Source organism: Netta rufina, assembly GCF_964035555.1.
Source record: "Netta rufina genome assembly, chromosome: 4".
Lineage (NCBI taxonomy): Eukaryota > Metazoa > Chordata > Aves > Anseriformes > Anatidae > Netta > Netta rufina.
Window position 1 is genome coordinate 64377955 of NC_140127.1, and position 274978 is coordinate 64652932.

Here is a 274978-nt window from a genome sequence, read left to right on the forward strand (position 1 = left end):
CACTTGCTGAAAAGTCCACTCTCTTTCTTTGAATCTGTTTGTTATGTGCTTCATTTCCCACTCTGTTAACTGGCAATAGAAATACTTCTTTACCATGCTTATTCAGAACAAATACTGGAGGAATGGAAGTAATGTGAAGTCCACATTACTTAAACACAAAGAATCACTTTTTAAAGAAAAAAAAAAATCAAGCAAAGTGAGTAAAAGGGATGCAAATTATGGGCCTAAAATGTGTGGCATGAGAATGGTAATTGTCAATCCACCTGCAATTCCCTACACCCTGCAAGACTGCTTGGTATTACCAGACAGTCCACATGCATAGTTAGAATTATGCAGTTTAACAGAATCAAGTGCCAAAGGAAGGATAGACAAGGATGAATAGAGAGAAATGGATTTCAGGCCTAAGAATTTGTTTGCAGTTACAACACAGAAATCATGCACAGATGTATTTATTTCTTCTGTTTATATGTTTATGCTAAAGCAAAAAGAGAAAATTAAAGGAAAAAAAAAAAACACACAAGAGAGCAAAAACACATGAATCATCAAGAGAGCTTCAAGGGGTACCAATTAGGATGCATCTGTTAACATCAATGGATCTGTGCTCAAGATCTGGCTGTAAGTGTAATTTTCACAGATGTGTAATATAACAGTACTGTTTCATAAAGGACATAAGCATACTTAGCTTGCTGGTTACTTAATTCAAGCCTCAGGAAGAACTGGGGAAAAGAAAAACACCTTACAATTTCCTCTTGGGACTGATGGAGACACCCACAGATATGATCAACACTTCAAATTTCCATAACACAATGGCATGGCACATGAGTAACTACTTGTGTTTCAGACCACCACCGCAGCAGTTCCTGGACATGATGGCATCATCTTCAACAAAAAGACCTGGTGGATTTATATGTCAGCAGTACAGTCCCAGGCAGCCTTTTAGGCTCTTTAGATATTAACTGTCACAAAAGGAGTCTAAATATTTGTTGGTGTTCATCTTGATTAACACAATCTGCAGTGATGAAACCAGCGCTTGTGCCCACAGCACATCTTTCCTTCAGGTTGCATAGAGGGTCTGGAACAAGGGAAACGCTGGGGCTGGATGAATCTAATAGTTCTGCATCAACTAATTTGGGGTGGCAGTTTTAGTCTCTCATATTAAGACATTTGAGTGATTGATTTTCAGAATTTAGACAGGTATATATGGAACTTTAGAGAATTTAGACAGTGTAGAGGCTAACTCTATAGCAGTATCATGAACCAGCTGTGCAGAGGGAATACTTCTGCTTTCAAGCTTATGTTGCCCTTGTTCATACAAGCAGTGCAACACTCTAAAGTTGTATCCCTGCACAAATTCTAGGGCTGTTTTTTAAGCATTTGACTGTTTCCTGAAGATAAAACACTAAAACATCTTTTACAAAAACACTCTTACCTTGTAAAGCCCTGGTGGCCCACCAAGAAGGCATCAGAAGGAAGAAATAAACATAACAAGCAAAACAAAACAGAACAAAAAACACATACTAAAAAGCTTATGTGTGTGAAGCATAGCTTGATTCCTCTAGTATGTGCCATCACCAATAAACATTTAGGTAACTGGAAAATAAAATTTCAAGGCTTATAAATTTTAGGTGCCTCTAGAGTTAGACTGTAGTGGAGGAAAATTCAACGAATATCACATTTTGGGTGCTGAATATTTAAGTACATACTCTTAGTACTAATACAAGGTCCCAAGATCATGGATTTAGCCCAAAATGACTGGTTTAAAATGATCAACTTTTCCAATTCTTTTATCCAAGTATTTTTAGCATGTTTTCTGTCTATTAAAAAAAAAAAAAAAAAGAGAGAGAGAAAAAAAAAAGGCTTATTTTCATAAATTCAAGGAAAAGGGAAAATAAGATTTTCAGCCATTTAAAAGGATTAAGCAAAAGAAGAGAAAGGAAGCGGAAACAAATCAGACTGAATGTTTTTATTTCCAATTTTGTTTAATATGTGCTACACAAGTTTGTTTTGGAAATGAAAAACATTATTTCATTAAAAATATTGACCAGCTGCAATCATGTATTTGTTTGAAACTGTTCCCATGGCAACTGCAGCCAGAAGCTGAAAAGAGCTTCTGTTTTTGTTTGAAGAAAGACTTAAACCCTGCAAAGCTCCTCTGCTTTGCCCAGTTACTAGTTAGTCTCATAAAATACAGTTGTCCCCTCCAACCATGATTTCTTGCATTCAATATTTTTTCTAAGAGGAGGTTCTGAGACATACATTGAAAATGTATAGAAGAGCCCAAAAGAAGGATAAATAGATTTTTATCTGAATATTTTTTTCCTACTCTGGGGCATAGAGTTAAATTTTCCAGTTCTTCCTCTTTTGTAGTCTCAGTAACAAAGCAGAAAGAGACTCAAAGCACACCTTATATCACCAGTTGTAGGTGTTACATGAAGCATCCTACAGGAGTGCCTGCACCTGCCTCTGAGCTATGGGGAGAGCCACGACATTTAGCTTCGATTAGACACTTTGACATTTAGATGGTCAAAATAAAGCAAAATCAATTGTGGCATATACCTTGTGTACAGAGCACGCTCTGACAGCTAGAACGTATTAGCAGGAGTTTGTGCCACACTGCATTACTCTCTGTTCTGACACTCAATTACAGTGTACATGGGGTTGTATTAACCAAATCCTGACATATTTATTTAGGTAAATAATACTGTTGCATTTAAGGAGCTATTCACTTGCATAAGTACTGGAGGAGCCAGGAAGCTGCATGGTCATTTCTGCAGGGCTTTTTTCTCCCCAGGATTTACAGAGCTCTTCGTCACATTTTCCTTATGACATCTTCTTGGCAAATACTATTTCCACATGCCAGAATTAGAGTGCTCTCTTTCTCAATATACTCAGATTAGGAAGAAAACCTCTCAAAAACACACACAATGGCAGCACTACAACTATTCTCAGAATAAAGCCATTTCATAATCTTATTTCCCTCATTCCACAGTCTAGGCCTGGTATCAAAAATTCACTCTTGACAGCAACATGCATGATGCTTTTGAAGATCTTTATCAGCAGATGCTGCATGGAGTATTACAGCTTCCTGCTTTGCATCAAGCACATACCAAAGTAAATTTGCTAAACCCATGGCTTTGCTGTACCCAGTTTGGAGGAGACAGACAGCTCCTGAAATTGCTCTCCTGTTGCAGTGCTATTCATGAATCAATTCTCCTGAGAGACCATGTTGCATATTCAGCAGTTGGCTGAGAGCTGCCTTATCCTGGTGCTGGTGATTTTTCAGTCATTGTTTTATTCACAAGTGAAATGCAGTGCACTGGGGCCTCTGTTCCCCTATCTTTATTCAGTCACCTCTGGGAGGCTTCCTGCTTTTACTCCCTCATGACAGAAAAGCAAATCCAGATGAAAGGAATTGACAAGAAAGCCTGGAGCTCTCCCCAGGTTGTGTGCTACCAGCTTATCTAACAAATTGTCACATTTCAGTGCAACAAGGCGAACTGGATGGTACGCGAGAAGCTGACCTCTAAGGAATCACTTTATCCCCGGTGCTTCATAGGGGTGTTGAGCAGAGATAGAAGAAAAGCGATCAGATAACTCATCAGATAAACTGGTGCTCTCACTGGAAGCAGAATGATTATCTGGGCTTGGTGGCTGAAGATATGGACCCGATGACATAGGCAGTTCCTTAAGTTATAGTGCAATTGGGACCACAGGCAAAAGAGATTAAAAAGTAACCCATTCTATATTTAAACTTCCTAGCAGACCTCATAAAAATGTAAAAATAAAATTAAAAAGTGATCCCCAAGGATTCTCTTCCTAAACCGGGACCACAAAGGGTTTCTAGGACACTGCTGCCAGCACTTGCTGTTGCACAGAGCCACTCTTCATATCAGGAAGATATCATATATCAGATATCATATCAGCCACTTTCAACAATGATGCAACCCTGAACTACTATATCTCTATAGTAAACAAAGAGGAATGACCAACATACTCCTGTGTATGTAGTACCCAGGCCAATTTGCAGATATAGACATGATGGTAATTTTAGAACAGTGAATTAAGAGATCAACAGCAAATTAAGAACAAACAGCTGGCATACGTTACCAGATTTATTTCTAGTAACAGTCAAACCAAAAGCAGAATGAAAATATACTGCAAAAAAATTACAATTGTACTTTTATTCCAGTTAGCACAGACACTGCCCATCTATCCACTCAAAATATTTTCTAATGGTCTTTCAATGTATACTTTTTACAAAACAACTTTTTATTTTTACTCTTCCTGAAACACTGCATATTTTTGTTCAGTTGAGCAAGTACAAAACCACTCATATTGTTGTAACAAGATGTCATTCTCAAATGCACAAAATCAAGGGCCAAAGCCTAACACCAGTGCTCAAACTCATCCAAGTTCTGACCTCAGATTCTGAGTGCTAATTTGGCTGGGAATGGTACCTGCCACTTTCAGGTTTTAATTTATTTCCTTACTCAGTCATCTTCCTTCAGACAAAAATGGTTGAAAGTATAAAATCTCTTTTCTGAAGGTAGGTCTCTGGCATAATTAAGAACAAGTTCCAAAGAAGCTGGCTTTTTCCAATTATAATTGAGTTTCCTGCCTGTATTGCCAACTAAGCTATGTTGTGCTAAAACCAAATGCCTATCTCCTGCTCTCCAGAGGAATGCTTGAACGTCGGGAAAAACAAACTGCTTTCAGTTGATGTAGCTTTCAGGCTTCTTGATATAGCCGAGGTGGAAAAAATAATTAGGGGTTATATACACGAGAAAGCACAGACTGTCCGAATACAGAGATGGACATTATCAGTTCGCACTAAATGGCCCATTTATATTACAGCTTGTCTGCAACACAAAGGCAAGCAGTGAGCACACCGTGAAGTCTTTCACAAGCGTTGAGTCTGACCTTCCCTATCTTGTTCCCTGTGAACGACAAGAAAATGAACAGAAAGAGAGCTCTGCAGACCTGAGCTGCTGGCCTTTGCCAGCCGTTTTGCAGAAGAGGAACTGGGCAGACTAGCAGCAAAGGCTGGATCCCACCAGGAGTGCTGTGGCACTTTCACCATATTGCCTGACCAGTACACACATTCATATGGACTCTCACACAACACTCAATGACCCGTGACAATACAACCTTTCCTAAAGTAGCTCTTACAGTTTGGTAGGCAAAATCAGCTTGCTCGATGCTGGTACAGCTATGTCTGCACCAGTCATATCAGCACAACAGCAAAACCTTTCAGAGCGGGAAGTGGGTCAGCTGAATTAGGGGACTTGGCTAGGATGCTTTGAAAACCCTGCTCTCAGACTCTCAGGAAGCAAGAGCCATTGACGAAAGGCAGTATAATTACTGGCACTAGGTTGTATTAAGATAGCAGCATAAAAACTTAACATTCCCCAGAAGAAATAAAGGTGTTAAAATAGCAACTGGGTAAATACAAGATAATGAAAGAAAGCAGCATGATTTCCCCAGGTTCAAATAAAGCAGATGAGCATTTTGCAGAATTGACCTTAATAAAGAGACATTGTCAGTTTAGAAGTTAATCTGAAAACCAAATTATGATAGCCATGAGTGAAGATAAAGATATTTATTAAATGCAACGATTATTTCCACAAAAATGTTAATCTTATTACTTCTATTTTTACATTTTTCTCATTGCAGAAGTGCCAAGTCCATGTTTTCACTTTCCTTTACAGTAGATTTAATTTTGACATAATGTTGATAGTTTCTACCACAATATCCATTCATTCATTTTTGGTATTAATTATTCTTTATTAGGCTTAGAATGTATACTGTATTTCATAACAAATTAATACATAATAGTGAGGACAGGGAAATGAAATCTCAACTTCGTTGTTTCAGGGAAACATTTTCAGTTCAATCACTGCTGAACATTTTATAGAGAAAACACTTTTCCCCAGGGTGTATTTTTTTTTTTAACAATATCTTTCTTGTTAAAGAAACCTTTAAAATTGAATATATATTTTTTTAAAAAGCTTGATTTTAGAGATAAACTAAACAACTGAGTAAGGAACTTTTCTGGCATGCTAATCCAGTATCTGTATCTCTGATAAACCAAGCCAGAAAAAGAGAGAGGAAAATAAACAAGCTTTTAAAATCCTACCTTGTCTAAAGGGCAGTCTGCAGGTTGAACACTATTATCTACAATGTGATTTTGTTTCCACCTGTCTTAAGAGAGGTAGCAAAGAACTTCATTACTCAAATTACTTACAACCCAGTAAATGCACTCATGAAGAAGCTGCAGCATACATGAACACCACTACCATAACAACACCACAGAAAATGTGATACATACATACCTCACTGCAAATGGCTGCACGGGTCCAGAAGCCTATGCATACCAAATCTTTTTAAATCTATGGACACTGAGGACCGTGTCAATTTCAAATGTTCCAGGAAGTGTCCATTTCATCTTAAAATGACTGAAGTATCTTAAAATATTTTCCTTTGAATCTTTATATGGTGCTAGCACTAGGTTTGTATGATAATGTGGAAAAGCAAATCTCTCTCAGCATGAGCTCCTCTTAGAGCTTTCCTGGGGCATTTTGTTCCCTACCAGTGCAAGCCTTTAATTTACAAACACCACATGGTCCTTCAGGAGGGGTCACGCTATCAGTGGAGGACCGGGATAATGATAATGCTAACAGGAGCCTACAGGAGAGTCCCAATGTCTGCTAAACCTGAGAACTGACCATTTTGCACAACTGATAAGACTCCTGAAAATCCAGAAGTGGGGGCAGTTAGTGCACAGGAATTGCCTCTGGGCATCAGAGAAGTGCTGTGCACAATGGAAGCTAAGTGCCCAGTGAAGAAAGGATAACAAAGCTACAGTCCAACAGAGAGAATTCACTTCTTCAGTAAATTATACCATTATTTTTCCTGTGTAGATTAAAGTGTCACTGCCCAACAACTTATTTTTTCCTGTTCTTTCCATGTCTTGGCTCCTTGATCAATGGCCTCAGGTAGAGGGGAAATGACAACCACGATGTGGGTATAATGTCCAGGGTCAGGGACAAGATGAAAAATAATGAACTGCCAAGGGAAAGCAATTAAATGGGGTGTCAATGAGAGACTCCTTCATTTCCAATACTTTCGATCCAAGTAAAATGCATTATATAACCAGGCAGAAACCAGAAGAGAGAGTTGCTAAACAAAGGTGGGGCTTTTTTTTTTTTTTTTTAAGTCCAAATTCTACAGTCAGCACAATATTGAGCACCAGTATCAGAGACTGTAACCCTTTTATTGCTTCATCTGTTTAAAAGTAAGAGACTGATAAGACATGCTTTTTTCATGCTAATCTAGGGAGAATGAAGAACAATTTGTCCCATGCGGATAATGTTCAAAATGCTGGAGAATTTGGCTTTATATTAGTGATTTTATTGACAATGACAATTAAACCCAATGGGCTTAATTTGACCAGCTTGTCCAGTATGCACATCTTAGAAGACTTCAACTATGAAATAAGGATGCTAATACCTATAGTACACACACAGGAACTGCACGCACACCAAGGGCCTTCCTCTGTCTTGAGTGACTCAAAGCTGAATATAAATCAAACATTTATTGAAGTGGGCTGTTACCTAGATAGTACCTATTTTGTAAGATGAGAGAGATTTTAAGGTTAGCACATTTCTTTGAATATGCACTGCATGATATGAAACTGATCCAGATCAGGGTATGACATTTCCCAACTAGAATAGTTACATTCACTGAGCTGCTTCAAAGTTGTGGTAAGTGAGAGTTCCAAATTAGCCTTCTGCTATTAGACATGCAGATTATCTGTTGAGGATAATAAATTGATATTGCAATCAAGATGTTGATACAATGCAAAATCTGAATATTATCTGTGAGTAATGCTGCTGTTTCCCTTTTCATAATAGTAACAGCCGAAGGCCTGGGCTTGGGAGAAGTCTTACTTGCATCAGGTGAGGATGCTATAGCTTTCAAGTGCTCCTTGCAGCCCTGACTACAGCTCAGCTTTTCGTACTGCTTTGTCCTGCACAGGGGCTGCTGGAGACATGACTTTTCTGAACCCCTTTCTGAAACACCTGAGCCTCCTCCAGCGGCAGCTCTGACCTGCCTCAAGATAGGGCAGACCTCACCTTAACCTACCCTAGCCTTCAGGAGGACATACCAGGTGCCTTAAAACACAGCAACTCTGAACTCTCGCTACCCTGACACGCTCCTTTTTCCATGAGAGTGATGACTTCTTTCAAGAGACTGAAGAATGCAATCAGAAAATAATTAGGATTATCAGGCTAATTACTGCATAGAACATTTTCTAATGTTAATAGTGATAAGAAACACTAATTGCTGTTTAGTGTGGAATGAATATTTAAACTTGTCAAGTGAAGAGGGAAAAAATGTTTTTTTTCCATTGGGAATAGATGCCAATTGCAGACACACATACAAAGTAACATTTTATTTTTTTTAAATGAAATTGGTATCCTGTTAATACAAAGGCATAGAAACTTCATACCTCAAAAACAGCAAAATACACAATCACAGTACCCTCACAACATAGCATTTGAAGACAGTTCAAAAATATCCCTTGAAACCAGCTTGAATATCGTGAATTATCAAATACATGCATTCCTTTTGATTTATATTTTCCTATTACAGTTTTTAGGGTTCACATTTACAGACTTCTTTCCATCAATTAGAAGGGTTTTGAAAATTAACTCTTTTTTGAAATGTAAAATGATATTCTCATACTTTAAAGAAATTTGAGAATAAGAACTTCAAAAATACCCACATACATGTAAAATTACAACAGTTGGCAACACTGTAATAAAAAAATAAAACTTTTGAAGGTATTACATGTCCATTTACAAGTTTCCCTTTTCTACTGACATATATGATGACATTGCTTCAAGAAGAAAAACACTGCAACAGGTTGCAAATATTTAAGACTTAAAACTTAAGTTCTGAACTGAAGCCACATTCCTAGTTCTACCAAAGTAAATTTATACACAAAAATGAAAAGCTGAAACTGCTCTGGGTTGAAAGGCTTAGTGCCTATGCATACATTGAAGATCTGGACTATCAGCTACCACTGGAGAACACAGACTGCAGAAGTAACATTCAAAGCTTATTAACAGCACAAGATTAAACTAAATTAGCTAGACTAAGAGAAAATCAGACAGCAGAGGATTTGTGGGTCATCCATTTCATCTCTTCATGTCATCTGCTATACCACAGCTTATTACAAGAATACATAAATACGAGAACAAGTAAATCAGTACCTGCTTTATATAATAAATAACCTTTCTATATAAATTATGAAGAAACAGCTACAGTAAAATCAGTGCAAAGCACTGAAGGAACACTGAGTCCTGTATGCCTGAACGTGCATCACAAAACACCCATATTTCATCTGTTGCATCACAGAATGAATCACCAAATGGTTTGGGTTGGAATGGACCTTAAAGATCACCCAGTTCCAACCCCCTGCCATGGGCAGGGACACTTCCCACCAGACCGGGTTGCTCAAAGCCCCATCCAGCCTGGCCTTTAACACCTCCATCCACAGCTTCTCCAGGCAACCTGTTCCAGTGCCTCAATGCCCTCAGAGTAAAGAATTTCTTCCAAATATCTAATCTAAATCCCCCTTTTTTTCAGTTTAAAACCATTACTGTTGTGGTATCACTACACTCCCTGACTAAGAGTCCTTCCCCAGCTTTTCTGTAGGCCTCTTTTAAGTACTGGAAGGCCACTCTAAGGTGGAGCTCTCCCTGGAGCCTTCTCTTCTCCAGGCTGAACAACCCCAACTCTCTCAGCCTTTCTTCACAGGAAAGGTGCTTCAGTCTTTTGATCCTCTTCTTGGCCCTCCTCTGGACTTGTTTTAATACATCCATTTCTTTTTTGTTCTGGGGACCCCAGAGCTGAACACAGTACTCTAGGTGGGGTCTCACAAGAGAAGAGGGGGAGAATCACCTTGCTCGATGTACTGGTCATGCTTCTTTTGATGCAGCCCAGGATACAGTTGGCTTTTTGGTCTGTAAGCACACGTTGCCAGCTCATGTTGAGCTTCTCATCAACCAGCACCTCCAGGTTCATCTCATCAAGGCTGCTCTCAATCCATTCTCCACCCAGCCTGTGTTTGTGCTTAGGGTTGCCCCAGCCCAGATGCAGGACCTTACACCTGGCCATGTTGAACTTCTTGCGGTTTGTACAGGCCCACCTCTCAAACCTGTCGAAGTCCCTCTGGATGTTATCCTTTCCCTCCAGCATTATGACCACACAACACAGTGTGGTGATATGGGCAAACTTGCTGAGAGTGCACTCAATCCCACTGTCCACGTCACCAACAAAGATGTTGAACGGTGCCTGTCCCAGCACTGACTTGTGAGGAGCACTGATCGTTACTGATCTTCAACTGGACATTGAGCCGTTGACCTCAACTCTTTGAGTGTGACCACCCAGCCAATTCCTTACTCACTAAGTGGTCCATCCATCAAAAGATGCATTGATAAGAACTGAAAGATGAACAACGCTCATTGTGAAGTTCGACAATGTAAAACTACAACTATTAACAATGTCAGAAAATTGATATTAAAACAACACTTTGATATTAAAAATTGATAAAATTGATGAAAATTGATATGAAAACAATTCTTTCTAATTTTTAAATAACTTCGTCTTCCCTAATTGATTCTTCAAATGGAAGTTTCCCTCATTAATCCATACTTGCATGTGCAGCTTTTTTGGAATTAAGGAAGTTCTTTTTCTTTTTCCTTGGAGAATTATGAAAAGAAAGTACTGGATCTCTCTGGTCACGGAATAAAAATAGCTTCTCTCCTGTGTCTAATACTTCTATGGATTCAGCAGTTGCAGTGTTCACGGAAACGTATTGACCAGACTGTTCCATAGGAGGATGCATAGATAAACATCCAAGACGAATGAATGATGCTTCTTCCAGGAGGGCAAGTTGCTTCTTCTTTATCAAGCTATGTTAATGAAAAGAAAAAAAAAAAAAAAAAAAAAAAGAATTAAAAATGAAAACTTGGCAGAAAAGCAGCATCACTTTCTATATCATACCATGACAAAGGAGTGGTAACTTTCCTCTGGAAGCTAAAGAAAATCATATTTTAGACAGAAATGTAGCTTCTCTTCCAATCCCCAATAATTTGCCTAACATTTTATGAGATACAAAACTGCGTAAGAAAAGTTAACCTTATAAGTAACATAGGGAAGGTGGGGCAATGTTTATGAAAAATGTGTGAATTTTGTTGGTAAGTACAGAATAATCTTTTTAGACATTTACAAATATTGCATATTATGTGTAAATGTGTTGTAGGAAACAAGCATCAAAGATTAGAACAGTATCAGAAAAAACATATTTATGAACTTATTTTCTAACAGATGTAGAAGAACCTTTGGAGATGAAATAAGTATAATAAAATGTTTTCCTTCCTTTTTTTTTTTTTTTTTTTTTTTTTTTGTTCTTTACCTGTCTTCTCTCCTGTTTAGAGAAGGGATTCTTTCCAAACTCATGTTTATCAGATCTTCCCTTACTTTGTTCTCCAATGCTTGCCACCTCTCTTGGTTCTTCCTGAAGGAAAAGGAAAGAAAAAATTTCCAGCAACAAATCCCCAACTACACATACTTTTTCCCCTATTCTTATTTTAACTACCAAAACCCTAACATTAATGCCACAGATACACCCAGTAAGAGCATGCAAAGGTTTTTGCACAAAAGACCACATAAGACCATATGGTCCCAAGGACCCTTAGCCATTCCTTAACAACTCACATCCAACAACTAGAGGGTTCAATGCCACATCTGCTTTTCACAGAATCCTATCATAGAATGGCTGGGGTCAGAAGGGACCTTTAAGATCATCCAATTCCAACCCCCCTGCCATGGGCAGAGATGCCACCCACTAGAACAGGTTGCTCAGGGTCTCGTCCAGCCTGGTCTTGAACATCTCTCCAGAGGAGGGGCATCCACAGCTTCTCTAGGCAACCTGTTCCAGTGCCTCACCAACCTCTGAGTGAAGAATTCCCTTCTAACATCTAATGCAAATCTCCTCTAAACTAAAGATTAGTTTAAAAACATTCCCCCTTGTCCTGTCACTACCTGCCCAAGCAAAAAGTTGCTCTCCATCTTTTTTTATAGCAACACTGAAGTATGTTAAGTACCAAAGCCTTTAAGTACTGAAAGGCTGCAATGAGGTCTCCCTGGAGCCTCCTCTACAGGCTGAATAGTCTCAAGCTCTCAGCCTTTCTTCATAGGAGAGGTGCTATGATCATCCGCCCTCTGATCATCTTCATGGCCCTCCTCTGGCTCTAACAGGTCCACATCCTTCTTTTTTTTAGGGCCACCCTTCAAACCCATCTCTCTCCAGCTTGGAGATAATTATTTTTAATTTAAAAATAATCTTTTCTCCCTTTCTCATGTCATGCATGGCAGGGAGTTGGGAGAGAGACTTCAATATTTTAATAAATTCAAGTCAACAAAAATAAAATGATCAGAGCACGGTTTATAAGTCTATAAAATAACTGCCTAATTCAGCTAAATTATACTCCTAAAGTTATAAAACTTATGAGCTTTTCATTAATCAATTTTATGTCATAAAATAAGGCAGCAGTTTCAAAACACTTTACACCATGAAAATATTTCATAGAAAAATCTTATGAACCCCCCCTATTTTTTTTATCATCAATCTGCTTGTCAAGCAAATAAATATAGCTTAAATAAATAAATAAATAAATATAAAAGAAAGAAACAATCTTTTGCAACAGTCTACCAGAAAAGATCACACTTACCTTTTTTTACAGCTGCCAGGCTCATCTGCAGCACTGTCACCTTCAGCAACAGCATCTGTATATTTATTGATGGAATCGAGGACAGAAAGAACCTCACTTTGGGAACTGGAGGGCAGCAACAAGTTCAGAATCCTGTGCAACATTCCCATTGGCACCCTTGTCAGTTTGGCTAAATAACCTGCTAGACGGAGCTCCTGAAGGATTAATGAGTGGGAGCAGCATGGGAAGGGAAGAGAAGGAAAAGGTTAGTGAATTTTAATTGCTAACGGTAAAAAATTACTCATCATAGAAACAAAAAGTATTACTGAAAATCATTTCAGTGGTTTTGGTGTCAAGTGGTCACAGTCTTGTGTTCATTGCTTCCATCCACACTGGTCTATATGGGTTGAAGTACCCTGTTTCATTACAGATACACGCAATTTAAATTCCAAACTACCAGTTCCTCTCATTTTTTCTGCTTAGAAATGTCCTCAATGTCCTTCAGTCAGAAAAATCACAATGCAATCATATTCTGGAATATAAGGTTTACTTAGTTTATGGATTCTAATATTATCAACACAGGAATGAATCAATATGGCATTTTTTGGTTTGCAAAATAAGGAAAAAATAACCTCTGCAACCTAATGACAATATTTACATGTCACCATGTTTGGGCATTTGATTATTTAGCTTCTCATAACACCTCATTCTGTGATAAGCTCAGAGAATAGCTTGTAATACTTGTCAGTAACAGAAGGAAACATCTTTAACCCCTTAAAAATGTCTTTTCTTTTCTGGCCCAAAGGTTGTTGGTAAATTATATTCACACAGTGTCCAAATAGACTAAGTTCAGATTTAGTTGTTCCCTAGATGATTAATCAGACCCATTTCCTGTCTCCCTCTAAACACCCAAACCACATTGTTACTTGCTGCTCAGCTGTCAAAACTACTCTGTCCCCAGGGCTGTTTCTGCTGATTTCTCATGTGTATCAAATATAAAAAATCTACAGTATACTGAGACAAGCAGAGATTTCTGTCCAAAATGAAGAAGTAGTCACTCTCCAAAGTCTTAAGTATTGCTACATGTTTTCCATGGAAACCACTGAGATATGAGAATGAATGAGACAAAATGCTAAGATTCATGATAGATTACTGCATTGTTGAGTTTTTCAAATATCCATTATTTTCATCCCGAAATGGATACCATAGTAAGGAAAAAAGAGACATCTGTTCATGGTTCTTAGATAAGAAATGATTTCACTCTTCTGTAGGGAAAATGTAAAGAAAGCCTTAAGTCTTAATATAGACAGCTAAGTTTAATTTCTGTAGTCAATGTATACAGACTGCTTGTGTTATACTTTTGGTCTTTAAAAACTGTTGTTCCAGAAACTTGCAAAAAACAAACAAACAAAAAAAAAAAAAAAAAAAAAAACAAAACATAAAAATGGCATCTCTGTGACCCATCCTTCCCTCTGACTGAATTGACTCAGCAGGAACTTTAACTCCATAATTTATATGCGGATGATTATTTATATGCGTCATGACTTCAGTACTGCTTTCCTCTGTAATAGTTTCCTCTTTAAAATATTCCTTCCTCCATTCTGACCCTTACCTTTCTGCATCAAGTATGATTTGTACTGGAAGGCAACCCTCAGTGGTGTTCTAACACAGCAGAATTCATGATTAAGTCATCCTCCAAGGTGCCACAGTGCTGTCAACAGTACCAAAAGTAGCACCAGCCAGGTGCACCTAGCATATGTCTGGCAAAGTGCATGCTGCTGTGTGAGCAGGCACCTGCAGTAGCACTTACAGAAACCCACAGGTACCTGGACCAGCTTGTGTAAACAGGAAGAAGTGAATGTGCATTCAAACACAGGAATGGTCACACTAGTCAGACCAAAGGCCCTCCAGTGTGGGGTGAGTTTCAATCTTCAGGCATATTAGAGACAGTAAAGTACTGCAAAGATTAGGAATTTGTATGGTTTGTAACATTAATGGATAAAAATGTTATTTGTGCCACCAATAACCCCATCCGTATTCTCTGAATTTCACCAGAGTAAAAAAGGCATGTATGAACTGTGGTTTGCAAACAGTAGAATTACTTCTAAGTATTTTGTCTGAGCAATGTGTATTTAAACACCTATATGCAAGAATCAATGAATTTGATTCATGCTGTGTTTTAAGCTTACCGTGCTGTTTCCACATGACAGTCTGTCTCCATCATTTGTCTTCTCTAAAAATCAACTAGTGTACCTGGGGCTATAGCTATATGCTCATTTAAAAGTAACTTCTCACCGAGAGGCTTATAATCCTGAACTCAATATCATTCTAGCAAATCTCTTATCGACCTAGATCTGCTTCCATAGGGATGTAAGCTACAAGACAAAATGTAGGAAAGTGAAACTTATCTGGTTTTCCAAGAAGGCTAAATGCAGTTCTAAAAACTAGTCGAAAGGGGAAAATCCTCTATAAAGAAAAGAATAAGTGTAAAATACAGAGGTACAATACCATAGTTTCTTAATATGTGTCTTAATGTGCCTATAAATTGTAAGAAAACAAGGAAAAAAGATTTAAAAATCAATTCTCATATCGACACACAGGATAAGCATATCCCAAAGAAGGAACATATGACACTGTGAGCCTTAATAAATTAATAAACTCCTATTCTAGTAACTGTGTACTTCTTTACAGTTCAAATAAGACTACTGAAGTTTGGAATTACAGTTGGAGTTATTATATTATGAAAATTGCTGTGAACAGAATTCATTTTTGTGTATCTGAAGGGGCTATCTGCATAGGTTTTACAGAATTTCATGAGCTTCCTTTGTCCCAAAGTATCTCTGGACTACCTTTCATATGACTAAATGTAAATACAAAAAAAAGCCCACTATGGTGTATCTAATACATATTTCCATACACTAAAAATTTCTTCAGGGAATCTTATGCACAAAACATACAGCACAGTCCCCCAAGTATACACTGAACAGTGTGTCCAGTTTTTAAACTGTAATGAGTTGACAACAATGCTCATAAACCTCCTTCTTTCTTCAAGATATAAAAATTATAGTTATCAAGGTCATTGCTCACCTGCTAGGGTGCTAAAGGGACTGGGCACTGTGAAAATTACGACATACTGTTTGCATGCATCTGAAATCTGCACAACAATTATTTTAATTTCTGAACTTGCAGAATGACTACCATGCTGTTCAGAAGCTGTTTCATGATACATCTTTGCCAAAGGATTAGAAACCCAACAGTCATCATAAGAAGACAATTAAATTGTCAGCAACATAATCAACATGGTTTACCTATGCTGTAGAGAAGCAAGATTCAGTTTTCCCTAAGCCAAGATGTAAGATCTTTGGGAATGTAGCACAAGAAGTGTCACTTAAAAAACTTCTAGAACAGACACTAGCTTACAGTAACAATAAGTACTGGGCAGTTAAACGATAAATATGATCAATAATTCCAAAAGCAAAAGAGCACTATGTTTGAACTGAAATGCTAAGAGAAAGGTGAAGGTCTGTTGGGAAAGGATTTCTCTTGAAATGATTCAAAGTCAGAAGCAGTAGCACTCAGCCACTGGTTTTCTTCTCTTCTCGGTGTCCCTTCTACTAAGTCCTACACTGCTGCTTCAGCATTCATCTGAATATGATGATTCATCTGAATTCATCTGTAATATGGCACACATCTTGAATTAATGCCTTCATGAGAGAGGTAAATGTTGAGGCTCTATCACACACAGCTAACTCATAAGCAGCAGAAAGCCATTTCACATCATCCTTTGCAAGATAAGAACTCTTCTGCTGAGTAGCTGGCTTGTTATATGCAAGTTCTTCCTACCCTTCTATGCCCAGGGGTATGGCAAGCTAAGAACCAGAGTACAAGATTAATGCAGTGTTCATGTTCTTTTTTAAGAATTCCCACTTAGTGCTGAGTGTTTTCACCAGAGTAGGAAATAGCTAAATGAACATTGTACAAGGTCCCAGCCATTCCTTCAATTAGTCCAAAATTACAAAGCAAAAGCAGATTTAAGAGCACTGAAATTACACTATGATAACAGTCTCAGTAGTGTTAATCTGGAAGAGCTGGTCTGTGCTGTTTAAAGCCTACATACCAGTCAGCATTTCTGGATGCAAAATGTTTTGTCAGATAAAATTATAATGGACTAGGAAAAAAAAAAAAAAAAAAGGATAAAAGAATCTACAAGACTGGTCCACCAAGACCTATGACTTAAACTACAGCAGTATAGGGAAAGACGAGCAAATCCCAAAGGACCTTTCAAAGCATTTTCAATTTTTGTAAGTGTTTTGATGTTTATTTTCCACTGCTGCTGAAAATAATTTATTTCTTATCTTACATTTACGATATTCAACAAGTATCTGAAGCATTGTATGTTTCAGCAAAATATTCATAGAAGCCTGTTAGCACCTTACCCGTTTTACCAAATTTAAAAAAATAAAAAATGAAAGGTTGAACAGGACAAAAGATCTATCCTCTTTTCACCTAGAAACATGTTCTGAAATTTTCATGTGTTACACAAACTACAATTACAAACAGACAAAGGAAGTCTCCATTTAATATCACCTCTGAAAAGTGTTATAACTGTTGCTGCCCATGTTACTGTTCCACAACTTAATGCATAACTGAAAATTCTTGGTGACTGCCTCATCAGCAGTACACAAGTTATTTTAATGGAACATAAATGAATACATGTAAAATTTAAAGCTGTAAAGAAATAATCAGATTAAAACTCACTGTTTGGTGAATAACCACGTAAACATCCTACAAAGGCAGATAGCAGAAAGTTTTTTTCAGGAGCTCTGCATGTAGCAGCCATGGGGGCAGGAAACATAATGAGATGGAGTTTAAGGCTGGAGTAGAATTCAGCAGTTGCTGACAGCCGTATCTGTTTACCATATGCCAAATTGTCAAGGTGAATATGGTAGCAAGACAGTTTGAAAAAAAAAAAAAAAAAGGGTTGCAACATAAAAATTGAAGAGGAAAACAACATTAATATAAATAATATAATATATAAATAATAATAATATATATAATAATATATAATATATATTATATATAATAATATATATAAATATATATGTAATATATATATAATATATATAATATATATAATATATATAAATATATATATAATAATATATAAATAATAATAATATATATAAATAATAATAATATATGGAAACACATAGCTTGGATTTAAAAGTAGAAAGCTGTTAATGCTGGTTGTGACCTTGCCAGCAACACCTTCAAATGCTACACTTTGAAAAACATGTCAGAATGGATTTTTGTTGCTTATATTATTATGCCCAGAGAATAGGAAACCTGGAAAGCACAAGACCAGGTTTGAATTCCACTCTAATGTAATTCATTATCACAATGTGAGATAGCCCACTATGTCTCACCCAAAGTGAGATTCCAGGACAGCACCTTAACCATCAGGCTGCCAGGTGAGTCGAGTCTCTTCCAGTGAGGCTAACGCGAAGATTCCACGTGTCCCCATGACAGACAGACTGAAGTGAATATCAAACTCTTGTGAGCTTTAGGAGACCTCGCTGCAAGTTCCTTGCCCAAATCAGAGTAAGGGTCTGAAAGCATGTGTGACCTACCAAGTGAATCTGCTAATTAAAATATAATATACAGGAGTCCCACTCCAAGCTGATCTCAAGCAGACATCTAACTCAACAGAAGATAAAAGAGTTCAGAAACCTGCGTAGAAAGCAAACCTGAGACGCAGGAAAAGCTGACACCCCCTTAGTCTAAGTTGTTCCTCCTTGGCTCGCTGGAATATGAAGTTCCCAATTTGTGACACAGGTGGCTGCAACTGCAACTGTCCTTGAAAGATAAGACACCTAGATGGGAAAAGCTGTAGAATCTATAGTTTGTTTTTTTTTTTTTTTTACCCTGATGTTAGTTACTTACCTACAAATAAAATTTAGAAGCAACAGTGATTCACTTTTAATGCCCTTTGTGGCACTGACAGGCAGTCAACAAATAATAAATTATGACCAATGAAGAAGAGATGTTCTTTCTGAAAATAGTATGAGTAATGACACCAGAAAATTTAACTAGCAGTGCTTTTGTCATTTAGTTTTGTAACACAATCAGTGCTATTCATTTCTCACATGAAAGACTGAAACCTAAACTGAACCTGTCTTAACACGTGGAAATCAAATAGTAATTTGTCTGTAAATCTGTCTGTCATAAACTCAAGCAATTTAGTTCTCTCCACAGAATGAAATGCAGTAGGACAACTGCCGGAGAGGATTTATAAGTGAAGAAGAAGTAGTATAACTTAGTAAAATTAAAAAGGCTGAAAAGTAGGTCAGAATTAATTGAAGTCAACGGTAATATATGCTGCGAACACCAGAACTGGTAGTGACTATTAGCAGAACTGGGTCCAAATATATCTGCAACAGTTCCCAAAAAAGAAGAAAAGCTGATCTGCTGATACAGCTGTAATATAAACCTGGAAGCCTTGTTCAATTTCATGCTTACCTGACTATAAAGTGCCAAAAATGCATCCATTTCTATATTTTCCAGGAGATCTTCAAGCACCATGCAATTCCACTGCTCATCTCTCAAGCTGAAGTGAAAGACAGAATTAACATTGAAATCTTCTCAGGTGCAATGACTGTATCATAGGAAACAATAACTGAAAGTCATCCATTCAGGAGGCAAAACTCTGTCAGCCAAGTTGGCTGAGCAGTGTAACTTCCAAAACAAGTCAGTTTCTCCTCCTCTCTTCTCCCCTAAACCACAACACAAAATCAGAGCAGAATTTGAGGCCACGTTCTTGCACATAATACAAATCTGAAATTGCTCCAAAGAACTGTCATTCAACCTGTCTCCCCATCATGTCATTTTCATCACACTTCTCAGCAAACTGTGGACCTTTTTGTTTCTGAAATGACAGTAAACTGTTAGCTTCCTCATTACTGATGATTTTTTTTTCTTTCTAGACCAAATTATGAATCCATTATAATGTTATCTGGGAAAAGCACAAGATTCATTTCTTCCATTATGTTTAGAAGTAAACAGTAAAAAACAGCTGTCACTCCTCTAAAGGCCTGACTGACACAGCTGTATCCTGTAGTATTCCCAAGCCAGTAACCTGTTTGCTCCTCTACGACAGACATTAATCTGCATCAATGAGAGCTCCAGCCCTTTCAGACTTACAACAGACTTAAGAGTGTTACAGCTGCATTCAAAGTCTATCTAAGCTATTTTAATAAAGCAATGGGTTCAAGGGAAACCCTCTTTGTAATGGAAAACACCCTCTAAGAATTTTACATGAAACTTGATATGTGGTAGTTTTTTAATACTGTGTAATACAAGTGGAAATGTAATTTCTGACTCCTGTAACTCTAATAAATGTAACCTAGTATTTTGTAATTTTGTACATTATCACCTATTTTTGCTGGGTGGCCTTCATACAAGACAGGTATTTCTACATTCCTCCCAAGAGGCATTTTTTTTCCTACTGATATCTTTACTTAAGGGTACTCACTTTTCCACTGATACCTTTACTTATATACGACATCAAAAATAACTGTACAACAGGGAATTCAGTCTACAGTGGAGATGAAAATTCAATTTTATTGTCTCAGGTACTTCCTCTGACCCCAGCTGAGCAGGTTTCATTGACATCTTTAGTCATCTTCTTGGGAGATAAAGAACAGGATTAGAATTCTTTTTCCCCTTGCTGCTAGGAAGTATTGTTATGTTTTCACTGGCTCCATCAAGATATGGCAACTGTCATGAAGAACATTGTCATCCAAACGCAACTCTCTCTTATTTCAGTGCTCCTGAGACTTCTCAGTTATGCTCTGGGCCACAGTCCCTCCCTAGCACAGCAGAACGTTTTGTCTACTGTTTCTCTGTGATATCTTAAAAGTCTGTAATGAGTGCAGTGAGTTTGCAATACCTGAGACCAAAGCACTCACCTTTGCTGGTGCAGATTTATAAACTGGTTGCATTTATTCATGGCCTGTCTTAGCAGAACCGTCACCTGTCTGTCTGCATTCATTTCTACAGCTTCACATGAAAACCCCAATCCATCCGATGTCCACCTCTGCTTATTCATTAGATGTTGTTGCTGCTGGGCTGACTCTTTATGCAACATTTCATACTCCAGCTTCCTGTCAAGTTCTTCAATCTCCTAGAGGTTGAAAACACAATCTTGAAGTAACAAATTATCTTACAAGAACAATTTCCAGTTGGAGTGAAACAAAAAGATTAGTTTCTTCATTTTCTCATTCTACCCAGCCACGTGCAGTCATTACACTTTGCAATTCGTTGAATGCCTTCAGTAAACATGACTTGCATGATGTGAATATATGAGAACAATGCCTAAAGATATAAGCCAATTTTCACTGTGTTAAAGGCTGCTACTCTCTGAAACCTTCCTATGTAGAGGACATCTAGAAAGAAGACTACCAGCAAGCCTGAGATCCAAGCAAAAGAATGGCACCATCGGAATTAGTCTATGAACTATATAAAGGCACTGAAACAGCTTGAGAAACTCCACAAAACTAGTTTTAGTTACATTGCATCAATGGCTAGTATCAAAAAGATATGAAGTTCAAAGACAGTAATTCAATAAATTCACAATAGTACACTAAATTGTGTAATAAAATTAGGATTCAAATACAATGGTCTAAAAATAAAAGGTTTAAACCTGAAGTTTTAAGTGGGCTGGATTTCTCATGCCAAAGACCTCTTTGAACAAAGAATCAAAGTAGACATCAGAAGAAAGGGTTCATATTCCAGTCTTCCAATGTCATTCTTGTCTGACCTCAAACAAGTTGCTTACTAAATACCTGAGCACCTTTCTTCCCAAACTGTAGCTTGGAAAAAATACTGAATTTTTTATCTAACTATTCTTCTACCTCATCAGCTGTATTCACACTATAAATTCATTGAAGTATGGCGTATCTAAGTAAGTGTCTGCTCCCCTGTCAGCAAGATGTGACACTGGAGCTCAGATCTACTCTCCTAACACCAAAAAATAGTATTAACATGCTATCTCTAAGAGCATGAAGCAAATTCACATATAACCAGATGTGTTTTGTTTCACTGATTGGTAAAACTATCACTGATGTAGTTAAGCATTAGGGAATCCTGTGTAATCTGATGTATTTGTTTTAAAGTAACAGATGTTAGTATTTGCCAGGTAGTGGAACAAAGGAGCAGAAATAAAACACAGTAAGAGACAAAGGTTTGATTACCAAGAGATAGTTTCTGTAAACCAACAATACCTAAAATATATTTTTTCCCAAATAAGGCTTTCCTCAGTTCCTGCACACTGGATAAAGAATCCAGTGTTAGTTATTCTGTTTTCAGTCTTTCCTTCAATACTTTTTTTGCCATTTCTTCAAGGACAGAGAAGCTAAAAGCAACCTCTTTGCAGAGGATGGGACAAAGCCCAATCTTTTCTTTGGGACCTCTTATAATTCCTGCGTTAAAGGCAATAAACCCAGATTAAAATATTTTAATACTCTGTCTATGCAGAAGTTTCTCAGTTCTCTACAGCTTTAATGATTTATTTATTTATTTTTAAATGGAAGGGTATAAGCATACTAACTGCCATTTTAAGAGAAGCTCTGTAGAGATGAGAGCATTAAAATTTAAGCAGGAGTTTTCATAGTAATAGCTTTCTAATGATGCCCTCTAGCAAAGAGATTTTGCTCTTAAAAAATCATTTTGTTTGTTCAACTCCAATGCTCTCCCAAGCCTCACTCTGATGGTCACAAATAGCAGACAAAACCCATCCTTATGAATACGGAATACTGAAGTATTAAAAAAGGAACAGCAAACTGTCACATACATGTAACGTGTGTAATAAATACAATGAAGCGAAGAGGTCTTTCTGAAGTTTCTAGTATAGAAACAATGTGAGTATGCTTGGAGGAAGACAAACAGGTAAGTAAATTCATACATTAAAAAAAATAATATATATATATATGTGTGTGTGTATTTGTGTATATATATATATATATATATATATATATATATATATATATATATATATATATATATATATAACTTTAAAAGCTCCATGATTTAAGTATATTGTGTATTTATGGATTTTCCTGTATGGCTAGCATTATATTGTCAAAAAAATTGTAACACATTCATGACAAATCATGACACTATCTCTTCCCAATATTCTTTCTTGTGATCAACAAAATTTAACTAGTCATCAAAATACTGCTCTTTCTGACTGTATATCTCTGGATGGTACTGTAACAAAAATAAATAACCACAATATATAATCTTCTCTGGCACTAACATTTTCCTTTACTTTATTTCTTTTATTTAGAACAGTAGAGTGCACATAAACACAGAAACTCAAGACCAGACCATGAGGAATTGCAAACCAGTGCAACTAAATCAAAGTCAAATAAGCTACTGTCTCAGCTGCTGTCTCCTAACAGGAGTTTTTCTTTCTCACAACTTCATTACTTACTGGATTATGGGTTTCCAAAATCTGAATACATTCCAATTTTGACAGGGTTTTTGACATGCTTAGTTGTTCAAAGAGCAAAGCTTGTACACTTATGATAGCAGTATATAGCTCCAACATTTTGATTTTTTTAACAGTCTTTTGAAACTGTAAAGAAGCAATATACTCTCCAAGTTTATTTTCCAGATCACGCAGCTGACAGTCTTTCTCAAGCAGCAACTCGTAATTAACCTAAAAAATAATGAAACGCAAAAGATAACTAGATTAACATAAAACCTTAAAACCTTACGTGAATGCTCATGATTTTACTACTCTGCAATTAACAAGCTGGATTAAAGCAGCAAAGAAATCAAAGCTGTTATCTTATAACGAGATACATTGTTAAAAAAAAAAAAAAAAGTGTTTTTAAACATTCAATTCCAAGCTTTTACTGTATACAAATGATCACAAAATATTGCAGGAAGGTGAGATACCAATTAGATCAGTTTGTTTTTTTTTTTTTTTTTTTTTTTTTAAGGTGGGGAGGAGTGTACAGGTAACTCTAATAATACTAACCTGGAATACAGGGTCTATATTAATTTTTAATATAACAAAGGTAAAAATTAATAACACAAACAAATCTCTGCTTACATACAAGAGCGACTAAAGAGAAAGACAAAATACACTTTTCCAATTAGTTAAAAAAAAAAAAAAAAAAAGAAAAAAAGATAAAATCAACTTGCTTTAACTCAATACCAGATATCCAAAAGGATAAACACAGAAAAAACCCAAGGGTAAAAGGCAAATCGCATTCCCAAGCACAGAATCAGATGCAGTGGTATTGATAAGCCCTCCATACTCTGCCACTGACATTCACGGACAGTGAAATTGCCCCGAATCTGTTTTTCTGCAGGACAATGTGGTCAGTGGCCAGCTGCGATTACCCTCTTTGGATGCTTCCATCCGAGCTTGTCACTCTAAGCTCCGTTTACAGAAAAGGGAGAAGGTATTTTTTGGTGTGTGTGTCATACCCTAAAAAAAAAAATCTTTCTACTGATATGTAAGTGTGGATGTCTAGGTGAGACTACACTGCACATATAAACATTTGGGTAAGTGAATCCTCAAAGACATCAAATAATTTTCAACTTAGTTTTATTCTCTCTCGCTGTGTTACCTATCCATGCAGGCCCAGAATTTTTATTGTAAGAGAGGGAAGACAGAGCGAGCATACACAAGCATGAGAGCTGCAACTCCATTACTTAGAATTTACATCAATCAAGTGCTGCACTACGCACTGGATTTTGAATCCAGAATCTAAGCACAGAAACAGCGCAACTATGACAGTGCTGGGTAACTGAGTGCAGGGTTTCTCTCACTCCATCTCTAAATTTTCTTCTGCTCCTAAAAAACATCTGAGAAGTTTCACAGCATGTAAAAAAGTTTTCAGAAATAATATTGGAAACTTAAGAAAATGCTTATTTAACATAAATGCTCAAGGAACCGCTCCCTGTGACAGAATGGAAGGACCACAGCCATCAGAGGAGGCATCTCAAAACCTTTTAAAGATGTTTCAATTAAGTTACTGTCACTCAGAGCAGGTACTCCCATTTGCATACTATGGAAAGGTATCCCATCCAGTTTGGCCCCTCTCTTAACAAACAGGAAGAGAGGGATGTTCCTATTTAATTCAGATATCTACATGGTAGGTATCTTAGCATGGATCCTGAGGCATCCTATATGTGCAGCCTTAATCTCTCTACAGTTCTACCTGTCTAGAAAATAGGAGTAATAAATAGATCTGTATGTTTATTAGAAAGGCTAGCATTGTGTTTATAGTCCTCTGAGATACTCTGCTACATGGCATCACAGAGTTTTTACACAATAAATTCCATAACCTCAAACAAAATTTCTTTAAAATTATCTGGTTAGTTACAACATTTTACTAGCATAAGTAGCACTGTGTTGTACCACTAAACATACTCTTAGCCTTATCCCTTCATTAAAATATTTGAGATGCCCGAAATTCACAATAGTAACCAAGAAGCCCAGCTTAAGGAGATGCTCCAGCAGGCCCGTCTTTGCCCAGGCAGCAGGCCCTGACGCTTGTTCTGAAGGAAGGCCCCAGGGAGAGATGGAGGGTAAAGCTTAGCAGGCACTTGTCAACATACACCCTGTGGCACTGGTGAGTCACACCACTTATAGGAAAGAGAATTATAAAGTAGTTGACCATCAAGTGCAAACAATAACACTGAAGGCGAACTATATAGTCTTTAGACACTATATGACTTGCATTGGCACAAGATCTTATTTGGCCCTTCAGCGTATCAGCAAAAATAAAGAAATATGATACATACTCAAATCATTAATACCTTATTAGCTTTCTATTCACGTTAGCTTTGTATTCTATTCATGCTAATCGGAATTATATATCTTTGACTCTATTCACAGTTAACCTTAAAGCAGCATTTATGGAGACTGTCACCAAGCTTTTAGATCCCTGAGACAATAAACATGTAATATGATGCCCAAGAATTTTCTCTGGAAATTATAAGAAAATTATATGATAAGAAACTTGCCAAGAGAGATTGTGTTTCATCCAAATTCTATTACCCAGTAAATGGAGTTAAATTTACAATGTGATTTGCAACCAAATATGCTTGTGGTATGTTCATGTGATATTCTCCAAAGTCTCCATTATATCATCTGGAATGTCCTTGAACACAAGGGAAGGAAGGTTACCATCATGAAGTATTTTCGAGTAATGTGAATTAAGCCAAGTACAACTCAAGAGTAAGATACCATATAATTTTATTGTTATTTTTAACAAGTCTCCATCTTAAAAGACAGACGTTGTCTTTCAATATTACTGTTATCTAAAGAATCGATTTTGAAAAACATAGGCGTATGACATTAAAAATTAAGAAAGCATATGCGTAACAAGCATATTGGATTTTTGGGTTTGAAAGAAATTTCAGCTCAGAGATCACACTGGAAATAGAGTAAAACAAAATTCTAAAAATTAAAATTGTTATTTTTTAGCACTGGAGGCAGAGATCTCCAGTGAAAAGCAAAAGTGATGGCCAAAATTTGGAGTTATGAAAAAAGAGCTGAGATGCCTCCAAGTGCTCATAAAAATAAATAAATAAATAAATAAATAAATAAATAAATAAATAAATAATGAAGTAGATGACTTGTGCTTTAGGCCAGATACAGAAATATCCATTGCTTGTTCTACATTCCAGTTTTCAGTAGGAAATATTCAATATTAATATTACTTTTATGTATATATCTTCTATATTCTTTTCAGGCAGGTGAGAAACAAGTGAAATGAATTTGAGACCTTTTCTTCTCTGTGTAATGCTTTTTACTGAAAAGCTAGTAACTTTAACATTCGCCATCTAACCTCACAGTCCAACAGCTCATAAGCATTCAGAGGCCCATATTGTATTCTAGCAATACCAATTGGAAATCAAATGAAATCAAAAACTGCAGAACATTCTACGGATCATGACTTTGAATTAGATTGCAGAAGACAGACAAGACAGACTGGAGTTTGTTTGTTGTTGTTTCATTGTTTTATCTCGTCAAAACAAGCTGATTTCCAAAATCCAAAATGTTATTTCAAGATATTCTTATGAGTCATCGACACAAGACAAAGGCCTGGAAGCCAAGACTATTCCACACATCAGTCCCAAGGTAAATTTTTAAACAAAATCTTCCTTTGAAAGCCTGTGCACAAGACAAACTTCTGCACTAAGACTCAAGTTTTTGTTTTGAATGGCATATGAATTAATGATTATACTGCTGATCTTTGTTATACCTCTGTCCTTTGAGACAGAGGATAAAGCTCTCAAAAGCAATTAGCAATTTTCAGAGCCTTACTATCTGACTATTTGATCTTTTAAGGTCTCAGTTCTTAAGTTCCCACTGACTTGCCCTGAAAATGTATTTCATTACCTGTAATTCCAAAGACTTGTCTCATGTATGTCTATTACTATTGATATATATATATTTTTTTTTAGCCCAGAAGGGTAAACAGAAGAAACAATGTGTTTTACCACTATCTTTTGTAAATGGTTTTTCAGAAAAGAACTGCTACATCGACATGCCAAGTGCACGGGACACCTCAACACAGCTATGAAACACAGAGGAATTAGACAGTCTGCATACTATAAGACTAGGACTTAAACCTTCTTCCATGGCCTCTCAGCTCACTACATCCTGTCTACAACTTCTTCTCTGGCATGTCTGTTTTATAGGATTTCCAAACAATATATCCCACTGCTGTTTTCACAAGCATTGGCTAGAAAAAAGTTTATAGCTATCCTGTAGGCTGCAAGAACCCACGACACTACGTGAACACTGCATGAGAAAAGCAGCAGTGAACACAGGAGAAATAAAGCAGAACATTGCTCCATTGTTGTGTTTTTTTTTTTTTTTTTTCATTTCTCCGCTGTGAATTGACTGTGAAAAATCAGATAGTTAATTCTGAGTTAGATGATAGAAGTGTTTACATTAATGCAAAATTTAGAAGCATATGATTCTAAATGAGGAATGAGGCAACAGACTGCAAAAGGCAGAAAAAAAACTTTTCTTCTGTGATCAACATAATGTTTATTGCAGTACTTCTTTGTTCTAATGATAATGCGAGAACTAATGAGTTTCCTTAACAATAGTTTAGTTTCCTTATGGGGAAAAGCCCAAAGCATTTGGCTTTTTACAACTAATATGCAGTTGTACAATTAAAACAACGACAGGTATGCCAGATGGTGCATGTAAAACTAAAACAATGAGGCTTAGAGAAGCTAACTTTCCAATTTTAAAACAAGATTCTAACAAAAGTTTAAGTCAATGATCACACCAAATGTGTTATCAAAACAAATGCCTAAGAGAAGGACATATACTCAATTGTCTTTTTAAGTAATAGTAAAAATAAATAAATAAATAAATAAAAAATGAAAGGAGATTTTGGAGATCATGGTATTAGGAATTGAAACCAAAAGTACAAATGTCTCCAGTTATGAATTAGATCCTTGGATAAGAGCTGTTAAATTATTAAAGACTGGTAGAACGCACTTGGCCACTCTTTGCCTTCTTGCCTAAGCATCTGCTCTCAGTTTCAAAGACTGGATGTTGGACTAGACAAACCTTTGCTTTTACCATCTGCAACCAATAACAACAATATGCTAATCTCACATAAAAGTAAAATTATTTCTGAATAAACATATTGACCCATTCCTTGGGATCCAGGTACAAAAAGTACAAGAAACAGGTGTACAAAATTTCTTCCAAATTTATAATAAAATTGGTATTGCAGTCATTTGTGAAATTATTTTTTACCTGCCATTGGAATGGTTTCCCCGGGGAAGTGGTGGAATCACCATCTGTGATTAAGGAAAGGTGTTTAAGGAAAGGTTGGACCTGGTGCTTAGGGACATGGTTTAGTGGGTGATATTGGTGGTAGGGAGATGTTTGGGCCAGATGATCTTGGAGGTCCTTTCCAACCTTAATGATTCTATGATTCTGCTGATTTCAACATCCAATGACACTTGTTCTGCCTAGTGCTTATGTAGCTGAGCACTACTTATGTCTGTTGTCACTGTAATATACCTCAGATACAAAGAAGTAATATTACTTATATTTCACAAATGGGAAAATGAAGTAGAGAGAGGTTAAAGAAGTTGAATATCTCATGGAAAGTCTACTGGCAGAGAAGAAAAAAACCTCCAAAACCCCATATTGACACTGGCCCTTCCAGTCCTCAAAGATTAACAATAGATTGGGATTAGGACCCTTTTAAAAGCTACCAACGAGAATCAAGGCTCCCCTTCAATGAGTTGTGTACAAATAAACTCAGTATAAAACTACCCAAAACATACTGGAATCTAAGAACCTGTTTCTGCATTTTGAGAAGCATTAATAAGGCTCATGAATAAAATTTTTTTCAGCAGTGAAGCACAATCCACTGTTCTATGATTCTATAATTTGAAAGGTGTGCTAAGAAACCCAGAGTACCTAGGGGAATCTTGCAATCATGCATATACCAAGCCCCAGAACCACCAAAGGAAAAAAAGAGTGAGACATGAAAGCAGTTCTGTAACTAAGGTGCAAAAACTTAAACAGTCAAAACTATCAATCTTTAAATTCATCTTGACAAATGCAGGTATGAGTAAAAAGATAAATCATGCCACTGCACCTCATGCCTTCTTTATCTGGATTTTATTCATGACTGAGAACTGTTATTAATTAATTACTTAAAATATAGGTTCTGACCCCAGAAAAGGAAAATCTTACGTTTACCTTATTCACATTTGCATCTTTCACTGAGTCTTCATAAATTAAAATTTTGTCCTGTAAAGATTTCTTCAGAATATCTATTTTATTTCTACTCCTGGATCCTGATTTTTTCATTTTAGAATGCTGCTGTGGTAAGATGAGCAAAAAAGGCATTATTTGTAAGAGGTAGATGGATATGGTAACATTAAGATTATAACTTACTATTTTGGGCAGATTGACCAATTAATGAAACACTTGAAAAGGACAAATTTCACTGAGAAAATATTTCTGAAATGCATGTGCTGTGCATTCATTCTGATGATTCCTTTCAGACATTCAGATAGAACTGGACACTCATTTTTAAAATTTCATTCATTTCATTTAAATTTCACTCACTCACCCTTTCCATGAAAACTGCTATAAAGTTGGCTTTATACAATCTTTAGTAGTGACAATGAAAGACATTAACTGATACACAGTTTCCTCAGCACAGTTAAAAATGAACGAAGAAAATTAATTCAAGAACTGCATTGTTTTAGAGACACAGTATATGAATCACAAATGAACCTGGTATTATTAATAGGCACCACTTCATGTAATCATATTATTCTTGACCTTTATATATCTTTACAAGAATATCAACTAAGTATAATGAACTCTCAGGGAAATGATAACACTTGTTCAACTATAAGGCTATTGCAAAGTCATTTTCCTTCTTAAGTAATTCAGAAATTATTAAGGTTTTGAACAAGCCTACTTCCTAATATAATTATCCCAAGTTAGTTTACACATTTAGAAAATGTAACTGAAGCAAAACAAAGCAAGGGAAAGTACTCCTTTTACAATGGTATCAGAAACATTGTACAGGAAACAATTTTCTTTCTCCTGTTTAAGAATATAAAACAATTTATGATTCCAAAGTTCCAAAGATTTTGCATCTTACAAAAGGAATTTAACACCCTTCGCAGTGTTATTAAAAACAAAACAAAAAAAAATACAAACAAACAAACAAACAAACAAACAAAAAAACAGTGCTAAATTTGATGGATATTTCTTGTTGGGAAAGCCTCTCTAAATTTACTTATTAGATTATCTAGATCATCTTATTATCTAGATTTAAAATAAACAAAATAAAACCACCTCTGTACACGTCCAATTATTTTGGAAAGACTAATCTGAAATCAAGCCCGTATTATTGCCGAGAGGCAACAATGTCCTTCCCTACTTTAGTGCCAAATTTAGTGAAGTAGAAGGTTTGCAAGCGAAATCTCAGTTCGGGCTGTAAAGGACATAACTTGTCCCTGATATTCAGAATCAGGTTTATCATCTCTCCAGTTTTTGACATTTCAGTAGACTCTCCTCAGATATGCGTCCCCTTTTGGTCACTCAACCATTTCTTTATACAGATGCCTTCATCTTGGCAAGGCTGGAGGACACACAAGCAGTAGATCTATGCAGGTGTACGTGAAGGAAGCATATCTGACTGCTGCTTAAACTGTTATCTTTAAGGTTCACTGATCCACACACTGACGAAGCACACATCACTGTCATCTCTATGGAGAAGCCATGGACTTCATCTGCAGATCAGGCCAACAACTGTGGATGCATGCATCCCCACACCAACCCCACATTGTGCCTACCTGTTTATTGGTCGTTGCCAAATTTTGATCAACCTTCAGCAGCTCCACATCCCTTTGCTCCAGCTCAAAAGCCTGAAGCAAAGTTCTTGCTCTTATCTTGGGCAGAGCCAAGCTGCTGTCCACCTGAGAAAAGCAGCAGTGGAACTCTTGTCTCATTTTAAGCAATTCCTCTTCGGATAGTGAAAGGGGCAAACTTAGAAGATGCCTGTTAAAAGAAAAAACAAACAAATGAACAAACAGCAAAACAAAACAAAACCAACAACAAAAAACAAACAAACAAACAAAAAAAAACAATGAAAGCCGTTTGCTGTTCAGTAATACAGACAAAATTTAAAAGACATGCACAAGAATACTTTACAGAACCGTGATCATCATTCTTTACATTGTGCATAAATCAGTTATTCATCTCACATAGGACTGAGCTGCTCAGAATGTTTAAAATATCCATGAGTATACCTTAAATTCTAAGTACAGTACTTCCTTGACTGTAAAACATCATTTTCAAAAGGAAACACATTTGGAATAAAAAAATATAAAAATACAAATTTGAGCAAACTTCTTATGTACGGAATTATTCTACCACTTCAGACAATACAAACCCTGAATTTAGGGCTGTTAGGGCTGTAATCAAGACAAAGACTTCCTGTAAAGCCTCCCTGTGCTGTTTCTCAGCACTTAGCACACCAAGCTACTGTATTATAAACTCATATATGTCATCTGCCCCATCACCAAGTGGTTTGACCTATTATTTGTAAAAAAACCTTTTATCAGTCTGAACAACATGGATTATATTTTAAGTTTAAATCACTCAAAAAGTTCCTATTTTGTCAAAGGAAGGTTCTCAACACAGAAGTCCAGGGAACTATTCCTCAGGCCAAGGTGATGTTGACTTAAAATTAGAATGCTCTAAAGCCTAAATTCATCTTCCATTTTTTGACTAACCTGAGACTATATTCATGTTCTGATCTTGTGACTGAAATATTTAAGAGTATTTCATAAAAGTAGTTTAACTTTTCTTTTGAACAATTTCTTTCCCAAAAATGCATTTGCATTAAAAGCATGAACATAACTTTTTTTTTTTAAAGTAGCTTATTATTATTGTATTATATTATACTGTATGTTCCATTAAGACTGAAGCTTTAATTCAACATATCATAGTTATACAGTACCTCATAGTTGCACTAAAATATTCCTGGGTTTAGAAATCCTGCATCTAAATAGATCCTATTTCTGTTTACTGATTCAGCAAAGTACTGTTACATCCTAAACTAAAACATTTTAATATGCTGTAAAGTTTGCACCTAAAAAAATTAATGCAGTATTACTCCAAATAAGCATTTCCATTATACTTACCATTTCTCATGTTGTCTTAAGACATTCATTAGAAGAAAATCAAGTGTGTGTGTGTATGTATGTGTGTGTGTAAAGACCGCAAATCACAATTTTGTAAAGTCTATATTTAATAAGGACTTTCAGCATTGAAAAAAAAAGTCTTCACAGGAACTTTGGAGTAACTTATCTCTTCAGTAGCAACAGAAATGAAAAGCTATCAGTCAAAATAATTCTTTGTGAAAAATAGCAGATGAGAACACAAATGAAAGAGCTGGAAACTGTGATAGAAATCTCAAAATCGACAGTGGACTGAACATAAAGTGACAGATTTTAAGAGACTTTTGGTAGAGTAGTTGCATAATGCTGCAGTTTTTTATGTATTTGCCAGTATTTTACTGGAAAAAACAATCAGCTTACTATTGCAGTAAACAGATAGCATCTAACAATACATCAGGTGACACTGCAGACTACAGCACAATTATCATGGAATCATAAGTTATAAAAACGAAAGACTTTCTGGGTCATACAATCTACCTCCTTGTTCTTGCAGGTCTGTTCTCAGCAATATATTCAGAGATAATAAAACAAGTTAGAAGATACACTGGAATAGCTTATAGAAAAAGTATTTAAAATGCTGAATAAAGTACAAGGACTTTGAAATTAAAAACTAAACTAGGACAGAAATGGATTTTTTTCCTCTAACAAAGCAAGCATGCAATGGGCAAGGTTTCTTTTCCTATTTCTTTTATGTGGCCTTACACTGTACAGCAGAAAAACTTACAGAGATGCTGTCAGGACAAAACTGCCTGAGCAAAACTGTTTTACTTTAAAGAAGAGGTATGAAGCAGCTTGGGGCCTCGGCATCAGCAGCACTTTGTCAGCACGACAGATTGGCCAAGTCTTATGTGTGTATCTCTTGAACCACAGAGGTACGCTACTGTGCTGTATATTTATGAAATATGTAGAAATGCTTCTATAAAGCATAAAATTAGCACCTGATGGATAAGGCTTGACTTGTATCTGGAACAAATGTATCAAAATTGAGTGCAGGGCTCATTAGGCCTGACATAGTAAATGACATTTGCAAAGTGTTGGACCTCTGAGAACAAACCCAAGAATAATAATGAAAGATGCACAAGTGACACCTGGTACAAAGTGAAGTGAAGTATAAAAATATCACTCCACCTTTCGTTTTCAAAAATTCTGTTTCCTGGAAACTCTACTGAGGTGTCAGACTGTCAGTGCACGTTGCTGGCTCTGCAGGGCCTGAGCACTTGTGAGAAATCAATTCCCAGGTGCTTGACATATAATTGATCATTAACAATTACATTCAGACAGGTATGACAACTCCTAGCTCATCACTGTTTACAAGAATAACTAAGAAAAAGGCATAGAGATACTTGCATGAATACTGATTGCTCCCAACTCCTTATTTTTTTTTGTTCCGAAAGTCTAGCTTCCAGTTCTTGGCTTAGTTTTTGTCTTGTGAGCTGCAGCAACTCTTCAGCGACCATGCTCTTTTCATGTTCTTCCCTTTCAAGCTGTTCACGTTTAATAGTGATCTCTTTTTTATGCTCTTCTACAACTTCCAGCAGGAACATCTTTGGCACATTGAGCTTTACCAGTTCTTGTACAAATATTCCGTACTGAACACGCTTAAGGTCTTCAATAGTTTTCTCTGTTAGATTAAATATAAGGTCTTTCAGCTCTTCACTGGCCTCATTATCAAGCTTTTCAGTAAGTTCTTCAAATTCAATGGCATGATCATTCAGAAGATTTTTCCAGTGGCTCAGGTACTGAGTGACCTCCTTAGTGGTTTTGAAGGGGTCCCCAAGTGACAGCTGCTCCTTTCGATGCTCTTTCTGCTGATTCATTTTTGAAAAGAGGAACAAGATTAAGAAGGAACAGCCCTCAAATTCCAGCTCTTTAATTACATATTGCATACCAAAGCAAAGTTTCTACTTTTGGTTTTGAGTGTTCTTGAAACTACTTTTCAGCATCCAGAGACTAACTTAGTCCTCGACATGATGGCTTTGTGTGCATCAAGCAGGCCTATGATAATTTGGATTATTGATAGAAGGGCTAACACCTAAAAAAAAGTATAACCTCGTGGTTTGACATAGTGACAAACAGCTGAATTGTAATAATCTGGCAGTGTTCCAAAAGTAACAAATCAATCAAATAAATACCAATGAAGAAGAAGAAAAAAATTTTTTTGTTGTTTTTGATTTTCTCCTTCTTACAGCAAGCAGCAATTTCACCAGAAGGCTAAACCAAAGCTACCTATACTGAGAATAAAGACAATAAAGATGGAAGTCTCCATCTTTATGCCTATTGTCCCTCTTTGCAGTGACATCTGTTAAAGAGTAGAAAAACACTGAAACACATATCCCACAAAAGGTAAAAATTAATCTCACTTAATTTTGGTCACCTAGAGATATATCACCTAACCCAATGTAAAGAATCTAATGTAGTTTTTCCTACATCCCTTAGGCAGAGTTTTGTAGTTGACCTGCAGGAGTTTTAACTGTGCAATAAAAAACATTTATGTCCCAGCCAGAAAATCCACAGAAAACAATGACTGCAACAGATCTGTGACATCTGCCTCACTGATTCCAGAACCTCAGCTGGTCTTTTGCCTGTCTGCACAGAGGTTTGTAACACCTCCCTGGAACAGGTATAACTAATTAGATAGGCTTCATGAGTTTCTCTACTTAGGTCAATTTCTTGCATTTTTTAATTTTTATTTTTTAAAGAACAGCTGTTAATATCTGAATACTTAACACAGCAAATGGTGGCACACAGATAAAAAGAACAGACATTATTTTCATCTGCGCTTCTGGCAGCGTCGACCCCCATCCTAAGAACTACACTTTACTTTCCAACTCATTCAATTTCTTCACGTTAAGCCCTGTGAAAATAAATATACTGAAAATAATTACCTTTTGCAGCATTTCCCGCCTTCGCTTGATAATGAGTTTCTGATGAAGCTTTTGCTTTTCTTGTTTCAAATCATGATCAAATTTCTGCTTAACAGAATTAATTTCAGTCTCAGCTCGATCCAGCAGAAGTCCCAAATGACTTTCAGGTAGATGACCTGCTCTGTAATAATAGTGTTTGAAGTCTGTTATCCTAAATTCTTATGAGCAAAAGGATATTTGAAGTAATTAGTACCATTCAAAGGCTCAACAAAGTAGCCACACAGAAAGATCTTTTTTTTTTTTTTTTTTTTTTTTAGCAGTAATATCTGGGGAGACTCAAAGAAACAAGTGGATAATAGATAGTCATAATCTCAAAGATGAGTGCAAAATGAAGGCAGTTTGTGAGAGTAGAATGAAGGTTTATAAAGAAGGAATGTGAAGAAGGAAGGAAGGGAAGGCAAATGCAAAACTAACTACATATCAATTAGTAATGTAATCAAAATTCAAATGAGACATTTTAAACCTTATATATTATTTAAAATATTTATATTTTTCATTTAACACCACTGGAATGCAACTCTGGATGTCCTTTCTAAATCTTAGTTAGAAACAATTTTCTCTTTTAAGGATGTAATTTACCCAAATAAAAGCATTTAAAAATTATTTTAAAGATACAAAGCAGCCATATCCACGAACAGACTTAAATTCACATTTTCTATTGCATTTAAATCAGAAAATTTTTAAACATTTCCAGTTACCAGTGAAATACAATACTCCGACAGCGCAAATCCTCACTTTTTAAGCGCACAGAACTTTCAAATTGAAGTTTAGGACAATGGTCTACCTCCAGTTGCTGTACTACTTAACATCAAAGAGTAAGCAAAATCCCAATCTTAGCTAATTAGATAGCATAACAGTTAAGAAAATCTCCCTCTCCATAAACTCAAATTGAACTTCTAAAATTTCCCACTATCCTATTTACACCAGAATTTTCCCAAATCTTTCTCAGAAAACAGAAGAATAAATGAAAATCTTAATGCAATCAGACAAGGCTATTGGGCATTTTTAACTTACAATTTTTAATATTAAGCACAGTGAGCTTCCAGAATCGTAAGACATGAACATTATTCACAGAGCTTGGATTCAAAAAAAATTTTGCAAAATCTCTGAAAATCAAGACATTAATATGTTGCTCTTCCAAGTCCCCATTCCAATATAATACCTAGCATAAATAATAAACTAGAGAAGTGGCTAAAGCTCGCAATCTACCACCACAATCCTTTTCCAGAAAGTACAGGATCTTGTTCTATTTGTTGATACTGTCATAGCTTTATTCCAAGCAAAATCTTCAAAATACAAGCTAAAAGAAATAACGCAGGAGTTGTACATCTTAGCTTGTTTGCAGGCACTGCAATAGAAATGTGGTATCCAGATTCCACAGTTCACACCTCTCCATCTACTGCTCAAGCATCTGTGGGTATCTGAGTAGGCCACAAAATATCCCCTGCGTACTGAGAGTGCTGGAAAGAAACTCTGAGCTGCTTTATTACACAGTTACGTCAACCAGACAGGGTTTTCTTTTACAAAGGTTTCTTCCAACATCTGCTGATTTTTTCTGATCTTCTACAGAAGGCAGATTAAAATACCTCTCAGTAACTTGAGAGCATCATTCACAGATCTTCTGGCAAAGTCATTTTTGCCTTGAAAGCAAATAATTTCAGTGTTGTGTCCAAAAAAAACCCAACAATAACAGACTCAACAGCACCAAGTTTTCTATCTATATTTGTTAGCTCTAATACCTCCTTTCCGTCAAGCCTAAGGCAAAAGATTAGTGAATCAAAGGTAGATTTATTATAGTGAGAAAGTAAGGTAACGTAATAACCAAGATATTATTTTTAACACCTTCAGCCTGCCTTGTGTTGAAGAAATAAACTCAGCCTTGCTGTATCCAATTAAAATCCCTGTCTGGGGCAGTGAAAGGGGCTGCAATAGAAAAAGATGGATGTGTCAGAACCATCCCACAAATGAAAAATTTCAGAAGAGCCATGTTGATGATACTGAACTTCAGCTACTTCAGGATTTCACCCACTGGGCTGGCATATTGCCATCACAATTGAGGTGTCATCACAATAATTCAGGACAATAAACCCCTTATACAGAAAATAGCTAAAAAAGCTTTATACTGATGCATCACCACTGGATGCGTTCACTTTCTAACGCCTAGTTCCTGAAAGGTCCCGCAGGACAGATTGGAAAACTACTTTGGTTATATCAAGATCTGCACAAATGAAGAATATTCACAAGAATAAGAGACCAACATAAGATGTTTTGCTTTGATCTTTTATGTCAAAGATAATCAACTGCCTACTTTAACACAGTTCACAAGAAATGCTTGAGGCCTCATAAATATTACAATTTTCGGAGAAATTTATAAAGGAGCTTGAATTGTTCATAACTAGTGAATCAGCACAACTGGAGTAAGCTTTTTAGGAGACCAAAGAAGAAATTAAACTTCTCGTGAGAGTGCCGATACTCACTAAAGAACAATGCAACATGCTACAAATGCTGTAGTTTAAAAATGTCACGAACCTGGCACCTCTGGGTATACCCGGAAAAACATCAGGCTAAATATTGCCTCAAGTATCACCTTTTGACTCATTTATTTGTTAAGGGAAAACACAAAACCCCTAGCTAGACAACCCTACAAATCTATAATTACCATCTGAATTTTAGAACTTGCTTTCCTGTGTTTTGGCATTGCAGCTCAGACTTGCTTTCCAAACAGCACTGTGTACACACAGCCAGTCCTAACAAATGGGATATTTTATTTAACTGCTATCTTTAGAAAGCTCAGCTTGAAAACTGCGGCTGCCTTACTTCATTTAAAATCTTCACAAATCTCCCTGGAATTGTTTTGTCTTGGTTTCATTTTGCTTTTTATAACCTTTATTTCTGGCTATACACAATCTTTTTCATGTTAATTTTGAATTGCCTTTCTACCTGATGAATTCTAAACATCCTCTCTCCTTATTATTTATTTGCTGTTATATGTATTCCTCATTTCTGTTTACCTGTGGTATATTAGTTTCTCTTCTCAATATAAATAGCTCTGCATTTCTGCATGCCATTTTTGACTGTAAGTTTAAGAACCAATGTTACGCATAACAGACTAAGACAGACCTGTGTTTATATTTAGACAAGCAAATTCAATGCTAATATGAAACTTAAGAGGGTATTATGAATACAAATTTAAAGTACCAAACCATCAAACCAAAGTATATCTGCTCAAATTGTAATGCACCAAATTGTAAATATTCCCCAAATCAGTTCAGAGTTAAAAACTGAAATCTAAGCCTTCCTAGCACATACTTCCTCTGGGTTTATACAAGGATGTTTCAGTCTGCTTGTAGAAGAAAGTCTAGCAAATAATTTGTATTACTAGATTCTGGAGCTTTATAATCTCAACATCTAAAGAATAAATAATGTAACAGTTTGGCCAAAATTTGCCTGAATGGAATTCATGCCCTAGAAGGTATGGGAAGTTACAGGAAAATAAGTAGTTCTATACTCAAAAAATCAGATGGGATTTCTTCTCTACAAATGTCAACTACCGACATGTTTTCTTTGTCTGCAGAGTACTACCACTCTATAAAGTTTAAACAGAGAGTAATACAGAATTTATTTTTCGTCATGTTAACGATGCTTTAAGGGAGAAGAGGTTGATTGTTTTTGCAGAGGGTTTGGGTTATTTGTGTGCAAGCATCCCTCCCATTAAAATATATTTCTGGGGATGAGATCTACAAGGTCTTGAATTACTAATACTGGATATTTCCTCTCCATTCTGTTATTAATGTTTTTTGACTATTAAGTGCAGCAACAGGCATACAACTACTTTTTCAGCTTGAGAAGTCCCTGTTGTTCATTTCAATTATTTGATCCATGGATGCAGTGGTTGTACAGAAAAGAGTTTCTCGTTAAGGCTCTTCACATAGCGACATCTGTGAAAACATCTCAGAACATTTCTTATATAATCCAATTCTAAAAAGAAGCATGAACTGATGGAAAGGAACTCTCTGTGGAAGATGTGCCTAAATTGTATTTCCTATGCCAAGAGATTTATTTTTGTCTGAGCCACACAGCTGCAGATTTTAGCAAAACAGGCAAAGCAGTGCAAGCATACTGGAAGAACCTCTCTCTGATCAACAAAATCTTGAGGCTAAACTTAGAGTATGATTCCAACATGGCAGCAAACAGGAGAAATAAGAAGATTAGCAAGCAAAGGTTAAAAAAATAGGTAAATTAGGTTATCATATCAACAGATGCAATATTTGGTAATTTTTAAACTGACTATAAAACGGACTTAAAAAACCAGTTGAGATATTTACCTTTCCATCTTATTAATGAGCGCTGATATCTGAGTTGCTGCTGCATTTATAAGAGTAGAAGCTTGAGAATCCATTAACTGTACCGTACTTATAAGATACTCTCTGTAAGCAAATCTTCTATTCAGATGGTACTTCTTGCTAGCTTGCAAAAAATCCATTAACTCTTCAATGTCTTCCTACAGGAAGGAATGCAAACAAATATATCTAATTAGATGTAATATTAATTTCAACTAACACCTATGGTTATCAGGCCAAATTTGTTCATTAATAGCAAAAAGGTAAAAATCTCTTAAAGTTAAAAAAACAGTGAGCTTATATATATATATAAGCTCACTATATATATATATATGTAATATATATATTACAACATACGTAAGTTGTGTAGATATCTAAATGTCCATAATGATAGCTATATATTTTTGAACTTTATTCCTATGAAAATTAGTTATAACAAGTGCTAACATATGGATACCTTCTATATATGAGTGCAGATATTTCCCTGACACATTTCATAAAAGTTACTGTGGATTTGGATTCTGTCATTAAGTTAGGAATGAAGCTGTCATCCTATTACCTGTATTTTAGAGTAATCTTGCACTAATGTTTTAGCTGCTTCCAGTTTCAGTTCTCCCTTTAAGGTAGCATTTGTTATCTGTGTAAAAAAGATGTTATGGAGCTCCTTCCTCTGGGAAATAGCCAGCTGTCTATAAGCTTTTGCAAAATATTCCTCCTGCTTTACCAGAAGGAACCTCTTCAGGTGGTCCTGCTCCAGCCTGTGAAGTCTATCCAGAAGAGTTCTGTATTCAACAGCAGGCTGCAGAGAAGAGAAAAATAAATAAATCTGCAGTGATATTCAGTATTCAACATTTTTTAAAGTATCAGTGCTACTAGTTCATATGTATTTTATGCATACTCTGATTACTGTCATTAGAGGTTTGAATGCAGACTAATACTAAAACAATGTACGCTTCCCACATTTTTCATCTGTTGGAATTATGGGTTGCACAACAGTCAGTTTGTAATCCAGGTAACACTTCTGAGGCTTTGTGAAGTCTTTTTAGAATATACATGAAATAAATTTCTTGTGTTTCATCAATACTGAAATCATATTAAAATTGAATAGACTTCAAAAATTCAGAAAAAAAAAAAAACAAGAACAATAAGTATACATTTTGAAAACAATGTAAATTAGAAAAAATACTCTACTGCAAATCTTTAAAAGTTCTTATTATCAGTGACCTACTTTATCTATTGGTTTCTACAAATTAATCCAAGAGCACCACTTTAGAGTTACAACAATGGTGCAAAATTAAATAGCAATTAATTTAAAAGCCTCTTCACAAGAAATACTTTCTCATAGTTCTCTAGTAAGAACTATCATATTCATAGTTTTAATCTCAGATGGCATAAACTCATTTTAGAATCAAAAAATACATGTCCCAGAGAGCAAAGGATGTTTCTAATGTCAGCAGAGCTACTAAATGGTAGGCTTGTTGGTCTTGTTCTGAATTTTGTTCTATTTATATGGGGTGAACTGTCCTCTGCACTGAGCCCCCCCACAGGTCACATCTTTTTCCCAAGTGATGCATTGCAGGCAGCAAACAATGAATCCAAAAGGGTAGGGAATATACATTGTGTTTTAACTGAAAAGGGTGAACATGCTGCTGCTGCTGCAGCTGTTTTTTACTGTTGTTTTTCAGATGTCACCCACTGGCAGGAGCTCAAGCGTGAGCCATGCCTAGCTCTCCAGCATCTCCTTTTGGGCCAGGTTCCACAGGAAGTATTAAAACAAATTCCTTCATAGATCCTGGTGCTTTTTGCTACGTTCTCTCAGAAAGAATAATTACTATAACAGTTTTAGGGGAGAAAGGTGGATAACAGGACATAAGTAGATGAAAAATGCATGAGGACAAGAATTGGACTGGATTTAATTATTTCACTGATTGTTAATATTCAGGATTTCTAATATAAACCAGATTGAAACAATATCAAGTATATTTTGTGCAAAGAAAAACTGCTGGACTAAGAGCATATTTAGTGAGAGTTCACTGGAGTCACAATCTAAAATGAGCTGGAAACCCTAAAGAAGTTCAGCTGGCTTTCGTAAGTCCACCAGCTTTCTCCACATAACAGCCTGATAAATTAAAGTTCTTCCAGAGAACCTCACCATACTATAATACCTTTGACGGGTACCCTCAGCAAAACACTTTTCTCTAAACTATTCTTATGAATTGTCATGAAGTCCTTAAGAATTATAGGTACATGGTATGCAAATTATCAAGCATTTTTTACAGAATGCCAAAAACTTATGTCTACGATAACAGTATACATAAGAATGTGTAAGGAAATATACAGGTATAACAGAATCTATTCCAAACAAAGCTTATTTTGTCTCTATAACCCAAATGAATCAGACAGCTGGAAATTCAAAAGTGACACATCCAATACCCACGCATCCACTTGCACATCCAGAAACGAATCCCCACTGGTAAATAATGAACTGTACTATTTATTCCCATAAGTCATCCTAATAAACTGAGTTACAGACAAGCATGACACACTAACTTGGGTATGTTAGCACTTTAAGGTTACAGAGGTAGAATGTTCAAAACCTAGCAGAATTCCCTCCAGACACAAAGTGAAAAGGAAAAAGATCAGCCCATTTTATTGTAAAAAATTTATTATACTTGAAAGATGTCATTGAAGAACAGAGCATGATTTTGCAGATAGGATGCTGGACCAGAGGATGTTAAGACTTAGGCACTACTTCCAACTAATGACTACCTATGAAATCCCAGGCAATACTACCCATTCAGAAAGAGATCTTTGGATGAAAGGAACACACATAAGCATTAAGCTTTTACTTACGCAGAGCCTCTTAACTTGTAAAGAATTTTTTCTGTCGGAACACAACTTATCTCTCTGTTCCCCAGAGGCTATTTTCAAGAGAAGTCCACTACCTGCTTTGCATATAGACTGTTGTTTGTGCCTTCACTTGGTCTGGAAGAAATCAGCCTTTCATGGAGCTTATATTTATATTCTTATTTTGAATGAAACTAAAATTTTGGAGAATTTTTACCTAGATTGTTAAGGTGTATGATGCAGATAAGGTTTATGATTCTGCTCTGAATGTGCAATATACTTTACACAGTGTCTGACTGGAGCTCTTTGGAATTGCTACCATACAAAATAACAAATAATAATACACTACTTTGCAAGGGGGCTAGAAGTGACTATGCAATAAATAAATAAATACAAATCAGGGTAACAGTAGCCTTTTGTTTTCAAGTGTCATTGATACTCTTGATATAATTTCATTTTCCTGGAAAATTAAAACACACAGAAAATGTCTATTCAATCACTCTATTTATCAAATCTGATTTTCTGAACATTTTTAAATTGTCTTAGTCTTCTAAGAGAACAACTCAGCCATCCTAGTCTAAAAGAGAAACCACCTACATAAAACCACATCATGCAAAGTATCTTGATTTACCTTTTCATTCACTTTCTTCATTAATTCTTCAGCTTCTTCATTTGCAGCTCTCTCTTTTTGGCGTTGAGCCTCCATTTTCTTCCTAGTTTCCAGATTACATTCAGCTGTGAAAGCCACAACCTTTCTTTCATATTCTTCCTGTATCTCCTTCTCCATTGCTAGAAACTGTTTTTTAAAAATTGAATTCATCCTCTTCTCCACATGAGGAAAGAGGCTGTGACTTAAGACCATGTTCTTCATCATGATAGCAATCACTTCTTTACATATTTGCATTCGATATGCCTCCAAATCAGCATCTGCCCGAGTCAGGCTGGCAACCTCCAAGCTGTAGAAAGGCAATGGGGATTGTTTAAAATCTCAGACAGGTAATTTCTACCATAAAACTAGGATAAAATAAGTCTAGAGACTTATTCAATGCTGTGTAACTGAGAATGGCAGTCAGACAAGTGCAGAAATATCTCAGCACATGAGTTTACTAATCTTGATAGTAATCATTCATTTAAAAGTAGAGTGAACTGATTCCTAGTAAAGTAGCTTTAATGATGTATGTATGTATACATACACTCCTGGTTTAGACTGAAAAAGGAAAAGCTTTACTTTAGAATACAAGACTTTCTCTCAATTTAGAAGCAAACAAAAACCTCCAACAAAAAATAAACTTATGTTGGGAAGCACACACTGCAGATGAAGTATTTGAATGGACTATAAATTTTGCTGACTCTGTAAAACAGTTCTAAACTCACTGACCCATCCATATTAATGCATTACTGGTTTGTGTTCTCCTTTGGTATATTTCCTTCCCTGCAGGGAAGAGGGGAAAGTGTTTTGATTGTGTGCTGATATAAACAAATTAAAGAAGCTGAAAAAGCTGATCTCTCATTAAGAGTAACAGAGTCCTAGAAAGACCATTTTTTTTTTCTTATTAAACAAAATGCAGTAAATGAACACAATCTCACTTATCTTTATTTAAATAGGAATGACACTCTCATTTCATAAAATACTTATTTATTGTAATTTCTGTAGCTTTGCCTACACTTGATTCAGTCAGTATTGGAGAGCTAGACAGTTTTTGCCCTCATATGCCACCTCATATGAACACACAGCACTCTTGCTTCTGTGTGTAGATTAAGTACACAGTAATTTTGGGGGACCTAAAAAATACACTATTAAAAACTTAAATCCATTCTTTTTTTCTTCAGTTAGGTTAAATAATTGATTTATTCTGCACCCAGACTAAATTTCAAATCTCACTTTTTTGTTAATTTTTCCTTATCTAAGAAAATTAAGTTTAACTGAAAGTCAGTGATATACTATTACTACCCCTCTGTTAAACACGAGAGATTTATTTTTCCCATTCAGAAATCAATATGATGTAATTAAGTTACTTTCTTACCATGACTCAAATTCTCTCCAAGTATTTAAGAGGTAACAGATTAAGTTTTGTTAGTTAATCATAAAGAAGCAGAGAGATATTTCTGTTGCAGTCTCTCAGAAGCCCAGCAGCACACTGGTGATGCCCATACTTTTCTTGCTGATCACCTGCAGGGCTCCCTCTTGCATCTGCAAAAGTAATAGTGGAACAGAGGTCCTTTCCTCCTGATTTTTTCTCCTATATAGGAACAGGAATCAGACACCTGTGCCTGAAACAGTTTGTGCCTGAAACATCCTTCACAGTAATTTGAAGATCCTGTAAGAGCTAATATTTTCTGCAACACCCCCAAGAAAACACAACAATCCAGCTTCTATGTGCAGCATGCAGGTGGATACTGCAGAAGAGCATCTGCAGGTACACAGCCTTCTTGGGGGGTGGTAGAGGACTGGCATAGCTACACCCACACTGACCATGGTCAAGTCCCCCAGGACACTGACACGCTCCTTCTCCTTGGGGAGAGTCCTTCTTGCTCCAGCACAGTGGAAAAGCCACAGAGGACAAATGATGGCAGGGTCAAGGAACAGGATGCCAAAGCAACAAAGCAAGCACTTCAAATTGGCAGCACAGGTATGTATTTCTGTCTCAGTCTTCTCTGTTTACAGAAGACCTAGGACACTTGCTGACGTAACCAGCTAGTGCTAAGCTGTTTACCTAAGACAAGTTTTACTTACCAACTTTTAAAAAGTAAGTATATCAGTTTCATGCAAATGTACTTAAATAAAAAGGATCCAAAAAGCGGGATCTATGCTATAACATTTCCCTAATGACTGTCCCAATTAATTATTAGGCTGTAAAATTCAAGCTACTGGAGTTATATCTCTGAATTCCTGTTTCAAGTCTAGTAGCTCTGTTTTAACTGAAACATATCATCTGTCTTCTGCAAGAAATAGCACATCTAGGTTTTCAAGCATTCCCTAATAGAGAACCAAAAAATATTTCACTTTCTAATTCCTTTAAGGCCTAAGAATGGTCGCCTTATCCTCAGCTTGAATTTGACTAGTTTCTGCTTCCAACTATCTTTGCCTGCTGGAATTCCAAATTCATCAGTCACTATTTTTCTCTTCATTTGTGCACTGATATATGGTGCTCACAGTACTCCATAACCCTTTCTTATTGAAGTGTGAAAGACTGAATATTCCTTAACTCTCTCGCTGGAAGGCAACACCCTGCAGTTCCACGGTGTTGATACACGGCTGGTAACACAACATTCATTTCTTAACCCATACGTAAGATTTTTTTCACCATGCTTGGAATAAAAAATTAAACCATTCCTCATCCACCTCCTTACTAGTTTTATGGTCTTCTTCAGCACTGACAAGAACAAAAACCAAAACCAAACACCATCACAATATTTTCTGTTGTTATCTTTCCCTGAGTCTTCCCATGGCACTTTCTTCTTTTCCCTGTGAATCGTTACAGATTAGACCTGATTTCATTCCAAGCAAGATTTCCATGATCCTTTCTGTCTACAGAAAGAACTATGGTGCCCAAGTAATTCTGTTCCTCAAGATCATGATGCCAAAAGCAGAACGAGCAATAGGTACCTGGGCACCTGGCACTTGCCTGTCATCAAGAGTGTGATGAGGCTTTTAAAATCATGGGTGTATTTAATCTGTAATTCTCACCCTTCATTTCCCTGGCAGCAAATCTGTGAAGAAGAAAACGAAGCAGAGGAAGCACATGAACAGTTCCACCAATCCAAGGTTAATAACACAGAAAAAAAGTAATTAGAAGCCATACTTCTCCCATGTCACATCCTGGCATACAGCAGTTTTTTTTTTCAGTGGAAGATGAAGAAAGGCTGTGTCTATAAAAACTTGGAATCTACCTTACAAGTGATGTGCTCTGCTTCTGGTTTGCTTCCTCCACAGTAGGCTGAAGGAAAGCCTACCACATGTGCACCTTACCTCAAACTCTCACACCAAATGAGATATGTGTCAAGTATTGAGGGCAGCCCTGATCCTTAGCAAGCTGCATCAATATAGTCTTGGAGTCTAAGACATCAACATGCAGTCTTTGACCTACTTCTTTCAATTTTTGACACTAACAGCCAGTAAAAAACAGGAATCTTCTACATACAATAAAACAAATGTTTTCAGACACAAGTCTCCCAGCAGAACAATGCTTACAATCATCCAGATTAAATGTGCAATAGTGACTCATAGGAAAAAAAAAAAAATATCATAACCTGACACTGTGCATCCCGAGACCAAGGTAGATTTAATAAGTTGCTTTAAATGATCTGCACTCTTCCTGTTACAGCAATTCATGCTTAAAAGTTCTTGTATCTCTTCCTAAGCATATTCAACATAATAGTAACATGAAAGCCAACAAAGTACAGTTAGCAGATGGCGATCTATTGATGAAACAGATCAAAGCTTCTTTTGGGCAAAGCATGCAGAGAAAGGATAAGGACAGGACAGCAGGTACATAATACAAAAGGGGAGTGGAAATGAGAAGCAAACAGACATAGAAAATGAATCTGCAAACAGCAAGTGTAAAGATTTTTCACTCACTTGAAGAAGAAGAGTGTTTAAAGATCTGTCAGAGAAGATCTGGGAGGTGAGAATCCCAGATGCCAAACAGAGAAGCAGAGAGAGTGTCTGAACATCTGATGTCTTCCACAGACCTAATGAAAGAATACAGGAAAGCAACTAGAGTCAGGGAAGAAACAAGAATAGTTAATTAAAACAAACAAACAAACAAAAAAAAATAAATAAAGGAAAAGTTTTAACTCACTACAAAATAATTATGTCTAAGTTTTATTACCCAAATTAGAGTCCCTGAGAGGGAATTTTAAAACAGGAGAATTAATAGCTGATGAATGGCACAGTCCTAAAATGAATTAAGTCCTTTTGGACACATTTTTAAATGTCTGAAGAGCTCATGAAAGTAAGAAACTACTGGGACACAATTTTCTGAATTGTAAAAGGAAAAGAAGCATCAAGCAATTTCCCCTTCAGTGATATTTTTCACCAGAACAAATCCTTCACTTTTTGAAAACTCATCTCTCATCTAGAAGTGGTACTCAATTAGTAACATACTACAACAGCATCCTGAGACTGGAGCCCCGTGGTGGTGGTTTCTGTAAAGGCCTCCCTTCATGGTATGTGATGTTCCCAAAGAGCATGCAATTTAAAGCCATTTGTAGATGGTTTGTGGCTCCACCATGCTGCACACATCACTGAAGCCATGAGCTGGGGTACCATGGCGTGATGGCCCCATCAGCTCCTGCTGGGGAGAGGAAGGCATTGGGGAAACAAAGCCCGTCCAGCTAGAGGGCACACTCTGAGGCCTGCATGTGGCACCGCACCCGCAGGCACAATGTCAGAGGGCAAGCTGTGGCATGGAAGGGAAGAGGAAGACAAGAAAGAATGTTGTGGTCCATGTTGCCTTGTTACACTTCACAGAAGTGAAAATGGATAGGGAGAAACCCCTCTGGGGTCAGACAGGAAAATCACACAGCTGTGACTTCAAACAGCATCTTCTATTGCTGGCTTTAGTAACTGTAAGCAGAAAAAGCCAATTCCAGTATAATGGGCATCAAAGGCATTCAGCTGCAGATGTGGTTTGTTTCCTAAATCATCCATTTATTGATGGATTAATAATACAGTAAGTTGTGTTGTGTTGTTTTGTTTTTTTAAACAGGGGAACACTTTTATTACAAAAGCTCATGACTATATTTGAGATTTCCAACCCCCTAGAGTCAGACTATGAAGCATAGCAATGCTAATATTTTACAGAATCCTGGTTCTAAAACAGAAAGAAAGAGAAGAACAAAAATTAATCTCCTGGTGACCCTCTTGTGCTTTAAACACCACAGGAAATTGCATAACAACAAACACTGATCAACTACTGACACTATTATTTCATTCATTTCAGTGAACATAAAATTGCTGTATTGATGTGGCCCATTTGTGGTGGCATAGCTTGCTCCTTTCAGCCTCTCCCTTCCCTTCTTCCTCACTCTGCTCATGCTTTCCAGCTGGTTCGAGTCACAAAAGAAACCGCAAACACTCTGGAGCAGGCATCTTACCTACACTGCACCATGATGAGGTGAAAATCTCTGCGAGAAACTAAAACTGCACTGCAGTAGAGGCAGATCTAAAGACATGAGGTCTAAATGGCCACCAACAGCTACCAAATGCCCAGAGCCAAATCTTCAGCCCTCCCGTGCTGGAGCAGGGTGTATTGCCTTGCCCATCTGCATCAGAGGACATCAGAAGATGTTTTGTGCTACACCAGTAGCAGTAATGGCCTGCAGCCAGCTTTGAACTGGGAGAGTTCATCCAGTCCTATTACACTTTACACAACTAAGCATAAACTCAGCACCTGAAATGTGAGCCTACAGAGAACACAGGACATCTCGTAAATAAATCAAATAGTTAAGGGACATGACTATTATCTAAGGATATATTCCCATGGATGAGTCATAGATTAAGTTTAGCTTTCCTAAAAAAGACTACATGCTGACAAACATAGAAATAAGATTGTCATGGTAGATAGATACAGATTTAAGGAAAAATAAAAAAGATGATAAGTTGAGCTGAGAGATCACTGTTTCTTCTTCAGAGAAAACTGACTCATGAAAAATTGCTGAACATGTAAGTAACAGATTTGGCAGCATTTTCATCATCAGATTCTTTCAAGTTGCCACAGCAAGAGACCAGAGGTATTTCAATTCTTAAATTCTTTCTTTGCTTCCTCTACCTTATGAGCTACTTCCTATTACCTATCAAGCATTTGTGTTTCTCTGATGGGGGAAAAAAAAAAAAAAAAGATACTTTATGCATTTGTCAAGTTTATAACAGCACTTATAACACAGAACTACAAATGCAGGTTCTGGGGTTCATTCCATGTGTAGGTGCTTTATCTTACCGTTACATTTACGTGATTATTATTTATTTTTATATTCCTGCATTGTACACATTACACAAAAATAGAGCTCCCTCCAAAAATTCTAAAATTTCTGTTATACATTTTAAAAGTTATGAAGCACAGAAATTTAGCATCTCCATTTTTTGCATTAACAATACAATTATTTGTCACCATTTTCTATGGAGGAATATTCTTGTCTAGCTGCTATGACAATGTGATCTTTTTCTTCTTACCTTTCATTTGAATTCAGGTTTAAAAAACAAACAACAAAAACACATTGACTCTATAACAAATTAAACTGAGATGTATGGCAAAAAATTTACATTTAGAAAGAAAAGGTGATCTTCTAATATGGTAGTAAATTGTTTTTGACTTTTCTGTCAAGGATCCCTGGAAACATTTTGATCTTGTTCTCTAGTACATTGGCCTCGATGCCCTCTACCATCAGAAAAAAATAAGCTTCAGTGAATCCATATTACTTAGTGATCTGCCAAAATAATTGGCAGAGTTTATTGTGTATCAGCAATGAGGTTCAAGTTCAGCCAGAAATTCAGCTAGAGCTTTGCAAAATTCAAGTAAGCTGAGTTGTACAAAATGAAGATGAAAAAGAAAAGCTGTAGCAGTGGAAAGACATTTAAAGAAATAAAGTTGACTTTAAAATAGCTGTACCTTTTAATACTATGAGCATGGTCAGACTTCATCACATCGGACACAAAGCCAAACTGCTCAGCTATCTTCACACACTGTTCCAGATACACAGTAAAAGAGACCTACAACATTTTGCAACATGTGCTTCTACTGCTTGCAACATTTGCATCTAGTGCTTATGTTAAATATTCAAATCATATAGCTTCTTCTCATTAGCATTCATTGCCAATGGGCCAATATTAGGGAATATACACAGTAAGGAACCTACTGAGAATAGAAGCCAAACTATTTTGCTGCATAATGTGCATCAAGGATATGACTTACTAAGACTAAACTCACAGAAGAAGTAACTAAGAAGCTTTCTTATGAAATATTAAAAGTATGTTTTGTTCTCTAGCCAATTCTCCTGACATTGCAAACTGTCTACTCTCCAAAGATGTCCCTGTCCATAAATATTGAACACATGCTCCTAATGTATTTGCTAAACAATTTGGCACTGGCACTTCTTAAAAGACATTAACTAGCTATGAAGAGGACAAAAAATTCTGTGGCTCTTACTTTTCTGAGTAGTTTTCTCACTTGTGTCTGGACAATGGAACAAAACATCAGAATGATTACACCGGTTTACTATCACAGTGTAATTCAAAATGAATATATCAGTTACGTTGGCAAGTGTGTGTGTTCACCATGCAGAGAAAACGACACACAGCTACACTGAAGGAATTATCAAACTATAATATACTTGCTGAATTAAAATATAAGCAAGATTTTGTTGGTTGAAATACCTGAAGCATCAACCCATCTCTAACAAAAGCCCATACACTTTTGCCTCCCTAAATAAAAAAAAAAAAAAAAGCAGGATTATGACGTTGAAATTCATATTCAGTATACACATGACATGAAAACACTGTGTTCAAAATACAAGCTCAGTTCTTAGTATATTGCCACTCCTGCAAGACAAATCAATCCTCATCCCTTTATTCCTTACAGAACCATTCTGCTGGGTAACGCTAAATGCAAATAAATAAATAAATAAATAAATAATGCAATGTTGTTGAAAAAATGATTGTGTGACCACAATCAGTATAACTATAACATTTCATTCCATCACAGAGTCCATTCTAATTGACTGCAATTATCTATTAATAAGTTACAAATGCACATTCTTTCTCTTGCCAGTATGTTTTGCAAAGCACTATCCTTAAAACAGATAATTCAGTAAAAATAAGGATTATTCTATTCTGTTTTTAGCACAGTTTGTTGTCAGAGAAGCCCCTAAGGCAATGGTACAGTATTTTATCTTTGTCTTTCGAATCTGCTAAAAGCCTGGATAATGTACAACAGTTTATATATTAAAAGACTAAGATGAAAACCTTTAAGGAATATAGATCTGAAACTAAAGGACTGTCTTCCCCAGCTTATGTAAAGAATATGGAACAAAAATTAAAAGACAGGGCTTAGTATCATAAAAGAGTGCTTACAGTGAGATAGAAAACAAGGTTTATATTCTAGCTGTTGAAAAATGCAGGAACAATATCACAAATACCTAATATAGGCATTAAGTTAATGCCTTTTAGACCCACCACCCTGCAAGACTGGGATTTGTCTCACTTACCTCCAGACTCCTATATCTGGGTTAATCAGCCCAGGCTCCAGGTTTTAGAATCAGTGGGCACAGCATTCATATGACTAATTTCTAGATGTCTACTTTAGGTTAAGAGGAGTTATACTCTAGAAGTGCTCTTTTTCACCACTGTGTAAAAATGGGAACTCAGGATAAGTTAGTGTAGAAGTTTCCATCACAGAGATCCTCATTTGGCCAGATAAACCGTGCCACCAGAAAGAGAAGAAAAGAACAGGCATGCAGTAATTTAATACCCATGAGTGCCAATGAATGGTCATTTCATCTGTGTGTCATCTACTAATAGTAAATGAACCAGAAAAAAAAAATACATGAAAAAAATACAGAAAAAAAAAGATACATGAAAGAAGATTTAGAATAATGTAAATATCAATGGCTACTTCCTAATCCCTAACAGAGGATGATCTGAGCCCTTCACAGAAACATCTATAACCCTTTCAATCCTCTTTTTAAAGGAGAGCAATTCTGGATGTTTTTGTGGTCCATCTATCATTCTCATCCCAGAAAAAATCAAAAGATAACTCAAAAGCTGAAGAAGATTAGCAACTGTTTGCTAACAAGCATTTATTTGCTGTGATGCTCTACCTCCTTACAAAAGCATGAACAAATTGAAGACTATCAAAGTTTTCTCTTGAAAAAAGCAACTTGCCCAAAATAGAGTAAATTTGTTTCACCCGCTGTCAACACTGATGCTGCTTTTTCTGTCTCTCATTCCTGATGGAGAAGGGGCTTAAGCGGGTGATTTCATTTCTCTAACTAAGACACTTTCAGACATTCCTACTTGCCTAACCACCAAATTTTGAAATGATCAGATAGTTAGTTACACAAAGAGACTGATAACTCAAATGCAAAGATTTTGAGCAAAAAGTTGGACATCTGCACTAAATCAACAGTCCACCAGAATGTCTACCAGAGGAGAATTCTTCTACAAAAAGATGTTGTCTTCCACATGCAGAATATAAAACCACACTGAAAAATCCTACAAGCTCTTTCTGCTTCCTATGATCAGTGAAATCCTGAGCAAGTTCCTAGCCTTTTAACTATTTACATTGATTTTAAATTGGACGAAAATATTCAACAGAAATACAGGTGCTCTTCAATCCAATAATGTGGAATAGTGGTTTCAGTGGAGACCGTACACAATGATTAAAATAAGCTGATGGCCACTGTAGTGTTTTACAGTCACAGCCCACTGCATGATAAAATCACAGTATACTCTAATCTTTACTGATGACTTTTCAGTTGCTGATAAGCTGTATTTTCCCAAAAGAGACACAGATGAATCCAGGTGCCATAAGACAGATAAATTCCCAAAATGGGTCTAGTGAGCATATCTACAGTTATTCACGTAGGATGCTGTAATGAGATGAAAGCATTCCTTTCCATTCCAGCTATTTCAGACCATACCAGCTTTTTTATCTAATATTTTACACTATAGCTGAGAAAATCCTTTTATTTTCTTGAACATTCAAAGAGACAAGACAATCTCTGCATTTCTGCTTTCAGGAGAACTGCCAACTCAAGCAGTTTTGAGGCCATTTTTGAGGCAGTATTTTCAATTTTGCATAAGTGACTTTGTAACTTATATCCTACTAGATACCTTTGCTGCCTTCAATGAGGAATGCTTCAAACAAGTGCCTGTTTTGGGGTCAGACCTGACTCCATACAGTTGCAAGGACTTCCTGCAAGTACTCCAATCACATAACAAGCATTGGCTGTACATGAAGTCCACTTGCGTTCTAAAATGACTTCCTCTATTACAATGGAAAATCAGTTAAATCAGTTACAAAATTCCAAACTGTTATCTAAAGGAAAGTGTTGGAATGAGAAGCAGATAAATGAAGTGCTTCGATTAAAAAAATAAAAAGATGAAAAAAAGGATATGGAAGGGAGAAAACAGGAACTGTGGGGAAAGGAGCGGAAACAAGAGAGGCGTTTGCATTAACTGCACAAGAATATTAAAAAAACACAGCCCCAGGACATATACTCAAACTAAGAAATGAATCCCATTTTAAGGGTTTAGCTATATGAATAATCCAGTTATTCAAATAGTACTTCTCAAGGGCTTGCAAGAACACTTACCTTTCTAAACTACAATGTATCTCAAAACAGTCCAGTATTTTTGTTAAAATTTGCAAGATATTCACTATCTCTAATATAAAATAATACTGAAATGAGTTTTAAAAAAAAATGTTTGATCCTCTTCTTTTTAACATTCACATAACAATTTCTAGGATAAGTCTTAAAAACCTGCACTGCCGTACAGTTATAAAAGCAAAGACCAATGTGCAATTCACAGAGATAAGCATCCCAATGAAATGCAGGAAATAATAATGCTGTTAGTTACCTTTTAACAAAGAAAATTACTTCCATGATCCCTTAACTTTTCCTTTTTGGCTTCTGCAGATTTTATAGTTGCATAATATTGCCTGTAACCTGACTTGCCAGGAGCTAACTATAAGACTGAACAAACAAAATCTCTGTCCTCACATCACACCTTTTTTTTCCAGTTCTGCTGAAGAACAGATGCCCTTTATTAGCTGCATGTTTCTGTCTAACAACCCTGACTGGCCTTTCTACAAAACCAGGAGTTTCTCCGCTCTACCCAGTGGTCCTGCTGATCCAATCTATATGGTATCTTTCTGTTAGCACTAGAAACTGTCACTGCTTAGACTCTGATCCAGGTGTTTCCAAAATACACTGCTACACAGAAATGCCGGCACCCAGAAGGGGTGTGCTAGGATAAAAGCCACAGTTCTGAAAGCAGAACTGTGTTCAGCAATAGTAGAATATACCCTTTCAACATCTTCTTATACACAGAAGTTTTTCCTCACTTAATGAACCATAGGGAAGCAAAAACAGATGTTCATTTGAATTGGAAAACTTGCATGCTATCTAGAGCTGTGACTTCGATAAGTGAAGCAATGTAAATTATGACAATTTTCAGTTCCCACAGATGGCTATCTTAATACATTTCAAAAACCTAAGGTAACATAGTCGTACGTGCAAATAGACACTACAAAAATAACAATTAAAGGGTAGATAGTCAAAACATATTGAAAGATTTAGATGATGGTAAATGTGATTAATGTGATATAACAGCAGGAATTCTTACTCTTCTAAAGCCTGAAGCATATTCCTCGATTCTTCAAATGTCAGTATATCAATTACTTGGTCGTTCATAATTACATCTTCACTAAAGAGATCACCTGAACTGAACTGAGAATGCTCCAGTTTGTGATTTTGACTGAGTTCATGTTGTATCTCCTAAAAAAAAAAAGAAGAAAAAATTAAGCTTCAGATTATTAAAAAAAATACAGTGAAGCTGATGTCATTTTATTGCAGGTAATCACAAGTTACCAGAAAGACTCCCACTTATCATCACATTGTACAGCTGGAAATGGTATAGAGCAATTGTGTAGTTCAAATACATATTTAGGATCAAGTGTAACACTTTTGTCTCAGGCTGCACTTTTTTCTATATAACTGATCAGGAGTACAAATGAAGAAATTCATGCAAAAGATAGCAGACTTTACATTGACATTAGTAGGCTTGCAAAAGCCTTCCAAGGAGGTTATTTTCTACTATAAACTTTCTAGTAAAATTTTAAAGAAATTTCTATGGTATACACATTACGTATGGCAAAATTATACTACTAGACAGTTCACAGGTCGGTGAGGCTCCCTTGAGATGAGCTACGAAAATCACCATACAAAAAATTGCTGTAAGTAGCTCGTGCTAGGACTGAATTGGTCGTTTTTTTTTTTTTTTTTTTTTTTTAATAGCAATGTTATCTGAGGTTTTTCTGTTTAAAAAAAAAAAAAAAAAAAAAAAAAAAAAAGCAGCCCTTTAAATGGGAAGGGATTATTTCTTCAGGCCTAAAAGAAATAAAAATTGTTAACGTAGTAATTTTCAACCAGAGAGAGTAAGGCTGGAAGCACTTTCTGAGCTCATCTGGTCCATCCACTGGCCTGAGACTAGATCCCCTCTGCATAATGAGATCCCTCTGCATAATGAGACAAATTTACCTATCATTAGATAGAAAATTTAATGCAAATCTATTAAAAACAACAACAAAAACACAATAAAACCTTCTTTTGTCATTTGTCAGAAATTATAGAAAAGATAAAATAAGTTGTTCACAGAATTTAAATCACAAAGAAAATACATCTTTTTCCCTCACTTTTTGCTGCTTCAGTAGAGCATATACAGATGACTTAGCACATGCACTGTCTTCAAATCTATCAAACATTGTGAAGTTACATCTGACACAGCATTTTTACCTAGAGATAGGAAACCAATACTCGTAATTGCATAAAGCAAACTGTACACATCTAGTCCTGAAACAAATTATTTCCAGCAAGACCACCCAAGCCTCTGAAATGTGCTATGCCCCTCTACAACTCTCCCCAGATTGCCTGCCTCAAGCAGAGCAATATGTGGAAGCTGAGGTCTCCAAGCAGAGTGCTACTTCTGGGTACGTGCTTCTCAGTACATTTGTCCTCTACGCAAGAGCACTCCAACTGCTATGCAGAAAAGCAGAGCACTACAAGTGCATTGCCCTCCCTGGACTGCCTCCACACATGCCACAGCACAGCAGTGTCCCTGAGAAACACATCTAATGGGTTTCTTTGTTTTGAAGCCGGTTGGCATAGGAAGAATAAAACCCCAAAGTGCTCTCCAGGCAGCCACATAAATGTGCCTACAGAAATGCTTCAACCAAATCTTTAAACTTGCTGTGGAATTTTTCTGAAACCTTTAAACAGACACTTTCATTATAGATTACAAATTAAAGCTTTATGGGCGTTTGAAAAAATCAGACCACTGAAGAAAAAGAAACCAAACTGAAATCCAAAAGTAGAGTGAGAACACAGCTACTACTTAAATTTCTGTCAGTCTTAATTGTCTCAGTTTGACAGCACCAGCCAGCACAGTTTATACTATCCAACAGCCCCAGAGGGAATCTCAAATGATATGTCTCTCACCTGTATCATCACTTCCATCCTAAACCAACATTCTCAGACCATGCCCAAGAGAAATTGCAATAGACAGAGGGACACTGCCTGCTTGACCTGGCAACCCAGTAGGAGATCTACCACCACCTGAGCAGAGGAAGGTTTCAAACCTTTAACACCCCCTTCCTTAGGAGATCGTTCTCATCACTGTAATAGCAACCGAGGTCTCTATCTCCCTCCCACTGAAGTTGTTCCACTTCATATAAATAGCAAAATAATTTTAAAAAGCAAGGACTGGAGCTTGGGCCAATCTGATAGATATTCATCAGACTGTATTTTCTCTCTCTGTATTTATGATCTGGATAAAGAGCACCGTAAATGCTCCATCCCCAAACCCAACTGCTTTGCTTAATCACTCAAGAGACTAAGGTAAATCCAAAGATCTAAGAGACCCAGCTTCAAACCCCTGTTCCTGATAATCAGAAATACAATTTGGACTCATGTATTCTGCATTCGAGGTGAGTGGTCTACCCAGAGTTATTCTGCCTCTCATACCAGGAGCAAAAGGAGAGATAAGGACAAGGAAGAAGATGAAACCAAATGCAAAGCCAATGGGTAGTATCGCTCCCCTGTGAAGCTTAACAACCAGTTATTGACTGCAGTTCTTTTGATCAGGCTATTCTTACATCACTTCTAAATCTGATTGTGCTAAAGATTTGGGGTTGTAGAGATTATAGTACCAGTGAATTCAATCCAGCACTTGGTGCCTTTTATTTAGCTTCAAAAACACTTTAGGCAATCCATATTAGTTTGCATGTTATATCATCAGAGATGATCAATAACAAAATTATATAAAGTACTGTTACAGATAGTATGACTCACCTGGTTTTTACTATGGAAATTCCATTTTAATACTTTGGTTCGGTAAAGAATGAAAAAAACAGCACATGTCAATACAAAGGAAATGAAAAAAGCAATGAAGAATCCTGAAGCATGGATGGCATGGCTGTATGAAATCTGAAATGAAAAGACCATATTATTTAAATTAATTTTCCTATATATACAAAGATCAGACTCAAAGATCACAGCTGTAATGAACGCAGTAAATTACTTTTAAATGGCTTTATAAAACTTCAGGGTTACTCAGCATTAAATTACAATTAGTAATTTTTGTTTATTAATAGTGTCTATTTTCCATAGATTTTGAAGTCTGCATACCCTTATGCCCACCTAGTCCAAATGCCTCTGTAAATTCCAACAACAGATCTCTCATGGATTGAACTGTAGTTGCTGTGACTTTTGGGAAGACTACTTAAGAGCCTGCGTTGCCAATCTCTCCAAAATCTCATTGAAATTAATGGCATTTGACATTGCCCAGAGCCTCTGAAAAATCAGTCTGATGTTGGCTTCCTGAAATTAATGGCCATTTCTTGATTCAATAAAACTCAGTAAACAACACTGGGATAAAGCACTAATAGGAGTTCAGAATAAACAGATAACTGACGATAAAACTCCCTAATTTGTGTGTATCATTGCAGTTTCTCCATGAGACAGAGTCAGAAAAGAATAGCAGAAGCACTGGAACTACTCTTCAACTAATATCTTTGTATGCCTTTCACTTTAGGTCTTAATTTAATCTTTAAATGGAATGGCATTAAAAATTAATTTTTACTTCATGCTCCATGTAGCAAAAGTTAATTTAATGTTTGTTTAGTTCTTTGAGATGTCTGCATAAAAAATATAGCACAGCTACTAGTATAATGTTTCACCACAAAATAATCACTCTGCTGGGGCTAGAAAGTGTAAATAATTAACATGCCGCTTGCAAGCAGGGCTTGGTCATCTCATAAAGCAGAAAGCTGGGAGCATTCCATAGAACAAACAGAATTCGGCACAGGAAGCAACAATCATATGCAGTCTGCAATGTAGAAAGTATTTATTCTAATTTAACAGCAGAATTTGATCCTTTTACTGCCTGCTTATGGAAAAAAGTTCTTGGATAGGGAATTATCTATGCTTTTATAAGACAGTAAAATGAGTTTTGGAGGGACACCCCATTTCCTTGGATACAGCCTAATGGGCTATAATGCCTGAAAGCATCACAGTGGATGCTGCGGTGTGGGGAATCAGAGACCCCATACAAACCATGGCATAGGACCAGTTTGGCACTGCAGGCTGACCTCCAAACCACTGGCACATCAATGAGCCTCAAAATCCATATGCAAAGCTAACTTCTTAAACCATCTTAATAGTGTGAGGTGAAGAGGCATTAAAGGCCTGATTTTCTTTCAAAAGTTGCTGTGCTCCCACTGATTTAAAGGATGCTGAGGGAAACAATTCTGGCAAAAATGAGGTCAACATAATTATTATCACAAATCCCATGCAATGTGGCTAGACAGGAGAAATGCATTTTGCTTTCACTACAGCTTCCTACTCAGCATTGAAACCACTCAGCCAAGGGCAGAGGCATGCAGTATTCACAGCCCCTGAAGCACTGCGGGAAGACATCTGGCACGGGCCAACAGATAAGCTATGCTCGTATTTTTTCGTAACCCACATTTTTCATAACCCATATTTTTTCATTTATCTTGTCATAGGCAACCAAGCACTTTCTTCCAGCAACACCAAAGAGAAAATCCACAGGGTATGAAAAATTTTAAAGAACAGCACAACAAGAAGTGTGCAATTAAACCACATGTAAATTCACAGGACCAGCTTAGCATGGTACTGCCATGGCTGTGTAAGTAGTTCTTCATTTTTCTAGCCCCTAGTCAACATTCAGAATCCGCTTAGTCACAAGCATATTGGTTGTTCACCATTCATCACAATCATGAACCCTTTCAAATAATTTTTAATAAATAAAATTTAAGATTGAGATCATATATAACACTTGACACTATGGACAAATACAATACATCTCACTTGTCTCAGTATGAAACAGTTTCTCGATAGGTGGAGGATAACTCCACACTTTTTGAAAGGCAAATAGCTTTCTTGTGGTAGCTATGCCCAAGAGCACGTGAGCAAATTCCTCATCACAATTCTCTGTGGCTGGACAATGCTTCAGATTAAAAAAAAAAAAAAAAAGGCTACACATATAATGGAACTCTGAAGATTTTCTTTGCTAAATATTGCTGCTTTAGGATAACAAAACCCCACTGTCTTGACTCCTGTTTTCTTCCCCTTATAATTGGAAATGGCAGAACTTGTCTATGATTAATAGCCAGATTAAATTTAAGTACCTAACTACATTCTTAGCCCCCTAGGATTTAGGTTAGATTATCCATGAGTTTAAGTCAGTGAGTTTGAGACGGTGTAACGCCAAGTCATAGCATTTACCTTGGTCTTTTCTTCTTCAGTTATGGTGAATGATGCCATCAACGATACGAGATGTGTTTTATTCTGAGAGAAATATAAAAATATTACAAGCATTAAAAAATGAGCAGAATCCAATTTATAACACTGGCAAACAGCCCAGAGTCTCTACAAAAGCTTCTCCTCAGAAGAAAAGCTATACTTCTCACTAAGTAAAGCTGAATAAAATCTGATAGCTAAATGTAGTGGTAAAAGTGCTCTGTGGGATATACTCCCCTTTTAACCAAGCACGGGCTTATTCAGTGCTCACAGATTTACACTTTTTCTACATTTATAAACTCTGTGTTGACTGAAAGTGTACAGAACATGAGTCAAAGTCACTGCATATGTCTTGCAGGGATCAAAGTTTGCAGCTCAATGTCTATCAATTCTGCTAAACATCCACCTGTATCCTCTCCTCTTATCATTTCTTGGTTTTGAAGTCTTGCTCTCTGTCTCTGTAGTATACCCTCATGCACATTGATCATTTTTTCCTCTAAAACAAGTGAGATACAGCAGCTGGAAATGAAAATATATATGCAAGGTCTAACTACATGCACTTAAGAAAACGATGAGGAAAATATCAAAACATATTTATGAATGAGGAATAAGGCACTTTGGAAGAAACCACTCTTCTTGTGTCATTAGTCCTGCTTTCTACTTAGGTTAACTCCAGCATTGTTAGATCCATGATCAGTTCTCTTGGAGCCTGGTGCAACTGAGTTCTCAAAAAATCACCAAAGATTGAGATTACCCAGCTTCTCTCAAAAATCTCTTCAAGGTCCTCAAAACTCTCATATTTAAACAGTGCTTTTGATTACAATAAATTATTTTTTTTAATAAAAACATGTCAAAACTGCAACCTCTCACAGACTATAGGAAAACACACATAAGGAGGTGGGATACTGTTATTTTAAGGATACACAGATAAACTGGAAAGAAATAAAAAAAAGTAGAAAGAAATGCTTCAGGACAACACACAAACATCCTTTACCTATTTAAGGAGGCCTAATGCTTCCTAACCTTTGAAAAATAATTCACGTATTTAAAAAATTCATGGTAACCAGGGAGCTTAAGGACTTCACTGCAGTACATGCAGGCCTCATCACAGGTCTCATAGCTTAGGCAGACAACCATAGAATCACTTAGGTTGGAAGTCCATCAAACTCCAACCCCCCTGCCATAGGCAGGGTTTCCACCCACTAGATCAGGTTGGCCATCCAGCTCTAGGGATGGGGCGTCCACAGCTTCTCTGGGCAACCTGTTCCAGTGCCTCACTACCCTTACAGTGAAGAATTTCTTCCTAATCTAACATATCCTTTTTCAGTTTAAGATCATTCTCCCTTGTCCTATCATTATCTACCCGAGTAGAGTCCCTCACCACGCTATTTATAAGACCCATTTTGGAACTGAAAGGCCGCAGTGAGGTCTCCCTGGATGAACATCCTCAGCTGTCTCAGAATTTCTTCACAGGAAAGGTGCTCCAGCCCTCTGAACAAGAACTGCTTTCAAGACTTGTACAGGAAATACCTGTGATGAACTCCTGAAAGTTAACTTTGCAGGCAATGTCAAGACCCTGCCATTCCATGTTTCCTTTGCATCAAGAAGTGCAGTGTAGTTGATTGCAAAGTATTCTCCAACTGTTAAAAGAGAGGAAAAAAGTGTGTAGATGAGGTACATTTACCCATACAATATTGGCCTCTTAAGGAATTGTGTCTGCATTTTCTTAAATAAAACAGTAGATACACTGTCTCGAAAATAACCCAGCAGAGTTGCACTTTTTTTTTTTTAACACAAGAAGACTGAAGAGTCTGAAGAAGACTTGAAGAGACCCAGCTGAGCTCAGCTGCAGTTACAGATGTTTGCAAAATATGAAAAGCAAGTCCAATATGAATAAAACATCTGAGGAGCTTTTTAGGCTCCCCTTTAGACTGTGCTTCCTCACCAGCAAAAGTGCTCTCCTAGGAGTCTAGCTGCAGTAAGCTCCTCAGTAGGGGAGGTAGCCAGAGCCTACCAGCATAGTCCAGAGAAGAAGAATATGGATAAATTTACTTTATCCCAGGAAAATTTCTCAAAGTTCTCTGAGGAAGATCTGGGACAGCTCTGGAGCTCTTCCGACACAGCACATCCCCCACACGAAAAATCATAATCCTAAAAAGCAATTTATTATTTTTCTATGGACATCTTCTACCTCTTGCACATGTGCTTAGGAAAGGGAAGATAAAGAAATCAAGAAAGACAAATTTTTATGAATGTGCAAGGATCCAACTGCTATCTAAGAAACACACTAACTCCAAGACTGGGACGGTCTTTTTGGTCTATTACTTGCTTCAATTTTATAATTTGCTCAAGTCTGTAGAAAATGGATACAGAGCAGAGCTGTCTTCTTTCAGATTAATCATTCTGCCTGTTTGCATGTTTTTTTGCAATTCCGGTGTACCCCTACCTCAGCAAGTTAATCCACCGTGATTTTAAAGACACTACTCAGTAAAGTGTTTGCTTACTTTCTACCTTATTTAGCCAACGTCGTTCTTGTTTAGAATGACGTTTCAATTAAAATTGGTTGTGAAGAAGCTTTTTAAAATATCAAAAATGAACAAATACCATCATGAAAGATTCTGTTTCATTTTGACAGCAGTGACTTTTACAGAGCACAAGGGCTCACTTCCATGCCTGGAAGAGGCAGTTCAAAGGTGGGAGCCAAAATGGGAATTAATAGAATTTTAAACTGCAGCACAAAACTGGTTACAGGGTATTTCACCCATATCAACTAGTAATTACTGAGTTTACATCTTCAAAAATAAATATCCTGATTTGAACAGATGCTCTTCCACATGTGTAATCAGAGCTACTTCTCTGCAGAATTTGTTACCTTGCAAGAATCTTTTCCTGTAAATCTGTACACCATCTGTTGTCTTATTACCACTGTTTTTTTGAACATGTAGACCGGTGATATTGTCCAGGAGGATAAGATCGGTGATGTTTCTTGAGAGCAGTGTGTTGGTGTTATTAATCAGAAGTCTAACATAGGCAGTTTGAGGATCATGTTCAACATCCACCTGAAAACAGAAATATTAACAGTGCAAAACAGTTGTATGTGCATCAAGAGCAAAATCTGTAGTCTCGATTGCTAGTAAATAGTTCACTATTTGTGTAAGCCAATTTTCTGAAGGCATTCTGAGAAACCTGCAAACAGCACTACACTCAGTTTGATCTCAGACTCCCAAGGAGATTTTAATTTTTGGTGTGCCTGAATGTTGCTCAGAGACAGAGGGACATAAAACAAAAGTTTTATGCCAGAAGTAAAGTGAAAGCCAGAAGTAAGTGAAAACAAGCATACAAATACTCCTGTGACACACAGAACTGGAACATAACTTCATAACCAGATTCTGGAAAATTCTTAGCTTTTGTATCATGAAGATGTTTCGTTTGCAAGCTGTCCTCATTGCCAGTTCATTCTCTTCATGCATTTTTGTTCTCTGGTTCTCTCTTTTTCCACAGCAACTGCACGCTCCAAAGGGTGCCAGCTGCTTCCATTTGCCCTTCCCACATAAGGGCTGATGGAGCTACTAGCAGACTTGGAGTTCAAGGCTCTGCTTCCAGTTAGAGATGAAATTCATAAATTAATAAGCAATCACTAGCGACATGCAGTCACATGACTTTATCTATTTATTCCATTAGGTATTCATTAACTTTCACTGAATAATTACACCCTCTAAATGAAATTGCCTTGAGCACAGAGTCACTTACTGACCTCTCACCTTTCAAAGTGCCTTCCATTATAAAATTGTATTAAGCCAAAACTGTCTAAAAACTCCATCAGGCCTGTACTATGATGGTCCATAACATAGCCATGATGGCACAGTGGTCTTCTAATAATGGCACCAAATTAACACTTTGTGAAATAACCAAAGTGTGATTCAGGGACAATCTTTCTCTTTTTCCCTCTTTTTTTTTTTTTTTTTTTTTTTTTAAAAAAAAAAAAAAGGCAATGTCTCTTTTCTCTATCTGGATACTAGGAAAAATAGCAATAAAGCAGCCTTCCCCAAAATGACTACTAAAAACATTAACTGTGGGAGATGTCAGAAATCATACAATTTATTGCAGCCACAGATTCAACATATGTAGTTATAATTTTATAGTGCACCTCGACCCATGCATTTCATTTTAATTCAGCATAGAAACAGATGAAAGTTTCAGAATGTTTTATGAACCGAGGAAAAAAAAAAAAAAAGCTTTATTAAAATTATAATTGCTTAGTTTGCATTTTCTGACATAAATGGCAATAATTGCATTTGAATAAATCTGTTTATGTAAGTAGCTCTTCTCATTATACTACACTAAATTTTCCAAACTCATTACGTAAAGTTCAAACTCAATTGTATTAAATAAATCTTATGGGGGGAAAAAAACAACTACCTATTATACCAGATTCTGCAAATAAATGCCAGCAGGTATAAAAGTAGGCCTGATCATATTTGTAAAGAAAGCTTTGCCAATTTCATACTTTCATGTGTCTTGAGCTAGACACAACATTTCTGGGACCTAAAAACACCAGATGTTAGAAGTGTGATATACTTGGGGCAGATTTTCTGTCTCCTGGTTTTCTGAACTGGTGTGATGCAGTCAGCAGACCTTTCAGCCTTTCCTATGCAGTCACAAAGCTGGAAACTTGCTTTAAAAACAACAAAACGAAACAGGAAAAAAGCTTAAAAGTCACAAAAAGAAAATCCAAAGCCACAAAGCAGAGACCCTGACCCAATCACTGAATCAAGAAAGCACACATTGAAAGACCACAGGTTCAAACTGCACAAGTTGTTAATACAATATTATGTTCCACAATAAGTGTGGATAGGCTTGTGCACACAACCAATTATGCACTACCAAGAGAAGGAGCTGGGAATAGGTGGGAAAACAGAAAGTCTTTCCCTTCCTTTACTTTCCCATACCTTTCTTTTGCTCTTCTGTGAGATGAAGGCAAAAATTAGGATTTCATTATTTTTTCCCATGCTTTTAACCAGACAAAAATATATTCCTTTACATTTGGAGAGAGGAGATGTAAACAGTAATTTAGCTAAATTCTTACAATAGAATAGGCAGAAAAAGTAGGATGTGTATATTCATAGGTAGGTGAGGGAATGTGGCAGCACTACTCCTCTCCTTCCTTTAGTTAACAGGTTTAATGCACACTCCCACATACAGTTCATTATCGTTCTCCAACTAAATTTGCATTTTCTCTTCATTTCATTTAATAAAATTCTTAATTCAGTGACTAAACAAAGCAACCCTTCTGAGGAATCAAAAATCTATCACCAATCTACTGCAATTTTCCTCAGGCAGCCAAAAGGTCGTGTTTTTTTGCATTTGTCAATACCTTCAAATACAGGTTTTACTTTAGAATCACAGAATACCCCGAGTTGGAAGGGACCCATAAGGGTCATCAAGTCCAATTCCTGGCATCACACAGGTCTACCCAAAAGTTTAGACCATGTGACTAAGTGCACAGTTCGATCACTTCTTAAATTCAGACAGGCTTGGTGCAGTGACTATGTCCCTGGGGAGCCTGTACCACTGTACAACCACCCTCTCGGTGAAGAACCTCTTCCTGATGTCCAGCCTAAACTTCCCTGCCTCAGCTTAACACTGTTCCCCCAGGTCCTATCACTGGTGATTACGCAGAATAGGTCTCCTGCCTCTCCACTTCCCCTCGCGAGGAAGGTGTAGACTGTGATGAGGTCTCCCCTCAGCCTCCTCTTCTCCAGGCTGAACAGGCCAAGTGATGTCAGCCGCTCCTCGTATATCTTCCCCTCTAGGCCCTTCAACATCTTCATCGCCCTCCTCTGGACACTCTCCAGCAGTTTCACATCCTTTTTATACTGCAGTGCCCAGAACTGCACACAGTACTCAAGGTGAGGCCACACCAGCTTTCATTATTTCTGACTGGCAGTGAATTTTAAGCTAGTAGTAGTGGATAGTAGCGGATGAAATAGCAGATGAGAATGAAGCAGCAGGTAAGCTGGTGGGTTTGACCACTCCTAGAAAGAACCTCCTCCATACGCCACTGCCATTTGGATCAGTGGCCACTGGGTATCTCATTTGAGTTGCTATTCTAAGTAGCAACAAGATATTTTTTCTTGAATTTGGAGCAGATGATTATGCTGCCAAACATCTACAGGAAGAAAACACAATGGCAGCCACTGACAATAGGGATAAGTGCTTATTTCAGTTTCCCTCTGCCCCTGCAACAGATGTCACTTCAGGTACATGGGTGAGTGGACTGAAAGAACCACAGCAAGAACAAGAACATGTTGGGAGGAATTGCCTTAGGAGTGAAAGGAACAGAGGATCTCCAAGAATTTTGAACAAATGCAAGAATGCAAGAAATGCAAGAATCCTTAGAAAACAGAAATGAGAGAGGTAAAAGTTTTAAAAGCCAAATAGACAAATTTAAAGATTGATTTCAGCTCTGCTAAAGATTACTATCGTTATGAAGTACTACCTCAGAAGCGTTCATGCCACGCTGTGGAATGAAGTCCTACAGGAACTTCTTTCTTGTGAAAGAAAGAAGGACTGGGCCCTCAAAGCATGGGTAAATTTTAAACACCCTAGTTTTGATCATGGTATTTCCATGATTAAATGTTGGAAAAACACTGCCTTCAAGAAGTAAACATATGTCATCTCCATGCTCTGAGGAGTCACTTACAGGTGGTGGGTATGAAATGTGCTAAATTCACTTTTTTTTTTTTTTTTTTTTTTTAATTTAAAACAGCTAAAGACAACCATATGGCCGGTCTGCCTCTTAGCAGGAAAGCATCTGTTCAAATGAATTAAGATTGAAGAGGATGACAAGGTAAGCAAAGGGAAATAAAACATGAAATGAATTTCAACATGGAAGACAATTCACATACAGTTGTACTGTTTTCAGTAATTTACAACAGGTAGCATGGCACAATTATTTTCTGGTAATCCTGGTATCTACAACAGACTATCTTTCATCTTGTACAGCAGGATTTCACAATTTTTCATGAGTCTGTATGAGGATGCACTATGAATGGCAGAAAAAACAATATGTATTTGTCTCAAACTCAAAGCTAAGAAGCTTTGATACAAAAATTGAGAATCCCCAGTGCAAAACCCAGAAGATTCTGTCACTGCTTCTTATGCTTGAAATGCTCACTATTTGGCCTCATTAATTATGATATGCAGTTACTTCAATAATGACATTATACATAATTAGTGCCATGAGATGTGATGCATATTCATTCTCTGTGTAAATGATCCGGTGCAGGTCATAATATCACCTCTTCTGTACTGGGTACTAAATTCTCTGTCATCATATGAAACATTTCAATGGCTGAATTCAGATTTGCCTTAAAGTTGGATGCACTTTCTCTCTCCAAGGGAAAGCACGGTGAACTGTCTCTAATGATAAAAATTCTGATTTGATTCATCTAGCACGGGGAAAAAAAAAAGGGGGGGGTGAGGGGCAAAGGAAAAATAAGTAGATCTATTAATCTATGCCATCTAAAGACGTAAAATTGAAAGTTTAAAAATTCTTTATAGCAGAGAGGTCTTTGCTCCTTGTATGCATTTTATGCAAGCCAAACGAAAATTTTTATCTATTAAATACCATGCTAAATACTGTGCTTTTATCTATTAAATACTGTAGCTGAGTCCCACTAAGTATGCTGATGGTGACACATGGTTTCTTCCACGGCTTTGTTATAGGATGTCCCCAGACGCTTCACAGGGTTCTGTTCCCCATGAAAGCATGTCCACACTTGACACAGGTAGGGCACACATGGAAGACAGACGAACACCTAAAAAGGCCCATCACATTCTCTACAGAAGTTTCTCTCTATCATTATCCAGCCTTGTGACTGATACACAGAACTCGCTAACATTTGCGGGCTTATACTTTTTATAGATTCATACCGAGGTATTTAACACTGGTCAAAAACCCAAATCCCCTATAGTCTGAGAAAAGATTTCACTGACTTAATTCAGTTTTGAATAAACAATGCAAAATTATTCCTCTTGCAGAGGTGCAATCATCTCAACATAAAAATGGAAATACTCCCAAATACACAGTACGGGTACTATTCTGTTTCCAGTTTTAAAGGACACTTTCTGAGTACAAATTTCCTATCAAATTAACAAGAGAAATGAAAAAAAATAAAAACAAAATAACAAAAACAACAAAACACCAAAAAACTTACCACAGCACATTTCTGAAGGGTTATTCCAAATCCAGAGGACGCATCTTCAGGCTGCAGAGGAAGAGGAAAAGTCTACACAGTGCAGGAAACTATCGTAACTCACAAAATGAAGCACAAGTAGTATGTAAATAAGAAAATGAGAAAAATAATTAAGAGGTATTAATCAACTTCAAATTTAAGAGCTTTGTTATCCCAGCAATTATTCTTTTTGTTAGTCCAAATCCGTTTGAACTACTTATTCCCACCTGTAATTACTAGTATCTTAATTGGCACATGCATCTTTTGGCTATCAGACTTCCCTAAGTTCATTAGACTATATGGATACAATTCATTATTATGTGTCTATCAGAGTTTACACAGCAATTACATAGCTGTATCTGTCACAATAATTATTTGGAAGTCTCACAACCAATTGGTATTGTTGAAGCCATCTAAAGTGAACACAATCACCTGAGACAGAATTAGAAACATACTAATTAGGTAGTAAATTCCAAGCAACATTCAGTTTTGACATAATTGCAATGATGTTTATAAATACTGTAAGTAGCAAACTATGATTTACTGACCAGCTGATGGTTAACAGAAGACTCTCGTTTAAACAAAATCTTCTTTGTCCATGAAGGTATCAAAGCAAATACCGAATGGCTCCACTGATTGTCTGAGGCTGCAGAAGTCAAGAGCAGGTCATTGACTTCACTTGCTTGAATTACCAGAGGTAATTGCAGTGCTGAAAACCAAGGCAAGACTCTGTGTTAGAGCTAAAGGTGGCTTCGGCACAGCAGCTTCTTGGTATGTGTCACCCCTGAAGATTCCAGCCAGAGATGATGGGGCTTGTGGTACTCAGCATGCACACCATGACCAGCACACTCTCCCAAAAAGCATTTCAATTTTAAATAGGCAATGGAGACAAGAGGGTAGATATGAAGCAGAAATGGGACTTGCCCCAGAAAATCCAGCAGGAGTTAAAACAAAACTGCGTCCTACCCAGGGAACTCCACAGAAGATTTCTTGCCACTTAAACGTAAATCATCTAATCCATGAGTTAAAAGGTTTCCACATTAAATCAACTGTTAATATTTTCAACACAAAGAATTTTACAGCAAAGCATAAATAATTGAAGCACTCTACAATGTGAGTGGCCTCATTGCTAAGGGTGTTCTGCTTCAAAGATACAGTCTGCCAATTAACCATCAAGTATTTCAGTACATAGAACAAAAATACTTCTCAGTTGACTGAGGGTGTCAATTACTTTTCAGATTAATTGGAGTGCAATGAAATCAAATACTCCACAATTTAGTAATTTGCAATATCAATGCTATCCTATACCCCATCTCTCACATTTTTTAGTGGAGATTAGGCCAGGATATCACATGAAACTACAAGAACACCTTTGGAATTGCAATATGATAATAATTTCCATCTAATGAAGTAAAAGCACCTATGACATTAATAATTGGAGCTTACACTAAAAATCAGTAATTTAATCTAATTGTAAAACAGTACAGCTGCTGAATAGAGAAAAAATGTAGTGAAAATTTATAAAAGGACTGTGGACTTTCTGTGTTTAAAGAAGATACATTTTTGTCATTCTTTGCAAAATAGTTTTAATTTATTACTTATTTTTAAACCGCACATTTTAATCATTAGGATTATATATTCATATGAACAAAAATTCTAATCAAAAAGCAAAGATTTTTGGCAAATGACACTGTTATGTAAGCATTATTTTTTATAAAGCTATTAAATGTTAATGAAATATGAAGAGTTGAACATACTGACAATCTCAGAAAAATGAGAAGCTTCATGTTTTTGGAAAGGCACTGTTCTGTTGGAAGAACAATACAGAGAAATACTGTCAGTTGTAAATATAAAAGACATGCACAGAGCATTCAGAACTAGATGTTTAGAAGAAGGTCCTATAAAGTGCCTCGAGGCATTGATGCACTGAAAAGGTTTATGTTAACATAATGAATGAGATGTGTTCCTGCTGCTTACAGAACCCAGATGGACATGTACATCTCAGGGACCTTCACTGTCTTCCCAAGGAGGAATAGCATGCTTTTAATTTGGGAGAGTGCGGTTTATACTGGATAAAAATGTGGTTATACCCACCAGGAAAAGCTACTCGTTTACATTTTACAATTAGCTTTAATTCACTTCCCTGAATTTCACTTACATACTTAAACCATTATTACACAGTGAAACAGACTCAGACTAATTTAAGGACCGTAAAACTAATAAGGAAAATTTGGTGAGGAGAACAGTGGTATGTAATTACGATACCAAATGCCTGCATACCTTTTTGGTTGGTATTTTTTAAGGGTAGTCATGCATGCTGCATTTCAGTTTCAATACTAAGCAACAGCCCAAATCACTCAGAACGTCACCAGTGCTGAACTGACGTGCTGGTTACTAGTCTGAGCCCACCTGGACACTGCACTCCCTAGCAGATCAAGTGCAATATTATCCTGCCTAAAATGGCTCCAAACGTATGTTCTGACAACTGAATCATGCTTCTTCTTAGTTTTGTACAGATTCAGTGTTTGGATGTAAGGATTCATTTTGTATTTGCTGTGCCTCTGAGATGTTGATCCAATCGCCACCCTATTCCCATGGAGGTAGGAAATCAGCTCCCCTTTTCATTTTTTTGCCAGACTACCATAGATGAACTTTGCTTTATAATAAACAGAAACTCCAATTGAAGACAAGAAGGAACTTCTTAGAGCTTTGTAGGAGCCAGAAGTGAACATAGAAAAATATATAGGCTTTGCTGAACTCCTGCCTTGAAAATGCTTCTTGCTTAGCAGATCACTTCCTTCTTGTTGATTAACCTCCCTCATAGGAAATAGAGAAGGGGGGGTATTTGTTTCATGAAATATCTTTTGTTCTCATGCCCTATGTAGCAAGAGATCTCTCCATCATTACTCCCAACTGTGCTTTCCATGTGACAGCAAATCCTGATATTCCTACCTGGAAAGTACCAAGTCCATAGTAACCAATTTGATTAACTGATCGTGTTCTTTGCTTCTGAATAAATCTCAGGGTTATTAATTATACAAGATGACCGTTTTCAAGTTGTGCTTTGTCATCACTTACAATCCTGCAATAATGTGGCTAGCTCCCAGAGTAATCCTCCAGGCACGTTACTTGGCTGCTCCATCATTGGTAATTAGAGGTTGGGGATTTTGCAGGTTCTTGACATTATGCTAAGCAGCCTCAGTGGTGATGATGATTGCAAGGATACTTCTGCAAATTCACTTGCACCTTCCCAGCATTTAGGCTTTGCTCAAGAAGATACAATCAGGATGAGGTACGTCCATAGCACAACACATGCCACTGCCTTGCTCCAGTTTTTTTCTCATCCTTTATATTTATTTTTAACAGCACAGGCTGTTTGCTAATACCCTTGTATCCCTTGCCAGTAAAGCAGCACTATTCTAACTCATTATTTTTTGTAGTATCAAATGTTAGTTAAAAAAAAAAAAAATAAATAAATAAACTCTTTTCCTGATCCACAAATATTTATCTGTCACTAGAACACTACACACACCTCAGTCCAGCTGACCTACAAGAACATAACGGCTTTTCCACATAATTCACTGAATACTCGTAACCTCAAGACGACATAATTGCAGTTATCAATTAACCTTGATAGGTCAATTTCAGACTTGTCTCTTTTCAGACAAGGTTTAGATGGATTATAGATAGCTGATCATTGCTTGAAAAGTCAGACACTGCACATCTGAGAAAGGATGTTACAGGCATAACACATTCTGTGGTTTTCAAGTTTATCCCAGATTTCTGTTCTGAAAATGTTCTTGTAACAAGTAATCTACTTGTCTGAGGTCTGATTTGTCTGAGGTTGGAAAATACAAAATACTAATGCTTGACTCCTGAGGCCTTTCACTAACAAGCATTGAGCTTTCTTTTTGATACCCTGCTGTTCAGAAACGAGAGCACAGCACTGTCAGTGCCTCTTCAGAGGTGCATCCCAATCCTTACACTGGCTCTGCAATCTCTTTACTCTTTTCACTCTCTTTTCTTATAGTTTCAACCTTTGCCACTTTTCCGGCTGTTTTCAAAAAAAAAAAAAAAAAAAAAAAAGGGTATCATTTGAGCTGCACAGTCTTCACTTCCATTAGTTCCTAGATGGAAGCTATTCCCATTCCTTTTCGAAACAGGAACTTTGCTAAGCAGAGGAACAGTTTCAGCTGCACTGCCCAAATCTCAGCCCAGATTGCCAGACTGCTGCTGGGAGCACCCCAGGCACAGCACCTCAGGCCAAAACATTTCCTGGTGAGCAAAGCAGCAAGGCATGAGGCTTCATCAGGGGCTTTTCTGTAAACATCCCCAAAGATGTCAAATCAAACAGTTCATCAAAGAAAAGCAATAATTTCACTTTTTTTGAGATGTGAGAAAATATAACTGTCTCCAAGATGAAATTTTCTTTGTTTTCCTTAATGACATAAATTAAACATTCCACACATTTGCAGTCTACGATCAAGTTGTTAAATATTTTATCTTCCTTTCATCAGCATGTTATTAAAATATTTTCTCATTATTTAATCCTACATAAACCAAACAGAAACAGACATACCACAACCCTGTCTTAAATTGCATATTCCTAGATAATTACCAGCACTGGTATGTTGACTTTGTATTGAATTACCAAAGGAAAATATGAAATTAAATATTAATGTAGCTGAAACAACTGGAAGATTGTCATAATATTTTACCACACCAAGTTTTTCCTATAACATTCACTCAGTCCCACATATACACAGTGCCACAACAATGGAAAATGACAAGTGCACAATTGATCAGCACACTCTCAATGCAAAACCAGATCAGAACAACCATTGAGTGCTGCTTAACTTTCTTTGGTGCTGTCCCCAGGCAGTCATTTTCCAACTCCTTTGCTTTGTGTACCACTGCTTTGTGTGGTGATCTGTTGTTTTGGGCTTCTAGCAGCCACAGTCAGGCCAGACACAACACACTTAGCAAGGAGAAGTCTCCTACCACCACCTCTCATTGCTTTTGCTTGCTGCAAATTACCAAGAGGATCCAATGTAGTACAAAATGCACCTACAGAGTGAAGCCTGTGGTAATGGTAGGTCTGTGTTCATATTGGCTGGAGATGGAAGAATAGGTATGCAAGGAAAGGAACTGTCCTCTGTGATCAGTCCCTTGCTAAAATGTTAGTTTTGAGTAATGACAAGGACCTTCAGTGTTAGGTTCAGCCTTACATACAGGACTAAAAAGGCTGCATCCTCAACATGTTAGTGGTGCTGATTAATACCTGTAGACCACTATTAAAAGGGTAGGTATAACATGCAAGAACTATAGTGCCTTATTTGTTCTTGATAGCAGTTAAGATTATTATTAGGCGCAGCAATTAAGTAGGATGATACAAAATTAAATGGTCTTGTAATAGGTTTCCAGCAAAGACTCCAGTAGGTTCTTAACCCATAGTAGGTCCTTAACCTTTACAGTATCTCCTAACCTGTTAATATACAATAGAAAAGTGAAGACTGCGACAAGTTTGTGAAATGTCAAGTCAACTATTAAAAATTAATTGACTCTAGGAGGAAAAAAGCAATTTAACAAAACATGCTAATATGCAACCTGCTCTCACAGGTTGCATATTTCAAGTCCAAAATTTGCAGTCTGATTTGCTTTTCCCCAGAATTTATCAGTAAAGCTTTGAATTATCTTGCTTCATTTCAGGGTGGAAGAAGAGTTGAATATACTTGTTTACTATGGCTTTGTTGTTGTTGTTCTGAATTATGCCTTGTCCTGAAAACCAACCAGGATACAAGATCCAATTTAAAGTCCATTCAATTACACGCAACAATGAACAAGCAAAGGTAGTAATTTACTGTATTCCAGTTTTGAATGCAGCTATTAGCTTTCCTTGTTACAAAGTCAAAGAAACTATGGGCATAAACGACACAAAAAAAATTCTACTTTTCATGCCTTGTTTTGATAAGTCAGGCCAGACTAGAACATAATTCTAAAAGTCCACTATATTCCCCAATCATAGGGCTATTCTGGAACTGCTTTTTTTTCATTTTATCCAAAAACAACTTGAAAAAACTTCCAGCAGAAACTATAAGATTGGTGTGCTGTTACAAACAATCTCAATTCAATACACTGCCATTTTCAATGACAAATGTTTTATGCAGTTTTTCTTTCACTGAGAACTTCTTCAGTAGGAATAAACATTCAAGTATCTTGATTAAGCAAGCCACTAGGAACTTGCTTACAAGAGTGGGACAATTCTCCATCATAAAACCAGCATACAATTCAGTATTTGTAGCAGCTCTTCATTTAACATGAATATTTACCTACTAACAAAATGGAAAAATAATTAATCACTAACACAAAAATATACTCTCAAAATCCTTCAATTGTGCCACTTTGTCTAACACCATTAGGTTCTTCTGAAGTATAAAACCACATGCATTTCCTTTCTCCGTGGATAGTACCTTATTAATTTGCAACCCATCAGAAAGGAAGATGTGAGCAGCAAACATTATGTTGTATAAATACAGGAGAAAAAGAAACAACAAGGAAGCTAAGCAAATCTGAATTATTTGCTTTCATATTTAAATTAATAAACTCATTTCTGAATTAGCCATGGCATAGGGCAAAGAAATTAGAGGCATCTCACTGGATGACTGCTTCAGAGCGTGTAATTTCTTGGCAAATGCATGTTATGGAATCATCTCCTGGGGAACGGCATCCTGTGCCATGGGGGAAGGGTCTATTACAGATATTACACTGCCCCTCTTAATATGCTATATGAGAATGTCATAACCTTTCAGTGTACTCATCTCTACCACACTTCAATGAAGTAGAACGCTGTTTATTATCTCCATGTAAAGAACATGAAGACCAGAGTCTCCGAGAAACTATGTGATTTCTTCAAATGTAGACAAAGTCTGGCAGTCAGCCCTCTGATGCAGATCTTCTAAGACGTGACTCCTCTAAGTATAGGGCCACCCTTTTTCAATCAGATTAGGCAAAAACTGCTGAAGATGTGCTGTGTATTTGAGATCAGTAACTACTACACTTGATACCCACTGTAAACAGTATTTGAACTTATTATTTGAACTTGAACACTGGAACAAGATCTCAGGTACTAATTTTGATGGGATGCCTCCAGAACCAGACTGCTTCTTCTCCCTTTCCTTCCTCCAAACTCAGAGTGGAGGTAAAACCTGGGATTGGCTTCAGTCCCCTGCCCACCTGCACACCCATTGCCCTGTAGAGATGAGCCCCACAGGCTGAAAAGAGAGAGAAAACAATTGCATACCTGCCATTCCCAGGCATTCAGTCTCATTTTGTAGCCACAGATCATCTATAATAACCTAGAGTTAACAGAGAAGAGAGCAATTATAAAAACAAAAAAATAAAAAAAAAATCATAAATATTGCCTAATTAATTTTTTAAGCTGAATTTATGCTTTACAATTAGACAGAATCCTGTTCCACAAAGCCATGAGTTTCCCCAAATTAACTACTAGAAGAAATACAACACTGGTCTAGAGGCAGTTTGTCAAGCAGTATGAGGCACTGCTGCCTCCTAGCATGGGTACGCACACTTGGGGCTCAGACTGTATTTACACTCGATATTACCAGGCTGAGACTTTGCACAACAGTGGAGCAGACGTGTTTGCTATGAAGTATTAGTTTATTCTTATAAAATAATTCTTCTTGTCGTTTCCAAATGCAGAACTGAGGACCCAGGAAAATCTCATCACTAGGAGTCAGCAGGAATTTGTCCATATTGGATGAGTAAGTCTACACAGATCCATTCAAAGAGCCCACAGGCTAAAAACTGTAGCTTATGAGACTCCTGGCTGTGCCCAAACCATGAAGATTGTTACAGAAATCACAGCTCTAAAACTTCAGTAAAAGAAACTGGTGCCTTTAATGATTTTAATGCCCAGTGTTTTGATCAGGATGTAGTAGTCATGCAAGCAAGTTCTCATTTAATAAAAATGTTTCCCTGTGGGAGAAAAGACACAGTTACGAATACCAGCTGATTAACAGCTATCTTCTACATCCGCTGAGTGTGTGTGAGTAATGTTAGTTCTGACTCATGTCAACACTACTGTTATAGTAGAGCGAGTTATGGGCAATTTTATTCTTCACCTGCTTGAGGAATTCATCATTTTGATTATTGCTAGAGCTGTAACTTTAGTTAACCTTGTGTAGAAGCAGTTCTCACTTCAGATAGGACACTTTCCATCAACATAACAGAAAATGCAAGACATTTCATAAATTTGGATGCACCAGGATCCCTGGGTTTTAAGTAGAAAACATGTGCTGATAGCTAGCTGGGAGGCAGCCCTTGTGGAGGAGTAAGAAAGGACAGAACTCTGAGAAGCCCTGGGATGCAGCTCAGGGAGGCACAGGGCACTGAGCTCTTCACTGGGTGCTATTTGCATCTCTCATATATCCAGTTGTACCATTCTTCCTGTGTAACAAAGTTACTGCATACAAACTAAATTATGCCAGCGATCTTTAGTTCCATTACTAATTTCCTCTCATTAGTTAAATGATCAATATGAATCTGAGTTTTGACTAGCCAGTCATCCCAAGATCACAAAAAACAGAAAACTCCATTAGAAAACTTAAAATTGTCTGGTGACGATATATATATATATATGTATATACTGACATATTTGTCATATATACATATGGATATACAGCAATAGAAATCTCATTAGAAGGGATAGATATTTCTAGAGCACTCTTAGAGATAATGTGTGCCAGTACACTAAATGGGTGGATTTACACTAGTGTAAAACACTAATGAAAACACAGTAGGACAGCCTATTATGTTAAGTATTAACATAAATTTTGTTCATGAACATAAATACTAAATATGACTCTTCTGCATTACATGACATGGGCATTAAATGCCAACAGTCTCTTCGTAAATAAGCCTGTAGCAGAAATAGACAAATACTGATTCAAGCATGTATAAAGATGAGTACAAAATGTGGCTTGCTGGCTAATCCTGCTTCCTATGAAATTTATGTACAAATGACTCAGGATTTCCAGAGACACCAGGCAGTCATTCATCTGCGGTTTTACAACAGCTCACACACAAAAAAAACCAACACTATGGTGTTTGTATAGCCATTTGCATCAACTATGAATGACACTACAGCACTCCTCACTTTTTCTTCTGCCTTATCTGGCATTCTGTCCTCACTACTCTGTGCTGAATATTTGACATATTTCTTCCAGTCTATTGTAGAGTGCATCCATAATACCAGTGCCAACCCTACAGGCCAGCAGTGACATTAAGCATCAAAAGTAATTAATTTAATGCAGTAAAATTGCCAGCACACATCTTCCCAAGTTTTACATTGCTTTATTTTTCTGGCAGAAAAGTAAGGTTTTGGGGAAAAAAAAAAAAAAAAAAAAAAAAAAAAAACAACAACAACAAAAAAAACCACTACTATTTCCTGCTGATCAGTGTTTTTTGTAATCAAAGCACAAAGTAAGGGAGTTTGTAACTCCCTGCATCCCCCACCACATGTTCTCTGGTACTCTTCACATGGTCAAAAGAAAACTGTGCTGGCACAGACTGCTAGATAGATAACTAGAGAGAGAAATAAAAATAAGAGCAGTATCTTAAACCACTGATGGCATCCCTAATACCAGGCTGACACCAGTGAGCCAGAGTGCTGTTATTTGGTAACAAAATCAAATGTATCCACTCAGGAAGAAGAAAGAAACAGTGTCAGCATGTAGGGTTTTGCAGTGGCCCCATCATGCTCATTCATGGGAAGCTTTCCCATCGTCAACGCCACCACACGGTCCGTGGTGCCTGCAGGGCCACAGAAGGGTACCTGGCATGGCTTTGGCTGCAGAGGATGCCTCCTGGAGCACCCCACGTTGGACCTGGGAGCCTTCCGAGGGAAATTAGCTCCCTTTGCCTCAGGAGGGCAAGGCTTAGCCACGACTTCTCGCACCACAGGGCCCTCCTGGGGCGAAAGAGATGGGACCAGCCTGCGACGACGGCTGCACCCCGGGCTGCCAAACCACCTGGGGCCACCACGCCGGGGCACCCCTCAGCACCCAGGGCCCCGGAGCCCTCCGCCGAGGCTCCTTCCCCCGCCGCAGCCCCCTGAGGAGGGGCTCCGTCCCGCGGAGCCCCCGCCTTACCCCAGCCGCCGTCCTCCCGCAGGGCTCCCGGGGCGGGCCGGCCGGGGGGCGCCGGGCGGCCGCTCCGAGGGGCCGAGCGGGGAGCAGCGCCATGAGGAGGGCGGCCAGCAGCCGCCGAGCGCCCCGCGAGGGCACAGAGGCTCCGCGGAGCCCCCCTCGCCGCTGCCCCCAGCCAGGCCGGGCCGCAGCCATCCGCCATCGGTCTCCTCCCACGATAGGCGGGGGGAACGGGCGGGGGGAGCTCCCTTTTCTCTCCCTCCCCTCCGGCCGAGCCGAGCCGGAGCTCGATGGCGGGGGTCGGGGCGTGCTTGCGGGCGGTGGGGCTGCAGTTCTGGGCCGGCTCGCTGCGGGTGCTGCCCGCCCTGCTGGCCCCCGCCGTGCTGCTGGGGCTGCTGCTGGGCGCCGCCGCCGCCGCCCTGCTCTGCCGCTGCGCCATGGGGCCGCGCCGGCGGAGAGAGGTACGGGGAGGCCGGGCGGGGAAAGGGGGCACCCGAGGGGCTCGGGAGCAACAGGGGGAAGGACTTCAAGAGACTTTGGGAAGGGCCCCGCAGTGCTGCTGGCCCGGCCCGACGAGGGAAGCATCGCTGGGCCCCGGTCCGGCGTCGGATTGGCGTCGGATTAACTCCGGATCGGCTGTGGGCGGGTGGGGTAACTCGCGACACCCCTCTTTAAAGTGGTTTTACTGCTTACTCTATTAAAAACGTCCCCAAAGTAAACGGGTTGACTCAAAACAAAACACAACAACACTGCTTTTGGTATGTAAACGGGTTGACTCAAAAAAAAAAAAAAAAAAAAAAAACAAGAAACACCAACACCCTGCTTTTGGCATATGTATGTGTTCTGAATAGTGCCCTCCTGGCCTTTATCCCTGAAAGTACCTTCAGCTGACCCACTAGTTGTCTCTCACAGCCATCACTTCGTGTAGAAGGCTGTGCAGCTTTTTGGGGACAGTGGAAGATGAACCCCATCTGCAGAAACTTCCTGAGATACTTGAAAATGAACACTTGTTTGTTTCCATTCTGCAGCAGGAGGAACAACTCGATTTCCAGAGCAGGAAAATGAACAGCACAAGCAGAGAGGATGAATACTCACCCACAGCAATGTTTTCACTGTGGTTACACTCGTAGATATGAGACGCACAGGAGGCAGAATATATTTGACATTCTGCTCGATGCAAAAGTATCAGGGTTTTCTAAAGCATGTGATTTTGTTAATGACATACCTGGCTCACTGTTTTAAGGACAAGGGTGTAAGGCTCATACCTCATCATTACACAAAGCATTTGTTTTGACCACAAAATAACAGAGGTAGCCCATACCTGCAGAATCACTACCTGGCAGGTACATTTTCTGAGAATTGTTACCAACTTCCGCTGCCTTTGTGGATCACACTTGGTCTCAGGTCATGTTGGGTTACTTGGGTGCAGCAGTGGTTGGCACAGCTGGGAAATTCAGAGCCCTGCAAAGCATTGTCAGTGTTCAGCGGGGTGTCTGGTTCAGCTTGATTTTTAACTGAACCTTTTTTCAGCTATAACTGGTCTTCTGCACGTGTATGGCTGCTAGGGTTGATGATCACTGAGTATGACAGAAGAGAAAAATTCTCTTGCTCCCAACTGCTTTTAAGTGGGAAGTTTGAAACTCTGTTTGAAGCCATGCTTTAGCCTAATAACGGATTCACTTCAAATGCTGGATCAATGCATCCTATGCGAGTGCAAGCCTCTCTGATTCAATTGCTCATTTTCCCTGCCTTAATAGATGGTATCTTTATTGTACTGTCACTACTAACTCAAATATAGCAAAGTACAATTTTATCCTTTATGTCACTTATGTCAATAGGGAATAGAGGCTGTCAGTTCTCTCTGGCCCAGATCTTTAGATGCGTTTAGGTGCTTAAATGCCATTAAAATCAATGCTGCTGCTGTAAAAGAGTTGTTTATTTCAAAAGAAAAATAAACTGCCTGCTGCTACATACAGAACACATTGCAGGGTGGTCAGATTGTATCCTAGGGGACTAATTTCCCAAATGCAAACAGGGTGACATTAAGCTGTACCCATTCCTTTCACATACTGTCTGGCCCGCCTATTCTGTGGAGCAGCCTACTGCATCTGTAACAGTTCCGAACTATTATTCTTACTGTATCATAGTTACTATAAAGTTGCTACTATAGTATGGTAGTATTCTGACTAGTTACTATATAGTTACTATAATATAGTAACATGCTTACTATATCATAAATACTATGTTGTTATAAGTATAATATAGTAGTTACTCTATTATAGCCTTCTGTATCCAGAATAAAAGCAGGGATATTTTACCTGTTTTACCGTGTTGCTTCCCAAGCATCTGATTTATACGTGCAGTGGGACCAGGGCAAGTACTTGGAGTATAGAGCATCTGTAGGCACTGCAATAAGCCACCAGCATTTGTCACTCAGCCCCAGTTAATTACTTCTATATATTCAGCCTGAATCTGTGGGACTTGAATGCATACAGTTCAGTGCCTTATTGGTGTGAGGATCTGTGCATACTGGGAAAGTTTTAAGAAAGCTTTACCATGGTAACTTCAGACATTACAGTGCACTGTAATGCATTTCTATCAATAAAACTCTCCTGTTAGACTTAATGGCATTGCCTAGAGGCTCTTGTGACCCTTTGGGTTGGAGCTTGTCTCATTATGATATTAGATTAGCTTGAAGAAGTATTACAGTAATTACAGTTAGACTCAGTTTTATTAAACTTCTTAATGATCTAAAAGGGGAGCTTGGTAGCACTTCAGTTTCATTTGTAGGAGGAGTTGCAAAAACAACAAGGACGAAAATGGTGAGGAAAGGCATGAGCTTAGAAATGATAGCAAAAAAAAAAAAAACACAAAACAATCAACCAACCAACCAATCAAACAAAAACACAAAATGTATCCTGGAAAAAATAAAATGCAATACAAAAATGCAAAGATGAGAAAAGCAAATTCTGAATGGCTATGATGTGATGGACAATGGTGAATACAATGTGGCTAATTCTACAGCTGTCAGTCACTCAACCTACATTTTGTGAACTTTGGTTCAGGACAAATAAATGATAAAATTAAGAAAGTAGATTTGTAGCTGTTCTTTTGTCATTAGTTGATTTCTAGAAAACAACGTCTTAAATTCAGCATGTCTTGGAGACTTAACACAAGAACATGACCCGTATTATTGAGCACCTATGTTCCGGAGAGGTGACAGAGGCAAGTCATAAGAAATGAAATCTATTCCAAGGCTAGGCAATTATCTTAGGAAAATGGACTACTTTACATACCAAGTGACTAAACAATTCAAGGAGAATTTTTCTATAAGACAGTTACATGCACAGTGGCTGCAACCATATTATTATACTATGTCAGTAAGCAGTTAGTTGAACAAAAAACAGAGAAGTAAAAGAAAAAAAAAGTCATCAGGGTAGGGTGGCTGCCCTTCTCCACAAGATCTTTTCTTTCACTACAAGATTCCTTGCCGCGTTTGGATGCATTGACTCGTGTTGTCATTTCTTGGTCTATGCTAGTGTACAGGGAAGCATGTGTGCAGTACTCTGTGCCCTCACAGCTTGTGTCTGTACCAGAAGCTGTGTGTGTTTGTTAGGCAAGTAAGGACCAGTGATGTGTGCCACTTTTGGGGAAGGAAAGTTGTAAACATTTTGTATCCTAGTTTAGTTTTTCTTGACAGGAACTTTCCCACACAAAAAACTTCACTTAAGAAGTTTTTCTCGTGGCAGGTGAGCAAAAATATTGAGCATTCTCCTTGTTGCAAACAATTACAGACAATTTTAGTTAACTTGCTTTAAGTAAGGAGTTTGAACCAAGACTGTGAGCTTGATAGGAGTAAGACATTTTGAGAGCAGGTGGATTGATCTGACACATTCACAGCCTTCTACAAATCTGGGTGTTAAAGTTCTACTTCCGGACTGACAAATCAAATTCATAATGTTCAGTAATTTAGAAAAAAAATGATTCTTGAGTATATAAAACTCTTTTTTCATTCATTTTCATTTTGTATTTTTTCAAAATTATCATTTTCAACTGATACTGAAATCATTTTCAGAATGGAGACATGAGAGTATCCAGGCTGCGGTCAGAGATCTTCCAGGTGAATCTGTATGATCTCAGAGTTACATTTTACCTGTTTTCTCTCGGAATTTCAGAAGGATGATTCCCAGAGACTTCTGGAAAGCTTCAACTGTGATGAAAAAGAGCACACTCTCACGAAAAGTAAAGCAGAGCCCTATATTTCAGAAGAGGAGATGGTGCTGGAGGTAAAGCTATGTTATTTTTGGTGGATGTCCATTTTGTTTTGAATGTAGTAATCGTCACATTAAGGGCCTCGTACAAACTGTCTTGATTGCAGTGGTTTGGAATTGAGACCTTAAAAAACGTTCAGGAAAAGTGAAAGGAGATTGAGCATTGATGGCTTCTTAGGAATGCAACCATTTCAGGTATTCATTTCCCATATGAATTCTGCTTCATTTGAGTTTCTTCTTTAGACATTTCAGTCACGATCCTCAGTTCTTTTTGGACATGGGCTTCTTGTAGTTTAAGGTTTAACATCCTTGATTTCAAAAGGTTGGTGAAAAAAGTTCTCACTATTGACATAGGGAGAAGTACTTAAGTACTGAAATCAGTACTGAAATTGGTAGTTGATAATGGATTCTTTTATGGAGAAGTTTTATTAGAGAAAATTTGACAGTGACAAAGTTGTCTCATCAGATCTAATCTGGAATAAATACCTTTTCCTAGTGCCTCCTTAGGGTATGGGTATAGATCTGAGTTGGATTGTATAGGTTAATGGAGGGACATAGAATAAATGAACCAAACTTTGTACATTTGAGAACAGCATCTTTAATGTCTTTCTCATATAGCAAACTCATCAAGTACCAGCTGAAGATGGAGTGCAGAGGTCAGATGACCACAAGTAGTGAAACACCCATTGATGTCAAGCTGGGATTCAAGGACAAATAGAAAAATAATTTGGAGAAAATGTGGGAGAAGGAACAGGGTTAACCCACTCACTAAAAAATCCAAATAACTTTTTTTTTTCTTTCTTTCTTTCTTTCTTTTTTTTTTTTTTTTTGTGATACTCTCAAAATAATCATGAGAACCAGTCCTACCACGTAGCTTTGCCTTTCACCCAAAGCTGATTTGATTGCTCTTGAAGAAGCTAAAAGTTGAGGGTAGAAATATGTTTAAAATGTGCAGTTCAACTAACTCTATTATGCATAAATTAAATACATGCAGAAAGTGTCAGTTAAAGCCAGACAGCCTGGTGCTTAGCTTGTAATGAGGATTGGTTCCAAGACAAAGAGAAGACGGACATTATTGTAAACATTTTACTGTTGGTTTGAATCCTGGCAGGCAATTAATCTTCATTTCAGTTTTCTGATGAAGAATGGTGACAAACTATAGTTGGTCCTTTTCCTTGAGTTAAAGTACAGCATAACTAGTGAGCACTGAATAGATTCTCTTTTGGAGTGTAAATCCTGTGAGAGAAATTATGCAATGATATAAATGTATGAATATTACCAAGCCTTTTGAAATGATACCTCAGCCTTTAAAAGGTTATCCTTCACAACTATATCAATTTCCCAAGCTAACTCATTTATAACACATTAAGAAGTAGCCTTGTTATTTGAAAGGGCTTTCTCCTGTCTATTTGCCAAACTACTGAAGTTATATATTTTATATATATATATTTTTCTACTCATTTGTTCCAATTCCCAGAGGCTTTGGCTTTTACTGACATCAGATTGACAGTTCAGGAAGAAGCATAGATGGAAAAATGCTTTTAGTTAGGTTAGAGCACTTCAGAAAAACAGATATTTTCATTCTGAGACCTTCCACACTGCAATAATACCACAATTACCGTATTAATAATAACTGTGTATTACTCATGCCTGCTGAGAAGCAGGATGTGTTAGCTCTAGCATACTGTGACATGGCTTTATGGCTTTGGACTGGAGCTGCTTTGCTTCCGGCCATTTCAGAGCAATGGATCTGTCGGGTTCTATCCCTGAATATGTAGCAGTGGGGCTGCTTAGTATGAGCAAATGTTTTACATGCTGACCCCTAGCTTTTTACTTTATCGGTAAATCCAAAAATGACTTCTGGAAATAAATGAAATTGAGACGAAAAGGTGCAACAATAAAAGAGTCTAATGAATGACGTGGTTTGCATGTCTCTTTCCATGTCTATTTTTAGATTCTATTAGTGATTTGATATTTCCTAGAAAAATCTATATAGAGAAAATTATTTTAACAAATCAGATTCTTTCATTTCATGTTAAAAACAAAAGAGAAAAAAAAAAAAAAAAAAAGAAGAAAAAGGTTAGAACAGGAAATCTCCTAAAGCTTGGGTTTAACTATTCTATTTGTTACATACAGCCAACCAACCTTTTAATTGGCCATGCATAACCTCACAAAACAAAGCTGATTATCCCATTGTTCCAGTGCATAAAGCAGTGGATAGGAGAGAGGAGGAGCACAAAATCAGACTATGTGAAATAGCAGCTTGTATGAAAAGAATGAATTCTCTATAAAAAGTTCTTTGGAGGAACATTGGTATTTTCTCTAGATTATAGGTGAGGGTTGCACTATAAAAGCTCTTCCTGGAAAAATGACTAGTTTTGTTTAATCTATTGTTTCTTTATTTAAATTGAAAGGCAGAATTTATAGCCATGATGTTATCTGTGGAGCTTATTCCTCAGTACTTTCTATTATTAAGATTATTTCAATCTCCCATGTGAAATCTTTACTTGCTGCTTAAAGGGAAAAGAAAGGAAATGAAAATAACTTGTGAATAAACTATTGCTCATTTTCCCTTGCAGGCATGAAAAAACTTTGAAGCAGTGCTAATGTCAGAGTTCTCTTTTCTGAGTTTTAAACTCTGACCTGAATTGAGTCCTAGGAGAAGACTCCTCATGCCAAAGCTGAAAGTAAAGAAGCGTTCTGTTATCAATTGGAATTTCTGGGTTATATAACCAAAGGCGGTTTACAATACTTATAGTGAACAACCATCAGGTCCACTGCCATTCTCAAACCTTAAAGTAGTTTTCTGTTCTTTTCCATACAGGAAAATGAGTCTCCTCTGAACAGTAACATCACGGCATTTGCATTAAAGGCAAAAGTCATCTATCCTATCAATCAGAAATTTAGGGTAAGATTTTAGACTCTACTTGTAAATATTAATAACAAATGTTCTGTGTCAAAGTAAATTGCAGAATCAAGTACTGGAAGAAAATTTACTGCCAATCTGCTTAATAGGGATCTTTGTTTATAGTCCATTGACTCAGGGCTTATTCTGTAAGGCATCAGCTGCTTTCATCTCCCCCTGAAACCTGCAGTGCTTTACATGATGTCCAGTCAATTTTCACTGTAGTCAAGAAACCTTTTCTTCCCATTAACATTAATGGAGGTTGTATCTGTCCAAGGAGACACAAGAAAAATCCCACAAGGATCTGCCCTTCAGTCAGGAAGAACGCCCCAAACAGATAACCTCAACAGAAGAGTGCTTTTCCAGGCAATGCAGAAACCTGTCAAGATGATAAATGTTAATTTATGTGGAAACACTTTCACTGTGTATGTTGTTTAATTTTTTGCTTGAAAGCAAACACTGCAAATTGATGAGATGTTTATCTCCAGATTGTGTTGTATTAATTAACCTTGTAAATTTTCTTTAACTGTAGCCTTTGGCAGATGGCTCGTCCAATCCATCTTTGCATGAGAATCCAAAGCAGGCAGTTCTGCCTAATCAGGTAATGGAGACATCTACGTCAGGCAGCCTGGGATCCCTTAGCCAGGGAGACAAGGAGGACTGCAGTTCCTCCACAACAATACATTCCACAACAAGTGATGACAGATTTCAGGCTCGAGCCTTCCTCAAGGTGACATGCTTCCCTGAAGTGCTAACGTGTGAGAGGTAAGCAGTAAATCTGCCCTTGTGTTTGGTTGTTTCCTAGTGCCCTAGTGCTTTTCAGGACAACCAGTAGAAGTCTGGCATAAATGAAATACTGCGCTTGTGTGTATACATTCACCACATCAAGACAGGGTTTTGGCCTATAGCCCTAAACCAATGGTTGGAGAGACTAAAGAAATGTATCATGCTGTACACTGAAAGTCAGTTTATTCTTTATTAAATTTGGGGAATCAGAACTTCAGGAAAGAAGTCTCATGAAATGAATTATCACTGTTACAATAAGGAGATCCCTTTGTTTTGTCCTCTGTGCGCAGTTCACTCTTGTAGTGGATTGTTGCTCAGCTGGAGCCCTCTGCACTGTACAAAATTAAGTCACACATCTTGTGTCTTGAGAACAGCAAATGGAAGTGGACTGTTCTCTTTGTTTTAGTAGGAACTATTCCTGTCATGTCTTGATACTGTATGCTTCTCAGATGCACAATTGATGAGTATGTAGAGCTAATCTAAATGGACTATCAGCTCTATTTTTCTTTTAGCTACGCAACAGTGAGACTTAGATGACTACGTCTGTATTCTCATTACTGAAAATAAAGAAAATCATATTTATGTCACCTTGAGGACTGAGGAAGGAACTAGCAATGAAAAATATTTTCTAAATGTCCACTCTTATTACAACTATTTTAATTAAAAGCTTTGGTTTTGCTTTGTTGTAGCCATTCATGCTTATATTTATCATTCCTTTTTCTAACAAGAACTGCATCTCCTACTTTGTATGTAGAGATATTTTATCTGAAATAGAAGGCAATGTAGAAATGACATGACTCAGCTGCTGTTCTAGGGGCAATACTTTTGGAATAATTTAGCAATTAAATGAAACCATTATATGTTGTTGCTCTTTTATGTGACCTTTATTTAGATTGATTTTAACACTTTTTAAATCTTTGTTTTAGTTTTGATATTAAGCTCTGCCTTTGCAGTCTTCTTTTAAAAGATCTCATGCTTCTTGATACTGAGCTCAGAAAAGAAAAACATGTGGTAGGTACTCATGTCTCATTTATAGATATTTGATCTGAACACATTAGTTGAATATTAATTTAGGAAATAATCAACATTAACCACTGGCTACATTGGAAGTAGTGTAGCAGAGTTGTACCTTTATAGTATTCTGTATTTTTCCTCTCTGTTCTGCGTGTGTATGATCTTCACAAAGGAGTAAAATATAATGAAATATATTGAGCTGTGAAATGACAGTATCCAAAGCTGACGGGAAAAAAAAAAAAAAAAGGATTTATACAATTAAAGCCACAGAATACTTAGTTAGGAGAATTGTTTATGGTAACTGATTGTGATTAAGTGCAGAATCATTACCATTCATGAGTTTTAGCACAGGTAATATAAATCTAGACATACAGTATATAGATTTCTCCTCACCTTCTTTCCTGACCTTAGACTGATCATTTGTGATATAATTTGTTAAAAGTGCTAGTAATATTTCAAGATGTGAGATTTCCTGAGCAAATGTATAAACAACCCTGAAGAGGAAGTATGAAAGTAATCCTGGAAAGCAATTTCGCTTCTGATGGGTTTATACTCCATGAGTAGATGAAAAAGGGAACTTGAGATCAGCTTCCAGAAAGATGTTTATTTTGACTAGAGAAGGTTAAACTTGGTCTCAAAGTTAATCATCAATTTGTAAATGAAGATAAAATAACAATGTGGTGATGTAACCACAGAAACACTGAGAAAATAAGCATTTAACACAGTTTGTGGCCCACCAGAAATTACCACAACAGGCTGGTAACTTGACCTTTAGCTGAAGCTTTGAATAGCTTCATATTTGCACTAGAAGGGAAGAAAGGTAAAAATCATTGGGGAATAGTTTCTTCTTTTTCCACTGTCATTTCTCTGACTTCAGAGTCGGTCTTCCTTAGAACCAGGTCTAGAAAAAGGAAACAAATCCTCTTTCATCAATGCTTTCCTGAATTCTTACCCCCCCACCCATCTTTTTTTTGCAGTATGTGGTATGTGGTATCTTTTTTTGCTTTTTGTTCAAAACTTGGCAAAATCCCATCCAAAACATGGCTACTTTAGCATTTTCTCTTCTGCTGGGCAAAAGTGATAACACATTTCCCAGATTTTGCTCTTTTTTAATAGGTAAATGTGTTTTTATTTCTGTTTTTACATTGTGTTAAAAAAATGGGTAACTCCTGCATCATCTGTTTTGAAGCACACGAGTAATATGCAAGTGGCTGTTAAATTTCATGTTTTTGCTTTGGAAGAGCACCTTCTACAGCAGATAATAAATAAATTGTCTTTACACTGACATCCTAAAACAGACAAGGGGATAAGAGGTTAATGAAGAATTATCCTGGGGTTCAAAAATATCTTTTTGAAGAAACTAGTCTTGCAATCTTATACAAATTAAAAAAAAAAAAAAGTCACACCTTTTGTAAAAGAAGGTAGCTAAAACTTGAGATGACTACTTTTGGGTTACAGGCTTTATATAAAAATGTTTGATACTTTTTCTTTAACTACAGTTGAAACCATTGTAATGAATATATTAGTATCCTTCATCTTAGGGGTTCATTAAACTTTAGAAAAATGGGCTTTCTATTTTTAAGTGATCTGTACTCTCCAGTAAAGTACAGTTTCAAATGTGTCAGTTTGGTTACAAGGATATATTAGATTAGTCCTTGTCTTCGTTTGAACGTAACACCATCTTCCAGTGCTCTTACTGAAGACAAAGCCAAAGAATTTTTTGTAATGGAAATACTACAGAGTTGCTGATGATGTTTCTGTTACTTTCTTATGACTCACTACAGTCTCAATGATGGACTTCAATCCACAAAATTTACCACAACAATATCCGTATCATGTTAGGCACTTACCATGAGTTTTGTTTCTTTCCTTTTAAATAGATGTTTATGCAGATTCTCAAAATATACCTCACAGACTTCTGTCATAAAAAGAAGATTACTGATGATTTGTTCAAGAAGATCCTTTTAATTCAGGAAAATGTAAGTGTTTTTGTTGGTTAATATTTCAGACAACAGAACATAGGAGTTAATCCCACCAACTGGTTCAGGCGGCCACAGCAGGCTATCATACCTACTATTTTTAAACAGCCATGTCATTTGTAGTCTGTTTCAGAAGAAATTCAAAGAAACTCACTTGTTAGTTGATTCTCTACATTACCTCTCCATGACCTTGCTTGCATTTCCTCTTTGCTGTTGTCTGAGGAGATCAGGACAGCAATGTGTCTAATCTATTAAGAACAGAAGTATTTTGTAGTTGAATCCACTCAAGTAAACAGAACACCATGAATCTTACTGACTCAGAATTGATAATTTCTAATTATCAGGTATTCATCTGGTCCCATGAATCATTACTTATAATAAAACAGCAGGAAATAAATTACCAGAAGGAAACTCAAGGTTTCTGTCAATGGAAAGTATACATAATGTCCTCTTTGTCCCTTTTTCTTCCATATACTTTTATCAAAATTCATTTTCCACTTCTGAACCAGAAGATGTAGGTATACAGTCAACGTGCATTTCAGGTGGAGTCACAATACTATTTTTAATATTATGAGGAAAAAAAAGGCTTTACAAAACTGAACAAAATAGCAGAGCTGCTGGTTCCACATTCCATTTTCTAAATCAGAATCACAGAAAAGTCTACATTGAAAGACACCCATGGAGATTTACTAAATTTCTGTAGGAAGCAAGGCCTTCAGTAAAGTTATCCAGCGTCCTGTCAAGCCAACTCTTGAATATTTCCAATGGAGGGGAGAACACTATTTCTATGGGCAGTCTAGTCCAATATTTAATTGCGCTCACAGTAATGTATGTTTGGTTGGTTTGTTGTTGTTTTGTATCGATTTACTGCATTGACACCCAAATTTGTGTAATGTAAAAAATAAACGCTTGTTACATAAGGCATGTTTAAGCAACAGAAGGATCATACATTGCAGTAACAATTTACTAAGGGCGGAGGAGTAGTATTTTTCAGTATTACTAGCTTTGAGAAAAAATCATCCAGGTTTCAACGTGTTGAAAAACTTTGAAAACCCAGATAATCATGTAGACTTTAATTTGTCACTTATGAACATTACAGGCATGTTCATCCGTGTGTGTTAGCACTCCACAGGCAACACTATCTGATTAGCATATCCGGATGCTTACCTGTACTTTTAAACACACATGTACATATCTGCCATGTAAGATGGGGCATGTGTGTTAAAATTAAAACATTTATGGATAGATTCAGAGTACAAAAGCTCGTGGACCAGTGTTTACTAAAACTTGAGTTCAGTGGAGATGAGCAACGGTACTTCCTAGTAGAAATGTGTATATTTGTATCAAGTGTAATTCAGAGATGCCATATACTTCACGTTTTCTTTCCTTGCTCCTGGAAGTGCGTTACCCAGAGAGCAAGCTTTCTGGATCCTGTTGTTCAGTTTCTTTCTCATATGCAAGAATTGACATACAGATACACCTCCAAAATTAGAAATAATATATGTTTTTCAGCTTAACAAATCATCTGCAAATCATCTGCTTTTTTTTTTTTTTTTTTTTTTTTTTCAGGATTTTGAAGAATTACAGAAGCAACTTGACTGTAGACTCCAGAATACTGAGATGTCAGGAGCCCATAATTCAGAGTACCAGACTCTAGAAGACTTAGAAAGGAAAGAAAGGGAATATTCTGAGCACATAATAGACAATGTAACTTTCTAATTCTACTCACAGAAAATTTTGTTCCACTGTTACTCTTTTGATGAGGAATGTGTTTTGTTTTTTTTTTTTTAATGCTTTTTTAACTGTTGTGTTGACTAGTCCACAGTTAGTACTTTAGATGTTCATGAGTTCTGCAAACATTTTTATATTGCTCTGGCAGAGTATTTCCGACTCCCTTTGGCAGCCAACATTTTTTTATACAAACACTTGTTTTGTCACACTGGGTTTAGACATGAAAAATGTGTACTGCTTGTCAGATGGTAAGATATATTTTAAGCCTGGTATATAGTCTGACTTCCAGGAATTTCATCGTAGCACCATGTTTTCTTCAATACTGTATAACTGCAAGAGTATTAAGAGAATATAATTTCTTTTCAGCTGAAATAATTACTAAGAAAATAATTACGTACAACCTTTTAGTATACTTTGCATATTTGCATTGCCAAAGCATTTTGCTTCAGCAGCTTTGCACATTATAATACATTTACATAGTTTTAATAAAAAAAAGCTTAATTGTAGGCATTGAAAATAATGCAAGTTTTTTTCTTTCTCTGTATCCGAACTAGCTTGTTGTCCAGAAAACTGGAGGTTAAAAATATTCTTCATATTATTTCCCAGTATACCACATAGCCTGGAAGATAATCTACTTCCCAGTCGTGTTTCTGAGGTTTGAGCAAATTCACTGTTGATGAAAATGCGAGACTGACAAGTCAGACTGATGGCTCTGTAGGCTGCCTGCACTGATTGACCACAGCACTTCAGCTCTGAACTAAACAGTCCATTATCTCAGCCTTGGGCCTTTCTTGTAGAGGAGTTAACATTTTTTAGTGTCTGATGGTTAAGTGCTTCACTAGAAATTTTCTCAGCTTTCTTTTGGTTCTCTGTGCATTTCACTTTACAGGGGAAGAAATCCTAGTAACGATGGTAGACCTTTGTGAAGTTTCTTTTGCAATTTAATTTTGTTCTGTGAGAAGTTGATTGTTTAGTGTTCTGCAGTGTTAGTCACATAAAAACTCCCCGGCAGCCTTGCTGAGCAACATGAGGCAGTTATTCACTGATGGCAGTCATCCTCCAGTGGATCTGTCACTCTTAATGCTAGCAGAAGCTTTTTATCTGTGTTTAAAATTATTTCCCTCTATGCAGATTCTTATACATCAGGACCTTGAACTAATCCACTCTCCCCCAGTAATATAAAGGTTTTCTTTGCCATATGACTGCAGATCCTTAACGTAAATCTTGGTGACGAATACATTTTATTATCTTCATGTATACTAGTAATCCCACTGAAGCCCACAGAATATTCACAGTTGTGCACAGTCGTGTTTGTGGGATCAGAGCCTAACACTAGAAATTATCCTTACAATAATATATTAGAATCAACAGATGCACTCTGCCAATACTGCATAAAGCAGTTAATTCTTGTACGGTTAATAAATTTGTTATGTAGCATGTACCTATGAAAGGCTTTGATGATGAAAAACAGTGAAGATTCTTAGTTTTCCTTTTTCAGCAAAAATCATATTTGACTGGAATTCCTACTCATATAGATGAAGAAACTTCCCAGAAAATAAGTTTGTTACCCTTTCTGCTTTTCCTATTAACACTAACAATATCATAGGCTTTAGCAGATGCAGTATGTGGAGAAGTAACAAACTCAAAATGACCTCCAATGAAAAAACTCAGGATTGGCCAAACATACAACATACTGTTTATGTGCCATCAACATGTATATATGTATCATCATACGGTAAATAGTCTCAGGATAATGCTTTCTACTGTAATTAACACTGAAAGCTGTGTGTAGTTTCAGTGACTTGAATCTCATAGTAGACTCATATGCCTCTCGGGGTAATGAAATACTAGATGATTAATGAGGGAAAAATGGATTGTTGTTTGATTCGTATTCGACAGATGGAAGCTTTCTGGAAGCAGACTGACAAAGCCCAGCAGGTTTTTTTGGACCAATCAAAATGCTCAAGTGCCAAAGCAACAAAGATAACAACGGATCTGACCGAGAGGATGATTGCAGTAGAAGGCTTATTAAATGAATGCCAGGATTTTCATGCAATGGTAAAGTACAAAAATAAGTGAAAGCTGAGAAATCTCTAATCAATCTGAACACAAAGCATGATGCGAGTGTGCAGAGTCTGTCGGTCCTGTCTTCAGAATGCTTACTCCAATTGTGTGTCTTTCAGCTTCATTACAAAGAGTTCAGCTTCTGTTGCACTTTATAAAGACTCACAGGAGGGTGAGCTCTCTCCATGTCAGTTCTAATTCTCAAAATACCGTTTAGGCGGTCATGTTAGGAAAAAGTGGTGTGCACGATATAAATGCAGCCAGTGAGCCAGGAGCCAATAGCATTAGATCCAGTGTGAGGGAGAATCATTACCATGGGCATTAGGATATTTTTTTTTCTTTCAAAATATTTATTACACTTTGACTGAGAACTTCTCATTTAGATTGAGATTGTCAGTTGAGGGCAATTCTTTGTGTCCAGTGACTTTAACTAAAATTGAAAACCCTTAGCATCTCTTAGGAGTATGGTCTTAAGAAGGAAAAATACACTTAAAGATGCATCAACACTGTGCTTTTTGTTTTGTTACCTTGTCCATATCTTTGCTTTGCTTTGTTTAGGAGATACTGAAAGAGTCACCTAGAATTTATAGATAAACAGTATAATCAGAATCTGTCCCACTGCATTTTCTAGTAACTTGGAGAATAAGTGGATAGCTAGCTTTATTTTGATAACTAATAAAAAGATGCAGTGATTATTAACTTGTTGGTTTTGCAGCTAAGTAAACCAAGCTGGCCATATATGAATATAATCTTTGCAGCTGCTCACACTTGACCCACGCTGTGCTTTTGTACAGTAATTCTTTCAAGTGGGCAGTCTGAGGTGTTTGGATACAAAATAGAGCAAATACTCCTACCTGAGGTCACTACCATTATACTTGCATCTCATTGCAAAGTCAGAGTCTGTGTGTCTCCATTAAGTAGAGTAGTTGTCATGCTCTTTCCAACCTTATATCATTGTCTAAAGTAGTTCCAGTTTCACAAAGGAAATTTTGCTCTCTGCTGTAATCCTGGGCTTCTCTAATAATGCAATGGAAGCTACTAGGTCATAGACAGTTACAGTCATTTTTCGTATATTTACTGAACTACAGCTAACTACACACTTGATGGAATCCCAGCAGTGCCAAAATGAGATATGTGTTCTCAATTCAAAATAAAGGCATGCAGTTGTTTGCCATACAGTATTTTGAAAAAAGGTCAATGATTTCCATGTTGTCCTTTTCTCTGTCTTTACCCCGTGAGAATTTGAGTTTGTTCTGCAAACTCGTTATTGTTTTTTTTTCCCTCTTTAACATCTTGACATTGCAGGTAGTGAAAAGAGCAGTAGTTTTAGATTTGCTTTGTCAAGTGAATGTGAACTAAAACCTGCTGCTATCCTAAACAGGTCAAGATTTTCTGAAGTATTTAAGTACATCAAGATTATTATCCATGTGGTCTTGAGAAGCCTCCCGAGGTTTCTGCATTGTTCGGAGTTGAATAACTTAATAAAAGGACAAGCACAACTAAAGACCCATTCTTAGTTTCTTAACAGGTTTGTTTGTTTGTTTGTTTGTTTGTTTTAGGACATTCAAGAAAGGTTATTTAATTGGGAGCTTATGGTGAAAATGATTGATTCATTGAAGTTCTATATACCAGAAGAGTGTAAGTGTAGATTAAATATTGTATCAAATATTCTGGACCATTTAACTGTAAAGAATAATCTCTCCGTCCGACAAAAGGAAGAACTTTTAACAGACCTGCACAAGGCATTCTGGGAACAACTAGCACATATCACTAATGGTGAGTACGTAGACAGGAGGTCATGACTTAACTAATTTGGGTATGAGTTGTCATAGTTTTATTAAGTAGCACAAAAATTACGGCTTTGGCCCTATACCCCTCTGTTTTAAAAACATTGATGAATTGGCCAAGAATTCTGTTATTGTGAAGGGTGGACTTTGGCTTTAAGCCTTCTAAGTCTTGTTCCAGGCATTGCTTTGTACTTATTCTGCAGTTCATATAATTTATATCTTATTTCATTAATTTGAAGTTTGAAGAAGAGTCACATCTGCTGCAAGTATTTTTTTAAGATTTCTCCATTTACTGTTTATGTACTTGACTCTGTTGGTGATACTGGCTAACGTTAGGGACAGTAATACCTAGATATGTGAAAAATGTTGTTTTATGATCTATTACTTCTACCATGTGGAGCCAGGAGAAGGTACACAAAAACAGTTCTGCTGTCACTCTTGTAAGAAGATAATTTTAACAGTTACTATCTTTAGAAATTCTTCTGTTTTGCTCCGTCAGACTTAAGGTATTCTAAATAGTCTTTTCTTCTTCCTTGCACAACCACTCAGATTGCCTAGCGGTAAAGTATGCAATTGTAATGAAGTCTCGTCTGTCTTACTGATTTAAGGTTCTTCTTTGTGTCACTTTGAGTGTTACCTAATGTCTACTATGTTGCAAAACTATCCCCACCTTCTCTGATAGGTGCTGAATTAGGCTCAGTGATTTCAGTACCTCATTAGGTTCTGAAATAGGCTCAGTGATTCCCATCAACACTCATGGAAAATGTTAGTATTTGTTCAGTCAAAAGCTGAATATTTAGAAGAGTTTTACTCTCACAGATTTTTTTCAGAACCATATCTACTACTCATGGGCATACTTGTAGAAAACTGTTTTAGTGGGACAGCATCAGGGTTAGAGTTCAGTGAATGGAGTAGTCAGAACATATTTATTCTTGTTGCAGTATATTCTTTCTGCATGCAAGAATGTATCATCACTAACCTTGAATATGAAATTGTGCCTTATCTCAGGGTTAGCAATTCATAGACTCACAGAATATTTGAGGTTGGAAGGGACCTCTGGAGGTCATCTGGTTCAAACCCCTTCTACTTCAAAATTCCCATGCTACAGACTAGCTCCACTTGAAAAGCATCAGCTAATCATGTGAACAGTTTGCTAGTGCTCACAGACTCAAACAACTCATGTCACAGATTATTTCATGGATGTTTATTTCTACAACTGGCATGCCTAATTCATCATCTTCGCATATGTTCAGCCACTAACATTCCTTAAAAATCAACTTATATCTATGTTTGTTTGCTTGTTTTTTTCCTCTGTTTTGTAATGTTTCTCTTGTTTCACAGCAGAAATATCTCTATCAAGGCTTTGGTTTTATGTAAAGTCAGTGTTTATAAATTATTATAAAATGCCTATAGTCAGTAAACCCTAAGTGCAGAAGAGCATTATTTAAGGACCTCCTTATTTTAGATAGAAGTGAAACCAGTGAAGGGGAGGGTGTAGGATGGTAGTGAACCAAAAAAATAATAGATTTAAGTCCCATGTAGCAACCCAAAAGTTTCCATCTAGAAAGACCATCAGAGTAAGAAACAAATTTGAAATCCTGTTTGGTAATTACTTTCTTGTTTTGTTTACTAACAGCTTTCCATGAGCTTATGTTGTGTGACAGTAGCAGATGCTGCTTTCTCCCTGTGGAGTTACAGTATCTAATCATTGGTGTTTTATGTTCCAGAATGTATCCAGCAAAGTAAAGACCTGATGCTGAAAAGACTGGAATGCCGTGCAAAGAAGAGAGAAGAGTTCAAACGCAAACAGAAAGCTGAACAAGAGAGTCTCCTTAGTAAAACCTTTCATACTGGAAATTTTGATGAATTTCTTAAGGTGAGCACATAAAAATGTTATATTAGTTTTTCAGGCTATATATGCTTCAGATTTCTCCCAGTTCCATAGAAATGGAGGATTCTCTTGAAAAGCATCTACAGTAGCACAGGTAGGAAAGGGTCAGACATCCTATTGTCTATAGGCTTGCCTAGGGTGTTCTCTTCCACATTGTCACGTTGGAACCAAATGCCAAAGGGAGTTAATGCTACATTGCATGTAGAAAACATCCTTTACTTAGATACTTTCTGTTCAGTTCAATACAGGAAATCTCAGGATGAAAGTATCTGGCCTACATTATAGAAGAAAGCGGACTGTACTGATCTAATTGCATTCTGTGAGTGAGGTTACTGAGGCTCAAAAGGCTATTAAATTTCACATAAGCAGAGGGAAAACTCATTATGAACACTGGCAGGATACCTTAGAGAAGGTTTGCAATAGATAATTTAATATGGTATACAGTGACCAATGTAATATTTTCTTGGCCATATTTTCTATAGAGAAAAATATCTCTGTTGTTACTGTTCAGAATGTATATAGTAAATCAGAGCTCTCAGCTGTAAATGCTGACAGCTGCAAAACTCCTGTAACTACTGAGAACCACAGACCCAAGTTATTAAAAAAAAAAAAAAATCAATGGTCAATTTTCATGAAAAGAAATAATTTCAGGTTAAAGTCGTTATATCCAGCAGTGTTAAAATTTTGATGAAATCTAATAACTTTGATAAATTGCTATATGAGAAGACCCAGATTCCAACTGTAGCAAACTGTCAAAGGTAGTTACTCTCAACAATGCAATCTTGTACTGCACACCAAGTTCTATATTGTATGAATTAGATAATGCCATTACTGTTCTTATTTGCCACACCTGTCTGGCATAGTTCTCTTCAAAACTCCTTTTACTATCACATATAGACAAATGAGGTTTCAGGCACTTTAAAATACTAAAACACATTTTATTTCTTTGTCATTTCATAACTTGAGACAGTTAATTGTCACACATTTTTGTATCCATTGAGTGCTCGTGAGTGTATTTTCTTTATATACATCACTCACAAACATCCTTGACGCATCCCAACTTAGTTAAACAAAGCTTAGAAATTGTGTCAAAATCTCTCCCCTTCAAAGTTACAGCCACACAGCTTCATGCAGGAAGCGCTCTATTCTGTATGCCTTAGAAAGCTAACAATTACACTTAGTTAAACTGTAGAGTAACGAGCTGCTTATGTCAGGCTAATCAGGAATGTGCAGAAGTAACAATTTGTTCTTTATGCTGCAGAACAGAACACAATTCTTAATGTTATAAAATGCCTGCGAACAAGTATTAAAGGACAGAAATGTAAGTCTTTCTACTACCACAACGGAGAGCCCCTCTTGTCCTAAAACAGATGGGTCCTTGAGTCCAAAGACTCTTTAAAGAATAAGAAAAATATGTACATGTGCAGCTCCCTAGTTTGATTTTAATAGTCCAATAATTATTTTGCACAAACAGTCCCATTAACCTTGAGGAGCTATTTTAAACCTGGTTCAAAGTTCCATAGATAGACCAGCAGTTAAGGAGTTGGCCTGAATCATCACCATAAGCCATCAAATACCCATAAAATGCACTTTTTTCTCTGCCTTCCCAGTGCCACCCCATCAAAGGGCTTATAGCAGCCTGTACAGTAACTGACCTTTCTGATGGACTTGAAGTTGTTGCCAATGAGGAAGGTGAATTTTACAGTAAACTTTATTCACATTGGTTTCTCTGAACACACACGAGTTGGATGGTAATGATTTTCTTGCTGTAACTGTTTTGTGTTTTTTTATATGACAGAATGACAGATTATAAAGTAAGGGTTAGAGTCCTCACATCCTTCTGTCTACTTCATCTATGTTTCCACTGGAAAAGAAGCATTTTATTTATTTATTTTATTTATTTATTATTGGCAGAAAATATAGGAATCATCCAGTGAAGCACACAAGCCAAAAAGTGCCAGTTATAGTAAGCCAGTCTTGTTCAGCCCTACCTCCACTGGATATACAAGTCACAGTTATGAAAGACAGTCCAGTTAGACAGAGATTCTCCTCTATCACATTACTGCATCCTTGGAGCTTCAGTTTTTCAATTTGAAAGTCTAATACAAAGGTCTTGCAATCAGAATAGTGTGTTCCAACAAAAAAATAAAGGTTTAGGGCATAGGTTATTTATATTTTTATTTTTTTTTAATAATAGTCTGATAGTAAGACAGAAGTTGACTCTGTCCTGACTGAGTTTATTCAGGCTTAATGGGATAAATGAACTTGTGTGCATGCAAGCCTTTAATATCATATACTGCAGCAGCAGATGTTGGCTGGAAGAACAATGGTAAGAAATATGAAGCCAAAGGGAAATGGTGTCATGGATGGTTTAACAGCAACAGCAACAACAACAAAACAACACACAAACAGGAAAAAAAAAAAAGAAAAAAAAAAAAAGCAGCAAGAATATTTGGTCATAGTTTCATTTGGTTTAATTTCATTTGGCCATAGTCACTCTGCAGCCTCCTTGTCAACCAATGTCTAGCAATGTTGCAGCCCATTAGTACCACAGTCTGCCTGAGGATCCCCAGTCATGAACCATGAACTCTCTTCTTTACCCTATCTTCACTGCTGCAGGTATGGCTACTACAGATGTCTCTGGACTACCACAGGTCTCATTAGTGCCCAGTTAGGCCAGTGACATATGTTATAGTGACAGATGTTCTGTATCACAGCCTTCAGTCACTGCTGATAGTGGAATGGGCAGTTGTTCTGGCATTCATTTCAGCTATCATTCTAGGCAATGTTATGAAAGGATGCAGTTGGGCATGCAAAGCTGTATTCCTTCATGCACCAGGAACATATTAAAGCTCTCTTCTTTTTGTATGGTTTTTTTTTTTTAAATTTTTCTTTCTCTTTTTCTAAATAAAAAAGTAGTTTATTTTTCAGTAAAGAAAAAAAGCCACCTTACATTTTCCCAGCTGCTCTTGCAAATCAGATCCTGGATCTTTTTTTTCCCCACTCTGTGAATGGGAAAAGTACCTGTCAGATACCTATGAAGTATTTCAGATATTGGGGAAGAAAAAAGGAAAAACAGCAAGTGGAACATTATGACAAGAGAAGATTGCTGTGCAGAGACAGAAGAAGATCATAAGTGCTCCGTTTTCTGCATGTTCTGCTAACTCTGCAAACCCTTTTGCAAAAATTGTATTGGAAAAGCTGCCAGGTCCTTGTCTCTGACTGAAATTGTCCATCCACTGCCCTTGAACAAGTGTCTACCTCACACCCAGGACCAAGTCTTAGATTAGTGTTTCAGGCGGAGAGCCATCTGACCATACTACGGGACATGATGATCAACCCCAATGCAAAAGTCCTGTTCAGTGTGATAGTTACAAGAGATATTTATGTTGGTTATTCTGCACCTCAGTTCTGGCTGTGATGAAGTGATACACATACAGAGGCAAGCAGTATGCAAATCAGATGATTTCAAATGTTTTCTAGTATTAGGTACCCCAAACTGCCAAGGCTGTAGAGTTTCATATGTAAGACTGGATATGCCCAAATTAAGGTGCTGAGGCAAGTTTCATGTCCCTCTGAGTTAAGATTCCACATAACCACTTATTATTATGAGGGTACATGAGAAAGTGCTGCGAAAGGGGAGGGAGAGGATCACAAGCTATTAAAACTATATTTCCAGCTACTTAAATATACCATTTATATACCTATTGTGTTTCTCTTAGGCTTACCGTGATCTGTTAGAGAAGCATCGGCAGGCGGAGTGGGAACTGGAAGAGGAAGATGACTATGAGAGCACAGAGGCTGTTGCAGTTCTCTACAAGGTACCACCTCTAGTGATATATGTTATTAACTAAAATAATCCTGAAGATCCACTAGCTCCATGACACAATGCGTGGTCTCAGGGAGGAACTGGAGAATTGCAGAAGAGATCATGGCTTTTCCAGAAAGCTAGGCTGGCAAAACAGATTGAAACAGAACAGTCTTTTCCATTAGCTTGCCTTTTCCATTTTATTCCCAACACAGTATGTTTCCTAACCTTGTATAAATCAGAAAATACCTAAATGGTCTGCCAAAATGTGCTATCTGAGTGGCTGAAAAGTCTGTAATAACATTTAGAGTATACTATGCCTGGCATTAATATGAGGAGAGAGACTTCGTTTAAGTGACAATTATCTCCTCCACACCGTGGCGGGATGATACTATTCTTAGTTAACTTCACTACATATCCAAAAATAGTTTTCTTATCTCTTTTTCCTCTCAAAAAAAAATTATTTTGACACTAGTTAGTTCCTTGAAATAAGTTCAGATCTTTGTTATAAGTAATATTTTTACACCTCGTGATCTTACTTATTTGAAAAATATGTAGATGCATCATTCCTTTGCGTCATCTTTAATTATTTTCTGTCTGTACTGAAAAAATAAGATAATATGATCTATCTGATGAAGACTAAAAGCGTATCTGGCAGTGACCTTTAATTAGGCTGAAACTAATCACTTACAGCTCAACAGGATCCTTGTCATGATTAATTATGACCAGATCAGGGAGTTATGGAAACTTGTAGTCTCCAGCACATCAAGATAAGATACCCACACAATCTTAATTAGCACTGGTCCATATGCGCTTTTTGAAATTCAACTGAAAAAAAAAATATACTGTATTTAGAACAAAAAATATTTTTTACCATGGTTTTATGTAATAAAGCAAACAACAGGATGTTTGAGAAAAACTACTGCTTTGGAGAAGGAAAAATTTTGCTTGGAGGGCTATGCCCATGAATCAGAGTAGATTAATTGTAGAAAACTATTTAAGTCAGCATGTCTGCTGATATTACTGTGAGTGCTCAGTTCTCCGGAGTTACTGACTTCTTCTCCAGCCCCTTCCTCATTTCACATGAAGCCTCTGGAGACCAAACATTTTTTTTTCCCCTGCACAGTTTTACTTTATTTGTAAAATTATATTGCTTTCCTTTGTTGTATACTCTGATTTACTGACACTAAAACCAGACTGAATATCCTACTTCTTTCAGTAGTGTAGCAAAGTTTTCTTTTTCATTAAAGAAAAATTGGTTTGGGTGAATTAAGTGTTTCTAGAATTGCCAAGTTGCCAGGAGAGCTGCACAAACTTGAACTCTGCCAATTCACTCAGCTCAAAGCCATTATGTTCCATATTACAGCTGCTCTTTTATTCCTAGACCCATACAAATATTGCCAGACATGAAAAACTGCAAGTACTGTAATCCAACTGGCATCTATTGGACGAGGGTCCACAAATCTTGTTTTCCAGCTATTTTTACAATAAAACATTTTTATTGTGACATTTAACACGCTGCACAACTGCACTTTACTCTCTTCGCCCTAAATGCAGATAGTACAGACTGTTTCAGAAGGGCATACTGCTTCTCGGTATACCTTACAAGCAGCATAAGCTAGAAAGAAAATACAAGAGCATAGCCCTACTATAGATAAATGGAACTGCTCTGACTTCTACAGATGAGGAAGTGAAGTAGTTAAACAATTTGACTATTACCCAGGCCATAAAAGCAAACATAGATTTAACACTGAGGGAAGGAATTGCATCTCACAACCACAATGCCTTTGCTTCTTCCTCTGTTTCACCAACACTTTCAGAACAAAACTGCACCTTGGACAACCAGAAGCCTTTCCCTGAACAGCAGGGCTTAACCTCTTTGCTTAATTTCTACATCTTCCTGCTAGGGAGAAGCTACTTCTTCCAGTGGTGAGGGCAAGACACTCCTGGGAAAGCAAAAAGAATTTGAGATACTCCACAGTGCAGTGGTGTGACTGCAGCTCAAGTAGACCCAAGCAAGCAAACATTAGACTAACCAGCTGGTACCAGCAATGCTCCCAAGGCAATATTCAGCCCTGGGCTGTGAGAGCTATGTCCCACTTGGGTTCGAAACAGCTAGTTTGTAGAAACAGCTGTTTTGGGCACATCTGCCAACACTGCAGAGCTCGGTTTTGTTATTCCAGAAGGTCTGTACTCTCTGTAGCTTAACTGATAGTCATTTGCTTTGCAGTCATTTATAGGGTTTGGACTCTGCTGTTGCTGTTCTACCACAAGCGAGGAAGAGGATAAACTAAAGATTTTTTTAAACAATCTGTTGTTCACTTAATCTCTATGTTTTCATAATTGTCAGCATGTGTTACTAAATAAGTTAGAAAAAAAAGACTTTTAACAATAGAGTTCTGTTCAGTTGCTTTTTATCCCTCCAGTAGAAACTGAAGCCTAGTAATATTACTGAAAAACTGCTTGAAACTCTGTAGAGCCACATTAGCATGCTCTTCATGTATGTAGATAAATAGTCCTCAGCCTATGGTCCTCAAGGCATCCAAAGACTGCAAGATTATTTCAAAAAAAATAATTCATATATTTGTAAACACAGTCAGAGTGGAAAAAAAAATAGAAGTAGTTAAATATTTAGCATTAAGACCCATTTTTATGTTGTTATAGAATCATAGAATATCCCGAGTTGGAATGGACCCTTAAGGATCATCAAGTCCAACTCTTGACACCGCACAGGTCTACCCAAAAGTTCAGACCATGTGACTAAGTGCACAGTCCAATCTCTTCTTAAATTCAGACAGGCTTGGTGCAGTGACCACTTCCCTGGGGAGCCTGTTCCAGCGTGCAACCACCCTCTCTGTGAAGAACCCCCTCCTGATGTCAAGCCTAAATTTCCCCTGCCTCAGCTTAACCCCGTTCCCGCGGGTCCTGTCACTGGTGTTAATGGAGAAAAGGTCTCCTGCCTCTTGACAACCCCTTACGAGGAAGTTGTAGACTGTGATGAGGTCTCCCCTCAGCCTCCTCTTCTCCAGGCTGAACAGGCCCAGTGACCTCAGCCGTTCCTCGTACGTCTTCCCCTCAAGGCCTTTCACCATCTTCGTAGCCCTCCTCTGGACACTCTCCAACAGTTTCATGTCCTTTTTATACTGTGGTGCCCAGAACTGCACACAGTACTCGAGGTGAGGCCGCACCAGCGCAGAGTAGAGCGGGACAATCACCTCCCTTGACCTACTAGCGATGCCGTGCTTGACGCACCCCAGGACACGATTGGCCCTCCTGGCTGCCAGGGCACACTGCTGGCTCATATTCAACTTGCTGTCTACCACGACCCCCAGATCCCTCTCTTCTAGGCTGCTCTCCAGCGTCTCATCACCCAGTCTGTACGTGCAGCCAGGGTTTCCCCGTCCCAGGTGCAGGACCCGGCACTTGCTCTTATTGAACTTCATGCGGTTGGTGATCACCCAGCTCTCCAACCTGTCCAGATCCCTCTGTAAGGCCTTTATGCCCTCATTTGAGTCCACAACTCCTCCAAGTTTGGTGTCATCAGCAAACTTGCTCAAAATACCCTCTATTCCTACATCCAGATCGTTTATAAAAATATTGAAAAGTACCGGCCCTAAAACGGAGCCTTGAGGGACCCCACTGGTGACCGCCCGCCAGCCTGACGTAGCCCCATTTACCATAACCCTTTGGGCCCTGCCCGTTAGCCAATTGCTCACCCATCGTATGATGTTTTTATTTAGCTGTATGGTGGACATTTTGTCCAGTAGGATCCTATGGGAAACCGTGTCAAAAGCCTTGCTGAAGTCCAAAAAAATCACATCAGCTGGTTTCCCTTGGTCCACCATACGGGTGATCTTATCATAAAAGGAAATCAGGTTAGTTAGGCAGGACCTACCCTTCACAAACCCATGCTGACTGGGACCAATGACTGCTTTGTCCCCCAGGTGCACCTCAATAAGTCCGAGAACCAACTTCTCCATGATTTTACCAGGCACTGACGTGAGACTGACAGGCCTGTAATTGCTAGGGTCTTCTTTCTGACCCTTCTTGAAAATTGGCACAACATTTGCCAGCTTCCAGTCTACCGGGACCTCTCCAAATTCCCAGGATCGTTGAAAAATAATTGAAAGAGGTTCCCTCTTTCAATTTGTCACTAGTTTAATTCAATTGTTTTCAATTGTTGTTTGCAACTTATTGTTGCAAATAACAATTAGCCCTGCAAAGCTGCACATGGTAGTTATGCTTCCGCCCCCCAACACACACACAAATTAAATAGCCCCTGGATTTAGGAGAAATAAGACTAAGGTGTGCTACTAGGAGCTAAACCCAAGAGGAGCAAAGTGTTACATAGATCACAACTTCTCTGTAACCATGATTTAGCAATGCTATTCTATATAATCCCTTTACCAAGTAGCTCATATTCTCTGCTGGCCCAGGACTACAAGCAATCACTTACTTATTTTTTATGGGCTAAACAATCTAATATCATCCAGTACCCACAGGATTTAGGGTTCCAGTTAAGTTCCTGCTTGTGTACCCATTGCCATCTTGGCTTTAGCTGTAAGCCCCCAGAACTGGAATCAATCCCAATGTTCTGTTCAGATTAATGGCAGTAGATACCAAAGTAAGTTGTGTTTTTTTTTTTTTTTTTCCACATCCAAGTCATCTACTTTTTTAAGTTGGTCCTTGGAGCCCCATCAATACTGAAATTTATCAAATAAACACCAATACCATAGTAAAGAGCAGCTATGTTGGCTGAGATAGAAGACCATTTGGTCCAATATCCAATAAGTTTGTCTACCAATGTAACAGCACCAGTGCTGGAGAGGTGCATAGCACCCAGTTAGACGAATTAAAAGGACTTCGTCTTAGGGACTTATCTGGGCATAACTTCAGCTAAGGATGTTTACTGGCAGCTTTCAAAGCAACTGTCAGAGGATGGAGGCACCTATCCTTCACCCTGTGCTAACTTTCTAAACCATCCACTCTTATTTAAGTACTGTATCAAAACTTGCGCTGTAGATTATCAACTAGAAGAAATCCTCAAGGAAGACGGAAGAGCCATCACCATCAGGCCACTGTTTTGTCCAGCCCTTTGCTCACTGCTGGCCACACTGAGCAAGTGCGTCTGCAAAACCTCATGGTCCCCACAAGCAGCACGGTCCTTTGCTTGCTCAGCCAAGGCACAAAGTTCTCAAGAGCTGCACCCTGACAGATTGACTTGGTAAAGCACAGAAACCCGAGTGCCTGGGCATGGTCCTAAACTCATGGTCCTGGACTGCTGTATTGGAAGGTCGTTACACCTTTTTTTCAAGGGAAGAGGACTTGGCAAGACTCAGACCTGCCTTCGCCAAGGCCCAGCTCCACACCCTCAGCACCATTCTTTTTTCTGTTTTTCACCCCACATTTCTACCATTCTTTCTAAAAACCTTTATCACCTCTGTATTTACTCTTATTCTGTTTGACCTGCAGTCATTTACAGCAGCTGTTTCCACATAGTTGAGTAGTGTTTATTTATTTTTATAATTTCATTTTTGTGACAGATTGTAGAGACCTCTTAACGGCTCTTCCTAGGATGGTGTAATGCATAAACATGATCATAGCCACTATGATCTAAAGATAGCCACTAAAATGCTACTTTATGGTAGTTTAAAAGCAAATCACCTAAGCTCTAATACCCTATAAGAAGCTAAAAAAGCAATTTGGTCTTTAAATTATAGGTTGTCCAGGTTATACATGATAAAAAGTTTAGGTCCTCCTTTCTTCCTTCGGTTGCACACTAGTGTTACTTGATTTCTTTCCGCAGTTACCTTGGTTTGTCCTAGTATAAGCAAGCAGGAAAGCAAACCTCACAGATGTAGTTTCATGAATAAGTAGAATATTCCAGGTACTGGATGAATAAGTGAATATCCTAGGTACAGAAAAGAAAAAAAAAGATGTCACTTCACTACAAGTTCCACTGACTTGTGGGAGAACAACCTAATCTTGTTCTCACAATGTTCTTCTAAGCCCTTCTCATTTTTTTTTTTTTCATTTTTTCACCTTTTAAACAGTTTGTGAGTTCACCAAGATGTAGCCCTGTAGCACTACCATACCCTGGAGTGCTACAGTACATTAAATAATTATTCAAATTGGTGAAGAAATATATAAAAATGCAATGGTCTGGAAGCTGACTGTGTTTGCAAAGAATAATTGAGTAGGTTTGTTTTATGTACACATGAATAAATCAATTAAAATGGTTTAACTAAGGTCACTGGAATCTGTTGATGCCTGAAGTGAACGAAGGAGTTGTATTTGGATTGCGTAGGACTTTGCAGCCATAGAAGTGGATTAAAATAATGCACTGTAGGTGAGTAGTCTTAAGTCTAAGCACAGGCTCCGTGACTAATTTTTGAAGTGCAAGTTGAGGAATGGGGGGCAAATGATTTTGATTCTTGCAGTATGTCATAACTGAAGGAGGAATTGTGTCAATTGTGCTAATGGAAAGGCTTAGCCTAATACTTTCAGTAAACATAGTTTTCAGAGTTTTCCCATACAGAAGGGATACTGTGTCAAAATAACAGTTTTTTATTGGCTTGAGTAGCTTTTGAGTTGGAAAATTATTACTGTAATTTTCTTTCACAGGTCAGTTAAAGCATCTCCTCCTCCCCCCATACCCATTATGTTCTCTTCTATTTTTCCTGAACTCTGGAAAAGATTAATGAATAGTTCCTTGCAAATCTGTCTCAAGTTTAGTATATGAGAGAGATGTTAACCAACCTTTAATCTTTTCTTTCTCCTTCTATTTATTTACTTCTATTTATTTATTTAATTATTTTGGTGAACTACCTGCTTATTTCAGCAGGGAAGGGAGAACTGAAAAGAGCTTGATGGTTAACATATCTTTATTAAGAAAACAGACATGCAGATTACACAAAAGGAAATCAATTAACAGACGGGAATTACATAGTCCCTTGTAAAGTAATTATTTTTCCTCAGCCTTAACATCAAAACCATAAAAATACAACATTTACTGTCATTTATAATTCCTCTTTGCTGATAGCAGTTCACCAGAATGTTATATCATTTGACTTAACAAAACATAGAAATGCACAAGAATTTAGATTAAAAGCTATTAAGTAGTGAGTATTATCAACAGGCAAGGTAATAAACATTTTATGAATGGGTAAACATTGAATGTGAGGTTGAAGCAAAGTATTTGATGTTTTTCTCGGTTAATAGGAGGGGAAAAATTATCTCTTGTCAAAATGATGAGTACAGATTCTTAGAGATTCGCTCTTTCATTGCTTTCCTTATATAATTTCATTAAGTTGAGATATGGTTGGGGATGCTTTCATAGAGTGGATGGCATGTGTGGCTATTCAACACTAGCTTCTTATCAAGATGAGTCACCCACAGCTTGTCTCAAATGCTCACTTTTGAAAATTTTGCCATGTGACTTGATACAAAAAGGTTGAAAGACTGTGTCATCTGGTAGATTGAACTCTTACCACATGAACTCACCCTAATTCCGGGTTGGTGGACTGATTGAATTTGGTCTGGTCATTTCAGTCAAAGCTTTGAGCTCCTTATCTCTACTATGTTTGCACATACAGTTACAGTTCTGAAAACGTTTGTTATATTTGTAAAATCATACCCAAATGTTTCTTCCATTAGCCTTTCCTATCTCATCACCGAACAACATGGGTCATTCTGGGTGCCCAAAGCAATTGGCTGGCCTCAACCAAGAGTCAGCAATAAGCCGAAGAAGTTCAGCCCAGCTGTAGGTATTCACAAAGAGTCACTATGAACATATGCACTGATATGAAATACAGGGTGTGTGATATGTATAGGCTTATTTCTGAAGTTTTCTTCTTGCCTTATTGCATAAGAAAATGTATTTTGTATCTGTAAGTATACATAGTCTGCTGATAGCTTGATCTAGTAAAGGATATCACCATATCTCAGAGGCAAATTTCTAAAAAGGTAGAAAGCTACAGTTGAAACTGCCTCCTGAAATAATCAAAGACCAATGAGAGGGCAAACTATAATTTCAAAGTCCCATTTTTATTATATGGAATTCAAAGTATTTTTTATTATTATTTATTTTTATTATTATTAGCTTGTGCCTAAGGATGACTTCCATGTCATTGTGTTGTGGTGTCGATGCTTAAAAGCAGGGTGCAGTTAGCATTCCAGAATTCTTCTTGTGGAATAGAGGAAGAAATGTATGCAGTCAGCTTTTCCCCACTTAGCCTGAGTTTATGATGGGAGGTATCTTCTAGTGGCCAGTGGTGTCCAAGAACGTTTGGAATTACTGTAGGAAGTAAGATCTATTTAATTTCTTTCCTTAATAAGACACAGTATGAGTCTCTTGCCCCCTAAACAAGTATCCTAGCCTTTGGACGTGAGGTACAGAAGTGTTCTACAACTTTGACCAGAAATGTTAATTATTTTAATGAAATGTTGTTGTATCTGAAATTAACAAGTAACTATCACAAGTCAACAAATAACTATGCAGTTGCCTCTTAGAGATAATAAATCCTAGACAGTGGCATTTAAAATACAATGCAACCAGCATGTCTAAATATATTTTCCTGCTTCACAATTTAATTATTTTCTTTATTCTCATCTGCATGTAGGAACCCTTAATCATTTGTCTGTAAGGGAAAGCATTAATACTGATCTTTGGATTTGTAGTGAAATCTGATAAACTGTGTATTTCCCTTGGTTTTTGACAAAATTATATATTTACTGCCTTGTTTGAAATTCAGATGCACTCAGCATTTCAATCTCAGCCCATTTTATTTCTGCATCTACCCTGTGGGATCTCTTTATGCTTGATGAATTTCTCTTGAGATTTTTTGAAAAGCTTTCAGATTGACTGCCAGGTACTACAAACAGGTTCATTCAACGTTGCAATCAGCTATTCTATTAATGGAATCAATTTGAATAAATTTCATTAAGTAAAAGTTCTACAAACAAGAAATGGTATATCAGGGAGTTTATAGGAACTATTTTGTAGGGGTTCTAGTCCAAAAACAAGATGCTCAAGCAGTAAGATTTCTTACTGGTTTTGTTCTTTTCCTAGAGAACAAATAATATGCAGTGCACTATCCTTGTTTCAGATGGACTTTATTGCTGTTTCAAATAGAGTATATTCCTTATAATACAAATATTTTGAACTATTTTCTTAGTTTGAATCATACTTGTAGAATTAAATCACATCCACATTTTTTCCCTAAATGGAGACTTACCATTTCCCCTACCAAATCTTTTAAAGCCATTCCACTGCATTTCTACAAGTGCTGCATTAAACAGTATAGCCATCACGTTGTACATGTGTGATATGCTCTCCGTGTAGGGCATGCTGTAATGTTAGGGTTTGTGCTGGACTGCATGGGCTGTAATGTACATATTATTATGTGTTCAGGTTAAAAAACCCAGTGACCAGCTGAAGAGAAGTTAATATTTTGATAGTCATCACTGATGGAGGTTTATTTTGTGATCCCAGACTGCAGCTGAGACCAGTAAGTGCAGGACTTGTGTCCTGCACAGAACAGAATTTATAATAGAAGTTGAAGTGTTCAGTACTGTTGAAAATCACTCTCAGAGGGACTTAAGGCACTTGACCAAGCTTCCTGTTCCTTTGCCTGTTGGCAGCGTCTGTGAGATGAAAAGTACGTACCGCTCAGTCCCATTTGTCTTCCATGTATTTGCTCGGCTTTGTCCTTTCTAAAGGAAATGTTGATGTGAAAAACTGTTCCTGGATTTCTAGTCCCACTTTCTTGTCCTTTCACACCAATTTCAGCAGAGGACCATGAAGTATTTTGCAAATAATTAAGCACTTATGATCTGAAGACATCTTTGCCCATCACACTAACGAGGTTATGTAGTTAAGCATGTTGTGGGAACAAGATGTAATAACGGTTTTCCTGGGTATCTGTGTTTCTGCTCCGGTAGCACGAGCAGTAAGTATACAATATAATTTGAAGCTGCAGGGAGTGCAAGCAGAATGCTATTCAATTGATCTTTAAACAAAATGGCATGACGACAAGTAACAAAATGCATTCTTTAGGTTCTGTGCAAAAGATTTCCTGGTAAATAATAATACAGGGATGTCAGCATGCCAGGGAAATGCTATCAGTTCTGAAGCAAAATGTGTTGCAAAGCAATTTAGTTGCTGTAGATAGAACTCTGTTTGTTTAAGAATAGAGTTCCTTAACACCCTGCCTGAGATCTTTGGAGATTGCGATAGAAATGCCACAGACTTCACTAGACTTCCTCTGAACTATTTTAGACCCAAAAGAATTTTTTATATCTTGGAATGCCCAGTAAGGGCAGGAGAATTAAATTGTCTCAAAAGACAAGAATAGCTCAGAGAAGAGATGGTTTACAGAGACAGACTGATAATTTTTTTTAATGTGGTGTGGGATACAAAGATTAGAAAAATAGAATCTTTATGTTAAATCCCAGGATTTAGAGACTTGAATTCTAAAATAAAGCAGCAGCAGAAAGAACTTAGACCATTTTGCATTAGTGTTGACAAGCTAAACCAGGTCCACAACTAAACAGATTGTTAAGAAGATGGTATGAATGCTGCCTCGTGTTGTAACAGGAGCTGGAAGCTAGAATAATTAAAGAGGAGACAATCTACCTGTGCTGCATAGTGTCTTTGCAGTGATATATGCAGCCTGAGGCACTTCTGTGCTGTATGGGGCATGTTTCAACCAATAATTTAGGACTGGTGTGGTAGATTTCATTCTACTTTTCAGTGTTTCCCAGTGCCCGGTCTAGTTGTTTAATCTGGGAGATTTTAGCAGAGCAGACATAGCTACATTCAGTACCTGCAGCGTAGGCGTCTGTGTACAGGTATCCAGAATTCTTTGGACTGCGGTTCCCTGTAAAACCATTTCCCTGTAAAACCATTTTCAATTTATTGAAGAATGGCCACTTAACATTGCCTCCCCACTGTCCTGTTCCTGTGCTGCCAGAAACACTGTGAGACCACGTTTTCTATGCATTCACAGAGTCTGGCCCCAGTGTGGATGCCAGCAGCAGCAACCATGGGCACCAAGCAGGTCCCAGCACAGTCACTCCAGTGTCACCTACAGCAGCAGAGCAGCCCCACCACTGGGTGCACTCTGACCACAAAGTGCCTCAAACCAAACCACTGAAGAGTAAAGAACTTAGGTTTTTGACAGAAGTTGTTGCATACTAAGCAGGCTAGCCTAGCCAGCCAAACCATTTCGTAGTAAGAAAAGGCGCTGCATAGAGAAATATATCACTGGTCAGACGTTACCCTAATGACACTGTCATGTCCAGATTGTGAGCAATAGCCAGAAATGAGAGAAGTGTTACCAGAAATGAGATATCCAATTGTGTCTCCAACTATAATTTCTGGCCAGGGCCCAGTCTGAGGTTAAACAAAGTCAGTGGGAGCTGGATTCATAAAATTCTGCATGTTTTTAACAAGTAAGAGAGTGGAAGAAATGAGACATCTCATCTCAAAAGTGTAGTGAACACTTCTGATAGTGTTGTGCCTCGATTTTATCCATAAGTAGAGGTTGCTGCAGGGAGCTGTTAAACTAAGCTATTTATTGTTTGTGAAACAGCTCATTAATATGGTGATTAGCATCCTACAGGGATCCCAGGAGGAAAATAATAATTTAGTATTCAGTGCACAGCTTGGGTATTTTACAATAACTGAGACATACAAAATAAATTAAAAAAAAAATAAAAAAAAATCTGTCCACTCAATGGGTATTGATAAACCTAAACACTGAACAAATAAAGGTTCTGTGGAAACAGTATGTGAAGCCAAAATTGATCATTAAGGGGGCATATGCACAGAGCCAGATTGAATGTGCAGCCTAAATTCTGTTCATTGCTTGTTTCTGAGTAGTAGTAGTTTGCAAATTTAACATCCTTCTTCATTTATTTATTTTTATGATACCACATCTAGAAACTGGAATGGGCTCTTAGACAATAACACAGTGTCCCCCAAAACCAGACAAGTCCACTAGAAATTTTCATGTGTATGAGCTGCAGACAAATGTTTTTGACATTTAGATAAATATGACTGTACTTCTTTTGAGAGGTTCTGGATTTTAATCACTTAAGAGACTGTGATTAAACATGTATTTAAAGGAAAGCTACAGCTAGAAGGCTTGACTTGGTTTTGCAAGAGAAATGCTGAAAAGAGTTTTTGAAAATACTAGCTTTATTTTACAGGAAAAGAAATAAATTTAAGTATTTTCAAGAGGGCTAACAGTGATTTACAATGAAAGAAAAATCTCGCAGACAATAAAGCTTTTTTGATTGATATGACAATGGTGAACTCACACAAAAACAGCTCTTCGTACTGCTGGAGTACTGCAGTGTCTGTGTGACCTTTCCAATGTCTTTGTTTTCTCTCTTCCTCTAGGGAAAGCTACCTGCACTCAGTTATCTCAGGGATTATCTCAAATTTCTAGCAAGTTTGCAAAGGCAGCTCATATCATCACTGTGTATTTGACATTGAAATTACAGGTTTTTAAAAGATTTAGTAGCTTCGATGCCATCTGACTAAATCACCCAAACTCCTCTTGCGAATGAAACAGGCTCAGCAATTCAAAACCAGAAGATGTTTGTTTTCTTAGGCTTTAAGCTGTTCTGTATCAAGATGGATTTGAATAATTCTGCCCTTCCAGAAGGTATTGAAGAACGTCATATTTCAGAGCAACAACTATTAACATGACTAGTGTCAATTTTATCTACCTAAATGCTACACTGTCCCTTTTAACTCTTCCTTATTTCTTGCCTTTATTCATTTTATGTCACCACCTTTAAAAATATGCCTATGAGGTGTTGTGCTACACAGGATTCTTTCCACAGTGACAGGCAAAATCTATGGGATTTACAACACCTTAGTTGCATTGCAGTTGCACGTGGACAACCGTTAGGGTTCAATATCCTGTGCTAATGCCACTATTGCATTTGAAATGCCTTTATGTGCCTTAAACCATGTATGTTGTTGCAGATTCCATCTACAAAACCTGGTATAACTCAGGCGTTACTGGCATTGGATTTTATCTCTAGGGGTTACTGGTCCAATGTGTTAACTGGGACATGGTTCCCTCACTGGCATTGTACAGTATGCAGTCATATGGCTCCAAAGGGTCATGAGGTTTGCTTTCTCACCTTCCTCATTTTGTCCCCCTTTGCCTCCCTAGGAGCTGTATTCTAAAGCTTCCAGTGTTTTAGCAGAGTTGGTGAATGAGCTGTTTCTTCAGACCCTGCCTGTTGTGACTGGCCTCTCTGTAAGAGAATGTGAACTATTGAAAGAGGAGTGGCAGGAGAATTTGGTGCCTCAGTTGGAGAAGTGGGACACCCACCACCTTAAACGCTGGAAGCTTTTCCAGGAACAGCTACTACAAGAAAAAAAGGTAAGACCCATATCACATTTTGGGACCCCGGGTTCTGAAAACAGCTATAGAACGAAATTGTCAAGGTACTAATCTGTGGGGAGTACTTTGTGTATAAATATACAGACCAAGTCCAGACACAGATCCAGACTCAGGATGGGCAGTTTGAGCTGCATTATGAAGTGAATATATATGCTGTGCATGTAGACTCAGCATAGAGGAGTCAGAGAATAATTACTGAACATCTGTCCACAGTGTTTGACAGCTTTGTCAGCGCATAAACATTTTTTGGCAAGGCTTCTGTCTGATTTCACAGTGTCCTCAGCTTTTGAGCATCTACAGAAACAGTTCAAAAAAACCCTTCATCTGGTCCTTTTAGAGAGAGTACATGTAAGTACAGTTTACAGGAAAGGAAGCCTTACAGTGGTAAATGTTTCTTAATAATTTCTTTGTATTAATACTGTAATAATTGGAAACAACTCTTTATATAAAACTTACTCTTTACTCTGAGGAGGTGAAGAAACACACATCCCTCTCCTTTGTTCTGCTTGTGTCCAGCACAGGAGGCATTGAGACCAGAGGAGAAAACCAACAGTTATAAATTCATGTTAGGGCTCTTTTGCCTGGTCCTTCCATTGTCCTATTGAATCTCAAGCATTGCTCAGGGCCAGCGAGGACGTGCTTTAACAGCAAGCATAAACCCCACAGAGAGGGTGATCTCAAGTCTAAAATTTTTTTCCAAAGACACTTTATGCATTCCTCCAGTACTATCATTGGACACAGTATGTACAAGCATCAAGTGGAGAAACCAGCACCCCTGGGATTGCTTCTCAAGAGATTAAAAGGATTAGTTTGTCTCCAGCAGTCAATTGCTGGATAATAGTTCCTTGGACAGCACTGCATGTTGAATTCATTGTATGTGAATTCAGATATTCCAGTAATGTCCAAGCACGGGATAGTTAAAATAAAACGTTGACTTTCCATACTTTCTGTGTACTGTAGCATTCATAATGTAAAGCAGATGGCTTCCTAGCTGGGAGAATAAAAACAAAACAAAACAAAACAAAACAAAACAAAACAACAACAACAACAACAACAACAACAACAAAATAAAGGATTTGCTGACATCATTAACAGTAATTACTGAGCTATAGGGAAATTCACTTAAACAAGGACACATAGCTTTCACATTCGTCTCTGGGTCACCAGCACTGTAGCTGGGCATTCTTCAACATAAAAATTGCCTGAGCAACAGACAGAGCTTTCCTAAGGACAAGTGGATAAGTGTGGGATAAAATTCTAGAAGAAGGTTTCTCCTAGTGGGAATATGTATGATTCTTCAAGACAATAGGCTTTGCAGCTTTTTTCACTTACATGTGGCCTTTCAGAAGTAGTTTGAACTAAACTGGAAGAAAGACTGCTATATCTCTATCTAAAGTGTGCAGGGAAACAATTACTACAAGGCTAGGCTGGCAGATTTTCCTGTGTAAACAAGTTTGAAAAGTATCACGCAACTCACTGTATTACATTTAAATGCAAAGTGCGTTTATTGGCACATTCATAGTGTAAAAACAGCAACATGTACATTTAAACAATAAGTTGACGCTTGTATCCTACTGAAAAGAACACAGCTTTAGAAAAGAAGAGAGCTCAGACATTTGTGGCAGGTGATCATGTCATCTGGGAGATCCCATAGACGTTACAGTGCTGAATGTGTCAGAAGATTCATAAATCAACATTCATATTGACAAGCCTTTTAATTTATCAGGCATTTTCCAGCAGGAGATAAGTCTCTCATTTTCCTTTTGATAAATATGATATACTGAGAGTTACATAGTCACCTGCTTTACAGACCTTGAAAGTCTACCACCAGAAGGCTTTTCACCAGGATATTTAAGCTTTTCAAGGTGGCTCAAAAAGACGTTTTTCCCATTTATCTGAACTACATTTATTTTGAGATTACCTTTCCTAGCATTTATACATATCTGGAATATAATGTGCTTTGGGGAAACAGAATCGCTTTTGTGCATGAAAAGGAAAATTTAGTTTCATATTTAACTTTTTTCTTATAAGCTTGACGATGTAAGTGAGGGAAAATATAGGAATTTAGGAATAAATGACTAATGAAAATAAATTATGAGCATTTTACCACATAGCTCCTACCTCATGATGTCTCTGGAAGAGCACTGTCGTCTGTTACGCAGAGCAGGCTGCTGCACTAGGCTAAGGTACTTGCTTGACATTCAGTGTGCATCACACACCATCTACAGGCTGTTAGAGAGAAATTGCTTTCCTCTGATTTCCTGAAGAATCTGTGCTAAAAATGTCAGCTGCAGAAGAAAGTGTGCTTACTTGGGTCTAATTTGCTGTGTTATCTGAAGTCTAACTCAAAGTATTTTATGGGTTTCATTACCCACTAACGGCATATTCCACACATTTATTGCCAAAGAGTAATGCTTAATGTTAGCTCTGCTGCAGAAGGTCTTACAATGGACTTGTTGCCAGGAGACAAAACACAGAAACTTACAGAGACAAAATGGGGTGAGGAGATTTCCATCCAGTTGCACACCATTGCTTGGCACCCAGAGAGGTGAATCAGCATCTGCTTATCAGCATTGGCATGCTGTGCTTTTTTGCCTTCTCTTCGTTTTACAGATACTGATTTCTTTCACAGTGTTTGGAACGACTCCTCTTTTCAAGTAGCCAAACATTCCTCGGAGCTTTACTCCGCCATTGAGGATGATTTTGTCCCTGGTTTTACTGGTTAAATGCAGGTTAGGAATCCAAGAGCCCAGCTCTTCCAGCCACTGAGTCTGCGCTACACGGAGAGTCATTTTCTCCATTCTTTACCAATCTGTCAGAATGTAATAGTATTTTGGAGACAGGCTATAGTGGACAACTGTGTGAAAGGAAAGCGATGTAGGATGCCAGGTCAGGAGAGGTAAGAACTGGCTGTCCCATAGGGGACAGTGCTGTTCCTCTCCAGGCAGCCCAGGCCCAGACTGACTTTCTGGTGGCCTCTCAGCCTTTTTGATTCTCCACTCAGTGCTCCCAATGTGAAGCCATAGAGGAAAAACCACAACACAGGTACAAGATTCCTGTCTAGTAGTGTTAGGTCTCAAAGCAATGTAAAGTCATTCCCAAGAAAACAAAAGTTTTGCAAGGCAGCTGGCAGCTTGGCCTGGTATTGGAAGAGTAGTGCACTGCATCACATCACATCACCTTTTCACCTGGATAGATTAAATAGTTGTGTCTGTTTTGCTATTTATCAGCCATAAGCCAGCAGCCTCAAATTAAGATTCCCTTCGGTGTTGCATTTGGGTCTGTATGTGTGAGTTCTTGCAGTGTTTTGGGGAGTCAAAAATACCCAGCCCTCCAGGTTTATCCCAGTGAGCAACTGTAGTACTACTTCCCGTAAAACATGCAATAACTGTTCTGTTTCTACCCCCAGCTGATCCTTCCCTTCTTGATCATCTTTTTCCTTATGGTAGCAAAACACTGGCTTAGTATTTGGTCCAAATCTCAATCTTCCTTATTTAACACCCCTACTTAAATGCATAATAATGCCCATTCTTTCCTCTTTGTTCTCATACTACTTAATGGCTGATGTACTTGTACTTCTAAGTTTAACAATTGTGCACGGGGTTATTTTTTACTGTGTCCCAATCTTTCCGTTGGTCTCAGAGGATTGAAGAGACCCATTATAAATTTTGCATACAGATTATGTTAGATGTGTCTCGATTAAAAGGTGACTCATTCATTTCCTTTAAAAGAAAGTCTGTGTTCACCACTACAGAACTACACTATGTCCTCATAAACAGTAAGAAGTAAACAATTCCTACTACAATTCCTACTACAATGCCTGTCTGTGTTATCATTCTGAGTGCCTTTTTGGATGGGTTGTACGGGCAGCAGCAGAGGTGTTACATTTTTGTTTCTTGACTGCAATATTATATCATTTACAATTCCAGAAAACCTCTCCTGTATCTTGGTGGTCTACATCTGATTAAATCTGCATGCTGTTGGAAAACAAGTAGGCAGACAGGCCCTTCAAGAACAACTTCTTGATGAAAACCAAGTCTCCAAAAATAATGGGGAACCACATCTGAGCCACAGTGTCTCATTGAAAAAGCTCCTCTAGAAAGTAAAAGGTCCTTTTCAGCTCTCTTGTAACTGCTGAAAGAGACAGTAAAATATGCAGTGCAATGTATCAACTTGGTCAACCAAAGAATTTACTAGACACATGCAGAGAGGTGTGAAACACTAGGGAACCATATCCATAGAGCTGCTAAAGGGAAATACTGATACAGCTATTATTGGCATCTGTCACATTGATACCTGGAGACCTGGTAGACTTTAATTTGTCACTTGCAGTGTGCAGTTGGAGATGACACTGTGCTTGGCTGTGCTCTGTGATTTTCAGAATCACCCAGGCTCAAATCAGTTGAGGTCTGGCTGCCTAGGCACATCTTGCAGCTCCTTCTGAAAGCAGCTCAGGGGGCTCCCCAGCACTGTGCAGACTTAAGTGCTGTGCCTCTCATGCCCTTTCCATCTGTAATATTGACTGCCAGCCCATACTTCCCTGACACCCCACATGGGAGAATGTGCTTTGATAAGGTTTTCTTCATGGAGAGGGAACAACAATATGTGCTACTGTGTATGCTGCAGAGAATGCGCTATCCGAGAAAGAGGTGCATTTTTCTTTTAAAGCCAAAGATGAAGTGCTTTCTGATGTTCTGCACTTCCCTGGAGAGTTAATTCTGTGTTCACATATAAAGCCTCTCCTGCACAGATCACTGCTTCCCAGGGAAAAGACTATCAAATCCAGTATGGAGACCCAGGACCACTCCTAATACCTTGCACTAAGAGAGGCTGCACTTATGCGTCTAATTCTTTGCTGGACATATTGATCTAGTGAAATCTTGCTGTCTACAATAACAGAAAATTTACTCCCTCATGTTCTGAATGAAGATGGAACATGAAGTAAAGCTGTCAGAGAGACGGAGTATTATATTTAATTTAGAACTCTGCATATGTCTGCAAGCAACCTGCTTTTACCCAGCTGCCAATGTAGCCTGATATATACTCTTCATCTCACAGTAATGGAGGTTGGGGCCTTACAGTCATTTCATCTTATGGCCTATTATTCATTAAATGCTGGCAATACACTAAGCAAAATCTAAGTCTGTATCTCCAAAAGTTTACAGTATAATGGCAAGTCCATCAAAACATTTCAAGATTAAATTCTTTGATCTAAATATCACCTTGAGGGAGCTGTAAACTCAGTCCTAAACCTAATCACATCTCCATTTCTAACTATTAGCATTGCGTACTATGCACAAAGTGAGATGAAAGATATCTTTATTTTGTTAGGTGAAAGTAAAAACTACATCTCTACTAGTGAAAAAAATGAAACAGCCCACTGCAACCTACTGATAAGAGTCGATGCAGTATTTTGTGCCACATTGTTCTTTTTTCCATTGTTTTTTTTGTTGGTGAAACCAGAGAATCTGTAGGAGACACAGCTCGGGGCTGATCCAAATCAGACTTTGACCATTAAGATGCAATTTGTTTCATGGAAGAGGGGAATTACTGTTTTTAACTAAAACGAAAAACAAAAAACCTTTAGATAACCTCCTGATTCATCATATGGTCACTGAAATCAGAGCATCTTACAGTTGTGATTTTTTCCCTGCTTTTAGCTATGGATAAATGAATATGCTCTCTCTGCTGTGATGCAAAAGCACCTGTCTGAGAAACAGGAGAAGATAATTCAAGGTGTCGTGAGCAGACTAGGCTGCCTCAGTGATGAGTAAGTATGGTTTTATCGGTAAGCAGTACAGTAAAACTGCAATGCCGCATGCACAGATAAAAACCCATATATATTACATTGCAGAAAGCAGTGTTGAGGGATTCTGAGCATCCTCAGACAGAGAGACAGTTTCTGTAGGTTTTGGTCTGAGTATTAAAAAAAAATGCCAACAGATAGGATGATTCCTGGTAAGGCAAAAGTAAAGTCTTCTTCAATTAGTCAAGTGGCGCACATTCTGTATATCTGTTCCTATGTTTGTGAGTTATTCCTAATCTTGAACCACGTTCACTTTGCCCTCTGTATCTCATGCCGGAGTTGGATATCTGTCAATATAAAATGTTCAGTCCAGCACCATTCAGCTCTACCTTTGCTTTCTGCTATTAGTATACTACTGACCATATCTTTGCATGTAAATGACTCCTGTCTCGCATTCTCTGTCTATATTCGCTAAGGAAACTTTTAGTTTTGTCTCATCTTTGTCTCTTTGAGAGACATACCTCTCAATAAAATAAATAAATAAATAAATAAATAAAATTTGTGTTATCTGCCTTATTTTGATTAAGATAACAAATGAGTTCATCATAGTTTCAACATTATCAAAGATCAATGCAGTTAAAGACTTGGCTATCTGCAATATTGGTGTTATTGCCAATGCACTCCTTTATTTTGGCTCTACTTCTCAGTTCAGCCTCCCCTTTTCATGTTCTCTGACTTCAACATTGCCCAAGATTTGGTACCTAGAGAGCTTGTTGCACACAGTAGGTAGAGACACAAACCCACCTTGAAGGATATCATCCCAAATGTGCACATAGCACATTTAATTCATTTTGTCCATAATCTACTTCAAAATGTGTTCTTCTTTTGAAAATTCACCAAAAATTTGCTCCAGCCATGTCTGCATTTCCAGCTAACACTATACCCTTCAGTGTCTCATCAGAGCGTGCCCCCTTGTTAATCCAAAATATGCATTTTCTTCAGCTTGAAATAGCTTTCCTGTAGGTCTGATTACATTCTCCTTTCATCTTATTTCAAGTCTCTTATTTTTAAAAAAATGTAATCACAGATGCTTATTTATCTTTTTTCTTCCTACTTTTATTTTAATTTGACTTCAGAGTGACAGAATTATATGTCTATCACAGTGTTATCCATTCATTACACCTGAGAAACATTGTAAGGCATGCTTAGAATGTGTGAGATGTCACAGAGTGAATAGTAGCTGTCATCTTTCAGCAATGACTTTTCCTGAGCATGGATGTGCAAAATCAGCAAGCAGCTTAGCTGGTTGATTTTTAATGATTTGTTTTTTACAGGTCTGTTAACTACATATTGCAAAAACACCGGCTCCTGCTGTGCTCAGTACTGAGAAGGTTAACTCTTCGAAGCATTGGAATGGCAGCTCTGACCCGCATGAGGATGTCCAGGAAGAAGAGCTTGCTTCAGGAGCTCAGAGAGCAGCACATCATGCAGAAGGGTTCCTCCCACTGCCAAGATGAAGACCAGTGGCAGCTGCAGAAGGCAGTGGTAGGTACAGTGTCCCAGTGGGTTTTGTCCATAGTCATATGCTCTGATGTCTGGCATTAGAAGTAGCCACAGATGAGCTCCAAAATATAAAAATGTTCAGGTTCCAAATAATAAATATTGTCAAAAATGCACCCACTCTTGATATAGGAGGTACCAGAATGTGCCTGTTGTAGTTTTTAATTCCCTAATATTTTATCTATTGCCTATCTATGATAGGTGTTATCTTTCATTAGTGTAAAAGTTATCATAGCAAGCTTATTCAGTTACCAGTTTTATATGAAAACAGTAATTAAAACAAGTCATGGCAACATGTATAAAGAACTCCTATGCAAGTTACTGCTTTAGTGTAAGAGAAATTCCTACTAACTCTTCCAGGGATCATAATATGCACTTGAAAATCTGTTAATCAATATCAGAATAAATTGTTTAATTTCTCCAACAGACCTAGCAAAGTTCTTCTGTACTGTTGTCATTTTTCATTCTTCTTTTTTCTTTCTTCTCTGTCTGTGAAATTCTCAGCATCCATTCACCTGACATCCTTCAAAATAATCTGATTCGTGTAGGTCAGGAGATAGGAGAAAATTCAACGGATTTTTAGACTTGATATTCCCACAGGTCACTTTCATATCTATTTGCAACTGTGTTTTAAGGGTTACTCCTGGTTAATATTAGATTTTGTAGGTTATTTATTTACTTAGACTGGATACTTACCTAAAACAACAATGCATTGCTGAAGTCAGCATCAGAGGGCCCTTCCCAGCTGGCATCAATGTTAGCCACTGCCCAACCCAGTGCTGCTGCACATCTGGATTGAACCCACCCAACACCTCATAGCTCTGTGCTCCATGGCATCACTGTGCAATTAGCAGAGAGGCAATATTGTGCATGCCTCTAATTCTGATGTGCATAGCATGAACACTAATTCTCCACTTGAAAGAGGAAGAAGGAAATTCTGTCTGCTGCCAGTTTCATATTTGATACTTCTATTGAAGTAGTTCCTCTTGAGTGTGAAAATCTCAAAATATCATTAACCTTCAGAAGAAGTAAAATATAATGAAATACAAATACATATGACTGCATTCCTCTTGTTCCTGCATTTGTGTGCTTTCCACTGTTACATCTCACTTAGTTCCCACAGGGACATTAATTGATTCAATCACTGTGTTCCCTAGAAAAATGAAATGTCCCCAGGTATTACGGTTATTTTAGTCTCCCTCCATTACAGGCTCTTTCCAAGGCCAGCTAAAACCAATCTCACAGAGACATGCCTAAAAATACACATATAAGATCCTTGCTGCCAAACAAGTAGAGCCTAGATGTGGAACCGTGAAAAGTCAGCAAGAAAAAAAATGTTAGGAACCACCTCCAAAGCTAGAACCAACGTATAAGGAGTTAAGGAAGAGGTTAATTTTTAGACACTCAACCAGAGTTTAAGACATACTATGTTGTTTTAACTAAATTTAATTTAAATATGTTCCAATTTTAGGCTGGTGTAGATAGTGTTATGCCAGTCTGTTTATTTCATATAAAATGTAAATTTTATTCAGGAAAATACCACTATAAAACCCTACCTTGGTCAGAATGACAAAAAAAAAAAAAAAAAAAAAAAAGAATCAGTTTAATGATATTCCAGCTGTCTTTAAAAAATGTCAAAAACATGTCTGAGCTATAAATGAAGACATGTCAGAATAGCCAGCATTAATAGGGACATCATTATTTTCCACAGATGAATGTGGGCAGAGCAGGTTCTTTTCCTACTTGCATTTTTTATTTCCAAGAGGGAATCAAATAGTTAGTGCTGAATACCTCAGAATAATTTAATTATATCTAGGCTTAAATGAGAGTATTAGTATAAGAGAGATATCAGCAATTCAATAGAAGGCAATCTGTGGAAGACTGTGATACACGTAAGAAAGAAAGAAGAGGTTATTCTGGTGTGTCCTATTGTGTGCTGGAGACAGTTTGGAGTGAAAGTGGATTTAAAAAGAAGCATAGAAAATGGATGGTCCAAAGGACTCAAGGGACTGGAAGCCTTAAGAAGATGCATCTTCTGAAGTGTCATAAGTTTTAAAACTGGCATAAAGTATGCAAGTAGGGAACAATTTTTCACTTGTTTCTGATTTCTTATTTCTAACAAAAGAACAAGAGAGCACCAAGCAAAGCTACTAGATGGCAGGTTCAAAATTAAGAAATAAGTTAAGCCATAGAACTCATCAGGTGCTCAGAGTGCAAGTGGTCTCTAAGTGCTATTAAGTGCAGTCATGAAAGGCTGGAAATACAAATATGCCAAGTTTTTCTCAGGTAGACCCCAAAACTGTTTGAGTGTCCTAGAAATGTAACTGCATGCTTGCCTTGTTCTTCTGCTCTTTATCAAGGTATCCACAACTATCTCTTACTGCAGTCAGTAATATAAATAAGTTATATAAATAAATATAAATATAAATAATATAAATATAAATATAAATATATTTATATTAAATAAATATATATAAATATAAATAAATATATAAATATAAATATAAATATAAATAAATATATAAATATAAATAAATATAAATATAAATATAAATATAAATATAAATATAAATATAAATATAAATATAAATATAAATATAAATATAAATATAAATAAGACCAAATTCAACAGTACAGAACACAAAAACAGGTACGTATCACTTGGAAATGACTAGTTGGACAGGACACAGCTGTTGTACATATCATGACAGAGACAATAGCTTTGGTGCCAAGACAAATATATTAAGTGGCTGTACTGGAACCATACTGGAATTAAGCATTATGCCTGATAATTATTATATAAAAGAATTATACTAGAATTAAGTGACTGTAGTGATTTATGCTGGAAATGAGATTAAGTGTTAAAACAGTAACGTTCTGAGTGGCTGTAGGATTTTATTTTACAGTGATGCTGACTAAGGTTGTGAATGCATTTAAATGGCAGCACCTGCTATCATTTTGTCTGATTACCAGGAGTCCCACATTTTGGAAGAGGAAGAGAAGCTAGAGGAAGAAACGCAGCAAACCCATTTAGAATTTCACCAGCAGTTAGTCACAGAAATGCAAGAAGCTCTTCAGTTTCTTCAGCAACACATGGAGCAAGTGATTGGGCGGACACTGCTACAGCATGCCCGACAGGAAGCTGGAAAAAGGAAATCAGATGATGAACAGGACTTCAAGGTATGGAATTGTTCAGTAGCAGCTTTCTTAACAAATTGTGTACTATAATAAATTGGAGGGCAACCTTATATATATGCATTACCCTACGGCTAGAAGTATCATCAGGAAAACATTACAACCTGTTTTAAAACTGAAGGTAACTTGCTGTCTATTTACAAACATAACACCAACGTCAACCTACTGTATTTTTGAGGGACTCAAAAGAGGTTTTAATAAACCAAACCCCAGAACATAAAAAGAGCAGAGGGTTCTGGATGACAGAAAATCACAAACATGAGGAAGAAATGGAGATTATCTATTGATAAAGATTTTGAAGTTAATTAATAGTATTCATATATTAACAGCTTAATGGATATATTTATTAAATTATCTTGTAGATAAATACATAAAAATGATACTCAATTCATAGATTAATAAATAGAATTGTTGTAAATAATTGGATTTTCTGTATAAAGGAAAATTGCACTAGAATTACACATATGTTAATTTACTTTGCTGGCAATTGGGTTGACAGGCAAAATGGGCTATGGAGATGGAACAGATAGAAGAGTGGTCCCTTCCCAGATGTAGTTAAGGCACATTAAAAAGATTTTAATGTAATTTTTTGTGTTGAAATGTTCCATGGATTAATAGAAATACCTGTTTTCCAGCATATCAGTTTGTAACTTTTTTTAAGCACAAAATTCACAATCTTTCATACACATTAAAAATTAAATTTGGTGTTCAGTTTTAGGCAGATTAAAGCAACTAGTTTTTAACTTAGAAAATGAACCATTGCTTGCACTATCTAATGCAGGAGAGGCTGGTGGAAGCTGCTGTAGAAAGTGTATATGGGACCAGCAATAATATCAATAGACTGGTGCAAAACTACTACCAGCAAGTAGGAAAAATCACAGAAGGCTATGAAAGGAAAAAACTTCAGCAACTGAAATCGTTACAAGGTATGTATGATATTAAACAACTGTAAGATAATACTTGTTTTTTAATAGATAAATTCATTTTCTTATTGCTATAAAGATCTCATAAAGATAACAGAAATATATTATTGAAATCAAGCAACAAAGTAAAATGAATGTGTAGGTCCATTTCCATCTTTGAGGAAAAAGTAGTAGAGCTATTATCATCAGTAATTTCTTGAATTGCATGCAGGGTGTTGTTACTCAAAGTTTTGTATAACCACACATAGAATAATGACTTAGTGTCAGAGATTATAGTTTAACCATGAATTCAAATTCACCAAGCTAACATCAGAGATACTAACACTGTCACAACCACCAGTAATTGATTTTCTGGTGCTCTAAAGCTTAATACAGGAGGATTTAGAATGTTGACATTTGTACAAATCTTAGGTTGTACATCCAACCTCTACCATGAACACGGTTCAATTTACTATATTTATATACGAAAATAAAATGAATTAATGGATTAAATACTGATAGAGTAAGAGGGTATATGATGGGAGTCTACAAGTTGGATCTTTCTCCTATAAGGCAGGAGACCCGTGTCTACAGTCAGACACATTGCTCCCATGTTAGAAAACGTAAGCATCATTAGCAGACAGTCTGTTTTAAGGAGGAGATTCTTATATTTATCCCTTTTTTGACTCAATGAAATGTTGTTCTCTCTGCAATAGAGAAGATTCATGGGAGGATCAGCAAAAAGTCAATCGTTCCTATCCTGGAATGACGTATGAACTTCTACATTATTTCTTAACTGTCAACCATGACCCTCTCACAGGTTGTGAAACTGCTGATGAGGTTTATGAACTCCTGGATCCCACAGAAACCACCACACACAGGCACTTTTTCTTGAAATTATTTCTAATTGTTCAGTTCCTTCAGGACAGGAAAAAAAGCAAGCTGTGATTATTGATTTCTTCTGTAAACACTCTCCCCTCCCCTGGATGAAGGCTGTTGGCATTAAATGAAGATAGCAAGTTAGGAGAATGGCAATAGCATCTAAAGCTAAGTCTTTGAGACACATGGAGTGGATAAATAAAAGCTGTTTTCAACATGCAATTTAAAATAAATTTGATTCTTTCACCACAAAAGAGATTTTTTGAAGAGAAACAGGCCTATCCACTCAAGGCTTGGGTCTGGAGATAAGGCATACTTTGTTAGGAAAGATTTGTGAGCCCCAGTTAATAGATAGCTATGCTTACTGTTTACAGGAGAACCTGTTTGTTTTGCATGTGTTTTACAATGCCCTGTTGTGGACCTTGAAGCCTTTAACATTGGAAGCTGAAGTAAAAGGATTAGGCAAAATGTGTGCAGGGATTTTTGATCTGTGTTGTAGACATTGGCAGCCAACAAGACAGCCAGTTACTCAAGTTCTTACGAAGTCTCTCTAAAGACTTCTTTGGCCCTGATTTAGCCAACTACAAACAGAGTCTAAAATCCCTTCGATTTGGGTTGCTTTAAGCAGGAATTTCAACAGAAGCTTATTCCAGAACACTCCTCTGACGTGAACTGAGCTGATCCGGTATCATTACATACTTGAATGTTTTGCTTCATTGGCATTTTGGTATTGCTGTCTACTGGTTTCCCAAATAGCCTGTGAGACCTGGAATACCAGTCACTAGAGCCACAGTCAGCCTGGTAATTGCTCTTTTAGATCATTTCTTTCTCCTACTGTTTGTGTGGATATATTGTTGTTTCAGTGCATTGATGCTCCATGAACTATGAGAAAGAAAATTAAGTGTGTAAGCAGCTACTAAAGGAGCACATTTTCTTTTCAACTGAGGAAAAATAAAATCCTTTCTTGCTGCAGTGTAAGCCTACAGGCATGAGGGAAGATGAGAGAATTTACGTTGGTAATAAAAGCAGGCATGTTTTAGATTTGGGTGGCCAGAGAGAAACCAAACTGAAACTGAAAGGTCGAATGAACTGGTACAATAAAAAAAAATACTGCAAACATATATGTGCATACTCTAAAGTGTCTCAGTTTTTCTGTAACAGCTCCTTCAACTCCTTCTGCTTTGTTGTTAGCTTTTGTATTAAGAGTGAGCAGTGGGTCTAATGAGGGTCTCTGATGTTTAGTTCACATAAGTCCTTTTTTACCCTGATTCCAATTTTGTGATGCAGACTGCATGTTTTTCTCATTTCAGCTGTTGTATGGCCCCCAGAAGCACTTAAATTTCTCCCTGTGATTCTTAACAGCCTGAAGTGCTGCCCCTGGGCACAACCAGACCCTCTATGCCCTGCCTTCCAGCCAGGAGGCAGGGCACATGTTTCTTAATTTTTAGAAGGGCCTGATCTGTATGTGATCTTCAAGCACATTTACCACAATGAGAGAGCGATTTCCCTCACCAAATACACTGTCAACCTCAGAGGTGCCTGCCATCCTCTCCCAGCATTCAGAAAAAGTTGGATGCCCCCCATATAAATGTTAAATACCTTAATTTGTTACATACCCATCCATCTCTCTTCTGTATTTTAGAAAAAAACAGGTCCACAGCAGTAGGTGTGAAGAAATGGGTTGTATCTGGCAGATTGCTACCAGGCAGTACTTTGAAGATAAGACTCAGGACCCTGATCAGCAGATAAACACCAAGCAGAACTACCAAAATTACTTCACCTTCAAATAAGGGGAAGCATAGTGAAGTTAGGCATTCCCAGGACTAAGTGGCCTCAGAGCTCAGGGGTTTTTTGTTTGGCAGTTTTCATTTAGGTATTTCAATTTTTGCTTAAGGCATCGTGGTGTTTTCATAAAATGTCTCCTTTGAATTCTGTGTTAATCAATCACTTAGTGGGAGAAACAGATAAGAATAATAAGAATTCACTGGCATTACCATCACATCTGAACAATGCACAGCTTATTGTCTGATGTTTCAGCAAATCACAGTGGCAGAGCAAGTGTATGTAAGAAGTACTTGAGATCTCTAAGGAGCAGTGACTTTGGAAGGACTGCCTAGAACAGGGATTAATTTTTGTTGATGAAAGGCATAAATTGTCAGGTTGCCAGAACTCAAAGCAGGGTTTGTAGTTTTGAGCAGAATATTTTACAAAACCATTATTTCAGCAGAAAGAAGTGAAAAGAACAGACTTAGAAAGAAAGAAGAGAATGAACACACATTGAAAGAAGAACAGACCAAAGGCATCCTGAACATATCATCCGCAGTCCACCAAAGGTAAGAGCAGGCAGAAACACTACTGACTCAGTTTAAATGCTTTGACTTTTTGCAGATATATATAAATGTCTAGCTGAATAAATGTTCTGGCTTTGTATTTTATATTTTGTCCTTGATGGAGAAGAAATATTTGTTGCCAAATTTTGCACTACTCTTTGATCTCAGAGAATTACTTTTTGATGCTCATTAATTACAGACTGAAGAACTATATAAAGACAGTTTGAAAAGAGAGAATGAAAAGCAAAGCCAAAACACATGCCAAATTATTAAAAAAAAAAAAAAAAAAGACAATATAAATGTAGGATGGGAGCTGATTGTATCCAATTCATTACATTTCATTGTTTCTGCTTTAAAAATCAAGAATATATATTAATTTGCTGTTGAGTAAATATACCGTAATGAAGATAGCATTTTTGAAACATAAATAATATCTAAATGGTAAAATTTCATTGAATGCCTTTGGACAGTTAAGATTACTTGCACAAAATTTAGGCTTGAGTGCCACAAATGTTAAATAAAAATCATGTTTAATACATTATTTATTTTTTGAAATTTAGACTCTAGACAAAAAGCACTGACTATCCAAAGGAATAAGTTGACATATAAAGCTGTATTATATAAGTTTGAAGGACTTTCAAAATGACATGCACATAAAGTATTTTTGTAATCCTTTTATTTTCTTTACTCTTGGCTTATTATCCAAAATAACATAGCCTGTGCAATTTTATCATTGTAAAGAGGTTCATTCTTTTTTAGACATTCTGCTACTTCTACATTGACAGAGATTATTGCCCACTTTCTGTTTTTCATCCTTGTTTGAATTAGTATAGAAGTAGATTCATCTAACAAAGGGCTTCGGAAAAGATCCGTTAAGTATTCGTTATCAAGTTCATGGTTTATTCTGACATACAGATTCACTTTTAGCTGTTGTCTCAATTTTTTTCTCCCATAACCTATTCTTAAAATAAAGTACAATTAAATTGGGCTTCATGCAAACAGTAAAAATGTAACAATTTTTTATGCAAGCTGGTCTCATAACTATTAGTCAGTGATCAAACTCAGTTTCCTGTTGCCATTCTGATTTCTTTTAGGGTCAAATCCCAGTCATGCATTAAGTCAGTAACAAAATTTCTATTAATTATCCAACTCCTATTAAACTCAGAAGAATTTTTTATTTGCTTTTGCCCTTGATGGAAGGTTATAAGTGTGAGTTCAAAGAACAAATTTTGAAAGCTAACCTTCTGTGAGCATTGACAATTACAATAGCAACTGCAGTATGTGTAAATGTCAGAAATGTTTTGTGTTATCTCCTTCCCTGAGGAATGCGATGGTGATTGACAGTTTTGCTTCAAGGTAGATCAGACAAGAGAACAGAAGAATTACAGATTCAGCAAAGTTGCAGCCATTCAGTTTCTACTGTATTAATATTAATCTTTAACCAGTAAAATAAAACAAGCAATGAGTATAGTTGTCAGTGCTCGTAACACCAGGTTTCAGATTATCATGTTTCTGGCTCAGTGTCAGCTTGGTACTGAAGAGACCTGAATGAGATGCCTAATTCTTAATCCGTTATCCTCACACCTGATCTTCTAACAGCTTGTCTCTTTGGCAAGCAGATAGGAAAACTGACTTGATTCACTGCAGAAAACATACAAGGGTTTTGAAAGCAAACTTCAAAATTAAAACTGAACTCGAGCTCCCAAAGTCCAGGCATGGATGACCCAAACTGCTGTACCCTTAGAAAGGAGCTTGTGGTGCAAGCAAGTTATTCAAATAAGTAAAGCTAATTAAAAATCTACAGCAAAATTATTTGTCCTAGCAAAGACTGGATGGGCTGATACTGCTAATGAGCCTTTGTCGCTACAAAACCTTCTAAATGCCATTCACCAATATTGTATTCCTCCCTTGAACTGAACAACAAAGGTACTTTAAAATTTCCCTTTACCAGGATGATGCTGCAGCAAAAGAAGGTTCTGAGTCAGTTTGAACTGCACCAGCAGATTCGTCTGGAGTCTCTGAAACAGAAGCTGCTGGGATTGCATCACCTAGAAACAGAGCTGGAGAATCAGCTGAGGGTAAATCAGGATAAAATGATTCACAGATCTGAACCAGTCAATGGCAAAACATCTGTTGTTTTGACTCTTACTGTTTGACAGATTGTACAGATTGTAAGGGTCTCTTCACTGCCCCAGTTGAAATTAATGCTAAGATTCACTACTGTTTTCACCCCTGAAGCTATGGCTCAGACCCCAGCAACACATGCAGACAGTTAACAGTTTGAAACCATATACTACAAAGAGAACCTGGGACTTGGGTGGGGGCTTTATATTCTTTATTGTATTTTTTGATGGTTTTGCATCATTTCTATTGCGAGTACAGACTCACATTTTGGTTACTTGAATGTCTCTGTCTAATCAGATGGAAACTGTTCAACCTCCTTATTAGTACATCAATGTGCTTGAGTTCACAGCCACAACAAGGAGGATCAGGCCCAAATGCCAGGTAGTCGCAACCAGCCAGGTTGCACAGCACATCTCCTACTCTTCATCACATACATGCTCTCAGCATATTTGAGTTAAGTACTGTTAATGGGAAGCTGTATTTTGTTGTGCTCACTGAATCCCTTTCCAGGAGAAAACATCCCCAGTGTGTTCACACTGTTTCATGTGCTTCTGCAATGACATATCCTTTTTTTTTTTTGTCATGGCATGTGTCATGGCATAACATAACATGGCATTTTGTCGTGGCATAACATAACCAGAATCAAAATGTTTTGTGTTAACTGACTGCTGCTTTATCCTTGCATGCAGAATGCAGAGCAGGACTTTGTTACTGAGTTGGCTGCACTGGCCCGGATTCCAGTCACTGTGAAGAAGCAGCCTTCCAAAAGGAGCAAGCCAGCAGGTTGGTATGATCCTGGATTGTCTTAAAGACGAATCATTCCATTTAATCGGTTCAAACTGCAATATGACAAGATACAGTTTTAGGAGAGATTTTTTTTTTTTTTCATCAGTGCCATGTCCCTAATAAATGAGGGAATTGGGGTGTAGAAAAATAAAGTGACCTTCCAAGGTCATCTGGGTTGCCTGTAGCTTAACCACAAGTAAACGTCTCTGTTGCTGACTCCAAACCTGTCCTTTAGCCAACAGACCACATTTTGTCCATTGAGGTAAGGCTTTGCCTTGCTCAATCTCAAATTATTTTTCATGTCTTTATAATGTTCTTCAGAAAGGTCTCTGTTCACCTTGATCACTAGGTTTCTGGGAGGACAGCAGGACTGAATCACCCAGCTTTCATTCTCTTGGTAGAATGGAAGAATCAGCCATCCCACACACATACTCAAAAGTAAAATCTTACTGAATCAGGAAGATTGAAATATTTATATGAATTTGTTGCAGGTTTAACCGATTAGACTATTTTATTATTCAAGAGATACTTAGGGACAAATTGTCAGAATAGCAGTTATGTTCCCTGATGCATATTTGGAATGGGGTGTACACACTCTCATCCTTTGAGCCATGAAATCATCCTGTCATTATCAAAATGAGACATTTTGCATTACACCTGAAAGATGCTGAAAGGTGAGATAAGTGTCTGAAAGGGAAAAGCAGCTCATTCACCTGGACAATTTTGAATCTCTTTCCCTAGTCAGTTTTTTCTCAAGCGTGCAGAGCTGTTTGTCCTGGTGTGCACAGTGACCAGAGGGATACATGTGAAAGCTTGGCTCAGGACACTAAAAGCAGTGACTTTTTAATGTACCAGTGTACTGATTCAAATCACATAAAATGATGTAGTGATTGTACCTCTGTTTGCTAGTGGTAAGGAGCCATTTCCAATTACTTGCTAAGAAAATATAAGATAGTGCTGTCAGTGGTTGCACCTTGCAGAAACTTACATCAGGGTGCAGCAAATTTGAAAGTTGAAGTCCACTCTGTGAGAACTTACACTCAAAAAACAATATTCTAGTGATTTCCTTGTCATAATAATTTATATGTATAAAGTGCTACTGTGCTAGAAATCAGTGTTTTGTTTTGTTTTGCTTTAAATTAATCAAAACCAAACAAGCTCTAATATCGGTTATTTATTTATTTATTTGTTAATCCACATATCTTTGGTAATTCAGGGGAAAAAACAAAAAGAAGGAGCATTCACTCTCCAGAATTGGAAGACAAAGATGATTATTGTGGAAATATTCAAGAGCCCCCTGGACTGAAGTCCAGTTTATGCAGGTACAGTAGAGACTATAAAAAAGGGCTTTAAAAAAAACTGTTTACACAAAGCAGTAAAATATCTACTTCACAAGCAGGTATGCCAATCAAAACTAAAATATAACACCTACACTAGCTGATCTTCTTCCTTAACATTTATTTCTCACATGTACTTGACCTTTTTTTCCCATATTGTTTTTTAAATGTTGGAAAATCATCTGAGTTTGCTTGTCTGTATTGTTTTGTATTTTATAAATAACTTCTGAAGTAGAGAAATGAGAAATACTGTTTCCAAATTTCCTTTAATTAGATTTTTAAAAACCTGAGTCACAGACAGCATAAATCAGCACAGACAATTGAATCCAGTGGAACTAGGCTGACTTGTAGCAACCAAAATATGGCCTGTGGTATTTACGCTTTCAACTACCACCTTTATTTCATGGACAAAGGAAAGCGCCAGTCTTTGGCTGATGAGGGTAGCAGTTCTAACAATGGTTTTCTTGATAGATGTTTCAGTTGGCTTATGCTGGGGTGCTAACTAGAGGAGAAGAAATGGCTACAAACCTGAAAGATGCCAGCTGATTACTACAGGCAGATCAAACCAGCCAGCTGGTCACTGGGGCTTGATATATTGAGCAGAGAAAATCCTGTTGACAGGCAAAGCAAACAGTTGGTTCTCAGGAGCCACAGGCCTTTGGGGAAAAGTATTTATCCCCTGAGTGACCTCAGCCTGGGACTGACTTTAGGAGATGGCTCCTTTCCCTGATGGCATCAACCCTTTTCACACACTCCTTTCCCACAGCCAACAAGGGATACATGTGTAGGGAACAGGGGCACAAGAAAGGAACATTTATCTTTATGCAACTTTGTTCTGGCAGACTAAACAGAGGCAGCTGAAACCAGTGAGTGCAGAAGTTATAGTCATATAGCAAGTGCCTTTCTTCTCATATCAAAATGAATTTAGTTTAAGACGGAATTGTAGCCTTTGAAAAACTTGGTCTACAATTTTGTTTTATTGTTTATTTCTTTCAGAGAGAAGTTACAGAGGTCACATAAAGAGGAGGCTGAACCAAGGAAAAACTCAAAGATGTTAAAAAAAAAAGGGAACAGGTAGTAAAAGTATTTCTATGAGCTGTCTGAACACAGAGTACCAAAGCATTCTTCTGGGAGATCTCAGCAGCTATAAATACTTACTGAGCTGGTTTACTGAGGAACAATGAAGAACATCAATAATAACCGAGAAATCTTCTTTAGCTACAGACCGAGACTCAAAACCCCATGTTTGTTTCGCTGTTAATGAAACATTCGCACTTGATGTTGGCGAGGGGGAACAAAGAAGGCTTTAAACTCTTCCAGATCGTGTGGGGAACATGAGAGGAAGATAGTTTTAGATTAGGAATATACCTGAGGAAAGTGCAGAACAGATAGATACGCACTAGACCGAATGAGGTTAGGATATCTCAGGAAGGTTTCATTTTAATATTGATGTACCATTTGCTTTTGAGCCTTAAATGTTGTAGATCTGGTCTTAGTATTTTGTGATTGCTGCTTTAGATTTAAAAAAATAAATAAAAAAAATTTAAAGAATACTTAAAGAGATTTGAGACTTTATTGGTACATCGAAAGATTAAGTTTGGTTTCTCCTTTGATATATTTTAATGTTTCCAAGGTTAGATTTTTTTTTTTTTTTAATTAGTAAAAATATTTTGTAAATCTATTTCCTTGTGTTTGTCTCAGAATTCAAATTATTATTTTTCTGGAAAGAGTGAGACAAAACTGGCTGTTTGATTTTTTTATATTTCACTTTCTATTCTTTGATAAATAAACTTTTGTTTTCAGCATACTTTGTTGTGCTCTTTATGTTTCTTATCAGAATTCTTGTTATGCAAAGCAGCTAATTCTCACTGGCTCTACAGTGCACCTGTATTGTGTAATAAATAGCCTCACTTACGCAATCTTATAGCTTTCATGAAATGAAAATTTTCTGTCTTTTTTAAATGAAAATATATTTTGCTAACTAAAAGGTCATCCTTTGGCACTTGTAAAATCCTGCATCAGTTACGCAGTTTACCTCAGATAAAAGTGCCGCCACACAAATGACTTTACTAGGCATGTTAGGCACAATTGTTAAATGGTTAATTTTCACTTCAATCATTGTCAAAACCACTTTTTTTTTCTAAATTGTACCATTTCAAGCATTAGATTCTGCTGTTTCAGCAAGTGCTCTCCATGGTCTCTCTGCCTTACCGAAGGAGACATTTTATTGCCTGTCTGCTGTGCTTTTTTCAAAAGGATGCAGCCTATTTCCCTCTATTTGAACATCTTAATTCTACAGTGGACTCTATACAGATAGCGAGAAGACAGCTTTTCATAATAGAGGTGATTATGTCTAAAGATGCTGTTACAAACCATGCAGTGGTTTGAAACAGTCAGGATGCAGCAGTTTTCCTGGATGCACTGTGTGATTCACTTAACTAGGCAGGGCTTATATTGCTTTTTCTGTCTTCAAAATGCTCAGCTTATCCCAAAAGCAGGGCAGCAGTGCCCTCTCTTGGACATCTAGCAAGCTTCCTTTCCCTTGCTGTTGGACATCACCAGAGGAGCAGGGAAGGGTCACTGGGCTCAGGCAGCAGGTACCAGCTCTTCCCACAGCCCCTCGAGGTGGGACCCCTTCTGCCACCTTCCCCATGCCACTGGGTCTGCCCTGCAGGCACCTCCCTGCCCTCTCATCTCTCTGGGATCAAATGTCTACAAACAGCCATTTCTCCCATTCTCTCTCAATCACCTTCACTTCACAACACAGAACTGCTGCTCTTGTCCCTGTCACTAACTGCACAGTCTTCCTGCATTACTTCCAGATTCACTGTCCTGCTTAAATTAAAAGCCTGTACAGATTTCATGCATAGTGTGGCACTCATAATTCCGTGCCAGTGATGCAGGTATTGAACAAGAACACTCATCAGAATTTCATTGGCCTAAGAAACAAGTGTAGTAAATGCCAAGTAAATCTCACAACAGTTCTATGTATTACGTTATTCATCCTTAACCACTGCATCAGTCAGTATCTGTATCATGATGCCAAAAAGCTCTATCCTATCTTATGATCAGTCATTACAGAGGGATTTTATTTTTTATTTTTTAATCTTACCCCTCAGTTAAGTTTAACTCCGTGTGACAGCTTATTTCCAAGACAACACAGAATAATACTGAGCCAAAGATTTTTCCTGATGTTGTGAAATACTTTATCACCAGCCAAACAGGCACATTGCAATGGTCAAGTTTTAGCACAGAAGTTCCAATTACTTACTGTTTAGGAAATATATATATATATATATATTTGGCAAGAACAGGTTATTCAAGGGAGGGTGCAGAATATCCATCTGTGCAGAGTTTCAGCACTCAGCAGTACAAGATCCTGAATGACCTGTTTTAACTCGGAAATTAGCCCTGCTTGGAGTAGGAGGCTGGACTAGCTGACCTCCAGGTACCTTCTTCAACCTAATTCTTTCCATGACTCTAATATTCCTTCATACTGATCTGTTGCTTCTTTCTTTAGTGCTTTTTTTTTTTTTTTTCCTCTCTCTTTTTTTAATCTTTCTTGTGTCTTAAGGGACCAGAGAAATAGCTTGTGAGCCAGGGACTGTGCCTAGACTCCCTGGGACATTGCTAAGCAGTTTTGCCAGCTGAGAGCAATCTCCAGGAACCCCCACTACGGGATGTCAAAAAATGGAGATCCCTAGGCACCCATCACAGCCCAAAACACATTTATAACAGAAAGCTGTAAAGCACTATCTTTTAGTTTATTCAGGAGAGACTCACAAGGTGGTTTGATCATGATTTACAGATACATACAACAAATAATGCAGAAATTTAAGGAAAAAAAAAAAACAGGTCTGTTTTTCTTAACATCTAGGCCAGCAACTATAACAACAGCTTACAATTGTGCTGAACCTCATTCACAACTTTATGACAACAGAATATCTAAAATTCTAAGTGTGGTGTTGACAGTCACTGAGTGTGCTGTATGTCATCAACAAGCAAAACAGCCCATCACAGTGGTCACAGCTCTAGAAAAAGCTGGTAGAGCTTAAAGATTTTTAAATCAGTGTATATAACTATATAAAGTTACCTTTGCATCTCCCTATGCTAGAAAAATACAGAATATGCAGGCAGGGAGCAGAAGGACAAGGTGCTGAAACCTAACTGTTTTACCCATATCACTGCAAATACTTTGTGTTACTCAAAGAAACAGTATGATACTTTGAGTATGATACTCAGAGAAACAGCATCCACAACTCAGCATTTTTACTGCATTGGAAGACATTATTCCCTCTCCTGTACAGAATTTATTCTTAATTGAATACCACTTACTGTCATCACTGAAATACAGCTGGAAAGCATGTGCAAAGTTCACCAAAATCAAGATGGAAAACTGTTCTCAAATCTGTTTGTTGTGATCACTGAGATTTAATACTGAACAAGTCTAAATGGCAAGAACTAACTGGTGTCAAGTAAATAATTTGAGAGTAATGGCAGATTCAAAAGGAAGCACTTAGAACATTAAGCTGTACAAATCCTTGCTCTAGGAAGCCATAAATGCCAAGATTTTACATGGGTTTTAAAGGTGCCTTAGCAAATTCATGGCAAAACAATCCACTGAGAGCTACGGAGGGGAGCAATGCTACTGCTTCTTAAAGGATATATTCAGAGGATTGGAATTGTAAGTTTCCTCTTTCTTAAGCTTACATTGTTTCTAATGGAACCCAGAGTACATGGTCATCTGATCTGTCCACCCTGTGGCTTTAATTCTTAAGGAAGAATTCTTAATGAAGATCAGTGTATTGCTAGCAAGAAATACTTATCAGCTGGGACATGTCAGTTTTGGAACAGCCTTAGCATCATCATTAACAGACTTTGTCAAGGAGGTGCAGGACAAGGTCAGACCAGTGGAGAGCTTCCTGAGTGATAGTTTGGACAAACTTGCTTTACAGTTTGCCTGCTACCAGAGTAATGCAGTTATGTTTAAATCTTAGTGTTTTTAACAAAGATAGTCCTCAAACTGGATCACAGGGACTAACTTTAAGGGGGTCTGCAAACGTCAATGGGGAAGAACTAGTTTTAAATTATTAGGGCTATTTCCACTATTAAAATGTTATAGCCCTGCTATAATTGTTTAGAAGTTTGACAATTCAAAAGCCATGAAAATGACTTTTCAAACTACAAGTAGAAAGCAGGGAGGTAACAACTGCTCCCACCCACATGCTAACAGATTGAACATCGCCCAGATGGGTGCTCCTACAAGAGAGCAAATTCCAGAATAGTTTCCTGCTCTGCAAATGTATTCAGGATCACAAACTAATTCACTGTTTATTTATTATGATTTTATTATTTAGGGATAGCTTAACGATGCAGCAGCAGGGACATTGCTGTGAAATAGGCCTTGGGGTAGGAAGGGAGGCACCACTTACCTTGTTCAAAACCCCATTGTTGCCAGCTCTCTGGTGCTGCATCACAGTAGGTGTCCAGATGAGGTATCCATCCTTCACCTTACCATGCTGGTGACCATGCAGTAAGCTCCCTGTGCTCAAACGTAAAAGAAGAGGTCTTTGATTCACACCCAGGTAGTAGTTCTTGTCCAGAGTGGTGAGACCCAGCCACAGCACAGGATCCACGGGCTTAATGCGGGCTGTCCCCAAGCAGTGGCACAGGAGTGTGGTCAGGCTGCAAGGGCTTCCAAACACCATGAGCACGCTGGCACATTTCTCCTCAGAGAAATCACAACAGAGTTACACTGACCTCACAGGCACAGTCTTGTCATGCAGAACCACTGAGCCACGAATCACCTTACAAACACATGTAGGTGTATTCATTCACAGGCACTTCAGCATGAAAAAGTAAATGTTTCAACAACAATGGAGTTTGCTTATATGCAAAGGGTTCTTTGGTTTAGGATTATGTTTTGCATGGAGGAAAAGTGGAATCTGTCAATACTAGTTATGCAATTCCTTGTTATCACCTCAGAGGTGAAAAGCCTCGTAGATTGAGTAGCATTACTCAGAGGTAAGCAAACACTGCTACCTGCACAAGCACAGAAATCACTACGGAAATTGAAATCAGCAGTTCCGAAATTTTCACACTATGTCAGATTTTCCAGATGATAGTTTCACAAGCCAGCTTGCTTTCTATTTTCAGAGTTAAGATTACCAGGCCTGTTGCTGGCACTGTCAACACTTAGAGCAAATAGGCTGAAATAACACAGTGGAGGTAGAGTCTTGGTTCAAGATTGCTAAACAAGATGGGTCACCTGCTAGGCTGTAGGTTATTCCAGAGCAGTTTGTCCTCAGACTTCTATGCTGCCATTGCTTTATATAATAAAACACACAGATCTCAAAGTAAGCAAGCAAGCCTAGAGATGAGGACACTCTCCAGGCAATAGGAAACATGAATTTGAATCCTTGGGCAGGAGAAAAGGGGTTGGTTTATTTTTATTTGTTTACAAGTATCAGAAAGAAACTAATTGTATTTGTGAAAGGCTTTTTCTTTTATTTTGGAAATAGAATCAATTCAGTTCACTTCAGGATGAACTGCAGTGTTTCTTCACTGGTTCACATCAAAGCCAAAGCAAAAAGAAAAGTCAGTTATTAAGACCAGCCCTGCTGCCAGGTTTTCAGGCCAAGCTAACAGAAATGAAGTTTTCTAGGGCACTGGTTCCCTTCCTAGGAAAGTTGGAGGTGATAGCGCACTGGCTTCAGAGTAAGATGACATGCTTCAGGTAGGCTATTTTCCAAAACTTGACCAGTGCTACATGGTCAAGCCTGAAACGAGATAAAATCATTCCACTGGCAATGTGCTCCTGCAGTACTTTTCCTGTTGCAGCTCGGTAGTGTAGGAAATGGCACAAGGCCAGTGGGAGATGTTTTGCTGACCTGTTTAATTTCAGAGCATCCCACCCTCTGCTATAGCACACACTTCCCCCAACATCTGCAACACAATCAGACAGGTAAAAAGTGATAGAAAATGTTCCTTTTACATAGTCTGTGATATAATCAGAAAAACTGGACAAAGGATTTCTTTCACTCTTACAGAAAAAGATAATACAAGTCCACGTCCTCTCACCTTTTCTGCATCGTGTCTTGTTCACAACATGCCTGAACACTGCCTAAGGGCAGACAGATCAGCACAGAGCACACCAAGAAAACCAATACTAAGTCAAATACAGCTTAGGTCTAACTGGAGCATTGCATTGCTTACTGTTTATGTACAGATGAAGATGCTGGCAATCAAGTCCATTTGAAGCAAGCTAGGTAAACTTGAAAGCCTTGGAAGAAAGCTGATTTAGGTCTCACTTGGCCAAAATTGAGGCAGCTGCAATATAAGTGGTAATTTTTACAGTGAGCTCTACTTAAGACAGATTATGGCATGCTTACAGTATGCATATGCAGACATCTATACAACGTCCCTTGTGATCTAGGGAGGTTGGTTCCTTCTTTCACATGATGCAGACCTAAAAAGACAGTTTCTCATGAGTTTCTCCATTCTAAATTTTTAATAATAGCAGTAACAGCACTGGAAAGCAGAGGAAGACGCTTACCCATCAATTAATTTCCTTTATTTCACAAGCTTTGAATTCAGAAATAGAACCACGACTAGTAGATCTTGATACGGTAGAGTAAGTAAAAATGCATGTGATTACAAAGGAAAAACTTTGTACAAAAAACTTTAAAAATCCGACGGCAACTTGGATTATCTGTAAGTACCAAAAAACTCATGCAGAAGGAGAGCACTACTGCCCAGGTGGAGAAATCCCTGCAGGGGTGGCAATGGCATTGCTTTGCATAAATTATGGCGCTGTTGAAAATGGAAACAATGAAGACACAGACTTGGAACGTACTGAGTGGGTACAGACAGGTGCTACAGAGACCATTTGTCATTCTAAGTTCTGGTGATTTTCTGTGTCTGAGAAAGTCTGAAGTGCTTCTTGGGTTTATAATAAATTAAAGATAAAACAGAAGCTGCCTATACTACTCTACTGCATACTTTCAAGATGGCCATTTTCTTCCTTCATAAGTGTTTTTGGTGATGGTTTTCAAATACAGATATTAATCTTGGCATTGTGTCTAGTCAATTGTTGGCAACGTGTTCTATAGGGACTCACTCACTGAATGCAACTTGCATAAATAACTCAGTAACATGCATTAACTACTCTAATACAGCGAAAGGGTGCAAAGGAACCATCATTCAGTTACGAGACGAAGCTAAAACCTGTAGTCACTAAAGGGGCAATGGAAGCACCATGCTTTAAGGTGACTATGGCATGAAAGCACAATTGTGAGGCAAGTAGTTCCAAGCAAACACACCACACTATTATCACCTCTTCCTATACAAAAAAAAAAAGACATTTCATTTTTTATTTCCATTAGTACCAAATAAAACTGTGGGTTTGATAACACAGATATTGAAGGGAAGGTACATTATTCCCATGATCCTTCCTCTTTGTGTTTCTGTCCATCAGTTTTCAGCCAAGACTGGTAATATTAGAGCGACCACCAGGAGGTGCCACGATGCGGTGTCCAGTACGGCGTGGGTTATTGTCATCTATCTGAGCTCCTGAAACAAGAGGAATACAGGAAAGAAAGCTATGAAAAGGAAAAAATCATCAGCAGTGATACTTTACCTGACATTCCAGCTATGCTTCCCTCACATCAGTTGGTTTCTCTCGAGCCAGACCCCTGCCTGAAGCACTAGAGAGATCTTCAAAGGCACATTTCTGTGCCTAGCTCCAGTCATCTTCAATAAGAACTGTAGGCTTAAATGTTTGGGATCAGACTGATGCTCATCCTACATGGGCAATTGTTTTCCACTAGCCTGACAAAGAGCCTGTACAGAGATGACAATCTACAGACTAGATTCGCCTCATGAGATCAGACACTAATGGAAAAATATTGCTGCTCTAACTGAGAAAAATAAACTCATGTAATGTAGAGTGGCTTTTTCAAACCTGCCTCATTGATTTAGAATGCCTGTCCTCACTGGGTCCATGGGTTAACAGTACAGAAAACCTGATGTTAGTGATTGTAAGTCCACATGAAAAGGAACATTGATCTCATATAAATTCATACCCACTTCAAAATACATTTTAAAATGCTGGAAGATTAAACTTATGACAGCCAGCTTTCTGCCACACTAAATATCATGTGATCACACGAGCTTCTTACAGGTAACGTAACACTACCATGAAAGTGTAGGATCATTTTAAATGCTATCATAGTCTCTGGTTAATTCCATAAACAGTAATGTGCATTTGCCTGATTTGGGTCATGCTTGTTAGCACCAGGTGCCACGGTAATACACAGATCCAGCAGTGGACTGTGAAACCACAGGTTTGCGTGCTTTTGAAAATCCCACTTATTATTATTGTTAGAGGTCAAGATTGAAAGCACTTTTTTGCTTCATAGAGACTTACATATTTGTATATGCTCACCATGGACCTAAATGTACAGGGAAAAATATACTCCAATTCACCAGAAGGGTCTTTAAAATATTTGCTCTCCTTAGGAATTCTTCCAGAGGTTTCATTTAGTTTCTAAAGACAGGATCTGTCAGGGATGAAAACTCCACCATTGGCTCCCACAGGGGAGAAAATCCAGTCACTTTCATAACAACATCATAAAGAGCCACTTATTTACCAACTGGGCTGTAGACTTTTGAAGGACAATGATTTGGCACACTTATAATTATCTTCAAACGTCAGGAATTATTTCCAACAACCCCAAAGGATGATTTTCTTGTCTATTTCTTACGTACTGTGGAAAATGTTTTGGGCATCAAGAGCAAAGAGACAAGAAATACTATAATCGGCATATTAATAGATTCTGCATGTGATTTTCTGACCATGGACAAGGACAGTTGAAGTTTCTGTGTCTAGCAGTTTCTGGTGATACAGCAAGAAAGAAATGTGAGGTGTTTGAGCCACATGAGTCACACCAGGCCCAAGTCCCATCACTGATACGTACTAACAGGCCTCAGTTATATCAACCAGAGACCTCAGCTAACCATAAGGTGTCAGGTAAATAATACTACAAGACTGCAAGCAGATAAATATTTTAGATGACAAACATTCTGAATATTTGGTAATTTGTAAAATATTCCTAGAGAAAGAATGTATACGAACATACCTAACTATAGATGTTCTTACGTATATATATACATACATGTATATATATATATATATATGTATATATGTGTATATATATTTCATACATATACGATTAAAGAGGTAATTTTTATAATTGAAATTTATCAGCAACAATCCATACATACTGAAGGCTTTAAAGGCATTTCTAATGAGTCAGGTTGACTTACCTGATAAGCTAAAATTAGACTGGTGGAGGTTCCTGATTGGTGGGGGCTGGTTTTTGGCAGGGGAGGATTTAGTTGAGGGTGCAGGAGTTGCATATTTTGGCGTAGCTGGGATTTCATACACAGGCCCATCATACATTCCTCTGGAGACTCCTTGCAGTCCTCCCACCTGCAAGAGCAGAATAAAATCAGACACTGAATGCCCTGATAATGCTCCCTAATGATACTGGTAAACAGAGGCCACCGAGCACAGAGCTATATTCTGCATTAGCTGAGGTAAAAACACATTCGTACTATTGTCAAAGCTACAGTCAGCTTTGTATAAAAAGGAAACTATGAAGTCTCCTCTCATAATTTTATAAATATATATATATATAATAAATATATATAAACACATGAGATCAAGACTTAATAGGCTTCCTTCACAGTCAGTGGAGAAAAATTGGATCTCAAAAGAACAATAGCTCTCACCTAAGATATTTATTTTATGTAAGATCAGTCAATGTCATCTCTACATTCAAAGGATTTTCAGTATGGTGGGATCAGGTGAGTCTCATATGTGAGCTGCTGAATCACGTTTTGGTTGTGGTAAGACTGACAATCACTATATAGACTCTAGCAATTTCACTCTTAGAATCATAGAATATCCTGAGTTGGAAGGGACCCATAAGGATCATCAAGTCCAACTCCTGGTACCGTGTAACTACATGCACAATCCAATCGCTTCTTAAATTCAGACAGGCTTGGTGCAGTAACTATTTTGGAGCAGCTCTTACCTGGTTTCTCTGCTCCTCCCCTTCAAATATCACATTATTTCCATTAGAACCTCATTGAAAAGCAGTGACTTTTTTTTTTTAAATAAAATTTCAAAAGTTTCCACTTCTTGTCACGAACTAGAAAAGCAATTATACAACAGACTGCAGCTTGGGACCCATCTTTCATTATCTGTCAATAGACTATCTGTCACCTGAGTTTTGATTTCAGTTTAAGGTCTCTATCTTATCCCTGTACTGTTCCTATTAGAATTATGAGGAAAGATAATTGTAACAGTCTCATTGTCCTAAAAAACAAACAAACAAACAAACACAGAAATCTAGGAAACAGTACTTTAAAAAACACTTTAAATTTTCAGGAAGAATCTGAAGCCACTGAATTTCTTAATCCAAAGCCCATCCCAAGGATTATAAATCTAAGGCTTACACAACTATTGTTTCAGGACCCTTTCCCCAGTGAGTTAACAGTACAATTAAAGTACTGGGGAGGAAGGCCACACTATTCATGGGGGTCTGATCTTGCTCTTACAGAAATCAGTGCATTTTCCTTGCTTTTGGTGACAGGGACGTCAGGCTCAGAAGAGACACTGTCTCACAAGCTGAGCCAAAGCTAATGCCCCGAGGGAAGCAGCTGCTGATCACAGCAGTGAATCCGCTATCCAGGGCTCCACAAAGGCAGGGATTTGCACTGCTATCCCTGTTCCAGGAGGTTTTCCCTGGGCCAGCTAAAGCTTTGCAGACCCTTGTGTGATGGGTTTTGCTGTGTGGTGACATAGCCACATGATGGTGGCTGATATCACGATCAGTGGGTTTTCCTAAATCTTTTCAATTAAAAAAATTTGACTGTGAAAAACACAAGACATAAGACTGCTCTCACTTCCTCTCAGCAGGCAGCAGAGGGAGCTGGATGAGCAATAATGTCAATGCCTCACTTGGTCCCTCTGCAGACCTTTGCTTATGGATCTAGAATCAAAGGTCGTTCCCCAAATCCAGGCCCACTACAAGATGCAAGTTATTTGGGCTGGTTACTTTTGAGCAAATCCTTGGTGTAAGGCACCACTCTCTGATACTTGTTTTTCAAGTGCTGTTTTCACTATTTAAATAGCATCATCACTCCAATTTATATAGCATTCCCATGTGCTAAACCCTTGAAAGGCAGATGTGGAGACCCATGTCACCTAACCGATTAACGTTAAAAAAAAATAAGAAAAAAGAAAGAAAAATTAATTTGTTGGTATTTTGCAAAACTCCTTTGCAGATGCATTTTATTTTTATGCCTCTTATCCTTCCCACTTGTAGACTTAATTTCAGATGCCACCCTTACAGGCAATGGCATATGCCTTGTTGAAGAAAATACATTTTTTTGGTAAATTTGTCGTTGCTACCTGCTCTCACAAAGTACTTTATTGCCCAGTGGCAAAAAGCAACCCAAAACTAGCACCAAGCCAACTGGTTTTCAACAGGGGAGTGTGAATATAATTCAATACCAGAACTGACCCAGTCGTGATCTTGGTCATTTCCCAAGCTTCTATTTAAATACACAATAAAAGCTTCCTGAGCTGTGAATGCTGCTAATACTCAGTTTAGCAAATGCACCAACAGCAGTTCAGAGATGCCAAATATAATGAGCATCTCCGACTTAGATGCTTTTCTTCTCTGCAATGGGGCTGTTCAGCATGCGAAGCTTAGTAGCAATTTAAAATGCTATTTTTCTTCTGGCTAACCCTCCTTCCAAAGAATCTGCATCTTTTTGCTGACATCTAACTAAAAGTAAATTCTATCACTATTCCACCTCCCTTCAAAAGACTGCACAGCTGGGCATACAGCAATTATACCCAAATGGCACTTATGTGCTCTACCCACTGAAGTGCAATTTTAAATTATATCAGCTCGCACTTGCAGAGGAGCCAGTTTTTGGTCATATTTTGACCATATACAAACATAGGTCAGACATAAATCATACATAGGTCATCTAATACAGATTTATATTAGCACAGTAGTAATAATAATTAAAATTTGCTAATGTGGTTCTGAAAAGGTATGCCTTGGAAGAAAATTAAATAATATCTGACATTACCTTATTCCTGATTTTGACGCGCTGGTAAAGATATTCAGGGAAAGGTTTGCGAGGGATGAAGCGGCCCATTCCTTTATTTACGTGCAGGTTTCCATCTTCAAACACTATCTTCCCTTGGCTTATGACCACTAGCGGGGCACCGTGGCACTCCATTCCTTCAAAGATGTTGTACTCAACAGCCTGAGGATCAACCAATATACTCACTGCAAGTTCAGTACAAGGTCTCCTTCACTTAGTAACTTACAATACACATTTGTAGTCATATTTTTAAGCAACTGCCATTAACAGGCATATAAAATTGCTTTTTTTCTGAAGGAAAAGCAATGCATTTCTACGCATTGTTATTGATTAAATGATTAAAAAGCATCTGTCCAGTCAGACTCCCCTGTATGTATTGCTCACTTTCCATCAAGACTTTATCTCATTTGCTTTTGAGGACTTACCCTGTTTACCCAGAACCTCTAGAAATTCAATAATCTTAATAAGAAGGAAAATTCTGACTCAGCTGTTGGATATCCAGAAGATTTAGTCCTATCACGCATGCGGTGTGACTGCATAAGGGAATTTCTAAGCCCCTGCAAAGAAAGCTTCAGACTTGCAGCAAGTACTGAGTTTTCAGGGCCAGCATATTTCTGTCTGAATTTTTCTATCTGAAAAAGCCCAGAAAGGACCAGGAAAGCTTGAAGCTAGATGGAAATGACAGTCAAGTGGCAGGTGATTATTACTTTCTCAAAAATACTGAGATATCTCAAGACAGAGAAATAAACAATGCATCATCTAAAGTTTTTAAAGGTTTTCAAAGGTTTCTGCCCTTTTAATATAAATCATATCACTAGATTTTCAATACAAGTTTTGGAAAAATTTCCCAATATGTATTAAAAAAAACACTGAACATAATAAGATAAAAACTTTGAGATAGATAACATGTAAGGTAAACGCATAAGACCCGTCACTGCCAAAATTAACATGACTGTGAGTCACTGGTATTCTGTGTTAAGGGGCAGAGAAGTACTACACATCAAAGCTTTGGAATTAAATAAGAAATCCCATCCATAAAGCTGATCAGAGCTGTACTATCAAAATATTTAATCATCTATAATATGCTAGAATACTATTGATTTAATTGTGCATTTTATATGAGGTGTTTCTCATACAAGCACAAGAAGTGAGCTGGTTTTATTTTCACAACTTTATGTATTTTCACAACTTTATTAACCTCAGCTGCAGACCTGCTGATTCACACCTATTTACAGGTCAGGCACAAGCATACAAAAATAGTGCAATTGTATATGCTGAGAGAAAAGAAATCCTTCCAATGCAAGATTCAATACTTTCATTTTCAGAAATAATTACATGTTTCAGAAAAGGACCAGGCTGTTACCCCACTCTTCTATATCCAATACATTTGTTCACATGAATTTGACATTTGAAAAGCAACAGAGACGTTGCTTGTTTTCTTTTTCTTCTTACCGATTTATGGCTTTTAGCTGTTATAGTCTTCACCTTATCAGGGTCCCAAATAACAACATCAGCATCCGATCCTACAGCAATCCGTCCTTTTCTTGGATACAGATTAAAGATTTTGGCAGCATTGGTGCTGGTGACAGCTACAAACTGGCTTTCGTCCATCTTACCTGTGGCCTAAAAACAACATAACTTGACCAAAGCACATTTATAATACAGAGATTGAGTATTCAGAGTGCTGAATGGTTGAGGAGATACAGGAAAGTGTGTTGTTCATATATCTGGTGATGTTGCACGAAATTAGGCTTTATTGAGCAGGATTTTATATAAGGAACATTACTTTGGAGTTTCAGGTAAGTGAATGCGTTATTCCTGGCTGTCAAGTTTCTCAGCTAAGGTCCGCTTCCCTGCTCTGATGCATGTGTGCTTTGCTGCTAGTCCTAATAATTCCCATTTAAATATTTTACTGATTTTAAACCAGGGAAATTATATGAGTATTACAAGATTAAATAAAAGATCAAATATAAAAAATGCTCAGACTGTTTAGAAACATTTTTTGCAAATTAAGTCCATTCTACTAGTAGTATTACAACATCTATAAATCTAAGTAATACAACCCCAGTTATAAAGCTCTTGCCTGGAGAAATGTCACCACCAATTGAACTTTTTATACAGTCAGTGATGGCTTAATAGCAGCTGTTCACTTCAGCTTTTTGATTTTTCAGCAGAGTATTTTGGGGTCTTCTCTGGAAGTAAACAAGAGCAACGTTTATTTGTTTAACACATTTTCTGCCTAGTCAACCAGGAGATTCACAAAACATAAGCTACTCAGTGGTCCAGGAATTAATGTCACCACCTGTAAATCCCATTTAGTAACACTTGTGGCAGCTGTTTCCCTTCATATGAGTTAACAAAAGGGAAATATCCCTGGCAGGTTGCGTTGCATTTTTCTTGCTTTCCTGCTTTGCTCCTACATGCCGGATATCAGAAGCTGCTTCTGTGCTTCTAAACTCAATAGCATTCCCTGAAGAAAGGGGTTATTAAACATGGTCTGGGTAAAGTGCTCATGAGAGCATTTTAAATATTACCACCTTGCAGTCTGCAATATGCATTCAAGTGCAATGCAGTGTAAGGTAATAAGTGCATGTGTGAGTGAGACTGGGTGTTTATGTGAAGACGGGCAATGGAGGGAGGATATCATTTTATATCAGGATCCATGGAACCATCAAAAAATTGCTAACATACACCGGCACCCCACAGCAAAATATGCCACTATGAATTACATGCAGTGTTCTCCTTCAAAGCATTTCATGGTGTAGCCTCAGGCTCAGCTGCCATCCATTTGTAATTTCTCAAAAACGATGAGACACTTCCCAAATTCAAACAATCCATTCATCACGTTTATACGGGGTCTACTTCAAAATCATTAAACTGCTTCCAGATCCTATGTCTGTGAGAAGCAACTCCTCTGACACAACTGAAAAAATTACAGCAGTTTAGTCTGTGAAGCCTCAGGTCTGATAAAACACTATGGCTTTGTGCTGTCAGAAATGAAACACAGACCTGAGTTTATAAAACTTTGAAACAAACAGTTCATCTTGTAGTAGGTCTCTGGGAATTCTCAGATATATATTAGAAAGTCACTGAAGTACCGGCCAAGAGTCTCCTGGCTTGCATTATTCAGCCAACAGTCAAATTCTTTTTAATCCATACAAGTAAGTAATTACTTACTACAGCCTTGTCCCAGACCACAGTCATTCTTTCCTCAATTCCATTGACCCCTTCAGGAATCATAGTGAAGTTGTCCTTTCCAATGGCTTTCTGGGCAGTGCTATATGGGCAATGTCCACTTCCCGTCACCTGCAGGTCCCCACTGCGGAGTTAACACACAGAAGGTTTAGAGCAGTCACCAAGGCTACCTTGGTCTCGGACTCACTCAAATGGAGCCTACACGATGGAGGTATAGGCTACAAGTCATGTCAGCAGCCTCTACGTGTTGGCCACATATCACTGAAGAGCAACAGCAGTATTGGACATCTCCACTTTCCCTCAGGAACATCCTGAATTCCCAGATTACAGCCCCCTCAGGTTTAAGGCTGCTTATCGACAGATCAGACACAAGCACTAACCAGGACAAAGGATTATTAAAAGATTAAGGAAATGTCTGATGCACTCAGGATAAATTCATAACCGTGTTTAGAAATAAAAGCATATTTTACAATGCAGAGTAATGAGCATCAAGCTTGTTTCCCTGCATTTCTCCTCTGCACATATACTTCTCTTGTAATTTTTACACAAATATTCCTTGACTGGCCTACCAAAACAGAATGATGAAAATAAAAAAGGAAGAATATTCTAAAAAAGGGAGTAGTATTCTAAACAAACAAAAAAGTGGATAGCTCAAGTGTACTTGCACTCTTGCACTCTGGATTTATTTAATCTAAATGTCTTACACAGACAAAGGTATGGAGTAAAACACAGAAAGAGCAACCAAACAACAATGATTTTATGTATCTTTTTTTTTTTCACCTTAGAGAAAAATGCTTTGCAGATATCAGAACTTGTACACTGCTACTTTGGGGAATAAGGAAGAAGAACAAAACCAGTATGTGGTATCTTGAAATAAATAAATAAATAAATAAATAAATAAATAAATAAAGGTTACTATCCACAGGAAACGGCTAATAGTTTTAGATCTTGACTAAGTTTACAGGAGTCAAGCACATTAAAACAAACTACAACTGCTTCTATCAGTCCAGAAGGGTGATGTCCACAAGAAGCTGACAACCTTTTTTAAAACTGATCATATAAGTTCCAGCTTTGAAACATTTGAATGACTTTGATCCACAAATTTAGGTTCCAACAAGCTAACAAATAGCCAACTACAGAAAAAAAGGGATCACACATCAGTAATTCTAATGCAATTTTCTGGACTGCCAGCCCTAATGATTGCGGACAGTCAGAGAAGACCCTTTAGCCTCCTTTCTGGTTCTTCACTATGTTCACAACCAGCCATTCATTTTTTGTTAGAAGGCAAAGTCATGTATTTAATGGTGAAAAGGCAGATATGTTTTAGCTATTCCTAATTATTGAGTGTCTGGTATTACTGCATAGGATTAAACCAAATCCATCAGCAAAACATTAATTTATTCTAACACAGACACAAAGATATGAACTGCATGCCATTTCTTCTTTCTTGCTGTTTTTCTGTCAGCTAAGTTCTTCACAGCTTAGACTCTCTCCTCTTTTTTACTTCTCTGGCATTAATATAGCCATGAAAACATCAATGTCACAGCCAAGCCCTATATCCCTGTCTGTTTCCTTGTGTTTATGTTGTTACGCTCTCCTTCCACTATGCTATTAACTCGTCTGAACTCCACTTTTCTTCTCCTCTAACATCTAATAACAGGCTCTGCACTCCCCAGTCTAGCCAACAGAAGACCCCCGCAGCTGCCAAATGTCACTCTTGGGAGATACCCAACAACTCAGGGTTATACACGAGCACTCCTACTGATAGATCTCCTCTACTAACAGCTAACAGATCAGCTAGCAAATTGAGAGATAAAGGGATCACCACAGAAAACATCTCAGAAAAAGAAACTGGTGGGAATTAACCAAAGACGTATATATCTTTAAGCACCTCACTAATACTTCATGATGTTATTCTTCACCATAAACGATGTTTTCAAGGCTGATGACATCTTCCATTTAGCACCAAGATCCCACCTCTCCAGTTCAGAAGAAACAGCACGTCACAGCAGCAATAATGCGGCAGTACACCATGGAAGATGAAAGCTACCCCAAGGTGTATGGCCCGTGGATGAAAAAAGGACCAAATGTCATAAGACAAATCCAATCTGCAAACCTCATGAGACACCTTTGATTTTTATACTTTCCACTTTTTAGCAAAAAAAAATAAATCAACAGATTCTGTGGGAAACAGCATAAGCAGTATGCATACTTGCAGAAGAAGATTGTTGTGAGGATTCTTTAATGAATGTAAATTACCAATCTCCTGATGAACAGTGAAATAGAAAAGTGAAATATTATCTTTACCATCATTCTTGCATAAAATTCCCCACAAACACATGGCAGAGGGATAATATACACAGCTCTTTTTAGTTTCACAGTATAGATTTAAAGTATTAAAACCAAAAGCAGGCTAAGCTGCTGTCATTTATGATCTAGGACTTTAAGCCAGTAAGAAAAAAAAAGTCATTTTTGCATGGTTGGAGGATAATGAAAACTTCTCTGCCTCCTCAATTTGTCTTTCTGATGTTAATGTTAATGTCATTATTTGGATTCCAAGTCTAAAATTTCTCTTTCTATTTTAGCCGATTTGTTTTAACCCACATACCGTTATTTGTGGACTCTTTCTGAAAACATGTAGCTGTGTCTGACAGTAAAGGACCAAACATTCTTATACACATTCACGTATGCTGGCTAAGAGCCTTACCCTCACACAGTGAGCTTCACTCTTTATGATGCTGACAATGACATGTGAGGCCAGAAAAGTAATTTTTCCTCGTTGTTCTTATTTTAAGGAACAGAAATATCAATTATGGAAAATCAGGCCACCAGGTCTTCAGAACAGAGCAAATGCCTGCATGTTCTTACCAGGAATGCATGTAACTCAGAGCTTGACTACACATTCATTAACAGTGCAGTGCAGTGCTGCTGTGAACATTTACAATTTAGTTTAAGACAGCCTAATTCTCAGAAGTGCTCCAGCTTACCTGCACCAGCTCTGACCAAAATGGCTCCAGGAAAGCTATCTTGGTTCCAGCTATCTCTCTGCACTGGGACAACTCTAATTTCAGGACCTGTGCTTGTGATATATGACTGGGACTTAAAACTGAGACTATGCTCACAGATGGGGGTTTATCCACCAGGCTATTGCTTACTCTGGAAGGTGATGTGATCCAACTATATATTAACTATTTGGCTAGAGAAAACAGAGAATTAGAGAGAAAGCTAGTTTGAAGTCCTAGGCTAAAGACTGTTTATCTAGCTGTGCAACTAGGAATCACTTGAAAAGCAGAAGGAAAAAGAAATATAACCTGAATAGCCAACAAGTGTATTTTGAATGTGCTAACTAGAATCTGGAGGGTCCAGGCCTGCTCACCAGATTGGCAGCCTAAACACAGGGGCAAAACAATCCCTGCTTTTCTACCATTCCTTCTCTGCCGTGTCTTGTATGGGACTGCTTTAAAGGAAACTGAGCTGATCCCTAGGTGCTTTATTCCATGTGGCATTTGTACTTGTCCAGATATTAGCCTATAAAAAAAAATAAAAATAAGGTCTTACCATGCTAAGAGTGAATTCAAGTAATCTGGAGTGGTAGGATCAGGGCTCAGAGGTGGCGAGGTTACAAAAGCAGCAGCCTTGGCCCAGTTTTTGCTCCAGTAATGTGTCCCATCTGTCCCCAAGCTGGCAGTGATCGGCTCTCCAAAAACAAGGGGACCTTGGGGAAAGCAAGAATATACAGGAACTGATTACAATCCACTCTCTTTCCAGCACATTATAGAGCTTGCTGCACACAGCCATGTATAATTTATGCATTGCTACATGGTCAGCGTAGCTCCCAGAAAATTAAGCAGCGTTGGCTTTGTCTGTATGATAAAAAATTAATCAGGAGGCTCTCTGAGTTACACATGCTTTTGATCAGGATATTTACAAAGCTCTCTTTCTAATCCAGGAGGAGACAGTTCAGACCTGGTTTTAATTTGTACTATTTTAATCACAGACATGTTCTCTCTGTTGCTCTGCTTCAGAGTGATTTTAGGTGGAGGATGGGCTCCAGCTGACAGATGCCTTTTTACCACTCTCAAGTTGGGCACAGCACCAGCAGATAACAGCATATGGTCCCACCAGCAAACTCCAAGTCTCCATGAATACAAATACCAAGATAATATTTAGCTCTTTGGCTTCTCCACAGTGCTCATGCACTTTCGAGCAGAAACCAGCAGAACAGTCCTGACTCCTTTCCCTCCTTCATTTTCAAATGAAATGAAGTAAAAACTGACATCGAGAACAAGATGGGAAAAGCTCTTTATGGCCTGACCTTTTTCCTCACCACCTTTGTAAACAGAGGCAAGTGGAAGAAGAGGAGAGGCACTGTGGAAATAGTCAGAGAAATGGAGGAAACAGAAGACAAAGTGGGAAAAGAAAAGGAAAAGAAGGAAGGAAAAGGGTGGGAAAACACTGACAATTCAGGAGAAAAGAGGGGAGCAGAGGAGAGGAATTATTAATAAGATGCAGTGTGTGGCAGAAAGTGAGGATTGCAAAAGAAAGATTGACTGTGAAAGGACAAAGATTTTCAATCTCTTGAGTGGCCCCATGCCACGCTATGTCCTGTCCCACCACCTGTGAGAAAGAGCTGAGTCTCCCAGTACTACAGCACCTCAGGTGCTGTTTCTGTGAGGCACTTGTTTCAGCAAACAAAGGTAGCTTCAAAATGGGCACCCTCCAGGCTCACAAGTCCCTTTTGGGTGGTCTTTAACCTTGACCCTTGCACGGCTGCACTGAGCAATGCTGACCCACAGACATCCCCATGCACAAGGGTCACACCACAGTCTTGGAGGGGATGGGGGGGGGGGCATGCTTAGAGTTTGTGGAGCAAGACAACGGGGAATGGCCTCAAGTTGTGCCAGGGGAGGTTCAGGTTGGAAATGAGGAGACATTTCTTCTCAGAAAGAGCAGTCAAGCTTTGGAACAAGTTGCCCAGGGAGGTGATGGAGTCACCATCCCTTGGGGTGTTTAAGGAAAGGTTGGACATAGTGCTTAGGGACATGGTTTCGTGCGTGATACTGGTGGTAGGGGGACCGTTGGACCAGATGGATCTTGGAGGTCTTTTCAAACCTTAATGATTCTATGATTCTCAATGGAAAACCACAGAAGGGCCTATTTACAGTTTTCTTAGCCCCAAATATTTAGCATCCATGATCTGGGTCAAGATGTACAGATCAGTCTGCCAGCAACTTATTTTTTTCCACTGAGCTTCTATTCAACACAAAATCCAAGTCTGGGGGCAGAAAAGCAAGTCTCTTACCTCTCTTTCTAGCCAGTGCAATGATATCAGCTGCACTCTTACTCATCACCTTGGTAATGTACACTGGGCAGTTTATTCGACTGGCAATGGTGATGGCACGGAAAACTGCTTCCGCTTCAAGCTGAGGGATAAAGAATGAAAGAAGTTAACTGCAAAAGCAGACAAGAAAAAATGAACTGGAGTACTGAGCCATATTTCTCATTGTTTAGCAACAATACTTCAGGACTAAATTCTGTTTTTTCCATAGTGGGATATGCAGTGCTGGAAAGCAAGAGCTAACCCCCTCGGGCATTTTGTGTTAGGAGTAATCACAGCCAGGCTGTACTTGCTAAGGGGGTACAGTTGTCCTAGTGCTAACACAGTTCGCTGGCCCTCAGGGAAGATCACATCCAAGTGGCTGGCAGGGCTCCTTCTTATCTCCTTCCCAAGCCTGTACTTTGGGCCTCTCACTGTATTCTGCAGCTGGAAGGAGAACGAAGCAAGGGAACAGTGCCCCAGCTTGGAGCTCTCCCTGGCAGCTTACCCCCTGAAATCTTTATATAAGAGGACAGTGAACGTAAAGTATTCCCAAACAGCAGCTTCAGCATTATGGACTGAATTTAGCCCATAATCCATAAAAGCCTTTGAAACATCGGCCAGTAAGTCCTCTCTGTCAGCAAGCATAAATACAATCTTCTTTCAAGGAGTCATCTGGGACATAGGCGCAAAGCAGTCATCTTCATATGGAGGAGCAGTGCTTCCCAGTGGCTCCTATACTGCTTTACCCAGTCATCAGTTCTATACCTCCTTCCTAGACAGACTCACAGTATTGGCATTTTAATACCTAAAAATCTGTTGCAACTGAAAATACTGACTTCACAGTGCACAAAATCCTCTCCAAAAGCTGTGCTAGAAAAGTTGACTAATTTAACCTGTCCAAAACCACAGGTCTTACTTCTTCACAGATTTGTAAAATATCTTTTTCTTAAAATCACACTGTCACTTCAGGTTCTCTTAGGACTTTTATCCCAATATTTGCTCTCAAATCCCCAAAGTCACCTACAGAAAAAAGGAAAAGCAGGAAAAAAGGAAAAAAAGAAATAAAGGAAAGCAGGACCTCTATGCCTCAGCACTGGGGCTGAGGCCATCAGATGGCACAGTCAAAAAGACATGAAATTCCTTCCTGGAAATTGCAAATGCAGATTTTCCTTAGGCCTTTACTCTCATTAAAAAGAAACGCCTCAATTATTTCAGAATAATTTAAGTGGAAGTTAAACAGAAAAATGAAAAAACCACATAAACAGTTCAACAGAAGAATGTGACCAATTAAGTTTATTCCTCTTGCCTTGGGGAGAGGTTATATAAAGATCTGCAAACCACAACAATCTCTTCAAGTTTAGCCTCAAATCCCCAGGGTCTTGTCTCTTTAGTCTTCAAGGAAGGCAGTCACTTCCCACTACTGCCCCCCATCATGCTATTAGCAGCCTGATCTGTCTACATTAAGAGACATTGACATGTCTCTGTCTTTTCATTCTCATTAAAGAAACCCTTTCCAGATGTCTGAGATGATCCTTGCAAGCGGCTCGTTTTATTACAAGAGAATTGCATAAATTGAGCTGCCTCGCAGCATCTTTCCATTCTCACATATTTGCATTACTACAGTCTGCATTTCTACTACAAACGTATCTGCTGACATAAACATAGATTCATATGTTGGCGAACATTTATACACAGCATATACGTCCACAGGCATTGTATAGGAGGTTTTCATCCAAGGCATTTTAATGAATCCAGTAAACTCAGTCTAACCCATAAGCTGTGGCGCTGGCATTCAGCCTGCTGTGCCTTCCCCAATCCTAGAGTCAAAGCACAGCTGCAATGGGGTTTGGAAACTAAGAGAAATCTGAAATTCAGCCCAGTATTTGTAGTCACAGACCAAACAGCCAAGGTCACAGTCCAAAAGGCCTGAAGGCCTGGCACAGCGGGGTGGTGGAGCTGTGACAGAGCACAAGGACATCTTGGGCCTGCGGGGATGCACCTGTGGCCAGCAGCAGAAGGGTATTTCATACGAACAGGCTTAAGGGGACCTGGATTTACACAACTTTGAGTAATTCTGGAAGTCACGGGAGAAACAGACTGTCTACCCCGTGCACCCATCTATCGTCTGCACGTACAGAGGCCAAGCAGTGGTACTACATGCCTGACAAAACATTTCCATGGATGACAAGAGGAGAAGAGCCTCTTACCTCCTCAGGCCTGCTCAGGGCATGTCCCTCGGGTCCCGTGATTCCCATCTCCAGGATGCGCTTTTGTTCCTGGAACAAAACAGATAAATACTGACAAACTCGCCAGGACAAGACTCTTGTACCAGTTAGCCCCCACCAGGCTGACAGCTGTGCTTTTTGACCGTCCCTTTTCTGTTAGTGCAAATGCAGCTGTGTAAGCCTGCTGAAACCTCCTCTGCCTTCCAGAAAGTCCTATCTGACACCAAGATACCAGCCTGGGGAACATACTTCAACCAATATTTTAAATAGTAATTATAAATATTTCCATCCTGCAATTCTTTCTTTACTCCCAGAAGTTTCTTCTGTCTTCAGCCTATGAAATACTGCTATCTTCATTAAAGTTTAACATTGCTGACACTTCATCAAATAAAATCTTGCCTTTGTCACTGAGCTTTCTGTTACACTTTTTTTCCTACAGAGGGAATCACTAAGATTATGTTTTCATGAAAGTAAAAAAGTGCACTCCAGTTGCGAGGGCAGTGTCCACACCAAAAAGCCCTGCTTAGGACCAGTGGGGGATTGTTAGAAAAAATCTGTGCTACAAAGCTTTGCCGCAATTAGGTCAATTTTTTTAAATAGAAAAGGAGCTTCGCTTTTCTTTAAATTAAGACCAAGAAGTGGTATTGGAATAAAGCTCCCTTGTTGTAGAAAGTGTTATTCAGCCACTTCTGATCTGAGTTTGGTACAGGTCTACTAAGAGAGCAAATGTGGGAACAGAGCTGCTGATGTCCCTCAAACCCTGGCCTGCCATGCCTACAGGTAATGAGCAGAGTGCAACAACTGTAACATCTCTGACAGGAATGAATGTCCCCAAGAGACTAGGATGGAGTTACCGAACATACTTTACTATGTCATCTAATAAATATTTGATCCCAGGTCCCCAGGGGTGCAAAGCTCACACATTACCAATATACTCGAGCAAAACCTAAGTTAATATTCACATATACTTTTGCCTTCTCTGCAATGAATCAAAGCTGATTAATAGGAGTGCACTAATTTGACAGTGTAATAAAGATTATTTTGGTTGGAAAATCATAATGTCTCATAGGTATTCCTAAAACGAGATGTTCTAAACCATTAATGCAACAGTTCTGAACACTGTGAGTTAAAGACTTCAGATAATTAAAATACAAGAAAAAATAAACAGTTGCATCCATATAATACAAAAAATAGCAAGACAGCACAATAGGATACATTTGCATCTTGAAGGAAATCATAAAATCAGATCATATGATACAATTAGTCACTGTAAGAGGATTTGATAGTGCTAATAACATAGAGTAGTTGTTTGATAAGATCAAATTTTTATTTCCACACAAGATAGTCCTGCAAAACATCCCTGCACCCAGCTTTCTTTTCACCTATTTCAATAATCCTTCTAAATAAAAACATAAGGAACAGATTGATTTTATAAGACATAGCAATGCTGAGGAAATATGTTGATGTATAACATAATTCACATTTCTTTACTACTTCCTCTTTTCCTAATATTTCTTTCCTGTATGCCCATATTCTATGGCTGTATATTAAAGCTGATCAAAGAAAAAGCTAACAGAAACATATTTTTATCAAAAATGTAATTCCACAATGCAATTCCACAGGTGTACATTGATTTTAATGGAGCACATATCAAAACATCATGGGTGCCATTTGATTAGTTTCATTTTGCCATTCATACATTAATATTATGTTTATTATTATTGATTTTGCTTCGACTGGATATTCAGTGTCACGCTAAAATTATAAAATATATGCATTGGTAGTTTTAAATCATGTTAGTCTTCATGGAAAATCAGCATTATTTTTCTCTTGAATCCTAATGGTAGTTTTTACTTGGTTTCAATGGGAGGAGGATACAGCTGCGCTGTATGTGCCTGCTGACTCCCCACTAGTATCTTTTTAGTCCAGTGATTATTTTGGCTAAACTTGACCTAGGTAAAGAAGGCTCTCAAAGGCCTTACAAAAAGTAAGTTGGTACTACATAGGTAAAGGACAGAAATCTCACTGAGGGGAAAACAACAAATTGAACCTTTATGGGCAAGATTGCTTATACACTCCACAGTCATTCAAGCATTCACTTAAGAGCCTCTCTTAAGCATGAGACAACAAGCATGTGGCTTCCGGAGTGTAGAGCTCAAAGACAAATTGTTTGCAGCTATTGTTACTGTAATTTCCCTGTCAGCTCTGTTGCTTAGTCTTTAGCTCATAAACCCGCAGATAAAGAGCTGAGCAGATAAATCAGTTAGCTCACTCGGAGCTTCACAGATCTCTGAGGTGCTCTAGACACATACAAGGGATCAGAGGAGTGAGATATCTCTGCTACTGCCTTAAAATATTCATCTGCCACAGATATATGCACTCATAACAATACTCACTCAGGCCTCCCCATTCTGTTTTATAGGGGAATCCTGTCCTCGGACCAGCGAGAGATTTACTATTGATTACTGTCCTTGGGATACCTCTTTCAATCTGCTGCTATTGCACAGATCATGCTTTAGCGTGAGGATAATCCCTACTTGGGAGACCTTACCTGCAAAGAGGTCACTGGGGATCTGGGACTTTTTAATGGAACACATTGAATTTGAATCCACTTTTCTGGTTCTGGGTGGTGTCTTTAAAAAATATGACTTATATTTCAATGCACAGTTTTTAAATCTTTAGAAGATCATTGTGGATTCTTATATTAAAACCTTAGAGATCTGTAAGAATATTCCCAAAACAAAGAGGCCTGAGAGCTTTACCACATGCTCTAAATTCACTACAATATTTATGCTGATAATTGCAACAAGAGACATTAGTATAAAGTTTCCCACATCCACTTTCTGTCCCCCAAATCTCTGAGCAAGGCTTTAGGTTGTTCTGCTTTACTTGTGTCTGGTGGATTCAGAAGAGATCTTGCTTCCTTCTGCCTTCCTCGCCAGTCCCAATTTGCAGCCAAGGCAAGGAGCTGTCTGGATCACAGCTATACCTCACAGATGTTCTACCAAAGCATGCAAAGCATGCATCCTCTCATCCTAGGGTTTACACCAGCAGTGCATAAGTCATCAGGTTCAATAAGGGTTCTTACCAGCTAGTTCCCTTTTTTCCTACATATACTCAGACTGGAGGCACTTTTACTTCCCCTGCCTTGTGTGAATTTTCTCACAAAGTGAAGCAAAAATCACAGTTCACTCACCTGAGCTATCAAGTCTCCATTTTCAGCATGCACCAGGATCACAGCCCCAAGACTTTTTAGAAAGGTGAAGGCTTCATAGAGCTGCAGGTAGTACAAAAAAGGAAATACCGCTGAATGAGGAAAACACATTCACACTCAGAACTCTCTGTTCATATTACTTTTACTGAAATTTTCTGATATTAGACTTACTGAAATTGTAGTTCCCTTTTCAACAGGTATTGAGCTAACATGTTCCTTACATAAATTAGACTTCAGTAATACAGGAACACATTTTTCAAACACAGATCAAATATTGAAAGCATGGTTTCTTCAGTGCCTATTTTATCTCAGCATCACTTCAGCAAGCATTAAATAGAGCAGAATACATAGCTTGCAACATGCGCATTTGCACAGGGTAACAGGCATTAGTCCAGCTGCACATTTAAGATTTTGATGCATTTCTGCTGGTAATTCCAACCAGGAGATGAGGTTGGTGTGCACTGCCTCCCAGAGAATATTTATATATTATTCTGTCTAAAATTACAATTAAAACCACATGTATTGGAGGTGTAGCAACAGTTATTTAAGAGACTGAGAGCTATAGCTCTAGGAATCAGTACAATTTAAACATTTTCTCAACTGAATAAGCAAACATTATTATTACTAACAGATGCCATTGTCCATTTATAATGACCCGATACTTATGAATGGAAAAGCTGAAGAGGGTAGAATCTGTAATGAGCACTGGACAAACAACCTCATTGTTATCTCCAACCCTAATGAAAAAAGGCCATCTCCACCAAACAACAACACTATTTAGCTGTTTGCAACATCTGAGAAACTCTTGAAGCCTCAAAACTGTCACTGCCTCATGTGTTTCACCATTTTCTCCCTCTCTGACATAGAGTTCTTGAAAGGTAAAGTGGAGGGCAAAATCTTGGGCAGTGTTGAGCAGTTGCAATGTTGGAGACCCCAAATAATCCTTGCAGAAGTTGAAAGCCATATACTAAGGAACATATGCATAATTTCACCACCTCTCAGTACCAGCCCTTCAGAGAGAAAAACCCCTCAGCTGCAAATTCTCATCAGTGCCACTCAGATCAGTGGGAATGTTTCTCTGGGATTCAGCCTTAGCAACTCCTCAGCTGCCAGGAGGGAGATCACAGAAGACAGATCACAGCAACGAGAAACATTCAGAGCAATACCTGGCTGTCGGACATTTGATAGAGATCTTTGTAGGCCATGTAGACTTGGAAAGAGTTAACACCTGTTCCAAGACAAAATACAAAGGGGTTGTCAGGTCAAGTGGATTCTTAAATTGTATTTGAACAAAAGCAATCAGGAAAAACAGATCATAGAGCATTAATCTGGAATTTCACCAGTGAATGACAGAAATAAAGCAGGATTCCACAGCTGTATTACAACTACTATAACCAGAACCCTAAATCCCCTCTTTTCAGAGGGGATTTGCTGGACTCTGTGGATTGCAGTGTTCAGCCCTGGAGCACCCCATCCACCACTGCAGATGAGATTGCTTGGAGCCAAATCACAGACAAATGACAGTGGTTAAAACAAGTATGTAAAATATGCAAAGTTAAAAAAAAAAAAATTGCAAAGATTTAGGTTCTGTGAATTGCCAGTTTTCTTTTTAGGTTTCTTTAACTGATCAGGAAAACACTTCAATTTGACCAGAAACTGTGCTTTTAAACAGATAAAGTTCCAGTTATGCTTCCCCAAAGTGCTGAGGAGCTAGCTGTAGGAACCATGTGTCTGAACTAACATACTGGCTTGCTTTTTCTTGATCCTACTGCCCAAAGCACCCAGCTGAGCTGACAGGAGACCCAGAATCAAAGCCTGAAATCAGCTACAAAGGGCAGCTTGCCATACATCTCCCTCCACATTCCAAAGATGGAAGGATTTATGTTGGCAGCAATACAGAACTATGAAGGATGACAGCACCAAATTTTAGAAATCGGTAAGAAATGCTAGTGTTGAGTGTTGGCGGCCAAGTATCAACTGTACTCACACCACTACGTTTTGCCATTTGTTTTAAAGATTTGCAGAGGGATTACACAGCTTCTTATTTTAAGGGAATGGGAATTCCAGACATCTTCTGTTGATATCTTCTGTATATTATTAATTTATACTAGTTATAAACTTTCCTTACTCTTTTGTCTACTGACAACATCCCCAGCTTGGTACAGGGACTGATCTCAGTTTTCTAGCTTCAAAGAAAAGTAAATTCCAGGCTAAGCCATGTATGCTGCATTTCAAAAGAGCTGTCAGGAAAACTGCTTCCCGTAGCAGGAGGAAATAAGAAAGAGAACTGTGCATATTATTCACGTTGGTTGTGCTGAATGAATAAGGCTCCCTGATGAAGATATACCTTCTTCATGGGTCTACACATGCCCAACTATATCCTCAAGCAGAGGGTTTGGTTGTTTACAGTCACACATGGAGGATAAAACCTTGAAATGATCCCTGGTATTATGTCTTCCTGCTAGGGCCAGGCAGCTGAAGATAAATATGAAGGGGGAGCTGGCCCCTCCTCACTGACTACCAAGCCGAGCGAATCCACCCTGAACTGTGGAGCCCCCTCAGCTGCTGAGTCTATCTTTGTTTCTGTTTCTCAGGATCCCATAAAACACACATGGGTTTACTAACTGTAATGCCTCAGCCTGTTCCATATTACATAGTTTCAATGTACTCAGTATGTCCCAGCTTTAAAATCTTGAAGTTTAACTATGTTTTCCCTGAGACCAAGGCTTACAGCCTCACACCTGCAGACCTGTCTACCCTCTGACTGACCACAGCAGTGTTCAGCACATCTGCCTAACCAGCCTTTGAGGAAAGCTCTGTTTTCTCTTCACAATACCCACAGTGTCTTAGATGTCAGCTGCACCTGGGAGCCACCTTTCTGCACGGGTGACCAATATCAAAGCTAGTCCAAGCCACGCAGACTGGCCTTAGTGACAGCTTGTGACTGAATCCTCTTGTATGCATTTCTCTGTAAGCAAAGAGCTAGGTGACCTATTGCTCTCCCTTATCCACTGAGATCTAGCCAAAGGTAATTCATTTAATCACAGCCCTGCAGGAGGTAAGGCAATTTTCTCTAGGTATTATGGTTGGAAGACATGCATTGCCAAAGCATCACAAACTCTTCCAATTTCTTTTAGGCCCTTTTATGACCTTGGTAACAAGACAATGAGTTTTGCTCCCACTCAAGGTAATGTTGTCCCTGAACTCCATGAGAGTACAAAGCACCCCAGAAGGGACCCTGTTGTAGGACCTTGAGCCTGCTCCTTTTCTGACAGCTCGTGCAGTGGTCACTGACGTAAATCGAAAACCACATCAGATACACACAAAATGGAAGGGCACTTCACAGGCTGCCTTTACTGCTAACAGGAAAGATAGCTGAAACCATCCAATCTGGCATAAGACAGTGCCTTTACAAGATAACCAAGGTAAAATAACACCCATTTACATACATGGATATCCAACTTTAGATTTTTTGCCCAATGCCTAGGTCTGGTGCCTTGATCTTCTCACTGGAAATATGTGGCTTTTCAAAAGACCTAGTTCACTGCATATTTAACTTCACGTTTAACATTTGTTGCATACAACAATCTTTCCCACATCATGGGTGGATGCTTGTTCTTGCACCAAGAGTGCTCTACAGCAAATTTCAATAAAATTTTTAACAGTGAAAAAGAACAGTAGTTAAAGGAATCATCAAGGCCTCTGTCAACACAGTTCAGGCTGTTGTTCCTTTACATACACTGGAGAATCACTATCACAAATTAGCTGCTAAACTGCTCCAAGTCTGATTCTTTACAAATCCACACTTGGTTCTAAAAAAGCTCCAGGCCCATCCAAACCCTGTGTCTCTTTAAATTATCTTTGTATTGATTTAAAACTGATTAATTATTCAATTATACCTCATGACAGGGCACCTCATCAGCAGCTCCTGTTACTCATAGGAGCCAAGATCGTATTAGGTGCACACAGCACTGAAATGTGATTAACTGAGCCCTGCTCCTTGCCTAACTCACCCACCAGACAATCAGCCGAGAACAAATTCAATCCAGATTCTTAGATGATGAAAACCAGTTTCACTCCATTCACATCAAGTCTATTTGCACCAGCTGGCTCAAATGTTTCCAATTATCAGCAAATATTAACCGTTAATTTGAAATATTTTCTATTGTGCTCATGCTTTCATACTCTCCCATACCTTTTGCCTCCTCACACATGAGTAATTCTCATTGACTGACTGACTGAGCCATATTGCAGCACCCATGAGAACAAAGGTGACGTCCTAGGGCTGCTGCAACCAAAGGGACCACCAAGGGCCACATCATACATCCCACTTCAGGAACTGATAAACTGATTCCTGCTTCCTCTGAAAAGTGAAGGCAGGTCAGAGGTATATTGAAAATTCACTTTTCCACAGTCGAAAAAAACTGTTAACTGTCTGCACTGGCCTTTTACTGTAAGCCCCAGGCACATGTGAGAGTGTGGAGCTGCCTGTAAACCACGTGCTCTGGAAAATAACACCCAACTTTTGAAACAAGGCACAGTGCACTTGTCTGATGGTCAGCTAATGCACAGCAGTGTATCCATGTTAACACTGATAACAGGGAACAGCACCATCAGTGTCAACAGATGTCATCACCTTGTAAAAATCACTGGTATTATAAAGACCTATGTAAGACCAGTAGCAGTTTGTCTAAATTGTGTGTAATCTTGCTTATTGAAGAATTTTGTTGCCTAAACACTGGTTATACAGCAAATGTACAGCTGCGACACAGGATAAATTCCTCTATGTGACTTCACCTCCACAGTAATTCAGTGAATAACTGCTCACTCAAAAAAATAGGATTTTGCTTATTTTTTCTACTTTGATGGTATATTTCTACATGAAGAGAATTTTTGAAACCTAAGTCATCACTAGCACTACACCTAACAAATATGCATATACATACTAAGACTTCCTAACAGAAAGGTTGTCTGATTTACTCACGGTAATTAAATGCTGTTTCAGAAAATATTTCCCTAATTAATATCCATACATTTACAAAGAAAATATCAAGTGAGAAACATTTGAAAAAATATGTTTCTGGACAGAAAATCCACACTGTTTGGCAGGAACTAGACCAAAACTTACTTTCTGAAGGCTAGATTCAATTGCCCGCACATAGGCATCTGGTGCTACCAAGATACCCTGCCATATAAGACATTTCCAAACTGAAGTAGCAAATGTGGAAGATAATTTATGAACTGTTTTATCTGTCCTAGTCCCGAATGGTAGCTGGAGTCCAGATAGGGTAACCTACAGTATCTCACATGACAGTAGACCTGTTAATTGAACTGTATCCTGAATTTAGATTCCTAAATTAGTGACCTAGATTTTGTGAGTCCTGATACAAATCATCTTCCAGTAACTTCAGGGAAAGCCACTGGAGACCAAACACTTGAGAAAATCAGGACGCTTTTTCATTATTAGGTACCTAATTTTAGACTCTCTTTTCTTCAATAACTTGAACCTATTTTAAAAATATAGCCATGTTTTATAAAAATTTCTAGCAAGTAAAGTATCTCAGACAACTGATGAGAAATTAGCAACAGCCTGTGATGCAAATTTCTCAGACACATATACTGATCTGGCCTTTCATATTTGGGCTTGATTTGATGAAGCTAAATGGACAGATTCCAGTCTAGTAAAAATCTGAACTCAATGTCTCACTCTCTCCATTCATGAAATGAGGTGAATGGTGGTTACCTTAAATGCTGCTCTCTGAATTTTATCTTAAAATAAAGTCTCATTATGCAATGTCTAAGCTTACTTCCATATGTAAAAGCAAGTGTAAAGCGATATGTTAGTGTCTGATAACATACATGGTCCATTTTACAAAGCAGCAAAAGCAGCAAGGGAATACAAAAGTTCAAAGTAGGGCACAATCTTGGGTAGCATATCCAGCACCTGTGCATTTGTTTTCTAGACAATGTATTCTTTAACAACATTCATTTCACCTCTGTATGACATTTCACATTTCAATAAAAACAGAAATACTGTTTATTTTCACTCACTAACCTTTATCTTGCACCAGTACTTCCAGCTCTTCTCGAATTCCATCATACCAGCTAGTGATATCCACATGGAGAGAATAATCACAACAAGATTTGGTGTCAGCTGCCTCGTGCCACTTCTCAAAGGAGGTCAGTAAACTCGATCCAGGTTCGGGAAGCACATGGTCAACTGAAAAAGAGATTCAGTGTCTGTTACCCAGACTACACACTGTTCAGATTTCCTTAGTTCCTGTAATTAACCTTCAAGAATCTTGGCCAAAACAGTAGCCTTTGGGTCAGTTTGTGTGGAGACAGTAACTTTGGGATGTTAGCCAGATCCTGTTGTCTCAGGCATCACATACTTTGTGGATAGTCTACACTAAAAGCAAGGGTTTTTGGCAAGCTGCTTGGTGCAGCAATAGATGCACAGTGGACGACTCAAACATCTCACCATTTAGGGCATATTTATCTTTCCATTTACAGTTTTCTAAGAGACTTAACGTTCTGGACTTAGCTGTATTTGTTGTCTGGTGTGTCCATTTCTATGTATTTCATAGTTACCATCATTAGTAATCAGACCATCATAGTCACTGAATTGGCTCACTCTGCCTTACCAATGTATCGATGAAGATGTTGAATGCTTTCTCAGTGGTCAGAATTGGAAATATGGCCAAATATTTGAACAGAGAAAATAGAGCATGAAAGCAAAAATGACATAAAATAAGGACATGACTACTTATACTACTTATGCACATATACTTATCTTTTTGAAGAGCTAGGTCAAAAGAAAGCATGGAAACAAAGATTACTGATGGTAAAACAAAGTTTACTGATGGTACATGCAAACCTAATGTATCACAGGAAGCTTCAACTGAAGAACATACACTGAAAAAAGATGCTGATGAAACTAATGAACAGCAGTGTATTTTGTGCTTATTGCCTGACATCCTTTCAGCTGATACCTTCTTCTGAACATAGGTGATTGATAACACCAGGCAGAAAAAGTAGCTTCATCTTAATTCAGAGGGAGCAAACCTCTACTCCAGAAGGGCAGCTCCTCTGCACAAAGAAGCTAAGAAAATCTGTCATCTGAACAACTGTCTCTCAAAGTCTAGTGAAGGGTGGGTCAAACTGCTCCTGGTAAGAGAGAGATAAATATTTTCCCGCCATATAGTACACAGAGGAAGGTTATTTAACAACTGGAAACACTTCTTCCTTTCACCAAGGATTCTAGGACATTTCCAATGAGGACTTCCTCAATTCTTGGTTCCAAATCCGAGTTCAGAAATAAGCATCTTGTTATTTCCAAAGCCCCTGAAATGTCACTAGGTGGGAACAACAGATTTTTGCCAGATTTTCTATATCATATAGTTATAGTACTAACTACAGTTTTTTTTAAAAATGTGCATTATCCCTTATGCTTGTTCTGTATTTCAGAGGGAAATCCAAGAGACAATTCCCTATGCTGCTGTTTCATTCTGAGTGTAGATTCATTTTCAAACCAGCCCCGGGTCACAGTGCTCAATGAATTCCCAACATAGTGCCCAGAAATACGAAGATTCGCTGGAAAAGATCTCAGGGTACCATTATGGAGCCTCCTGTAACTATCCCCACCTACAGTAGAGGCTTCAACTTGGGGTGGGAAGGATTAGCATTGCCAATACTCACTGATCATGGTGGTGCCTCCTGCTAGTGCTGCTTTTGTGCCTTGATAGAAATCATCAACAGTAGTCATTCCTTGGTAGGGCTTTTGTAGGTAAGTGTTGACATCTATTCCCCCAGGAATAACCATACGCCCATTAGCCTCTATGGTCTTTACTCCTCCAGGTACAATCAGATTCTCTCCTATTTGCCTAGGCAGCAAAGAAAAGCAATATTATTTTACTTAAAGAAGCGAAGAGGACAGAAGCTATTTGAGGCACATAGGGGAGAGAAACCTAGGGGCTATACAAGAGGCAGAAAGTACTACAACCCCAAAGGGAAGGAGAAATTTGAACACCTGCTCTGGCTGCTGTGCACTGCTGTGGCAGAACAAAGCATTCCTGAACCTGTGTAGCTGTGCCATGTGCTCTCATTGCTCTGCATTGCTCTAGTGGCCAATGAAGAAGCTGTAATATACCAGCATTAAAAACTGATCTTTTAAATTATTAATATATGATTCAGGATGAGACTTAAGCGTCTTGTCTTGCAGCAACTACAAATATCTGGAGTTAACTTTCTCTTGGGGGCTCCAATATTTTACATTAAGTTCTTAAATGAAAATTAAAAACACAGATCAAATATGACAGTACGCTGGAATTGTAAATATATGGCAGAAGCAAAAGGTACATCAGAAAAGAGTCATAATTACTTTGTAATCAAACAATGCAAAATTACCCTTAAAACAGAATCTAAATGTGCTAAAATACAGAAATACACATTTGAGAGTCAAACAACTCTAGTTTAACAAGTCACATATTCTTCATCCTCCTACAACTAAAGCTTAGTGAAATATTCTGCATAACTGTGTGGAAACAATGTTAATTACCTGCTGCTATCTTTCCCCTTTCAGTTCTTCAAAACAGGATTGTTTTCACTACTAAAAATATTAATCTGTCCCCAGGTTAATATCAAGCAAATTCTAGATACTTAAAATACTTTCAGTGTTCATGGACATAGCTATGAGTAAATTAACCTTTAGCTTTTCAAGTTACGTTATGTTTTTATAGTCTATTTTGTACGATTCCTAACAGGAAAATGTACTGTTTTGTGTGGGAGCCATGTCTTTGCACTGTTATCTGTAATCTATCTGGGCTTAGAGATAACTATAACACAGTGTAAGTTGAATTGTTTATCTCATATTGCTGACACACAGTCCCTGTCTTAATTTCCTTTTGTCTGGGATAAAATAACATTTATCCACAGCTAAACAAATACCCCAGACATCTGAGCTGCTCAATCTGTTTCTCTCCTATTAAAATGCAACTTCCACCTATGGAACAAAACACAGCACCTGATTAACAGCCAATCACAACAAGTCAGAACAGAAAACGGATGTAACTGTTAATTAAAGCCAGTGGTGAGAGAGAAGGGAACCAAAAAAAAAAGATAATTAAAGATAATTATTCAAATTGGAATTTGGCCAAACCAGAATTAATAAACACCAGAGTTAATAAACAGCCAAATAGCCCCAAGAGGTCTTTTTTTTTTTTTTTTTACCCTTTGCAAAAATGTCTCCTCCAGCAGCTTGGTTCCCTAGTGTTGTGGGTTTTGGCTGGAGGGAAGCAGAGCCACTCCATGAGCAAACTCCCCAGCAGCAGACGGAGCTGTGGTCTCAATTGCTCAGTGCTAAACAAATCCAAAAGTGCTTAGCTTGTGAGAGTTGATAATATCACAGCTTGAAGCCCGTTGAAGCAACCCCATGTCTGACATCTAACATTCATAAACACATACAGCACTGGGAGCATGCTGTAACCTGTTTTCAGCTGGGAGTGCTGATGATACCATGACAAACACAGAATCGATATGCGGAAGCAGCCCTGCACATCAAATTGCACAAGCATGTTGCAAGAAGCTTCTCTGCTGTCAAAATTTGAATTGCAAAGGCATAGCATAAGGCACTCCAACCCACGAGCAGATTGAGAGCTTGTATAAAGTTATGTAGACCCATGGATAATAATGGTGTGGCACCAATTTTTGTTAGTGGAATCTATTCCCAAGATTTTAATCAGAACAATCCTCAAGCCTTGTACAGTGTTTGTGTGGCTACAAAATTTGGAAGTGGAAAAAAAAAATCTTACCAATCTCATTTAAATACGTTTAAACTGGAATTGCACTCCAAGGACTACCACACCTTCTAAAAATAACATTATTAAAGCAAACCTATACAAAAGTATAAAAGCAATAAAAGCAATTCACTTTTCTTTTTTTTCTTCCACAATCAGTATCTACCAGTTCCCTATTCAAGAGGACACACATCCTAACAAAGCAAAAAGGTGCTAAGTATGCACTGAAGTTTTTTGATGACTCACTGCTCATTATTTTCAGTGTACCATTGAGTAACAGCTGAGCCATTTGACAATGGCTCAAGTCACCTGAAGTGACATGGGACCAAATGGCCTTTGTGGATGATGCTGTGCTGTTACCTGCTGGGATCCTGTCTCATATCTTGCCCTGGCATCAAGATTAAGGCTAGGAGAAGGTTGATCTTCACTGGCTTCCAAGGTGATTTTTACTCTGACTGACTCAAACACAGAGTAGGATAATGTGACAGGATTCCTGAATTGCTCACTCAATACTAACTGTATATTAGTAAGAATGGGGTTCAGTTACTTGTGGGTGAAAAAATACAATAGCACAGATAACTCTATTCTAGGCACTGCATAAATGATTGAGCTGCTTTTCTGATGCACCAGCAACTTAGCAAACTAGAAAACTCAGACTGATAGATTGATGCAGTCTACAATTTTCAATTGAGCAAGCTGGCACATTCTGTCGTACACAAGCTGATTTAAACACAATGGATTTAAACACATCAGGCTTCCACCTCTTCATAAGCTTATCTTGAAAAAGCTGGAAAACTCCCCCAGAACTCAGTGGAGTTATTTCAGTCGTTATCAAGCCCAGATCTCTTTTAGACACCTCAGGCTCCCTCTAGCTTGGCTTATTGTCTGCTCAGCTCTGGTCCCCAGCCACCCATCCTGCAGACTTTGTAGTCGCCCCCTGCCAAGAGTGACCCAAAACCTTCCCTTGGCAGGGATGGAGCAGAGGACAACAAGCATCAGACTGTGACCTACTGCTTCACACTGAGACCAAGGCTCATTTCCTCATGTGGATAAGAAAGACAAGATACATGTACGCAAAATATATTATTTATGTAACAACAGTCATTTAAATTACTAAATATCTAAATTACTATTTAGATAACGAAGAACAGTCTCTCAGCTGCTATTTCAGTGTAAATTTCACTCAAAAATTCATGGCTTAAATTACAGCCGGAAAAAATGCACATGTATCAATGCTCCCTTGTAGCAAGGGAGCCAGTTTGAGCCTTGATAGGTTGGAAAAAGCATCTGCCATCCTCCAAACTATAGATAATCTTCAAATGCATTCAAGCTTAAGTGTACATTCCTCTCTGCAGAACAATTTGCAGGTACACAGGCCAAAAAAAGACCCTACTTTATTTCATTAGTCTGCAAGAGAAACCCAACCTTCTGTTTTCTAATCAGTTTCCACTGCAGAATAGGAAAATGAACCCCAGTCTTTTATATCCCAGCAAAGCCATAACACTATTGCCTATTCGGGGCTGAGTGGTTTAGTGTCCATTCCATTCTGTGGAAAGAATTCTGTGTTAACAGCAGGATCTGCAGCCGGAGGACATCAACTGAATGTGGCTGCCTGAGGTTCAAGATCCAGCTCCAAAGGATCTTGAACAACACTGAACTAAATGTTAAACATTTAGACACAATGCACAGTTTAAGCTGGAGAAACTGAAAAAGACCAGTCTCACAAAATACAGCACTTCCCAGTTCTGCAGAGTTTATCATCTGAACAGAGCTAGGAGCCAAGCCCCTCTCACATCAGACTGTGCTCACAAATTAGCTGCTGAGTGTTTCAGAGCAGGACTTCTAGCATCTCGCACACAAAAAACTCAGGTCACCTAAACTCAGGACACTGGTCATGACTCATGATGTTGAACAGCAGATTTGCCTCCTCTGGGAAAGATAAAGGAGTTTTAAAAATTAAGGTAATGTCCATACATTCATTATTAATCCTAGCTATCTTCAGCAGCTGGGATACATTGTGGAGGTACAGAATTCAGAGGGAGTCTATGTACTTAACGAAGGGCTGCTAAATGGCAGGACAGCTGAAAACTTGGCATTGCTAAACTTCCTAAGGAGTACCACTGCATTTCTGGAATCGAGGCCAAAAATTTGCCACAGATTTTTGCCACAGCAGTTTCAGACTCAGCATCTCATGCACTTAGTTGCTGAATCAGTTCTGATGCTCACAAGTACTAACAGAAAATGTGCATCTGAACAAACAAAAGCAGAGAAAAAAATCAACTAAAATATCTATCAGATAGTACAACTTTATTGCTCTTAAAAAAAAAAAAGGTATGTGTTCAAAATTTTGTGCTTTCTCTACTTATAATAACAGGTTCATTTTGTTTCTTCTGCAATGCATGTTATACCATATCTGGAAAAGCAGAGTGAAATACTAAAAAGAAAACCATACAGTCCGTGGATAAAAGTGTTCCAAATTTTTTCTCTTAAAAAAAAAAAAAAAAAAGAATCATGAATAATGTAAGTAGGCACAGATATATAAAGAAGCAGATTTTTAATCTGATGATATCTTCTCAAGAAAAGGAGCTCTGGAAACAAGTAAGTAATTAATTATTTACCATATAGCCATAATAATATTTCTGTGCAGTAAATTTTAGCCTCTGGAGACCAAACTTGTTAGATCAAAAAGGAAAATGTTTAGCAGCCAAGAAAAAGGTTTTAATCCCTGTGTACATTATAGTGCTTATAAACACACATAATTCAGCAAAATTATCCCTCATCCCCAAGTCAAGGTGTGACCACTACAGCTACACGATCTCTCTGATACTGTTTACTGGGCTTTCAGTAATATCTATTTATATTTACCCAAGAATACTTTCCCAGTTTCTTTATTATATATCATAATAAATCTGTAGGATCCTCTTTTCTAACTGTGTGAAGATTTAAGATCAAATACTTTTTCTAAGCAAGAAAAGGGACATATGAGCAATATATAACACTGTTGTACAAACAGAACATGCTATACTTCAGCATTAACCAACAGCAGGACTGAGAAGGAGTTAGTCCCTCTCAGCATTGCATAACACTGATATTTCTGTGCTGCACAATACTGTACTGCATGGCTGTATTTGCCCTGATTAGATTTGGGAGTAAAAATGCTGTAATAACCCTCCTGCTATACATGGACCCCAAAAATATTCATTGGATTGACAATTACTTCTTGCTTTGAGGTACCCTATGTCCTTGCCTCAGTCTGACTGTTTTGGAAGAAGCTAGAACTGAACTGTTCAAAGAGCAAATATCTTCCATTTACAGCAAAGGTATTTTCTACTTATCAAATCCTAGCAAGGATAAAATGGCAGAATTTCATTATCTAGCACTCCGCTACAATGACCCCACATCTAGAGGTAACCAAGATGCTATCTGCAAGATGTCTGGTCAACACCATCAATAAATCACATTAGTCTACACCAATAGGCATGCAAAAAAAGTTCAATGTTTAAAAAACCAACTTTATAAGTCCATCTTCCAGGTATAAGTCTGCATAGAAGGAGTGGTCATCATTGATAATTCTTCCACCTTTAATGAGTAGTCGGTCACTCTGGGGGGAAAAAAAGGAAGAAATGTGGGTTTGTTCAAAATAATAAACATAAAAACAGATTGATGATACCAAACAGGCTTATATTATACGCAAAGCCATTAATATCAAAACACTCACCCTAAGTATAGATCTATGCCATAGATTCAGAGGGGTACATAGGCAGTGGAAGAAAAAGCCCTGGTTTAACTGAGTGCCTATGACTGATTTTTGGGACTTCAGGCCTCATGATAGTCACACAGTTTTATCCTCAAAGCAGAAAACATAGAAACACTTGAAATCCTGCTTCATCCCCTTTTTACCATTACCTTAGAGTAAGGAGGCCAAAAAGGAATGTGAATCCCAGAGACCAAACTGCCCAACACTGTAGATTAGCTCAAAGGGGATTCTTAGCACCCCTGGAAGAGTGACAGAGTTTGAAATGGGTAGAGATGAGACTGGAAGAGGCTGCACAGCCCACAGCTTGTGCTTCCAGTACTGTGTTACAGAGGTGCAGCAGAAAAAACAGTTTCTAGTTGGTTGCTTCTGCATGGAGACTGAGGGCATGATGAAGGAATCGCTGTCTGTTGGTTCATGGCAAGTACTTGCAGTTTTTGCTGCAAGTACTTGCCAAAGGGTTAATACAAGTTAGGTGGCTGGGGGCAGTCTGCACTGGGGCTCCCCATGGTGTGTGTCAGTCCCTGAGCGTAGTCTCCAAAGTTAGGTTTACCTAAAATAGCATGTGGTACATCGGGAACAGTCCAACCTAAATGATTCTGTGATTCTGTATGAAATCTGCTGGGACACTGCTCACTACCATCATCTGTTTTCATTTTTCTCTATTCAAACAGCTACACTCTGTTCTCAAAAAAACCCACAGATTTTACAGAAAACAATTTTTACCACAGCATATTCCCCAGAACCAATATTTGAATTCCCCCACTGAAGAAATCATACTGGAAATGCCAGCACCCCACCAACTACCCAGAAACAAGGAAAGTCTGCAACTTCAGGGCATGATGCTTTTGAAAGGCACTTGGCATTTGCCAAGTGACAGTGAATGCTGCAGTCAGAACCCTCTTTTCCCATTTATATATAATAGGCCATTTATTATAAATTAATTCCTTGGCTCACCAAACAGTAACCCACAATCTCCATTTTGTCCATGCTTTATTACTCCTCACTCCAGACTCAGTTCACGGTTTAATTACACGATGACTCACACATACAAATCACGTGTGTCTCAAGTTCCCAGTTCAGAAAACAACTGAACAAGCTGATATGCCTTCTCGTCTACAAAACCAGGGCAACAACCAAGAGCTCCTAAAAAAATTATTGATAAAAAATGCTAAGTCAGAATTAGGGTTGTTATAACAACCTTTCTTCAATGCAACTTCACAGTTACAGGCTTAATGTTGAGTATTTACTATTGAGCTTGTACTTGAATGTTTTGTAGGTTTGAAGCCTATATACCCCCCTGTATCATTCTAGAAAAGCAAGAAGGGAGAACGTAGCCATCATTATTAAAGACATTTTAAATGCAGTGCATGACAAAAGAGTACATATACAGAAGGCTGGAGGCTCTTCTCCCTATGCTGAAGCAGCCAGATGACCTTGGGGGAATCAAGATCCAAAACTGCACTGAAATACCTCCCTGGGACCTGCCTCACACATTGGCACCCTCCCACTGAAGCACAGAGACAAGTGCAAGTCCTCATTCTGCAATTTGCCAGACCAGGCTCCATGGCTCCCCCCTCCCCACCAGCCTCTCTACTGCCACTTATAATTGTAGCATTTGTGAATCAGCAGCCTGAAAGGTAATACATTTCACCATGTGCTGGCAGTAGCATCTCCTCACCATGATGATGAACTGCACTGCCCACTGACCTGCAGAGACCACCATCTTGTAAGCTCTTTCTAAGCTCATTCAATTGCCTTCCTACACGTTAATACTGTCCTGCCACAAAGAGGCAAGAGCACATTGACACCAGCAGGGAATGCTCCTAGAGCATTGCATCTGCCACTGCTGATGAGTTAAAAAATCTGTATGCTCATCAAGATGTTCTACTGATATTTTTTATTTTTTACACTTAGGAGAAGATGCATAATACATAGAAACAAATGTAGCAGGCTGAGAAAATAAAACAGACTAAAATAAAACAAAGCACAATCCCAGAAGAATAACTGTATACATAAGGATTTTATATGCTTTTATATATGTATATGTATGTGGCAAAACAACATATTAGAAGAATCTGAAACCAAAAAGGATACAAATCTAGTTTCAAGAAAGCACTCAGTTATGTGTCATCCATTACATTAAGTCTCACTTACAGTTTATGAAGGATTACTGAATGTTTAGCTATAAAGTCAGCATTTCAGAGGGTCTAAGAAATTCTGGTGAAGAAAGCAATCTGCACTTTACAGAGGCTTTCAATGTTTAATTTCTTGACAACTTCCTGCTCAAAAAAAAAACCACAAACCTCCCAACACTGTTGCAAAAGGAAGCAGCATCTAAGTTGGCCTGTGGCTAAGACTGTGCTCAGCCAGGAATAGGAAGCCATGGGATGGAGATGAGGCTGCCAAATCCCCCACAAATTTTGATGCTCCCCACAGCTCCCCAAGTCTGCCAAGCTACCACGGACACAAGCAACCAGGCAGGTGTCCATGGAGCCGTGCCCAGCTTTCATCAGGACTGATCGATGCGGAAACATCCTGACATACATTTTGATCCCAGTGAATCAGCAAATTCTTATGAAAAGTGTTTTGTTGGCACTTTTCCCAACCACTCAAAACCGTAAGTGCGTCTGTAGGACGTGTTACAGATCACAACAAGCCAGGAGCAAAGCTGGGTACATTTACACAGATGGTGCTGATGGGCACGAAGGAATCAGGTCAGGTTTGGGTGCCGCACGGACACCCCAGCAGCACGCTGTGTCCCCATACACCCTGCGGGGACTAGCAGTGGCTCACCTCCAGCCTGAACGCTGGTACCAAATGCCTGCATGCACCTGTCCTCGCTGATGCATTTCCATGACCGTGCTAGAAAAATGACACAAGCATAACTGGCTAATAGGGAGGTGTGGGTTCACACTTCCAAGCAATTTGTGGCATTGTTTATGAACTAAACTTTGGTCAACATGTGAATAATCAGAGCCTATTGCAGCCTAAGCTTTGGAACAGGCACGGCCCTGGCCAGAACACAAAGGGATGTTGCATCCCTACTCTGCTGAGATGCCCACAGTGCCAGGATGCTTCCTGTGCTGTTTCAGGTCACCAGTACTTGCTGCAGTGAAATCCTGGACAGAAATCTGGGTACACAGGGACTGAGAATTAGGTTAGCCTTTGTTCCCCAGCACAAAGCCCGGCTGCGTGTGTGTGGTCAGCAGCCATTTACTCTTTACCAGGGACCTAATGTCAGGCAGGCTGCTCACAGTTTTCCTAACCATGTGCCAAGCATCCAGAAAAACTAGTGACCAAAGTCCTCTTCTTCCTAATAACACTCCAGGCTGGAGGACAGCCACGGTCTGCTGTGCCCTCGGGAAAGCAGGGGGAGGGAGGAGTGACCCAAAACTCATGAATTAATCATGCAGCGCTGGCCCATATTTCCCCTTCCCAGCTATAAATCCCTCAAGGCAGGCCATTTTCTTTGCTTAGCTCTCAGACGTACCCTCAGCCACTGGGGTGACCTTCGGGTGCTCTCACAATACAAACAACAGCGCGCTCATTACTCAACCCAGGCGGTGACAGCAGTATAAACCTTTACATAGGACAGACAGCAGGGACACAGCAAAACAGAGAGGAGGAATTACAACGAACATAAAAACTGAGCAATTCACCGGGTGCCAAGACTCAACGCAATAAAAACCCTGCACTCACTGACATGGGAGGTGTGGATTCATGCAATTGCTCAGCATTTAGGGGGAGGATTGGAGCCGAGGTGGCTCTCCAGCCATCACTGCAGCATCGATGCGGTGGCACCAACGCCAAGCTGTTTGCTTCCGGGTTTTGGGGCTGGGTATGAGACAGCATCAGCTCAGCAAGCAAACGATGCATATCTTGTGCATCCCCACAGCTCCATTTCACAAGCGCTCCGGCACCACACAGCTCGGCTTGCTGTTGAGTACAATACAGCCGCTCCTACCATTCACAGCTCTCCACCTCCCAACCCTGCACGCTGCATTCCCAGTGATTTTTTTTGCTAATCTCAGGCTAGCTTTTCCTGCAGCAAAGCCACCGAGTTTAGCCGGTGACATGACTGCAATATTCACAGCAGCAGAAGGAGATGCCACAACCTCGGCATCATTTGCTGCAGGAGGAGGGGCTGTCTGCCCAGACACCAGGCTTTTGCTCAGTTACAACTATTGTTTGCTTTACAGCAAGAGCAACATGAAACATCTGTAAAATGGTGACAATTTGTACAGATTGCCTGTTTTGATGATTTTTTATTTTTTATGTCAGCTTGGCTCAGCCCTTTGTGAAATATATCCATATTTTCACGTATTCTTAATGGTAAAGGGCCAGCAGAGACAAACAGGGTCTGAATCAACCTGCCAGATGATCCTGATGATGAGCCTGAACCCCACACTGTGGTCCTAAATTCTGCAGATGTTCCTGTGCAATTATAAGGGAAGTCAAATTCCTTCGGTCAGTAAATCACTCAACTCCAAATAATTTGAAAATATGATCCAATTGCTAGATTACAATGCTGGAGGAAGATCAACTGCAAAGAAATTTAAAATTATCCCTTTTTTTTCATTCACCTATTGCACTAAAAGCTACATAAATTTAGAATTATTATACACAAAAAATATATTTTTTTTTAAATGCGCAATTCTCAATTTACTTCTAGAACTACTGAAAAACACAGCAACAGAAGAAATAAACCTGCCATTGTCTGATATAAGATTCACTAAACAAATGTAATTTCAACCTGGTGCATCATGCCACAGTACAATGCAGCACAAGCTATAGTAAGACACACTTCTCTGCAGTATCAATTGTGCTGCACTTGCACGTACCTTTCAGAGAAAAACCACACCTACACAGTACAAGATGGAGCTTGAAGGGGAAAAAAAGGCAAGAAAGAATCTAACATTATCTATTCTAGACCTATGAAAACATTCAAAGAAATTTTAAAGTGATAGTTTAACCAAATAGCAGCATCTGTCCAGACTGCAACTCTGATATATGCTATTATATTTTTGCTTCTCTTTCACAAATGGAATGTCTATCTATTAAACCTCCAGCTCTAAATCAAGCAAGTAATTCCTTTTTAAGTATTTACAGTTTGCTTTACAATTTAACTACAATGAAATTCACATGACATACACAAAAATTGGTCTCAGCACTGCTTCATGTTTAGAATTGGAGTTTTTACAATTGCTGCATTGCAGCCATTGCCAACTGAAGAGGTCTTTGCAACACTTCTAGCCCAAATTTTCCAATCCTACTGGAAGAGAAAACACTCAGCAGTGATTTCACCCTTTGCATAATTCTAAGGACTTACTAGAATATATCATTGTCCTCAGATCTCCACAGCAACAATGGGTGTATTCTCTAAAATCCAGATTAGTTCACGGCCCTGAAGATGAGTAAGGATTTTACGCTAAATAGCAGTTAGAGAACAGGTTAACTTCTAAACCCACCTCCATTTCCAGTTCTCTGCCTGTAAGTATGTGATTTAAAAGACATCAAGTTAAACATAACAGACATAAGAAGGCATTAAGCTATGTTATCACACATACAGCCAAGGCATTCCTCTTTACTTTTTCAGCATTTGAGAGGTAGAATCCTTTGTTACCAAGACTTTAAAAGGACCACTGAGAGTTAAAAAGACACATCCTCATTTTAGAGGTAAAGTTCAAAATCCCCAGGCTGATGTTTGTATTCTCCTTGGCTATCAAAATCTCAACGTGAATATTTGGGAGGGAGCAGTGCCTCAAAAGCAAAACTCCCACTGGCAGACAATGGAGGGAGATATTCAGAGCTCTTCTGTACTGCCATGCATCCGTTCTTGCAGTTATTTCCCATAACAAATTAGAGATTTAAAAGATATTTGGCTGTCTATTTTCAGAACTGGTCAGACTCAGAACCAGTTGTGACACAATACAGTTCAGTTACCTTGGTTCTACCAAAGTACTTACAAATAAGGAATATTTTTTAACTTAATGGCAAAGGAATAAAGACATCCTTCCCAGAAGGAATGCTTGTTTAAAATCCTTTCATAAGGATCAAAGAGCTGTAAATGGGATTTCATGAAGTACTGTCTGCTTATAGAAGATCTGCTTTTAATCAGCACTACCCTCCCTTTTGAATTTTATGTCTAGGTTACACTCCATAGGAAGTAATTTTTAGCTAGGGTGAGCCCTGACTCAACCGAGGGAATTCCTTGTAAATCTCTGTATCCTTAAGGCATCATTTCTGCTATGCTACTAATGGAGAATCCTGCTTTTAAGGTCCTTTTCTTAGTAAACACACTCCAGTATATGGCAATTCATTTAGGAAGGATTATGTTGATTGTAGTAACGCTGTATCCTGGTCTGTAGCCAATGTATTCATTCATCTTTATTCATTTAAAAGATATGATGTTCTTTTGTTTCTCCTTTGGAGACCTAGCTTTTTATTCATCTAGCAATTTCAGTCCTTAATCACACAGTCTAAAAGGACTACTCCTACGGCTCACACTCCGTGGGGATTTCTTTGCTGTAAATGTCATCTTTGCTTTGCTTTTTGAACAGAAACACAACAAACATCTTATTGATGACAAAGTTCATTGGCATCAGCAGGAGTTTCACCTAAGTATGGGCTGGAGGGTTAAAGCCATTGCATCATGAATCATAAGACCCATCTCTTGGGTTACACGCTGGTTATGTCAATTAGAGCTGATAGCAAAATCTCAGCGAGCCGTTCACATGAAAGGTTAAATTTAGGGAAAAAAATAACAGCAACTCAGCATGGTTTCCTGCTGCGTGCCACTGAATTAAAATCAGTTTTATTTATATTCTAGTCAGAAACCTGCACCAGGTTGCCAGGACACGTCAGCCTTGGCACCTGTCAGGGGCACTACACATGGTCAAAATCTGGCTGAGACCATAAGGAACTCCTCTGGCAGAGGAGGTGGAAACAAGAGAACCAGAAGAAGAGAATATTTCCTTGAATATGGTGTTAGCAATGGTGGTTCATGATCAACTAAATGCAGTGGGTACACACACATATCGTTTGCATGTAGACATGTGCCAGCCATAGCAAGTCACGACACCTCCCTCGGTATGAGCACTGGTTCAGGAACAGTCTTCCACAGTCTTACAGCTCTAAGCACTGAGCCAGCCACAGATAAGGTGGGCGAGAGTCATCATCTTTATTTGGGTCCTCGCTATTACACTCAGAAGATTATAGAGTGTAGATTTTAATGAAAACATTGGGGATATTTATTACTCGGTAGAAATATAAGCAAAATCTGTGGCTTTAAGCCTCATCAGGACACTTACTACAGGTTGAAACTTATCTGGTCACAAGCACAGTAAGAGAAGAGGGAAAACTAATCCTGAAGTATCTCTGTCCCAAGGTACAATGCTACCATCTTTACATGTATCAAGATTAGAAAACTACAAATTATTTTGCTGCTTCTCTCTGTTACACCTCACTCTCACCTACAAAAGCAGCAAGAAATGTATTCCAAGTAGGCTGCACCGTGCCTGAGTACCTCGCAGGCCTGGTGGCTCTCTTAGCTCCCAATGCTGCAAAGGAAAATGAGGTTTTTCCCTTTCACTGCATGTATAAACTCACTTATGAAAGAAGTAGAAAGCAGACCCCTCATGTGTCAGGCAAGTGGTTCACTGCCAGTGGTGGCTCTTGGCACTTGTGAGAGGGAATCTTAGACTTCCTCAACAACCACCTCGCTGCATCAGCTGTCTTCCCAGACAGCAACCCCCTTCCAAAGCCATGTGGCTTCCAGCAGAAGGCAGCTCATCTCCCCACAGTAGCAGCAGCTCTGACACTGAAAACCCTCATGTGCACAGCTGAGGGCACTGACTGACAAACTTGCTGTGGCAGTTCAAGGAACCACTGCCCCGAACCATTCTTTATGTCTCTGCCAAAGGTTTCAGTCTCCACAGAAGGAGATGATTGAAAGACAGGTCACCAAAAAGACCTACTGTGAATGTAACTTAAGACAGTAGATAGAAGTGGCTGAAGCAAGCGTTTACTCTGCTGTAGAAAAAAAGGAAAGAAGACGACTTATCATAGAATCATAGAAATGGTGGTTGGAAGTCCAATGACTTCTACCCAATCAGCTAAAGTGCCTCCAGAGCTGCCAAATGCAAGTCCAGTATAATAGACAATGTGAATTCACAAATGTTGACAGCAGACAGGCAAACTGAGAGCATCCAAGCCTATCAAAAAGCTATTGATAAAATATATATATGTATAACTTTGGGTATTAAGCAAATATACAAGAGTTAGAATGGATCTGGAAGTCCCAGGCCCAGGTGTTTTTAAAGCAGCATAAAAAGTGCTGTCTAAATCAGTCTAAATCTTGTACCATTAACAGAATAAAAATGTGAGAATTTTTTCCTATGCCAAGCACTTTTCAGTGGCTTTTCAAAGACTTTTGGCACGTCACACACCAATCTGTAGCTTCATACTGTTAAACAAAGGTGGCTGGGAAAAAAAGCACAGCCAGGGGAAACGTGGAATAGATCCATACCCAGACCAGGACTTAAAGATTCCCCATTCCAGGCACTCACCACGCCTTGAACCTCTAGGACGTGTCACCCCTGGTGTCCAAGATGAATTAGCTCCAGGCTGCTACTGTGTCACACCAGTACACCCTACATTACCCCAGCACGTTGTCCAGGCCCAACACAAGTTATCCGTCTTGACCCTCAGCAACCAGCCTGAGACCAGTCTCACAAATGAAAAGTCCAGTTGAATTTTGTCTGGATTTGTATCCCTCATAGCATTCTGGCACGTGCAGCTGAAGCCTACTTATTTCTCAGCTCTCTTCATGCCAATCAATTCAAAAGGCTACAACTAAAATTAGTCTCTGTGCCCACTCCTCTGAATTTCTCCACCCTCTCTTCATTTTCCTGCATCTGCTGCTGCTTCTGATCTCATACCAGTTCTCCTCTTTACTTGCTAAGCTCAATAGCGAGGGAGCCTTTCCTTCTAACACCTCATTTTTGAGCTCTCTCCCCATTTCTCATAGTCTGTCAGCTCAGGACCAGCAGCTCCTTCCCCCATTGATGTGCCAACTCTTGGACCACTCCCAGGAATACCATTCCCTTCCCCAAGAGATTCAGGCACCATTTGCCTCTTCCACGTGCCCCCCTGCATTTGCTTTCATGACTAGCTATTTTCCCTTTGCTCTGTGGAGCTGTCTTCACACCTCCTCTTCACTGAGCTCACGCTGGTTCTGTTTTAATGGCTGCAATCACTACTGGAACAAACAAGCCCTGTAACAGACATTTTATATGCCATATGCTTTTTTACTTGTGCTCTGTATATACTGTAATTTTGAGTTCATCTGGGCTTGAAACGTGCCGAGCACTACCAAAACATCCATGCCAAAATAATTTATGATGGATATTTCAGTGTCATCATCCCCATTGATTCCCTGTAGCATCCAGCACAAGAGGAATGTAATAGTGATGTTAAAGCAAGGGGCGGGGGAACATACCCTGGAAAATCTGGTCTGTGTGAGAGCACGCCTGCACAACTAAGGCACAAAAGATTGCCACTTCATGCAGAGAAACACCTCAGCACTGGATGTGGCAGGTGACTGTACTACACACATGGAAAAATACACCCCTGCAGATGCATTTGTGCCCACCCTTGCATTATACATACCCCTTTCCCTCCCCAGCTAATGTTCCTGAATCAGGGGAGTGAGACCCCCAAGGGCCTCAACATAGTGAGGAGGACATCACCAAAATGCTCACATTTCATGGCTCAGTGTTGTCTCTATTTTACATCACCCAGATACCCGCCTGGACCTTCAAAGACAGAATTCCTTCCCACAGCAGTGACAGCAAAAGGCACCCAGTTTCTCCAGTCTCACTCCCCACTGAGTATCACCGTACACTGGAGCAGTGCTGCTGCTCACACAGCAGCCTGGATGCTCTGCCAGATGTGTGAAAGGAAGCAGGGCAAATTGCAAGAAACAAGGATGTTCGGAGGCTTAAATGAAAAGCAGGGGCAGATTTGGCATGTGAAAGCAAGGAGCTGCCCTGCTGCTTTGGGGGAAAGTGGTGAAGGGGTTATCACTTGTGCACTGCTGATAGCCTCAGGAGTGCAGATAATGTGGTGCAGACAGACAAGACATGAGGAGGAAGCTGTGCCCACCTACCCCTGGCAGTAATCCAGCTGGGACACCACAGGGTGGTCTTTCCAAGTGTGGTACCCACTCCCACACTGACCAGAGCTGAAACCACCCCCTGCTTCTTCCTTCAGGAAGTTCCCAATGCTGCAGACCTAACCCACAGCAAGCTCCCAGAGGGAAGTTTCAGCCCTGACTACAGGCACGTGGCTGGCCTGGTGACGATGCTGCAGTGATGTTCCTGGGAGCCCAGGACAGCTCCTGGCCCCAGGCAAGGAATGCAGGTTTGGTGCAGGAAAATCTGCAGCAATGTATCAGAACACAGGGCACCATCAAAAACGAGCTTCCCATTATTTCACTGAACCAAGATGATGTAGCTCCAAAAAGCAGGAGTTGGGGGGGAGCGTTATGCCAGTAACAAACGACATTTTTGTAAGATTTTATCATTGCTGTTGTTGTTACATAACTTCAGAGAGCTATCACATTTCCTCAGAGCCCAGAGGTTTGAAGCAGCAATGTATTTCCTCAGTGGCAGGATGAAAATTTCCCACACTGGAAGGGGGCTTTCAGAAGATGCGTGAAGGAGCCAGACGCAGTGGACCCTTCTTAGCCAGGAACTGAGTATAAGGTGTAACACAGAGTGCCTGATTTGCTTTTGCTGGAGAGGAAGAAGTGTAAAACATTGAAATAAGGAAAGGCAGTCCAAGTCAGATGCCTGCCAACTTCACTAATCTTAATCTGTCTTTGCTTTGGTCATAAAACTTAACACTAACGTTAATGAATATTAATTTATGGAAGCTTCCACACATCCCATTCCAAAGGGAACAGGCTGGGGTTTGGGCTTTCTTTTTCCCAGCAATCCCCTCACCAACAGAGAAAGATATCTGGGAGAAGTCAAGGAATTAAAACAAACTGTTGATTCCAAGGCAAAGACCTTACAATTCTTCCAGTGTCTTCACAGAATCACAGAATTTCTAGGTTGGAAGAGTCTTTTTTCATTCTGAACTGGAGAGCAACCAAGCAGCTATGGGTGGGTGTGAACCTGCTACACCCTGGCTGCAAATGAAAGTGGAACCCTGCACGGGGCATTTGCTTGTTCCCCCAGGCCTGGGTGAGCATCATGTGTACCTTGAGTCACAACAACGCACACGATGTGTGTGAGACCAAAGCAGGACGAGCTCTCACCCAGCACAGCCCTGCTCACACCTTGGCCACCAGGCACTGGTGCCTGTTGATAGAGGGAAGCCATGTCTGTGATATCACCCTGCCCTGCTTTCAGAAGGGTGCTGCTCCCCTCTTAGCCAAAGATTCTGGCTAAAGGATTTGTTTTAAATAATGAGAAAGCCTTGAGGTGCTTTCAAGCCTTGCAACACCAACTCAGATAATGCCTTTAGGGTACATTTTCCCATCTCCTGAGGCAAAAAGCCTTTCTGAAACCTGTCTCTCTGCTCACCACCATGGTGTTTGCTTAGGCAGCCACCACACCCACCTCTCAGCCTTGTCTACAGCTACAGCAACTCGCCCAGCTTCCCAGCACCCCAACCGTGCCAGTATAGCTCAACACACCCAAACCTCTTTTGAGCTCACCCCATTTCCCCATCATCCCCCCATCCAGCCCCCCAAGAGCAAAGCGGGCCCCAGCCAGGAGACCCACGCTGCAAAATCTCAGCGTGGCCAAAATCCGGGAGAAATTTCCCATGAAAGCCCCCTCCCTCTGCCTCGCCTTTATCCCCAGCCTGTCGGTGGGGGTGATAAAACAATATACTGACTCCGAGGACCAGGAGCCTTCCTTTCTGGCATGGAAAGCCCGCTCCATTGTAGGGGGATAAAAGCATCTAGCGGGAGACAGGCACCGACAGCACGAGGATGGTTATGATTAACTCTTTGACTTCTGATCCCCACCCTGCCTGATGCAGGCACGGCGCGGAGGTGCTGGCATCATGGCGCTCTTCCCTTTTTCCACGCTTTCTCCCCACCTCCCCTCCTTCCCTCCCTCCCTCCGCGCCCCCAGCCCCCCCGGACCCCCTCCCCTGCCCGCCGGGGGCGCCTTGTGCCGCAGCTCCGTCCCCTCCCTCTTTTGTTCTGCCTCGCCCGGCGGCCGAGCCTCCCGGGGCCCTACTCCACCGACCCTACACTGTCCCCCCCCTTGGTCCCCTGGTCCCCCAAACCCTCCAGCACCGGGGTACAGCCGCTACTGAGCCCCCCCCTGCCCGAAGCCATCGCCACCGGGATGGGGGTGGCGAGGGAGCACGGTGCGCAGAGGACGAGGGATGGGGAAAATATAAAATAAAATTAAATAGCGATGGTAAATAAATAAATAAATAACAGAATCAAAGACAATGGAGACAATATCATAGCCTAACGATAAAAGGAAAGCGAATAACGAAATAAAACCACTCCCAGCCCGGAGCTGCAGGAGGTGGAGAAGGCACCGGAGCCGGTACCCAGGCGAGCCCCGGGGACCCCCGGAGGCAGCCCCGGGAGATGGGGCTCCCCGCCGCCCCCCCCCGGCCCCCTAACAAAGGAGAGAGGGCACCGGCCCGGGCTGCGCTTACCGTTATGTGCGGGATGCTCTTCTTGCCCTGGTAAGACATGTCGGCTCTCGCTAGCGCCGGCACCCGCAACGCGCCCCGAGGACCGGCAGCAAAAAAAAATAATTAAAAAATAAAAATAAAAAAATCCCGGTTGGAAATAACGGGAATAAAAAAATCGGAGCTCGGTCGGGTGATGGGGTGGGGCGGGGGCGACCCGGCAGAGCTGTGTAATGGAGGCAAAGTTTCCTCGCCCAGAGGAAGGGGAGAGCCAGGCAAACCCGGCACCTTTTTTTTTTTTTTTTTTTTTTTTTTTCCCGGCTGCAATAAAACAGGGACGCGGCTCCCGAAGGGAGGGGGAGGAGAGCGGGGGGGGGGTGTCGGCGAGCGCTGCCTCTCCCGGCGGCAGCAGCGCCCTCCCGACTGCAGGTCGGAGCGGGATTCGCTCAGCTCAACCCAGGAAGCGTTTCCTTCCCTCCTGGCCCCCACCCCTAGCCCCCCCCGGCCCCCCTTTCCCTGCCCATCAAGGCAGCCGGAGCCTCCCCCCCGCACCGGCGCTGGGAAACGCCGCCCCCCGGCCCCGCCGCCGCCCCGCTCGCACGTTTGGGGTCACCGGCAGGGTCCCACGGGAGGGGGGGTCCCACGAGGGGGTGGGATGGGGGGGCATTTCTGCGGCTGTGGGGGCAGGCAGTGGCACTGCCGGCTCCGTCCCCAGCACCGCTGTCCCCCTTGTCACTGTCCCTGCGGCACTCCCAGCTCTGCCCTGTCCCCGGGGGGGGATTGGAGTCGGCATGGCCAGGCCAAGGGGACACTGCCAGAGGGGAAACGTGGCTAAATGGAAGCTTCCTTTCTCTTCTGACACCGGGGGTCCACCCAGTGCTTGATTAAGGGTCCACGTCCAGCTGTAGGGAAGGTAAAGGCTGCCAGCACATTAGCCCCCTTCGCATGCATGAGGAGCCAGGGGCATGCTGCACACACAGCCCTGCCACACGCACACAGGCACAGGATGTCCTCCAGCCAGGTGTCCCTGACACATCCCCAAAAATCTCCATTCAGGGTTTAGCAACAGCTCCAGTCCCTGCTGTGCAAGGGTCAGGCAGGTGGGTGGCTGCTCGCTACACTCCTCCTGAAGCCAGGGAGCTTTGTCCCCACTCTCCTCCTCACCCCTGGGTCCAATCCTAAGAAAGATTGGAAGCATGGTGAGACCCATGAAGGTAGTGTGCAATGTGCTCACCAGCCAGGGCTTCCAGGTTGAACTCAGAAGCGGCCCACAGGGAAAAACTGGGGGGAGACATCAAGGATGTCCCAAAAGATGGGGGATGTGCAGGGTGTCCTCCCACTGCTGGTGGCACGGGGGTTCATGGCGTGAGGTGGGAAAGGGAAGGCTGCACTGCAGCTGGCAGCCTCCGCAGGAGGTCCCAAGGTCGCTGTGGGGCGGTTGCGGGTGCTGTGTCCCACGAGGTGCTGCCCTGAAACCCATCTGAATTGGGGACCCACAGGGGGGGCACCAGCACCCCTTCATACTCAAACTGAAGAAGGGGAGGAAAGAGGGAAAAAGCTCGGTTTTGCCTGCAGAAAGAGCAGATCGTGGGCAGGCCACAGAGTCTCCAGGCGGGGTGCTGAGGCAGAGGGGGGGGATCCGCACCGAATGGCTGTGCGGGGCAGGGCTGCCAGGCTGCGTGTCTTCCGAAGGGGAAATCGCTGACCCGGTTCCCAGCAGAGCCAACCCCTGGCTGTGCCCCCAGCCCATATGCCACGACTTGGAGTTAGATGGAGAAGCCTACCGGCCTCACTTTTCTTTTCCCTTCACTCTCCTGCAGCCCCAGGGCGGGGAAGCCGGGGCAGGGGTTTGGGGCGATGCTCCCGCCCTACACATTCTCCTCGCCCGGCAGACAATGAAAGCTGCCGGGGCTCCAGCAGGGGGTCGGGGCAGAGCCAGGGGCTCCCACTGGGACAGCCTCGGCGGAGTTTTCCCGACCAGCCCAAAAGTGCGGAGGGGCCGAGCTGTGCCGAGCCGTGCCGGGCCGCTTTGTTCCGCCGCTCGCCCCGTCCGGCCCGGGCTGCGGGGCCGGGGGTGGATGGGGGGGGACACACAGGGGTAAAAGGGGGGCCAAGGGGGGCGGTGCTGCCCTCCAGCCCCCTCCTCCGCCCAGCCGGCGTGTGCGGCGTTTAGCCGGCAGGAAGGAAAACTCATCGCCATCACTTACAAAGGAAAATGATTTCTGCTGCGTGCCCCCCCAGACGCCCCCTGAAAGCTCAGGCAAGTGAGACAGTTCACGGGCCAGGACAGGGGGGCACTGCCCCGACCTTCCGAGCCGAAAGACCCCCGGCAACGAGAACCCGTCCCCCCCTTATCCCCTTGCCCGGGCTCTGCGGCACGCCCCCCCACCATCCTCCCCGGCTCGGGGGTCTCCCCGCTCACCTGCCCGTTGTCGTGGCCCTGCAGCAGCTCCTTCCCCGCGGGGTAGCGGATCTCCACGCCGGGGGTCTTGTCCTCCCGTTCCCCGGGCGAGCTGATGACCGAGCCGGAGACCTCGCTGACGTCGCTGGCCGTCTCGCTGTAGTTGTCCCCCCCGTCCAGCATGTCGTGCCGGCTGCCGCTGCGAGGGGTCCGGGATCCCTTCTTCCCCACGCTGTAGGCGTCGAAGTCGATGGTTTTGTTCTCGTAGGCCCCCTCCACGGAGGCGAACATCCCCCCGTATTTCTGCCGCGGTGTCTGGGCTGTCGTGCCCGGCCTAGCCAGATAGACGGGCAGGTCATCTTCTTTATTCCAGTTCCTCTTTCTCTCGGCCATTCTCGCTGTCCGGAGCTCTTCCTCCCTCCCTCGCTCTCTTCTCTCTCTGCCTCCCACTTCTCGGCACCTTCTACTACCGGGATAGGCTGCTGGTGACCATAAAAATGAATGGATGGATGCAGCAGTGGCGGAGCTGGGTTGGCTGGTGGGATCTTTCCCTCAGGGAGATGCAAACGGTAACCTCCCTCCCCCCATCCACCCCCTCCAAAAGAATTAAAAAAAAAAAAAAAAAAGAGAAAGATTTTTTTTCTTTAAAAAGAGAAAGAGAAAGAAATAAATCCAAGCGGTATTTAAAAATAGCCGTGTTAGTAAAGAGCACGTGAAAATAAAGTACAAAGAGAGGAGAGGAGAGGGTGGCAGAGGCAGGTGATTGGAAAGCCCTTGACGAATAGGAAGCGCAGCAGCAATTCCCCGAGCAAGGACCGCAGTGCACACGCTCCCCCGGTATAAAGAGCGAGCCGGGGGGGGGCGGCGGGAGGGAAGGAAAGGGAAGGGGAGGAGGGAGCCCGCTGCGTGCACCCCCCCGTGCGGTGCGAGCGAGTAAAAAAAAAAAAAAAAAAAAAAAAAGAGGAAAAAAAAATCTGAAATCTCTGCAGGCCGGCTGGGAGGGCAGTTTCTCCCACTTTGCACACTCCCCGCCTCCCTCCCTCCCTTCCTTCCTTCCTCCCTCTCTCCGCAGGAGCAGGAGGAGGCTGCGGCGGTGCCCGGGGAGGGGCTGGAGGGGCCCCGCTCCGCCCTGCAGCCCCCGGCCGCGCTGCGCGGTCCCGCGGCGCGGAGCCTCGCTGCCACCGCCGGGCGCGCCCCCGCGGAACATCGTCCCCCTCTACCCCTCCCAATGGAGCCCCGGGAGCGCGGGCGCGCCCCCGCGGAGCTGTCCCTTCAGCACCCGGCGGGCCTGCAGGCGGCAGATGCAAGCGGTGGAGGAGTTGGAGGGGCTGGAGGTCCCCGGGGATTCATCGGGGTTCCATCGGCAGCAGACCCGGGTGGCCAGATGGGTCGGTAACAGCTGCCCACGGGCCCAAAGAATGCACCAAGCAGCGATGTAACGCACCTGGGCAAGCATCCTGCTCTGCTGCTTTTCCCGGCTTGGATGCCGTGGAACACCAGGTGGTTTGCATGAGGGTGTCAGGGAACCGGGCAAAAGTTATGGTTATTAGCGCTCCGAGTCTGAGTAGGTGCAGCATCACTGCTGGTGTTTCTGAGCATGGATGCACAGGGTTCCACGGTTCACTTAATAAGCCTTGCTACCTCATTAATGCAGTCATATCATGTGGAGATTTCATTGCCGTGTGAAAAAATAAATAAATGCATAGATTTTAGGGCATTTCTTTGATGCTTCCTTAAATAATTCTCTAGTATGTAGGCAAATCTTCATTTTTTTTGCTCTTAATGGTAACATTGAGATTTATTTATCATGTTGGGGAGAAATAAAACAAACAAAAAGTCCACTTGCTCCTCCACAGGACCAGACCCTCACAGTTACTGAAATATGAAGGTGGTAGACATAACATGATGCATGACCTTCATGTCTTCCGAAGTGATGGAAATATAATTAATTCATTTTATGAAATCTATCCTTCTAATCAAGTGATGAATTTTAAGCTCCAGAAATAAATGTTTCTGATGGTCCCACAGTAGGTCAGATACATGGTATGTGATGCATGCATCTGCTCAGTGACTCAGAGCTGAAGAGCACCTTTTGTTTAACAACCACAAAGGCAAGAAAGATGGACTATACTTACATGTGGGTTCTAGTTAGCTAACATTACTCAGTGTTCTAAAATTGTTCATTTTTTTTAAATAGCAAAGAAAAATGATATTTTTTTAGTATTAAGCTAGCACATTCATCGTAATGCTAATGCATAAGGAGACCGCAAGACTCAGAACACATTGAATCAATGTTTTAGAAAACAGTATTAAACTTTCAAGATAGAAATAAACATAAAATCATATCAGACTTTCTTTGCTTTTAAATTATTTTTTCTTCATACCATAGCCATTAGTTTATTGAAATCTGTGTTCTAAATGCACAGATGCGTACTGTTCTTCTGTTCACTAAGAGATGAAATTGTAGTTTAGTCTGCTCCAGAAGAAGACCCAGTTACAGCCTGACACCCTGTCACCCTGTGAGTTTACCTAAAAATATGTATGCTGTTTTGGAGAAATATAGTGTTTTGTTATATTTTCCTGCAGACACTGCATCTCATCCTGTCTTGGCATAACTTGGTGAAAGGACAGAACTTGACTGCAAATGCATCCTATTCCTATAGGACCTTTAATCTTTATATCGACATAGCATAGCATCAATGGAAAATAAATTATATTCCAAATAGGTTAGATGAGAGGCAGGAGAAGACCTGGAGACATGCTTGCTTCACTCAACAAAAACCTTCAATCAAAGTCCAACAAGTCTATGGACTTGGCAGTTGCAGCTGGAACTTTTCCTTCTGCATTGTGAATGTCAGGAGCTGGAACAAGACTTTCAAGTCTCAAGGACTTCTTGAGCAGGGGCAGAAGAGAATGTGATATACATTTTGCACCTCTTTTTGCTGTTGTATATTTTAGAACAGGAAAGAAGGAAAGAAGGAAAGAGAGAAAGAGAAAGAGAGAAAGAGAGAGAGAAAGAGAGAGAGAGAGAGAGAGAGAAAGAAAGGAAGGAAGGAAGGAAGGAAGGAAGGAAGGAAGGAAGGAAGGAAGGAAGGAAGGAAGGAAGGAAGGAAGGAAGGAAGGAAGGAAGGAAGGAAGGAAGGAAGGAAGGAAGGAAGGAAGGAAGGAAAGAAAGAAGTGAGGGAAGGAAGGAGGGATGGAAGGAAGGGGGGAGGGAGGGAGAGAAGGATGAAGGGAGGGAGGGAGGAAGGGAGGAAGGAGAGAAACCCAAGATTTCTTTCTCCCAGAGAAAGTTGAGTTGAGTCACCGAGACTCCCTCTCTCTGGTCCACATGACTGCTGTATTTCTAGCTGCCATGTATGCCTTCCCCACAGAATCCCATCCTATGCTTTGGTGAATTGGACAGCCCCTTTACGTGTAGGAACCATGGATCCAAAACTCCACAAGCTGGTGAAGCTTCAGGTTTCCCACTTCCTGAACAAGTGATCCAGTCAATAGCATTCTGTTAAATCACATTAATTCTGCTAAGTCACCAAAAGCTGAATGGCAGCTTCTCTGCGAAGCAGAGTGAGAGCTTCGGCTTTCTTACTCTGTTAGCAGACCAAATAGCTGATGGTTGGTGGCCTTTCCTCAAAATGGAGATTTTCTAAGTTTCTGTGCCAGGATACATCTGCATTTACAACTATATTTCAGAAGCTCCATCACCATTTTAGATTTAAAAATAATTAAAATTATAAAGTTTTTAATTTAAAATATGCATACATTTAATATACAAAATTATACAAATTATACATTTAGCTAACATAGAAAAATACATCTTGTTAACAAGATAAAATGTCAACATATCTTACATAATTTAAGTGAGAGTTACAAATCTGTGATAATCATCAAGTAGACTTTGTGACTTCATTACAATCCTGTATCCCCCCTAGTTACACTGAAAATTAATACATATATACAGTTCATATCCATGACATATGTTTTAGAGTGGAAATCTTTGCTGAAAAGTATCTGTAAGGTTTTACTGGAACAGATCAAAGCAAGAGAGGCCCCTTTAATGTTACTGAAAATTCTCAGTTAGCTTCTCCACTTTGACACCAAGAAGTTTAAACTTTTTGTATTTATTTACAACCCCGCCCCCCTGAAAAAAAAAACACACCTAAGTTGGTACATCTGTTTAACAAGTATCAAGCCATAAACCCCAGCCTTTTTGTGCATCTTCTGGCACCTCTTCAAGGAAGGAACCCAGTTTGCATCCCTAACAATTCCTCTTCATGACTTCTGGTTACCATCACACTGGTGGCTGTGCAGAAGAGTTAAATATCTGCACAGCAATAGTGCTCAAAAGGCAAGATCTCCATTCATCCCAGATTTCTCATTAATACCTCAGGAGGTGGGGAAATATCTTTGTTTCAGTCCAATGTGAGTAGTGAATCTTTACTCCTTATTTAATTTACATGGTTTCTTTTTCTAAATTCCAAACAAAAGACAGAAGCCTAATTTATAAACAAGCTATAAAAATCTGTTCCATGCTGTGTCTTGTCTGACGTACTGTGAGCCATGTAATGATTTTCTTTGAACTATTTACATATTCTTTAAGACTTGTTTGTCATCACAGGGAGCAAAATAGAGAACCACCACTTTGAACTCTCTGATTCTCAGGCCCACATTTTTTTTCTACTTTTCCTTTTTTTCCGATTTCCTTTTTTTTTTTTTCCTTCTTTTTCTTTTTTGGTAGCTCTGTACCATCAAATTACTCCTAATTCCTAGAAGACAAAATTCCTCCCCCCCCCCCCGTGCTAAAAGCTTATTCATTTTTTCTTAAGATCCGCTTAGGACCATCAGTGAGTACATGAATTGCCTCACACATGCTTTTTATGTATTGTTTTTTATGCAAAAAGTGGTTTTGTCCTGTTAATTACATTTTTCTTCATTTTATAGAGGACAAAACCAAAATTCAGAGAGTGGAGAAATGCAAATATTCAGCATCGGTTGGTGCACACTGCACAGTAACCTCCCATATTGGAATTTACATTTGCATATTCATATTCCAATAGCAAGAGTCTGTTACATAAAGAAATAACAGTGAACAGAGATTTATACCACAGATCCCAACAATGCCAAATAAAGGTAGGTCTCCACAACTACTCTTTTCCACTCCTATGCGTATAGAAAACATTAAACAGAGTGTGATGCTTTAGTACCTGTCAAATGTGAGCACTTATTTAGCCAAGTAGAAGACAGCATGAAATCTTGGTCCCAGGGAGAAATTTTCCCAGTGGAAATTTGCTGGACACTTCATTGATTCAAGTGTTTCATCTAATACATTTAAACTTTCTTTTTTTTTTTTTTTTTTTTTTGGCTTTACCTTCAACTTGTAAGTCAATGTCAAATAATGGTTTGTGCACGGATGCCAACATAGAACTTGTTAGATGTATTTTTAATTCACATCCTACATAAGAAACAGTATACTTTCTTTCCTAACAGGGACAAAAATTCCTGTCCATAATCCCATAGCTACTGATTTCTAATGCAAATATGTTTGGAGCCAAAGGCACAATATATTTTAAAGGAACTCTGCTGAAGCAGGAAAGAGGTTTGAGCAAATTTCTGTAATCCTCATGTCTGTTTCCCCTCTGCCTCCTTAAGGCACTAAAGGATTTCCAAAGGATTAGTGGCAAAACCCAGCATGCACATGTCCCTCCCTCCACCCCACAACCATGGAAAATTCAAATACTGAAATCCTTCATCTGCAAGTTAGAAATGCAGGTAGATTTGTGAAGCACAGATCAGGGCTTCCACTTTTTAAAAGTCTACAAGGACAAACATCAGCCATGCCTTAGCATAAGGTTTAACTTGGGAACTGAAGTGTGTATGTGAAATATTTCCTGGCAATTGTATTATTCTGAATGTAACGTGATTATCGTGCAGGAGTCAATCACTGTACTCCCAGCATATGCCATACATATTGGTGTGAAGAACAGAATTCAGGCTCTCAAGGTTGCATAAGGAGCTGTGGAAATACTGTAAGCTGCATTTTCAATATCTTGTGATGCTCTATACAGCACAGTATATGGGAATAAACGAACTGCCAAATAAATCCTCATGTAATACTGCCCATTTTGTCTACATAGGGTGACAGAAGAAGGCTGTATTTACTTAGTCAGAACTTAGCAGCATCTCAATTCTCTGCCTGTAAGGAATTTGGTCAAAGCAATATTGTGCATATAAAGCAATCCGAACAAAGTGCCCCATTTTGCATTCTGAGAAAGTTTAACACAAAACAATGACACATGTAAAGCAGCGCCTGGCACATTTGCCATAGACAGCACATCTAAACAAGTTAGCTCCTGCTTAGTGAAAGGAAACTGAACAGACTCTATGGCAACTAGACAGCACTTTCCACCATAAGGCAACCAGAAAATAATAGCTAGGCTCTCAGCCTCAGCTGATAATCTCACATTAAAAACTTTACCGCTTTATTACAGCAATTTCAGGTAAAGTTGGGATTTTAATTGCCAATCTTCAGCCACATGAAATGCACCCACTGGTCTACCAATTTAAATAATAAACAGGATTTTCCAATATTGGTAAGATGATTTTCATATTAGAACGTGGCAGAATTTAAAGATCAATGTGGTACAAACCTCAAGGAATGATGCATGCTTTATATTCCTTACACTAATCATTTTAAAATGAAACTGAATGGCAGAAAGCCTAAGATGTCACAAAATGTACAGGCTCATTATCAACATTTATAACTCATGGTGGGAGATTATGCGTAACTACTAGGAAAGAGGCATGATGTTTTAGATCTGCACTTAATTCAAAAGTAAGAAGTAGGGTTTAATTGCCTGAGAGTTGTGGAAATGATACATGTTTTCAGGTGGAGGGAATGCACATGGAGAGAAACCTACACATATGTCATTGCTTTATTTTAAGAACTTGTAGTTAAGTTTCAAGTGTTACCATGCCAACGTGTCATCTTGTTACTAATCATAATCTAGAAATGCACATTACATTAATCTGATTTGGGATTCCATAGTTTATATGCTTCTGCCTCCTTTCAAAGAATATCTGCTATTACTGGGAGACAAAGCTTTGTAAAGACCAGTACATACTAGCAGCTAGCTCAACATTAAAAAAAAAAAAAAAAAAAAAAAGTCATAAAATAGTTATCAACACTGAAAGTGCATTACACTGTAAGGGAGTGTCTTGGAGAGCAGTACCCATAGCTACTCCCACTCAGGTCAACCTGAGTATTGCCTTCAACAGTGCTGTGTGCAAGCTTTAGTTAGAAAAGGAATGTACATATCCATACAACCACTTATGCACAAGTGTCCACATCTCTCTGCCTTCACAAATAGGTATTCAGATATGAATAGCAGGGGATATGGGTGCATAAATGTATTTTATACATAGTGATGCAAAAACATTTTGCAACTACATGTAATATTACCAACCAGTGTGCACAAAAACACCTATTTCAGGAAAAGCATGTATGCATGTGAATAACTTATCCAAAAATTAAATTCAGTGTGGCCTATTCATACGGTTGCAATAATCAATCTAGTGTAGTATGACACAGTGTTTTGATGTTCCAAGTGCCTCCTCAATTCCTACTTACCCTTTTAAAATCTCATTTCATAGCCAGCACCTCAAGTAACGTGTCCTCAGAATTACTCAGCATCCTAACTCAGATCAAAGCATTGTTTAGGGATTCTCAAGACCATACGAGGCTGAAGATATTACATGCCCCCATAAGCAGACCCATAAAGACAGGTCTGTACTTAACAAAGAATTTTCTTTAAAATGCAAATGCTTAGATCCTAAGAAAAACAAACAAACAAACAAAATCTCAAACCACACATCAGTTTGGCTCACAAGGCCAACTTTCACTACAGTTTGTGGCTAAAACATGGCAGATGGTAAACAGCTTCTCAGTTTTCCCATAATGAAGCAGCTGTGGTAACCTCCAGGTCAAAGAACTTTTCAGTGTTCCTTCAGAGCAGTATTGCTTCTTCTGTGTGAGCGATACATTGTTCCCTGGATAAGAGGAAGGTGAAAATACAAAGAGAAAAACGTAAGAGAAGAACCTGGATTTCCACAATTTAAAGAAACATTATTCATTTAAGGCCAAAATAAAATATTTGGAAAGTAGTGTGCCTTGGTGCTTCCATAAAAACACAATAATTCCAGCATTAAGAGAACACGTTGTGGAAACTGAATTGTTTTAAACACATCAAGATGTTCTCCCATGATTCAGTGATTTTAAGATGAAAAGTATATCCTATACTTTTGCTACTCCTTCCTGTAAACAAATTTCTCTCATCCATTTATCAATATGAGAAAGAACAATTCCTGCCATCTTCCCAACACTGTTTCATAGCATTAGCTGGGATCCACAGAAATAGACTTTTGGATAAAGTTCATTCCAGGGATGACAACCATCACAAATCCAACCTTCCAAGTAAACTCTATTTCTATGCCTCTTCCCAGAATAGCTTCAAATTCATCATTTGAATCCTCCTTCAAATATCACGTTTCAAAGTCTGGCTTTGCATTTTCCAATGGGGAATCATTATTACTGTTAAATAACATCAGTGATGCATTGCCTGCATTTGTTGGCTAAAACATCATGTCTGTTACAGAAACATACATCTTAGTATATCAAGAGCATGGGAAATGATATACACATACAAAATTCTAAAACATTGATATATTGTAATCGTTATTATAATAACCAGCTAGTAATAGTAATTTACTGTCATTAATAAAACACCTCCCATGTGTCCCAAAGAATAAAATCAGAAACTGGGAGGGAAAAAAAAAAAAAAAAAAAAGCCTTTATGGCTTGTACCTTAGGATAGGAAAACTTTTCCAAGCAGGAAGAGGAAGAACAGAACTAGAAAAAATATCTTGCAGAATGAGGCAGAATAATACTGGGGAGGCCATAATTTTTGGAGAAGAAGCTATGTGGGATATTGTAGGAAACAAAAACAATAGGGTATGCAAGAGACAGTAATTGAGCCAGAAGTGTGCTGGCCATGCAAGAGCACAACTGTGAATCCTACAGATAAGAGATTTGAAATCAGTCCTTCTGTACTCAACTTCACTAGTTGAGTATAGAATCTTGGATCAGAAGGTGGTGTTCAGACCTATTTCTGATTTGATAAAACACCAGAAGCTTTCTGCAGACTTCTTAAGATATTACACTTTATATCTGCTGTAGGTGTATCCAAACCAGTTTTTGGAGTTTCCTCTCTTTTCATGGTCACATAGAGCCCTAAGCTGTACTGCCAACAAGCAGGTTATTGCAGGTTATTCTTGTCCTGAGGTGAAGAAAGGGAAGGCTACAAGATTGCTGGTACTAGGCTAAAGAATCACAGAATCATTTAGGTTGGGAAAGACCCATGAGTCAAGCCCAACCATCACCTAATGCTACCAGTCAGGAACATATTCCTGTTCCTTGCCTTCCACTAACAGAAAATCTCTTCTCTGTTATCCTGTCAGTGCACACAGAAACTATACAGGATCAGAGAGATGAGTCCCTAGAACCTCCTAAAACTCATCTTATTTTAGAAGATAGAGAGTTTGCACTTTCAGCCTTTCATGTGCTTGCACAGGAGCCACCCATCGTTGCCAGTATTTACTGACTATTTCAAAGGGAAAACAGTTCTTAACGTATCAGGTCTGAAAACTGGTATGGCCAGAATAATAGAGTCTGATTCAAACTTCATTAATTCAATGATCATACTTTTTTTTTATTGTTTTGCTTTGTTTTGTTTTCACTTCAGTGACCACATTTTTGTCAGCCACCAATTTAAATTTAAATCAAATTCTCCAATTTTCTAAAGTCAACATTAATGGATATTTGTGAAACAGGCACTGCAAAACTTGGGAGCATTTACAGTCTTAAAGTCATTATTCGCATAAATTTCTTTCCATTCGTATAGCTTGTTTCTTCAAAGTTAATAATCAATTAAGTTTCTTATTTTTGTCACTCTTCACCTTCTCTTTCATGTTCCTTTCATTGTTCCTTCCCATATGAACTTATTTATCCCTCATTTTATTCTCCACTCCAGGTCTTTTTGCAGTCTTATTTTCCTGACATATTTATTATTCACCCACCTCCTCTTCTTTTTCTTCATACCACTTATCTAACTCTAAGTAATATTTACTCAAAGTAAAGGACTACTGAACTGTTTTGTAATTCCTCTTGTCAGGGAGGATATCTCTTTTGTGAAATGCTTGAGGAAAATAAAGAAGGTCTTCATGATGTCACTGTACCAAAGAAAAGTATCAACCAAGCATGTGCAGTGCATAAGCACAAAGGTGCAGTTTCCAGCAGGGCTTCACAGTGATTAAAAACCAGCTGAGTCTTTATCAACAGTGAACCTATAAGTTTCAGCATGGGTATTTCTGGTGCTCAGAAATCTGCTGGCTTCCTGTTCTTTGTTATGGCTAAAGCACTTGCTTGAGCAGCGATGCAGAGGCTGGGTTCATGCTCCTCCACATCACAAAGGGAGCAAAATCAATTTCAGTCACCAGCACAAAGAACTGCTAATGCAGAAGGTCATTAAACAAAACTGATTTCTTCATGACATTGAAGCCTTAAAGGGAACCTTACAAAATAAAAATATGCTCCACTGCCTAAGCCAGGGTTGAATCATTCCCAACATAGCAAAGATCAGCGATCCATTTTCATGTGCCCACTCGATGTTCTTCAATCTTTTATAACCTCTGTGTAGTGCCTGGATTTATTTGTTCTATCTGCTCCGTACAATACCCATCTATCCTTGTTCATCATGCACTAAGTCTCAGGAAACTGTAAGATCATAGGAAGGACACAATTTTCTCCTGATTCTCTGAAAGAGAGCATGAAAACTTGTGATACCTCTGTAAAAAGCATATCAAAATGATGTCTGCTAGCTTTCCAAGTATTTGAGGTGAATTTAGGCAGTGGACCATCATGTAATTCCAACAGTATCACTCTGCTTTTTGACTAATCTTAGCCAATGCATACTGGGAATATTTGCTGATAATAACTAACACAACATCAAAGACCTGAAGTCACCAATACACAGTGAGTGCTTTATGCCTCAGCTCTGATATACAGGATAGGTACACCATTGTGTTTTTGTTGTTGTTATTATTATTAGAAGTATTTAAAGGAAAGAAAGTGAAAAATTCAAGGAATTAATAACATGTCTTTATATCCAACAAGGACATGCATATAATCTGTGAACAAACGTTTGAAGAATATACAATGAACACCTCAAAATAATGTATGCTGCAAAATATAAAATATTTACTCTGCTCTGTTTTGGCCATTACTAAGCATCACATATTATCCCCTCTTTGGTATCATTGAAGCACCACTGGCTTTTACCATTGTTCTGGAGCTACAGCGGCACAAATGAGAGAAAATGGCAGGCATGAAGGCTTGTGATGTTCTTCAGCATTTGATAATAAAGTTAAAGATAATTTACTTGGTCTGACTAATATAATCATGAGCATCCAGTCATTTTTATAATTTCTATTAATTACAGAAAATTAAAAGTCTGTGGCATATGTCTTAATAAAAAATGATCTACCATAAATTGTTTCATGTATGTCTCATAGTACAATCTGATTTCATAATATAAACTTCTTTTTTTAGACAAAGTTTTATTATCTGAATATAGAAAAACTGGTGAAAGAGATTGCAGGAAATAAGATGTTGCAAAGCTGCTTTTTACCACAATACACATGGGATCCCTCAGCCATTTGGTAAATAAACGTTGTTTAACCAAAAGCATGCTGATCTTCACAAAAATGTTTGATTTCTGTACTTGGAAAAAGAAAATCAAATAGTATTTGATGTGGTCTTCTCATTCACAACTTGCTGTTTATAAAGTTAATTTTTAATTGATGGATTCATGTTGGAGCTCAAGAGGTGTGAATCTCATTAAAATCTGAATGGAGACATATTGATCCCAATTACAACTAAAGGCCAACAGAGCTTGGCTATATCTCAGAGGAAAGGAAAAGCTATGCCAATTGCATCCCACGGGAAAAAATAAAACAAAAAAACAAAAACCCACCACCACCACCAACAACAAAAAAAACCACAAACCAACAACCAAATAGCCATGGCTGCTTGAAACCATAAATAAATTATATTATCTTCTGTTAGAAAACGAAATCATGGTAATCTAATTTTTTGTACTTAATAAAGGTATTACATACTAAATTGTGTTACATTTATAGATCTGATTCAACATTGTTGCTCTGGATTTATGTCAATTTATTTCTTTTCAAACTAACAGAGTAATTCTGGGAAAAATTAATTCATGCAGTGATGAATGAGGTTTGTTTTAATCAAATTCTATGCAAAATGCATTACTTTCATTAACAGTTGAATCTGGTCAATATAAAACATATGAGAAATGCTATTTAATGGTATGTAACTTTTCAGGAAAACATAACACACACTCATATTCACACTCTTTGGACAATTTAGGAGTCTTAATTGGGATTGGGTAACCACAGTGACCAGGTGTTGCAAATTTAAATCTCACAAATGGGCATGGAGAGTTGAATTCACCTCTGTGCTGAGCACCATCCTGAAAGTTTATTTCTTCTAATAATGACAAAACTATATATATATAAAATATATATAATATATTTGCATATTTGCTTTCAAAAATATCTTCTAAAATAACATCCTTGCAAATACTTCTTGTTCTGATGCAAGACACCCAGCTTTGACAGACTAATGCTTACAGAAGAATCCCAATTCCTAACCTCCTGCTTATCAAATATTCCAGAACTTTGCAGGCGGGCAGCAGTAACACGTAAACTTACAAGATCATTCTCTAACCCATAGTCTTGAAAATGCAGCCAAAGCAAGCCAGCTTGCCAAGGAGCTTAGTGTGAAACATGCTGGTATGAAGCAGTCCAAAAATTGGAAATGACAAACTAAGAAACCTTAAAGTCTGATCACAGATTGTTGAGAAACACACAGACAAAAGATAAAACCAGCTGGATTTTTTTTTTTTTTTTAATGATAAAGAGTTCACCCAGTGCTAGTCCTAGTTAAGGAATGGCCCTATTCCAATTTACAATAAGAAGCAATTAAACCACCTTTATTTTCAAAGCATCTTCCACAGGAAGATGTTTACTGATTTGATTTTCCTTTACAGATACCACTCCATTTATACACTCCAGACCTTTTACTAGCCTTGAAAATCTATTGACACTTATTAATGTATGGGGTCTTTTCATCCTAAGGTAAATTGAGGACATGAACTTGGTGTTATTTACGTCTCTTTACATCTCTCATTAAGACAGTTATAATGGATTTAAAGGCTCATACAAGAAGAGCACAGCACCCTCAAATACAACAGCAGCATGGCACTATGTGTGTGCTTTAGCACCATAGTACATCCAGTTGCAACTAGAACACACAGTGTTTATTTCAGTGATGAACATCTTCCACCCAGGTTGACACACAACACTTGTGCAGCCCTAAAACCCCTAAACATGCAAACAGAAGCACAATCAGCTCAGTTATTTCCAAACCTCTGGGGCTGGTGGGCCACTCCTTTTCCCTACAGGTTCTCAGAGAGATATCCCTAACATCATAATTTTAAAGATAAGATTCTGCCACTAATGTGCAATTCAGTTTTCTCAGAACTGGAACAGATGTACTTAGAGCAAGTAACAGATACAAAGCCTGTAAAAAAACATGCTTCATTTGCTGGGTTTGATTCAACCTCCTTGCAGCAAGGCACTGTAAACTGAATCAACAGACAACGAGGGGAAACCCTGTGCCTCAGAGTGGGTCTGTGGGCGATGCTGGGGAAGCCAAGGAGGTAAGTGCAACCATAACATTTGAAAGACCTGCTGGCAGAAAAGAGTACACGTGAGCAGGAAAACATAATATCTTTGGAAGTAGAAGCCATCTGGGCCTTTCAGTCTCGGGAGAATGCTGTCTCTTTACCAGATGATCTTCCCAGACAGACATATTCATATTTCCATGGGTAAAAGCTACCCAGAAGACCAAGGGTTGCATTCATCTACACCACAGCAACCTTTGTGCCAGAGGGGTTTTGTCATGGGAAGAGCACCACTGTGCCTGCAAATGTGGGGCTGCCGTTGTCCTTCAGGATGTTTGGTGATCTGGAAAACACCACAAACGTCCTTCAGAAAAAAACATTCATTTAAATTATTTGAGTTAGGGAAAGTCACAGACATTTTCTTTAAAAGTCAGGGTCATTAAGAATGGCTCACTCAATATAAGACAAGATTTTATGACTCACAGGAGACCAGGAAAAATCATCAGCAACACTGAATATTTAGAGAATAATGTTTAGTCACCAAAGACACTTCAAGAGTTATTGTGACCTCCTTAAACACTTTTTTTTTTTTTTACAAAAAAAAAAAAAAGCAGAGCTGTAGCAGTAACAAAGAAATATCTTCTCCTTAAATGCACAGTCATACGAGTAATTGATCAGCAGGTTTGCCTCGCTGCTGTCAGCATAAGAAAAATGGGCAAGTAAATTCACATTTCATCAAGGCATTTTAGACCTCACTACCCCTTCAGCCATGCAGGGGAAAATGATGTATGCTCATCCAGAACAGATAAGGTAGCATCTGAGATAAGGATTTCTAGATGCTCTGCACACCACAGCAAAAGCTTGGGAAGACAGGAGCACACAAACATTTGAAATTTTTATTTATTTTTATTTTGATTTATCTTTACAAAGGCCTGTTGCAAGCCAGAATAACTGCTAGAGTAGGCAGGATGTTTTTTTAAGTAGCAATCAAAAAAGTATCACTACCATAAGAAATCAATGGGAAATCATAGGCTTTCTGTGGTTGTTTCCTCAACCTGCTGCCAGACCAGCCTGCAGAAGATTTGTTAGGCAGCCTGCACAGCCTTGTCTGCTGCAGGCAGTGGGTGTAGGGCCTTGGACACCCCACAGGTCAGCCGGACAGTCCCCTAGTCACCTGGAAAGCTTAAGGACCAACACCAAATTTTGCTCAGAGGCAGCGATCTAAAGTCTGCAGAGTTTAATAAATGATTTTATTCCAAATCTAACTGCTTTAAATATATTGATGAAAGAAAACCATATGTTGTTCCCATCAATATTTACGGAGGCAAAACAAGTTTCCCTGGTCAAGCTTTACCCCTGTAGTGGAGGATTCAGCATTCAGCATATGACCTCCATAGAAAGAAGTCAATATTTTACATTCCTGTCCCCTTGAGCACTGAAAAATTTGGAAATCAGACAAAATGAACACAGTGGCCTAGATTCTCTCTGTCATTTGGGCAGCTTTGCATTGCATCATTAGTCCTAATTCACCCTACAGGGGCCATCATGAGCCTCAAAGTCTGTTGTACTACCATCCTCCTGCTCCGTGGCTGGAAAAAGTGACAACATGCTCACCCTCCAGGGACCTCTGACTGCTGAAATGTCACTCTGTAGCTGTGGATAAGTATAAATTACAGCAGGCTTTAGGCTGCTATAACTTATACTGGGGACATCTATTGAATTTTAAGTACATACTTGGGACACACGTGCCCAGACAATTCTCCTATCTGTGCTGGACCAATATCTCTACTCAGACACAGACTTCAAGGTCAGCCATAAAGTAAGCAGGGGAAAAAGTGCAGGGTGCCAACACATATTTCATCTGCCTTTGCAGTACCATCATATCAGCTGCTAGGCTTCCTAGAATACACATGTCCTCAAATACCATAAGGAAAATGAGGATTTGTAGGCCATCAGAGTACAGGCAGCCTGGCACTATGTGAAGAGCTGCTGCTGACCTGCATCCCAGTTACAGAGCTACGTAAAGGTGGGGGTGGCAAGGAGTTGATTTCCAGGCTGCTGCTTGACCCAGCATATGGTTATATATGGGCATAACCAGTAAATCCCAGACCAGTGCAGAGATGATCCCAAACTAGCAGAGCCACTAGGAAGACGTACACATCTCTTTATCCTCTCTTCCTCCTCACTGAGTTTTGCATGCACTATATCTAAAGCAAGGGGCTGCAGGACCTCCATGATCAGGTGCTGGCATGTAGGGGTTTTCACATGGGGGTACTAAAAGCGGTCAGAAACACTTTTCACAGAACACTGGATTTTGATGAGGCTGCAGAAATCACGCCTGATTTCCTGCCAGGTCCTCTTCCCTGGTCTTCAACAGCACTGCTGGCAGATTGACAGGGAGTGGGAGTTTGAAAAAAGTTATTGCTCCAGGATCGCCTCAGAGATTGCAGAGCTCCTAAGCTGTTGGCTCTTCTACAGATCTCATTAGGCAGCTTGCCAAGAAACTCAGTGGAGTATCCCTGCTCGTAGACTCCAAGGCTGCCAGCTCCCTGTTAGCCCACCATGCAGAAGGACAAGAAGTAAGAGTCTGGAAGCTCTGAAAATGTGCAACTCCTTGGCATCCCCATCAGTCAGAGGATGCAGACAGAGTGCCCTGAGCTGGGGACCCCAAAGCTTCTGATGCTTCCAGTTCCAGGTCTTAACTTAAACAAGAATTTTGGGGCGGGGGGGGAAGGGGGGGGATGACACGCACTCACTTTCATTTCAAATCAGAATAAAGCCAAATTAAATTTATCAAAATTATCAAAATCCTCTGCAAAATGGAACGATCTTTTTCCATTCTACACCACTTAAATAATAATAGGCCACTATGGCTGATCTACAGCATGTCTTATGATCCAGACCCCTAAACATATGGATTGTCCTATCACTCAGCAAATAGCACTTTCATTTCGTTCAGAGACTTTTCACTCTTCCTCCTTATCTCAAGTATTCACCCCCCTCGTCTTTTCTTTCAAAAGCAAGCCCTTCAAGGAATAAGGTGTTTTGTGGGGTTTTCCCCATTAAACATACCTATATAACTGTGCAGCTCCAGAGAAAACAACAACAAAGCTCAAAAAGACACTAATTTTATATGTTTGCATTGACTAAGTTGAGAAGGATTTATTTTTCTGAAATTCATATTATCACAAAGCTCTCTATGCAGGTCAGCAGGCTTATGTAAGAGTGATGCATCTGGCTCTCTGTCCCAAATAAGACAGAATATGCTGTGACTGCTACATAACCTTCTGTGCTGTTCATCAAAGGCTTGTATCCACCTATTTTCCTATTAAAGGAGACCCACTAAAATCTCATCCTTCAATTTTCCAAAGACCAGCAATTGTTGTATGTTCCCAGCCTGGAGCTTACAATTAGACACAATGAATTATTTTTCTGAGGCACTCTCTCTCTCTCTCTTTCCCTTTCACTTTTTAAAATTCCCTAGTACCCATCAATTCAACAGCAGTTTTGCTTCTGGAAAGAAAAGATTTTGAGTTAATTAACATCAGTTGTATTTTAACATGTTCTGTTAAGTTCAGTTGTTAATTTGTGTATTCACTCGATCGTATTTTCTTACTGATGCCACTTGCTCAGCTCTTTCCTATAACTGTCTCTATTTTGTCATACATCCACCAGAAACCCTTCTGAAATGGCTATGGGCAATGCCCAGGGAATTTATACTTCTGCACAGGACACAGCACCAAGGAGATACTATCCACACTTAGATGTTGTAAAAATCTTTTCTGCATTAAAACAAGGACAAGGTATCGGGAAGGGGAGAGGACACAAATCAACAGCAGGTGCCCAGCACTTGTGCTGCCATGGAGTAAGTACATGCACCTCTATGGCATGCATTCAGACTTGAGAACAACAAATTTGACCCTCTTTTGTAGTCGCAATAACATGTTTTATTCAGCTATTAAACACATGTAGACATCTATGTAAATCCCAGTTCTAGACCAAGAAGGTAACTCTAATTTGCAATTCCAATCTCCAGCTAGCATGGAAATGAAACCTCTGGCTTCTTATAAATATTCTAATATGGTTAAATGCAGGATGATGCACTAGGAGCAACGTGTTCAGCCCATGCCTGCAGAATAGAAGACCATGTCCAGAACAGCACCAAAAATGATGCAGAGACTTTTCTAGCCAACAAGATGTCAGCACGACCATGAAGCACAAACCATAAAGGGTTAGGATTATAGGATAAAGGATGTAAACTAGCAGCCTGGTTGACAGACAAGCATTTGACATCTCTTGGAGGCACCTGCACTAAGTGGCATGTGTGAACTGGGGATTCCCTAGCATTGTTTCTGAGTATGAGGCTTTTCAGAATACACATTCTATAGGTATAACTTCCACATTTCTTTTTACAATTCCATTTTTACTACAAATGAAAATATTGACACTAGATATGGAAAACAATTCAATACTGAGTTCACAAAAAAACAGTGGCTTTATCTGCAGGAGTATAACTAAAACTTCGAAAATTCACATGTGCAATAACATCCAGAGCATGGCCTGTTAAGTTATCCAAATAGCAGGCATTTCCCAAGTAGTAGGAACAATTTTATGCTCAGTTAACATATGCAGTGCTATACTAAGCCCAGTAAAACAACAGTATCTATTCAGCAAACAGGAAAAAAAATCTGTATGTCTATCACACTCAATCAGATTTCTCCACCCACTTTAAGCAATTAGTTTCAGACTTTCTGACCACATTTCTATAAAATACACCCTTCCCTCCTACAGCTTGTTAATGCATTAGCCTGTAATTTTATAAGGAGCTCTTGGAGATAACCTTGATTACCTCATCACCTTCAACAGACTTGCATGCCTGTGGAGCAAGAATCCTATTTACCACCAGAGATCCTCTGGGTGTGCCCACAGAGAGAAGGCCACGGATGCAGATAACCTCTGCCCTTTTAGGCTCTGCTCTGAATAGGTGAATGAGAAAAGAATGCCTGTCATCAAGCTACAGATAAAAGATAGGTCAGACTCACTGGAAAACCCCTGGAAGTGGGAAGTTCAGTTCAATTAAATTTGCAAGGGAAGAAGCAGATACTGTAATCTGTCTGGGTGAGATCTGAGGGGAGGGCTTCTTATGGCCAAAATATTTGGTTACTAGGTGCTTTCAGCCAGGACTTCAGCTGGCATGGCTTCATGGGTGAGCTCACTTCTAGACGGATGGCTTAAGCAGCTGGTTATGTACTTGTGGCTTTTAGTTAATGGGCTTGGTCTTGCAAACCATTCTCACACAGATCTGTTCAAGAGGGTTGGAATGAGAACAGTGCAGTCAGGAGACAGAAAATTAAGCCCAAAGTACTAGGATGCAACAGTTCTGCTGGCACCAAGTTACTGCAAACAGTTGCATAAGCTGAAGAAAGGCAAGAGCAATAGTTACAAGTGTCTGCTTTTAGCATTATATTTACAGCTTTTTCCTGACTGTGCATATATTAAGCAGATTGCAAACTTGTAGTGAGTGGAGGGAACAATCTGGGTATTTATAAAGCAGTTAACTTTTAGGAATGACCTTTGTATTAACATTAAACCAGTCTGCTTCATGTTCAGAGGACAAGTATTTTCATTATTTGGAAAATGAGAAAACATTTTATAATTATCTGTGAAGATAGCCAGAAAGAAGATTTCAGCCTCATACTCTGAAAGATCTTGGCTGGTACAGACTGTACAAGAGATGGAATCAATGTAATCTCGAGACAGTAATGAAGCACAAGTGGACAGTGCCACAATGAGGCTACTACATAAACCAGCCCAGGACTGGGGTGGAAAACAAAATCTTTTTTTTTGTTTTCCTGACATGGTGACCCTTCATGGCAAAGTGTTCCCACTGACTTTCTCCTAATCCAGACAAACATACCACACCTGTCTTTGTTGAGAAGCTACTGCCAGTATCAGCTAACAGCTGGAGTCCTCAGTGATATTATTTATCCGGTACTAAGCTGGGACCAAAAAATGAGAAACAATGGTTGGCATGCCACCATTTTTCTGACCTTACCTCAGTGTTTTCTTGTTTCCTTGGCAACTCACAAAACTCACTGAAAAAAAATCCCTATTTTAACGGAAAAAGTAGATTTTTATATTTAGATTTGGCTAACCCATCCATTAAGAAAAGGAAACAAAATCAAATGACATTGATAGTGGCAGTAACACTGATAAACGCATTATTGTCAATGACTACATCTGCAGAAACAATTAACTGAAAGTACAAGACAGTCGTTTGTGAACGTCCTAGTCTGATTTGCTCAGGTTACTTTGTACCTTAGCAAGCTATTTCATAAAAATACTTCACACATATTGTGAATGCTGTAACTGAATTGCAATTTCTTTCATTCATTCAGCTGATTCAAAATTAACTCCCTGATAAAAGACCATGTGAGCCAAATCCTGCTTTCCATTCAAATTCAAAGATACAAAAACAGTGAAGCAACCTTTGGTTTTCTCCAGAGAGAATATATGATGGTCCCAAACTACATATTAATACAATGAATTATTCAAAATCACAGCAGGTAACAACAAACATTTTGTTAGGTGTAATGATACAGCTTAAACATGAAAAAACAATAAGGGGAAAAAAAAAAAAAACATAAAAAGACTGTAATTAGCAGTTACAACAGCGGCGTTAAATTAAACAGCAATACTGCTGTTGCCTATGCACTTCATCAGTGGATGGTTTGTGCTGCTTCAGCAGTACAGAACCATTCCAGCCCCAGGAGACACCAAAGTCTCAAAGATCCCTTCTTGCTTTGTGGGAAGACAAACCCAGAGGCCCATAAGGACAGGTACCTATCCTCCTCACAAGTCCTCCTTCACTTCAGCAAACAGGAGGCAAGTCTCCATCTACTTCCAATTCGCTCATTCTCACTGGTAATATTTGGAGAAGAATTCAATAGATCATACGCTTCTCCCTTCTCCAGCATGTTTGTTCAGTACAATCCTTTCCCAAATAACTCAGATTCACTACATCATAAACTATTATTGCAAATAATTCCGGCCTCATGTTTGTAAATGTGAAAAATTAGGTCTGGAGTTTAAGAAATATGCCCTCTATCATTCAACAAAGCACAAGGGATGCTTCTTGGGGCTAATTAGTAACTCTTATACACTGCTGTCTGACTCAGCATGATGTAAGGCATACTTTAATAATGTTTCTGGAAGAAAAAAAAAAGTTTCAATTCCACTACAGGAACATGGATTATGGGAAATGAGGCTTAATGTGTGCATGGTCTGAGTTGTTACACACCAGTGAAGAGCAGTCATTCAGCACACTACAGATCCTTACTCTATCTCATGAAACACAAATTTATCACAGAATAATATAATTTAGGAAGCCTAACAAGAAGACATGGAACATGTCTCCTCAGAAAAGCACTGCACTGTTGACATGAAGAAAATTCAACTCAAAAAAGAAGAAATATGAAACATAAATACCTGGTGCTGTGCTCTTTAACATTAACAGATGACCTTCTCTTTTGACTGAAGGCCTCAGGTTGGAGATAATACTTCTAATATATAACCAGCTCTTCCTTATTCATTTATAATTTACATGTTGTATCTCCCCAGGTAAACATTATTTAGCAATACAGAAAAGACAATTTAAATCTTCCTTACACCCAGAAGTAATTTTTATTCTAAGTGATATGTGCTAAGGGATTTTGGCAAGCTCACAGGGAGCTTCTAAATAAGGTAGTTCATTCACCCTCATTTCCTTCCACCCTTCCTCACTCCTGTATAAACAGATATTCATGTGATGCCTTCACCAGACTCATTGACAGCACTGGGATGCAGCCAGTTCAACAGGTGTTCTCCTCTGATGGAGGGCAGCTTTCCCATGGCTCATGTCTCTGCACAGGCAGCAGCAAGGAAGAGGATGACCTTGCTTTCTCCCCATTCAAACCCTGAGACAACATTTTAACTTGCACTACCAGGCACCAGAGTCAGTTCTCTAAATGATTATAGCTAACAGAGACTGTGAAGGCTAGCCTAGATGTTCTGCATCCCGAACCTTTGCTTGAGCATATGAAGCTGCTGAGGATTATGTGGCTGATTATCCTGCAAACTGCATGGCCTTGAGCCTGAGAAAGAGCACACAGCTCTTAAAGAATGACACCAGACCACTTCCCATGTACTTTCAGGTCATTTACATTTCTCATGGAGACAATAGATTTTCTTCCTTGCTTCAAAATATGTAAATCCTTGCCATTTGCAGCAGCAAAAGGTGATAAATGCACACATTTCTTCCATCTTCCTCCACCATTGCCCAAGGGACTCGAGCACAGAGCAAGGCACTCTGTTACCCATCTGGTTTTGTGCCTTACTGCCCTGGGTACCTGGGCCTTCTTCATGCTGTAAACTAAACCTTGAAACGTGCTCAGCGGTTCTCTGCTTGCAAGACCTCTTTTTGTAAGACTAATAGACACAAGAGACTCCCATATATTCAGTATATCTGCTTCATTGCTGACAGGAAGAAGGATAACGTGGATAATTTTCTGAGTTTGCAAATCCTTGCTTACATAAAAAAAAAAGCAATTAGATTAACTCCTACGTGAATAAGACCTTTGCAGAATCAGAACCTATTTTATCATCAGAAGTTACACACCAAAGGGAACTACTAAGAGAACTTCTATTTTTATTTCAATAACTCTAATGTTATTCAGCCTGCTCAAGTAAGGACCAATTTGATATGCCTGGGTGGGTGGTGGCTGCAAGGATTAACTGCTCTACATCTCCCACATTTCTGACAGCACCAAGGGTTTTGAACAAAAACAAATAGCAATGTGAGCAAAACAAATACCCAGCCATTCCCTGAGTCCCACTAATATGGTGAAAGAACCTTTTTCTTTCAAGTTCTCACCTGACTACCACACTAAATTACTTCTGTCAAGGATGCAAAACCAGCAACTGCTGCCTCATTAGCTGCTGCACAGCCGTGTGAAACAAGACAACTGCTGGCTAATGCAAAAACCATCTTCATCGGGTGGCCTGGAGAAGGGGGCATGCAGAAGTTTGTGTCCTGCAGCCACCAGCCACATCGTCTACCCCTTTCCTCTTCTCCAGAGAGCTCATTGCACAGACAAATTTTTTTTGTTGGCTCTTGAGCATGAACAAAACCACTTTGTGCTGGGAAGGAGGGGGGGGAAAGCAATGCAAATTGAATTGCTGATGCAAGAATCTTTCTTCCCTTATTTCTCCTACAGAAAGCTGTCAGGACAGCACTAGCCCTGCTTGGAGAGCGGGCTGACAGTCCCAACAAAGCAAGTCACAAAACTGATCTGGCTTTTCAGGGCCAGACAAAAAGGAAAATTGCTGGGACCCTTCTCAAGCAATGAGAGATTTCCTTTGTAGGACTGCAGGCCAAATGAAGGCTCACGAGAGACTACAACTTTAACTCATTCTTTTATTTCAGTGGCTGTTTCACAGGCTTAGCCAAAAGCATTAAGTAGTAGCACAGTTGAGCTGCGGCTACATGCATATTTTTAGATTGGTTTCCAATGGAAACAGAGCATTCACCACTACTGTGCCTCCCCATACCTGCCTCCCTCCATCACTTTTGAACCCAGAGGCCATATTTAACTAAAACCAACATAGGGGAAAAGCCTCAAAGTTTCCCCAAGTTCCTGAGAAGTAGGAGACACAGTACAAGAAAGCAACTCCTACAAAAGTAAGCTTTCTCACTACAGGAAAAGCTACACAAGTTAGATTTTATTTTTTATTTTTCCCCCTAGGGAATGCACGTGGATCCTTTGTGTACCCAGATACTGCAAAGTTTCAGCTGGGGTGTAACTCAGAAATCTTCAACACATAGGTAAATCTGATTCAGAAATCTGCTGCTTCTTCCCCTGTACCACTTCTCATCGCTTTGTCATCAGTACAGGTCCCCACAATAGACCAGCATGAAACCATGCCTGTTATCTAACCACGATGTAATCTAGCATTTTCTCTCATAAGGTGAAGTTGCCTTGTCCCTACTATAATACAAAGTCACGTGCTTCAACAATTTCATTCAGCACCAGGAACTTACCTCAGCTACACAGAAACCACCTTTTCTCCATGTTGGAAATATCAAAACAATGTCTGCTTCCCAGGGGCACGCTCACACGTAGGATCAGTACTGGGACTGTCTTTTAATGGTGTGGCTGCAGACTGCAGCAATGAGACTCACATGGCATCACGTAAGGGCCTTCCCAGTGAATGACACCTCTGTGATTACTGACCTGTTCTACAAAAATTTGGCTTCAAGTGCCAGTTTTTCTCATACTCCACAAGTGAAGGGCCTAATCCACATGGGACTGAATACTCTCTCGAAGGGCCTATGCATTACATTAATGAGGGTGCTGGTTGCAAAAAAAACTCAATTACTTCATTTATATAGATAGCCAGATCCTTCGGTGTCTTTACATTGGTAATGCAAGGTTACTATAGCAACCTCTGTATGACCTGCATAGTCAGGAGAGCAGGGAAGAGCTGATAGCTGAATTAATGCATTTTCAGCCTTGAATAGGAAACGTTAAAGATTAATGGTCCATGAAATTCATATATGCTCTACTCATTATGTTATATTTATCCCTTTCCATCTCCTTTTTGAAATACATTTATCTTTAAATGTTAAACTACAGCACATGATACAATACCTTAAAAAAACGTCATTTAAGATTTTTGTTTCTTTCCTATTTTCAGTTTAGCAAGGAGTTAAACTACTTCAAAAAGTCCAAAGACTAAAGTACATTTCAGAGTATGGCTGGCCAAATTAATAGCATCTTGTTAGAAACTAGAGTTCATAACTAGATTTGAAGATTATACATGTTTCCACAATATTTAAGATAAACAAATTCAGAACTAGCTAGCCAGTTTAGGGAACATCAAGCACAATTTGTTTTTTATTTTCCCATATTTAACTGGTTCTTAGGAGGTCACTAACTTTCATTCAGCTAGACGCTTGCCAGCAGTCTACTACAAGTTCATAATGCATCGAAACAAAAATTAAAAATTTGCTTGATATTACCTCAGAAGACAAAAGGAGACATTGCTTTTGGATGCAGGACCAGATGAATGTTGTTCACACAACCAGGATCACCATCATATGAAGGAAATGCACTGTGGAGGGAGATAGTGGGGAACAGCAGCAATTTTTTTGTTTTGCTGGAGAGTCATTAACATGATCACCTACTATGAGAATGACTGGCAGCATGCATAGTTTTAGTCTACATTTCCTTCATTACTACTGCACAAATTGCTTGTGTGTGCACATATCATCATAAATCAAAAAGGCGTGGGTAGCTTTATCTGCCTTTTAACTGCTTCAGGTTCAGGATAGGCAAGAAATTCTCATTCAGATCAGGGCTTCAAGTGAGATTTAAATAGCATATATGTCATATGGCAACCTTCCATATAGACACAAAATTCTTTCTTTACAGGACAGTAAATAAATGTTCATTGTTCTCTCTCAGGCAAATTCATTTTTAATTATTTTTTTTTATATATGTCATGGTAATATAATTCTTCTCTGAGCCAACTCCTTCTCCCAAAGGCAACAGGATTATTTTTCTATTTTCAGGAAGGAAGAAATTGAGCTTCAAAATGCTGTGCCTGAAAGCCATACACTATAAGGGGAGAAAAAAAAAAAAAAAAAAAAAAAGACCAAAGAAACCCCACACTAACATCAGTGGAGGAACTGATGGGGATGAACTAAATCCAGTAAAAGAATCTTCCATCACTATAGTCTTGACACAAAATGCCAAAGTATTTTTGTCCTTGGAGTCTCATAAAGAAGACAGCAGCTTAAGGGATTCTTGGACTGAATAACTCTGTCATCCAAAGGACAGTTGGGATTTTTGGGGCGCTTTTGCTTAGTTGGTTGGTTTTTAGCTTTGTTTGATTTCTCACTGTAGGAGATTTAGCTAACAAAGAACCTCTTGTATTTCTTTTGTATTGTATAATGTAATAATATTTTATTATTACAAAAGTATCTCTTGTATTTTTATTTTTAATTACTTCTATTGCCATTTGTAGACAGTATGGGAAGGATAAGTCCTCACAAGTGCAGTGAAAAATTCACCATTGTTAGTCCACAGTCATTTACCAATAAACTCACCATTTTTTATGTAAGACTGGGGCAGCAAGGAGGGGAGAGAACCAGTTAAACTGGCTCCGTCCAATCACTTCCCCAATATTAAGAGAGTTTTACTTAATTCCAATCAACTTGCATAATTGACAGAAACCCAAAAACCATCACACCATATGTCTAACTTCACACTTGTAACATTCAGATTTATTTCTCTTTGATATTTTAAGGCTTTTAGCTAAGATTTTTAAAACTTGCCTTCCTTAGCCCACCAGCTATATTTAAATGGTCTGCTTTTTAAAAGTGCTGAGTATGTCACACTGTCTCAGGGGTCTGGATGCTGCTTAGCTTTTCTTGGTTGTGGTCTCACATGTCACAAGTTAATCTTCATAAAGTCTTAGACCACACTTTTTGTAACAGATATCAAACAACAAGAAAAATCTTCCTGGGCTCCTAGTGTAAAAGAGAATGAGAATAGACTTTTGGGGCCAATCACCATTGCATTCCCTCCTGTTTTTGAAAGTGAATATTACATCTCTCTAGCTGATATGACTGTACATCTGTTCTCTTCACCCCTTTGCCCCCTCCTGTGTTCTAAGCCTTTTATTTTAATTGGCTTCAGAAAAGGTTTCATTAAATAAGACAGCACTCTGGCTAGCAATTAAAGTGTATCAACATCACTTCTGCAACCCTCCTTTGAATACCAGCCCATCTCTCATCTTCTGTAGAAAAAAGTCAGTCTTTAAAAAAACAAACAGACAAGCAAAATTATCCACAGATGTAACAAAGTATTGCCTGAAACCTTTATATATTATTCTTGTGTTAAAGGTTTCAGTGATGTTCTTTAATAAAATTAGTCTAAGAGAGCCTAAAATATCTATCTAAAAACATCTAGTAAAAATCCCTGTTAGTACAGTGACTCCATCTTTTCCTATCGTACCAACATTTGTGTCAATAAGTAGCAATGCTAAGACACTGCCTGCAGCGGTACAGAAACTTTTAAGGGTGACTTTGTAGGCACTCATGCTTCAGACACTCAGACCCAAGAAAATTGCATCGGCTTCTTTCTCCTCCACTGTCTTCTTGGGAAATTCTGGGGAAGTAACTTGGCCACTCTGTGTCTTAATTGTCCCCTTGTAAAAACAAGGATATAAAAACTACTCCAATTTTTAAACACCTGCTTAAACCCTCAGATTATCTATAATGTTTAATTATGTACCTTTTTCTATTGCACTTCCCAAAATGTCTTTATATCTTTGAACACACATTTAAGCAGTTTTGCTGATATGGTGCTAGGGTGTACATAGAGTATTCCTATCTCTATGGTGATATTTTAAGCTATATAAGAATGCATTTTGAGATTATGACCCAAGTCAATATTTTCTTTCCTAAGTCCCAAGCAATCATGTCCGTTCTGCCTTTGCTAAAGAATCAATGTGGTACTTGGCTGCATGTGTACAAATTGAAGCCATTAATCTTTCCTGTTTGTCACCTCCAGATTAAAGTGCTTTTGCAACCACTGATAATGCAGCATACTCCTGATGTTGAAACAAAATTGTATGTCTCTAAGGAGGCTCTACTTAGTTGTAAAGGATAAGAATTGAATGCTTTATGAATAGCACCTTGAGCAAGAAGGAAATTGTTCATGTATTCATTTAAGCTTTGGTTCTGGCTAATTGTATCGAAGTATAATTTACTTTTGACTTTAATAGGAGCTATTTTATTGCTACTAAGAACATGCAAGTAAGTACGTAATATATTGTTAACAGCAAATATTTTTTTCAGTTCCAAAGCACCATCGTTTTTTGAGACTGTATGATTGTAAGAACAAAGACCATATGTTAGCAGATGGCTGAAAAGTACGTGGTTACACAATATTTTTTTTTGGTTGTGTTTTTGTAGTTGTTGGTTTGGTGCTTTGTTATTGTTGCTTCTTTTTTTTTAGCACATACCCGCTTTTAAAGGCTTTTCCTATTTTGTGAAACATATTTAAAAGCAAGTAGAAATATTTTTATTAAGTCAAATTTTTAACTTTTTGGTACAGAGCATTGACAATGAGTTTGCTGCCACAGAGCATGTCTATTGATATATTTGCAGTGCCTCTGGTGATTTACAAAAACATCTAAAAGCCACCAAAATTTTCACATATCTAAGTCATGGCTAGGTCTCCTTTAGCTAGTAATGAAGTGCAATAGGAGCAAACAGAGCAGAAGTATGGTGTTAAGGGCCTAATATCCATACCATACAAGTTTGGGCAGGCTTGATTTTGGAACAGCTTTAGTCTGGTCCATGTACTGAAAGCCATTAACAATTGGAGAGGGTCTTAAAATATATATTTTTAATCTTATATTTGCTTCTGTTGAATAAGCTATTCAATTAATCAGAAACTTTAAAAGTCTTGTGTGAAGAGCTTTGATTAAAGCTTTACAAGCATTATTAAAAATAAGCTTAAACCTAACAAACTAATCTAGGGTATATCACAAGAATCACTGGATTCTCATTTAAGTGGGTAAAACTATCTTGCCTCGACTGGAATATGACGTAAACAAGAAAGGCATCCCTCTCTTATTTGTTTGGATTGATATTGTCTCATTTTATTTTGTCATATTTGTCACCAACACTAGTGCTGTTGTGTGAAATTGATGGTTTTCACATTTTGATTTGAAAGGTAAAAACAACAACAACAACAAAATCCAGGTTGTCTTTCAAATGGGTAAATTTGTGTTGCATTTATAATCCAGCAGGCTGACCAATTTCATTTCTAAGGTGACACAAGCACAGCCTGGACACACAGAGCACAGAGACACTCAACAGGTGAGGCATGTCCATGAGTAGCAAAGGGAGGGCTGCTTCTCTGAAGGCAACAGCAAGAAGGGAACAGTACAAAGGATGCTCAGCCCCCCTGACATAGGTAGAAATCACCTTTAGACTTAAATATCTATTAATATATAAAAGTTACAATATCATAAATATTCTTTAAATCTAAAGGGACCTTCCACAGCTTTCCACTGAAGGGCTGACTAGAGGTGGCTTTTCAAAAGCACTTCAGAGTGTTTCAAAAACTGAACCAATAAAAACATTTAAATAAACAAATACTGCTTAATTAATATTGCCTGTGCATGCAGGGTAGGCAACAGCAGTATTTATTATTTCCATCTGCATTCTGGGATGTGTATTATGCAGGATTGTTCAGATCTCTGAGTAGCCAGCGCTGTGTAACAATTTTGCAGCAAAACCCAAAGTAAAACTCAGATGTCACATCTTACAGACTAGGGATTCTTGTCAAGGAAATCATTTCTAACTCTTTTGCTTCATGTGCTGCAGAAACCTAACTTTCCAAGACATTTGGATTACTGTGGAAGGACCTGACTAAAATCTGTTTACCAGAGACACTCTGCCTAGCCATTGTTTTTCACCACTCTTTGCCAATATGCAACTTTCTACCTCTTACTTTCTTCAGTAAGAGAAAGCATAGATTTCTTAACAAAATTTCAGAATATCCTCCAAACTTTGAGCACACTGTAGTTCTAACCCACTAGTCCTTACATATTAATTTTCTTAAATTCTCAAGGCAAACTTTTCCATGTTAACCATGGCAGGACGTTTGATTCTTAAAACTGAAACCAAAAGCCATCAACTTTCCTTACAATTAGTCCCAGCTCCAACTCCATCCATCTGCTGTCACTTGGATCTCTCCTTTAACGAGACACTGAAGCATTGTTCATCAGATACATGATATCTAATCAGGAATCATAAACAGATGCTCTAGTTAAAAACACACACACACACACACAAAAAAAAAAAAAAAAAAAAAAAAAAAAAAAAAAACCCATACCATAGTGGCTCTAAAACACTTAGTATTTCTGCTGAGTTACCAAAATTTACAAGCTCTGTAGTTAAAAGAGAAAAAAAAAAAAAAAGAAGAAAAAAAAAAAGTCTCCTTGTTAGAACATGCATATGTTTGAGTTAAAGACACTTTTGCAAGAATAACATGGATGCTCACAGAGATGCTCAAAGGATAAATATCAGCATTAACATTCATATGGAAGTACAATCCTACTTGCTGCTACCTTACAGAAGCTGGCTACAGGCTGTTGCTTTGCAGAGTGAGACTGAGCTTCAGACCATGGGACTTTTCTCCTACAACTGCACTGAACACTTGACTTCTCAGAAACCAAGGCAGAGACACCAGCAGTTTGAACACTGATTTAAAATGTTACACAGAGACTGTGATTTTTTTTTTTAAAGACAATCTGAAAAGTAAAAAAATATTAATTGTAAAATGAGTTGGTTTCCTATAGCCCTTTTAGCAATACTACTCTATAGGCAGCGTTTTCTGCTAAAATACTAAAACTGTTTTTTGTTGGAGTAAATAAGTACTTCTCCTTTGATTTGAAAGGATTTCACCTCACTGCAGCAGCAGAGCTTGTCCTATGTAATAGAGGGTACAATAAATGGGTACAATGTAACATATGTATGTATGTATGTAATATAGGGCACAATAAATGAAATACAGAGGAGAAATACCACAGAATTTTGTTTTAATCTTGAAGAGTTAGCTTACACATAAGCATCAGACTGCTTGTGAGTAATGCAGGCCTTCTTAAATTCTTACCAATTGAAAAGTAATATCTTTACCTCTTCATGAGTAAATTCTTATTAATTGAAGAGTTCACAAAGGTTATAAAATTGTTTTAAAACTAAATTCATTCCTTCATGCTAAAAATTTGTATGGTTTCAAGCTTATGATCGCAATTTTTTAGGGAACTGGAAGTGTTAAATCACACTGAAAAAAATATTCTCCCTTTCCTGTGGGAGAGAATGCAATAATATTCTGGACTTTAACAATTATCCTTGACACAAAAATGCTCATGTTTAATGGCTCCTGAGAGAATCTTACCCCCTTCGTAGGACCCACAATGGGGTGATTTGAATCTGTGAGAATTTCACAAGAAAAAGAAAAAAATATCTTGCCTGATGTATTTTTAATGACAGCTGTTAGCTCAGTGGCACGGTGTGCTGAAGAGTTCCCAGGAGCAGAGACCAGGCGGAGGGGCCAAATGGGCAAATTGAACTAATTTATCATGTGGCCATATTGTTTGTGGCATTTCCATTGTCTTTATCATATCACCCGCACGAACAGTTGACACATAGGAAGGAAGACAGAGAAAGGAACCGGTATCAACAGTGAGAGAAGTTAAGCTACTGAATTTCTATGAACAGATGCAAGGTATTGACATGAGAAACAAGAGGTCAAATGATCTATGCAATTTAGACCATGGACAGAATCAGATAACAAGAGGCAATTAAGCCATCTGGGGAAAAGGACGTATAGGCAAAGCAGCATGGGTGGTGATTTCACATAATTTGTTTGGAATAGCATTCAGGGTGAATGTTTCTAAGTTCAGAGAAATAAACCTAACCTCAGTGCACTTTAGCTTTAAGTGCAAATAATGGCATTAAAGAACTGCCATAACACTCAGAGGATGTGTCAGCATTTGGATCTAACAACATGCATGGAAAAAGCTAACCAGCAGTAACTCTGCCAAGAGCAATCTGACCCCACTGCTTACAGAGACTGACTAGGTGTCTTCTCAGTGCTCACTGCAGGGAGAACCACAAATCCCAGGAGAAGCTAAATGCATCTAAGAAGGGCCATCCCATGTCATGTGTTTTGTCCTGGGAACCAACCTCAGAGTGCCAGGAAGCCCCTGAGCAACCAACTGGCTAAGGGGCCCCGCTGAGCTCCCAAGAGACTTCCAGAAAAACTGCCAGGAACATGTGTGTGCTATACAAAGCACTATTATCTTGCTTCATGCGTTTTTTATCAGAACACAGCATTTGGTGCTTATTCTCCTACATCGCTTCTAAAATGTGAAGAAAGAATGACAGCTTTAGAGGTGTTCAAGGAGCAGTACACCCATCTATATCAAATGATGTGGTTCAATGGTTCCTCCACATTAAATATTGATAGAATAGATAATGTCGTTCAACAAAGACTTGGGTTACTTTGGCACTTGCTGAATTCATAGCAGACTTACACAATTCCTCATCTGTGTATAAACATGCACAAAATAAAAATAGGTATGCAAAACACAACTTGTTTAAGTGATTTAGTATAGGATAGATATTGCCTTTGGTGGTCATGAAGTCTTAGGTGGATATTAAACGGTTTCATAGCATCTACTTTATCATGATTTGATTAAATGGACTCAAATGCCAAATAGACCTTACGTCTAACCTAGAAACAAACAATACAAAAACCTCTCTGATGATAGAATAGCTGCAATATTCACATGGGTGACTAGAAATTGTCCTAATAAAGATTTCTCATGTCTGGTTCCAGACCTATCTTCTGTTTCACACCCACCAATGAATGCAAAAAGGCAACCAGAGAGAGTAATATATATTTAATAACTTACAGCCCAGGCTAACTATATTAGGCTAAATCCAATCGTCACTACCCTCTACCCCCTCCTCCACATATGCATGTTTAGGTAACAGACCTGCTTAAACATCTTTAAATAATTAAACACCTTTGACATTCAGGAAACTCTCATTCTATTTTCCAGCACAAGATACATTTCCAGTCTTTTAGGAAGCTGCCAGCTTGGGTTGCCTGTGCCCTGCGTTACAGAAAACCATAGGAATGCCTCCAACCTGACTCAACACTTCCTGCGTAGGTGAAGTGGCACAGGTTCCTGCCAGCCACCCTCTGCTTGGAGCTGCACTGATGCATTCAAATTTTCTTTTAAATTGTTGTCCATATGTAGAGTCCATTCAACTCAGCTTGGGTTATTTGGATTCAATTTCAGCTTTGCACGGTAAGGTGCAACTTAATCCTCAGGAAGCAATGGATTTAGAGGGAACTGCTCAAAGAATCAGCTCTTAGGATAATGCTGAGCAAGGGCTTCAGCCATGAAACTAGAATTTCTGCTCACAAAAAAATCTCATGAGTACCACACTGTAAATGCTGACCAAAAAAAAAACCAACACCCCAGATACAGACATATGGTAACCATAAGCAGTAATAATTCTTCAGCCATTGTCTTATATGATGAAACACAAAGAACAATTTAAACAGCCCAAAGTGCTGTTCCTAAACGCAAATATATATATATATAGAGAGAGAGAGATCTGTCATAAACCACGAGTTATGGATGGTATTGTGCTATTATGCAAACTGCTCTTAGTAAATAAAACAGTCCTACTATGTTTTTAATAAGGCAGGATCAAGCCCTTGATTAGAAGATGGAAAAAACATCCTTTCAAAAGTTCCTAAGCCATTTCAGATAATACGTGCATAAATCCATATGACAGAATGACTAGAAGTAGCGATGTTACACTCATTTGGACTATGTATAGAGAAATGGAAAAGCAGAAAAGGCATATATTTAAATTAATTATGCATAGGAAGATGTGGAAGAACTGAGAAGAGTACATCATTTCCAACTACAGGTGAGAGTGGCAGGTGATCATGTACCTTTAATATTGCATTTATACCGAAGTAGTATAAAGAAGACAATGTATTACATTTATATACTGATTATAGATTATAGAACACACTTTCAGCAGTTAAAAGGAGTCTCTTTTTTCATAAGACAGAAAAAGCACAAGTAATCCCGAATCAGTCAGCACATATATGCTGGTTAACATGAGATACTTCAGCAAGTACCTAACCAGTTGTCAGGAGATTTGAGAAATGACTAAGAGTGTTGTAGGATCTCTGGAGGAGGTGAAATGGGGAAGCTGCATGATGGGCCAGACCTGAGGAAACACTGAACTTAACTGTGAAAGCTACAAAAGTCACTGAACTAGGATAGGGGAAGATGGAAAAGCTGGTTGGAAAGAAATATTCTCTCATAATGAATCAAATAGTGTATGTCCTCCATTAATAGCAATGCAACCAAACCATCAAAATATTGTCTACAAGCCCTCATTCTGTAGAAAAGTATCTCTTTCAAGCCTACACAGGTTTTCAATAGCTATATAAAAGTAAACTATTTTATCTATTAATGAACATAGATTTTCCTTTTCTTCCAGGTAAACCGTCTAGCACTTTTCACGAGAATTAAATCTATTTGATACAAATAAAACAATTTCCTATTAATATTATGTCAGCTTTTAATACTTTTATACATGTTGGGTAAAACTTCATTTCTCAACTCTTCCTTCCTGACATAGGATGATCCAGTGGTTACTGCACTGCCTTTGGTTTTAGACCAGACTTTGATACCTTGGTTTGCTACAGACTATGCAGGACCTTGGACTTACACTTAATCTTTTTGTACCTCAGTAAAGATAAAGCTGCTCTCTTTTAAAGGCATGGTAAAAGGTGGCAAAAGTCTAAGAGCGCACGCATCTTGAACATGATCAAAGCAAGCATTACATAGTTCTTGAAAGGAAGGTAAATAGTTGATTCAAATTGAAAGACTGAACAACCATGTACAACCTTTTAAAGTTCTGTCTAAGCCCACGTGTTGGAGTAAAACCAATGAGGAGCTAGAAATACTCTTCTGTGAATAGGAAATATAATTAAATCTGGTATTTCAGCTAAAAAAAAAAATACTGTCATAATGTGATGAGCATTTTTAAATAGCTTCTTTCAGAACCATCTTGATTACATATACTTCTACTTAGTTTGCTGTTTTTTTTTTTTTCTTTTTGTAAGACAACATGATAGATTATATGTCTTTGACCATTGTGCAAAAAGTGTCAAATCTGTGTTTGTCATCAGAAATGGCTATATTGATTTTATTGAGTGTTTCAAGATCAATGTGCTCCATGTGAAAATTAACACTTCTAAAATTAGCATACAGGGCTTTCTGTATCTAAATTAAAATATACCAAAAAAAAGCAGTATGACAATTAACTAAAAATTATTAAAAATCTTTGGAGATGAGACATTAAATGTTTGTTTATGTTAAACCTGTATTATCCTGTATCCTGCAATGAAAGTCATATTGCAGCATCCTAATGCATCATTTACAGGTCTCTCTGAACCAACTATCAGGCTGCCTTCCCCCACTGTTTTAATAAAGCAGACCAAACCAACTGGCAAAGAGATCCCTGGAGAAAAAACAAAAGCCATACAGCAATAATACAATTCTCATTGGCTTTTCACATCAGTTTTCTCCCTTTTAGCTAGGAAAGTCAATTTAACAGTGTCCCCCATTCATACATCTGAGTCCTTACAATTAACTCAATTTTCAACCTTCTGGCCAGTTCAGCAGTGAGGTTTCAATATAATTTCAGCATTTGCTTTAAATGCTTTGATTCAATAGGGGCATATCTTTCTAGTATCAATACTTCCTCATCAATACTGTGATTTTCCCCATTATCTCTATACTTTGGAGATTAGCAGAACTTAAACAGTTTTTTATCTCAGTCATTATCTTCTGCATTAGCTACAGTCTAATAGTTTCCATCAGATGTTGAAACACACATGGTAGTAGGATTATGGGGACTTCAACAGACAAAACAGTGAATGAAAAAAAGCAGGTGTAATAGCATAGCTGAGAAAAAATAATCTGAAAAAAAAGCTGCTAAATTCTCAGGGCAGGCATCTGAGAAAAACACATAAACCAAAAAAGGCCAACTGTCTTCCTTAATATTCAACAGCAGAATGAATATTTGGCCTAGAAATCGGTCTTAAAGTCATAAAGACTTTGACTTTAAAAGTACACATCAGAATTGACAGCAACTAAAAAAAGAGAAAGAGGAATCATGAAGATGTTAGTTGTGCATACACAGTGTTAAAGAGCTGAAAAGAAGATATTCTCATGCTGTTGTTACATAACCCCAAAATCCACTTCATGCCTTGCCTGTATTAACCTGAGACAAGAATTTAAGAGGCCGAGGATTTCCAGTGCACAAAAATTTTCTGCAGTTGTACAGAGGAGAGTGCGGTATGATAAATATCAAATGTTTCCAAAGGAAGCACTTACACGGAATAGAAAAGAAATGGTACCCCCTTGTCTCCTAATTTAGTCCACCTTCCCCACTACCTATCATTCTCTGATTTACCTTACAAGGTCTGATAAGGAACTCAGCTTGCAATATCAGTCATAGCTCCAAAAGTTCTGTCTATGCTCTGGAATCAGTCTAGTGAGTACTTTTTCTTACCTAAAAGAGAAAGAAAAAAACAGTAAGTGGTCATTTACATTAAAGCCTGACAGATTGGAGAAGAAAGGTTTTTTGACTTTTCAAAATTGTTTACTTTATACATAGCCTGAGATGGCTTTGGAAATTTGAATCCAAAAACTGTGCAAGCAATGCTGCTGTTTGCTAGAAAGATTCCTCTGTAAACTTAATGCTCTACAATGAAGACGGATTCTTGGGTAAAAGTGCATCTAAGTGGAAAGGGAAACCAGGAACAACAAGATCCAGGGTGCACTAATGAAGCTGTTGGTAACAGGTTGCTAACAAAATAGTTCTTAACATGCAACACAGTGGTGAGCATCCTGCCAGGGTACAGAGCAACATGCAGAAAGCTTACAGGGGTTCAGAGAGATTTGACATCCTAAGGGAAGAGAAATCTACTAAGGTTCATTGAATGAATAGAAACCACCACTGCTTCAAGAAGTCCTTGAGCTGCAAATGATTAAAGCCTTGGAAAGCATCCATCTGTCCTGGTATTTTCCCCTAAGTATCTGCTTTCAGCTGTTGTCAGGTGTTTTGTTTGTTTCTTGTGTGTTTTTGTTTGTTTGTTTGTTTTGTTTAATGGATCTTCCTTTTCTGTCCACAAGCAGGTTTTCGTTCTCTAAGCATGAGAAGAAACACAAAAATTTGACTATTTGACTTCCCGAGGTACAACCTATTATGTGCCTGAAGAATGCAAGAGGATGTGACCTCTCCAGGAAGCATAAATTTTAAGAAACTATTCCTAAAACCAACTGCACCAGAGTACTGTAGCTTGGTTGTTCACTGGATGTCTGGAGCATGGTGTCAGCACATGTGGGGGTACCACAGAGGCACAGCTCACACATCCCTGCACTGCCACAACCTGCAGCAGAAAGCACAAAGCCCCTTTCGGCAGCAGCAGCAGATGTCATCTTGTAACAAAATGGCTTGAAAAAGTCTTCAAGGCATAAAATAAACTCTCAGTGATGCTGCCTTCCTTAATAGTTTATGAAGGATGTAGATATTAGCCAGATCAAACTGCCACACAGCACCAGCAAGGAAATGGCCATGATCTATCTGGATAAAATCTTAGAGTACTAAGAGCTATAACAGCTTTGTCAAAGGAAGCAAAACCCAGCTGGCAATTTAATTTGTGCTAGCAAACCAGATATTACTTCTGTCTCATTTAAAGCTACTTCCAGAGAAGAAGAAAATCCCTGCTGTAACTGAAGTGACACGACAGTAACAAACATCAGCTCTCTGCATGGAAAACAAAGTACTGTATTTGTCATAGCTAGTCTTATAAAAAGGCCGTCAGCTGAATACATATGTTCTTTGTCACAGTTTCCTCAATAGCCAGGTGAGTAAACAAAATGAATGTGAATTCCTGCGTAGACAGCATCTGTTTCACTTTAACCCATTTCCTCTGCCCTCCCCAAGAAGCCCTTCAGCACCAGGCTCCGCGCAGCTGCACACATGTGCTTCCCCAGCCCCGAACACACAACATGTTTTGCTGTCTCATTTTATTTACCAAGTCTGAGCCAGCCCACCTGAAAATCTCTACTCCTGGCTGTGTACTGTGGAGGAACAAAGAGCTCCAACATGATGGGACTGAATTTCACATGAAAGATGTGTGCATTGACTGGCTCAGCTACGAGTTGGTGAAACTCATGGGAACAGAAGGGAAACTCCACACATCTTCCTTTCATTTCACTCCTTTTTAAAAAATAGCCCAATATGACATTGACATGTACATCTTGAAATGTACCCCAAAAGAAATCTAATAAATATATTTTTTCCTCCTTCATAATCAGTGCACGAACTGATCAGATGCAAGGCAATCCAGGATATTTCTGCTGCTATGGTGCTTTGCTCCTTCAACAACCTAACTGCATTCCCTAGAAATACCAACACAGGGAAGCACAAGTGATGACAGAACTTAGATTATTTGTTTTACCTTACACTGTCATTTAGAAGCATAAAAGTCCCTCCACCACTAGAGGAAGCTGTTTGTATCCCACCACAATGTCCTTGGCTTTCACTATGCTTTACTGAGGAATTAAATGCATTCTGACAAATTAAGAATGTATACACATCTATAAAATATAATCATAAGAACTAAGAAAGAGGGATTCAAGCCCAAAATGTTGTCCTGCCTGACTAACATTTGCTTGTTTTGCTTCCCCTTCCCCCCAGCACAACTTAATTTCTTCTTCCACCAGCCCTTTTCTTCTGCTTCCAGGTGGATTTTTTTTTTTTTCTCTGTCCCTTCCTTGCATCTTTCTCCAGTTTTTCCTTGCCCCCTTTAATATGAGGTATGAAAGAAACATCATTAGCCAACATGGTCAAAATCCTTAATATTTTTCACTGTACTTTGTGAATAATGAATAATGAGTGACATGAATAATGAGTCTCCATGTCACCAGAAACTTGGCCACCATCTCCTAAATGAGAGTTTAGGAGCAGTCCTGAAGGAGATAGCCACCCAAGCAAGCCTGGAATTAAAGCCAACGCCTGTATTTTCAGCCACAGGACTATTCAAAACTTCTCCCTGTAGTGAGAAAACTCCTGTTGTGGGAGCAGGAAGGTGAGTCCTGGTGCCCTCTTCCTGAGCAGGAGGTGCAAAGGGTGAGAGTCTTTCTCCTAGCTGCTCTGTTCATTGGTGCAGATTGTTAAAGGTCAGGACAGGAAAAAAAGAAAAGCTTTTCTAGAAGTTAATAATCTTCCATGTCTTTTGGATTACATATCCTAACCACAAGTTATAGCCTGGATTCATTTTAAATCTACAAGTAAGCAGTCAGGGCTTGCCCCCTCTCAGGTTACTTGTGTCCAGTCTAAGCTTAGCCAACAGCTAGCACGTACAATGGAAAAAGAAATAGGCATTCAGATCCCAAACTGATGACTCACGGATGAGATGTATGATTGCCAATGCACTGAAATCACCCAAGAACCAGGCCTGAACTGAATTTCACCTGAATAAGTATAAACCTCCATTGAGTCTGGAGTTATAATACCCTTCACAGACTTCTTCAGAGCACACAATTCATTTGTTTGATAAATATTAACATTAATAACAATTCCGGTTGCAAAATGGTAAGGAGCAATTGCTGCTAAAACTACAGCTCTGATGCTGAATTCACCCATTTTGAAGCCATCCGTGCTCTCATGGATCTGATGCTGCAGTGACAAATTTTGCTGATTGTGCTAATGGATGTCAGTGGCAGCAACAAAAGACTGTTTTAATATCAAATATTTCTGTGGATGAGCTTCCAGCTGAGCTGCCCCAGCACACCTAGAATAGCAGTGCTCACAGGATGCTGGGCATAGTAAACCAAAACTCAAATCTCATTGCTGAAAGAGCCCAGCAAGCCAAACCAAACCAAGAAAGAGAGAATAACCAGTATCCAGGGACCACTAGCAAGAGGAGGATGAAGGAGGCATGGTCCTAAAATACCAGGTTTTTATTTGTAGTATTTTCTTAATTTTGTTACCTTTTTTGTTTGTCTGTTTCCCCATGGGTCATAGAGATTCTCTTAACATTTAGAATACTTTACTGTTGTAAAGGAGGGGAAATCCTGAGATAGAGCTTGCTTAATTTATGACAGAGATTACATGACTTGGATACCATGATAATGAGGAGCTAGAATTGCAGACCCATGTTCCTCCAGCATCATCAGGCCAAGAGGGACAATGATTATACTGTTATCGTTACAGATATCTTGCTTTCCAGTTCCTCAAGTAAAATTTATTTTTAGTAAACTAAGTAACACATGTCCACACAGAGTAATGTGGATCTTTCCCCTCTCTTATTCATTTTTGGACAGGAAAAAAGAAGAAAAAAAAATTAAAAAAATTGAAAAAAAAAAAAGAAAAAAAAAAGAAAAAAAAAAAGAATAAAAGGAAATTCAATCCCTATCTCAACCCACCCAGGGATTAAGAGTGCTTAGAGGGTCTGGATAAAATGAGAGATGAACAACATATTTGTTAGATGTAATAATGTATGCTCATATGGAAGGAATAGCTAAACTGTCCTTTCCTGTAAAAGAAACTGAACAGATTGCCTAGAAATAGGCAGCTCCTGTTCCCTTTAAAGAGAGAAGCAAATGCCATCCAGATGGAAATTATCAAATGGATCAAACAGCTACATTTTACTCCCAAATGATCTTTGTTCTACTTATCACTCATTATACCAGGAAAACTCTTTTCCCTATATCTCGCGCAGGCAAGAGAACATTAATTATTGTATGCTCATTCAAAATATTCCATATTGAAGGGTTTCTTGATGAGATATTGATCTTTTCAGACAAAAAGAAGGAGAAAAAAAGTGACCTTCGCAATGGGAACATTCACATAAGATCTCTGAGTTCCACGTAAATCCAACATGTGAATGAGGACTACATTGTTCCTGTGGCAGAGCAGTCATCTCTGCAGCTGCTTCTTGACACCCAGTGTGACTAAATGCCTTTTCAACACTCCTATTGCTTGCTTAGCTTTACAAAAGTGAATGCTACAGAGTCCCAGTGAAACAATCCTGAGGTTCTTCATCTACTCTTATTCATACATCCCCACGTGTAAATATTTCATATGGAAGTTTACACTGAATAAACACACAATATAAAAACCACCAAGAATCCTCATCTTTGGCCCTACATAAATACATACAAGCAAGCATAATAAAATTCAATAAATTATGGGGTATTTTCAAAGGGTTAAGAGGAATTAGTCACCATCTATAATGGAAAGGCAATGAAATCTGGATACCTAATTCCTTCTTATGACTCTGAAAAAACTCCATAACATTTTATGTGGAAAAAAATCATATTTATTTCAGCATATGCTCCCCCCAAAAATCTGATTTTATTTACAGATGCTTATCTCTTAACCTGTTGAGTTATATATGCTCTGGTTATATATTTGATTATAACATGATTTTTTCTTTAACCTGAGAAACCACAGCAGCATAGGTACCTTCTTTTATGAGGATGTAAAACTTATCAGCTGTGGCTGAATGACAAAACAAGAGCATCTAATCTAACTGGGCCATGTAACACTATACCTTTTATTTCACATTAATTATTGAGCATGAGTTCAACTTGTGTCCCAAGTCTATCAGGTGGGCCTATAAATTAGAAGTTGCTTTTTTAATGGTGTGGTCATCAATAGATAACACAGTTCAGCTGCAGCAGTTGAAAAAAAAAAAAAAAAAAAAAAAAAAAAAAAAAGTATACCAAGGATCCCAAGGCTTCAGAAATCACAAGAACGGTGCCAAGAGGGTGAAAGTGATTGTGGTGTGGGGCCTGAGGTCTATGTGATGTTTTAATCTGTTTCAGAGTGTCGATGGATGTGAGCTTTACAGTAGCTGGGGGTATTGTGGCAGCTCTGCTAAGGAAAAACGGGCCAGGGACTCTGCCTAGGGGAGTAATATAAACTCTGCCAAGGGACAAAGGGGAGGGGAAATCCTGATGCATTGGGGTCCCAATGTGAAGTATACAGATGAAAATACATTTTCTTCCACTGATAATCCAAGGAACAGATTGACAAGCAGATTTGGACATTTTGTACAACACTATGACTTGGTAATCAGTCCCAAAACAATTGTTTTGGAGCAGGAAGCAGCCTCTGATGTTAAACTGCCATGGTGCCAAGGTGAGATGGACAAAGAATATATTGCTACAACCTCTGTTTAACTGTGAGCTCAAAGGTAGTAATTCAAAGTAGGACATACCATAGGGCTTTACAAGTAAGTATTACAGACAAGACAACCTCTTCTGAGGGAAAATCTAGTTAGGAAATAAAATATGCATGTTTATAAATTAAAAAGGATCATGTTTATGCACAACAGAGGTGGTTAATCCTAATAATACTGCTAAGGTATTTGTCTTATTCATAAACCATTGCAACCGGTTTAACGCACTGCAGAAGAAATAAGTGTGTTTATTTTAAAAGAAAGGAGTGTTTACTTTCATACTAAAGTTTAGAATTTTATTTATTTTTTTCTTCCAAAGAGGACTATTAAACTGAAGCAGAACCTTCTTCTCAAAAATGGTTTATTAAGCTGAAGGATGTGCCTTGACAATCGCATTGTTCTTTCTCTAGCATCCAGTTTGCCAGTGCACAGAGCTGCAGTCATTCTTAGTAGATATGTCATCTTCCAGAGACTTGCAGGAGTTTGAGCAATTGCTTTTAATTTAGATGCAGCAGAAACCACTTCCCTCCTTTACACTCTTTAAAGCTCCCAAGGAAGCACACAATCAAAGATTTCTTTTAATATTACCTTACTTAGGACACAGAAATTAAAGAGAAGAACACAAAAGAGGTCAGAAGCCCTCTGAAGGAAACACATGTGCCTGTGTGATTTCCCAGAACAACGGCAGTGACTGCAGGTATTAATCCACTAAAGAAAACTCACCACAGACCAGGCTGAATCCATGCATCTGAACACACTGTTTTATAAGTTGTTGCCCTCTCTTCCATATTGTTATACTTTATGCTGTTCAAGGGGAAGCACACACAAGTAAAGAGCAGTACACAGTTCACAGACAGAGAACAGTGAATTCAGCTTTTTTTAATGCAAAAGCTCCTGAGTATTAGCACAAGACCTGGCATATGCTCAATGCCTCACTTGATGAATGTTGTCTCTGATCTCCCGTGGCCTCAAGAGAAATTATGTCAGGTCAATAAAGCCTCAGATCTACATACACATTTTATTTCCTATTTAATATATGTATCATCTGTTACCTAAATGTCTCACATTGAATCCAAAAGAGCTGAAGACTATAAATAAAGACAAAACTACATAGTTAATCCAAGGAATGAGTACAAAGGAAAAGTCCTCAGGCTGAACATTAAAAAAAATAAGATAGAGAACATCACAAAGGCAAAGGTTACCAAGTGTTAATGGCAATTATCTCTTATGAGAAGGCTAGTTCAGCATTTGGAGCAGTTGCATAGGATGCAGGAAGAGGATTTCAGCTCCTTGTCCTGCTAGGCACTGTCAGCTCACCCGAGCAAGTCACATATAACCGTGGTCATATTTACTGTTGAAGTACTTTGGATGGAAATCAGCTTCCCATTCTTCTGCAGTGTAGATCCCACATCTGAGATAGTCTTCCTCAGTTCATTTTTATATTCAGTGAGTGAAAAGACATCTCTATCATAATACATGTTTTAGGGATTACATTACAGTGAGATGAATCCTGTCCTGCAGACCAAGTGCTGGTTTTTGTTCAGGACTATTAGGGGCCCCAGGAGACTAAGTCAGACTTACACTTGGTCCAAGGAATCCCTAGATCATGAATCATGCAGAATTCAAACTTAGTTCCTAAACAGATGATAACAAATTTCCTGCTTTGGAGACAGCTACCTAACATTCACTGCTGTGAAGGTCTGCAGTGTTGGCTGAGCTGTCCTAAACTTGTTTGGGGTTCAGAGTGAGACATCTCTGTGATAAAGTCTTCACGGAAAAGCAAATGAGTGCTGTTCAGCCTAGGAACCATTTCACTCAAAATGCAAAATCTGTGCAAGAGTCTTTACCTTTAGACAAAAATCTGATTTAAGTTATACAGTGGAATACATGAAATTCACCTGTGTTCATCAGCCTCATTAAGGCTAAAGGGATTCAAACCCACATAACTCTTAAACCTCAAGAGGAGTAACATAACTACAGGCTAGCCTTACTCTGGAGGGGACACACTGTACCCCCTTCCCTTTCCAAGTTCTGCTGTTTTTCAGGAAACAAATTTCAGAGGAATGAAATGAGAGGCAACAAAGAGCTTATATCTGTAGCATGGTGAAGATGTCACGTCACCTGAAAACAACCAGGAAATGCTGAGTCAATTGTCCGTCCACTCCCAAAAGTCAGTGCAAATCTCAGTTTCAACCCCTTGCTGTCCACACAGCAGCCAAATGCTGGCTGGATTGGTGTTTCTCCCACAGATCTACTGCTCTGAGAGCCAGGAACAGCTCCATATCCCCCAAGGCACACTCTAATCAGAGTCATAAACCACCAGAGCCTCCAGCTGCTGCCAAAGGCAGCCTCACCCTTAGATTTTAAAGCCCATTCAGCAGAAGTGACTGTCTGCAGCCAGCTGGAAACAAGGATGTGGCTGCTGAGAGATGGAGTCTCCCTTCCACAGATGGGGAAGCAGAGAGGCAGCTCTCAGCAGATGGTGGGGGCAAGGGAAGGCAACACCAGACGGCCACAATCTCCCTTCCTATCTGTGGCTTTTGCTAAGAATGAGAAAGAATTGCTCATGACTTTCAGACCTGGAGCTGTTTTCGAAAAATGACAATGTGCTCCAGGATCTCCCCACTTCAAGAAGGCTTTGCCAGACAGCTGTACGCTGAGAGACCACAGCGTTTAAAGCTTCTCTTGCCCAAATACAATTAGCACAAGTCCAACCCAAAGGAGCTTCAAGGAATCCTCTGCTGAAATTACCCTTTGCTCTGCTCCATGTTCTGCACCATGACCAAGCTGCAGTGGCTAGGCAGACAATAAATCTTCATTTCCTATCTTCAAAAAAGCAGAGAGGGAAAACTTTTCATTCTTTCCATGAATGTTTGACCTCAGTGCCTGAGAAGCCAGGCTTACAGCTGGTCTCTATCACCAAACAGAGCTGCTGCAGCACAGTGGTGAACCTGACCCATCATCTGTAACAAGACCCTCTAGCTCCATTACTAGAGTTCAAAAGATCTTTAACAAGGGTGCAAGTCAGTCTAGTTTCCAGCACAGGAGCAAAGGTTCAACAGTTTATGCATATTAAAAAAGACACAGTTTGGGGAGTATTTTATACAACCCCTGATCTTTTTTCATTCCCCTCTTTCAGCAGCAATGAGGCCAAAAGAGATGAGGGAGATCTAAACTGCTACAGGACAAGTGTCTCCCATTGGCTTGGTCCCACTGTCATCTACACTTGGGCTGGCAGTGGAGCACATGAATGAGTTTCCTTCCCATGGAAATGAAAATATTTGGGAAACAGAAGGTAGATTGAGATATATCTGGATTTTAACCTGCAGTAGAGTCAAGGTACAACCAGAACTTCCACTGCATAGTCTTAATGTTGTCTTAAGTTAAGGTTTAAATTCAGTCTTTAAAATAAAAATTTCAGTCCATTTCCCCACTTTTATTATTGACTCCCAAAGGGGAGAGGAAAAAAAAGAGAAAGATCTGCAGAAAGTGATTTCTCCCTATTATTGTATCTCACCTTCATTTATGCCAATCCCTTGCATTTATACATACATAAGTATACAAATATACATAAATATTTCATACATATGTAAATTAACACAGTATTCTGTGGTTCCCCATTATCCTGACTGATAAGATTGAGGCCACAGGCTGGGAAAAGACAATGTGCCTAAGTGTTCTGGGCCAAAATTTCTGAAATATTTAGCTTTCTGCCATAGCCCCTCCTCCTCTCTTTATTCTAAAGAAAAAGCTGCTGCAAGAATGATGGACGTAAGTCAGAGATACCAGCTGGCTGACCTGCTAAGAATACAGTTGCACAATTAGATCCGGGAGTTTCTTGGTTTAATCAGGCCTTAAGAGAAAGGTCTGCACTGCAGAAGCCTTCCATGCATTATCTGGTTTTAATAAGCAGCTTTAATATTCATCAGCTTAAGGGATAGATGAAAAGACTAAGAAGATAGTAGTGCTCTTGCACATCAGAATTGCCACCCAAAAATATAAACATGATTTATTAAGGACTACAGAAGGACTACTTAAGGGCTACTACTATTCATTAAGGACTACAGATTGGCAACTCATTTTTGTCCTGACCCACACCAATGTCAATCCTGAGCATGGGACTGAGTTATCATGGGCTGAGCCTCAGATCTGATCCCCAAATCTCTGCACATAAAGTTTTTCACAGTAGATGGAGAGTGATAGGCTTCCAAAGGAATCCCTCTCCATTTTCTACAAATATTTAATCTCCAAGGAAACCTTGTGGTTTGAACAGTGAATGGTGGCATCATTTACGTTGAACACATCAAGTTTTGTGGTCTTCCTGAGTTTCCAGTGCCTTCCAGGCCTTTCTCCAGTGCACTCACTTACAATCTCAAAGGTGGACGCAGACCATGTTCCTTTCACATCCTGCTGCTATTGATTCTGACCAAACTATGTCTGGTTTAGATATTCCTAATATGTAACTGTCAACTGACTTTAACTATCAAGAATTCATGATGCAAGTTATCACAGAATCACAGAATCACAGAATTTCTAGGTTGGAAGAGACCTCAAGATCATCGAGTCCAACCTCTGACCTAACGCTAGCAGTCCCCACTAAACCATATCCCTAAGCTCTACATCTAAACGTCTTTTGAAGATTTCCAGGGATGGTGACTCCACCACTTCCCTGGGCAGCCTGTTCCAATGCCTAACAACCCTTTTGGTAAAGAAGTTCTTCTTAACATCTAACCTAAAACTCCCCTGGTGCAACTTAAGCCCATTCCCCCTCGTCCTGTCACCAGGCACGTGGGAGAACAGACCAACCCCCACCTCACTACAGCCTCCCTTGAGGTACCTATAGAGAGCGATAAGGTCGCCCCTGAGCCTCCTCTTCTCCAGGCTGAACAAGCCCAGCTTCCTCAGCCGCTCCTCGTAGGACTTGTTCTCCAGGCCCCTCACCAGCTTCGTTGCCCTTCTCTGCACCCGCTCAAGCACCTTGATGTCCTTCTTGTAGCGAGGGGCCCAAAACTGAACACAGTACTCGAGGTGCGGCCTCACCAGAGCTGAGTACAGGGGGACGATCACCTCCCTAGCCCTGCTGGTCACACTGTTCCTGATACAAGCCAGGATGCCGTTGGCCTTCTTGGCCACCTGAGCACACTGCTGGCTCATATTCAGCCGACAGTTCAAGCAAGACTGGATAAAATAGGTGAATGAAGACAAAACGTAAGACAGGTTATTATTTTTCTTTGTCAATATTATGCACACTGTTTTCCTGAAAAATAAGAAGAATACAAGAAACAGTCTAATACAGGAATTGCATTGACTAAAGACAACTTCTTTAATATACACATGATCTGTCATTGTAGGTGTTCTGTTTCTTTTCATCTGACAATAAAACTAGCTTTATGTTCCTGTTTATGACCATTCCTACCAGATGAGAGCAAAAAAAGATAATGCAAGAATGCAGGAGAATTTGTAGCTTCCTCTGACCACATAAAACTGCTTGTGCAGTACTAGAAGATTTTTATTATTATTATTTTTATATTTTACAGCTTTCACAGGAAAACAGCTATTCCTTCTGGTGGTTTTCGATTTTCAGATCCCACTCCCTCCTCCAGTGCATGTGCAAACTACTCTGCAGTGCATTTGTTGCCTCAGGTACACCATGGTTTTCTTTTTTAAAGTTTATCTTTCACACAGCCTTTAAAAAGCACTAACTATGCACAATTGCCATGTATTCTGTTCGTATGCTATTTCTAAATGATATTTCTGTTAATACTAGAGGGAAAAGAAAGGACTTTGCTGCTAAAATACAACATTTTTACTTTAGTACTGGGGAGTTCAAGCACAGAAAAAAGAACAGGGTAAATATCACCTGAACTTGTTTAACGGGCATTCATTTGATGTGAACTATTGATCCTAGCAAATAGTTTTGTTATGTTTCTAACTAGTTCTTTGTAAGTGGAAGAGTCTGAATGGGAAACAACCTCTGTGAGTGAGGAAACACTGATGTCCAACTTCCTTCCAAGTGTCCTGATCATCCCATCAAGATCTTTTGAATCGGGTGTTCCTTGGACACCAAACAGCAGATAGTTCAACACAAGTCAACTGTTCAGGTAGGTTCTGTAAGCAAACTGCTACCATTCACCCTCAATTAAATAAAATAAAATAAAATAAAAATTCATTTACAGAGTAAGGGGCAATATTAATTATTCTGTCTGAGTCACTCAGCATACTCAGACTCCCAAAGGACCTCAGCTTGGCAGGACACCAATATACGAACCATCTGGCCTGCCACTGTATGTCTTGGAGCTGGTTTCTATAAATGACAATGTTTAAAGCATTTGAAGGACCTTGTTTGCTGGTGTAAAGCATCATCTAATCTTGTACATCAATTAGCACATAATTATTTGGCATAATCTGACCATAATTTCTCATTTGCCTATTCAGTGGTGGGATGAAATGGAGTAGGACAGAAGTTTAAAACTGAAAGCTGACCTATCTTTTAGCTGACCCATCTTTTCTAGTGCTATTGCAGGCAGCACTGCAAACTAATCACTGTTAAATTATTAGCATTCTTCCACTGCAGTATCTAAAATTTCCATTTGTACTTAAGAGAGATAAAAAGCAACTGAAATAATTAGACAGATGATAACTGTGATATCTGCACATATTTACACAACCTTTTGTAGTAGGAAGAATTAATTTCTTAAAGAATTAAAAACAAAGAGGGCTACAGATTTTTAATTAAAATCTATGACTTGCAAAACAAAGATACAAAGTGTCAGCAGAGAATTTGTTTGCCTGCAGAATTGCTTAAGTCAAAGTGGACTTAGGTATTACATGGCTCTGTGAGAGTAAAACAATTGCAAGTGTCTGTTCCCCACCTACTAATGTGTGTGTCTGCAGCCCTTGTTCAGGAAATCATTAATTCCCGAGGGAGGAAAAATGGGGGAAAATAAACTAATTAGCTGTAAGATGAGGCATGATAGTTAAACCACAGTTGTCTTCCATAGAAAGGGACTGGAACAAGAAAGGTTTAATTTTGTCGTACAGTACTATGGTATCAATGATAACAGACTACTATCTTACTATCATATGGTATTTTTATTAATACCCTTATTATTAACACACTTCATGTATGGTGTAACTTCCCATCTGAACTACCAGGCCCTGTAATTTACTGTTAGCATGAAAAAGTTCCAAAATAGTTTTCATTAAATACTGATTCTTAAAGCATCATTTTATCAATATGAAAGTTACCATGTCAAATATTTATAAGTGTTTTTCCTCATCAAAATCTCATAGCATTAAACAAAACAGCTGGTGGCAGGGTATCAGCTATGTCTTTAGAACTGCTGGCCAGAATCAGGAAGAACAGGAAGACACATGAGAGCAGGCTTCCAGATTTTGGATCCTCACAGGTGTCTCCTCTGCTTATACAGTGCTTCAAAACATCAATTCCAGAGGCTATTTCCTGTGGCATCTGGTGTGTATTTTCTAAAGAGGTGTTGGATGAAGACCAATTCAGTTACTGCTGTAAGCAATTGCACTGCTATGTTACTGAGCAAATGAAGATGGGTTTCGCACCATAAAGCATGAACATATGCATTAGTATTTCTTCAAAACTATTCATTTCGTTTCTGCCTCCCAAAGAGCAGCATCAAGCAACGTACTAGGAACCAACTGGGGGGTAATCAATGAGGGCAGAGAAAGAGTGCAGAACAATGCCACATATTAAAAATTAAGTGTGTTAAAAATGCACTTTTCTTGTAACAGTGCTTAAACATAAAGATAGCTCTGAGATTTGAATAATGGAGGGTTTCCAAAAGTATTAATGCTGGTAGGATCCCAACATGAACGACACTTCAGTGTCTTGGAGAATTTACAGCCATGCTCAGTTCTTCCCCAACTCGAGCAGTGTTGATGCACACACACCTCATTCCTCCTCCTTCCCATTACCCCAGGATCCATGAAAGGGTCACACAGAGCAGACCACATCTGTTTGTGACTTAGGGTAGCGAGGAAGCAGTGTTACAGCTGTGCTAGCACAGCTGGCTTGGCATTTCTATTTACTGCAGGGACAGGGGTTTGGCAGCACCACATCCACCCCTGGAATGCTGATGTTACTGTACTCATGATGCCCAAGCAGTCACCTAATGAAGTGCTCTGAAACAAGTCCAAAAAAGCTACTCAAGTTAAACTGCAGCTTGAATAAGGAGATTAAAGGTAACAATTGAAGGAGGATAATTTACAGATACTACCACCTCCAGGAACACGTTGAATATCTGGCTGTAGGTCAGCTTATAAAGGTAAGAAAGAAAAAAAAATCCCCCCCAAAATCCCAAGACATTAAGGAAACATTACCAGCAAATTTACCCTCAAATTTCTGTAAAATGTGATTTTAGGACACCCATGACACAACATCTCCTTAAGTTCTAGAGGAAACTGTCACTCGAGCTAGATGTTTTTTCAGAACTTTCTACTGCAGGCTGAAGAAATGGGTTATCCATAAAATCAAATGTGATTTAATAGATTGTTTCACAGTGTCATTTAAAGGAAAAGTAAATCATAAACAAGTGGTATGCAGTTATGCAATTTTGCAGTCATCTCAAACAGGTTGCTAGGCCATGCTAACTAGTAAAACATTTTTGTTTTATAAAATTAGGTTTTTTTATACATACATAGAAAATGTATGTACAAATAAATAAATAAATAAAAATCACATTGCTAAGATGCTTTACCTGGTTTTACTTCTGAGGTTTATATTCTTTCCCATGCAGCTGATTTCTCCCCACAGGATTTCAACCTTTATTACTTGCTGACAACATGTCTGACAAATAGCTTTTTGCTGCAGTAGCTGAGGTTGAGCCATCTGTTTTATCTCTAGAGAGCCATGCATTATTCGTAATGACATTTTTCTGTTTCATTCCCTGGGGAATAGCACCTGCATGCGGATTTCCTATTTGACCCCAAAATACATCATCCCATTCGGACAAGCGGTCCCTCCCTTTCATGGCCCAGGAAGCACCATGCTCTGAATGCTCCAGTGTCTCCTTCATCTTTGAGAGCGGAGGCCAAGGGGTTTCCTCCTGGATCATGGGCAGGTTGCAGTCACCTGTCAGGTTCGCATTAGAGGGATCAGCTGAAGGTATCTGAGGAGCAATGAAGAGAAGAAAACCTTGGTCCCAGTGTGTTTCTGCACCTTATATGGAAACAGGTCACTCCAGGTATTGTGGCTGATTTCAGCCATTGCTTCCCATTTAATTGTACAATAGGTCTGTGTCATGCTCTCCCTGGGTTTTAATTAAAGCACACATGGTATGTATATATATGTATATAAATAATCAATGAATTAACAAAGAGCAGAGCCATCAAAGAGCTGTTTGCAGTTTACTCTCTCTACTAATTCTCCTCTATTACAATATTTTTACCAATCATTTTTATATATGACTGTGATAAAGAAGATGACCAGGAAAGCAGCTTGAATTATCACATAAACCCCCGGAATAAATAATTTAAGGATCCCATATGTTATCAGAATTCTGAGTCAACATTTTGTTCTAGTTTCTTAACTACAAAGAGACATCAGTGTCTTGCATCATTTTTTTTTTTTTTTTCAGTTATTCTTGTCAAAAGCAAAAACAATGTTTTTATTTGTTTTATTCCTTTTATTTTATCCTGAGATTATAAAGAAAATTCATTAGATCAATATTTGTAACTACACTAGTTAACTGGCTCCGGTAATTGCATATCTGAATTTTGTTTCCATAAAATTATGGAGAGGTTATGTTGTCTTAGAAAGGGTGAAATCTCCTGCAAGTTTAGTTAGCAGCAGACTGTCACAAATGCAATTGCAATTGATCAACTCTGGTCTTAACAGGATTCCTGCAGTTAATGGAAATTACTATAAAGAGCTTCAGGGCATAGGAATAATTGGATCACTGAAAAAAAAAATGGAGGGGGAAAAAAAAAGGTAGGACAGGATCAACATGATAACTATTTCAAAAAAAAAAAAAAAAAAAAACAACAATTTTCAGAGACAATCTCACCAAGAGTATACAATGATTAAAACAACAACTTTTAATTGTTTTACATGCCCCAAACCATTCTTACACAATGGGGAAGAAAAAGCATAATGAAAAACATTAAGTACATCTTATCTTCAGCTTGTTTAAACTAACAATAAAATGTGCATCTCTGGAAATGATCATTCAAATATTTATGTGATCTAAAAAAGGACAGCCAAGAAAAGTAGATTTCACTAAACTAAAAATGATGAAAGCAAATTTTACTGACCTGGCAATTTTTGCAATGGTTTTGTCTTAGCTCCCAAAGCAAGGCTATGATCTTCTCTGGACTTCTTAATTTTTTAGGAGAACTGGCATACACATTTGGAGTGATGTGAGCACTGTGGATACCATCCACCTCTCTCAGAGAGTTTGCAGGTTTTGACCCTGTCGTCCTGTTCACTCTGACATATGTCTCGTGATCCTCTGACTGTCCCCTAGTCTCTGAAATGTCTGTGGAAGAAGGCAGCATCTACAATAAAAAGTACCATTTTTAGAAATTTAGAGTAGATGAAGTTTTTCAACACTGTGTGTTTTGAATTAGTAGAATCTGCCTAGATTAATAAATCTATGTAAACATTCACAGAAATTAAATGTAAAGAAGTCATATTTACTGGAATAAGAAAAAAAAATAGTTTACCAATTATCTTAACTGTGAAACATTCTTGTATCCATTTAAAATGTAATCCTACATTTCTCAAGTTTTCTCCAAGAACTACAAATTCCAAATTTGCATATGGATATTAAGAAAAACTATTAAAATAAATAAATGAATACGATAGTTTTTTAATTGCATGATTGCATGTTTCCTCTTGAAGAATCTTAAAATAGTATTTATTTTGTATAATCTCTAACTCCACAACAAATTCAGGTTTGTCTACCTAAGAATGCTCAAGACAGTTAAGCATAATGGATTTTTAGACTATATTAGTTCAATTACAAAAACTCTTCCACAGATTCCCATATTCTGAATTAAAATTTTCCGTATTGAATTGATTTCATTGCATGACCAGATTGATTAACACCACAACAAAGCTTCCAGATCATCCCTCCTGAATATCCTCTTCACTGAACTGAAGCTACATTTAGAGAGAAATGTAGCTTGTTTAATTATGCACATTTTCATAATAGTTGGAAACAGGAAGAGAAGATCTCACTGAAAATAAATGACTACCACAGGTCAGTAGAATTTCATCATCCAAATACAAATTTATTAAAGCAGCAGGATTAATGCTACATTTTCTTCTTGCAGTTGCACAATGAATTTAAGATTGATAGCATTTTTTCATCCTTTGTTGTTGCTTTAATTATTTCCAAAATTAAAACATCTGCTTACACAATGAAGTTATCACCTCATTGTCATTAGTCCTCTTGCAAAAGCTCCAGAAATGAAAATATAAATATCCCAGATCAGAAATGGTTATTTAAGATAAAACACATTTTACTTAAAACAATGCATTGTTTTTCCTCCGTTTATCTTTAAATGAGCATTAGCTACATTGAAAAACAAAACAAAACAAAACACAAAGGGTTCTGAAATGTTGCAGTGTTGTAAGATTGCTCTGACATGACCCCCCCAAAAATGAGCATTTACATGTATTGACAAGCTGATCCACCATATTAAAAGGCTATGAAGGTTTAAAGGAGAATGTATGGTGCGTGAACTGTTGCCATTGCCAACGAAAGTTTCACCATCTTGCAGAAGTGATCACCATGGAGCTTTCTGAGAAACGCACAGCTTGCAAGCACTTCAAGAGCAGCTCCAAGGCCAGGGAGAGACCACACAGATATCAGCGATGCTTTACTGTTCATAGCCTTAGAGCCTGAATCCCTGCAGGGTACAACCTAGCTTCACATGAGAAGGCTCATTACTTTAATATCCTGCTTGCAAAGCAACACTCAAAGCTGTTGGGATTCTTGGAGTATGTGTCTTATAATTCTTAAATACACCAACATGCTGACAGATAGCTCATAGTGTCAGGAGGGTGCTGCAGGAAAGACCTTTCACCAGGATAATACACCATAATAATAATAATATCCCCAGGATATCACATCCCCAGGATGTGATAGAATGTGAACGATAAACATGAGTGATGGACACTGACTTTGATCCCATTCCTCCTTCTGTTCTTGGCTCCCCATCATGAGAGGTGGGAACCAACACTGCTGAATTCTGGCCATTGGTCCCGTTAAAATGCCCAACTCAAATATGTTCAGCCAGCTGAGACATTGCTTCTTGGTGGCAGCTACCACCTGGCTCATTTACTTCAGACTGAACAGAGAACAAGACAGTGACATTTGGGAACTGAAGGAGTACTCATATGGAACAACTTTGGACACATAAGGTGGATGGGTGCTCCTCCCTAGGGGACTTGCTTTCTCCATCTACAGAGGGAGTCTGTGATCTGGATAGTGTTTATTTAGATAAGGTGGTGTGAATACCCAATCATATCTGAGCACCACAGCTATAGATCAGTTGGAAATCAAAAGCTATACATTTGGATGGTTGCCTATAAACACTGAAGCCAAAGGCAGCTTCTGAAGTCCTTGGTTTCTAACCAAGGTTATGAAAACAGTGACTGTCTCCAGCACTCACAAAAAAATGCTGCCTTTGCTGAAAGCAATGGAGGGGTTACAAAGGGCAGCCCTGAAATGTTCTGAGGCATGAAGAGATTGGATCTAAAATTATTTGATGAGAATTTCCTCACTGCAGGAAGCACAGTTAGAGGCATCCCTAGTGATAGATGAGAATCACCAGGAGCAGCACAAGTTCTGGAGTTCAATGACCCATGCAAAGGCAAATCACTGTCCTCCTCAGTAGGCAGTATTGCTGGCAAAGATACCAGGAAAAAACAGCACCAAATCAAAGCTGGGATACTGGTAGATATTGCTAGGGAAAAAAAAAAAAACAAAAAAAAACAAAAAAAAGGTAATTGAGGGGTCTTTCCTTCTATTTCCTTCAATTATTCAACCCACCAACTCTTTTGTGTTCCAGGATTGCTCAATTCTGCTGCAGCTGATATAGCAAAACTCAGCAGAAATGTAAGTTAATGCAAACCCTGGTGAGTGGTTTTGGCTGTATACGAAAGCTGGTATGATTCTCCCCAAAACACACTTCTTCAGCATTTCATAAGACTTTGTGAAACACTAAAAGTCAGATTTTCTATAGCATTATAGATGTGGCCCAGCATTTACATAGAATCATAGAATCATTAGGGTTGGAAAAGACCTCCAAGATCATCTGGTTCAACCATCATCCTACTACCAGTATCACCCACTAAACCATGTCCCTAAGCACCACGTCCAACCTTTCCTTAAATTCCCCCAGAGATGGTGACTCCACTGCCTACCTGGGCAACCCGTCCCAACCCTGACTGCTCATTCTGAGAAGAAATGTCTCCTAATTTCCAACTTGAACCTCTCCTATTGCAGCTTGAGGCCATTACCTCTGGTCCTATCACTAGTTATCTAGGCTGACCCTCAGCTCCCCATACCTTCCTTTTAGGTAGTTGTAGAGAGCAATAAGGCCTCCCCTGAGCCTCCTCTTCTCCAAACTAAACAACCCCAGCTCCTTCAGCCGCTCCTCACAGGACTTGTGTTCCAGGCCCTTCACCAGCTTCATAGCTATTCTCTGGACACGTTCAAAGGCCTTGATGTCTTTCTTGTAGTGAGGGCCCCAAAACTGAACATGGTACTTGAGGTGCGGCCTCACCAGAGCTGAGTACATTTTTATTTATGAACACAAAAATTCCTGCGTTTTGTCTCAATGTCCAGGTGTGAATTTCTTCCAATACCTAATTATCACACTTTACCTTTTTACAGTATTAATTCTATTTTCCTTTGATTTTTGTTTTTCCTTTCTTGTAAAATTTCCGCAAATTCCCCCACCTAGGTAGAAATAAAAGTATTGTGATATTCCACCAAAGTTAGCAGCGTACAAGTTTACCCTTCAAATTCTTGAAAGGATCAATATTAAAACCAAAAAATACTACCCTTCACCCCATTACAAAATTGAAAAGATAATGGCTTCATAGATAAGAATAAAAAGTTCTAATTTCTCTGGATAATTTTAATCGAACATTTTAACTTAATATAAATTCTGGTATTTATGAGGAGGGTTCATTTTCAAAGTTATTTTATTTCTTTTTAATCGTGGCTATTAGTCTTCTTGCATTTACTGTTCTAGACAAACTCCCACTGTTGCCGATGTATTAGAGCAAAACTCATTGCTAAAATATCTCTTTTATGTATGCAGTCAGGAAACAGGTCTAAATCTTTGTCAGATAAATCTAATTTTACTTTTAAATGGCACTAACCTTGAGTATGTATCAACTCCTCAGCCACTAAAAATTCTTGAGATTCCTTCTCTAAGAACATTCATTTACATAATAGTTGAACTCCTTTATTTGTTATTTCTCTGGAAAGGACAGGCTGCCCTTAAATGTTTTTAATCCATATTTTATACTCTTCAGATTTTATTTTTTTTTCTGAAGGTCAAGTATAACATATTTCAGCAATGGATTTTACCCTTCTTTAAAAACAACAAAAAAAGACTAAATAATAACCACCATCCTTGTTCTTCCATCTCCTTGGAATTCCAATTGATTCAGGTCACATTCTCTGTAACACCAGAAAAAGAAGCTTTTTCTTGTGAAAAACTTTGTCTGGAAAGGTCCATTGGTCTTGATCAGCATTTTCCCCAAAAGACTGTAACCCCTGAGTTAAACTCGTTTTCTACTCTAAGAGTGGGATTCACCTGACTAAAGTACATCTCTTGCTGACTCCTGTTACAATGAAGAGAAAGTCACTTAGACTCTTCTCAAGTTATCTAAAGCAGATATCTAAAATGAGAAGGGTAACTCCTTGTTAGTTCCTGTTTCTCTTTACTAACCATGGAAAGAAGAAGAGAAACTACCACAGATGTAACTGTCTGAAGTACACACATCAAATGTATCTCACCCTCAGTGTCAGAAAAGCTTCTGATCTTAACAGCAACACACAAATCATTTTACGATGAGAGAATGTTATTTCAGGCCTGTTTCCTTCAAACATGATTCACAGAAAATCAGTAAGTGCTTTCTTGCAAAGAAATGTGTAGAGAAAACAAAACAAAACAAAAAAAAAAAACAACAAAGCATTGTTCTACTGAAAAGTATCTCAGAAGAAATCCTTTGATGCAAAGACAATAAAGCTACACTGTTCTGCACATGTATTCCTTATTCTGTAAAACAAATAATTCACTCCACTGGACACATTCTCTACTTGGAGCTTTCCATACATGAGGTTTAAGATGATTCCATGAAAAGCAATAAAAAGCACTACCATTTATCCTTACATTCCTTGCGCAAATTCCCTCTCAGATCTGAGAAACAGCCGCAATGGTTTCATATCCACTATTGGAAGAACATAAAAAATACATCATCAAATCAAAGGCTTCCAGTGCAAGAGAAAACAAAGTGAATGAGTACAGCAGCATTATCCATTACAGCCATCAGTCATCTGGACAGAGACTGTTGACATAAAACCAGGACTGGTTGGCTCAGACATCTGCGGGAAAAAATTGAACATACTCCTGTTTCTCCATGTGCACCCTGAAAAGAGAGAAAAGGCCTAAAAATACCACACAGCTGCACAGACTGGGATGAGCTCATGTGAAGGGTGAGTCAAGCTCTCTTGCTCCTCTTTGTGGTTCTGCAATATATCAAAAGCAGTGTGGACACAGCCTCATATTCAAAATAGTCAGAGTGGGTAAAGCCTATTTCAGAAACCACAAGTAGACACCTAATTTCAGAAAAAAATGGAAGCTCCTCTTTCACATTTCCTGTTAGTTATCTGAAGCATCTTCTCTTCCTTTCCACTGTTACCAATCTAAGTAAACCAGCTGTTGCAAAGCCCAGTCCTTTTTATCAGCTGTCCAGTGAGCATGCATATCTATCCTAAGCCGATGAAAGCTGCCCTGTGTACTTCTCATTGGGAACTGCAGAGAAACAATAACTATTAATAATGTCCATGAATTAATCCTGTAACAACAAGAAAACAAAGATGAGGACAGGTCCCTTCCAACTGAAAAAAAAAATAAAAATAAGCATTTAAAAGATCATGAAAGTGATCCTTACATTTATTACTGGTCCACTACAAGGGGCTCAAATGGTTTCTCAATTTGAGTCTTTTAAAAGGAGAGTATATCACAAAGTCTAGAAATCACTGCAGTTAACTTCTTCATGACTCCTAAAGTTTCAAATCCATATTAGATATAGATTGCCATTCCTATGGCTTCCCAAGAGGTTATTTTTTTTCAAAACCAGGAGACAGGAATGATGAACCTTTTCTTCATCATCCTGCACACAATCGTCACTTTCAGTAGACTTATATAGGGGTTTCCTCTGCATGAAAAAGAACGGAAATAAAACCTTCAGTGTAATCTTACATGTTTATTATGATGAACTAAAATAAAATTATACTGATTACACTAAATTACTAAATTAAACTAAATTACAAACAAAGGGATTTAATAGTGCACAGTTTTATGGTGAGAAAAAGTCATTCAAAATCTACTCCTCTTTGCAGGGACTTGAAAAGTATATTAAGAGAAGGAAAATTGTTTTTCCTTCTTAAACATTTTACTACAATGTATATCTGGTGTCAGCAAAAAGTATACTGTTGGACCAATAAGGAACACTACATGATTCAAGAACATTTTAGTTCTCACTCAAAAACATTTGAATGCAACATTGAGCTGCGACAATAATCAAGAACAACAAAACTCAGCATGAGTGCTGGTCTGCTGAACCAAACTGATTTGAAATATTCAGTTAGTGTAAATCATCAGGATGGAGCCATTGGGACAACAGTGATTTACAGTGTCTGAGAACACAGTTTCCAACACTGAAAGTGAAGCACATCTCTGACAATGATTGGTTTTGCATCACACTGCCTTAGTGTTTAACTATTTTAATTGGGATGGGTATTAGGAAGAAAATACTTCTGGCAAACAGTAGGGAATACCTGATTATCAGTTGTGCCCTGAATAAGAAAAGAACTAGGTTAGTGGTTTTTTTTAAACATGAGTAACTTGTGGATGCCCATAAGCCTTCCACTGGAGCTGGAGCTTCCTAGCACACAGTTAGGGCAAATCTGTACCGTCTAAATGTAATTCCAACACAGTGGGCAGGGGGTGGTGGTGGGAGGAAGAGTTCTGAAAATAACTTTAAAATACATTTTCCTGACAACCCAGCACAGAATTTTTTACTGCACTACACAAGACCAGGCACTGATTTGAAGTCAGAGTCCCCTTCCCTTCAAATGGCTCCATGCATCACCGCATACATTCAGATGAAATTCTTCAGTAAGCTAAAACAGGCAAGTCTGCTGCCAATGTGCAACAGACTTCTGCTTGTCACTGGGTCCAGAAATGAATAAAGCCAATTGCAAATTTTTATTTTAAGAAGGAAAAAAAAATGCATCTGTCCACCAAGTTTTCTCTAGAAGCATTCAAATGTTAGTAATGATTTAGAAGTAAAAATCTCAGGGGAAGGAAGGGAATGAGCTTTCAAAGGAGTTTTACGTCAGTAGAAGCTGGGAATCTTAGATGTGAATTTCAGCAAGAATATGAGTTGAAATGCAAAAAGTAATTCTCAGAGATGAAAGGTCAATTCAGTTTACAATATGTCGGCAGAATTCAGTACAAGATTTTGAAAACCAAAGGAATATATCACATGAATATGAAACATTCTCTCTTTGTGATTACAGCCACTACTTATTAAACTAGCAGCAGTGTCACTTGGAAATTGTCTTACTAAAATGTTTTCTATTGGACAACTGAATTCACAGAAGTCTAAATTTTTCATGGGAACATGCAGATCTGCCTTGGCAGGAAGGGTTTCCGCTATTACACATGGAATTACTTACCACAGCCAGCTGAAGCAGCTGGACCCAGGATGGTCTGAAGCTCAGCATCAGGGTGCCAGCAAGAGTCAGCCTGTTGTCTGTATGATCCAGAAATCAGGCACAAATCCCCACCTCCCTGAGACCAGGTGGGACCTCCGGCCACTACAGTGCTGGGTGCTATGGAGAGAGATTTCTGCTCCACTTAGAGAACAGCTAAATGTCTTTTGGAGCAGGAAATTGTATCCAGTGCTCCTACATCCCAGATGAACTTATGGGCCATCAGGATATAGATTCAGTCTAATTCTGTCTTGGTAAAGTTGTTATATTTTGTAATAATTAGACATTCAGGAAGACAGTGTGAATGTGCACAGTATTTTGATGTTTTGTTTATTGGGAAGCTTTACTCTATGATCATTCATCACAGCAATGTCTGAGAAAATGTCTGAAGGCAGTGAAGTATTATCTCCCTTTCTGACAGATGAGTTATTAATTCCTGACACACAAAACATTCATTCTCAGTGTGAGCTTGGGCAAGACAGTAGGGAAACCAGACTTGACATGCTCAAAGTGGACACAGCCAGATACAAAATCCAGTCCCACCCTGCAACCACACTGCCATTTCTTTTTCTTTTGATTCCTTCAGAAATCTGGAATGAAGCATTGTGCAGGAAGAAAATGCAAAAAAAAAATATTTAAGGTCAAATTGTATCATATATGCTGTATTATCCACTAGGCTTGGTATTTTGTCTAAGTATTAGGTAAGTGTTTTTGCAATGTGCACAGACATACTTGGCGATAAGCTCCAGAATAATTAAACCCCAACCAAAACTGCAGTAAACCAGCCAACTCCACTGACTTGCCTGAAGCAATCTTTATATTAGGTGCCCAGATATATTTTATAACTATACACTGAGTCTCACTGAACACTTTAAAAAAAACGCTGACTTAATACAGAAGCTGAAACCAGAGGATCCTACAAGGACATACAAACACTAACCTCTTGATCACATGTTGGTGTAAAAGTGGCTGCGTACTCTGTCAAGGCCATGTCGTTCACCAGGCGTTTCACCTCTTCGTCAAATGCAGAGTTCTTAAATCCTCGCTGGTGAAATTCGCCATGCATCCTGGTAATGAAGCTGTTCCTTTCTTGGCATTTTTGTGTGAGGCAAGCCAACTTTGCCTGCGCATCATGAACACACACACATTGATCTCTCTCGCTGCTGAGACCTTAAGATTGTATTTTGTGTCTGATGAAATTCCACACATTGTGACCCAAAGCTGTACATGGCAGCCCTATGCTTCTAGGACTTTTAGGTGCTTCTGCACCCTGCAGCAGAGGGGCACACACACATAAACTGGAAAGAAGCGTCCACTTTTCCATCTGTGAAGACCCACTTTCCCAAACTGAACAATAATAGCAATAATTAGCAATAATTATCCCTTAGCAATAATGTCAACCAACCCTTGCCTAAAAGCCCAGGAGCAAGCAGCTAAGTCAGGAGCAGCTGCAAAAGCAGGCACACACACACAGAATGGCTATGATACACTGAAAAATAAAGCAAGTCTGTAAACACAGGGATACCCTTTTGTGGAGGCCCTGCTTCAGTCTCAGGGAACACACACTACCTTCAGAGGAGCTAGCATCAGCTTCATATCAGACTTTCTCTTCTGAAGTTCTTTTGTCTGAAAAGTTGAAAAACATAATTTATTAACTTATTCAAAAATCACTTTAAAATATTGCAGCAATTTGTTAATATTTGTTTTAGACCTGACTTTCAAGGCATACACTTCACATAGCTGTGTGACCCTGTATCACAAACACCATGAAGCAGTGTAAGTTGTTTGTACATTGATAAGCTCTGGCACTGAAACAGTGCCCTAGCATTGATGTTGGGCTTACGTATTACCAAGTGCTTTTGTATGCTTTTTAGATGTAGCCCGATAACACTGGGGTTATTTCATCACAGCAGAATCACATTAAAGGCTTGGTATCATTCATTATGCATTAATACTCCCATTTGGACCGTGAATCTTCCAAAATACTCTTTTGGGGAAAAGTTCTCCCTTTTCTTGTTTGAATTATCTTGTAGAATGCAAGAAACACAGGAGAATTTTCTGCATGTGCATTCCACGGCAGGTTTTGAAATGTGAACATCAACAACTTTCTACTCTGACATGATTGATACATTTTCACTACTATGAGGTGAGCCAGATGACCTGCTCTGTATGAGTAAAATGTTTATTATTCATGGGAAAACTGTTTTCTGATTATGCAGAAATGTAGTGTTCTGCCAGGTCAAATCTATTTCTATTATAAATCAATACAGTATTATTTGGCAATAAAGTACAGATTCCTTTGCATTCATTTTGCTTGAGAATTTGTATTTCTATAAAGCCTGCAATAAATATATCACATGCGTCCAGGAAGAAAAAGACTCCCTTTATAAGAACTCAGTTATGCTGAAAGAGGTCACATGGTCCTCTGCCAAAAAATAGCAAGCTAGGGAAGGAACATAGTATGCAGGATAGAAGAGACATGTCTTTGCATTGCACTAGCTCTGAAGGAACAAAGAAAAAGCTGGCAGTAGGTCCCTTCACTAGTAACATTAAAATTTTGATTAGGCACAGAACAAAATGCTTTGTTGATCCTACAGGACAATTAAGAGCTGCCCATTTATGTGGATAGCACGTCTCACCCTTTGCTCACCTACCATGTGCAACATCCATCAATGCAGGCAGCAGACACTATAAAGCAAATTCATTTTACCAACACTACTCTGTTAAGAGGCAGCCTAATCAACTCCTGGGAGAAGCCACTAGGCCTCCACAGAGGGCTGGTTAAAGTAAATCACAGCACATGACAAGGCAGTGGATTTATTGTGGAGGAAGGATGATGAAGCTCGTACTCTGCAGGAAGAATAAAATTCTCTGTCTCCAATATTTCAGAGAAAAGAGAGGGGAGAAGAATGTTCTGTTCATTGTGTAGTGTGCTATTGAGAAAATGCCATTTGCTCCATTTGCTAGCTGTTTCAGAGCACAATGGGCAATTCCAATTTGGCTCATATCATAGCAATCATCTCTTTTAAAAAATTAGTTCCAAAGAAATGGAAAATAAAATCTAAGGAAACAAAGCCTTAACAGGAATTAATTTCCACCTAGGTGCTCAGCTGTTGCAGTCACACTGAGAGCAGTTTGACTTTAAGGCAGCAGCTCTACAAATGTTAATGAGAGTACCTGCCCTGGTTTGCCAGATGAAATACAATGCACATGTGTAAAAACTGCTAATGTAAGCATTCTTGCATGTATATGGAGGCTCTCTTTTACCATGCCAGTAAAATAAACAAATAAACACTACAACACACACCAAAACGAAAATGAGTTAATGAAATTTCATAGTGTGCAATACTAAGAGATAGATCTTTAAAAAAAAAAAAAAAAAAAAAAGCTACAAAAATTCTATTAAAATTCTACCCCTAGCTCAGTTTATCTCCTGGTCTGATACAGTGCAACAAGAGAGCCGGGAATGTTAAAAATCCTGACAATTTAAGCCAAGAAGGTGGCTCTGTAAAAAAAATTTCAGCACTACTTTGCTTGCATTATGCTATGGGGATTAGAGCAGAGACTGGTGGCAACTTTTATTATGGACTATCATCTTCCCATAATGTTGACCACCCAGACAGTTTATATCTTTGCCCTATTTCTCTGAAGTAAGGGTTACTTTTATATGTCTGTAAACCATTTAATTATCCCCAGACACATTGCCAGGAAAGATTGTGATTTTGGTTCTCTGTTTTGAGACGAGGTGGAATCTGAAGTCTAAGCTCACATCAGTTTGCCCTTTCAACTGCACAGGCAACAGCTTTCCTGTACCTTTTCACATAGCTGAGTCTGAAGGAATTCCACTTCATTTTGCAAGCCCCGAAACTGATTTTGTAATGCAGCCTGGTCCCTGAGCTGGGCTTTCAAGGTCAGCACTTGCTGCTGTAATCTTTTATTGGCTATTTTATTCTCCTCTATTTCCTGGACATCTTTCACGTTGTATACAGGCTAGAGAACAAATACACAGATTTTCAAATTAGCTGTAGAAAATTATAATAATATTCTCAATCAAGTTTTAAAGCAACATACCTACCTTGTAACTCATTTTTTAAGCTAATATGAAATGTCTGACTTCAAACCTTCATAAACACAGTAGCATATCTTGCAGTAATCTTAAAATTGTTTATGAGCATTGAGTTCTCGATCCCCTCTGAGAGTAGGTGTAGGACTGGGATTCCACAAAGTTCCTTCAAGGTAAATACTGAATTACAATCATTTCATACTTGGGGAAACTGGGGCACAGGCAGATTAAGTGACTAACCTAAGGTCACAGAGTGAGTAAGAATAGAATTCAAAAGTCCCCAGTCTCCTGCTCTAACTTCTATATAATATGCTCCTTGGTTTTTAATGTGTTTATCTCAGAGAGCAAATTGCATGCTTGCAGTTATATTTTTGTTATGGAAGATTAATAATAAAACTAATCTCATTTTAAGTACAAATATTAAAAATACTAAAAAATATTAATTACATTGAAATGTAATAATAGTGGTACAGAATAAGTGTACCACCGGGGGAGGAGGAATTAAATTCAGAAGTTCTTTCTTCCCCTTCTTTTTGTTTGTTTGTTTGTTTGTTTGTTTCTTGCTCTTAGATTGAAAGGATTAGTGAGAGAGTTTTAGATTTATGGTCAGCATCATAATGTCAGCTCCTAGAAGTGATACTATCAGGCTAAATATTCACATGTACAGTCTAAGAATGAGAAAAAAAGGAAGAGAGGGTGAAGAAAGTCTTGCAAAAAATGTTAACACTGTTGTGAACTTACATTTTATAAATATTGAGTTGATACACACAGCTGTTCAAGCTTTCCTGTAACATTATACATGCAATTCTAAAGAGATCAAGCATTTTGGTGATTAAGCTAAAAATTCTAGTCAGACCTACCATAAAACCACGCAACTTTCTGAGAAAATGTGCAAGGAGATGGTTTGATTTTCACGGATATTAACACTGAAACAGCTGAGAGAAGAGCTAGTGTTCAGCCAAAGCAGCACAGTGTAATTCTGCATGGCTTTTTGACCAGCTTTTGAATTTGAACCCCTCAGTGACTAGAATATATTAAAAGTACCCTTTCACAGAAAACAGCAAACTGTATTGATAGATCATGTCATTCTGGCTGCAACACATCACTGCAACACAGATAAAAACATGAGTATGACATTTTCATACTCTTCCAAATGAAGCAAGTTCTCTATGTGTAGCATTCTAATAATTCGTTCATACTTTGTATCAAAATTGTTGGCTCCCTCTTGTGTTAAGAGAAAAGAACAAAAGCAAGTGTTGGACACATCAAGATTGATTAAACCAGCATTGCAGTGACAAAAGCCTGAGAATGAGTCTAAGATATGGTATTTTCCTCATCTGCTCTCCTACACACACACACACACAAAACAAAAGCAGTTTAAATGAAAAATGGAAGCACTCCCTGACTGAAGATGCTTAATAGAAAAGAGGTGGAAAAAATAATTTGCTTGAAGGTTAAAGACAGGCAAGGGTTGCCTCTTTCCTTTTGCACTTTGCTGGCCTGCTAGAAGATTTCTCTAGCTAGAAGATTTCTCTAACTATAAGATTTTTCAAAGCACAAATGAGGCATACAAGATTTATGTCACTTTCAGGTGTCCCAATTAACAGTAACCATTGGTCAAGCTCCAAAAGGGTGAAGAACCCAGCAGCTGGGAAATAACTGAAGGATAACTAAACACAAAACTTAGCATTTAACACACTACATTCTATAAAATCTGACAAGATCTCTAGCATTTAAAGTTGATGCCTAAACATTAACAAAAAATATTCCTTCTCTATGTGCTGCGCTTGTCTCAAAACTGAAAATCAGAAGAAATATGACCTTTTGGCTACAGGCCATGATAAGAGTTGGGAGATCACTAGGGAAACATGACACTTTATTTACTATGTACATTTCATCCAAAATTCATTTTCAAAGCTGCAAATAGTACACTGCTCTCTTGATGCTCACCCACAGATTTCTCCGAAGTCTTACTACACTGCTAGAGTTCAGAAAGCCACCTCAACATCCTAGAAAATTTCCCCAAATATTCTCATGTTAAATGGTACTTTTCCTGTTAGCAACACCACTAAAATAAGAAGCATTAGTAGTAATTTTGAGGTATATTATCTCAGCTTTCATTTGTGATGTATAATATCACAACAGTCTTTTGAAGTCTCAGCTGAGAACTAGAATCCCTGGCAATAGAGGCTGTAGAACATAAGGCACGAGGTACAGCCTTGGGTTCTAGATTGAGAGTGCTCACATCCTCACTTCTTTCAAGCATCACAGACAGATGTCTTCCATAAAAGGAAGTTCAGAAGAGGGAAAAAACAAAGCTTATTGTGATTTACCATATTTTTTAATTGACCTTTGAGGGATGAAAAGCACTTTTGGGTAGTATGACAACCAACTGAAAATAGGAAAAGGATCACCAGTCTTACGTGTTAACTTAAACAAAACCCCATGATACACTTCTGTTTGTTGTCCAACAATTCGGGGGGTTATTCTTGCTTGAAATAAATTTTATTAAGTTATAAGATGTTATATGACAATACATCATACTGAGGCGAAAAGTCTGTGTTTCATTTCCAATTAGCAATCAGAATTCAGTTGCCTAAATATCCTATTGTGTGAGGAGTAAAAGCCTAAATAAAGTACACAGGGCTTGCAGATGGCAAACTATGCTCTCAGCCAGGATGCCTTAAGGCATTTCAGTGGGATAAACAGTGACATTTAGGCAACTGAACTGAGCCCAGAATCCTTACATGTTCCAGAATGTGTTTTTATTTTCTTCTGAAGCCATATCTATCTAACAGGTTCAAACTAAATTTGCAAATATTGCAGGTTATTACAAGATTGCTTTTCCAACTGATGTATGTTTCAAATTTTATCTTTGTAGTTCTCCTGTCAAGAAGGAGAGAAATATTTTGAAGGCTATCTGAAAGGTCTTTTTGAAAGCTGCTTCCAGGAGATTATTCAATAATTAAAAATATTTCATTAAAACAGTTTATTTGGGGGGGTGTGGGGTGTGGAGAGGAGGGAATAAAGACTTTATTAAGACACAGAACCCCCTGAAAATTCCAAAAGCTTCCATTAACTGCAAAAACACTGAATTTCTGTTATAGATACTTTCTAATTATTTTTTTTTCTCTCCCATGTGATAGATTTCCTGGATTGAGCTGCTTACACCAGTTAGATTTTGACTCCCCATTAATCCATGCCTCCTGCTCATTTGTAAATGAAGTTGCTCCACAAAATGTCCAGCATCACTGCTTCTTTTTGCTTGTCCAAAACTAGTTCTCTGCACTGGAAGGCAAAATGATGCAGTGGCCCAACACCAGAAACATGGGCCCAATACCAGAAACATTCTCAAACTGCAGAGCACGGAAAGCAAAGAGCACTCAACGGAAACACCTTCAACTTTTGGTGGTTTCATTAAGGTCACTTGAAAATCCACTTTACATAACATCTCCTTACTTTAGAGTTTACAGCTGCATTGTCTCTAGGTGCTCTATACTTGCTTCAAATTTCTTGCCAATAACATTAACAGGTGTCTCATCATCCAGAATGTCCTGTCCAAAGGAATGTGCTTTTCTTGATTCCATTTACATACATACCATTAATTTGCAGTGCTGCTTTTGAAGCATTTTGTCCCCAGCTTCTTGTTTAAGATGGTCTAATTCGGACAGAACCTGTATCAAACGAGTTTTGATTTCTTCATATCTTGTTTCAGCAAAGCCAAGTTCCCTGTACCACTTCTGAGCCTAACAGGAAAAAATAAAAAGCAAAATTACTGAGTGCAGTTAGTCAATCGGTGATACCTTTTCACAGTACTGGCTTACAACCATGGACTTGAGTCTGATCTTCATGTCACAAGGTTTAAATTGTTGTTATTTGGTTTAAATAAATGGAATTATACCATAAAATACCATCTTATAACAAGGAATTAGTAAAATAGATTAAATCAAGTTCTATAGAAATGTATTTAAGTGGAGTTATGCAGTATACTAGATTAAAATTGAAGTTGGTTTCTGAATTTGAAGCTACCTGGATGACTCTGAATGAAGCTTAAAAAAAATAATGTGCCAAAGGTGAATGTACTTACAGTTTCAGAGATTATATCTTTGAAAGCCATCAGAGCAAAATGAAAGTAAGATTTTATCATCAAGGGGTAAAACAAATCCTGAAAAATGTCAAAAATGAAAAATACTGTGGTGGAGGAAAGAAGCCTATAGACTTGTGATACCTTTGTATTACTTCTAAGATGAGTTTTCCCTGCTCATACACATTAACTGTCATTTCAGAAAACAACAACAAAAAACACTCAGTAGATACTCTGGCTGCCTAACAGCAAGCTCCCTTCCTCATATGAGGCATCATTTCTGCTCCCTTCTGAATCAAAGGCTTCACATTCTTTTAAATAAACTGAGGAAGTTGTAGTAATACACAAAATGATTAGAAGGACTCAAGTTAACCAAATTTTTAAAATTAAAGAAAATAAATTATTTTAAAATAAATCTCTTTGCAGCAAACTGTAAGGTCAGGAGTCAGCCATCAACCCACCATTTCATTCCATCTGCCTCATCTGAAATCAGGGAAGTCACACAGTGGTTGTCGAAGGACGTCCATTTTGTACACCCACCATGTGTAATCCTACTGCTCTTTTACATATTCAGTGTAACACTTGTAATTGCCAGTGTTATTCCACAGGCAGTCTAAGCTATGCCTGTTACCATGTGAAACAGCTCCATAAATACAAGCTTGACATAAAGCAATACATTCTGCTTAGATAAGCAAGCACTGGAGATTGTTCAATAAAAACAGGAATGTTAAAGCTAACATATCAGGAAAGGCACAACACAGAAAGCTTCCTCAGTTGGTATTAAAACCTCAGATTTGCTGTACAAAGGCACAGAATTAGCTGTCCATCCAAATAAGAATTTCCACGTAGGTGGTGTTGGACTTTGTGCTTCCTACATAGATGTCAAGACAAGAGGCAGGGTGCTTGCTTTGCTCTCTCACTAGGTATAAAAACCACTTGACTATATCAGTTTTTGTCATTTTGCCTCTTAATCAAAAATTAGTCTGAATTCAGGTTTGCCGTAATTCTCAGTGTTTCTGCTGCTTTCTGTTCTTCATTTCTAGTGAGGGGGAGGAAGCACTCTGCCCAGAAGTGGCTATAGCAGATATTTTTGTTTGGTGTGTCTTTATTAAGCACTCAGCTTCTCTCAAAGTCCACCGAAGGAATGCACCTTCACTTGAAATTCCAGCCAACAATGAATAACTGTGCAATGAATAACTGTGCATCACTCACCTGAAAGATCACAGAGATACGGTTCAGTTCTGCAGATCAGAGACTTCCCCATTTTGTAAAAGCATTAAACACTTGTAGAAAGAACATCCATGTAAGAAAACAAAATATAAAACAAATTTTCTCATGAGAATTACATCAGAGTGGGAGGTTACCTCTTTTTTTGATTTTTCCAATTCCTTTTGCTTTATTTTTAGTTCCTCTTTTGCCTTTTCCACTTGCTCTTTCATCATACTGTAGCTTTCAAATGTGCTGTCCTGGATACACAACAGAAAGACATGACTCCTCTCACCTATACACAATGATGCACGCACACATTTTTACTAAAAAACATACACTTTCATTTTATCTGAATTACTACAAATATTTGCATACAATCAAAATATTAGAGATAAATGTTCCCCTGTTGATCATTCTCAAATAAAGTAACAATTCTGCTTTTAGAACATTGTAATCTTCACAGAATTACACTGCAGTGTAAGATTCATGGTTGCAGAAGAAAAATAAAGATGAGAAACTGAGAATAATTAAAGATCTTGTCTTTACACATATTTCACAAGAATAAAAACAATTTAAAATAGACCCTATCAGAATAAAAACTAGTAAGTGAACATGTACCACTGCAACAGAAATTTGTGGAAATCACTCTACCAGAAGCTTTCACTCTTGCAAGCAAATAAACAAAAAGTTCCCTGAGCCAATGCACTCAAGTATCATTTTTGACTTTTGAAGCTCACTGTAGAACTTTAAAATTCTCTAACACAACATTCAGAAAACAGCTCTCTGGTATTTTGCCTTCTGTTTTAAAGTTAACTGCAGCACCTCAGATCTCCAGCACATGGCAGCTTACAATACCTTCTATATTTCTAAGTTAATTAAGCTTTGTCTTCCGAAGGGTATTTTTTTAAGAAGATCCTGCTTGATAACATTCCTTATTGGTACTACTTACCTCTTTGCTGGGGAAATAGCTGGAGGGGTCTACTCCTTCTTCTTCAGTCTGAGTTATACTACATGATGTTTCAACTTTCTTTGGATTAAGATCACGTTGTTTACTTCTGTTTTCTTCTTTTAGGTTTACTACATTTTCCTTTGTTCCCAAGCATTTTTCTTTTCTCAGATCTTCATAGGTGAAACCCAAAGAAGACACTAATTCTTTTAATTTGTTGTTTTCTAAAATAAGGTTTGCATTTGCTTTTTGAAATTCATTAAATTGTTCTGCAGTTTCTTTCTTGATTCTGTCTATAGTTCTTTTTAGCACACATTTTTCCTCCTGTAAATCAGAAATAGTTTGATAATAGCTGGTTTTGCACTCTTGAAGTTCTGAAACCAAGGCTTGGTATTTGTCTTGTTCACATTTTACTTCTGCCAAACTTCTCAATAAAGTTTCTTTTTCATCTTCTAAAAGAGATATTCTGTGCAAGTTTCTCTCTCTCTCTTGTATTAATTCATTATATTTCACTACATAGTTCTCATTGTCTTGTAATAATTTAGCTATTTCTATGAAGCACCTACTTCTTTCTTCTTTCAAGTCTAACAGCAGCTGTAAATACCTCATTTTCCTTTCACCAAGGGATAAAACACTCTTGGGAAGGTGATTTGATTTAACTCTCAAGGAATCTTTGTCAGAATTCCTATTTTTATCTTCAACATAAGAGAGATTCTTAGAGAAGTTTTCGGCAAAAATTGTTCTTGGGCTCATCCTATTTTCTTCTGATATGTTGTTACATATGTTGTGTATGTCAGCAACTTCATTCTCATTAAGTAAATTTTGAAAAGAAGCAATGTTAGCTTCATCTACTTCTAAAGCATATTGAAAATATGCATTCATCTCCTCTTCCAGGGCACACATCTTCTGAACGTATCTCTCATTCTCCTCTTGTAATAAATTAACCTTTTTAGAGTAATTTTCATTCTCTTGCATCGGTAGAAATATTCTCTGAGAACATGCAGCCACTGCTTTTTTCAATGTATATATTTTCACATTATGCTCATTAACCGCTTCCAGTGGTGACAGATGACAGAAATACTCATAAAAATTGCTTTCTGGCAGGAACTGTTTGCTTACACACATAAGCAAACTCTTTTGCATAGGAGACAGTATTTTTAGCGGATAACTCTCTTCCTGTGACCAAAAACTTTTCTGAGGATATGCATATTGCGCATTTTCAGCAGACATCTTTTGACATGAGAAATTCTTCTCTTTTGATTTATGTAATTTCACGGACTGGTCTTTCTTTTCTTTCAGTCCAACATTCCTGGACGACTTTATTTGGTGAGTTGTTTTCTGAGGTTTCTCTCCTTTCTCTTCCGTTTCCATTATGTCTCCTCTATTGCATGTCCTGGTCACATCAGAGATGCAGGTTACTGAGAGGGTTTCTTGTTTCTTCTTTAGTTCAAGACTCCCATTGAAATGATTCTGTAAGTCTTTAAAATCTACAGATATATTGTGGACACCTTCTGGGCTACCTGGTTTGTCTTTAGTGTCCATTACAAGCTTCCCAGGCCAAATCAACATAGTTTTATTCATAACTTCAGAATTTTCCTCAAAAACACAGGTAACTTGTTGTGCTTGGGCTTTCTCAGTCTGCATTTCTTCTTCTTTAACTCTCCTTATAAAGATTCTTTGGTGATACTTTATATCATTAACACCTTTATCCAGACTTTTATTTTTACATTTATTTTTGGGTAGAATTTGTTTGTTTTGCTGATGTTTTTCCAAACAGCATTTTTCTAGAGAGAAAGTGAAATTGTCATTCTCAAAGCAAGGTGGATTTCCATGAAGAACTACAGAAGCTTTTTCAGAAAAACCTTGTTCTGCAACAACATAGAGGCCATCAGAGCAAAAAGTGGTATTTGCCTCACTGAAATCCAAACTCCTCATTTTCTTCACCGTTGTGACAGCTGGTATGTGGTAGCTTTCAGGTTTTAACAAGGTAAGGTAGGGCTTGTCCCTCATCAAAGTTTCAACCACAGAAACAGGGAATATCTTTGCTGGTAGATTAATAGCTTGTTCCTTCATGAGAGAAAAGCATTCTTCATCTTTGGTTTCCTTACATATCTCATCAATAGTTAACTTCTCAGAACAAGGTGGAAGCAGTCTTGCTGCAGGATAGCTTGGGGTATGTCTAAACAAAGTGAAACTATCCTCTAGACCTCCTGGCTTTTTTGTCCCAAGGGTGACCTAGTAATAGCAAACCAGAAATGCTTCATACTGAAAAATATAAGACAAAGTATATCATTCCATATCATTGTAAGTCATTTTTCACTTCATTCATTACATGCTTATTTACAGACAGATGAGAAAAGCATTGCCATAGAAAGAGTTTTCAAACAATCTCAATATTTGAAATAGAATAATGGTACAAATAAGAAGGTACAAATCATTTTCTTAGTGCACACCTTTACCCATCTTGAATAACATCTTTAGTAGAGATGATTTCAGGATACATTTATATCCAACTTTAAATACACCAACTCTTCTTTTTATCTCAAAATTCACAGATTCACTGTGCTCACAAAGATAACAAGAATAGCAGGAACTTTTCTTCTTACCAATTTGATCTCAGATAAACCAAGTTCTTCAGAAATGTTTGTAAAGGGTCCAGAATTTTGTTCCAAAACTGGTAGAATTTCTTCCCATATCTTCTCTATCTGCTTTAGTCCATCAAAGCTACGTCCTGGTGTTTCTGTTATAGTAAAGCACTGGGTAAGTGTGATGCCACTCACAGATGAAAAACAAACCCCAAAACTTCTGACCAGATATTTTGAACAGAATGCATTTTAGTCAGAGTATGCCCAAGACTACCTGTTCTAGAAAAAGTGCATATCAACTATGATGTGGAGATAAGCACGACATTAATCAAGAAAACATATTTCATAAGAAAACATAAATATTAAGCTCTAAATTTAGAAATATTTGGGAGGCTGTTCCCCACAGTTCTCAAAGCATCTAAAAAGGAAAAATATATCTCATTATAGTGGGTGAAGGAAAACTTGTAGGTTAAACTTAGAGGTTAAACCTAATGGCTAAAATATTCTTTGCAGGTCTGCATTTGCATAAACTGAAATTTGCCATAAAATTCCCATTAATTTCAGTTAGAAGAATTAGCCTGCCAAAATCAGAGCTTTCATGTAATGTTTGGTCTAAAAAAACAAATCTGAAAGCTATACGGCATTCCCAAACACTATACTTCCATCTAGACATGGGAAATGTCCCCTAAATCCGCAGCTCTGTAGCCTCTGGCAGTTCCAGGATTTCTTGGGAAAGCTCATATCTAAATGCTAGCGTCATTGCTGTGAACAGTCATTCCCTCACCTTCTCAAGATATAGTTTGCAGATTAGGAGGTTTTTAGAAGGTCTTTTACCTTCTAAATCATGCATGCCACATGAATGAAATCACCTACACTTTTGCTGCACAGAAGTGTAATCAAAAATTACATTTTGTTTTCATACCGTACTCTTTGGCATGTAGCAGTACAACTGGAGTTTGTGTAGCTCTGCTTCTCAGTGTATCTGATATTACTCCCCATTTCAGATTTTGAACATCGTCCTGGACTGGGTTGCCATTCTTAATGGGAAAAGGAGGAGACAAATAAAAAGCAGACCATAAAAACACAGTGTTTCTTATATGAGAAATAGGCATAAAGATTTCTTTTCCTATTAGCATTTACATTCAAAAGACCCATTATTTAATTTTATATATAATTGCTGCTAGTTCATACAGTTTTCTCATTCCAACATTTTCCAGTAAATGTCATGATTGCTAGACTTCACCCTTTCATACACTACAACTACGTAAGGAAGAAATTTGGGTAATAAGCATGTAATGTGTTGGCACACAGATAGACCACTAGCAGGGCAGAGTCTAACTGATAAGTCCACGAATAAAGAAAAGAAAGTCTAATCAAAGAGGAAATGAGACTAATAGTTTGTTGCCCAGCATACTGCAGGATACAAAGACAATTGTTCCTAGACTGGAAGAGTTCTTTACAAAAAGTAGAATAATTGTTCAGATCAAATTTTTCTTTACAGTTAATACTGTAATTATAGATTTCATATCCTACTCATCTATCTTCACTCTCTGATTGAATTTATATACTGGGACAATTTCTGGTGCAAAGCAGATACTCTTAATGTTTGATACACTGCAGATCATTTCACATCTACCCTGCTCATTTTTAGTGAACAGAATAATCAGGTTTGATTTATCAACAAAAGACATAATTGAGGCTGTAGCCAGAACAACTACAGCACAGAAACCAAGCCAACACAGTCACTTCTGTCTTCCCACACATCAGATGCCAGCAGGAAAAAATCTCATCCCCTCTGGGTTGAGCTGCAGCTTTACAGTTACATACAGATGGAAGTGACTTCAAAGTCTGCCTTTTGCATCTGCAAAGTCCACTTGATTTTCCACATTATTACCAGAATAATTTTGTGTGAGAATGATTTTGATTTCAACCCAAGCCATATTCTGCATTATATTCATCCATATTCATGCCCAGTTATGACACTGGGTGGCATGATTTAACTGGAAACCACAGTACTTCCAAGATTTCTTCTTTTTCTCAGTAATACTGAAACTAATGTTAGTTCCTTGAAACACACTCATTCTTTGCCTCTATTTTGTCCCAGATATCTTTTCTTTATTTTGGGTGGAACCCACAAAGGGTTCCATCAAAAGACGGTTATACAAGAAGGTGTAAAAGATACAATGCTTGAACACCAGGAACATCACAGCATGAAACCCATGCTTTGAATGTCATGTGAAAGCTGTAGAAAGGTGCATCACTTGGTGTTTCTTAACTTTCCTTCATCAAAACTTTGAGTGACCCCCTGATATTCACATCTAGAAATTGCCTGATAAATAAAGACAGAGGTACATGGTATAAGCTGCTTTTCTGTGCATTTTTCATTCAGGCATAAGCTGTAATCAAGACAAGACAAGATCCTAATACCAATTCTGGAAAGTCACATTTCTAGTGAGATTTATGTGACTGCACCCCTCCATAAGATTAATTTCACCTAGTTTTCAAGAATAATCGATGTGCTTGGCAATTTGAATAACAAAACATTGAGTGAGGAATCTCATACTGTGTGTATTTCACACGGGTCTGCTAAGCCTGCCTTTACAAACTACTTTTTTCCTGGCTGAGGAATAGACAAATGATCCTATTTGCTCTTTCAGTGAAAAATTATATACCAGCAGCTTTCCAGAAAAGTAACAGCATGAAAATCTTTCTTGTATTGCATACAACTCCTCATCTGTATTCCTGGTGATAAAGTATGAAGAGCTTAAATAGGATTTCTCTTGTAACTCTTTTGGTTTGAATACTCCAAGACCAATGTAATGAGATTAGGAAATTCTTTTTTAATAGGTGATACTAAAAGATGAGTTGAGGGGAAATAGCCCTCTTCAGTTTTACAATACAACACCAGAGGTCTCCCTCCTCCTTATATCATAGATACTGAAATGTATTTCCTACTATTTCAAGACACTATTTTCTACAGGAAGAATCCATGTGAATTCAGAGCAGTTCAGAAAAAGGAGGAAAATACAACCAGTAATGCAGACTACACAAGGTTTGATGCTGCTGGTGCTATGTACAGGATTTAAGGAACACAATCAACTGTGCATCAGAACAAAGTATTTAGCATGTATTATGGCATGTTCATTTATACCAAAGGTATAAACTTGGTAAACTCGTAAGACAACATAGCTATAAATGAATAGTTGGAAAATAAAAGATTAGTAAACTTTGTGTAGGAGAAAAAAATAACTTTTTACCATGGTACGGCATAGAATAAAAGAGATTTGGTTCTATTTCTTGAAGACTTTCTGGATTAGTCTCAGGCAATGGCCTGAGAATTAGTCAGCTGATATACCCTGTTCTCACACCTTCACATAACTCAACATTTACTTTCTCCCTTTCTGAATATTCTCAAACAAAGCAAATCTCCACTACTTATTCATTGGCTCTGAAAGCCCTCGACCTGCCTGATTTTAGTTGGGCAGCCTCCTCACAGTGCACTAGTTTGTTGTACCTGTGTATGGCCCACTCCAAGTCTCTCTAAAAATATCTTAAGCTTGGCTCAGGTGATGTATAAAAATGAGCAATAGCAGTGAGTCCTTCTGCCAAATCGGAGCAGCTAAGTAGAGGTCATCTATGCTCTGCAGAAGAATCTTACCAACCATTTTCTGGTACACACATACATACACACACACAAAAAAAAAAATATAAAAAAAAAATAAAATAAAATAAAATAAAATAAAATAAAATAAAATAAAATAAAATAAAATAAAATAAAATAAAATAAAATAAAATAAAATAAAATAAAATAAAAGCTCCTGGAACTCACTTCTTTGGGATTATAAAGCCAGAAATGGTACCAAATCACTACTTCTGTTAAGATGTGTTCAAGTACCAGATTAAAATCTTCTTGATTTCTTCTAGGCATGTATGCACAAAGGATCCTCTCTACTTTCTCCCAGTCCTGGAATTATTCAGTGTGATTGTCCTCCTACACTAAGGGGATTTTATTCATGCCCATTACCTCTCAGTTAATTGCAGTTAAAATTGGGATAGTTCTAGGGATATCAGGTCACAATCTGAATGGGATAGCTGAGCATGAGGCTTAACTTATTTCACTTTACTTAACAAATCACTAGACTAAAAATACCCTCTAACTGAGTGCATAAAGAATAAAATCTTTCTTGAGTTCTCTGCATTAAAAGAATTATTTTTTGTCAGCAAAATGAATTGGCAGAGGCTGAATGCCATATTACAGTAAATGCAGAGCTTTCCCATGCAATGCTGGAGTGAACTGAGTGAAGCAAGGAAAACCTATTCAGTGTATTCAGAGCACATCACAATGATGTGGAGCTGCAAACCATCAAATATGTCAACTCACTCCCAGCCATGAATACGGTATCCATCTTCCCTTGTTTTCCATTATCCAGATCTCATAGCCAAGATTTATTTTCAGTTATGCTTTTTTATTTCAGCATCCGAGCATGAATAAGATGCAAAAACTCACCCAACCATATGTGTACTCTTCCTCTGAATGGTGTCCACGAGTCTTAGAAGTTCTCCCAGGCTTTCTTTCAGGTGCCAACTGAGAGTTTTTGCCTTGGGCACATCGCTTTAAAATGTGAGGAAACGAGATTTGTGAAGTGCCCTCAATGTGCACCTAGTAAAAGCAGTGATACAATGAAACTCCAGCTACTGATTCCAGTCGGTGTGAATTAGACACTGAAGTTCTAATACATCAACAGAAATAAAGGAAAGAAATTCAGGAAGGAAAAAGCCTGTTTTGCATCTCCTTTGTATACCTAATGACAAGTATAATCTGAGGTGATACAAAGATAAAAGTTTGTTATACTTCACCTTACATTTACTTACCAGGTCAGCACTACTGTCTCCATTTTCCAATCTCGTAAATTGTGAGTCCTTTTCTTCCTTCTTTTTTAACTTCACCCTACTTTGATCTTTTAAAATCTTGTTTTCATCCAAAAGGTCTTCCACTTGTTTCTGTAGTTTGATTTCAGACAATTTCAGATTATAAACATAATTGCAAGATTCTTCCAATTTTCTCCTGAGAAAGTCTTCAGTGTCCTGGGAGCACTGGAGTTCAGTCAGCAGGTCTGCCTTTTCTCTTCTGTTGTCCTCCCCTTTTTCCTTTAAGAACTTTAGATTTTGCTGAAATGACTCAACATGGCTTTTCATGACATGCTCCATGTTTTCAATGCAAGTTTTCAATTCCATTACTTCCATTTCAGAAAGTTTATAGCCCTGATTCCCAGTGGATGCTGATTCCACCTTCTGTTGGAGACACTGTGCCATTCCCTCTTCTAACTCAGATGTCAAACAAGCAATATGGGCGTTGAGATCTAACACTTGCTTTTCCAGCCTGGACACCTCTCCCCGCAGGTAACATTCCCTTTCTCTCTGTATTGTTGTTTGTCGCTTCTGCTTTTGCTTGTAGTGCTCAAAATATTCTGACTGGCTTTTTACTTCATCTTCTTTTGTCTTCAGCTGCTCCTGAAGCCAATGTAATTTTTCCTTTTGCTTCTTCTCTGACTTTTCTTGGTTTTCAACCTATAATTTCAGTGATTTGTATGGTTAACATCTCAATACCAGATCTCTTCTTCTCTTACCATTTTTCTTATTTTTTTTTTCTTAATTTTAATTCTGCCCTTTTTTTCTGTGAACTCAGAAAAGTAGAAATATTCAAAAGCCAGTAAAATCCTGCATTCAGAGCAAACTGAGCTGTTTTATCATTTCACTGAAATATCTCAGAAGGAAAAACAGAGCAAAAAATACAGGAAGTTTCACATTCTTTTGCATGTTTTACAATGCATATTTAAATAAAAAGAAACCTTGGACTGAAATTCGTACAACCAGCTCTGAACTATACAATACATCATTGACACTGACACTGATGCAGTACTGAGGTGTTACAGACAGAGAAGCCATGGTTCTTTTGAAGAAAACAGAAGATGCACTTGTAAGAGACCAAGTTTTTTTTTTGCCCTTTGCCCTTCCCCATACCTGTCATCTGTCAGCTCCTTTTATGAGCCGATGGTAAAAGGAGAAAAGAACAGATGACTTTAGAACCTTTTTGAGAAAGACTTTAGTATTTTTGTTTGCACCAAAGTGTGCTTAAACATATAGAGGTGAAAGAAGTTAACGAAAGGCAGAGGCAGAAAAGGCTTTCATGATTCACTTGCTGCCCTTGTTTTGAGCAGAGAAACAGCCACCAGTATCGTAGTGCCAATTGCGGCAGCTTTTAAGCAAGACTGAAGGACAGAGACATTGCTGTATTTCTTCAAGCACTTTCTTTGGTCAGTCTTTTTGATTTCTGGTATGTTCCCATCAGAAGTGTTCACCAGCAAGGACAAGAGAGGAGGAACACCAGGCTGAAATGCTATACAAAGTGAAGTAGGTGTGGTTCTTATTTCTGTTTGTTTAACTGCTGATGGGAAGATATAAAAATACAAGCTTCCTGAATCTTGAGAAGTACATTTCACTTTTAATCAAAAAAGCAAAGACTACTGCTCATATTCGTGAGTTTTACCACATAGTGCTAGTGTCCTGTCAGATTATTCCACCTTGACTTAAAATGCTGATAAAGTGGAAGTGTATCTTATGATAAACTGAATTAAAAGACATTGTTTCACTGTAGACTGTCCCAGAAGAACATTTTCCATTCTCTCCATTCCTTCTCCATTTTAATGGATCCATCCAATGAGCTGTGCAAACTAGGGGAAAAAAGTCTGTTGTATGAGTTATCAGACAACAGCCGAGCCTCCTGATACATACATATTTATTCCTATGCATACACGAATGCTCAAGAGAACTGAGGGTTTTCCACTGAAGAGCTGATAATTTCAAAACGTGGGTGAGAGGCAGCTGCAAGGGAAGGAAATCAGCAGTGCCTTGCAATGAGCTTGCACCATGCACCCTGCAGAGAAAGGCTCACATTGGATGGAATCTGCAGACCCATCCATGTGACCCACATGACTGCACATTACAGGGAAAAAGGCACATATCAACCTGGGAAATCTGCAAGAGGATATTGACATGGACCCAAAGCCTAGCAGGAAGATAGAAGTGGTTGCAACAGCAGACAAGGCCCAGCTTGAAAATATGTGAGCAATTCAAGAATCAGATGACAGGTTGAGCAGCTGCGTTTTGTACAGGAACCAGGTTGTCATGGTTGTGTTGTGCTGTTGTATCACGTGGAGGGGGGACAGGGGTATGTGAAAAAAATTGTTCACTACGGTGCCAGAAAGGTAAGTCTGACTTATGGAGAAGGAATAGGTTGATTGGGTTTTGGGGAGAAAGAAGGAAGTGAGAGCATATATCCCAAAGATCAAGGGCTCAAATGAAAACAATGTCAGTGCTGTCATAAACATCAGAGAAACACAAAGTGAGGCACAAACAAAAAAAGTTATTCTAATTACTCAGGTTATATAAAAAGAGCAAGGCTGAGATGATATATTGCCTAAAAGAAGACAAGTCACTGGAGATGAGATTGACTTATAAATTATTACCATACAGAGGAGCTAAACTAGGTCATTTGAAACAATATCCTCCTTACCAAGTTCATCAGCTCCTCCCAAATGACTCGCACTTTCCCTTTAACACGCACATTTGCATTTTCAACCTGGTGCACCTTCACATTTAGCTGATCAATCATCATAAGAAGAGTTTTGTGTGACAGCTCCAGCTCTTTCATCCTGTGATATTGAGAATGAAGATCTTTGCTGAGTAAATACTGAACAGTATAATTTCAGATGTCATCAGCAATGCATCTATTTATCTTTATTTTTTCATTTTTTTCTCCCAACAATAAAAATAGTAACACATATTTGATTACTACTAATAAAAACTTCATTATCAGTAAGAGTCTTGGGGTTTGCACATTTCACTGGTGACTCTCAAAGCTGTTAAAGACAGTGTCTATGTTCATTCTCTCTCTGCTCATTTAATATGAAAACCATAAGCAAACACATTTACAAGATCAAAATTCACTGAAGCTTGGCATGTCATATGAAGTAACAATCGTAAGTTGTTAAGGATAACCACAACTCTGGTCTGTACATGTATCCAATCACAGGATTTTGCCAGGCTCATGTTTAGCAAACTCAAATTTTATGACAACAGAGAATGCGTTCCATCATATTAACATAACAGGATAAAGATAGAAAACGCATCATTAAATAAGTACCATTAAATAAGTTATCCATTTATCAAAGTGACCCTGATGAGGTTCTTCCCCATCACTGGCACTAGCACAGTCTATTCCAACACAGGTACCGTAGAAAACTTGGCCACATCAGCCCAAAACTCTGCCCTGACTAGGGAGAGCTACTGACTCTGCTTCTGTGTATTTTTCATCAGTTCTGCCTTCCACATCATTCCTTGCCTTGTCTATTTGTGCTTCAGCCACAAGAACCTGTGGCACAGAATTGCTTTTCTTTCTACAGGATACCCAAGATACATGAAAACAGGCTTCCTATAACCCAGGCAGGTTTCTCCTGGTCATCTACTCTCCTTGAACTGTTTTCTCATACTTTCTCTGTTTTGATTTTAAATAAAGTTCTTCCCATCTCCCCTCTTCCCAAAAATCTTTGTTAAAATAGGCCTATTCCCATGAAAGCTTCTATTCAAAATAAATGAATAAATAAATAAATAGTCATTTTTATTTTGACAAAAAGCACATTATTAAAACATTTCTGGCCAAATTTCTTGATGAAAAAAAAAAGCAATTCAGAAATTATACAAGTAGTCATTTTAAATGCCATTTAAATTTTCCATCCTTTAAATTCTCTAGCTTTGTTTGGAGAATTTGTTTTGATGCCTGGCCTGCAATTGCCAGGCATCAAAAACTCAATTTTATTATTCCAGTCAACTACATAATTAATGCTTAATGACATCTTTAACTACACTAATGATTAGCATTAACATACATGTCTCCATGCTTCTTTTTGAAACAAGGAATTTCTTCTATGCAGCACAAAACTTCAAATTTAAACATAATTACATCTTCCTATTCCAAAATTAACTCTTAAAAGAAAAGTGATATATTCTTCAAGGAGAATTTACACCTTACGAACATTTAAGGATGAAATATCCTGAGAAGGCTCTCTGGTTATGTGCTAGTAGATTCTAGATCATGCTATAAATCTGATGTAAAAAATTTGAATATTGAATTTCTATTCTGACAGCTACACAAAACACTTATAAATTCATTTTATTAGACCCCTAAAAATGGATAGTCTTTCTTTTCACTAGTTTTGCACGAATCATTTGACATCCACTACATGAAGCAAAATGAAGTGTAGATTTGTCATGTAACATTAATTTCAAATGCAAAGAAAGAAATTTATTTACCTATTTCTTAGCATGGAATCTGAATCCATGTAGTCTTGTAAAACACCTTTCAGTTCTTGCTCCGATTTCTCCAGCTTTTTCATTCTGAGGTTCAAATTTTCTTGTTCAGCACTGTTTGCTTGTTCATCAGGTTTGCTTGTATCTTCTAATTCCTGGGAAATCCAAGAAGTATCAATTTTAACATTAAAATTCAGAGTATCATAACCTTCATCACTAAGCATTTTAATACAGTAACAGAATTCTTGTTCTCTCCCAGATAAAGGATCCATGATGAAAAAAATTAAATTCTCAATGTATTGCAGTCTAAGCATGCAATGAGTCTAAGCTTCTCTGATGGTCAGATGAACAGTCCTCAGTTCTGAAAACATTTATTATTTATGAGAGAGTTTTATTTCATTAGCCTCAAAGTAATTCAGCATGTGAAACTCAAAGGAGTTTCAGTTTACAATATGAGATCATTATAAAAGATACAATTAGACTAATTCATGAAGGAATTAGGTATCAAACTTTTAAAAAGGGAATAATTTTCTACTAAATATAAAAGTTGATAAAACCGAGTACTTTTATCATAAAAGATCTTATTTTAGATAAACATATGATATTTTTATTATTTTAAGACAAAAGATTTATGACTAAGAGGGACTTTCAAACTTGGGGTTTCAAAGTCAAGATGTTTTTCTTTTCCTTTACCTATTTCAGCAATAGTTCCTCAGCCCATAGTTCACTTTCATTTATATACACTGTCTTCATTAAAAAACAGGCAAATAATTGACAGTTGAAATGCCTTTGCTTTCTCTAGATTTATATAGGTTTGGAATTGGACCTATAATTGGAATTCAGCCACCACGACTGGACCTCTTTATCACAAAATAATGCAATTACATTTTCTTGCTTTTGCTTGTTTGTTTTTTATTTTGTATTGTTGTCTAAACAAATGCTGGATCTGCAGCACCAAGAAAAAAAAAAAAAAAAAAAGTAACATTATTTTGCCACTGAAGAGGAAAAAAATAACATCAAATCAGTGCAAAAAGAATAAACAAACAGTTCTCTTAGTGCCCCACGTTTTGATAGGTGCTATTTGCACCCATGGTGAATTACATAAAATGTAATGTATTTTGGCCTATTGTACCACTCTTTGGCTTTATATCAGCTACGCGAGGCCCACTACCTAGACCTGAAAAGATTCAGCCACTCCTCAATCCCTTGAGAAGCCATGATATTAAAAACTAGAAGTGTGGAAAGGCAAACAGAGCACAAATCCATGTACATGGAGAACAAAACTAAAACACTTATGAAGAGCTTCTCTAGACTTACCAACCCAAGTCCCTCCTTGGTTTCCCAAGAGCTGTAAGCATATTCATGTTTTTTTCCCTGGCCTGTATAATTTGCCAAAGGGAACAGAATCTTTGATTTTGAACTCCTTGAGACTCTAACATTTTCTCTGTATGTATTATTTGTAAAGCGAATTTGAATAGGCAGCATGCTCCCAGACAATAAGCACCCCTGTGTACTAAATAAATATACATGTATGTACAAAATATATGTACAAAATAAATATATGTAGTAATAGCGGACATTACTACTCTGCACATTAACAATTTACAGTGCAAGCTAAATTAATGTGATTTTCAGCTGTGTCCCAGCCTAGTATATGACTCATAAATTGGAAAAGGAAAAACTCTCAGCGGGACATTTTGCAGAAAGTAGACACCAGATAAAAAAAGAGAGGAAAGACTAGGCAGGAAATAAACTAGCACTTAAAATCATTACACTGATTTCTACTCACATATTTCTACTGTATGTTCTTGCTTATAAGTGGACTTTTACTCATTGATATAAATATCACAAAAGTTAATAGAACAATTTCTCAAGTCTTTTCATTCCCCATGATCCAGGAGGTTTCTATGCTTCTCATGCTTCATCCTGAAAAGTACTGAGTACTTCAACATAAGACCAGCAAAGCTGTTACAATTGATCTCAGAAATCAGAAACTCACTGTTCCTTTCTTTGCTTATACAGCTGGGAGAGATTATTTAAAATCTGTGTCACAGGAAGTAATAATCTGACACAGCATCTTCCATAGACTGAATACAATCAGTTAGTACATCATACCTTAGACTGAATATAACCAGTTAGTACATAATACCTGTTATCAGGTTTATAGGAGATAGCAACATGCAATGGATAGCAAGACTGTAATGCTGCATTCAGTTTTTCAAAACTACATTCCTGCTAGCTCAGGACAGAATAAAAACATCATGAATGTCATGGAAAATTTCACCCAAATCAGCCAGTTTCTTTGAGAAAACTGTCATGTCTGAATTACAATATAATGAAATGCATAGAAGACAATAAAAACTGCTCATACCTTTTCCGCTTTGTAGCAAGACCATCTCCTGTCTTTGCTGAGCACTTACCATTGCAGCCACATGCTGAATGACCATCCCACGTTTATGCTTCTGGTTCAATTTCCAACGCAGTGATGAGCAAACATTTAGTAGAAGTGTTTCTTCACCAAGTAAATCTAATCTTACTTTCCAATTTCTGTTCCATCACTGGTACCTGGTTCTGTTATCCAAAGCTCAGACTATCTCTGGTTATGGTCCTTCTTTTCAGAGTTATGACAAAACTTTTCCTTTTGCAGTGAAGACCTCATTTTTCCACATTCTGTCATCACACTGCTAAAAGCTTTAACACATTCTTTAAATGCTTGTTTCTTTTTGAACAAAACATTGCAAGTTTCCAAACTTTTGCATGATCCTTGTGACCGGCTTGATCATTTCTAACTTAAATTGTGCTTTGTGTCAAGAAACAGAATTATTCAGATCCTCACATGAACTGCAGTTTTCTGCATCTGACTGAATTAATCTTGTTGGGTGCCTCAGCTCCTTCAGCAGATGAACGACCTTGTCTGGTGATTCTTCATGAGGACTACATCTCTGATCTTACTTCAGAGCCTGAAATATTATCTGAGACAACTGGCTTCTTTTGAGGCTGCTTCCTGCACCTCCAACAGTGAGATATGCAGTTGCTATGATACATCTGTTCCCTAGCTTTCTTTGTGCTGCCTTGATTGTTCTTTGCCTCGTATTATTTTTTTTTCAATCATAATTTCCTCTTTATCTGATATATTATCATAACCATCATTCCACTCTACATTTGTGTTGGAGTTCAGTGCATCCATGGGAGCAGACTTGTCTCTCTGTAGTTTTGCACATAGCCCTTTTAACACAGAGATGATTTTCAAGAAAATGCTTAGGAGGAGAAACTTTAAATATTGTGCTTTTAATATTGTCAGCTTGCCTCTACATTCCAGAAATAATTAAAATTACCTCTTTCTCCATATTGTCTTTCCAACTCTGAAACAGCAATTTGCTTTTCTCTTTTTGAAAGAAAAGGCTAACCTTTTTTTTTTTTTTTTTTTTTTCTAACCATTCTCCACCTTAAACAACTCTTTTCAACTTCCATTTTTTTCAGTCTGTGCTTCACCCAAAAATTTTCTTGCAGTTCATGTAGTCAATGTCCTTGACTATGTAAATTCAACTTCGCTGGTTGAGGTTGTGCTATTTTTACTTCCTGATGGCAAACATCAACTTTCTTTCAAAAGGATACCATCTTTTCAAAATATTTTTTTCCAAATACTTCTGTGCTTATCATATTCATCTACACATCAATTTCTTCAAGCCCATTTTTCTTCTTGACTAGATAACTGAACACAGAGTATTATTTGTTCTGTTTTCCTGACTTCACAGTCCATCTCAGAATCTTCTATTCTCCCAGGGCTATTTTTACAAGTTATTGCCTTAATTTTCAAGAAACATTCAAAAACTTCACTTCTCCCATGCAGCTCTTACCCACTTCAAAGATTTCTTAGTTCAGTCTTCTATTTTGCCTTTTCTTTAAAACCCATCTCTTCTCCATCTGTGGATTTCCAACTTTTGAAATTAATATTAATTTTGTCACTGTGGGGCTCTAAATCTCTATTTGTTTCCAACTTACAATAGTTTTTGGTTTTGTTTTTTGTCTTTTGTTTTTTATTCTGTCAGCTATTTACTATAGAGAACTCATTGTCAAAC

At 38.6% G+C, this 274978-nt stretch overlaps 3 protein-coding genes across 4 annotated transcripts; 1 reads left to right on the forward strand and 2 right to left on the reverse strand.

The window, feature by feature from the left end:
- Positions 1 to 10711: 10711 nt before the first annotated feature.
- On the reverse strand, positions 10712 to 78805 carry EVC2 (EvC ciliary complex subunit 2; the record flags this gene model as incomplete). Its single annotated transcript, XM_084286538.1, has 22 exons — positions 10712 to 10982; positions 11486 to 11587; positions 12804 to 12997; positions 19302 to 19389; positions 20750 to 20964; positions 23275 to 23502; positions 29551 to 29673; positions 31167 to 31367; positions 33899 to 34363; positions 35441 to 35600; positions 39805 to 39980; positions 40379 to 40618; positions 43298 to 43622; positions 55013 to 55164; positions 57736 to 57870; positions 60193 to 60255; positions 61738 to 61847; positions 63080 to 63266; positions 68427 to 68477; positions 68993 to 69153; positions 75745 to 75799; positions 78614 to 78805. 22 exons carry the CDS (start codon positions 78803 to 78805, stop codon positions 10712 to 10714), a joined length of 3894 nt encoding a protein of 1297 aa, XP_084142664.1.
- A 95-nt stretch (positions 78806 to 78900) lies between these two features.
- EVC (EvC ciliary complex subunit 1) lies at positions 78901 to 134234 on the forward strand (the record flags this gene model as incomplete). The annotated part of the gene is made up of 21 exons (XM_084286655.1): positions 78901 to 79071; positions 82786 to 82896; positions 85706 to 85789; positions 86319 to 86551; positions 87499 to 87583; positions 89467 to 89565; positions 91135 to 91272; positions 93196 to 93354; positions 94920 to 95136; positions 96875 to 97023; positions 100761 to 100859; positions 114040 to 114252; positions 119934 to 120043; positions 121354 to 121564; positions 124553 to 124759; positions 125556 to 125700; positions 128780 to 128888; positions 130837 to 130963; positions 131699 to 131792; positions 133012 to 133117; positions 134129 to 134234. 21 exons carry the CDS (start codon positions 78901 to 78903, stop codon positions 134208 to 134210), a joined length of 2949 nt encoding a protein of 982 aa, XP_084142781.1. The 3' UTR covers positions 134211 to 134234.
- A 7377-nt stretch (positions 134235 to 141611) lies between these two features.
- CRMP1 (collapsin response mediator protein 1) lies at positions 141612 to 189291 on the reverse strand (the record flags this gene model as incomplete). 2 transcript variants are annotated; one of them, XM_084285947.1, is made up of 14 exons in its annotated part: positions 141612 to 141703; positions 143459 to 143624; positions 146306 to 146485; positions 147776 to 147946; positions 149501 to 149642; positions 153077 to 153233; positions 154821 to 154941; positions 157046 to 157114; positions 160260 to 160340; positions 161444 to 161505; positions 166333 to 166497; positions 167976 to 168160; positions 173584 to 173672; positions 188920 to 189291. In XM_084285947.1, 14 exons carry the CDS (start codon positions 189289 to 189291, stop codon positions 141612 to 141614), a joined length of 2052 nt encoding a protein of 683 aa, XP_084142073.1. The 2 variants fall into 2 exon arrangements, with proteins under 2 accessions (XP_084142073.1, XP_084142074.1); XM_084285948.1 differs by lacking the exon at positions 188920 to 189291 and adding an exon at positions 186522 to 186560.
- Between the last annotated feature and the right edge of the window lie 85687 nt (positions 189292 to 274978).